The sequence below is a fragment of the Struthio camelus genome, chromosome 10 (assembly GCF_040807025.1).
Source record: "Struthio camelus isolate bStrCam1 chromosome 10, bStrCam1.hap1, whole genome shotgun sequence".
In the NCBI taxonomy this organism is placed as follows: Eukaryota; Metazoa; Chordata; class Aves; order Struthioniformes; family Struthionidae; genus Struthio; species Struthio camelus.
The window spans coordinates 16,751,697-17,015,072 of NC_090951.1; the positions used below are offsets into that span (position 1 = coordinate 16,751,697).

Consider the following 263,376-nt stretch of genomic DNA (forward strand, 5'->3'; position numbering starts at 1 on the left):
GATACTGCCACCAAAAAAGCAATGAAGTAGGAAACCAGTGACTAATAAATGGTAAATATATAGTTTTATTATATAACAGGGTTTCTATGTTTATTTATTGAGCTTCTAAAGCAAATACCGTTTTCACTGACATAAAACCATTTCCTGAACGCTAAATGTGGTACCTAACCACAGAAAAAATATTTTCAAGCTCCAGAGGCCTGTCCACTAAATGCGAGCGCCTTGTCTGAGGCAAGTCATGACCTGAGGCCTCCATGACTTTTTTCAAACTGTGATCCTTTTAGTTTCAAACAACATAATTCAGAACATCCACTAGAAATAGTTCTAGTTCTGTCCTTTCTTCCTCCTACGGACTGTAACACTTCACACAGCAATCACCGAAGCAGCCCCTTTAAAAGAGCTCGTCCTCGGTGGTGGAGGTTCACAACACCGCACCGCAAAACTGACACCCAGCAGAAAAGCTAAAACGTACTATCCGTCTGGAAATAGATGTTTAAGCTTTTTTGTGTAAAGATGAAGGGCTTACTTTGCGGAAACTTCATAAACATTTGGAGCAAACATTACTTACGTTGTGACCTATTAAATAATGGATATTTCAATACAGCAATACGAAATGGCACCGGATGGGGCTTCGTTTCTTTCTTTTGCTCGTCCGATTAACTGAACGCTAGTTTTGTCTGTCCGCGAGTTATTTAATAATGGATGCTCTCGAGTTTTTGTTTCATCACAAGCATCAAAAGTTACGATCCTTTTGTGCTTCCACAACAAAGCCCCCAGACCACTGAGTTTGCGACTTGTGCTTTGTGCAGAAGACAATAAAATGTTAAGTAAGCCCCACGCTGCCCTCCTAACGGCCAGGAGCGGGAGGGCTCTGAAATCGCTGCCTCCGCGGCCGCGGGAATTCTCCGCGAAGCGGAAGAGCGCGCAGGTCTGGCACCAGGGCGCGCGGCTCCGCGGGGCCTGCCCTCCTGCGCGCTGCCGGCGGCTCTGCTCTCTGGGAGAAAAACACGGGACTTGAACACCTCCTCACTGTAAACGTTTCAGTAGTTGCTATCCCCTACAGAAGATGCATGAGTTTATTTGTAAAGTTTAATGTTTAACCTGCATTAACGCAGTCCCTTCCTAAACTCCGCTGCTGTTCCTTCAATGCCAAGCATTTTACGCGCTTCAAGTTTGCAACCCTACAGATGCTCCCTAAGTCAAGGAACTGACTCTAATTCTTCCCTTCTTTCATCACTGTTCTGCATCTTGGACAGCAGGAGGAAGCAGATGAAACAAGCGGTATTGCCAATGATAAAGAAACACTAATTTCAGCCACCAGCTACAACGCTGTTTTTCCTCAGTTCCACCTTATTAAACCACAGCAACCCGCAGATTTCACGAACGAGAGATTCGGCGGGCCGCGCCGCCCGCCCAGGCAGCGCAAACGGCCCGGCTCCCGGCTCCCGGCGCCCGGCTCCTCCCGCCTCGGCCACAGCCCGCTGCTGCGCGTCGCCCCAGCCCCAGCCCCAGCCCCGCCGCCCCTCTCCCGCTCCGCGCCCGCCCCGGCCACCGCGCCGGCCGCGTCCTCCGCTCTGACATCACCGCCCGTGACATCAGAGCGCCCGATGAGCTCACGCCCTGGCGCCGCCGCCGCCCCGCACATGCCGTCGAGGCCGCCCCGCCGGGCCGGGCCGGGCCGGGCCGGGCCGAGTCGGGCCGGGCCGCGGGGCAGCGCCGGCCGCCATTACAGGCGGGAGGGCGGCCGGAGCGGGGCCGGGCCGGGCCGCAGCGCCGCTCCCGACGGCGGCGACCGGGCAAGGCCGGGGGGTGGGGGGCGGCGAAGCCCCCAAAATGGATGCGGCCGGACGGGCTCCCCCCGGCCCGCGCGGCGGCGGCGGCGGCGGCGGGGCCGGTGGCGGGGGCGGCGGCGGCCCCGTCGGGGGGGATTCGCAATCCCCGCCAAGCCGCGCCCGGCCCTGATTGGTCACGCGGCGGCGGCGGCGGCGGCTCCCGCGCCCCTTCCCGGGGCCGCGGCGGCGGCGGGGCCGCGGGCAGCGCGGCGCGGCCGGCGGGCTCTTACCTTTCACCGAGCGGGGCTTGGCTTGCTTCCTCCTTGACATGTCCTCGTCCTCCTCCTGGCCGCCTCGTCCTCCCCTGCCTGCTCCCCCTTTGCCCACTCGAAACTTTGCTCGGCTCTGCGAGGCGAAGCGGCGGCCGCGGCGGCAGCAGCAGCAGGATCGATTATTTGATTTCTCACTTCTTTGCCTGTTGCAATGCGGCAAGTTCAACTCCTCTTTCCACCCTCCTCGGGCACCCCGAGGTTCTCCCCCCCCCGGGGGAAAAAAAAAAATCACAGGCGCAACAGTTGCAGTTTCTTCCTCCCCCCTCCTTTGTTTTTTTCCCCCTTCAGCGTGCAAATACCAGGAGCAGGAGCCGAGCCCCCTCCGAGCCTGCCCGCACCCCCACCCGGCTTTTTGTTCTCTTTAAAGTTTGCAGGCGCCCTGCAGTTCTTAGTCCGGTTCCGACTTTCACAATAACGAAAAAAAAAAAATCTGCACGGAGCGAGCGGGGCTCCCTGTATTTTGGGGTGAGGGAGGGCGCGTGAGGAAAATCAGTGCCTAAAAATAAGAAACCACCACCACAACAAAAACAACGCGAGGCGCTCGGGGGGGGGGGGTGCAAGCTCGTTGCGATTTTTCCCAGTCCTCCCCCGACTCCAGCCGGCCCCCTCCCTCTCTGCCTCTCCCTCTCTGTTTCCTCCCCGTCCTCGCAGCCCGGCGGCGACGAGTCCTTTTTTTAATTCTCGTTTTGCGGGGCGAGGAGCCGGGCGCTCGCCCCCGCCGCCTCCCGGCCCGGCGAGGAGCTAATGCCGCCGGCAGGCTGCCGCCTCCCCTCCGCCTGGCCGCCGCCGTCCGCGCCTCTCGCCGCCGCCGCCGCCTTCCCCGGCACGAACGCACTTCGCAAAACACGGTAAGTGCTTCTTTGCATCGATGCCGGGGCCGCTAGCTGCCTCCATGTGTTATTCGCTGGAAGGTGGCACTGCTCCTGCCTTCATTGCTGCTGCTGCTGCCGCGGCTGCCCTGGGTTTTTATTTTCTTTAGCTCTCGCCAGCCTCCCTCTCTTTTCTTTGTCCTGGCTCCTTTTCCTCCTCCTGATCTTGCTGCTGGGGCTGCAGTGCAGACACACATAATAAAGCCAGGCTTGGCTGGAAATGTAGCTGAGTCCCAGCAGGAGGATGTGAGGAGTGGAGTCCCGGCGGGGGAGCGCTCTGATCCCGTAGGGAGCCCCGCGCAGCCTGGGCTGATCAGACGGAGAGAGAGCCAACAGCACCGAGCCATGGACGGCCCGGGAAATACAGCCCGGCCGCTCGCAAAACGCGGACGCGCCGCCGCCGCGCCGCCGCCGCCGCCCGCCGCGGACCGGACTCCGCCGCCGCCGCCGCCGCCGCCCGCCCCGCCCGCGCAGCCCCCGCCGCGCCCCGGCCCGGGACACACGGACACCCGCTGCCACCGCCCCGCAGCGCCGAGGACTTTTCCTTTATGCGCTTACACACACACACACATATAGGTAGATAGGTATATATGCATATACCCACGCCCCCCTCCTGGCCGCTCCAGTTGTGGAGATCAGCGGAGGATTTGGCCTCCTTCAGTATCGCCAAGTTTAGCGGCAGCGAGAACGCCTCTCTGCCCCGCTGGTTTCTTCTGGAACAATCCTAAACGCTCTGGACTCGTGCTGCGACAGAGCGCTCGACGCCCGCTTGCCGCTGCAGTTGCTCAAGGTGAACGCTCTCCGCAAGCTGCTGCTCCCCCTTAAACGGGGCTCGGTTGTTCCAAACGAGCGTCGCTGCTCTGCAGCAGCAGGACGCTTGTAACGCCTGGTTTACCCCATCCTGAGCACCACGCGAGGAGCTGCCTTTCCAGGCGTCCTCTCCTGCTCGCGATGGACTCGTGCCATCGGTGAAGGCGGCCTGATGGTACATCTGGACACCAAACAGGAAACCTCTTCCGAGGCATGAAACCCTTTTTTGCAGCTACCCTGACCACAGCAGCAGGGGAGGCCCGGCCCAGGCAGTTGGCTCTCCGGCGGCCCCGAGCAGGGCCACCGGGCGCCGCGGGGGCTCGGCTGGCGCCTCCCCACGCGCGCTGCTTCCCTGGTCACAGCTTCCACCTGGGAAACATCTTCAGCTTTCTCCTTCCGCGCTAAAAAGCCCCCAAAACTCAGGAATGGCTTCATCATTTACTCAAGCGGATATAACGAAGGTATTTTTTAAGGCAGCGGCTAATTGAGTGGATGTTGAGCGGTGATTTCTGCCTCCTTAAGGCTTGACAGAAACTGCTGGGGTTATTAATGCCATAGTAAAGGTTTACAGGTCCCTCCTACTGTATTGCTCCAGATTACCACCACAGACGGACATGCAGTAAAAAATGTTCCCTATAACATTGCTGTAATCAAGGTATACTTCCTCTACATCACTGTGCTGAGTGTCGAGTTGTGGGTTCAGAAAGACTAACCTGGGACAAAGACGGATTTTTGAAGAGTCCGTAGCCCCAGTTCTGATCCCCCTGGAAAACGGGGATCGCTCGAGTCAGTGGCGATTCCCTGGCAATTCGCCATCACAAAAGCTGGTACCAGTTTCTGTGAAGGCATAAGCAGAGCTGAAAGAAAGAATTATTGTCATATTTATATATTGGAAAACGCAACGGGAATAGTTTGTAAATTTGGTCATCCTGACCCTCAGTTCATAGCCGTTTGGCATCAGAGCTGGATCAGGAACTGAAATACTTCTGTATCCTCGTCTTATTGGAGAGTCTTAATCCCCAGGCTATCAAATTGTTTCTGTTCTCTCACTGGCCCAATGAATATTTAATTATTCTTACAAAGCAGAGCAGCTTCAGCAGGACAGATTCTCATCCCAGAATCTGCCAGCGGTTGGGCGCTCCCCGAGGAGTTCGGAGACCCAAATTCAAATCCCTGGGCAATCAGGCAAAGAGGGGGGTTCAACCTTAGTTTTACACATTCCACTTGGCAAATAATTCCCAACTCCCTTTGCCATCTAGCCCTCTGCTTCCAAATTTTTTATTGCTTTTTTAAAAATAACTTTAAATGCCCCAATTAAAATGAAACATTTCTACAACTTTTTCCTCCCCCCCCCCATTCACTGAGAAATCTATACATTTTCATTTTAAGGGAATACAAAGAGAATTTTTTTTTTCTTTTTTTCCTGCTGGGTTGCCAATGAGAACATTTATTTGCAAACCCACCCCTGGTTCAGAGCAGCTGCTGGCAGGGTGAGGAGCCCTGGTCAGAGCATCCCAACCCGCTCCGCGCCAACCGGTCGGAGTCGCTCTCAGGGCTGCTGTCGAAGAAGCAGCACCCTTGACCCTGCCCCTTCATCTGCTAAGATCTGATGAAAAATACCCAAGCTATATCTAGAGATAATGAAATTAAAAAAAAGACATATACATAAATCTGTCTTTAAGTCTAGCGCACACACGTATAATTATTAATTCATCCCCCTCTATTGTCTTCAAAGCTAGAAATACACAGATTTCCTCCAGGCCCTGCTCTGTAAATAACAGCACGTCTGTCTCCGCTGGGCAGTTTTTGAGCACGCGCCTACCCGCTTTGCTGTGTCGCAGCACGGCGCCCGTGCAGTTCCCGGAGAAAGCGGCGCAGGCAGTCGCTGTGGTTTCCCGAGCCTCCGGCCGGGCCGCCGCGCTCGGGCCGAGCGGCCGCCGCCGCGCTCGCACCGCGTGCCCCCGGCAGCGCCGAGGTCACCCGGGGCCGGGAACCGCCGCGGCCCGAAGAGACGCCTTCAAGGAGCGCTAATAACAAGGGGAGACGTCGCAGACGTTGTTAAAATATTTAAGGCCAATGACACTAGTCTGTGCGCTAATTTAATAAAAATACATTTAATAATTTAACTGTAGCAATGTGAGAATGGAAGAAAAGTACATTTTGAACCTATGATCAGTCTTGCTTCCTCACAGATGCCGTTCCTCCTCACAAGCCGGGGAGCTTTGCTACGAGTCCGAAGCCGAGAGCGCTGAGGCACAGAAACGCCTGTTCCCATGAAAGGGCCGCGAGCGTTTCTGCAGTTCCCAGTGCCGCCGGTGCCGATTCAGGTCGCCGTCGGGGTTTGGGTGCCGCGTTCTCCGCTCACGGTCCCGTCGGCGCTGCTCTCGCCCAGCCGCCCGCCCTTCGCCCGGGGGAAAATTCATACGTGCGTTGGCTTTTCAGGCAGCCTCACCTCGGGTCATGACTTTGGGGGGTGTGTTTTTTTTTTTTTTTTTGCTCTCTCTATATGTAACCAAAGTTTAAAGTATTTCAAAATCGGTTTGAAATTATAAGTTATATAAAAATAGCGCAGTTAGGAAAAAGCAAAAATAAAATCCTCATTAACAGTGGGGTTTTCGGAGAGGCCCGAAGGAGTTTGGTGCCCAGTGGCGCAAGGCTACGTCGAGAAATCCCGCCTCAGTTAAGATTTAAACTTCCTGAAGTCGAACCGAGGAGCGGTGGCCACCAGGGAAAGGCCTGGCCTGGTGAACGCCGAACGACCAGGCAGCACAGAGGCGACAATCTCCACTGCGGAACAGTAATCCAGCAACTGTAATCACCCTGAATTAAAGAATATATGACACACGCAGGCCTAATTATGCAACGCACCGTAACGTCCAAGAGGAACGTGGCAAAACGCTAACTCCACAGGCAAAGGCAGGCGGCACGGCACGGTCGATGAGGGTTTGGGCAGGGAAAGAGGCCGAGCAGACCCGGAACCGTTACCCGAACGAGGGCCCCAGAACGTCACCCGGCTCTCCGTGCGGGCGTGAAACAGCCGGGCCAACACCCGAGCCGTCGCGAGCTGCGGAGCAACACCGGCGCACGCGGGAAGCTGCTAAAGGACGGGACTGTTTATTGAGAAGGGAGAAGGTTTCCCAAGCACGGCGCGCAAGGCACTCGGTCAGCCGAGTCGCACGTCACGGCGGATACGGTTGCATCCGTGGCGCGTCCGAGAGGCAGGAGCGCGGCGCGGCCACGCGAAGTTCGCGCCCTGCCAGGTTACTGTAAGGAAGAGTCACCGAGTTACCCAAGAGCACTGCAAGGCAAAGGGAAAGTTGCACCGAGACACGTATTTCACTCTCTGCAGAAGGAGGAGCCCATCCCAAGCGGGGGAGCAGCGCTCAGCCGGACGCTGGTATCCTGCTCGCACAGCTCTAGGAAGCTTGGGGATAGCATTTATTTCCATCAATCGTTTTTCCGTGCATTAAAAAAAGACGTAAAATAGTCTGAAATCAAGACAGAGGTGCAGTTAGCAACTCTTTGAGAAATACTGTCATACAGTGCAGCTGAATTTAGCTGAAATACCACAAAAACCCATCTGCAGAGGAACCACAACCTCCCCCTCACGCAGTTACGGGAGAACAATCATTACCGATAGCCGGGCTGCAGGCGCTGGTCATGCAGTACCCCGCAAGCACCAACAGATATCCTTCCCTTCGCATGCTTTACTGAGAAAAGTATTCATTTTGGTTTCTTTTCCAATTACATGCCCCAGGACAGGGTGTGGGACTCGGGCAGAGCATCTGCACTTCATGATGAATCGCCTTTAGGACTAAGTTTTCCATACTACACATTTGTTTTCTGAAGGTTCCTGTAAAGATAACTTACAGTGTTGTCATGTTACTAATAACTTACAATATTTAAGAGAAAAACATACCATTTTTTCATATTTTTCTCAGCGCTCAGAGAAAGCATCTCTCTGTGAGCTACTTCTTTGGGGGTTCCTTTCGTTTGCGCTGGACTTGGACAGAGGTCCTTCTCGAAGGACTCGTCTCCAGGAGTTAAAACGGTGCTCTCGATCGGCGTGAGCTCAGGCCAGGCACAGCGCGGAGGAGCTGGCGGCCCGAGCCCCGGCGGAGGCTGCCTGGAGCACGACACCCCACCGGCCGCCGCGGCCGCCTCCTCGCCTCCTCTGCGGCCCCGGCGCAAACCAACCAGCTCGACTAAGCCGAGACGAGGAACGTTCTTCAGTGACCCTCCAGCAGCAGCAGCTCCGCGAGCGGCGCCGCGCCGTGCAGCCCCAAAGCGGGAGCAACCTGTAGGGCTGTTCGCAAGTCAAACCGGAAGAGTAATCCTCGGGCGCGTTTCCAGGGCTGCTAGCTCTAGCCCGCTGTCCTCTACCGCGGTTTCGATGTCTCCCACCTGCAGGGCGCACCCGGGCGGAGGCATCATGTCGGACCCGGCGGCCGGAGGACGACCGGCCGACCTGCTGCTGTCACCCTCTCTTCCAGCTCCGTCTTGCTGCACCAAAGAAAAGAAAACCGAAACACGAATCAAGTCCCATCCTACCAAATTAATAGTTTCTACCCGCTTCTCTTCTGCGCCTGCCTTCCCGCTGCAGTAGCGCAGAAGGACGCGGCGCGCTGTGCCGTGCCCCGCGGCGCCATCGGCAGGCCCTGGGCAACTCCAAAACAGGTGTTTCAAAGGAAGCCGCTTCTTTAATATTAAAGGTATTTATGGTGCCCCCCTCTGAGCTGCTGGGGTGGCCTGAAAGAGCTGGGGGTCGGGAGCAGGTGGCAATGCCAGAACATCCACGTGTTATTCTCGGGTTTTTGTATTGTCCTTGTGGAAGAGCTCTGCAGAACTCAGTAGGAAATTACCATCTCCTTACTATCAGATAACGTGCAGCGACTCCAAAAACCCTGAGAAAAGATCTCGTTCTCTGTTAAATTCAGTACGTTTTTCAAGTAGTTTCTACACAATCTCATCACACTTTCACGCATCTCTCTTGCTTTCTTCCCGTTTGACCCCCACAGATTTTTTTTTTGAAGGGCCATGGTATTGTTCCCTATTACAAGGCCCACTGATGTCCTGCTTAAAATCCCAGGACTGGCAGCATTTATTCGTCTCTTACCGGGATCCCTCTCCGTCTGTCACGCGACAAGGCGTACGGGCAGCCAGGCAAAATGGGAGAGGCCAGAGGACTGTAAGAGCGATGGGCTTCTTTGTACTTATTTGTAGGTCTTTTTTTTTTTAATCCTAAGGCACGTTTTTAAATGCCGCAGTGCAATTTCTCAAACCACAGAAAGCAACGCCCTTGTAAGAACTGACCTGCCGCCTGTTCCTACGCGGTTCAGTCGCTGCTCTGCCGAGCGCCGCCGTCGCAGCCGGCCAGAGGCGCTGGGACCGCCGCGCCGCGGCCACGCGCGGGAACCCCGGCAGGCGGCGAAGCACAAGGGCGCCAGGCTCGCCGTCCGTCCGTCCGTCCAGGAAGGGGCTCGGGGCGACTCGCAGGGGTGGAGAAAGGTGCATCCCCGTGCAGACCACCACGGGAGAAAGCAGCGAGCGTTTCCGAGTCGCAACCCCGGATGCTGGGGGCCCGGGACTCCCCGGCGCCGCTCGCGGGACGGAGAGGCACGGGGGAAGCGGGTGGGCGGCCGAGCCGGAGCAGGGCGGGAGAGGAGACCCGGCAGCAGCAGTGGGCAGACCCCAGCTGGGGGGGGACAGGGGGGGACAACGAGCCTTGCTTAAATCAGTTTTACACCATTCGGACCGGCTGATTTGAACGAGCTGCTCTGACTTCTGCCCGTTTCAGGGAGGCTGGAAGCGGTCCCCCCTCAGAGCAAACCCCGTTTTATTCTGACTGCAGACGGGAGCCTAACGTTTGGTTTTAAATAGCACGCTGGCTTTTACGTTAAAAACCAACATTGCGAACGCAGCCTTAGTGGGAGCAGGCGAGCGCGAGGCAGGGGCCGCGCGGTCCCCCTCTTCGGACCCAGAAGGACCCGGGAAGGCACAGCCCTTTTCAATGGCTCCGTGCCCTCCCCGAACAGCCTCGCCTGCACACACACACCCCCCCCCCGCAACTCTGGCGTTTTTTTAAGCTGCTTAATGCCGCCGGTCGGGCCGCGGGAGCCGGAGAGCTGCCCTGCTGCGCTGCCCCCGCTCCCGGCCCTGGGCACAGCTCAGCCTCCCACCCGGCGCTCGGACCGCCGCTCTCCTACGACGCTGCTCTGCTGGCCAAGGCTTTGCGCCGGCATCGCTCCGGCGCGCGGCTTTGCCGGGGACGCGGCGCCGGCTCCCCGCGCGCTCGGGCGCCGCCGCTGCCGCACGCAGCTATTCGCGTTTCGCATAGCGTGAGGCTCAGGCCTAACGTTAACGGAGCCGTGCTAATTAAGATTGTTCCGGTTTCATGTCGAATGGGATGTTTTACTGCACGTGAGTGCTGCTCCTCGATATGAAGAGAACGTTAATCAAACAGCAAAGAAGATACAATAGCCGTATACATTAAATATCTAGTTACAGCGTGATAAATAATTAATAAAGTGAATCTACGCTGCCGTACTCTGCGCAAGCCCTACCCTTCGAACAATCAATAGCAACAAGCTGTAGCGTTTGTACCGGGCTCCACTTCTTCAGAGCGCTCTGTGGCCGCTGATGGGGCGGGAGCGAAGCCCCCGCGACGCAGCGCGTGCCGCCGAGCCCGGCCGGCCCTTCAGACGCCGCCGCGGGCTCTGCCGCGGTGCCTGGCGCGCGCCGGCCGGCCGGGCAGCCTGCGCTGGCGCTGCGAGCGACGGGCGTTCCCCTCTCGGCTCCTACCGACTTGCCGAGGAAACGGATTCCCAGCCAGTTCAGGCCTTTTCTAAACCTCAGCCGTAACGTTTTCGCCCGCCCGCCCGCCTTCACGAAACTGCCCCGAAACGTCTTGGGGGTCTGCCCCGCTGACGGCTTCGAAACGCAGACGGGCAGGCGGGGAAGGCGGCTGCAGAGTCCCGCGCGCTCCCCAGCCCTTTCGCCGCTCTTGGCTGGCGGCGCGGAGGCAGGAGCGGAGACGGCGCCTGCTACGCGGGGCTCGGGCCGCGCCGGCAGGCGAGGCGGCGCGATCCCCCTGCTGCCGCGCTGCCCCGGCAGGCCGCCCGCGTGCCACGCTGCCCCGACCAGCCCGGGAGCCCCGAGGGGGAAGAAAAATCACCTGAAAATTACGGAGAAGGCTTGGGCGCTGGCAGAAACCAAGAAGTGGAAAAGCACGTCCCGCTGGCCAGGAATTAGTCGTTAGACATTTTAGGAGCAACTAAAGCTGGCGTTTTGCGGGGCTCTAGTCCGTTGCTTTTGCGCAGATCGCGCGCGCGTCCTCTGCTGCGGACCGCACAGCCACAAACGCGAACCGAGAGGGACCTGGAAAGACAAATCCCGCTGAAGAGGGCAGGTGCGCGCTGCAGGAACGCGAGAGTCCGTGATCTCTGTTATTCCTTCGCTTAAGGCCACCTAGCAACCGCGCACAGGTTAATCCTCCGCAGACCGAACGGACAGCGTCAGCCAACAGCAAAACGAAACATCCCCGGCGGAAAAAAATCGGAACAAGAATCACCCATTTGGGAGAGGTGGTAGGAACAGGCAACAACAAATAAGGAAAAGGCAGACATGCCGCTCCTGAAAAAGGAAGATTTCCCGGTAAACGGAGTTATTGTCCGCCTTGTTATTACAAACACAACAAGAGGACCTCCGCTGCCCAAGGCCCCCGCGCCGCGGCTGCCGGCCCCGAGCACACGCGCTGCCAGCAGCGACGCTGTTAACAAAACGGTGGCCGGGCGGCAGCTGCCTCCGGCTGAACCCGAGCCCGGGGCGGGTGGCAGACAGCAGCCGCGCAGCCGTTTCGCCCTGATCAGGAGCCGGTCTCTGCCGGCGTCGTGTAAGTCTCGGTACGACGGCAGCAGCAGGGCGGGCTTCCTTGGAGCCGTTCACAAGTCCTTGCAGGCTGCCATTACGCTTCACCTTTTTAATGCTTTATGTATTACAGCTTTATTTTCACCTCAGGCTGTGATCCTAAGCTTCCTCACCGCCTTATCTACAACTCGTATTTCAAAGCCTACTTTTCCTGCCCCCAAACGTGGAATAAAACAGCTGGCAAAACCGGCTGCAAGGTCTGTGTTTTTACAGCCTTTCTTCCCGGGCGCCGCGCCGCACGGAGCCAGGAGAGGCTCCTGACCCGGCGCAGCCCCCTGCCCGACGATGCAGGGGACCGGTCTGGGAGCGAGGCATGCCCGCACCCGGAGCCCAGCGCCCACGCCAGCCTGGGAGGCCCCGCGGCCGGCCGGCCGCGCGTCAGCCCCTGCGCCTGGCCCGTCCTGGTGGCTGCGTCCCGCGCTGGAGCCAACGGGGCACCAGGGATGACGAGGCTTTAAGGACAGATGTAAGAGTTTAAGACGCCGTCTCCCTTTCAACGGCGTATTCGGGCAGAGCAGGCTCCTGCAGCTGCGCAGGCAGCCCCGAGCGGGCAGAGGTCGCCCCGAAGCGCGGCGTCTCCGGTCTCGGCACCCGCTCTTTTTGCACGGCTATCCGGCAGGGCACAAAGCCAAGGCAGGCAGACGTCCTCGGCCGCTGGAAAGGAGGCCGGGACCGCTGGCCGGAAGAGCTCTGCGTGCTGCAAACCGCCCCGTTGTTTGCTGCTCAGGCGGACGTCCGGTGGGGCAGGGGTCTAACGGCAGAGCCCACACGGGCTGCCTTCAAACCTCCTGGCCTGCATCGCCCTCTTCTTCGCTCCCGGCCAGGCGCGAGCAGCCCTGCGGCTACGCGTGCTGCCCGTGTGGCGGGATCTTGATTTTACCATCAGGTCCGTGGTTCAGCACTGCAGAGCGAGGGCCTGAAAGCTCAGCGAGGAACGTCTGTCTCCGAAGGGAAGGTGCCTCGCACAGCTCCCTCTCCCCCGCGCCCGGCGCGCCCGGGCCCCCACCTCCCGCCAAGGGAAGGACCGGCAACGAAAGCTGCTGGCGTTTTGGCAGCACTTTTCATCTGAGCGAAGCGTTTTGCAAGCATGTTGAATTCAATTAATGTAACCTTCATTTCTTAATTCATTGCAAAACAGAGTCTGCTTTATGATCGTATAATTGAAATCAAGTTATAATATATCGAGGATATTAACTTTTTTGGGGAGAAAATGTAATAAAAAGGAATATTAAAAAATTCAGTCTATATTGAGTGGGAAGGGAGGGATCCACTTCTCTTCATTTCAATGTATTATCTATATCTGCTTAAAAACTCCAGTCGTGCCAGTCAGCAGCAGTACTCTGAATCTAGCATAAGCTCTTTGCTACTGGGGGGCAGCACATAAGTTTTTGGAAGAAACGACTTTAAAAGCGTTGCTCTCGAGCCAGCGCACATCCCGCAGTGACAAAGCGGAGAGCGCAGGAACGGACTTGCCCAAGCAACCCGAGACTGGAGTCAAAGCAGCGGGAACACCCCAGTTAGCATAAATAACTGGTTTTGCAGCGTAAGGGTCCCCACGGTTAATTTCCCATTGAGGAACTATGTGCTGCTAAGAAAATTAAAGGTTGAAGGTTCATTACTGGGACAAGTAGAGCACGAACTTTTGCAAAATGCCTCATCGATTAGCACCATCTCTTGACCTGAAAGAGAAACTCTAAGGAGAACTGATAAGAAGTTGATTCCTGCTGGGGTTCATTGCTATTAAGTATTATTATTACTGATTTTGGCACATTATTTTCCTTTATAAAAAGAAAAGAGAGAAAAAAAGAGAGATACGATCTTTCCATCAACCTGGCGCTGGGTACGGCTATTCACATTACAAAGCAAAATAGAGTTGCACATATAGATGCTATTAATACATCCTTTCTAATTAAACTCCACAAGAAATTGTGCAGGATATTTCTGTCTCCACGCTCATTCCAGTCCCATCATCTTTTGATTAACTATCCTCATGCACTAGGAAATAAGGTGCGACCTCTAACTTTTTTTTGAGAGATGTGCTGTTTTTAATATTAAACAGCACCATCTTATCCTTGTTCTTTGAGCAGGGTTGGGAGGAGAAATATAATTACACACAATGGGGGTATAATTCATACATGAAAAGTGACATTAAAATGATAGGTAGCAAAATATAGCAATATAACAGCTTGTCCGTCATTCTGTTATGGATTACAGGCACCCTCCAACTCTGTTACAAACAGGCCCCTGGAGCGAACGCCGCGGGAAGACACGAGAGATTAACGCCCCCGGAGGGCTCGCGGCGCTCGGCGCCGCCGGGACCGTCCTGCCGGGGTTTCGGGACGTCTAATTTCAGCTGACGGCGAGCCCGTACCTCTCCTCTCGCCGCGTCCGCGGGGCCGGCCTGCTGGGGCGCCGGTGACAGCCCCGAGCTCGTCGCGGCCGCCGCTCCTGCCCTGAGACCGCGGATTTTGGAAGCGGCGCGCCAGCGCTCCGGTTAGGAGATAACGCTTTGCAGTTTGCCGTACCTGGGGCGTCGAAGCCCTCTCGTGCAGCACGCAGCCCTTTCCCCCCGCTAGGCGCCAGGCTAACCCCAGGCGCCAGGGAACCAAGCGGCCCCAGGCGCAGGAGCGCAGGCGGGAGGGCGCCCGGCCACCGTTCGGTCCTCGGTCTGGCCTCCGGCCGCACACCTGGCCCGGAGCCATTTGGGCTTTACCTACCTACGTATGTTGCATCCCAGTTTAACTCGCTTTGGTCTTAAGCTCTTGTAGATAAACTGGTGCAAACCCCCATAGATGCAAATTCTATTTTGTTCTGCTTGGCTGCAGGGTACTCCCTGCCAGCCAAACCTTACATGCAAAATGCTGTCTGGAGGGTGAACGAGGGCATCCTGCCATGGGTCCCCGGTGCCCAGCGCCCGCCAGGGCTCCCGCACCGGGCTGGGGCGACCTCCCTCTCCGCGCGCAGCCGGGGGGCCGGCCCCCGTCGCTCCCGCTGCGGACCTGGCTCAGCGCTGCCGTTCGGGCTGCAGTCAAGTAGAAAAACACCCACGCCGGGGTGTTAAAATTGTACTTCTTGCAAGTCCAGGTTTAAGACCTGAACTGAAGGTGCTGATAGATTAAATACAACTGTAAAAAGAGCAGTGGAAAACACATACAGGGCTGTTCTGGAAAGGACCACGAAAAGAGTTGGATCCGTGGAGGAAGGTGAAAATCCAGACAGATCCAGCCTGGACCCTAAACGCAGCAGCCGGGGGGAAGCCCAGCAGCAGGAGCTCTAGCAGAGCGACGATGTTACCATTCAAATACGCAGATCATTCATTTTTGCCTGGACAGCGAAATGTGCGTTTTAAGACAGGCCTCTTTTTAAAGCTTGCATTAGAACCAGAGCACAAAAAAATCCCAGCGCTTCATTCGCACAGAGCATCAGGAAAGCGCGCTTAAACACCACTTTGTTCACAGATTTACCAGTTTCTCCCAGGTCCTGCCCGGAGTGGCGCCCATAAGTTCTCCCCGCCGGCCGCTTCCACGGGTCCTTCCCGGCAAAGTTCCCAGCTCTCACAGCGTAGCGCGCCCGAGCGGAGACCCCCAGCGAGGACGGCTAGCCCCAAGCCCCAGAGCACGAGCGGCGCGCCGTTTCAAGGCGCGGGGAGCACGTCTCCGGTCTTGCCCCGGGCCGTATCGGGGGCCGAGTCCCCGGGGCGGCGGGAGCAGCTCCCGGACCCTGGGGGTACAGAGCACTGCCCACGCAGAGAAGCTAATTTCATCCCATCTTTTTACCACAGGGTATTTTAGTTCGTCCTATAATACTCTGCACCGTATAAACGTAACAAATTCAGCGAGGTCAGAAGCAGGAACGTGACAGGTTAGTTACAACAGCTCCATTTTTCATGTGCGCGTTGTGACAACCCCATGCAAAACAGAACGCTAAAAAGTCACAGTACTTCCAAAAACTGCAGTATTGAAAGCAACCAGAAAGAAACAACTTTTCTTGAGGCTTAAGACTGACTGGAAAACCTAGCCTTGATGCCTACCCCAAGTACAAGCAACAGATGCTTCGTATGACAGAAATCTAACTATGCTTACTTCATAATTTCCACGTAAAGAAAATCCATCACAGCCACGTCACAACCACCCGGCCACACGGCAGGAGCCAAGCGACTGCGGTAATAGCTGCCGCGCCGCCCCCCGGGACTCCCTGATCCTGTCGACGTTCTTGTTCTCGCCGCCGGCTTGCGGAGCTCGAACGTCCTTTAAAAGATTCAATAATACAGAGGCCAGCAGCTCCACCGCGGTTACGCTGCGAGCGGCGCGCACGCGGGGTGAGCCAGCCTCAGGAAGGCTCCCGGAGCCCGCTAAGGGCTCCCTCCTCATCCCGAGTTTTGTTTTGAAAGCTCAGGAGTAACTATTTCCTGAAGGTAGGCTCCTGAACGCTAAGATAAGGTGCCATCAGCATCCTCCCTAAGAAGGGCCAAAGATTTTACAAGTTTTTCTTCCAGCCGCTTTTTGTTTGTCTCTGCGAACAGAGAGGAAAGGCACGGGGAACTAAAAAGTCAAAACCGGTGCCTGGGAAGGCTGTTTTACCTCACGGTAGGCCAACGGCATTCATCACAACAACGACTGAATCTCGTTCCTCAAGGAGCCTCAGCGGTTTCAAAAAAAACCCACCACCCACTGTCTACGTTACCGTAACTTTGAAGCCAGACGGCAAATTGTGATTTTACAGATTAGAGCGGTCACAAACGTGCTGTTGCAGATAAAACAAATATAGAAAGGGAAACGAATTTTGATCGCACCACACAGTAATAAACGGACATCGTACTAATTTTTGGAAACCACAGTCCTTCAGAACAGTAAAAGTAAGTCCAAAAAATAATGTATTGCTGAAAAATGAAGCACAGTTGGGATGGGAGAATAAGTTAGAGGATGTGATTTATAGCTGGCTGTAGCGTTACGCAGTATTTGAGTCACACTTTATCCTTGGACTGCTGGTCGCTGAGGCCTGATTCATTGACAGCCAAAAAGGTAAAGGAAGTTCAGCCCTGTTTTTGAACCTGTTTTTCAAATAAGGAAAGTTTAAAGTATTAGAGCACGAGTTTATTCCAAAGACTTTGTTTTTCTCTTTCCCCCCCTACAGTCACACTCACAACTCCCATTTCAAACCCGTGACCCCTGCGCGGTCTGAAGGAAGATCGTTTCACAGCACCCGCCCTACGAAGGGAGCTGCGCGGCGCCCCAGAAAGCGCCCGGCGCGGGCCGCAGACCCGACGTCCCGGCTTCGAGGAGCTCTTTGCAGCAAGGGCGAGACCCCTCCGGCTGTATTACCACTGCGGGACCCAGGAAAACAGGCAGCGGGGAAGGTCTGGTTAAAGAAAATGTGTATGTATATATGTATAAATTGATCATTTAGTTTAATGAAAAGGTATACGGTTACATATTTTTGATCCACACGCTCCCATTCTCCATGAAGCCTTTACCCAGCTCTGCGTATTTTTAAGTTTGATGGTTAACCTAAGATTTAAGGGCACATCTAAGGGTTTAGCTAGCAGAAGGCAAAAAGCTTTCAGCTGCCTTTGAGTCCTTACCTCCAGCTTACAGCAGCAGAGCACGGAGCCCTTCGAGTCACGAAGCGAGGGTCGGGGCGATTTGGGCCGTGCAGGAGCCGCCGGGCAGGACCGGAGCAGCATCAGCCTTAGAAAGGGCCGGGCCGCGCGCCGGGCAGCCGCCAGGTCGCAGCTGCAGCCCAAGCCCCACTCTCGTTTTGGCTGCTCTCGTTTTCCTTTGCTGCGGCGGGAGCAGGAGCAGGCGCAGGCCTTGGAAGAGGAGCAGGCGCAGGCGCAGGCCTTGGAAGAGGAGCAGGCGCAGGAGCAGGCCTTGGAAGAGGCGCAGGCGCAGGCCTTGGAAGAGGCGCAGGCGCAGGCGCAGGCCTTGGAAGAGGAGCAGGCGCAGGCGCAGGCCTTGGAAGAGGAGCAGGCGCAGGAGCAGGCCTTGGAAGAGGAGCAGGCGCAGGAGCAGGCCTTGGAAGAGGAGCAGGCGCAGGCGCAGGCCTTGGAAGAGGAGCAGGCGCAGGCGCAGGCCTTGGAAGAGGAGCAGGCGCAGGCGCAGGCCTTGGAAGAGGAGCAGGCGCAGGCGCAGGCCTTGGAAGAGGAGCAGGCGCAGGCGCAGGCCTTGGAAGAGGAGCAGGCGCAGGCGCAGGCCTTGGAAGAGGAGCAGGAGCAGGCGCAGGCCTTGGAAGAGGAGCAGGCGCAGGCGCAGGCCTTGGAAGAGGAGCAGGCGCAGGCGCAGGCCTTGGAAGAGGAGCAGGCGCAGGCCTTGGAAGAGGAGCAGGCGCAGGCCTTGGAAGAGGAGCAGGCGAGCGAAGTGCAGCCCCGCCAGCCCCCGACAAAAGCCAGCCGGCTGCGGGAGGATAAGGGCCCGCGGCGCAAGGAGGGAGGGCACGTCGTGGCCCACAGACAGCACCAATGGCAAGCGGCTCCCCAAAAACGTGGCCGAGGAGGAAAGGTTTAGCCAACTGGCTGCGTTCGGTCTCCAGGAGAAAAGGCTCCGGCAGCCTCCCGGTTGGCAACGTGGTTTATGAGGAAGCGAGTGGGTCCTGCCGCCCGGCCCCGTGGTAGGGCGAGGGATGACCGGCGCTCCTGGCCGCGGGGCAGCCCTGCCTCCGGCAGCAAGGAAGAGCTTGCTGATCACGAGCGCTGGAAGGGGCGCGCCAGGGAAAGGGCCCGGCCCGCCTGGCTTGCGTGGCTGGGGACGGTCTCGATAGGCCTGATCCCGTCTCCCAGCAGGGGCCGGGCCGGGCAGCCCCCGAGATCCCTTCCAAACCCACGCTTCTGGGATCATCGCTTCCCCAGCGCTCTCACCGCCAAGTTTATCGGCGCAGCCAGTCGGGTTTTAGGTGCCCAATCCGCCCCGGCTCGCCAAGCCCGCTACCGGCCGCAAAAGGCTGCGGGCTCCCAGCTCTCGCGCCGCCACGCCTGGCTGGCGCCGGCGCTCTGCGGAGGAGCGGGGCAGCAGAGAGCGAGCGTCGCCCGGCGAGGGGCGGCCAGAGCCCGGCGCCAGGCCCCCCGAGGCAGCCGGCGCCTCCCCGCGCGCTCCCGACCCGGAGGCGGCCGCCCTACCGCCGCCGTCACGCGCCAGCCGAGCCCGGGCCACTCGGCAAGCGCCGCGCAGCGCCCACCCGGCTCCGCTCCCCGATGCGCGCCCGGCGATGCGGCGCCCCACGGCCGCGGGGCCGGACAGGAGGCGCCCGGATCCTGAAACAGCCGAGGCGGCTGCACCTGCCTACAGGCAAACATGACAAATCTGAAATAGAGCTGATAAATCCTCCTCTGTCTCGGCAGCCTGGTTTTCCATTTTCTCTGAGCGCCGCGCTGCCTCTCAGGCGCGGTATGAATTAGGCTGCGTTTTAGGGAGGATCGCTGCAAATGAGTTGAACGTCTGGAGCTCCCGGGAGAATCAATGGCAATCGCAGACACTTGGCTCCTCCGAAAATTGAAGGCATTTTACCTTTTTTCTCATAAGGGCAAGAAGTTAATAGGGAAACCAACAGGACAGTCCTTCCACACTGAAAAGTGCATTGACAACCCGATGGGGAGCTAGCGAGCGCAGAGGACTGATCGAGCCTGTTGCTACGCCTCGAGCCCGGATTCCCACAGCGCAGGTGCAATAACCTCGCTACCTCCAGCAAGCCCGTCGCTCGGGACGGACAGCCCGCCGCCCCACCGCGCGGCTTCTCGCGGCACGTTTCCTTAACAACCCGATTCGCAGACCGGCAGAGTTGTACCTGCCCTTTCTTCTAGCCAAAACAGATATAATCCAAACACGTATTTTCCCTTTACAGAACTATTTAGTGGTTACGAGTAATTATTCCCTGCGATACTATTTCCATAGTTTTAAGAGCTGGAGATTTATTTTACTGCTGTCCATCTATTAGATTTTCATCTCTGCAGGAACACAGATGTTAAGCAAGGCAGCAGCGCAGATTGTGTGATTATACATAAAGCATCGGCAATAAAAACTTGTGGCAACTTTTCATTTTCTGCTTTCTTAAGCTAAGTTTCTGGAGAACGGACATCCATTTGTCAAAAAGCACTATTAGGCAGCGACACCTATGAACACTGATATTGACTTACTGTCTCTGTGAAATCCCGTCTCATCTCTTTCCAGGAGTGCTGAACACAAAGCTGGCACCGTCTCCAGGGAGCAATTCAAATAAACTTTTAAGCTAGTAACAACGCCCCATACGCGTCCTTACAGAATTGGCAGGACTTCAAGAAAGTCGCTGGGAACAGTCGTCCAAGCGCTCCACCAGCGAGCTGCGAGACGTGCTCTGCTCAGGACATGCGTTTGAGGGCTCCCGCGCCACCTTAGGACCGTCCTAAGTTGTTGCTGTCACTCACATGCAGATCTTGCCAGCAATGGAGCAAAACACTGCAGTGCAGAAAACATGCTTGGTTGACAAACAGAGTCAAAAGGAGGGGTATAACACCTCCAGAACCTGCAACCCACGGAAGCGATCGAGCAAGCAGAGGACAGGAGTGGTTCACAGACACCCGGCTGCACACACATACGCTCCTGCCTTTTCTGTCCTGTAGGCCTTCATAGGAAACCATCCAAACACCTTAACGGAGAAGGCAAATGCTGAGAGCGCAGGGCAAACTGCAGCTTGTCATCTTCTCTGGGCAGGATGGGTTAATTTGTGTGTCCACTGCCCTGCAGCTTTCGCTCCATCTCCTGTGAACGTGAGCACCTCCAGCAGGGCGAGGACGCCGGCCTCCCACCTCAGCGGTGGCCTGGGGACCCAAACACCCTACGCAGCACTCCGGCACCGAGAGCCAGCGTTTCCTGAGAGTCTATATCATGGAAAAACACGGTCTGTGATGACTGACAGTCTCCTGCCACAGGGGCAGAAAAAGTTTTGCCAGGCTTTTTCACCTGTCATCTCTATCTGCTGTTATCCTTCCTTGCTCCGGAGTAAGGAGGTCAGCCAGACCCACGCAATTAGAGGAAATTGTGCAAGGCTGACCTTGTACCCTGCCAGGCCCTTTCAAGTGTGGGCAGTCTTTAGCAGTAGCAGCATAGCAAACACAGAGGCGATGTACTTATAGGTGGGAGCATGAGATTGTTAAGACATTTTTTTTCCCTCGCTCTCCACAAACTAAGATAGTACCTCTGCCACTTGGGTGAACTTAGGTTATTCCCACTCATATCTAGCAGCCCATGGTTTCTTCCTTCATCTTGACTTCTGCTATTTTCATTCTGTGATGTCTGTACTTTTGCACTATTGGGAGTGGATTGTGTGTGGATCACTAACTTTTGGACAGGTCAGCTATCTCAGCCTGAGCACCACTAGATGGATACTAATAAGAGGAAACGAATACATCAAAGAAAACTCTCTCTTTTTCTGCTCATACCCCTCTCCCAGGCACACTGCTTTCTTCTGCTCTTGTTGTTGCTGCCCTTTCTCGCTCTGCGTTTATGCTCTGATTTCTGTAGATGGTACTGTACCAAGAAGAGATGAAGATTGACTTTCTAGGTCTGCTGGAACTACCCGAACGAGTCAGTGTGGAGCCTGCAGTTCAAAAGGGACAATGTAAAAAAGATAATGGATGCTACAAAACGTGCACAAAATTTAACAAAACAATTAGATCGCTGGCTATTAGGAGACGAATGAAGAAGTTGTGGGGAACGTGTCTACAGAGTTTGAAAATGTCTGTTTGAAAAGAAAGCTAAACCCTTGACAGTGCTGGGGCCTCCAGTACAATTAAGTCATTTGACAGCTGGACACAGCTGTCACTAATATTTGGCCTAGACAGACAAGGCAGACCTGCAGAGCATCACCAGTGATCGTTCTGCAGGATGAAGATGAGGTGCAGGAGTCCTGCAACAGCTGAGCAAATACCATTTCATTTTGCACAGCTGCCACTTTAGGAGGCCTGAGAGCAGAAATCGGAGGTGGCTGTAGCTGCTAGAATAGTTTTTCTTAGGACATTTCTCAAATACAAGCTCAATTCCCCCTTGCTTTGCAAGTTGTGGAACCTGATAGTGGTCAGTGATGTGCTCTATATCAGTGATAGCTGTTTTATTTGCCTTAAGTGTGAGCAGGCTCTATACAACACAAACTGGCTACACAGGGTAGTTATGTAGTCATACATGATGGGGCAATATTCTGCAAAAGTTTTGGCAACCAGAGCACATCTAGCCTCATTGATCACAACTGGAGACACATGGGTGTCTCAGCTGCATTGGCTCAGCAGTCTCCAAGGGCCTAATTTGGCCTGCAAAATCTTCGCTACTGATGACAATCCCCAAAAAGGAATCGCTCCAGCCTCACTCCAGGGCTGGTTTGCAATGGCTGCAGTTAGGAAAAAACAATCCCTTTACCAGTAAAAGGAATAAATTGGATTTGGAATCAGCAGGATACAATAAACATGCATTCCCCAAGCACCATCTCCACAGCCCCTGTACTTTAAGGGCTTCCAGGGCAAAAAGCATGTATTCTACATGTCAGAAGGACTTCTGCTGGGCTAGAGCTCCTGTTTCTGGTGCACGGGAACACTACAAGAGATCAGACTTCAAAGCAGAGAAATTTGGTGTCTTGGACCAGTGACTTTAAAGTAGTTGGGGCCCTGGGAGTCCTGTGGAAATCTCAGAGTTCCTGGAAGCAAGAGGCTCCCACCAGCACAGTCTGGGTTACCTTCTTCGGAAGCACACGAACACAGAAATTCTCCGGGTGGCAGAAGCCCTCCAGGCCACGAAGCATTTGGTGAGCCTCAGGGAGCAGGGTGGCAAGCCTGCTTACTTCTTGCAGCTAAGTCTTTTTGTGCACTATTTAAGGATGCACGCTATATTTTCCTAACACACTTCTGATCTACATGATCCCTAGCTTTTTTTTTTTAGTATAAGCATCAGCCACGGCAGCAGTGACATAAGGAACAAGGATATACAAACTATCCAGTCCGTCCCAAACTGCTCCCCTGCCTTGGCCACGTTATTAGCAGGTCCGGGCACGGTAAACAGTTGCTGCAAGCGCCCTGATCTGCGAAGGAGCCCCGAGACACAGCCCGCGCCTGAGACACAGTCCCAAGCTTGTGATTAGGCACAGAGGAGAGGAGCAAACCAGAAGCCCGTGACAAACCAGTGGCTTTGCAGTTTGTCACTAGAGCAGTGGCGCGAGTCTGGGTGTGCGGAGGGGACTGCCCCATGCCAGCCCCAGGCGCTCTGCGCACACAACGCACACCAACGCAGTCGTGGAAGACAGGCTTTCAAAAAGTTTTCAGCTCTGTTCTCCAAAAGTGAAAGCCTTTATTAAACTAATTGTTTAAATTCAATCATTCATACTATCTTAGCAAATGAGCATGTGCCGAAGCACCTAGGTTGCATGCCCCATTGCCTCCTAGCGCCCTTCACGCACAGCGTGTTTGCTTAAAGCTGTGTTAACAGCCACGCCACCTGCCTTCCCGCTGTGCGAAGCGACACGGGCTAATCACTCCACTTGTGCGACTCTGGGACACTATCACACACATGGTTGCTTTCTTCCAGCAGCACGTTACAGCTACTGCCCACGTTACGTCCTGGCGTGAAGGGGTAGCTCCAGGTCGGGTGCTCCAGCCATTCCTTTGGAGAGGGCCGGATCCAAACCCGCCGCAGGCCGAGGGGGACGCGCCGACCAGCCGTGTCCGCAAGCGCCACAGCCCAGGGGGTGGATATCGCTGCCCCGGGTCTGGGCGCCAAGGACACGCCATGGCTGTCCTCTCCGGCACGCTGCTGCCTTCGCAGCTCACCTTCTCCTTTCCAGGGCAGGAACCCTCGCGCCCGCGGCGAGGAGCACGCAGGGGCTCCCAGCAGCGGCCAAACACCGCCAGCGCGGTGAGGGGCAATCGGGATGCCACAGGCGCGCAAGCCAAAATTGTTCTGCTGTGGACAACAGGAAGGCTTTACCAGACCATGATCTCGGACAAGCTGCCCGAGGGAAGATGGGCTCAAAGGGCACCCAGCGCACCCACCGCCCTGGGGGCGGCTCGCAGCCCTCTGTCCTGTCCTGGGGGACCGCGGCAGCAGAGGTGCCTTCCCAGCCCAGGAGCCCAGACTCACCCCATCCACCAGCCCCCGGGCTCGCCCCCTTCGCCCAGGCATCTTTGGGGACGGGCTTCGCCGGGCAGCCACGAGCAGAGCAGGACAACCGCTCCGCCGCTGCCGCCCCGCACGGGGCCACCCACGCACCTCCAGGCTAGCCCGTTTGCTAACACATCGATTAGCTGGTAACGACTTACATTTAGAAAACATATTTCCTCCCACGCGGTTCCAGAGGGGTTTGCAAGCAGAACGACGAGATGCAGCAGAGGGATTGCTCTGCTCCCCCGGCACGCGGCTCCCGCTGGGCCGAGCGGCTCCCGGCCGCGCCACAGCCCCAGGCTGGGGCAGGCGAGCAGCCCGCCGCGGGGAGCCACAGGCCCTCTGCAACGGAGGTCAGCGCTGCCATCCCCCTTTTCCGAGGCTGAGAAAGCGGGGAGTCACCAAGCGAGAGCCAGTTCTGCTGCTTCCCTAATTTTCCGACCATCCAGCCCCCAGGCGTTGCTGGGGGATTTATCACCACGAAGCCGTTGGCACGCAGGTGGGAAGGAGAGCCAGCGCCCTCGGCGCCTGCCAGGACTTCTGCGTTAGCTGAGCACCAGCTGACAGATGTGCAAAGCAAAACCATTACTCCTGTCACACCTTCTGTCAGGAGGTTTTTCCCCCCATTGTGGTTTCCTCCAACCTACAGCTCCCGAGCAGCGCACAAACGCCGAGACGAAAGCCTCGCAGAGCTGTTAGCGAAGGGTTTTCAGTGATAATCAGAGGCGAGTGAAGCAGGGGAAGGATTTTGACTGGAACGCTCTGTGGCAGAGTGCAGTGTTGCCACTGCATTTATTTCACTGCTTCTCTGCTACAGGAAGCTCAGGGACACAAGTGCCTCCAAATGCACACGTACCATTTAGAAAGGACATGCTAGAACTAATGGTCACATATGTTTTGGATTGCCAGGTATTAATCAAATATGAATTTATTTGAAATTCAGCCCATTAGTAACAATACTGTGAAATCGCAAGAACTCCCCAGAAAATTTTGCCTCCAAAGTTTTTACAAAGCCACTTCTTACATACTAGTTGCTAACTATTAACAGTAAAAGAAAAATACATCAAAAGATCATCAGTACCTTGCATTGAAGGGATCCATAACTGTATAAAAGATCAATATTGCTTTTCAGCAGAATAAACTTAAGACATTAAATATATAGCAAATCAATGCAAGTTACAATTCCCTGTGACTATTGTTGGTGGGTGCAAAATCAAAGATAAATAGAGCAAATAATTCTCTCCAGTATTTTTGTCCATCTCCATCCAACTGTGGGAGCCCTGCTCACACCTGATCATCCTCCTGCTCATGTCACCTGAGCCCAGAAACAGAGGTTAAGCAACACGCTCAAGGTTATTGGGAAGAAGTTTTCAGTGCTGTAGAAAGTCAGGCTGGTGTCAGGCTAGGCCATCCTTCCTATCACTTATCACATAACAAAATTATGTCCAGGAACCTGCACAGCACATGAGAAAGTGCTTTAAGACTTTAAGAAAAAGCCCAACTCTCCTCTTGCTTTTTTCCAGAGGATGTCCATTTTGCAAGCTTTGCACAAGCAAGTGCAAAGACAGTGAGCATTTGACCTGCATTCCCTGAACATCAGCTTGTGTTCATTCCCTGAAAACACAAAATACGAAGTTCAGGAAGAACTAAAATTAACCATGCTTTATGATCCTGATGAGATTCAGCTGAATATTTTTAAACACCTGCTAAAATTTCAGTGTGATAAATTCCTCCAATACAAATTCTTGCCATTTTTACCCCTCATATTGTCACTGCCATGTCATTTCAGGGCAACTCCCTCTCTGTGGAAGGATGGTGCCAGCAGTGAAGATGTTTGGCTTTAACGTATCTCTGAACAGCTTTTGTCTGCTATTAGTTTCACATATAAATCAATAGTACAGCCACAACAAAAAGGACGACATCAGCTCGCAGAGTTAAGCAGCAAGCATGCGCTGAGCGGTTACGCTCGCAGCCCAGGCAGCGGGCAACCACGAAGCTCCTGCTCCCTGGCTTGGTGGAGCTGGGACAAAGCGCCCCAAGGCACCTCGTTTCCGAGCACAAACACAAGCTGCTGCTTCAGCGTGCAACAGAGCAGAGCAGTGTTGGTGCAGTTCCTCCAAAGCACGCAGCTAGCTCAAAAACGCCTGTCGCTAACACATAGCGATGCGGCTGACTCAGCACCAGATCTGCCTCTTTGGGGGAGGTTAGGGGCTACCGCAAGGCGCAGTCACCTCCAGCAGCCGCGCAAGGCCCTGCCGAGGCAGGGGAGAAGAAAAGTGACTTAAGAACTAGAAACCTCTTACTCTACATCTTCAGTTTTAAGTTTAAACTGAATGCATGGAGAAAAGATCACTGCCAATATAAATCCCATCTCACTGCCCTGGCCCGGGGTTCTGCTGCTGCTCTTGCAATAAACCCATCACTTCCTTTAGCATTGGCATGGAAAAGGGCAAAACTCACTCCCTTCCCTTGGGCTCCCTTGCACCCTTGTGATAAGACTTGCCCGTCTTCCGCCCATCGTTACTGCCTAGACACCACCCTGCTTTTAACAAGTGGCTTGGATATTTTATTGTCCTGAACCGTTTTATATTAAACCCTCCTTTATCATCTTCCTCCCACCTGTTAGACTCTCCCCTTAATTTAAAGGTTTATTTAGATCACAGAAGCAAGGCAAAAACCAGACTGTACCCATCCACAGCAACCTGCTCCCGCACCATTTCCTCATGAAATACCATCACTGCTATGCTGTATTCACATGGGACCCTGGGATGGTACCTCTTACCTGGTGAGCTCGGGAGCACGTTGCCTTGCTCGGGTCGCAGCCACCCGGGCTGGGCACAGGCTGCTGCCACAGCCACTGCGCCGGTCCCCACTGCAGCACCGCCTGAGCGCCGGCGGCTCCGCCAGGCAGATGCTTTGAAGCATAACCAAGGGCAACTCTAGTGAGATGTAGCAAGCTTTGGTCTCCGGGAGAAGGTTTCCGAGGGCAAACTCGGCGACAGCGCAGCAAGCATAATGAAGGAGCTGCTGCTCTGGAGGGAAGCCCTGCTCTGGGAGAAGTGGTCCCCGCTGAATAAGAAGTTTCAGACAGCTGTTAGTGCTAAAGGAGAGAACTAGCAGCAGCCTCCACCATGCCCACGGGGGCCGCGCGCAGAAAGATGTCAGCCACGACCAGACCCATGCAGAGCACGGCTCTCGTGCAGGCTGCAGCGTGCCCTTAAGGAAAGGTCAGGCTGTATAAAACTCGAGAAGTGATATTTTCTCCTTTCTCTTTTTGGCAGCATTTTTCTTAAAGGAGAAGAGACCAGACAGACTTTGTTTTAGACTTGAGATTTTCCAGCCGCTGTGGGCTGACGTATGCAGCTGCGTCGCCTGGCGAGGGGCAGCATGCTGCCGCGGACCTGCAGTGGTGCCTGGACAGCCACATCCCACCGCAGCAAGGGTGGGATAAGCAGCCGCAGAGAGCAGTGCTCCAAAACGCAAACATTAGGAAGAGATGGTAAAGGGACTTCCATCCATTTTTAAACGCAAAAGTCTATAAAGTATCAAAGAGCATAATACAACCCCCTCCAAAACTTGGCTGTTCTCTGAAGCCCTCCAGTTATTTCATCCAGCTATGTCACTTTTTTGGTATGATAAATCAATAATTTAATTTCAAATGGAAAACAGCAAAACAGCCAGAGAAGTGTCACCTGCAGGATGCTACAACAACTATCTGCAATAAAAACAGCTTATGCATCTAGAGAACGTATAAACCTGTCTTCAGGAGATTCTGAAAGCACTTCACTATTAGCTGTTACTATATTATTCAGCCTGACTCATTCAGCATTTTCTGGTTTCAGTAGCAGCGCAGGTCACAGGAGGCTGCATCAGAGGAAGGGCTCGAGCTGCCAGCCACGTCAGTGGGGCGACACTGACGGCTCCCACGCAGGGCCACGGTGGACACCGGGCAGCCCGGGGAGCCTGGCTGCGGGGACGGCCACCAGTACCTCCAGCTTGCATATGGCTCTTCTGCAGCAGAGGAGTGCTTCAGTTTAAGAACTTACCTCTGTGGAGAAATTAATCTGCATCCACCTCAGTGTATTTAAAGCAGAATAGCTATTTCTGATCAACTTAATCCATTATCATCCTTACCTTGCCGTCTAAAATAAGCCCAAGCTGAAAGTAGAGACAAATGTTAAGACTAGCCTGGTAACTGTGCTTACACCTAAGTGCAGGAGGTAACTTTGCACTCCAGTAGGACAAAGGATTTTTCCCAGTCAGTGGGAAAGAAACAGTGAAAGATTATTGCATTTCTGACAAGGTGCAATTTCCTGGAGCAGCCCAGGAAAGTTGGCTCCTGGTACCCTGCTCTGCCTAGTCCAACACCCAGGTGCTGCCTTGGTGGAACTTGGGTGACAGCTTTGCAGGCACAGAGTAAGGCTTGAGGGTGCTCATCTCATCTACAGCCTCATCCTCAAAGGGCTTCTTGCAGTGTCTAGCGATACCTAGGAACTGGTGCTAACACTGTTTTCCGGTTATATCACACATGAACAAGCTGTAGCTTATGACACAACAATATGCAGCCACTTGTAACTTAGGTGCAGCAATCTCCGATTTTATCCCCAAATCCCAGTTAAGCGCTGGCATTAAAGCTAAGCGCAAATGCAACAGCCAACAAGTACAGCTTCCGACGCTGTCTTGATTTAGCAGGCTTCTCCCACCACTCTACTTAGGCAGAGAAAAATTCTGGTGCTGGCTTTTCACTAGTGATCTTTTAGCAGCAAAAACAGCGCAGAAAGCAACACAACTTAGGCAGCAGCTCCTGCCTGCCAGACGCAGGCAACGGGATGACAACAGGTGAGGAGATCTCTCCCAGCCTGCCTCGGTCCACTCACCTTTGCGCTCTCGGTGCCTTGAACTTTGTGACAGGCCTTAAGTTTGAGCGAGCTCCTTTCCCCACGGGCCCTGCAGCCTGTTCAGCCGTGCGGTGGCCGCACTCAGACTGGAGTTGCGCAGACCTGCCCAGCCACAGCTTCAGACAATTGCTTAAAGGAGCCAGTATTTCTCCTATTACCCATCAGTGCCCCAAAAACTGAAGAGATTAGTGTCATTACCAAAATTGGCAAGAATAATTGTAGCTGAAGTGCACAGCTGCATGCTTGGGGGAAAACAGCAGCGAGGGACAAACGCCTGCGTAACTACAGCCACCTTCAAAGCACGCCACCACGCTGCCGGCTTGGACGCCTGACCTGCACCCTGTTAACACGTGAGATACAGTTAACATTGTCAACATGCAGCATCAAAAAATGAAGTTAAACTGCTTCCTTCAAAGCCCCATTTGAGACTCACCAGTAAAGAGCTTTAAACCAACTTTGCCGTTGTAGAAGGCAAGAAAGAGCCCTACATGCAAAGGGAGATTTTCTGTAACGCAGGGAAGTTGGGAAAAAACCCAGATTCTTAAGTGTTGCATTTATCAATCTTTCATCAATGGCATATTTGGGAGAGTTTGAGTCTTAAAAGACCACCCAACTTACTTGCTATATGTCATCATAACAAATTAACACAATGTAAAGTTTTCTACATTTGGTAAGGTCTAGGCAGGAGTATGTTCTCTGCACAGGAGCTCTTGTGCTCCCGGCGCTGGCTGCCCCCGTTGCGGCTGGCAGCTCTGCCTCCAAGGGGCAGGGCGCCCCCCCGGGCTGGCCCGAGGGAGGCCAAGGGGGTGGCTAGACACAGGGGTGCTCTCCGCTTCTGATTTGGGGACAGGGGCTGTTTGTTTTTAAACTCAGGGCCAGCTGGTAAATAAGACTTCCCTTTCTCCTCTTTCTGAGCCAAATCCATCTTTAAGTTTGCACAGAGATTCTCACCTTTTTAACCAAGTTTTTTGTTTCGTTACATGTCCTCTTAAAACGTTCCAGCGAGGAAATAGAACAAAAATGGGAAGGAAGTCCAAAAACAGCTCTTCCCCCATCCCTCTCCATTTCAGTTAGGTAAATTTTCAGTGGCAGAAGAGAAAGATTTTTTCCCTAGACAAAAAAATTTAAATCAAAACTTCAATTTTAATCAAGAAAATGAGGGCTGATGACTTTTTCTAGCCTTGTGGTATTCATGAACTTTCTTCTGCTTCAAGGTGACAGGCGCAGGGCCCTGTACTTAAAGGGTGGTGCAAAATCACCCATGGACACAGCCTCCCACTGACCCTCTTGTTCTGCCACGAAAGCTTGTATTCTGCATCACGGTTAATGCTCCAGCTTCCTATCTATCCTACTCCTCTCGCTCTTTGCGCCCCCTAACTCCTTATTCGAAACCCCAGTTGTTTGGATTGTCACTTTTAAGAACATATGAAGGGGACTGTCTGAAATTACCACTCAGTTTGGGGAAGACTAAATCCCTTATCAGTTTTACTTTTCCTTTTTGTTCTTTCCATCTGCTCCTTACTTGTTTGCAAGAACATACTTTAATGCGGACGAATATTGCACAATGTAGTATCCTATACAATTGATACTAGTGAAATGATCAAGAACTTTACCATCCTTTTCTGACAGAATATAATCCTGATCTAAGACTCATGCATTTTTATTTCTCCTTCTGCATTTGTTTTTTGCAAGCTTCTGAAAGCAAATTCTTACCCACAGCGTCAGCGTCTCTCTGACCTGTAAAAATTAGAGGCAGTTTCCCACCCTCTCTTTGCTAGCGTTTTTCTTTCTAAATCTTTCTTCACTGTGATTCTTTGTGCTTTCTTGCTTAACCTTCAAGGCCCCGTTACAGTCTCTGAATGGCACCCAGGGAAGTGCTTGGCCGGAGGCAGCGCGCAGGCTGGCGACGGGCACACGGCCTGGCCGAGCGCGGCAGCTTCCCTGCCCGCCGCACAAGGAACCCATCCAGGGCTTTGTGCACTGAACTAACGTTCCCCCGCCTTCCAAAGAAGCGGCAACGGATTATTTAATTTTAACATTGGAATGAAGAGGTCTGCTGCATTTAAGACAGGAAGCAAATCGAAAGGCCATGCAGACACAATGGTGTTCGCCAGCACGGCTATTTGGTGTCTTAGTGCCGTGCCTCCAGCATTTGCATAATCCTCCTCTGCAAATAGTTGCTGCCAGCAAAGACCACGGCCCTAGGACACGGTTACAAATAGCGAGCGCGGCTCCGCGAGGAAAACGGCAGCTGCAGCCGGCCGCGCGGCGAGGGAGAGCGCTGCGGCCGGCCCCGCGCACGCCGCTCCCCCGGGGCGCCGGGCGGAGGCCGCCGCGGGCGCGGAGCCCCGGGCGCGGAGCGCGGCCAGGCGGCTGCGCGGCGCTCCGCGGTGCGGCGCTGCCCCCTGGCGGCCGCAGGCGGCACCCGCCGCTCCGCGCCGCTCCGCGCCCCGGCGAGGTCTGTGCGCGGCCTTCCGAAGGGGAAGGCGAGCAGGGAGACGGCAGAAGGCTGCCTGAGGCCGCTTCAGGCTTTCCCCCACCCCTCCATGCTGCCTTGTTCAAAGTGCCATTTTACTCGAGACCTTCATACATTTTTTAAACAGGATAAAACCTTATTTTAAAGGCAAAATCTCAGCTGGAGAGGTTGTAATTGCCACGTGCTGATTAGCTCTACAGAGACAACACCGTCCCCTGCTGAGCTCCAGAGCACCCGACCTGCTGAGCCAGAGCCAGCCGGCACCCGCACCCCCACCACCGCACCCACAGCCCCTGCCCACCACCCTCTCACCACAGGGCGGCCAAGGCCAGCACAAGCAAAGCCCCAAGGTGAAGATTTGTCTTCTCATACATTTGAAATAAAGTTTCCTCTTCCCTTCCACCACATTAGTTTCATTTAGGGAAGCCAAAAGAAAAGTGTTTCTGCTTTTTCATACTGCTTGGTGCATATTCAAACCCTGCAAACACCAACAGCTCCACAGGCTTTCCAAGCCCTGGCTTTTGTGGGAAGAGTCCTTGCAGGACACAGGAAGAAGCTTCCAGCTGGATGGGTATTTCTCCCTTCTCCACATGCCTCTCTGGGGAAGGAGGATATAAACACAGCTATGGAGCAGGCAGCTCGTCTCTGGGTTTAAACCCAGGTATCTGTTTCCCCGAGAACTAGTTTCTGGACCATCAGGGTAACAGAGGCAACTCAGAGCTTCCCCAGCAACTTTGAGATTTTCGGCCTTCCTTGAACAGCTGAATTACAAACATGCCGGTGGGATCTGCAGTCTGAAGTACTCTGCAGAGACCTTCCCGTTCTGCTGCTGAGTTTCTTCTGCTCACACAGCTTTCTCCCTGGGCTTGGAGCACTCACCTTTTCAGCAGGAGTTTTGCTTTGCCCTGTTCACACCCTCACTCAGGGAATCCATGTCTTCATGTTTCTCCTTACTCTGTTTTCTATATCTCCCCTCCCCTGCCCATTGCATAGATGACAAGTCAATCCAGTCAATCCAACTCAGCTCAGTGGCTGCAGTGCTATTTTTCTCGATTTTTCTTCATGTGTTGAAAACTTAAAACAATCCTCAAACTTTCCATTTGTATTACTAAAGAGCAATTCACATCTCCCATTTAAAGGAATATTTTTTTCCTCCCCTAAACTTCACACCTTCTTAAGATAAAGAGCAGGTACTTGGGCCTTTCCTACAGGCTAGTCAGAGGGGAGCAAAGCCCAAAAAGGCATGCTTATTGGTGAACAACTTGAAAAATGGGGAAAGTTTCACTTAGGAGGGTTTTTCCCCTTCCCTTAAAGCAGTAAGACTCAAGATATCAAGGACAATTTTAAAAGGAAGAAAGGCACTGCAGAAAACTGAATGAACTGTTCAGCACATTCACAAGACATAAGAAATAGTCTCATAGAAAACAGAACTGCAAGCAAAGGCAGGCTCTGCTAGTTTTGATTTTTAACCACTGGGGAGAAGCAATTAAGAACGTTAGCTCAGCTATTGCCACCGATGTAAGGCCAGAATCATTAGATAATCTGCTCTGCCCATTCATCCAGATGACTTGTCTAAAGCAATTAACTCCTTGGAACCCTAAACTACAGAAAAAGAATCAGAAAAACGAAGGTATCAACAGTGGTTTCCGCAAATCCTCACAATGACATAAAGGGCAGAGAGGGCAGCTGTTGATTCAATGGCTACAAACCCAGAGCTTAGGGCACATTACATCTTTTGTCAGCAAGGGTAAAAAGCTTCCCCTCTGCTTAACTAAACTAGTTCTTCCCCTCTGCTTAACTAAATGGACACTCAAATCATACCCAATTGTATTGCCATGAGAAAATCTCTTAAAACTTGAGAGTTAATGAGACTTGTTTTCACACCCACGGCTCGTTTCTGTGGCCTTCTAGTAGGCTCCTGAGGTATCTCCAAGTCTTCCCTGAAACATGGGCTCAGAATAGGCAATTCCAGTATTTTTCTCTGAAAACAGCCAATAAGTGTTCTCCCCTCTGCTAATGGTAACAAAAAATAAGTCATGCAAGGACCATATTATTTCTTTCACTGCAGCACAGCACTACTTGCTCAAGGTCCAGCTCCGCCTGACAACCCTGCCCAAATCACTCTCCGAAGCACCATCTGCCATCTGAAATACATCTCACCACCTTTGTCTCCAGATGTACTGCAAGAGCCAGCTCTTGCCTTTGGTTGTGTCTGCTGATCGAATCTATTTTTATCTGAAGTGCTTGGCCAAATGAAGTGTTTGCTATTTACTACCTCATTACTTTGCTGTTTGCAAAGCTTTGCCAGACTATCAGCAAGTCAGAAGTGCTCATTCTATAGCACGCAGTTGTGCTTGTCTTGACAGATCAATTCATCTAGTCCATAGCTTGTTTCTGGATTCTGCTTTTCTACACAGCTCTAAGTGGCAGAAATCTCAGTAAGATCTTACACAAGAGCCTAAATGCTTACAGTGAAAGATTAAAGTAATTGAAACCTCACAGCTTCCACAAGAATCAAGATATCTGCTGCTGCAATTTCAGTGTGGCTCACAAGAGGCAGCAGATACATTACCAAGAGTTTCCATTTCCATTCATCCCATTTATATTACATCTGTCTTGCTTCAACACAGTAATTACTTCACATACATTACATAATCTAGCATTGTTCCCTCCAAGAGTCAGACAGAAGACCCAGATTAGACATTATTAACCTGTTTGATAGCTGTTTTGCCCTGAATTGCATTAGAAATTGCTACTAAACAATGTAAAGAAAGGGCGAGCAAACTAATAGAAGAGCTAAAAAGATGGAGACTGTACTGAAAGTTGAGTTACAAGACAGACCAGGAATGCGAGTTACTTGGGAAGAAGGAAAAGGCTATGCAGGTAGCTTGAAGAGAGAACCTATGAGTGACTGGACACAGACAGTATCACCATGTTTCATTATGCAAAACAAGTCTGAGACAGAGTGGCCAGATTTGGGGAAGAGACATGACTGGGACACGTCACTCTGCAATCTGTACATCACAGTCCTCTCAACAGCACCTTCCCCTACGCATAGGGTCAAGAATGCTGACCTCCATTTCAGATCCAGACCGCTACTACCAGCAAATACCTGAGTAAAATCCCATGTGAAGGATCTCTTTCCCCTCTTGCAGTTATGAGCTCTCTGGGTGGACCAGCATGACTGTGTTACTGCTCCCAGTCACTGTACACGCAGGTTTTGCTCAGAGGTCTCTGCAGTGAGGCCAAAGGCACCAGCCTTGCTGATCATGGTACATCACCGCTTCTTTGCTCTTCATATCCTAGGAAGCCTCACATAGCCTGTATTAAAGTCTTATAGATGCCGAATAAAGTGTTCAGATATTAGGACATGTACACTTTCAACTCAGACAAGCCACTGTAAGGTCTTTCCCACATACAGTCCACATGACAAAATTGCCAACTACAAGATGGCATATTTAAAGGCATAGAACTTCTCTAAGTGACTGTCTAGTCAATAAGGAATCATTTGTTTCACTATTCCATCAAGACTGCTGTTTGTCTGTTTTTACTATTAGTAAGGTAGAACCACGAGTTACCACCTACCGTTTAGTACACACCGGACACTGTCTCCTGCTTCACCTGACTTTTCTCCAGTGTTTGTCTCTTCTGACTGCTGTCAGAAGAATCCGATGATTTTGGGTACCCCATCTGAAGACCAAAGTCCTGTGAGTGGCAGAGGACTGAGCCTTATACAGCACTTTGAGTACACCACTGTCAGCATATCAAACTGCGTGCCCAGAATAAAGAAATCCCTACACAAACAGGACCTAGTTACAAACACTTATATGGCTTGCCTCAAGTTACACAGAGAAGCTGTGACAGGCAAAAAAAACTACAGCAAGGGCTTCATGATTTTTGTGATCTGTCAGCTTTCAGGCTTAACATAGCCTTAGAGGATTAGAGTCTGTTGCTGACTTTTATCTACAAGGAGCCTTGCAACTTCTGCAACACCTTCCTTTGTTACATAAGGATGCTTTGATCTTAAAATGCCTCTGATACACTGAAATAAACATCCTGTGAACAATAATCAAACACAACAGAATACAGCCATAATTAAGACATTTAACATAATCATCATATACATGAAGGACAGGCTTGAACTGGAGCCTCAGTTCAGGCTTCTAAGTTTGATATTGCAGCTTCAGCACTCTGTTAATATAGCCTCAACAAAGACACATGAATGTTAGCATTCTGCACAGATGACAAATCTTAATCAGGACCAATTTTCCATTACTGCCATTTAGTTCTAAAATTTACACAGCAAACAAGCAAACAGTTACAGAGGAAACCAGACTTTGTCAGTTTGAACATGCTGAAAGATTAGGTCTCACTGAAGGGTAATAAGAAGCTACTCAGATATCAAAGAAGCTTAAGTACTGTTAAGCCAACTCTTTACACCATTTCATTCATATTGGACCTGAAAATAGAAATTCTCTTCCCTCTACAAGTACCACTTAAATCTGCAACAACGTTAGCCCCTTAATACTACGTATAAAAGCATGATAAGTGTCAAAATAGTAGTAAAACATGTACTTTCACAAATATCAGAAAGTTTACAACACACAAACGAGCACAGATAAAAGTATAAGGGCTTTGGGTTCACCCCATTTATTCAGCCTATAGACCAAGGAAAATTAAGCTACGTTTAACTAACTTATTGTCACAAGTGGAAATACCATCTTGCCGATATCCATACAGTCTTTTCCTCTTTAGCAAAACTCATTAAAACAAGCAAACTAAAAGCAAGCCTAAGTATTTTTGCACACCTAGTCCTAACTATCATGCGTAACTACAAAATAGTTTGGGAAAGAATACAGAACTACTAATGCTTAATAGCACTGTATTTAAAAATGTTTTTGTCAAGCTTTCATCACGTACTTACATATTAAAGCAACATGGTTTATCACTGCTGCAATTAGAAAGCCAATATTTGTAACAGGTATTTAACCCCTAGCCTGCTTACTCATGCTTTCTATTTGAAGAACCCTAGAAAATCACCTTCATAAAACAACTCTTCTTTTATAACCCCACAGTTCATTTGAGGGCTTGAGAAGGGGCTTACTTGAGCCTTTTCATCAGTTTATCCTCATCATACAAAGGATTCACTATTTTGTCAAAAGCCCAGAACACTTCTGCCTGCTGCACGACACCGCAGCAGACAAACCCACTCCTCCCAGTTTTCCACACAGCATTTTAACAGTATACCCAGCACCTGAATTGAAGTCTGTCCTTCTAATCACATTTGCGCTGTGTACCTGCTCCGCAGCAGTCCTTCCTGTGCGAAGGCCAGGCCTGCAGCCCCGGCAGCCCGCCCCACACATGTGGGCCCAGCCAGGCCCCAGGCACTGCAGCTGCCCAGCTTTCCCCAGCCCTGTCCCAGCAGCAGGGTGATGGGCTCCCTCCCACAGCACCAGGAGCTCGTGCACCAGGCCAGGAGAATATCTGACCCACTCGGGGTTTTCATAATTTTTAAATAATGTGAAATAACAGTACAAAAGGAAACACACGCACAAGGAGCGCTGCACCCTTTTGCCCTGGTAGAAGTGGCTAGGCACAGCACCCAAAACTCCTCCTGCCCATCCAAACAGGAGCACCCAGGGCACTGCAGCCTCCCCCTCTGCTGAGCCTGGAGCAGCTATTGGGCTCTCTGGACTCCTACAGCACTTTAATGTGCTAGGGCAAAACAGCTTCTTTAGACTCTCCATGGCCCTCCCTCCATTATTTGTTTAAAGCCCAGGTTCTTGGTAAATCACTAAAATGGGAACTTCCCCTCTTCCCCCCAGCAGCTCTTTAATCAGAAAGATGCAGAGCAGCTGCCACCACCCACCAAGGGAGCAGAGTTTCTCTGCTTTACCTCACTCTGGAACCATGTTCCTCCATCTCTCCTCTGTAATACAAGTTGATGTTGCTTTGGAAAGTAACAGACTGATGAACAGTATGAAGGACAATCTGCAAAAAAAACCCAAGTTACCTCCCATATATATATTTTTTAAATCAGGAAGTCACTTTTCTCTTGCCTTTGTTTCCCAAACTTTGTCAGATCATAAGAACCCCTACCTAGATGGTATATTGAAGTTCAAAACCAGGTCAGGGTTGCACTGGCATTTGTCTGAAAAGTAGGTTAAATCCAAGTTTTCTGTCAAGAAAGTAAATCCACCTAAATAGGCAAATACATACCAGGAAATATACAATATATTTAAAATATATCATCACATAAGCCCCAAGGACATCTAAATCAACTGAAGCACTAGTGATACAAAAAGCATTCAATAATTCAAGCTCTCTGGGCCATATGTTAGCATTAACTACACACAAAAGTTATCCTTCCTTTTTTAATCACTGGAGCAAGTTTCTGGTTAAAATTTCATCTGATATGTCATCTTTTAAGGAAAAGATAGGTCTCAAGTGACTACCACAAAACTGAGCAGTTCAGACTATAAACAGCATATCCTGAAAGTATGGAGAGATTGAGCAAAGAATGCTTTGAGGATTATTAGGTATACAGGAAACAGCTTCCGCAGGCTTCTGATATAGATGTTTTGTATTTGTTCTCATCTCCAGATTTAATATTAAGTTTTAAATACAGGAGAAAAAACAACTTACCTTGTAAGTTTTTCCACCTAAGTGGCTGGCTGCAGTAGCTGGTTATTGTTCTATACAGATGTACCGGGGTAGCCGTAAATTCCACATATAACTTGTAGCTCAGCATATTTGACACCAGAAGTCTCCAGAAACTTACAGGCAATTAAAAAATTAGCAGTAAAAGAATAATTGGGAATTTGATCCTTTTATTTCACTTGTCACCAACAGGCTAAATTTGTTTGCACTGGAGCATTCACACATGCACCTTCGATGAAACAGCTTCCCTCCCTCACTTCAGGGTTTAGAGAAGTCAGGTCATCCTAACCTTTGGCAAATGATTTGCCCTTTACCTGTGTGTGGCACCTATCTCTGAGCGATTTCTGAAGTTTGATAACACAGAAACAAAAGATTGATTAGCTCTCCTATGCCAAACTTCAACTACCAGACCACTCTCTCCATAAGGGAAGTGGTATTAGCTGTTTCAAAACACAGTAGGACTTCAATATTGATTTACCTAGGATTCCACCCCCGCCCCAAACTCACTATAGTAATTTGACATGCTGCACACCATCACTCTTACAGTTTGAAGTTCCATGAATGTTTGTAAAAGACTATTTGCTCTTTCAGTAGTTTGGTTTTGAACTAATTAGTTGATTTAAAATTGAACATATATCACTTACCTAAACACCTCATTCAAGGAGCTCGAACTGAAACACAGGAAGTCCCATCTGAATCAAGGAAAAGCTTCTTTACTGTGAGGGTGACTGAGCACTAAAACAGCTTGCCCAGAGAGGTTGTGGAGTCTCCATCCTTGGAAATATCCAAAGCCATCTGGACACAATTCTGGGCAGCCTGCTCCACATGACCCTGCTTGAGCTGACAGGATGGACTAAACAATCCCTAAAAGTTCCTTCCAACCTCAACTGTTTTCTAATTCTGTGACAGAAAATTTTTTTTCCCTCTGTAATAAAGTTCAAAACCATTTTTCAGAGTTTCCAAACAGCAGATCAATGAAAGAAGAATCTGAACTACTCTAAACTGCATAGACATTTCCTTCAGAAATGAAATTAAGTTCACATCTCATAGTTGACAATGTCCTACAGAGATTGTTTAGGGGGATTTTGCTGTTTTCAAATATGATTGATTTCCTTTGTGCACAGGCATGCCAAGTTTAGAATTTTTTCCTCTAAGTTCTCATTGGTAAAGCTGTAACTTAACCCTAACTCTCTTGAGAAGTCAGCTTCCAAATATCCCACTTGTCTCCAAATGCAGGTGTAAGCTTGTTTTGCTAGCTTCCTTAAATGCAACAATTTAAAATGGAATGGTTGTGAAACTTGTTCTATCTCACTACGAAACTACTGTTCTTTCATATAAAAGTATTTTGAAATAGCTATTTACACATTTCCAGTCTCTCATCTGTCCTAAAAAAGTCTGTATTAAGTACTGACTACTCCAATATACTCCTAGGAATACCTGGAATACAAAATAACCCTCCAGATAAAATTTTGTTTTCACATATAAACTCAGACTCAGAAGCTACTACCAAAATGGCAAGTCAACCATCCTTTTTGTTTCCTTTTACACTTTTCCTCACAAACTACATGCATCTCGCTCTATTTTGTCAGGATGCTCAGTTTCAGCATCTTCCCCTTCCCCCAACGTAGAGATGCATGAGATTTCAGCTCTGTACCACTGAAGGTTGGAGCACAGTTTCCCATGGGGCAGAGAAGGGGGAATCTGATCAAATAATGAGCATGTCAGAGCAGCAGTTCAAATTCTACTCAGATTGTCTTCTCCAAAGAGATTTTAAATTATGACAAATAACTCTACCAAAATTCAACTCAAACCTTCAACCTGAAGTGTTAAGAAAGAAAAAAATTCCCTTAAATGAATGATACAACCTATTACATATAATCCCTTTGGGGAAAGCAGGGAATGATTTTGTGATTAAGGACCTACCATAGGGCTCAGGAGAATTAGTTCAATTCCTGGCTCTGAAACAAGCTTCCAGGTTCCCACAGGAAAGTCATTTGGCCTATGCAATCTCCTATCTCCATATGGACTCTGGCAGGGTAATTTATAAACACTCGCAGTCCTCAAATATTGTAGTATCAGCCAGATGAATGCAGGTGGGCTACAATCATTTTCAGAGCTAGTTAGCTATTTAAAGAGGACACTGCCCTTGGACTGTCACACTTATCACCACAGAAGTTATACTTCAATTTTTAAAGAACAGATATTAGAGGGAGCAAAAACAAAGACTAAGTTACATTGCTTACTCTTTGGTTGGCAGTTTCTAATGATTTAGCAAGTGCACTCAACGAATGAAAAAGGTTGCAAGATAAAAATAAGTTGGTAGACCTTACAGAAAAACACTACTTGGTTCTCAAGCAGAGGACTGTCTTCCAGGGTTTGCACCACAGAGAAGTTTCTCATTTAAGACCTATAGCTGGGATTGTTCCTTGGTAAAACTACATTTATGAATTGACTTAATTCATAAATAACAAATACATTCAGTAAGAAAAACTCATCTGTCAATACGAGTTATGATAGAACAATTCAAACAAGCACTAGAAGAATAAATACTGGCAGCTACTGTGTAACCTTCTCAATAGTTAAGCACTCCCTGCCACTACAGAATCCACAGTGGAAACATTAGACAGCCTAAGCCTTGGAAAAGTAATAACGAGAAGGACTTACTCAGACATGCTAATAAGCATGCATACTATTCAGTTCATTATCCAATATTTCAGGAACAAAAGCAAAAATTTGTCTTCCCTAAAACAATCAAGAAAACCTCTGTCCTACAAATATATCAGAAATATACAAAAAACTCCTCTCAATTTTTAAAGACAGATTGCAATTATTAAAAAGTTAAATTCCTTTTCAAAAAAGGACCATGCTTACGATTGCAAGTAATAGCTATAAATAAACGCATTAGAGAAGTCATTTTCAGTTACTTGATGTGCTTCATATGTCTGAACATTTATTTTTCATGTATTAACTCCAAATATACTTAATGTTTCAGTAGAATGGCTGTTAAAAATATTTTAAAATCTAATGTGACTAACTTGTAAGCAACTACAAATTAAGGTGGTCCCTCACATAATTTACTTAATTGCTTTTCTGGGTACAACTATTGCAGCGTTTTCCTTATTTTTCCATTGTTATAACTTCAAGCTACAATGGAATTGAGAAGAGTCTAAAATACCAAAAACAATCGCAAGCAAGTTTAGTATCAAAGACATCAGTTTTAAAACTATTTCAAAGCTATTAGCAGGGCAAGTGACACCCAGAATCCAGGTTGAAGTTAAAGTCAGTCCTTTCACCTTCATCTTTTAATAAGATAAAATTGTTCTTAGTTCTTCACACATTTTATATTATAAATATAAAATCCTGTCAGCCCATGGATTTCACATGGTTTTAGACAAATTCCATCATTCCCTGTCTGACATATACTAGAACTAAATCTGACTGGACTTGTATATTCCAACTCGAATAAAGAGAATTGTATGAAGTTCAACCACAAAATGAAACTGGTGACCACTGTGTAGAACAGGTAAGTTTTATTTCGCAACTGTTCAACAGCTTCTAATTTAGAATTATGAAGCTACAACACCAACCTTTATGAAAATTTGTTTTAATAGAAAAGTCATCTTGTACTTTCTGAAGTTCTCACAGGACTGACTGCACCAGAAGGAGAGTGCATAGGCATTAGCAATACAAGTCTGTCATGCTCTCCGCTGCCTTGGAAAAGTGCTGCCGGCATCCTGCTAAGCACATTCCACCATTAATCTTGGTGTCAGCAGCGTCTTCTTAGTTGAAGAAAAGCTTTGGTTTAGCTCCCCATCGGTGCTGCACTGGTTTATCATGAACAGCTGCGACAAAATAGAACAAGCAGTGTAAGACAGTTGCATTTTACATATCTAACTACCCTCCTCGCATCTATTGAGACGCAAAAAAATCAATTCTCTCCCCCATCAGTGAAAGGTTAAGTGATCTCCATTTTCTACTTTATTGCAGTACCAAAACAATGATTTGCTATGACCTTGACTGTTCCTAGCCCCCAAATAATCTAATGTCTAACTACTCACTTCAATACAAAATACAGTCCAAAACTCTATTCATTTCAAGCAATCAGGATCCTGCAAGTCTCAATAAAGTTTCAGGTGAGGACACAAAAAAGCTAACATACTCCTCTGGCTGTTACTGTTCTGCTAAATTCATGTATATGCATATCACCACTGATGGGGGCATGTCTCACCAATTCCTATTCCTCTCTACAGGCTTAAAGTTCTTCCTTGCATCTAACCTAAATCCTCACTACCAATTTAACCAATTGATTATTCTACCTACAATGGAATTACTGCCTCTTTATAGCCTTTTACACAATCAGCTATTACCATGATCTTTTTCCATTTTGTCTTTTCTAGATTAGAGCAAACCTAGCTCTCAGCTATTCTTCATAGGTCAGTTTCTAAAGAATTCCTGCAGAGGAGAGCAGATTAGCTACACCATTTTCAAACTGCTATGTACTCCAGGATCAAGTGAAGCATAACAGTTTGAATGTACAACACTCCTTTTTACACTGCAGAATGACATTCTTTTGCAACAGTATTGTATTGGTTCATTCACACCTCATCTTTCATCTGTGCATTTATTGCCCCTGTATTTATCACTGTAGGTATAGTAAGTTGCAACAGATATCTGCTAGAACTTCTTACCGAGTCCAGATGATCAACAAGTTACTTTATTCTGCTCTCAGAAATTAACAGTGTCAGGATGAAGTACCCTCTCTGGTCCATCCCCACATTCTTAATGAAAACACTGAGTGGTACCTTATCCTAGTACAGGGCTGTCTTCTCAGTAACGCCCTTGGAGTTCAGTTGCAAACAACTGACTATACTCTCAGAAGGACTCCAAGCTTTTAATAACTCATCTGTCAGAACAGGCAATATACTCCATACTCACGCTTGTGGCTCCCTGGCACATAGCCAAACACAACTAGCCTTCCTTCAAGAAGCTGCAAGGATAAAGTTCCTGCTTGGCATTCTCCAGATTAACTGTTTCCTCAGATTCTGCTGGCACAATGCCACTCGATTCTTTCACGAGTATGCGTTGATTCTGTTACTGGTCAAGCCACATCAGTAATAAATGTTCAAAAAAATTCCTCTAGTCTTCCACACTTGTGGGAACACCCTTCAGATTATGTTAGTTCACAGCTAGTGTAACACACTCAGATAACTCCATGACACAGAATGCCTAATAAGCAACAAAGACATGCGCTTCTATTTCATGACCAGAAAACAGCACCAGTAATTTATAAGACACAGGCATGGCCACAGTTATTCACACATTTAACTATCATGCTTGGCAATTACCTGAACACCTATCAAGAAGGAAAAACTTCATTCCTTAAAAAGGCTGCATATAAAATATGCTCAAAATAATCAGCTTGCCTTGAAAAAAAAATCAAATCAAGGTGAAACATCACTTGCTTGCTCCCCTCCCAGCACCAGCTTTCTGAGTAGAAGCTCAAGTGATAATTTCCTAAAATTCAAAGTTTCCCCAGAAATGTGTCCCTAACTACCTCAAAGTCCCTTCCCTCCTCTCCCTCCCTTTTTGACCACTGCAGCCCAAAAAACACCTTTGTTCTAACAGAACAGCCAGACCAAGAAGCTCATGAGTATAGAGAACACCTGACAGGTGCTATAGCTATGATCTGCAAGAGATAATCACAGCTCCAAACCCCTTCTAAATTAGTGGAAAAATTGTTCTTAGTGTCAGTTTTCCATTTTCTCCTGCATCTACATAAACACAAACCTTACAGAAAGGCTAGCTAGCTTTCCTACAGGCTGGAAGGTATTTCCCTCTAAAAATTTGCAACTCTAAATGATGCATATAAATTCTTATCCAGAGCCATTAAGTACTTCATTTACAGGGACTGTGATCTACCCTTTTGAATCCACTATCAGTGCATTATAGGGATCCAGAAAGTGAGGTCTTTTTGCCTAAAGGGCTTACAAAACACAAATGTTGATGTAAGAAAAAAAGAATTTGTTTATTTCCAGTTTCACCTTCATTTAAGTTTGCCCTGCTTTCTTAAAAATCAGGCCAATATAAAATATTTTAAAATCAGGATATATGCACTTCTATTTTTATTTTACTCCTATAGCAACATATAGCCATCTCCTTTTTACTTATAAGTTGTAAATGCTCAAATTATAAATTACATAATTGTGTGTTTTAGCGTATAATATTTCATTTTGCTTGAATGACCACAGTATCAGGTATATAAACATTTGTTGTAAGCATCCTAGCTATTCAGGAATAAAAGCTGGATAAACCCCCCGAGCTTAGATATTTTATGGAGTAATATCTAATCATTTCAATATTGAGTGAAAGTATCCTTCAGGATGAAATTCATTTAAAACAGGACACTTCTCATCTTTAATTGAAAATAAGTTTTCCAGCTAGAATAGATGTGGTTGTCAGCATCAGAACACTTAACTACTAATCCAAATAGCTGAAGAGCTTTGTCACACTCTCCTCATGTTGGCAAAAGGCCCGATTTCTCTAAGCAGTGGCCGTTTTACAGGTTGATGCAAGAAATATCCCAGAAGTCCAGGTCTTTTAGCAGATGCTACTAGAAGAGGTGGAGGTTTACCCTTTGCACCTGACAGTCCTGTTTGGAAACAGTGTGTTCTTAAAACAAAGACTAACATCTACTTTTGTTTACACAGGACACTCAAGTATCCAAAAACATTGGGCTTAAGAAATGCCAGTTACCCATCTGAAGCATATAGAAACAGCACTGCAGACAAAGCACTTTCTCCATGCACATGAAGAGTTTCTAACACCTTAGCCATTATCATTCAGTGTCCTATTTTAAAAGATGTACAGTCACTGAGCTGCAAGCACAACCTTGCTGTAAGTATCTGACAATGCACAGCACACCAGCATGCAGCATTACTAATCTTCCATGAAGATACTACAAAGTGTAATTCTTCCTGATATTAATGTTCATCTGTACAGATAAGTTTGAAAACAAGTTGATGAATAAAGTACAACTGGCACAGAAAGTTAAAGCCAGATATTTCTATATGACAGTTCATGACATACTCGATGACATCTGAAGTAGGTTCTAAGAAAAGATTTAATGTAGATCACTAATTTTGATTCACTTCATGCCTAGTATTCACTCCATTGATTCAGACTCAGTATTACCACCAATAAACTGCACGTGGTCTGACAGCTATTTTCACCCCACCATTCATCTAATAAAAGAGAATAATTCAGTTAAGCAGATCTCTCATTTTTTAACCAATTTACCTATTTCAATCATGAAAGCAGCGTTTAATTTACAAAGCACCATGCCTTAAATCCTATGCATCTAAGAATACTCATGTTTAAAACCTGAACCACCTTCACTGTTTCTGCTACCCTTTTAGTTTTCAGTGAGCTTCAGTAACTCAAAAGAATCATAACCAACTTGGCAACTAAAAAAGAAAGCTTTGGGAATGGAAAGTTCACAATGGGTGAGGAAAAAAGCCTTTCTAAAATAGCCAGGTGTTCACCTCAACCCATACCAACTTCAAACAGATGCAAGGACAGTAGGTGAGTCTGATTTCAGACTGAGGACATGAAAGATCTTATAAGCTCTATATTCTTACACTTTCATAATGTTAGAATGGATTCATTTTTAGATAAAGAATAGCATACTCCCCTACTCCTATCCTTTCACGTAAAGTTTGCTCTGAGAAGAACAAGCCTGAATTCCAGTCTTTCAACTGTTATTTGATCACCACTAAGTATTTGCAAGTTCAAACTTTCCTACGTTCCACCCCTCTATTCGATTGTAATTCACATAGTATCTACCATGCTTTGTTCCATTTTTATGAGCAAGCTACTGTGGCAAGTGATCCAATCATAAAAAGTGACATAACGAATTAGTTTGAAATACAAAGCTGATACGGGGAAGTTAAAATTCTCTACTGACCGGGTGTTGGAAGAAGATCACTGATGGCCTACCACCCAATAAGGCAGGTCTAACCTGACGATAGTTGACTGGCCTAGACCATTTCTGCTTGGTTTTGGAAAAGGTAAAGGTTTACTTGAGGTATGGATGGCAGTGCTTGTACTTGGCCTCTGTTTGCTTGATACATTGCACCAGCTCCAGCTGAAGGATCAGTTTGTTCACCAAGGCCTAGGTTAAAAGAACAATAGAGGTAAGCAATTCTTACGAACACATTGTTATGACAATACACAAGCAGTAACTCGCAAGAATCTCATTAATCCCTTAACATGAGGGGGGATTCAAGAAGTTTCCATAGAGGTACTCCTATGAGCAACATGGCACAAATCTTCCAAGTTTGGAATTTATGAGAGCAGCTGGGGTCATTTTATCTTTAAAAAAATGTTCTGCTGAACTTTAAACTTGGTGAATAAAAAGCATATAAGCTATTCAATTGCTGAACTTTAAATAGAATGTGACTCTTGGTTTAAAAGTTCTGCTAGATGTCACTAAAACATATTCATATGCATACAATGTTATGCAAACTTAAACAGTCTTAGCAGATGATCAGCAAATGTTTACTTGCAACCATGACTTGCAAGAGAGCAGTTGACCATTAGGTGGCTTGTATATATGTCTATGATGCATCCTGTCTACTTCAGGATAAAAATACCTGCTTATTAATACATACATTGGCATTTTGATCTCTATTGCCCATCACTTCTTTACAGACTATTTATGTGGCGTGTACCCATATCTGTTTATATCAGATTTAAAAGCTACTTAAAGCTGTGTTTCAGGGGAAAATATGGATACCTTCAGTCACATCTTTCCTGGTCCTCACATAGTCCTTTATTAAGTTCAACTCTTCCCAATTCAAGTATTTTCTCTAACTTAGAGAGATGTCTAATGCTGAGGCACACTCACTCTCAGACCTCCTATGCTAGGTAGCCATCCACCAGATCAGCTGCCTTGCGTGAAATCTCAATACGCTCCTGCTGTCCACACTCAGCAAATATTTTCCCAAATGCTTTAACTACCAGAGGCAGTGCATCCTCCGCAGGCATGTTATGATGCACTACAGAGATAGCTGGCTTTCAGGCTTGCGTTTTCATCTACTTCACACATTTACAAAAAGACAGAAAAATATAGCTGTTACACTGAACTGAAGAATCTAAAAATCTCAGTTATTACAGTGTTAACATAGCTCTCGTGTAACTGCAGAGGTCAGTTTGATTCAGCACAGCTATACACAATTTTATCTGAAATATAAATTCAAAGTTACAATTTCTCCCTCCTACTCTGTCAAAACATTACAGATCACTAATGATCTTAAGCCATATTAGAGATAAATATTCCCAGTTCCACAAAAACTGACATAAGAATAGTCTTTGGATATTTTTTTGTCAATTCAGAATACATTTACTTGAGTTACTTTACATTCAGAAGAAAGTGCCTTTTTATTATTGTGTTCCTGATATGTGAAGAGACATAAAATCTAAATTTAAAATAAAAAGTTCTAAAGGAAATAAAGCCAGAAAGTCTGAGACAGATTTCATTTTGATCCATCCACACAGATGCAATGCAGGAAAGGGGCTTTTTAAAATAAATTCCAATTTATATACAGTTTCCTACCATTACTTATTATACCTGAAAACTTTTGCTGGCTGTATTTCATACCATTTTGGAAGCAGCAATACAAGACAGTGTTTAATCACTCCACATATTACAAATTAGAAATTCAGTGAACTATTTCAAAGCTGTCTCATCCTAGCTAGGTCAAATTTTGTAACCAAGTGCAATGACTTTGTGCTTAATTTTTTAATGGCTTTAAAAATATTTAAAATGCAGTTTTGAACAGAGACTATCTTAAGTGACATTTCTTTCAATGAAGTTAAACTTACCTTTGATAGATTCATGAAGCATGATTGCAGTGCAACACCAAAGTGCTACATTTGATGGAGCAACAAGGACAGAAAGTGAGGAACCATCATCTCACTTCTTGGATTGCATGTACAATGCAACTCCGATGTAAGGTATATAGTTTACACAAGGCCATGATCTTCCAACTGATGGCCTATGACTGTACCGTACTTCCTTAAAGAAAAAGAGGCTGGTTGTTTACAAATAAAAACCTGTGTCACTGTTTGTTGTTGTACTGTCATTCCTGCCCTGTACATGCCAGAGGTCAGAAGTGCTGAGTCCAATAACACAAGGTATGAAGACCCCATAAAATGGCATGTTGCTTAGATCAGCTATACTTTCTGTAATATAAAGTAGTAATAGATCTGTTTTAAGCCATACTGAGAAAATTTCTCAAGTATTTGTCAAAGTACAGTAGAAAGTTGTCATTGATGTTAATGGGAATTTTTAGAGACACCTGTTTGATGTTTAGTGGTAGGTTTATGAATGGAGTACACTAGTTATGAAAATTTATGTTAACATTTGATTCTATTTCATCATCCTAGTATACTGAAAAACATCAAATTTAAAAGAACTTAGCCTTTCAATTATGAACCATTACACCACCATTAGTGTAATTTTGCTTCAAGTACAAACTAAGTACAGACTAGAGAAGATATGTAAAACTACTCTATACATTTCAAAGTCCTTTTCATATAGCCAGCTTTCCTTTTTTGCCTCTTGGCAGTGAAAAGAATCTTCTCAAATTAGAAAGGTATCTGATAAGCATCAAAAATTGCAAAGATAACATAGGCAAGAACAGTACCTGAAGCTACATTTAATATGCCTAAATTAAGAGACCACAAAACCTAACCAAATGCTGCAAAGTGGTCTACAGAACATAAGAAGTTATGATCAGATTAGACCAAAATCTGAAATCATGATCACACTTAATTCTTGAGTCACTAACTTTTTTTTAAATAAAGAACCTAGAGAGGTCCCTCATCACCCTCATGCTCAAAGGCCTGGGAGATGTCTAAGTTTTATGGTGAACTAGAACAGTATTGAGGAGGGTCAGAAACATTAAATAGGTGTAGTTTTCCAACACTATATACATCTTCCCAAGATCAGATCTTCCCCAGTTGGGTTACACTTAGTCAGACTAAGTCAGATTTTAATAAGAAAATTAGCTGAAAGATCTTAATAGAAACCTACATTCGCTCCTTGCTGATGGCAACAATGACAGAAGGTCTCTCTATCGTATTCTTTCCATATCTGTTAATAAAACGGCAGGTATCACTTCTCTCTATGATCAGCCCTGGTGCAGTCATCACCTGCAACCAAAAGAAAAAAAAAATCAAGCAACAACACTGACTGCAGAACCATATTAGAACATCAGCATGTCTTCACTATTCTGTCATTCAAAAATACGGTCAAAAACATGATGAAAGTAGTTCTCTGAAGCAAGGTTTTTTTCCCCTTTCTTTTTTCAGCATGAAACATCTACGTTGAGGCCATGACTTAGAATAAGAAGCCACAATGACCATCAGTAGGTTAGCACTGCTGCAAAGTACCCTTCCCAGCTACCTACTGCTTTTTCTGACAGAAGTGCTAGCTTGTAGGATGTCAAACAGCAACATCTGTGTAAAATTTGATCCTCAGATAAGTCTGTATGGAAAAGGTGCTCAGATTATTGCTAGCAGAATGAAAAACAAGGCATTGCCTGGAACACTGGAAAAGCTAATCTTAAGCAAATTTTTCAAAATTTTGCTTTGGTGCAAGGTGGTAGTAATACAGACCATTTACTGCCTATTGCGAATCCAAGTTTTCAGCTTCTATTCATTCCAATAATTTGCTGAATTTTTCAAGTACTGAATACGGATATACAGCATTTCATTGGCATGACCCTGTCAAAACAAAATTGCCCTTTGAAATAAAAATTTAGGAGGTTAAAGCCCCAGGAAAAGTCACTGTAACATTTTGATAAACATTTCTCAGGAACTGCTAGTGTTCACCACCTCCCTAGAAGTATTAGGGAAAGAATAAAGCAATGAGTATAATTCCAGGTCTGACTTTCACTGACTTTCCCAAGCAAAGTAGTTAATTGAGTAACAGCCCTCTTGTACATTCTTGGGAAAAAACTCGGATTGAGCACAGGTAAATCCATAAATATTCCACAATTCAATCAGCAATTATTCCTCACACAGATCTTCCCACATGCTAAAACATTCACACCATTCATTGACTTGTCCTAGACTTTATGGGGATTGACTTCTTTAGATAGTTATTTATGAAAGGGTTTTCTGTACTCCTATCTATCTTGTGGGGAATTACCTACGCATTTTTGCCATTGAGTTCTGCAGGAGACCAACATTTTCTCCCCTCACATTCCTACAGTCTTACAGTTTTTCCATTAGCTCCGTCCCCTTTCACTGGGCAGATTCTCCCCATTCAGCTGGTGCAAATACGGGTTTCATTGGCACCAAAAACTTTTCTCCCACAGGAGTCTACACAGCAGCATGAATTCTTGAAGTACCTGCTTTCCCTGAAGACCCAGCATAACCACCTATGAGAAACACCTACCTCACCTTCTGGGCAACCAATAAACCTCTGGTGATATGCAACAATGCTGCAGAAGAAATGCATACCAGAGGTCATTTTCACCTGATCCCAATGTAGCCTGTAGTGCAAGTTTTAGTAGTGTGTTCCTACCATACTCACATTCTGTAAGTTTGCTAGATTGAATCCACATATTTGGACATAAGTCAGATACTTCCAAGTCTATTACTACATCTGGATATACCTACCAGTTTTCCCAGATCCAGGGGACATTTGGGGCATGGTACTCTTTGCCCTACTGGCCATGAAAACCTTTGAGGTTATGATTTTTCTGGTCTGATCTAAAGCTAATACCAAAACAACTCTAGACCCTGAAAGAATGACGAATTTCTGCATCTGTCAACTAGAGACAAAACTGTAAGCTAGCAGGAAGTAACAGGAACTAGTTACAATGCTTACCTTTTGGTGAATATGGCATCTCTCAATAATCTTCATTCCCTATTGAATACTCATATTGCTGCCAAAATAGCTCTTCAAAATTACGGAAAACATGCTTGAAATACACTGCTCTCCAAATAATGAGAGCAGGCCAGTTCATGCAAAAATGTTATTTCCTCATGCTTATGTGGAGATTAAAATAAGTCACCATACCTATTTTCAAAGCACTGAAGTGTAAGTCAGGGAATGCTGCTAGTGTAGTATTTTTCTACTACAAAGACTTTCTGCATCAGCTCAGTTTTGGTGGTGAAACTGATACAGAAGACTGTTTTCTGTATGTTCCGACTCTAGATTCAAGTTAAAAGAGCGTAAACCTGAGGAAACCTCAAACAGGAGTCTAAGGGAGCCTAACCTTGGGAGCGTATTAATAGGTACTTCCATCAGGAATGGAGGAAAGAGAAACAACATCTATTATTAGGCTACAGGTTGTGCATTACTACCCAAAATACAGTTGGGGTAAAAGCTGAGTGGAAGCAAGCATTCTTCCAAGCACAAGCCTTCCTCTGGCCATATAGACTTCAGGGAGATTAATCATATCCACAACTATTTTCAGATACCTGATGGATATAGAGCTCTCCAGTACAATAAAACCTAGCTGCCCAATTCCTTCTTTTCACAGATAAGACATGAGCAAAGCAGTAATTGCAGAATCTGTTCCCTGCAACTCATACAGCTTCCCATACAAGCTTCTTCCAGCTTTCATTTTGCATTAGCAGCTAGTTGCTTCTTTACTTCATATTCCACATGTTCTGCTGCTCCCAGCACCAGCCTCCACATACGCCTTCTAGGGCTACCTTGCCACATAATTTCTCTGTATTTCATGGAGAAATAAGGCATACCTGGATCCTCTCACTAAAACCAGATTGGACTAGTAAAATAGATGAGTCTCCTGAAATCTATTTTGCATTTTTCTAGAAGTATAAAAGGCACATGTCTGGCACAATGTTTTAACATCAGATTTCAAGTGATTTAACCTTCTTTACATAATTACCTTCTTCAGCATTGAAGCATTTCTCTGGCTTACAAAATCTAAAGACTTAGTCAAAGTTGGAATATTTATTACAGCTAGAAAAAACACTAGCTGCACTTCAAGAAAACATTTTTGCAAGAGTACTGCAACACATCTAAGACATCTGTAGATACTCAGTTAAACAGCTAAAGAGTATATATTTTAATAAGGTCTTTTTGCTCTTGAAATTCAAGGATTCTACTTTGATAATTTGCAAAGCAGAGTGTTAAAGATTAAGGACAATGATAAGGAAGCATCTCTTTTAGAAAGACTATGAGGATCTGAATGATTCTTTGCTCAGAAAACTGATGTTAAGCCAGGGATTGGATTCCTCTGCTGTTGGAAAAGCTACATGGAGCAAACGTTAAGAAAGTGGGATCTCTCCAGACACAGGACATCATTTCATCATTACTGAACCACAACTAACCATGAGAGCTGTAATTACTGAAAACACTTACTGAGTTGCTGTAGACTAAGGAGTGAAAAGGTAGTAAAGTCAGCCCATCTGTATGTTACTCTTCCTATTCAATAGAAATAATTATTAATTTCCTTTCCCCAAATCCTTTGCAAATATTAAGATTTTTTTAAAAATACAAAAGACTGCTTTATAAGGCATTAGTCTGGTTGTATATTTCCAAGATGAGGAAAAAAAATAATTCCCCCATCCTAATAAACACAGCACTGCTACTTTGTAGTTTTGGTACCTAGCAAGTTACAGCATTTGAATTTAGTTGAATTTAATTCTTTAAACAATACAAAACTTTCTGCTAATCTTAGATTTTTAAATTATTCTTATTTGTATTAAAGAAATATCTAGAGACTCATTCTGTTAGAAAAGGGTAAGACACAAACCAATCTTCAAAAAGCTTATAGCCCATAGCTTTGATCCTACTTAAATACAAGCTCAGTTTCAGAGATGCAGTTGTAACATTTCAAATTAATGAGACTCTTTTTGAACTTAAGATCGTAAGTACTTGCAAGATCTTTTGTAAACATACAAGGCAAATGGACAAAAATGAAGTTTTATAATATATCCCTACATTTTATATCCCTATATTTCTATTCTACACATTTGAAACTAATCAGCAGTAACTGATACCTTTGTTCATAGACTTGCAGAATGCAATAGTCATAAAAAAATGGACAAGTATTCCATTTCATAGGGCTTTTCTTACATTTAGAGTTAAATTTTGAGTGACAGTCTGATTCAAGTGAACCCATTTAAAGATGTAAAGCCAAAAGAAAAATACTTCATATCAAAGGTGAGAGATCAAGTTGCAAATAGAAGGCTGACCTGTTAAAATCAGGTCAAATGTAAGTTACATTTTACACTCAGTACAATGATATACCTGTCAAGCTGGGCATTGCTTTCATTTATTCTTCTCTAATAAACTACTAGTGAGTTATTTAAAAGCTTCACTGTTATCCTGAGAATCACTAACCACAAAGTTTCTTGAAGGACCACATAATTTAATCCTACTCCAACCTTTTTCTGAAGTAGATGAATACATCGTAAATTAATAACATGAAATAGTACTCAGAGCTTGATCTCAGAGGTAGGGGTGAAAAGTCTTGAGGACTTTTCTTTAAATTTATTTTTAGAAGTACAGTTCATGAGAAATGAAAAATTAGAAAATAATCATTTTCAGAGAGCTGCTTGCACGGTCAGTGTTTTCTATACAACTAGATTCCATTTCTAGTGAAGAGCCTTTTTCCCTACCACTAGGAGAGAGGAAAAAATTAAAGGAAACAGGCAACTACAAATACAAAATGCTCAAGAACTGCAGAACAACTCCAGAATACATACAATATGCATGCATACATTACAAGAAAAACACACAGTCAACATTTTAAAAATCAAGTACTTTGAGTTGAATCTGTAAGCCATAAAAGTTGTGGCTTCAGATCATTACAAAAGCTCCATCAAGACTGCCTGAAGAACATCCACTCTCCTTTCTACAGACTTCAGATAATTTCAGGTTACCTTTAACAGAGAGCCAATGCCTTGCAATTCAATCTCTGAAGAGCAGAGTCAAGAACTTGGTAGGCTTCAAGGGACAAGATACTAAAAATACATAAGAAATATCAAATTTCACATGCTCAGATGAAAACTAAAGCAAATTAATGTAAGTTTCTATTATAGCACTAAAATATTTTCCAATTTGTATTTATGCTACAGAGAGTGCTTACCTATTCAGATCACCAAAGTCATCTAAATAACCACCTTGGAAAGAATGACTCTTCCGATATGATTTGTAAGGATTTACACTGAATGACGCAAGAATCTGAGATTAGGTATATGTTATCAGAAAAGCCTGTTATCCAAAGAGTCACTAAAAATAAAATAATCCAAAGTGTAACACTACAATAAAATAAGCACACTTAACATGTTTTATAATTATGTTTGCTGGGAAAGATTTAAAAGCAATGTACTACTTCTCCTTTACCACTCTTTCATTAAGAAACTCTAGGGAGACAGGAACAGGGAATATTTGCTTGTAAGGTTTTGCCTACCTTAATGAAGGCCTTATGATAAGGCATATAATGCTTATGTAAGGCAGTTCAGCCAGCTCCTCCTGTCACTGTTTAAAGAAAGTCTAAAAAAAGAAAAAATACATTGCATCAGTCATTGCAAAAGTTTGCAACACCAGTGGGACATTTTAAGGCAAGCATTTTGCTTCCCAAGATCCTTCTAAAGCTTTTCATTCATTTAAACCTTTTATTCAAGGGAAAATAAAGCAGGAAGCTCCTTTGTTAAGGATCAGCAAGCCACAGGATTGAAAGTGACTTATATTAATATTTCCTCTATTTGCTGACCAAATTAATGTGTAGCACTTGTACAACACTTGCCTTTTAAGTTAAGCATATTTTTGGCATTACAGTATCTAAGCTTGACCTTACTTATTACTTATATAACTTAAGTTATATCCTTAGCTTGACATAAGACCCAAACTTGTACATACTTACTTATTTTGGCCTTTACCAAGAGATGGTGCACAGGGAGATGACTCAACACACATATTTACAAAAACAAACATATATAGCCCTGGTTTTAAGGTACTGATAACCTAAGCTAAGAACAAATAATTCAGACAGAACCTACTTAGTTTCCACATTTTACCTAGGAACATTGTATTTTCCTTAACCAGAAAGATGATTGACCAAACACCTCAAGAGAAATTATCTCCCACAATGGAGAATGCAGGAATGTGGATAACGTGGAAATTATGCTTCCACAATGTAACTGAAATACTGTAGAGAGAAGACCAATGAAAGCTCACCTAACACAGAAGGGATCAGCAGTGTTATTTCAGAACAAGCTCTTTCGGAAGCAGCTAAGGGAAAGAGTAATATAAGATACGCTAATGAACCACATCAGACTTGTGTGCTTTTTGTTTTCCTTTTCAATGAGTACCACCTAGGCTTGGAATTATTTTCTACTTTGTAAAAGTAGTACCAAACATTATGAATACAGAACAAGGAGGCAGCTGAATGCATATCTTGTACCTTGATCACATTGGGCCAGTCTCGCACAAGGCAGCCTGCATGAGCAGGGATTCAAGCAAGTGATCAGATGCTAACATTCAAGTTGCTGCCAGCCATGAGCGGAGCTGTGACACACCACAGCCTGCCCTGCTGCACTTTGCACCCAGCACAGTTGGTATCAATGCTTTTGGTCTACAATACTCAGGGGCAGCTGCCACCTGGGGAAGGAGAGGGGGACAGGCACACCAAGAAAGATTAGGTGAATTAGAACAGTCTCACTGCGCCTCATAAGGTTGGCCTACCAGGATTAAGATGACACTTCTATATCCAAAAGGTGAGAAACAAGTTTAGCTTTCAGTCTTAGATTCTCTACATTGTTAATAATAGTTTGTTTTTCCTGTGAGTCTATCATGTAATATCTTTGTCATAAATCAAAGAAATCATTCTAAACATCCTTCTAAACTCAGCTTTCTACCTGAGAGTCAATAGAAGACTGTAGCTTTGTCACTAGTTCCACAATATTATCATATGAGGAAAGTCATTTGAAGTACTAATGCACCTCTAAAAAAAAAAAAATACATGTCTTCCCCATTAGCTTTCTGGAAATTGAATATGAAAGTATGAGAAAGCTTGAGGAACAGGAGCCTGAAAAGGCTTTACTTAGGAACAAAATAAGGACTAGAAATGGGGAAGTCAAATACACATAATGATTCAAGACTGAAAAACAACTCTATCATAATAGTACAAGAAACATGAAGAACAAGAACTAGCTGAGGGAGTTTTATTTACTTTGATATATGCCTAACATCTAAGGAGAGCATCTAAAAAAGAGAACAAGTTTAGGAGAAGCAAACAGAACAAACACCTAGGACTGAGACAAACTCGCTTTTTTATAAACTGTTTCATACTCAACAATAATAACTGCTGTCCTAAGTACCTCAGAACACATGCAAACCCCACTCAATTTCCAGAAAAACAGCAGAGGAAGATGAATTAGCATTACAGATAACTGAAATTAAAACATTTGTTAAAACATTTGTTAATATCTCAAGCCAAAAGTTATCACCACATTCCATGTGGTGAAGAGAAACTAATTCTCTGAAGAGAAACTGAATATTCTACTGCACTAAGACATAGAAATTATATATTCCTACAACAACTATGTATTACATAGAAATGGTCTTGTGAATTTTGTTCAGACGTTCAACAAAAGTTTATTTTCTACTGAAGATGCTGCTATTTGAGAAAGCTGGTCTTCCAGGACAAACCTTAAAAGGTTTTCTATTGGGCTAATACAAAAAAGCAACAAAGAAAAGTTATTCTGATTAGAATAACTTTGATGGCCAAAACAAGAAGTCTTGAATACGGAGTCCTTTTTGTCCTTACCAAAAAATACTGTAGCTCTTTGGATAAACAACAGTTCTCAGGGAAAATGAGATGAAAAGAAAAAAGGACAGTTTCTCGGTCAGATTATAGCTCCCAAAATCTTTCTAGAAAGGAATATAAAGTATAAACACTACCCTCCTATCAGGAAATGAAAGTTAGAATAATCTTCAAACTTGGAATGTAGTTACTACAATAAACAAACTGATTTATAAAAATAAGATTGATGAGTTTAAAAAGACTAACTTTGACAGCTTTAAGTGTTAACCCAGCATCTCTGAAGTAATATGCTGCCTCAGGAGGGAGAGATTGGGTAGAGGAAAATAAGCAGGAGACGAAATGCAAGGAAACCAAGAAACAAGTGACCTATCCAAATTATCTCTGATAGCAGATGCTGCTAACAGATGCTCTCACATTATGCTCAAAGTACAGCTGTGAGAACCAGAAATAGATACCAAAGATGCTAAGCCCAAAAAGATACATCCCTTGTACCTCAAAAAGAGATACCTGAGATACCATTCTAGGCTGATAAAGTACGTTTCTTCCAATAAACTCTGCATTATAAAGCAATGCAAGTGTACTCTAAGCATTTTTGCTTAGGCAGTTAATTTTAAGGCTTCACAAGTGTTGTCAGAAAATAGTATCAGGGACTATTAACAGATGGACTAGCCCTAAGAAAGAATTTATTCACATCATAACGTTAGCATGATGACAGTTACTTTGTCTTGTCTCATTTACCTTAACGAGTTTCCAGTTAATGGTATTGTACAGAGCAGAGTAAAAGCTAAGTGAAGAGAAAAAAACAAATAGGAAAACAAAAGCATTTTGAACTGCCCAAGAAATTCTACATTACAATCAATAAGGAATCACAATTGACTTTAATATCTCACAGGTCAATTCTCATTGCTCTTTGAATTTTTTGTTTCCAATGTAGGCTCAGCATTTACATGCCACAAATTATCAAAGTCTGAGAAAAAACATTCTTTCAAATATTTGTATCTGATCAGAAGTAAATCTAATAGCTAGATAAGAGAGGATAAACTCTTGGAAGTATAAATAGCCTAGCGGAAAGTACAGATTCCTGGTGCACTGCACTCCATTTTTCAAAGTAGCATCTGTCTTGGGTCTCATTAATTTAAGGTTCCACCACCTGCAAGAGTACAGTTATAGTAAGGAAGATACCATCTATGTCACTCTAACCTCTTCCCAGACTCCAGTCTTTTGATTTAGTGAAATATGCTAGTGCTGATACCTCCTATAGTCTTTACCAGTAATGAGAAAATTAGCAGTGAGGTTCTCAGCCTTCCAATGCAGCTTATAATTCTAAATACCAGTGATTGATTGTCTTCACATTGCTACTAGGCAAAACTATAATGAACTGGGCTCATAAAGGCAAAGAGAATTTATGCAACCTTCAGTGGGTCATCACCAAAGCAATAACTTTTAATAACTTTAAGTTTTAATTCTACAAAGCATTGACAGTTAGGACCCCACGCTGTAGAAGGATTCCTAAATAAATCATTGCAAGCTCTTAGGCTGGAATAACTTGATCATGAATTTTGGTCTTCCTTGTAGTCTTTACATATAAAAACTTTTAAAAACCATCCACTTTGTGATAAAACTTGACAACAATGAGAACAAGTGACTACAAAATATATTTTCATGGAAAAAATATAGCTAACTGCCTTGAAACATTTTAAGCTAGTTATCAACAAAAGAATTCAACAGGTTTTTGAACTCAATACCTCTTTTCCTATAAATAAATGTCATCATAGGTCAAGGTTACCAAAACATAGCATTGACTTTTTTCCCCAAACTGGGGAAACATTTTTAAAACACCACTAGAATGCTAAAGCTCAGGAGAGCTAGGTGCTTGAAAATGGGATTTTAAAATGGCGTGCAGCACAAGCTACACATTAACCAAGTCCCCTAAGCCAAGCAACAGAAAAGACACTGAGGCTATTTCTTAAATCCTACATCTCTTAGATTCTTAACCGTCTGCAGCAAAAGAGAAGACTGAATCCATAGCCTAAACACTTCTCCTGGAGGTAAGCACTCAAGTTATTCATTGCAAAAAATAAAGCAATCACTCTTTCAAGTCCCTGTATTTCAGTGCTTACTGCAAAGCTAGGACAAGTTTTTTAAGTCTCAGGCTATTTTATCACTTTCCAAACTGCTTGGCAACACAACATTGTCAACAGCTGCCACAGGAAATAAAACTTTCAAGTTGAAATGGTCAAATCTGCAGCAAGTAACCAACCCTGACCAGGAGGGGGCAGGTGTACAAAGAGCATGTTTTAATATTTGACACCTCATGACTCACTCTAGTTTAAGTACCACCTCAAAACAAAGCCCAGATCTGCTATATGAATTGACCAGGTCCAATAGGATGACTGCACATCAGCTTGCACATACTAGCATGTAGACTGCCTGAATAACTTCTGTATTTATTAGAGACTTAAGAGCCCAGATAAAACAGGAAATCTTTCCCCATGCACACATACATGCATGTTTTGTTATTACTGCTTTAAGACTCAAGGAGCTTGTTTTGGACTTCTACCGATTTCTCTTTCAGAGTGTCTTAACATGTAGATAACACTCAGTCCATGCTCCCTGAAAGGAGAGATATCATACCCACAGCCAGTCCCTGGCAGTACTACAGCTTTCAGTGATTGCTTCTAGAGGCTAGCAGCACAAAACTTACCAAGTTTCTTACTTGTACCTTAAGGTTAACAGGAGACTTCCAGTGAATTAAGGTGTCTAACAAGCTCTCAGCCTGGTTACCAATTCCAATTCTTATTTGTTACCTTAGTAAGCCAGGTAAATTAATCCAAACTAAGACTCCCAAACCAAGATAACTTGCCCACGTGTAAATTACATCTTGCTTCCAAGTATCTCTTGCCTCCTTCTCCTGTCTCTCACAGGAAGTGGTTCAGTAAAACCACTTCTCTAGACTTGTCTAAATAAAATGCATCTTCATTGTTGAACAAACAGAAGTCACACAAAATCAAACGATTTCACATAACTACATACGGCATATGTACCAAAACTAATATCACTGGAAAATAAAGCTGAATAAGTGACCAGGAATGACAAAACTGTCATGAAAATGCCATGAAAACCAAACCTGCATTTCTCTACTTGCAGCAATGTCATCTAGTCAGAAAAGTGCTGGAGGGGGAACGCTCCCTACCTTTCCTTCTGACAGTTCCATATTGCAGTAAAGACTTAAGACTGATATGGGCAAAAGAGACTAACTTGTTGAGTTCCAGAATCCAGGCAATCTTCTGTGAGCACTGCTTTCACTGCTGAGAACTGCTTATGTACCTTCCTAGAAACAACCACTGAATGAAACACATAAGCAGTCTTCAAAGGAAGGACAAGGGAAGAACTCTCCCCCCTGTAAAATACAGGGCTGCACCTGTTCCACATGTATTACTCACAATAAGCAGAGTCAATTATAATTACAGCCTGAGTGAATGCAGTCTTCAGCTTTTATATTCATACAATAAATTGTTAGATTTTTTCCTCCGGAATCTGTGGAAGATGTCAACATGATTAATTCATTAGTAGATAAGTCTCCAGTGGAATTCTTACTTTATTCCATTTGTCCTTTATTTCAGAATTCCCCCAATAACTTCAAAAAACTGCACTATAGATAAAGCAGCTGATTCTACTGCTCTGCCTATTCATATAAAAGTTGTTATAAACAGAACAGATGGGAGCTGCATAATGCCAGTTATCACTACAGAATGCACCACAGAAGCATTCGCATGCACAAGGATGGCATGCATTATTCTTTCTTCTCATGCATTCAATATCAGTTGCCACTAGGCATTCAGGAGGGAGGAAAAAAAAGTAAGGCCGGAGATTTGGCACCTTCCACAGGGAACAAAAAAAAAAAATCAGTTTTGTCTGCAGCATAAAACCTGCACAAACCAACTACAAAAACAGCCTATACATTACAGCCTGACCTCAGCAGCCTTCAGCCACAATTAGCTCGCTCCCCTGAACTAACTGCTCAGAGCTCCTACCCCATTAGCACCTCAGGGCACTGAGACCAGCTCAGCCATCAGGGTGGAGACCTCAGTTCCAGGCCCCCCCTTCCCCCTCCAAGCCAGGCACCAGGGCCAGGCCCACCTTCTCCTCCTGCACCCACAGCACCAGGGCTGCCTTCCTTCCCTCACTGCACATCTTGGGAGGGGGAGCAGTGCTGCCGCAAAAGCCACATTCCCTGTGTCAGCTTTCAATGAAGTGCAATGCTTTTGAATAAAGCTTGGAAAAAACCAAACCCCCAGAAACCCACAAAAGTAAACAGGTATTACATAAGCATAACAAGTTTACTAAACATGGCTTGCTTTTATGAAACGAGCCTAACTTTGACAGCCTGTTTTCCAGGCAAAAGAAATACTGTGCCTAGATCTCAGTAAAACATTTGGTATCTCTTGTTTAATGGAAAGCATCAATTTAACAATGATCAGGCTCAGTACGACACAGTAAGTGTAAATGGGGAGAACAGAAGGGAACAGGAGAGGTGGCAGACAGGCTGGGGAAGAGGAGAGGGAGGTCAGCAGTGGAAGGAGGGGACTGCCACCCCTCTGCATACCACCCTCCGCATCCTCTATACTCATTGAAAAATTCCTTCAGAAGCATAGAGTGCGTCCCTTTGACAACCACAAAGGGTCAATCCAGCCTCCAACACTAGTGAGCCAAGACAGAGACAACAATGCATAGATTTTTTGGTCCCAGGACATTGATGAAGTTACTTTGTAACAGAGGAAAATTTTGTTCACAAAAAGGAACACACAGGTTACCTTTGTACCTTCGGTGGCACAGCAGGAAACAGTGAGGGTCTAGGCTTCACTACTGCTGACCCACATGTTTTAAAAGAGACTTCCAAGGTATGAAAAGCCCTATCCCCCCCATGCCACCAGCTTTTAAACATTGTTTTTGGTCACTTGCTCTGGTGGATATAAGCATCCTTTACATACTAAACACTGCCAAAGAGCAACCGAGATGAGCCAGATTTAGTTCAGGCACCCGACACAACAGGGCTGAGGACAATCTAAGTACCTCTATTATTTCGTCACTGTTTTTTAAAAAAAGAACGTTATTCCAAATTAGTAATATGACTTTCTACCAGCAGATGGAGACAAAACCACCGGACTAGAGAGAAAAGTAGCCAGTTTCGGCAGCCCATTCTTAAGTAACAGCACCAAGAGGCACCAACGCAGCTTTCACTTGCGGCTAGCGTCTGCAGGAGCCAGTACTCCTCGGCAACGTAGAGCAAACACGCCTCAAGGCCCCCGTCCGACGCCCAACGGTTTGGCCCGGCTTTCTCGGCAGCCCTGCTCCCACACTGTTACCTTTAACGCTGAAAGCGGAGGGCTTACAACCAACTCGTCAGGCCCCGCGACGGGCCCAGGCCGGCGGCAGGAGCGGACCGGAGGGGGCCAGGCCTGCACCGGGACCTCCTCCCCCCGCGCCGCAGGGCTCCGCCGCCGCCGCCCGAGGAGCCCGGGCCCCAGGCACAGCCACTCGTCCCGCTCTCCGCACCACCGCGGACCGAGGCGGAGCGCCGCGCCGGCCCGCCCGCCACAGACCCGCTCCAGCATCTGCGCCTCCCGCCGCGGCCGCCTTCTAATGGCGGGCCGGCCGCCCCCGCCCCCTTGCCCGCGGCAGCCAGTGAGAGCTGCGCTTGCTGGGGAGGGGCGTGTTGAGGGGGCGGGTTGGCCAGTGGGGCGCGGCGTTGTTGAGGGAGGCGGGGCGGGGCCAGCGGCGGGCGGGCGGTGCTGGGTGCCCGCCCGCCCCCTGCGGCCGCCATGAACTCGCTGGAGCAGGCCGAGGGTGAGTGGGGCGGCCGCGGGCGGAGGGTGCCGGGCTGCCCCAGCGCGCTCCGCGGGGCGAGGCGGCCCGTGAGGCCCCGGCACCCGCGGCGCTGCCCTGCTCCGCCCTTCGTGCCGGGACGGGGCCCCGCGGCGCGCAGCGCAGGGCCGCGGGCTCGGCTGCGGGGCAGGGTGCCGAGGGCCTGAGCGGTGCTTCAGTGTCCAAAAAACCCCGGCAGAGGCTTAAACGCCTCGGCGCGGCGGGCGCAGGAGCGGAGGGAGCCGACAGCCCCGGCTCCTGGCCCTGACTGCCGGGCTGCTGGCAGCAGTGAAAGGTAGTTAGCTGCGGTGTGGGTAAGGTCAAGGTGCTGCGGTTTTCCCCTCTGAATTCACCTGCAAACCCGTTAGGAATAAAGTTAAAATGTGGAAAACTGGCTCAGTGACCGTTGTAATAGATATATGTCTTCTAATCTCCTCTAATTGATTTGTGAAGGTAGTTTAAATAATTTGGCAATAGTTAGGAGCTGAAAGAAAACATTTCCAACAGTTGCGCTAACTGAAGCACTTGATTTGAAGGCCTGTATTTTTATGCCAATAAAAGCTTTAATCCAGGTAGAATTTTAGCTTTCACCAGCATATTGTCAAATATTGACCTCATTAAGCAGATGCTTAGATCTAACGCAGATAAAACAGCTCCTTGTAGACAAACGTGGTTGGCTAATGTTGTAAATGAATTAGGACGATGAACTTGAAATGCTGCTTGGAATTAGCAGCAATTTAAATAGGAAGGTCTTAAAAAATGATACCAATAAGAGGAAAAAAAAAAGCCCTATGCAGAGATTTGTTTGAAGGAGAAAAAACAAAAGTGGAAGATCTTTGGCCTGGTGTCTGCTGTGTGTGGTTTTCTTTTTTTAATTTATTTCTAATGGCAGGTGGCATACCAGGTTTGTGGTAAATAGCAAAGTCATCAAGGCCACGCTGCTGCAAATAATCCCTTGAACAGCTTGCAAACAATGAAACTCTTTTTCACCAGTGTGTAGTTAATAGAACTTTAATAGCTTCCTGATATACTTAATACTCAGAAGTATGACATGTTTCCCGTTGCGGAGGGGCTATTTAAGCTATTCTAAATCTACGTCTAGGTATTATTAAAGAACAAGTGATGTATGACGTCTTTGGATTCTGTCATTATATATATTTTTTCTTTCATAAGTAGGACTGTTTCTTGCATTTAGTGCAACTTCATCATTACACTCTCTAGCTGGATTTGTGCAAAGCTGCTCTGACTTTACCTTTATGTCATTTGAATGATCAGAGAGTTGGTTTTCTCACTTTCTTTCTGTTTGAGATGGGTGTGCATAATGGAGCAAGTGAATTCCTTGCAACTTTTACACTAAAGCTGGGCTAAACACATGAAGATCTAATCGTGCCTGATATACGTTCTCCTCAGATCTCAAAGCCTTTGAAAGAAGACTTACTGAATATATTGCATGTTTACAACCAGCTACAGGACGTTGGAGAAGTAAGTTTAATGTTCTAAGGGATGAATAAGATTGTCTCTTTGATAAGTGTTTTTCATTTTTCATGTATGCCTTTCGTTTATGTTTACCCTAACAAAAATTCGTGCTTAAAATCTTTTTACAGTTTCTTTGGCATGTGCACAGGCACATACATACTGCAGGAAGCTTCTAATGTGTTAACTTAGAGCTAAAATAAAACAGGCTAGTAAACAATGGCAAAGCAGCATGACAAGCGTTGTTAATACTTGCCTGGTTGTTGTCTGGAAGCAATGTAGTGGGTCCCAATGAGCATTCCCACCACCGGCTAAACATAAATTTGACCGTTTGAAAAGCTTGCAAAAAATTAAAGGAGTTATTTTATGTCTCATGATGTGAAAAGTGGCTTGTATAGTTGTCCTTGCAGATATGTTGTTTAAAACTAATATTCTAGCCAGAGTTTGAAAAGCGAGATCAAGATTCCATGTGTTTGAAGGCTGAAATCTGGATTTTGGCTTTCCTATTTGTTCTTTTCCTTTTTTTTCTTCATTTGCCCTAGTAAAACATTTTACCTCTATGCAAAACTTCAGGCTTTGTGAAAAACACTAAGAGCCGCCAAACTTGCAACGAAAGTTGTAAGGTTTTATAGGTATTTAAGCTTTCTGTACCTTTATGTATTTTTCTGATTTTTTTTTGTTTGTTTCTTTTGCCTTCCTCTTTGCACTGTCCCCCACCTCAAGTCTCTAGGTCAGTCTGGTATCTTGTGTTACTCTATTTATCTCTAGCATTTTTCATTGATAGTGAACTGATTATTCTTCCTAGCCATTCAGGATGCGTAGAAGTTTTTGTTAGTCTTTATGTGCTAATGATAACATACCTTGTAACTGTTGTTTAAATGTTGTTTTGTTCTCTGTCAGCTTTCTTTGTTAATAAGTGTGTTGATGGAGAAAGCATAAAAGACTGTAGATGTTCAACTTAAACTGTTGGTGCTAATTCTTCAGGCTTTTCCTATATTGAACAGCGATCAGGACAGAAGCTTTAGTTCTGCTCTGAAATGTAATGGCTTTGCATTTCTGTGGCCCAGAATATACGAGCTCAAATTTCAGACTGAAGAAGAACGTTTGGTGCAACTCTTATTCCAGTCTTCCAGCTTGTATATTTTTTTACTAGCTCTGTTATTTTAGAAACTTTCATTTCTTTGAAGCATTGGGATGTTTTCACTTGGCAGAACTTAGTTTTTGGTACCTGTTTGTCCTGTCCTGGAAACTTATACAGAATCTTTGCTGTTTAGAACAGAAATTTTCTTTGCCTGTTTTCATCTCTACCTTCCAAGCAGAGGTTGTTCCCCCTTCAGAAGTGGGAGAAGAAATAAACGCTTAAAGTTTCTAATGAAGGATAAATGCCTTTTGCTATGAGGGAGTTATGCTGCTTATGACTCTCGTTCTTTTCTTTATCAGTGATTCTGATAGTGGTATCCGTCTGCACGGCAACTGGTGCTTGGAACTGGTTAATAGACCCTGAGACGCAAAAGGTAAAGATCATGCTGATCCTGAATGTAATCTGTTTCCGAACTTGGTGTTGCAGTAGAATTGTAGTAATCTGTACAGTAAGTCCAGTGCTATAGTCAGATGTTACAGTATCTTGAAGATCGCAAGGCTAAAGATGGGTTTTGTACCTGGGCACTTAACATGGCAAGGATAGAGCCACGTAGGTGCTATCTAAAGTGTAGTCAAAACCATGAGGCAGCAGCATTTGTTCTGATTTCTGGGGCAGTATTTCTAGGACAACAGCACTGGAGACCAACCCTTAGATAGCTTATAAAGCTCACGTGACGTGATTGTGAATAATAAAAACTAAATTGAGAATAACACAGGCAAACCAATGTCATAGACCACTGTGCGATGTCGTTTTTTGTTTTTGTCTAGGAGCCTCAATTTTATCTGCAAAGTCGCCCAAAGCAGTCATTGTCAAATGGATAAACTTTAGGTAGAAGACCATTAGGTTTCGGTAGTAGATGTATAATCTGATCTGGTTCTTAAAAAATATTTCGTTCCGTTGTCTGTTTTAATTAAAGCATTCTGTGAAAGTGGGAGAATGTTTTCAGTTAAGTTCTCAAGCTCTCTGGAACTGTTATGGAGTACATATTGGGACAATGCCTGGAAAAATGCTACTAATAGACCGCTTCTCTAAAGAATTGTTCACAAGTACACAGACATGTTTAAGAGCAATATGCTTTGAATCAAGTGACTAGACACCAACTTTCTGTATATTTTAGAAAGTCTATCCTGGAACTAATCTGACTTCTTTCCTAGGTGTCATTTTTCACATCACTTTGGAACCATCCGTTTTTCACAATTAGCTGTATTACCCTAATAGGCTTGTTCTTTGCTGGAATACATAAAAGAGTGGTGGCACCATCAATGTATCCTTCGATCGTCTTTGTCAGGTTAAATGTGGTAGTGACTGCTGTTATTGAAGCCTCTGTCAAAGTTGCTTTTTCTGTTTTGACTTAGAGTGTGTAGAAGTGTTAGCTATTTTCCTTGATGCAAGCCATGCAGTATAGCAGCCCGATGTCGAACTGTTTTGGCAGAATATAACATGTCCTGTGATGATGTAAGTGTTCGCAGCTCATTGCCTAAACGTTTTTTAAAAAAGATGTAAATAAATAAAAAAATGCACAAGTCTTTTTCTCTGTACAGTGTGTAAACGCCTATGTGTGTATATACACGCACACATACACAGACTTTAACAAAAAATGTGTCTGTGTAAGTGGAATGTAGAATACTCAGTATTGTTCCGTGTGTCATTTTAAGCTTAGCCTGTAGTATTGAACTCAAAGTATTATTGTTAGACAAAATTTTCAGGGTCTAAACTTTATTTTCCTTTTCTGTTTTGCAGACTGGAAAACTAATTCTGAAACCTAGGCCTCATGTTCAATAAGGGTCATCTTCCTTCAGTTTTTTCCACTGCCATGGAAACCAAAAATGACCTTTTTTTCCAGGTAGTATGACAGCAAAAACCAAACAGGACTGGTTGTCATTGCCTAGGAGCAAAAGTCTTATACAGTTGACAGTGAAAGTGTGCAATATTACTTTCTTGAATATTTATCCAAATTCTTTGTTACCATATTATCAGTGCTCTTGCTACTTCTGATTACCTCTTTTTTCAGTGTTAGTGTCACTTTTTTACTTCAGCTAGAACAAAGCATGCAGGTGAAGTATGTTAACTGGTTAGAAAGTTGAACTTGAAAATCAAACCTCATTTGTGTTATGTGTCTTTGTAAACTATTGTAAATAGCAGATCAATGCCAATGTTCAGAGAAAAAGAGTAATATTTTGCTGTATGGATTTTTGTTGTTGTTGTTGTTGTTCTCCTGAACAGTATTGTAAGGATCACTTACCATTTCCATGACTTTTTGTTAGCACACTTACTCATTACAGCTGTCCGTGTTTCCTGGTCACTATTTTTGGAACTGGCTAAAAGGCTTGCAGAAAGGCTGCCTGTCTGCCTGTGCTGGAGAAAACTGGTCGTGTTGTCTAAGAACTTTACAAATAGACAGAGGATCTCATTTGTCAAACTGTACCTATAGTGCACCAGACACTTTCACTGTGGTTATACATAGCTCATTGTTTGATCTGGTTCACGACACTGCTGTTTTAATCAGATTTTAATATTTTTAAATTGTCTTGAATATGCTTGCATCCTCCAGATTGTAAGATTGTACTGTACCTTAATTCCCCAAGACTATTGAGTGGATTTTTAGTCTGTGATAGTCAGAATATGAGACTAGTATTGGAAATAACTTCAGATACAAATTATTTGGTGAATTATGGAGAGTGCCACAAAATAACAGAATTTATTTCAAGTATTAAAAACAAGATGCGCATGTTATATGCGTAAAGTGTAACTTCTTGAATAGTTAGCACTGTAAATAGTTTAAAGAGTTTAAGTGTTCAAGGTGCCTTTTTAATTGTTTCAAGCTCCTTTAATTGACTAAGACTGCAAAGCCACTGCAAGTTTAATAACCCATAACTACAAGCAAGACTGCCCCTTAAAGGGAACCTATTGGCTTAACCAATATTCCTTTTTTTTATTCCTTTTAAAGTCAGTTGAGACATTAAAAACGATCTTCTATTATTTCCAGTAATTCTTTCTCCTGCCCTTCCATTATTTTTAGCTGCTGTATATTTTGTAGGTAAATGTGTATAAAATAAAGTCGTCCTATAAACAGACGTTTTCTTTCGTACTGTGCAAATGCAGATGTGAAACGAGCCCAGGACACTTCAGAAGTTGCTAAGTGAAGCCCGTAACATTGCACGTAGGGAAGGCAGGTCGGTCCCTGGAAGCGATTGTGATAATGTGAGGTAGCGCGGCGGGAGAGAGACGGCGGTCCAGCCAGCCCTCCGTGGTACAGGTCGGCCCTGTCTTCTGGGGGCGCGCAGGAAACGCTCTTTCCTTCCGCGGTTGCCTTGCCCGGACGTGGGGAGACATCTGGGCAGGGCAGAAGCCTTGGGAGCTGCGGGCCGGGAGGCGGCGCGGCCGGGAGGCGGCGGCGCGGCGCTGGGCGGTGCGGCGCTGGGCGGCGCGGCGCCTGCGCGGGCGGCCACGTGTGTGCGGCGGCGGCGGCGGCGGCCCGGGCGCGGGGCCATGGGGAAGAGCAGGGCGCGGCGGTTCCGCCGAGCGCCCTTCTCGCCCGCCGGCGAGCCCCCCGCGGGCGGCGGGCGGCGGCGCGGCCCCCAGGACGGCGCCGCGGACGAGCCGGCTGCGGAGCTGCTGGAGAAGGTGAGTCGGCCGGCCGCGGCCTGGCGGCGGCGGGGCGGGGTGCTGCTGCTGCTGCTGGTGGTGCTGGTGGTGCCGGCGGCAGCGGCTGCCGCTGCAGGCTGCCGCGGTTTTCCGGCGGACAGGCAGAGGGGACAACGAGCCCGGACCCCCCACGGAGGAAATTACTGATAGAAAATGCCGTGTTGAAAAAGACTGGACGTAGCCACTTGCTCACCGTGCTCCTCTGTTTTGGGATTAAGCATTGCTGATGAAAATTACACTTTAAGCCCTCATGTGCACGTGTTACGTTGGTATCAAGTAAAAATCTCTGTTTTCCTTTAAGTATTCCTTCCTTTTAATTATTTCTTAATTCTTTGTTCACTTAACTGAACTGATTGAGCAAGTCACTGCTTCATTATTCTTCCAGACTAACTTTTTAAAGTCAAAAAGTAAGTGTAGAAACAGAAGTGTGCAGGAGTGGGGAGGTACTGAGGCTTCTCTCCGTGTTTCCAGTGGGGCAGGAGCTGGTTTACCACTCCTTCCCACTCTCTTCGGCAGATATTCACCTTCTCTGTTACCCCTCTTCTATAAGGGAAATTCCATAACCACCTGTGTAGTCAGTTCTGCTGTCTTATTATTTTTCTGGTTAGCAATTCTAATATCAAACCTAAATTTCTGTTGCAGGTGTTCTTCTCTATACAGGTGTTTTTATAGTGAGGACTATTATGTCTTTGCCTTTTTTTTTTTTTTAATTCTTCAGTCTTTCTTTATCAGTACCGTTTCTTATGTCCGTTACACCTGTTTGATGGTATTTTTCCCCACTTGTGTGTATATGTTCTTTTTAGCATGATCATCAAAACTAGGAACGAGGTCTTGCTAGTGTCAAGTCTGTATCTAAACAATGGCTCTCTTGTTCAACACCCAGAATAAGATGCATCCAGTCATGTAGTTAACACACACAACCCAGGTAAAGAATTAAAATCTTCATGGAGATTAAAAGCTCTTGATTCTATTAAGGAGTGATAAAATAGGAGCTACAGTGCTGTGGTCTGCAAAGCAAAAGGCAGATCATTTTTTTTTCACTCGGTAAAACCTTCCAGCTTCATTCTCCTCCCCAATTCTGCCTTGTTTGTGTCTCTGCAGCTACAGCATCCAAGTGCTGAAGTGAGAGAGTACGCCTGTGCCAGTATTTCCAAACTGTTGCAGCAGAAGCATGTAATCCCAGCGTTTTTGCAGAGAGATGTTGTCCGGTGTTTGGGGCCTATGTTGCTAGATCACAGTTTAGCTGTGCGTGAGACAGCAGCAGGGGCTCTCCGGTAAGCAGTTACAATATTCAGAGTTAGAAGGAGGTGCTCTGGGCATGGTAAATAAGAGTGGGTTTCTGCTGTTAGAGTTCATGAACTGGAATGTCAGTCTCTTGTTTTATCTCTGTTGTGATTAAGTGCGCATGACTCGCCATATTGAGATCCACAAAAGAGAGGTCTGTCTCGTTCCAGCAGGGTGCCACCAGGCTTTCGGAGCAGGAACAGGGTTTGAGGTAGCTACCACCGTTTTACCTCCTTGCGGTGGAACGCGTTGTAACCTGTGCTTATGTTAGGAAAACCCTGTTGTATGAAGCAACAGAGAGCACTTGAGTGCTGTTGCTGTGGTATTTCCTGTCTCGATAACATGACAGGAACGATGGATTAGACGATGCGAATACCTAGTTTTTCCCCAAAATTTCTGAATATTTGATAGCATTGTTTTGAGTTGCTGTTCTGCATTCAGACCAACATGTACAAAAATGTGTTAGCATTTGCTTCAGAAATAGAGCTAATTTGTGATGCGTCTTATACTCGTTGAGTAATTAGCTGACAGAAGTCATGTTGTAGTTCAGAGAAGTGGGTAAGTGAAATCTGTTTTGTTTTCTGAAACCAAACTTATTTTTGGTTAGAAAGGTGGAAGGCTAAAGTTACTGATTAAGCAGATACATTTTGTTTTAAAATGGATCATAACCTTAAGAGAAGCAATAATAAATGCATGATTTTTTTTTTTTTTTGAAACATTCATAGATGGTACTGTATCTGATCCAAAGTGTTTCATCTTTCCCAGAAATCTCAGTGCTTGTGGAGGATTTGAAGTCTGTGATGACATGGTGACAAAAGACATCATGACACCCCTTGTCGCACTTCTGAAAGAGGTGTGTTTGTTTTTGCTCAGATTTAAAAAATTGATTTAGTTATTGAATTATCCTCTTCTCAAAAATAGTTCTACTTTTGTAGCTATTCTCAAGGTAAGGTCTTTAAAGGAACCTTTTGGTAGATTAAATAGCGTTCCTTTACCTTTAGGAGTGTAAATGCCATACACTTTGAATGCCAGCCAGGTGGATTCATAGAATATATCTTATCATCATTATATCGTTAGGATTTGTTAGTGAACTTACATTGCTGCAACTCTTGCTGTGCAACTTCTTGAAAAATAGTACTGAAGTGATGCTAGAGGTTTCAAGCAAACATTTGTTTCTGTCTCCTGGCCTCCTGGGTTGGGTCAGTGATGATGTTTGCTGCTTAAGATGATTTTTGCATAAATGGTCTGGAGATTCTTAGTCTTGAATCTTATTCAAGACCAGCCTATTCTGTCAGGCAGTGTTCGGATCGAACATTTAGGTTGCATCATTTTTTTTCTGGTGACTTTTTTGTTGTTGTAAAGAGTGTTGTCTAAATCAATGCTTTCATTTACAGTTGGGTAGTTACTGCTGTTGTATAATCTGCACTGAATTCTTTGTTTTGTCCAGGTGCAGTTTAGGAATTGCATTGAGTTCTCTCTCCTTGCTCTTCATATGAGCAGCCTTGAGCAGTACCACCATTGTCTGTATGCTTCTTCCCCATTATAAAATACAGGTAGTAGCACTGTTGTGAAGCATAGCAAGATACATAGCTGAATTAGTCTCTGTGATTAGAACTATTGCAAATTGCATGAAAAACTATACTAACAAGAAGTAGCGTTTCAGTTCTAAGCTTGCTAAGTATTTGTTTAGCCAAAACAAAACAAAAAAAAAAAAGCTTCAGGAGACTGTTGAATGCAGAACAAGTACTGTAAGAGAGTCTGTTTCTACCAGGGAAAGAAATCGATGATTCGATTCCATTGTGGCCCTGGAGAAGAGGAAAACAGTCAGGTTTGCTGCTATTAAACACTTGATGAGAGATCTCAAAATTTCTTCTGCTTTGAAAGTTTTTTAGGCTTTTGTTTTTTCTCTTGGCTTGTTTGTTTCCCAACCCCAGTTTTTTTATTTGGTTGTAGTGTAGCGCTGGACTAGATGCTAATCAGCTCTCTCCAAAGAAACGCAGAGAAATGAACAAAAATTATGTTGAAGACATAGCCAACGAGGCTATTAACTTGCTGTGGAATGTGTGGTAAGTTCTGTGTTAACCTTGGCCTCTTAGAAGAGCTAAATTAGATTGCCCCTAAAAAAGTTTTACATGGTAATTGAGGCAGAAGGGAAGTAGCTCTCCTTGCAGGGGAAGATTATTCAGTTGCCGATTCTCATTTCTGATCGTGTTGCTCCTATGCGTGTTTTGTATAATAAATAGTGAGTCCTCATCTGATCTGAAATATATTTGTTATCTTCCCCTGTAGATTGCTTTTGTAAGTGAAGGATTTTAAAAGTGCACCAAGTTGGTCATTTGTTTAAGGAGTGTGGTAATTTTATCTCCATTGATTGCTCATCCTGAATTCTGATGTTGTTTTCTGAGAGTGTTCTGTCAACGTCTCTTTGAAGACACTTGTACAGTTGGGGTTCTGTGGTCTTGCATGTAGTTCCTGTAGATCCTTATTGTAATATGGGAGATAGAACAAATTAATTTCTGATCAGTGGACTGCATTGCTCTGGGAATATGAGGAGTTCTTCACTTCTTCATCTCTGTGCAGGTCTCTTATATTAAGTTTATATCAAGTGTTTGGACTAACTACTCCTTAGTGACTTGGGCACTAGCACAAGTCCACTTCATTATGTGACAAAAAATGTGAATTGTTTGCTCAGTGTTTCTAATGTTAATTACTTATGGAACTAAGAGAAATAGCAACACTGTTAATACCAATAGAGCTATAAACATTGAAGCAGTGCAAGCGTGTATTAAAAGTAGTCCTTGAACTTTATTTTCTTGCTGTTGATTTCGATTCGGTATTGTTACAGTTCTATGTCATTACACGCTTTGGTCCATATAGAGTTTGTCTTACGGTGTACAGTACTTCAGGGGAGCTGCCTATATGTCTGCCTGTATGGAACGGCTGCTGGTTTGAGGCCTTGTTTCTAAATCTGTTTTTTTCGTGACTGAAATCTAGAACAGTACAGAAACTGCTTGCTTGGCACCTTGTACAGAATATATGACCCCTTGTTGCAACTGTGACTCAACTATCCGTTTTTGTGTTCATTTCTTTATTGCTTTTGCAGACAGAAGTGCTTTGGAGCAGGACCATGATCTTTAAGTGTGCTATAAATCACTTCTGTATTTTGAACGCTGTGGCAATGACAGTGAACCACTGGCATCATTGCTAAGTTTGGTACTGATAAAATTTGAGCTGGCATTGATGCTGAGCAATAACATTTTAAAAAATCTTTGAAGACCCGCATAGCTAGTTAGGTCCTATGCTTTTTTTTATTCTGAGTTTGTCTCATATTAATGTTCTGGCATAAAAATGGAAATAGCTGTAAAAATATGAAGAAATACAAATCCAGCTAGTTACCCAATTAAATGGCACATTTTATATTGTTTGTCTACAAAAGTGTGCACTTTTGTATGTCAAGTAGAAACGAGTTTTCTAGAGTTCTTAGACTCTTATGACTACTTAGATGTGAAAGGCAACTGCTCGTTGTTCTCTGCTCTCAGTGGCTTTGTAGATGAAGGGTTTGACTGCTGCCGAAAGCCCAGGTCTGGCTTACGGCTATAAGCTGCATTGCCTTTTACGCTCGTGCTGGTTTGTCTGTTTGCATGAGACTGTGTTTAGGCTATTAAACTCCAGAAGCAAGTGTGAAGAAGTAGCTGGCAGAAGCCAGCTTTGCCCAAAGGTGTCCAGGGTATTCTAGCCTCTCACCACTCTTATGAAGAGTTCACTATAAGCTCAATAATGAAAGATAGCTCTGGGACTAATGTGTAATTCTTAGGTGGATTTTTAAAATACAAATGCTAGAAATGCTGAGTACATGTTACTTGAAGTTTTATTACAGTATATTTTTCCTGGGAAAAGTGTTTTATTAATCTCTTTTCTGTGTTAGTGAATGCAACAATACAGCAGTATCCATATTCAATAAAGAAGGGTGTCTGGAGGCTGTATTACATTATATGAAGAAATTTTCCACAAATGTAGATCTGGCTATTTCAGTTGGTAAGTGACAAAAAGAGAAGCTAAGGATCTAAAGATATATATATATATATGTAAAATTTTCTTTATTATATGAATGTAACACTGATGTCACATCCATTGAATAACGCACCTGGCTTAGTGTTGCTTAAAGTTCACACTGCATATAAAATTTTAAATTTCTTATCTGAACAGTAGATCATTCAGAAGTTGACATCTGTTGTGCTTGTTTTCAGTTTAAAGGGGAATGGCATATTTGGTGGTTACATGGGAGGAAAAGTTTTATGGAAAGAAAGTGCATTGAGGGAGGCTGTTCTTCTGTTTGGTTTTCTGTTTTTTGTAATGCAGATTTTTTTTTTTGTAGAGCAAAGGACATAATTTAAAAAAAAAAAAAGAAGAAACAGCTCCTTTCACCTTGAACATACTTTTATTATTAGTATTGCCACGATCGTCTTATAATGGTCTTACTGGCATTTTTACTTGCAACACTTTTTGCTGTTTTTCCAAGTCAGTATCCAGTGGAGAAATTGAAATTTGAGAAGCTGAAATTAATATGAGCAATCCCATGCCTGACATGGTACTGTCCTCACCTGTTTTACATGCGGTTCTGCCGGAGGACTTTGTCTTAACATAAAACACAATTTGTAAAGGCCAGTGTCATATCATTACAATATGATATTGTATCAAGCTGTGTTTTCCCTGTGTTTGTGTTTCATTATCCCAGCTTTCAGGAAGATAGTGCTTTCTCATTAGGAGAGTGAAAGCTACCATTGGGTTTGTTAATTAATTTTTTTTTATTTGCTACAGCAAACTGCTTACAGGCAGTGACAGAGGACAATCCTGAACTTCTTTCTTCATTCAATTCCTCCACACAACAAGTATTGGAAACTGTTATGTTGTGTCCGGAGAGCTCAATGAAGCATATCCTTTTGAGAACACTGATAGCAGGTACAGCATTAAATTTAGGGGATTCATTTGTTTTGTGACGGATAGCACAGGAAGCGAGGCAGGGGCAGAAGGTTTAACCTTTTACTCTGTTATCATCTTGACATCTAATCACGATGCTGTCCTAACACAAGCTATAAGCTATGCCTGGACAGATTGTTCATAAAGTTATTTTTGCCTCTTGGGATTTTGTTTTCCTCTCTCTTGGAGTGAAAGATACCCCAAATATCTGAAACTAGTTTTAAAACTGTCTCAAAAACTTGATTCTGAATTCAGTGCCTGTTTAGCAGGATACTTTTTTTTTTTTTTTTTAAAAACTGTTCATTCAATTTTCGCCAGTAAAATGAGTCAGTAATAAATAGTATAGGAACTGTCTTGATCTTACCAAGCATAGGCTTATTACCTCAGGCTCTCTACCTAGCATGCCTCTTTCTACCTCAGATGATCAGCCAGGCTCATTTTTGGTTCTGGAGTATAAGAAGTCCATTTAATTTTGAGAATCCTTAAAAACAGTTTGTGTCATGCGGATTTCTTATCTGAGGTAAAAAGCATCATCAAGATTGCCCCATATAAATTCTGTGTCTGCTTACATGCTGAGATTTACTTGAGCTTAAGGTCTGGGCACAACATAGTTATGACAGATTAGCATATGAAGCGCTGAACGGGAAAAAAAATGCAAGCCTGTAGAGAAAGACTTGATGATTTGTACTGAAATATAAACACTGCATATTTTAACTAATGGAGGCTGTGTCCTTACAAAACATATGGTTATTACAGAGCTGCAAATTGAGTATTTTAATAGATTTTCATGTTTCAACTGTCTCATGTTTAGGCACTATCTGGAATATCAAGGACACTATTCCACCAGGCAGCCTGGCAAGCATGGTTAATGCAGTCCTGAAGATTTTCTCAGAATCGTTAGAAGTAGATGCTGGTGAAACAATTATTCATATGAATGAAGCTGAAAAAAACAGGTTAAAACTTTCTGCAGAGGCAGAAACAGAGGAAAACATGAGTGATGTTATAGACAGCTGTGTTTTGAGTGAAGATGATGAAATGGAAGAAATACCAAAGGGAAAAGTCAGACGAGCAAATGACATTTCAGACCTACTTCCAGTAAGTATAGCTGGTTGGCTCTCGGAGAGCTTGGTGCATCTGACTTGTTCTTAACTGAGTGTTAGCCAGAATAGCCAACTAATAATGTTTACTGATCTTGTTCTCCCAAATGGCTTGACTCTTCTAGCTAAAACTTCAAAGCTGAACACGGAGAATTTCATCACAAATGTTTGAAATGCCAAGTTATAGAATGCAGATGATAAGAAAAGCACGTTTCCTTTTTTTCCTCTAGTGGAAAGTATAGGCTTATCTGACACCTTTACGTGTAGGTAGTGCAGGAAGTTCCTGATCGCTGCCTAAGGTAAATGAGACGTTTAATGGTTGTGTTAAGTCATGTGTAAAGATTGCAGAGAGCTTAACAAATGCATTCACTATTGCATGCATGGGGGAGAGAAAAAAAAAAAACCAGAAATAAGTGTTTCTGTTAGGACTTTACATTTTGGTAATTCCTTTGCGTTACGACATTAGTGCAGGTAGGATTTTTAAATGTAAAATTTGTTCACTGGTACAGCTGAAGCATCAAATAGAAATAAAGATGATAGGTTAATGCCTCTTGTGGAAATAATAAATTGGTTTGGGGTGGGATGGTATTTCCTAGTGGCTGGGTTGTATTTTTCACTGACAGCCTAGCTACTTTAAAGTGTGCTGAAATGTTGTTTTCCCAAATTAAATTTGGTTCATCTTTTTTTTTTTCTTTCTTTCTTTTTCTTTTTTAGTCTGATAAGTGGGAGCTGAAAGAAGTGACAGCCTTACTGATGGCTCAGCAGACTGCTCTGGAAATCATTGTTAACATGTGCTGCAGTGAAGGTCTGTAGGAATCTCTTTTATTGCTAGTGTTGTGTGGTCTTTTGTTTCTGGAATAGGTCATGCTTAGTTGGCTAATTGGTGATCTTAACCTTTGAGGGTAAAAAGGCATAGATTTGTGGTCCCTAATGCTCTCACCTGAATGAGAATCATAATAGTAATGCATATTACTAAATTAAGTATATATTTTTTCCTCATTTAAATAATTTCTGTTACTTAAGTGTACACTTATTTTCATGATACTACACATCCTGTATGAATTAGAGGAAAGTTTTTATCAAATGTGCCTGCGTTTTTTTAAAAAAAAAAAAAAAAACTTATGCAGAATAGAAATTTCATAGAACATTTTTTAACTAGCTCTTTGTTAGGGAGTTAGAGCACAGTCTAACAGTCATTTTGATACGATATGACTGTGAATCCTATTGCAGGACTGGGGCATCCGTTTTTTGGAACAGAGTTTGCTTTCTTGCTTGGGATTTAGTTTTGATACTACAAGTGATGCCAAAGGAGGAGGAGAGACAGCTTTTGCACGCAACTTGACAGCAGTGCAGGTTTGGGCTGTTCGGAGTTCCACCTTTAAGAGCTTTCTTGGAGGAAAAAGAAAAGCTGTTGCTCTGGGAGGAGGTTAGGAAAAAGATATGCTGTGTCTTCTGTGAACTCTGTTCAGTTTGATAGCTTTTCTCCAAATAGTCAAGAAAATAAATAAACGATTCTCAAACTCTGCTTAAAAAAACAAAACTGGAACTCGTAATTACTAATACAGTTCCCGAGACTGATGCAAAAGGAATTGTGTAGGAGATAACTTTGTAAGTAAATCTTTCAGGTTCTAATAAAAAACTCAGTAATACCCAGATATTCCCAATGGTGATTTTTTTTTTTCTTTTGCAGCACAAGGAAATTCTGCACCTAGTATATGAAGCTCCTTTCATAACAGCATTTCTCATCTAATGAGCTGTAATTCATAAGCTCTCCCCTTTAATTGGAAAATCTCTTGTGGATAAGCTGCATATTCTGCCATTCACTCAATGTAATCTAAGGTTGATTGTGTTGTATTTCACTACAGTACTTTACCCATTCATGGGCAGACAGAGATGTAGTCTGTAGAAACTGGGAGAAATCCAGAGGCAGCTGCTCATTTAATTTTCAAGTTGTATGAGGACTAAAATAGCTTTAGCCGTTATGCTGAATTCATAGAAACACTCAGCTTACCACAAAATAAGGGAAATAACTAGACTCTCGAGAGATGTTTTACTGAATCTTGGTTGGCATTTGGGAGGAGAAGCAGGGAGCTTGCCCTATTAGTGGCAACACAGGAAGGAAGTCCAGAAACTCCAGCATTGCTGTCCAATTTGTAGGCCGTAGGTGACCGGCCCTAATTAAGAGGGGTTTGCCATTGGAAAAGCTCACACATCTCCATCCGATATGGAATAAATCTGATCTTAGGTATAGGCTACTGTTCTAAAGTCCGGTTTTTGCTCTGCCCTTTGTCTTCTCACTCGCTGCGAACTGCGATTTAGCTGCTATTTTCTTTGTTGTTGCTGAATTGTATGTTCAGCTAATATCATTTTTATTTAATTTCTGAAGAATAATTTTTTTCTTTGCTTTGTCAAGATGCAGATGGAATTTTTTTTAGAAGAGGCAGGAGATTGACTGAAGGGGTGAGGGTCTACTTTTTTCATGCTTATTGCCACAATGATGGGTGGCAGTGCATAAGAGAGAACTGTTTTCTCTTGCAAAGGCTAACACCAATGCATTACGATTGTAGAATTAATTGGATATTACCATAAGCGAAAAGAAGTTGCCCATGTGATCAAGCAACCACAGCTTGATGAGTTCATCATCACATGTGCATCAGATAAACAGCCTTTAAATATATTCTTAAGCTATTGCACAGTGCTGGTGAGATGCGTTCGTTTAGACCTCTGTTACTGTATTTTAAGTGAACGTATTTTACTTTACTTTTGCCAAAGAAAAAGTGTGTGGCTGTTGTGGTACAGTTACTACAGTAACTGGATTACATATGAAACTATGTTGGCAGACAAAATTACACGGGGGTGGATATAAGTGTTTGTGGATGTTGTTGGTGTTTTTTTTTTTTTTTGTCACAGTAGTTAAATATCCTGACCTATTTACGCAGGCAGAACTTTCATCTATCAATGAAGAGGATCGTTCCAGTGTGTAGACTTAGGACTTGTGTACACACCAATTTTATACCAGTTAAAATGTAACCAGCTTTAAAACAACTTTAGATAAATCACTGTAAACCCTTTGGACATAGATATATCAGTTTAAATATAAACGACCAACTTAGCTTGTGCTTGTCAGGCCAAGTCAGCCGCAGGCCATGGGCAGGTTTTCACCTTGCAGTAGCTGTGCCAGTTGATAGCATTACCTCAAGCTTCCCCCAGCTTTTAGAGTATTGCGCTTACAGATCTGTTTGCAGAGTAAATTGTGTAAGGGTTCTTTAACCTAGTTTAATTTGCGTAAAGTATGTTATCTTAAATGGCGAGCAAAGATGAACTGGACTGCTCTGGCTAGCTTTGCCTGTTATGCCTTCCTTCTCACTGGCCTTGCTGTGTGGACAGTAACATCTTCATCTGCTTCAGTTAGTGCCAGAAGATGACATCTGTCTGTGGCCTCAGTATTGCAAGAGAAAACAGTTGCCTTAAATTGATTACAGTAGTTAGTAAACAAGTTAAGTTAAACCGGTGTATTTGCATGCCATGACTTCACCTGTGAAAAGTAAACTGGTACAATTCAAGTTTAAATCTTAGTAAATGTTTCATGAAATGTTTCTGTTACACCTTTTTTGATCTCTTTAAGCAAAGCACAGTTAATACGAGTGAGTGAAGTGTTTGTGTGTGGGGAATATCCCTCATAAGAATACTTCTTCCCTGAGTGAATGGAAAATAAGTATTGTAATAAAACAATGTAAACGAAAAGGATGCAGTATTTATCAACGGCTTAATGGCACTCGGTTTTGCGTGGACTTCATTGGAGCAGTAGATTGTAAAGACTTAAACCAAGAGCTGGAGCCTAGTATAATCCAGAAGCGGGGTACCTACTGCATCAGTGGTCTTGCATTTAATAGTCTATGTTCTGTTCTCAGATCCCTCTGATGATGAATGGGAGGAACTCTCCAGCAGTGATGAAAGTGATCTGTTTATGGAAAATTCATACAATGAGGGCAGTGGGCTGCTAATGTCACCCCTATGCCTCTCTGATGAGGTTAACTCAGCGTTTCTGAACTACCTCATTCCGAAGAAGGTATTGTCTTGTATCAGCTTTCGGCACTAAAATAAAATCTTTCCTTTGTGCCTCGTTTATATCTCAGGCTAGGCAAACAAATTATCCCAATCCAGCTGGAAAACCTTGTAAAAATCCGTTTAGCTTTTTTTTTTTTCCTCGAGATAAGCACCATCACATGACTTGACTTGACCTAAATAATTTCTTCATGTAAGTTGGAATAGGAGGTTCTTATGGTTCAGAAGAAGAAGGTTCAGAAACCTGATACATTTTTTTTGTTTGGCGTTTTTAAAAACCATAAAGGTTATTTCTTGATTTGGACGTGAAAAGGGTTAAATGCAAAAAGAAAGGGCATGTTGAGTAGAAGAATAGCTGCCAAATTTCCATGTTAGCTAAGTGAGGTGGAGGTAACGTATGTGAGTGATGCTAGTAAGTATTGGAAAGTGCTTGTTCCTCCTCTTCCCTGCTCTATACATAATATCTAAAATACAACATTTGACGCTGGCAAGAGCTCAAATTGTTTTTGTTTCAGAGTTGTTTTGTTCATTCTTACTTGGGGTTGTAAAGGTAAAATTCCTCATTTGAACTAGTTATTACACTGATCCAACAGTGTGATAGAATTCTGAACAAAAATGTCAAGACGTGAGATGAATAACATTCAGGGAGTTTTGTATTGACTAACAAGCGGTGTAAGTTTTCCGGCAAGGTCTGTGGGCTGTGCAGCTATCTGAGCATTCTGTAGCATAATGTCTAAGAAGATCTAAACAAATGAATAGGAGCGACTTAGAGAATTACCTTATGTTCTGTACAGTTGGATACTTGAAATATACTCTGCTAAACCCAGTCTGTAGTTGCATCGTATATGAGTAATTGAGGAAGATACTGGCATTTTCAGCAGGTGAGACATCTGCTACCTGGAGAGCTTTGAAGAAAATCATATGTGAAATATGTAGTTTGAGGTATCTGTTTGACATTAAAACTAAAATTTCTACCTCCTCCCCTGTGCACTTCAAAGAGAACCCACAAACCAGAACTTTATTGCTAAACCTTTTTTTTTCCCCCCCCAGATTCTTGAAAAAACTGCTTTTCCGAACAGTGTTGCTCTAGACATCTGTATGCACAATCCATCTTGGAAACCATTAATTAAAAAGTAGGAATTTTGTTGTCTCTCTTACTATTCTTCACGTATGTTCAGTTGTTACAGAACTCTTAGGAGGATTGTCCTTCCATGGGTTACTTTAAAGATTTGAATGGTGCAGATCTGATATGTGATTTTCAATAAAGAGATACAAGTATTTGTTTAAATTGCACACTGGATCACAGTCTTATTTAATTAAAGATCCTTGTTTGTATTTCAACATTTCTTCTTTATGAAAAGATCTGGTAAGAGCATTTTTTGTTTGTTTGTTTCAGACTGAACACAGTGCAGTGTAGAGCTTTGACATGTCTTCACAGCATTTTATTAGTGTCAGATGTGGATTGTCTTGGGGGAGCTTCAGCACTTCAGTCACTTGCACAGCATCTCTCACAGCTAGTCTTTTCTAAGACAGGTAAGCTGTTTAGTGAAGAGGGCTTGCTTGGCCTGTATCATACAGATGTAAGTTGACCATGCAGATTGTTAAGTGGTTTTAATGATATTTTATTAATTTCATACCCTTGGCCTTCAATACAAGGATATTAAATGCTGGAAACATGCTGACAAAACAGTGTATCCTGATATAATCTGTTTATCCAGATTGCGTCCTGAGCAAGCATGCTCCTAATACAAGGATACACTTTACATCGGTGTGCCCAAACGGAAGGCTAGTGGATGAATCCTGCCTTGCTGTGAGACCAGAATTCTTTTGCTTGATATCACAGTTGTGATAATAGCTGTTTTTCACCAATCAACCATTTTATCATGAAGAAGACGAGACATTTTCCGTTCAAATGTGCAGACTAACCTAAACAGCCACCTGAAATGAAGAGTATCCAGCAGTCTTTTACATCACTTCTCTGTAGGAATCTTAGGAAATTACCAAAAATGGTTGCTGTAAAACGTGCATACTTTTTACAGTGGGAAAGATAGTAGCCTTTTTGTCTCCAGGACATGCATTGTGCATGTGGTTGTATAGCTTTATTGAAAATATATTTACAGTAAGAAAGTGTGCAAAATTCTTAAGACTAAATATCAAAGCTGCTTATCAGATTTCCTGCTGTGATGTTGATCTGATTTGAAGGGAGAAGGCAATAATTTGGATAATTCAATTTTTCTAAAAACGACACTGTTTTAGAATATCAAACATATCCTGGTGAATGGTATAATGCATCCACTGTAATTCCTCCAAGACACGTTATTTCATAGAAATACTGTGATGGTGTCCCCATAGATCTACTAGTGTCAATACTAATGGATGGTCTAGTGCAGATAGGCAGCAGTTAGTATGGCCTACTACCTTCTGTCATCTCATACATCAGATTGGCTTTGTTCCAACAATACCATTGGACCATTTACTCTGTGTATCTCTGTGTTAGTGACATTAGAGATTTTTACAAAAACGTAAGCAGCTGATTCCAGGTTGATGATCTGGTTCTCTGCTTCATCTAAAAGTATTCTAATAATGTGTTTTGTTTTAAGATCAGTTATATGGCATGACTCTACCCCCCTCAAAAAAATCCTACAGACTGGAAGAGCCTGCCAGTTCTCAAAACTGACAAAAAAAATCTTTTTCATAAGACAGATCTGTTGAAATCTAGTATATGCATTACTTTGTCATTTCCAGTCTCTTAGAAGCTTGAGAAGCTGGTTTTCTTCCCTTCTTTCAAGTGTCTTCGTTTGTAGCCACAAGTGTGGCGTGTATAGTTCTTTTTCACTGTAGTATAGTACAACGTGGCATTCATAGGTGCTTGAAAATGCATCTGCCAGCAAAACACTCCTTTCTTAAAAAGTCACATTAAAAGCATGTGATCAGTCTATGGGAACATTATGACTAAGGAAGTATATTTCATGAGAGCATAGTGCTCGAAAAACTAAAATGCAGGAAGCAAAAATAAATATGAAGACATATGTGAGGAAGTGTATGGAAAATATTTGCCTATCTCCTGCTTAAAAGAGCAGGACTACAAGGGCCTACGAGTTATACTTAGCAATAGTCAGAAAGCTCTTAGAAATCTTGAGAGGTGGCCAGCCGAAGACAGAGGGTAGTGATAAGTTAGGTTAATGGCCCATGTCCATTTTTGTTAACGCTCTATCTTTTTCTAATAGTTAAATGCTGTCTAATGGAAACTGCTAGATGTAGCAGGTAAGATACCAGCACGTGGTTTACAGGGTCAAGAAGAGGTATAAAGATCTAAGTCGCTTAAATGGGAAAGAAGGAGATAGGCATTAAATTGTCAAGAATTTCTGCTTCTGGGCTATTCCAGAAAGTAAGAACACACTAGAGGAAAATAGAAAGTTTCAAGAAATCCAGAATGTGTGTCAAAGATGATAGCTGGTATTGATGAGTAGTTATTTGTCACTAAATGGGAATAATACAGTGTTTGAATTGTTCATTTCTGAAAGGTTATTGAACCACAGGAAAAGTATGCTTTTTGCCTGAGCTGGAAACAGTCCAGCGTTCTGGGAGCGTAAAAAAAAAAAAAGCCTGCTTACAAGACAGGAAGGGAGTTAAGTACCCAGTTAGCTACTGTAGTTTCCTTAATTCCTGTATTGCGGCCAGTGTGTGATACCCAGTCTTTAAGCTACTGTTCTGACTTTGTTGGTTTGTTCCATATGTTAGGTCACTTAAGTGTCTTAACCAGGGATGTGTCTGAAATTGAGGACCATAAATAACTGATCTAAGCTCCAGGTACAATTAACGTGAATGTGAATGCCGAATTCAAAAAATCGCTATGGTTACAACCTACAAAGACCAATCTCTGAAAATCTAGCTCCTCCTGCTTGTGGTAGTACCTGGAGGAACAATTAAAAGATTAAGGAATTTCTATTTCTTTGCTTCTTATATCACTTACCTTCCTGTTTAACTTTTGGCTTTGGGTTCAATTCTCTGACAGAATTCCCTAAAGACACAGAGTTCCTGGAAGCCATAACTAGTGCTTTGAGGGCGCTCTTACAAACAATGGCATCAAAGAACATCTCCCAGGTAAAAGATTTCGAACTCGTATGTTCTGGTAGATTTAAATCCATGTCAGATTGTGCTGGAATGCTTTTGTTTTTTTTTTTTTTTGAAACAGAACTGTGTAAATGAAGTGCTAAACTCCTATAACTGTAAATGCTGAAAGTACAGATATAACAGCATTCAACCTTCATGTTTTTCATGGATCTGCTAGGAACAGTTTATTTTATAAATATCCTTCAAAACATGTAAACAAGTGAAAGGCATTTGGAAACCAAAATAGCAATATGTACTAGGTAGTATCTTTGAGATGGGTATAATGACAAGATTTTTTTTTTTTTAAACTAAATTAGTGTCCAGAAACGTGGATTCTTTATTTGCTAATGAAATGCAGTTGAAGCTGGTTTTCATTCTAGAATCTTTGTTGCACATAAATTAGTGAGCTAAATATAGGAGTGAAGCATAATATTTTGTTATACAAGATGTAATACTAGATGGTCTGCTGGTCCTTTCTGGCTTCAAACTGTGAAAAATGTGTTTCTGTATTGCATGAAATACAATCATGCTGGAAATAGCTATTGAGCTAGGTAAATTTGTGAGAACACCTTTGGGCTTGAAACTTTTTTCCCTTGGCTTTGTGACAGCCTTGGTTATGTTCTGGAGGAAATAATGTTAAGAAGTTGAAAGGGAGAGTTTAACTGTTTTCTTGCTAATTAGATTTTCAGAATTCATGGGTTTTATAATACAGGAATACTGCTTCTCTGTTACAAGTTTGCCTGTTTTTTCTGTAGAAGCAAACGATCCAAATGTCTTCCTTAGAAGCTTTCATGGAAGTGTAAATAAATATGTATTTTCTTCCTTATTAAACAGTGTATGACTCCTGAGCAGCTAATCGCTTTATGTGAAGCTGGTATTCACAGCAGCAATTCCAGTGTTAGAGTGAACGTAGTTAGCATCCTTGGAATTTCTGGCAGTGTCCTGGCAAAAGCAGAAGATACAGCTGAAACACTAAAGGTGAAAAAAGCAAACTTTTCAAGTCTGAAACTGCTTGAGTATTTTTTTCAATTTTTTTAAACACTGTTGAAAATCATTTTTTCTTTTTTATTTCAGATGATTGGAAAATTTCTTCTTGAGGTTGCTATGAAGGAGTCTTCTCTTGTGGTAGCAGGGGAGGCCTTGGATGCACTTTTTGATGTGTTTGCAGATGGTAAAGAAGCGGAAAAGGCAGCAGTGCAGATTAAGTTGCTTGCAGCACTGAAAGAATTTCAACCAGTATTCAAAATGAGGGTAGGTATCAAATGCAGCCAGCTCTGGGTCTCAACACACAATATGGGTTAAGTTTTGAGATCTGGGCTGCTAAAAGAGATAATTAAGCAGGACTATATGCCTCTATAAAATGATGAAAAAAAATGGAAAGCATTGAAATTCCTGCTATTCTGCTTTAGAGGAAAGCAGTATGCTTACTTTGCAGTTTGTGTAACCGTTAATGTAGCAGTGTAACGTCTGCGTTACACCATCAGCATTATTGATGTCCACATCACAGTATTTTTTTGAAACCATTGTGAAGTGAATCCTTTAGATGTCTCTGGAGGAGGACCAAGCACAGCTAACTTGGAGGGAAAGGGAAAGGAAGACGTCCCTTCTGAAGTTACATCGACATCTTTTTTTTTTTTTTTTCCCTACTTGCTGCAGTTGTGATTAGCCATTTTTGTTCTGTTGCTGGTTAATTAAAATAGAACACACATTCGGTATTTTCAAGAGTTACAAAACAAACCTTCTAAGCTATAATTTTAAATATGTCTTTGTCTTGAGGAATAACCTTTAATGCATTGTTTCTTTAGTCAGATAAAGCCAAGCCTGTGGACTGACTTTCGTAGTCTTCAAGTCAAGCACTGTACATTTCAAATACATATCTGAGAGCATTACAGTTGTTTATTTTGTTAGATATGGAAGATCTTTTATTAAAACAGATACAGAAAATAAGTGTATGTTTCAGATTTATGACTGAAATCGGATGCCAGTAGTATTACGGCTAGATACAGGCAGAGATATTGCATTATAGTAAAATGCCTTGTGAAATGTATTGTTGATCTTTAATCTGTCTATGTGCATATGAACATGTTATTTTGGAGCTCTCAAAAGGGATGAGTATCATAGCTTGCTGGAGGACGTATACACAATTGCTGTCAGATGACCCAAGAGAAAAACCTATATTAGTAAAGTATATATGTTTTGGTTTTACAGATGCGAAAAGAAGGCAAAGGAGAATATAGCGCAGATCAGCTGTGTGTTCTGGACAATGTGAAGATGAATTTGAGAAGATTCATTGCATATCAGGAGACATTAGCGAAAAACCCAACTTGAAACATCAAGGAAATTTAAACTAAGGTTTCTTTTATTGAATAATGTTTTCCAAAAATATAACTATTTTGGCTTTGAAAATATGTTGAGCAGAGCAGTTTTGCTTTCCTGTTAATATTGCTTTTTTTTTTAAAACAGTATTTTTATACTTCTGGGTTGATGCAATATGAAAGTAGCGTCAGCATAAAAAAGAGTAGCATTACTTTGAGATGAAATGTTAACAGTGATAAGAATGTGCTCTTGCAGTCCTGAGATCTGTAAATAGCACTACTGTCAGTGTTTAGAAATCCTCATGTATCCTGGCACAAAATTATCAATGCACAAAAAAGTAGTTTAAAGAATGTCCTCAGTTATGTGCCAAATCAAGAAAACAAAACAAAACCCTCTAAGATATTTTCAGGGAATTGAGCAGTGGCAGAATGCTCATATTTGCTATTTGTTCTTACCTGTTTCTACAATTGCACAGGCACTTACGGCAAGTTTCCCAAGATAAGTGTATGACAAGTGTGTAGACTACTGTCAACACTTGGATCTATTACTTCTTGAGGTTTATCAAAAAGAAAACTGTCTCAGATTCGTTTATGATAAATTCAGTAGGGTAGGCTTTTACTGTGGAATCAGTTTAAGAGAATCCTACTCTCAAACACAGCTCTGTTTTTACAGTATTTTGATTGGTATTGCAGAAAATCAAGTCTGCTGATTTACCTTCTTCCTTGTAATTCTACATTAGGATAAGTATGAATTCAGGGAAGTAGTAAACCTAATAAAGAAAGATATTTTTTATACTGAGTTATTATCTCAAATACTTTTATAATTGCTTAAAGTATCTTCTCAAATATTTGTGATAGACTTTTAAAATGTAAAACAGTAACTTTTTCAAAGAAATAATCACTGATTAATGAAGATTATATGTGGACTTTCATATATCAAAAGTTTTGCTTTTGTTTCTATGAAGAAAATATTGTATCAAGTACACTTTTTTAAGAAAAAATATAAGATGGAAGAAGTTGAAGCACAACAAAAAGTTGTAAGTTGGACTTTAATAGTTGAGGGAACAAAATGAGCTTCTGTACAAGGATTTCCTCTGTGTTCTTTCCTTTTAAAATCCATACAGGGTGGTACACATCCAGAACTGTTTTCTTGTGACTCCTTCCCCCCCCCCCCCCCCACTCCCGTTAACCTGCTGCAGTCGCATAGGCATCTAGTTTTGGGCAAAATTTTGCCCACGGTGTTAGGCATGGATCTACAAAGATCAAATTTGTTTGGTTTGTTAAATTTCAGTCTCTTTCAGATTAGAAAGCAGGCTTTAGGACTGACTGGACAACTTACAGATAACTGATTTTGTGAAATGTTGACCTTTTTGCCAAGGGAAAGAAGGTGAAAAATGAGCCTAAACTACACTGCCTGGAAAAAAGGTCCTGTTCTCACTATTGCTTTTCAGAAGTTGGATAAAATGTGTGATGTAATGTCTGCTGATCAAATGAGGGAGTGAGTGAGGGTCAGGGATCAGGAGGCTCTAAGACAGTTGAGTCTGGCCATTGAAAGCACAAGAGAAGTCCTGAGGAAAATGTGATGGAAAGATGATCCTGGGATTCAGTTGGGGCCACAAGAGAAGAGGGTCGGTGTAAAATAGCTGAGGAAAGAATAGCTGGGTGGATTATGGCATAAGACTGCACAGTGGATGTTAATCCCAATCAATGTTAGTAATACGTGCTGTACACTGAGGATAGTATAATATTAGCCTGATTAAAAAGAGCAGGGCTTCCTTCAGAGTTGGATCAGGTGGTGCAGGGCCTTGTCCAGTCCACGTTTGAGTATCTCCAAGGATGGAAATTCCACAGCCTCTCTGGACCACCTTTTCTAGTGCTTGACTGCCCTCACTGTGAATGTGTCTTTTTCCTTAAACCTAGCTGGAATTCCCCTTGCTGTCAGATGTGCCTCTCGTCCTTTGACTGCACACCATGGAGGAGTCCAGCGACGTCTCCTTTTATAACCCCCGGTAGTTGAAAACGGCAATTATATTCCCTTTTCCTCATGGCTGAACAAACCTAACTCCCTCAGACCTTCTTTATGCATCGTGTGCTCTAGCCCTCTGACTTGTCTTGGTGGCCACCTGCTTGACCTGCTCTGGTCTGTCAATGGCTGTCCTGTACTGGTGGCTCCAACACTGCGCGCAGTACTCCAGATACGGTCTCATGAGTGCTGAATAGAGGGGAATAATTGCTTCTCTTGACCTGCTGGCCATTCTCCTGTGAATGTGGTCCAGTATTTGTTAGCATTCATTGCTGCAAGGAGGCACTGGTGACTTCTGTTCCCCTTGTCTGCTAGGACCCTTAGGTCCTTCTCTGCAAAGCTGCTCTTTGGTCATTCAGTCAGCAGCCTGTCCTGTTTTGTGGGATTATTCTGTCCCAAGTGTAAAATGTAGGCGTTCTACATCAGGTATGGCAGTTAGAATCTGATTCCTGGGGACTGTTAGAATAATTAAGTGTATGTTATCTTTGGTTTATTTTCTATTTAGAAAATAGAAAATAAACTAATGGGAAGAAATGTTTCATCTTCAAATACAAATCTTAAAGTTACAGATAAATATGTAGAAGATAGGGCATCCACTAGGAAGCCTTCTTTTTTTTTTTTTTTTTAATATGATCTGTCAGGCCTTCTTTTTTTCCTTCAAGTTAAAAGATAGACTGTCATTTAGAACCTAAACTGCTCCAGCAGTAGAATTCATGGGGTGGCTTTTGGTTTTTTTTTTTTTGCTACACAGTAATCAGTTGAATATCTGAAAAACACATTTTCTTCATCTTTGTCATAGAAATATAGATGTATAAACCATATCTCTTGCAGAAGTAAATGATTTAATGTTTGTTTCTATCGTCTGGTACACATGCCATTTTTTGCTAATAGCTAAAGGAGTAATAAGGACATACAGAGGCATTTTTGTTTCTTGTGAGCAAGTACTAAAACTCTAATGTACAAAAATTAAAGTAGTCCCTTCACCCTTGGAGCACTTTACTGGACCTATTCCACTGAGTGTAGGTAAGGACTGACACGCTGGCTGTTCCATCTCCAGCTCACCAGATGTGTTTGTTTTGATAAGGGAGTGCTGTTACTCTTGGGGTTTTCTTTTGCTGCTTTATGTTACCTCATCACTACTGTTAATGAAACTTATATGTGATTTCTTAACATCCCATCACATGCAAGATTTCTAGCAGTCTGCCATTGCCAGTGGTCCGTAGCAAAATGGAGCCCTGATCTTCCTTTGAGATTTCAGTGATATTATAGTTATTTAATATTTAGCCAACTGCATATTTCGGAGTCCATATTTTTTGTTTTTCCGTTGAATGAAGAAAATCTGACTATACTACATGGCTAGCTACCAACTTTGTGTAGCTTGCTGTTGATATTTAATGGAGGGCTTGTGGCTGAATATGAGACACTAATTCCGTATGTTAATTTAGAGAATATGTTCTACTCCATAAGGGACAAGACGCAACGTAGTAGGAAAAGTGTGCAAGAGGCTAGTTATCAGTGATTGAGAGACGTGTCAGATTGTGACCTAAAGAGAAAAGAGATGTATGAGTACGGAAAAACTAAATTGTAAGACAGGGACTATAGAAATTGTAACACAGCTGGGAAAATGAAGCTAGCAGAAGAAAAGATGGTGTGGCAAAAATGAAATGCTTGAAAGACTCTTTTGGCACTGATTCATTTAAGTAGATTTAAGGTAAGTGGGAGATGAATAATGCGAAGCCTACCTCTTGGAAGTCCTTTCAGGGTGGGAGAAGCTGGACTTACCTAGACAGTGCAGCCTAAGTAAATAGATGTTGTATGTGCAAGCATACGTCATCGATTCCTGTGAGCGCACAGATTAGACTGATACCAGAACAGGTATCTGAAACCGTATTTGTTTGCTTATTCTGACCCCTGAAACATCATCTGTCTGTAATTAAAAAAACAAAAACGCAATCCTTTTAAAATACGAATTGCTGCTTTATCAGTCTCTCTGTCTGACACCTAGCAGAACAGAATTTTGCTCTGGATTGAGATTTTATGCCATAATATGTGTTTAGTTGAGCGAGTTTATGACATTAAGTAAAGCGTTTAAAGGAAGACAGCTCTCTGCTTCCTCACCTATTCAGAAGCAGTAGGAGAGGTAGCATTTGCTGCTTTTGTCCTCTTTGCAGCCTGCAGAGTGTTGAACCATAGACTGTGTAGATAAGGAGTTATCATTGCTGTGTGGTTTTGTCTTTACTCTCTATGAATAGAAACAAGTGGCAGCATTTAAACAAACATTTGTTATGAAGCACTATTTATATGTCATGCCTTGACATTCAGAACATGTAGCTTGAGATTTGTGGTGTGTTAGGTTTTCTTAATGTTATGTCCTTTTTAAGATTCTGCTCTCTTAGACGAACAAGAGTATCTTAAAATACAAATTGCCTTGCTTTTACTTTTGTATTTTGAGCGAAAATGTACCAAAATTAGAGCGCAGTAAAATCTCAAAATGAGAACTGTAATCTGAGAACAAATTAATTTAAAGCTAGTTTGCAGTTTAATTATTGTAAATAAAATGCATGTCTTGTGGTATATTAACATATAACAGCCAACCGAAAATGCACATAAACTAAAGTTCTCTTTCCTTAATAAGTAATTTTCAGTGAAAACATTCTCAGAGGATTGGTTAGCGAATTCTAGCCTTACAATTTCTGCTGCAAATTAAAATCCAGGCAATGTTAGTGGTAATCGAAAATCATATAATGGTTCCTTTCTGGCACACATGAAATGAGCTAAGCTCCAAGTGCACTTTACATTGGACTTATTTTTAACATATGTAACGTTGTTAAGATAATTGGCAAACATTGAAAACTCTGACAATTACAGCAGATGAGGGAACTTGAAGTTTTTCCACACAGGCTGAAACATGGTGTTTCTGTGTAAGAAGCTTGTACTGAGTGGTTTTTGCTTTTGTTTTTTTTGTCTACTGTCCTAATAAATTCAAACTGTTAACTTTTGTACCTTTCAGGAAAAATGGCATACATTTAAATGAATTCAAAACAAATTCAGTACAACTTCATTTTGTTTCTGTCCTGTTTTCATAATGTCATTGCTTCTATGAGAAGCACTTTGTCAGACGTAATTCAGTGACCACATAAAAACATAACTTGAGACTCGTACTCAAAGGATATGCCAAGACACTGGGTGTCAGGAACTCCTTGTGTTACTGTTGCATTCAGAGCTTAAAATCAAAACTCCTGGAAACTGAAATAAGCGTTTTTGTAATTATTCTGTATGCTATTAGAACTAGTGTGATTGTTATGTGGGACTTCTCAGCACAAAGGAATGGCTCTGATACAGCCATAGGCGCTGGGAGGGACTCTGTCGGAGGCGATGGCGGTCACATAAATGCCTCTGTCACTTCTAAAGGTTCAGCTTCTCCCAGTTCTGTGGGTGTTTTTTTTCTTTTCCTGAGGAAAAATCTCTGCTGGGATTCTTTTTCTTCCTCTTCTGACACATGAATTTTCTTGAATTTTTAAGGAGACTTGCACTGGCCTCTTTTCCCCCCTTGTTGGAGAGTGAGGGGCACTTCCTGAATTTAACTGAAGAACAGCTGACTCTGCTAGAAAATACGTCTTTCTAGATAACCTTTCTGAGCGGTTGTCTCTTTCTATTAAGTAGAACTGTTAAAGTTCAAGGTTAGGACTAAAAAAAATCACTTTGATCATTTTTTTTTCTTGGCTTTGTATATGCTTTAGGACCTACTATGCCTTTGTGATAATACACTGCACAGGGTTGTCCTGGCTTTATTTGCTAGGGACTACGGTGGCTGCTGAGCAATCCTGCAAATTAGTAAACCTCAGCCCTACAATGAAACTCGTTTACATGCTGAGTATAAAACAAGTCATGCTGGATTCAGATTTTGCAAAATTTACTTAATTTTTCAGGCCCAGATATTTATTTATGGTAGTTGTCTCCTTATCTCCCTAGGGGTAAGTTTTAATTTTTTTTTTTTGAATTAGGCTTTTGCTCCCCCTTTTCTGTGTCTTTTTTTTTTTTTTTTAAAAAAAAGCTTATGAAATGAAACCTTTTTCCTTGCTTCTTTTATATAACAGGAATATCAGTCTTCCTCTTTTTCTGACACGCCTATAATTTTCAGAATAATTGGAAGAACGTGGGTATTGGAAAATACCCCCTTGTTTGGGGTGGCAAGCCCCATGACTTTCCGTATAGCTTTTGAGGGTAATTCAAGGTACAGATCCTCATTTTCAAAGCCATTAGTGGGTCAAGTCCCGTCGAACGCCACCTTTCCCCCTAGCGTAGCTGGGTTTCTCTGGTCTCTGACCAGACCAGCCATCCCACCGCGGAACGGGAGAGGGCCGAGGACAACGGGTGCCCGGTCGCCCTGCTCGCGGCCGGTGGGGGATGGACGCCTGGGACACCTCGCACGACTCGCCAGGAGATGCGGTTGAGTCTTCTCCACCAGCTTCCCACCTCGTGGCCTACTGGACGCTGAGACACGTTTTCCCCAGGCCCCAGACGTCCCCAAACCCCCGATCCTGCGCGATTCTGGAGGCAGGGAAAGGGGAGCAGCGGCCTGGCCTCGCCGCGCGCTGCCCGGTCTCGCGCCAGGTGGTTTAAGGCTGGAGCATGGACAGACTGACGGTAAAACGGCCTCTTGCCTCCAAGGGGCACGGTGCGTTTCTGCAGGGGCAGGACGGCGGCAGCCCCGCAGCTCCCCCCAAGCCAGGCAGGGCAGGAGGTGCTGGCGGCTGTCGCGACAACGGGCTTTCGGGGGCGACGGCGGCGGGCCTGCGGCCGGGCCGGCCATGGCGCCGCGCCTCGCCGCCTTCCAGCACCTTCTTCCCGCGCGCCGCAGCAACGGCCGCGCCCCGCCGCCTCCTCAGCGCCGCCGCCGCCCGCCCCGCTCCGCTCCGCCGGGCGCTGCTGCCCCCTGCTGCCGCCTGCGCCGGTGGGAAGCGGCGGCGCTAACAAACCCCGCTCCGCTCCGCGGATAACTGTCTTACATGAAGCCGCGGCGGGCGGCCCTGGCCGCGCCGGGGGCCGAGGACCGGGCCGGGTCGGGGTCGGGGCCGGGGCCAGCCGCGCCCGCCGCCGCCGCCTTCCGCGCGCAGGCCGCGACCCGCCGCTGCCGGGGCCGCGCGGGGCGCAGCGGCGGCTGCCGGTGCTGGTGCCGGTGCCGCCGCCGCCCCCCTTTATTACGCGGCCCGTGTGGCGGCGGCCCAGCCGGCCCCGCCTCGCCGCGCTCGCCAGGAGGGGCGGGGGCTGTGGAGCGACGGCAGCGAGCAGGCAGGCGCGCAGCTGCCCTTCCATAGGAGCCGCCATTAGCGCTGGGACCCGGTGACAGGGTCTCGGCGGCGGCCGGCGCGGCGCGGCGCAGCGCGGCGGCGCAGCGCGGCGCGGCGCGGCGAGGCGAGCGGAGGCGGCCGGGGTGGGTCGCCGTTTGATGGATCCCCGGATCGCCTGGTTCCAGCCAGAGCAGCTCGGCCCCTCGAACCGCCTGTGGATGCAGATCTGGGAGACCACGCAGGGGGTCCGCAACCTCTACTTCCAGCAGCAGCAGCAGCAGCAGGAGCAGCAGCAGCAGCAGCAGCAGAGCGCCCCCGCCGGGGCCGGCCCGGCCTCCCCGCCCGGCATGTACCGCGCCCCCCGCGCCGACCCCCAGCCCGACTTCCTGCCGCTCGAGAGCGCCAACAACCAGCACAACCGCAGCCACCACCAGGCCTCGCCGCCCCCGGGGGCCGCCGCCGCCTGGGCCCGGCCGGCGCGGGGGGTGCCGCCCGCCGCCTCGGCCGCCGCCGCCGCCGCCTCGGCCGCCAGCAACAAGAGGAAGCGCGACAACAAGGCCAGCACCTTCGGGCTCAACTACAGCCTGCTGCTGGGGCCCCCCGGGCAGGGCCGGGCCCCCGCCCTGGGCGACGGGCCGGCCGCGCGGGCCCAGGCCGGCCTGGCCGAGCCGCTCTACACCGGCACCCCCTGGAAGAAGCGGAACTACAGCCAGGGCGTCGTGGGGTGAGCGGAGCGCGCAGCGCGGCGGGGCCGGCCGGGGGGGGGGCGGCCGGGCCCCAGGCGCGGCCCAGGCCCCGCCGCGCCGCCAGTGGCGCAGGGCGGCCGGGCCCGGCCCCGCTGTGCCGCGCCGGGGCACCGGCCTGGCCGCGGGCGGCGCCGCCCCCGCCCCCGCCGCGGGCCGGGCCGAGGGCGGCCGCGGGCCCTGCCCGCCCGCCCGGGGGGGCGGAGGGGGGGCGGCGGCGGGCGCTGCCGGTGCGCGGAGGTGTCCGCCGCATGCTAATGGGGCGGCACGCCGGGCTGCGGCCGCCGCTGTCACCGCCGCCGCACGTGGCGCCTCTTGGACGCGCGGCCGGACAGCGCTCCCCAAACCCCAGGGTGTGCCTGTAGCCGCGCCGGCCTGCTCTCCTCCCTCCCGCTGCCCCCCGGCAGCCCCGCGCGCTGCGGGCCCGGTGAGGCGGCTCGCCTGGATGCCGGGCGGCGGGGGCAGCGGCCCCCGCCCTGCGCAGCGCCCTGCGGAGCGGGCGCCCGGGGGGGCCGTGATTTCAAAAAAAAAAAAAAATCCCCCTTCCCCTGTTGCGGAAAAGGCCGTATACTCGTTAAATACGTGGGGAATCTGTTTTCTCGAGGTACGGCGGAAAAGGTGTGCGCGCGCGTGCTGGCACCCTTTCTCAGAAACAGGCTTGCAGGCGTGTGCGTGGCGTTATGGATTTCGGTATGGGATTATTAATGGTTTTCATGGATCTCTGACTCTGGAATGTATGTGCTGATTCCGAGTATTCTGCTCATATTGTTTTTCTGTTAGCTTAGGTCTCATCAGTTGGCGTTGTACAAGCACGCGGCGATCGAGGGCGGGCAAACGTGTATCTTCTGTCGGGTTTACCCGAGAACTCTTCTGAGCCCCTTCTTCTGTGGCTTCTATAACTTCTACGTTTATGCTTTTCAGAATATAACATTTGGCTTTGACCTATTGCTTTCCACCCTCGCTGCCCCCTCCCCCCCCCATCCTGAGGCAAGAGCTTGTTGACCTGCCTTTGACTTGCTAAATACGGGTTTCTGGTGCAGTATATGCAGGTGTAGTACCCTTTCCAGTCCTTCTCCTTTCCACAAAGTTTGGCTTGGTTCCAGGGTTCAGATGGCTGAGGTGTATGGTGACATTAGAAGGCCAAGAAGAGCTCATTTTAGAAGTCGCTAATGTTTTGGGTGCGTCAATTTTTGTATGTCCAACTGAAACCTGGAGGTCTTTCTGCCCCCTGCCACCAGAAAGTACGGACCTCTTGCCTTCCAAAGCCGCCGCTCTGAAAGACCTGTCAAAATGAATACTCAAAGTTGCTACTCGTTTTGGAAAACAAACTTTTATAGCCTCTGGCTCCCTATTTTCTTGCCAGCTCCGATGTTGCCTTTACTGCTGGGGTTATAATAATTCATAAAATGACACTGCAGAAGTGTACTATTTTAAGTTCTCTAGTCACTATATATTGGAAGCTTGGGTAGCTTTCTTCGCAAGGCGTGAAAGTAATGTGTTCCAAACATACTAAATGTTGAATTTTCGTGAGTTAGTTTTTGGACTCTGTTTATCTTTTAGCTTGTCATTTATTTACTTGGAGGTTGGGAACATTTCTTTAAAAAAAATACTTTTTTTCTCTTTTGTAAATCTGTAAATCTTTCTCTGTATTGAAGATACAGGGGGAGGAAAAAGGGTGATCTTCAGCAGGCGATAAAACATGGTTATATTGAAGTATTCAAGGTGGTGTCTGTCACAACAGGAGAATGTTAGTAGAAGAATCAGTTTGAAACCCCAAAAGGAAATATACTGTGGTCTTATTAAAAATTTATTTATTTTTTAATAAGACTTAGTAGAGATAAGCTTTAAACTAAAGCTAGATTAATTTTCAAGGTGTCAGTGATTTTCTGGGTCTTACTGTAGCAGGAGTAAAAGCTCTGTAATTAGTCTGTGAAAAAGTACCCAAGTGTGTTGGCCTACGCTTGGCTTGACTGTCACGTTTGCGGCGTGTGTGTACCTGGTGTCGAGGTTCTGGTTTAGGCATTTGCTTTATTCTAAACAGCATAAGGTCTCTGTTTTCAGTACCGTTTATTTTAAGATACGATCCTGAATTTCTGTGTCAAAATTATGGAAGTAAGTTGTGTTTACTTCTTAAAAGCTGTTTATTCCAAAGGCTTTTAGAGACAGTTGACTAAAAAATCTTGACTGAAAAGTTGTGAAAAGCAGTTTCCAAAAGGAGCTGAAGCCTCTTAGGAAAATGTAGAAAATGCTTAGATCTTCTGAGGATCGTAGTTTGACTGACTGACTAACTGGCTACTGGTAAGGCCTTGTGAAGCCTTTCGTGTAGCCGTTTTATGCACTAACGAGCCTCCATCGTCCAGTCATACAAGTTTATTTTTAATAACTGTATGTTGTTAGGCATCTGTCTCCGGTCTTGAAACACTGCATGGTAAAGATGGATAGAGAGGTTTGTAACCTAGCAAACGAGGTTTTTTGCTAAAGTAAATATTTTAAATTAATTATTGTCAACATAAATTCCCGTGTTTGTGTTGACTAGTTCTAACAGTCATTGGAAAAAAGAGACAGGTCATGCTTTTAGTAGAACTGTAGTGTGTTAAGAGGTATCCGTTTTTTCCCTACCTAATTGTTTCAATGTAATTTGTAAACAAAAATAGTAAAGATTTGTCCCTTTTTGCTATATATTAACCTTTTTTTTTAAAATAATCACTTTAGATTCTGAGTCTATTCCACAACATAGTAGTGTTCGAAAGTCCCATTTGCAGAAAGATTAGGCCTGATTTATTAGCAAGCTAACACAGCTGAAAGTTGGCATGTGGCATTCATATTTCCAGTGCAAGGATGTTACTTGTATGCACAGCTGTGCAAAACCAGTTCTGAACATGCAATTATGTTGATCAGCTGTCTGGAAAAACAAGCCAGTAATTCTTAGCTGGTTGAACGGTGTATGTAGACATGTAGCAGAATATAAATATCTTGATACTAAGCTGTCTAAAGATTTAGGTAAGTTAAATACGCACGTTGAAATGTTAGAGATGTTGGTTAAAAGCTAAGAATCTGTTCAGTCAAAATGTTGACACTTTTCATTCCAGGTTTTTTATTTTTATTAAGAAACTTAATATTCTCTTGGTTAACGATATTTGTACATTTAATGATAATCAAATAATTAAAAATAACCCATAATGGCATTGTTTTAATTTCAAGGTAGACTTATAAAACAAGCACAATATTAGTTAATGTTTATCAATACTGCAATGCTAACATTCAACGTGTGGCCAATATTTACTCCCGCAGAGTTTATAGTGCTATTGTATATACATCGTATTCTAGAATATCTTTAATTATTTTCCTGTGCTACATGGATATGATTTTCAATTCTATTAATGATACAGAAGTTCACGTTACACATATTCTATTGTGTTTTCATTTGTTCTGGCGTTCTTAACTTTGACTTCTGAAATATAATTGTAACTTAGCTCTCTAGTGATGCCTGCAGGTTACTTTGCACCAAGCAGATTCAGCTTGCATATCTTACATGTTCTGTGGACTTTGTCAACACACTGCAGTGCTAGAAAGAACAAACACCACAGAAAATGAATGAAAAGCTTTACAGAATCTGTTATGATGTTGCTGCTGACACAACAGGTACTTTCAGTGACTTTAATTGAATTTGCCTTGACACGATACTCTTAGCAGTAAAACTCAAAAGTAGAGGGGTGTGTGGCTGTGGGGTTTTCTGGGTCCTGCTTTTCTCCCCACTGCCCTCTGAAGACAGCAGTAAATAATGTTAGTACTGTGTCATGTGCTTAAAAAACGGGGGGGGGGGGGGGGGGGGGGGGCAGATGAAGTGTTTAGGTACTGAAATGGATATTTTGTAGCTTTCACTGAGTTTAGACTGAGCCTAGCTAAAGGTGACTTGAGAAGGGCCAGAAGCATTGTTTTGTTTAAAAAAAAACACAAACAAACAAACCCCACACCAAAATCACTCAGACTTGAGTTTGGTGTGTCTTTTCATATGCCTCTGTGATCCTTGGACCAAAGGAAAGAGTGCATTTCATAAGCGATTCCCAGGTAGAAGATGTGTATTTTCGAGCTCTGTAGGCAGCTGATTAGTTTTTGCAGGAACCTGGAATTAGAGGAAATAACCCAATTTATGTATGAGTTTAAGGAGGAAAGTCTGCAGTGTGTACTCCTGAAGAAGAACGTGGGTCAAAGGGAAAAAAACGTATTTGGAAATATTGAATGTGCAGGATTTTGAAGTAGTAACAAAAGGTTTGTCTTGAAAGGATGAGGATTCTGTGACCCTCCAGGGCAGTGCATGCCTGTGCACACACTCGCAAGCTACTGAATTGGTTGTTGCAGAATTCAGCAGGTGCCACTTTATTTGATGTAAGGGTTCCCAGCATGTCATCCAGGGTTACAGAGGATACCCTGAAAAGAGTTGTAACCGCTTTAGGAAGAAGATAGCATAAAGCCATGCATATTTACTACACAAATTGTAGATTTTTTTTTTTTTTTTTAATGTGTAAATAGTTTGTCGGCTTCTCAGGTCATTTCATTTCTTTCTACAAGAACCCAAGTATGTTAAGGTGATCTTTCTTCTCCCCAAGCTTTGAGCTGACCAGAAGACGTGTAGCTGCGCTAGTACAGTGTCCCTATGTCTCTGTAGGTCTTACTTGCCCAGGCCAGGCCATGCATGGTATCGACCACAGTAGCATGACTTCCGTGGGTTTGGAGCCTGGGCAGGAAGAGCTGGGCCTAGTAGCGTGTGTGAGCGGAACGAGTATGGCTACCTGTATGTCTATGAAATGTCTAGCCCCGCTAAATGCCTAGCTTAGGGAAATCTGATAAAATCATAGTAAACAATTATGCATTTTTTCATCGTGTACTGTTAAGTGTTTAAATCAAATGCATTGGTGACACCTGGTTTGTTCTTACACTAGCTTGATCCATGATAATGCCTCACATAAATAAAACAAGTACTCTCATGCACAGATTTCTGACTCCTGGTGAAAAAACTATGAAGTGTCTGCATGACTTTTTCTTGTTTTAAATACATCTTCAGTTAGAGTAGTGACATGGATTTCAGATCTAATGAAGAAATGTACTTTGGAACATATGGTTGCCATTGAATTCACTATGTACATCAAACATAAAAATTGAATTATTCAGGAAAATTCATAGCCGTGAAACTACTTGCTTGCTGAAAAAGCCTCTTAGAATTATACCTCAGCCTTTTAGCTTAGAGCTGTTTGCTCTGTAACTATGTATGTAAATTTTAAGGTAGAAGTGCAAGAAAATTTGACTTCAGTGCAAGTCATTTTGTCGTATACGTCTGATAAGATCCACCGTTGCTCTTAGTCTTATCCTGAGTCATGCCATACCGCAACTCTGGCAGATCTCGAAGGTGGTCACCCGGATTTTATGGAAGTGAAATCAGATATTGCCCCAAAGCTTCTAGTAGCAAGAAATGATTCTTTTGTACAGTGGGATGGGATAAACATATTTCCTAGGGGATGCAAACGTTAGAGTAAAGGCAGTTTGAGAAACTTTCTTAGAAATACAGTGTAAATATTATTTAGCAGTATTGTTTGATCTTGCAAAATCTTGGAAGTGTGCCAACGTTTCAACATGTTTCATTTAAACAATTTAAAGAAGACTTCAGAGGCCTGCTGGTTTCTACACAGGCAAGGAAACAGCGTTTGAATGCATTTTGTGAGCTGTTGGTTTTCTCCTTTTCTTATATTCTGTGTTTGTGGCTTGGGCACCTAGTTACCTTGGAATGGCTACATAAGGACTACATAAGGAAGAGGAGTTCAGACTTTTCTGGTGGACATGGATGTCTGTAGGTGGAGTACGTCATTCCCTCTTGTATGGTCGCTGATTCCTGGGAGCTGATACATACTTTCTATTAGCAGTATGCATTTGAAAAAAAAGAGAATCTTCTCACCCTGAATCTTAATTAGTATCATATTAAACTGCATTGGGGTTATAGTTCTATTTTATTTTTTAATTGGTACCCTCTTAGAATAAGGTCAGTTTTAGGAATCCTGTTGGTTCTAGGAGACACAGATGGATGGAGACCCATAACACAGAAGCATATTATTACATTTTCCTCTCCTTTATCTTTTTTTTTAAACTATCTTAATGTTTTACTTTGCTCCTGGGTAGTTTATATTCACTTATTTAGAGTATGAGATTTTTTTTTTCTTTAGAAATTTTCAAAACTTTGAAATACAGTTTTGAGAAGTTGTATACGTAACCTTACCAACAAAATGAGCAGTTATATAATACTTCATCTTTCTTTTTATTGACCTCATACCCTCATAACTTGATTCAGAATAGATCTCCGACTATGGAGTACGCGCTCTAAAACAGTGCATACACCAAAATTATAGAGATGTCTGCCTCTCGCTTTGTTTTTTTGACTGTGTCGCATGTGAGCTGAAAGAGTGGTTCCTATGCTCTTTTTGCTGGTTGTCAGTACTGGCAGCAGTAGCAGAAGGCAGCCTAGAGCCAGGCTATGTATTGCGTTGAGATGTTTGCGTGCCTTTAGCGATACTGCTGCGTAGCCCGTGAAGCTCTCTTACAGGGAAATGTTCCTGAAGAAAACAAAGAAAAAATTTTGCCTAGTGCGTGTCACAAACAAATAAATATTACTGCCATTCTTAGACAGTACTTTGCATGCTAATTGATTGTTTGACTATGCTATGATTTCTTAAATTGTAGAAGTTCATGCTTTTGGATGAAGCACCAAAGAACGCTCAAGATGTTGGGTCATGTTTGAAACTTGCCTTCTGTTCCTCTACCTAGAAATGAGGGCTTGAGAAAATACTCCCTAAAGCAAGAAAAAGAGGCACAAATTAGTGAACTGGGTGCTGGCTTGGAATATTTTCCTAGGTGCAAGTAACTTGACAGAAATAGCAATTTGAACTTTAATCATTTTGGAACTTTAACCTACAGTAGATAACACAGCAGAAATTTTTTCCAGGAATACTATGAACTTGTGATGTCAAAGCAAGATAGGTAGACCTGGATCAAGTCAGCAGGGCTCATGTTTATAAGATCATGCAAAAACCTCTCCAACAGAATTCAACCTTGATGCCGGATCTCTAGAGCCTATTTAAATCTTTCTGATGATTTCTTTTATATATGTTTGTATCAGTGATATTCAGTTGTTGTGACCATGCAATTAGTATATTAGTATAGTATTTGGTACAGTTCTTCTGGAATTAGTTGTCCCTGATAGTTACCTTTCTGACCTTAAAGCTGTATCACAAAACTTGTGTGTGCCTGAGAACCACGAGCCACGTATTGTGGCGACCTAAAGGAAAGTGGGCGCTGAGATAGCTCACGGGTAAGAGGCAGCTCCGTAGTGGATCTGGCACTCAGTGCAGTATGAGGATGAACTGGATGTGTAACTGGAGCTAAGGGCATCTTAGCTGGTACCTCAGCAGCATCTCTTAACTTACTTCCTCCCATGGTTACAGGTAAGATTGTTCAGCAGCCCTCATTCCACAACAGCCTCTCTGACAGTTTCCGAATGTCCTCCATGGCATGGGAACTACGTTTAAATTATTCAAAAGCCCTGTGCAGCTGAAGAGGCACAATCTTGCTACAGTGGCTTGGAGAAGACTTTCCAGCATGCCGTTGCACCATCAATGTACTATGCTGCACTGCATGCATCTTTTTTTTTTTTTTGCATTATATTTTATCAAATTTTTACTGAAAAATAATGGCTGTAGAGGACTTAAGATCAAAGCAAATATCCATGGATCCTCGCTTTTTAATCTTGTCAGCATGATTTTGTTCATTTATTTATTGAGAGCCAATGCCCTTTCAAAAATGTTGTTAGGCATCGTGGAGGGAAATATTGAGTGTCATGAGCCTGCAAGTAGTGGGATACAGCAGTGAGCGGCTGCAAGCATTTAAGTCCTTTAGAAACTTCCCAATTGGGAAAATAAGGGCAGTATGAAAAGAGGTGCAGTTGCAGATGAATAGGAACCTCTGCTCATCTTCACGCAGTGTAGAGTTGCATCCAGTTAGACTTAAGTTACAAATACTGTGTTTATGGACACGGTAAAAAGAACTTGCGTTACCCTGTCACAAACATTAAGTATAGATGAGCCCTTTGTATATAACATGTCGCTCTAATTAGAGTATCACTAGAATGTGGCATGAAGGAATATCTTGCCATAAAATATATTTTCTGATGACTAAGGTGTCAATCTTACTGTTAAGTGTCAATGCGTGGTCTGAAGAGAACAAGGCTTTAATCAAAGTGTGCGGACCTTGCCTGACCTCTTGATTGAGCTAGACTGAGGAATGATGATAACATAACTTCTTTTTCTTTAAATTTTTCTTTCCCACCATGTTGATTTAAAGCTGTTTACTACCTCTGTTACTTCAGAAACAGCTTACTTATTACAGAAGAGGGCTTTTCCAATTTTTTTGGTTACAAAAAGCACATACATTTTTATATGCATCTGCATTCCTCTCCCATCTCCCTCACAGAGATTTTAGTTGTAATCTAAAATAAATATGTATGTTGTTTTAAAATCGTGTGAAGTTTTGCTGTGAACTTGTACCTTTGCGCAATGACTCCCCTTTGTGTGTTCAGAGATGCTTCTGGTCAGCAGGCTTGCAACCACTGTCAGTTAAAGTACAGAGCTAAATGTAGTGCGGTGTAGGAACTATTTTGATCTGAATAATGATCTTGATTGCAAACTTTTACACAGCCTTGGGTCAACATTGAGTCAGGCTGAAGAAATTGGATCCTGATAGTGTGGATTTCGTTTTCCTTTTTTTTTTTTTTCCTTTATGTCACACCCTTCTTCAGTAGGGCTATTCAGCTCCTGTACTTGAGGGTCTCCTCTTTGCTTAACTTTCTGGGTGTGTTTTGGATATTGGTGTTTTTTTCTGACCTATCCATTGGGATTTGCCTTGTTTCCTTTGCGTATTGATTCTGCCTCGAAGAGCTAGTTAATTATTTGAGGAAAACAACTTCTTTACATGTGCTTTTGCTTCCAAGATCAGATGAAAGAGGAATTTGTCTCGCTGAGCGGCGGGATTTCCTCTTATGTGATTGCTTCTGTGATTGGGCAGAAAGAATAGCGTTGTCTTGCTTTTGTTGCTATCTTGTCATTACACTGTACGTCACCTGCAAACATTTTTGGCAAAATTTTTCTAAATTTGAATTAACTAGCAAACTTCTGAAGCTCCTCTTGTTACAAATTTGCTCACATGTGACATGGCATATATGGGTAGTAAAAGATACTATTTCAGTAGCGGCAAGTAGCAGTGTCGGTTCCTGGGTAACAGCCTCTTTGAGCAAATGGGGAGAATAGCGGTGTGATAACAAGCTTTCTCTCTAGTTTCTTGTATAAGACAGTACTTGCCTGTAGGCGTTAAGTCACTAAACATTATATGTTTGAATAGTTCATTTCAGCGTTTTCTCCTCTGCAGCATACCTGCTTCAGGCGTGCTGAAACATACTGCTTTTTGTTTCTAGTGATTCAGCAGTTTGTAGAGCGTGTAGAGCATTCAGCGATTCTCTTATGTTTCTCTAGTAGCTGGCCAGCTAGTCTTCATTGCTGCATCTTCCACTCGCTTTTGTGATGCCCTAGACAAATAGACTTAATCTTCAGATTAGCAGTTGTTTTGAGATAGTGTTTTCAGTGAATTAGCTGGATGAATCTTGGGTGCATGTTCTAGGAGCTCTGAACAGCCTCGCTTTCCATTTGCTACTTTTAGCAGAAGACTGCATACAAATTGGTACTGTGCAATATGTGCAAAGTTTGAAGAGCCATTTGAGGCCTGTCACATCCTACAATGGGTTCCAGCGCTGAACTAGCTGATATTATGCCTAGACCCATTGTGAGGATTTAATTCTCAAACTATTAGAGGTTACTATTTTATCACTACATATAGATTGATTTGTCCTTATGTCCGTGCAAAATTCAGCAATTGGTATAGTTGCGTTAAACCTTTTATAAATTATCCTTGAGCATATAATAGTCTTTTAAGAATTTTAAGATTTTGGTCTCATGGAAAGCATTTTCAGTGAAGGGTATTTTCTAGGTTCGTATTGGTGGGTTTCTGACAAACGCGCTAGCTGAATCTTCTGGGGAAATAAGTTGTTAAAAATCATGATTTGTCCCATAGGGTTAGGAAGAGGCCAGGCTTCTCCTGCTACTTTGAAGAATGAGACTGGTAATCTGCATCAAAAGTGTTTCTTTCTGCTGATGTTTTGTCCATTTCTGACAGTTCCTGTTTGAAGCCTTCTAGCCCAGAGTGATCAAGTAGATCGAAAGGAGGCTGGAGACTCTCCAAAATACTGTGCAGGTTGTATGCAAGTGTGGTGTGTTACTGCTCATATCGCATACCTTTTCTGGTACCCATGCGCTGTGTCTCGCGTGTTAGAGCATCTGAGCACAAGAGAGCAAACGAGAACATGAACAGATGAAAATAGTTCATGATATGTACCTTTAAGGGAGTATATTGTGGGATAAACGCGTCCCAAAACGAATACGGGATTGTTTAACCTGAACATAGTTCACTGTGCACGCCCTTATTGTAAAGATAACAAATCATCAAAGGAAAACGTTACCTGAAATGGGTCTTGCCATAGTGAATGTGATTCCTCCTCCTCCCCCAAAACACACCTGCTGGAGAGACTTCTCAGCATCTGGAAATTGAGAGGGAAATTATTTTTGAGATTTGAGTTTTGTCTGGGGATGGGAACATCACGTCTATGCTTGTATTAATGTCATAGCAGAGTGTCACCAAAGTGCAGTAACAAGTAATAAGCATGTGATAAGCTGGTTCTGAACATGTGATAAACATAGGATAAGTTGATATTGCTGTCCATTCTGTTCAAAGGCTATCTATTCAACCTACAAATGCGAAATGTTTTGTGAAATGGTAAGTGATGACTTCCAATCTTTGCATAACAATCTTTGAATACTTCTAATATAGGAAATGCAGCCAGTTTGACCTGGTGGCTCATTTCTGTATTCCTGGACTGTTCAGAAATGCTGTGCAGAATTCCTCCCCTCTCCCCCAACCTGGAAATGTTAGAAAGCTTTAGCAATTTGCATTGACTTTCCAGGTGTCATAATTGCATTTCAGATTTTATTTGAAAATGTTCATTTGCTAGAGTGGAAAAGGCATTAACAGACTGCAGCTGTAGCTTGTTATCAGACTAAATTAAATAATTTGCATGGTTTTTTTCTGACTTTGACGCTCAAAGGATCAGAATTACTTTGACAGGTTTATTGTGAATGCAAAACAAGTTTAACTTCAGGCTGACACAATCGTACATAAGCTTTTTTTTAGTTTCAGGATTCAAAGTATCCTTGGTATGTGTTAAAGAATTGGAGGCTTTTGGAATGTTCAACCTGTTATTGGTTCGTTTGCCTACTTCATAGCTAAAAGGCAGGTTGATTTGCAAAAATGGACATGAAGTGGTTTTCTAGAATTATCATAGTGCCCTCTGAGGTATGAGTTATTAATTGGTAGTGAAAAATGTGTGAGCAGTACCAGCTCTAAGTAGGAACTCGAACTTTAAACAGCTTTCTGACTTGACTTTGATGTGAATAGCCTGAGCCTTGACTGTGATTGCGTCCTTATCCTAAGAGACTGGTTTATTTGGAGTGAACGTTTGAAAGTTTAAATGGACTCTGATGGAAGTGGACTGAAGTTAGTAATTACGTTATTCTCTGTCTTTTCATTTAACTGATCTCAAGCATAATCAGCTATTCTTGTTTATGATTTGATATTTGTCAGGCAGAACCCCTTGCGTACGTGAAAGCAGAGGACTTTTCTCAGCTTTCTTCTGTTTCAGACAGAGCCCAATGTTTGGGTTGCGTGATAGGCTTGCTTGGCTTCCTGTCGGGTAAGTTATAGGCTGCGCTTCCGCAGAGGTAACCTGGCGTGCATGCAGCCCTTTACGTGTTGCACAATGCCTGTGGTGCCGGCTTTGAGTTCAGATCCAGGTCTTCACATGGAGATTTTTTTGAGTGCGCGTTATTCCTAGGAAGCATGCCTCGGCCTTCAGGGAGCGTGTCGATCTCTCCTCTGCCCTAATAGCATGCAGTGTAATTTAGTGGCAGGTCGCAGATTGTTTATGTAGTCGTATTTACAACACTGACACAGTAGTAGCAATATACTACAGAGGTCTATTAAGAACCTTTGCACTAAGGTGGCTTTATAAAAAAACAAATAAAAATAAGAATAAGCTGATCTGCCATATACCTCTCCTCTGGTTGAATTGTAAACGCTACTGTTGCTATTTGCAAAACTGATGTAATACGCTTTTTTTTTTTTTTTTTTTTTAATTCCCTTCTCCTGCCTGCTATGCTGGCTATGGAAGGTGTGAGGCATAAACCCAAACATCACTATGTTATTGGGAAGGTTCCGCTAATGCCAGCTAAACTACTACTAATAATCATAGAAGTTACTTTTACTTCTTATTAACCTCTTGTTTAAAAAACTTGTAAACTGATTTATTTATTTATTTTAGTGAAAGCTTTTTAAGCAAGAAAAATTGGCAGGCTGAGAAATTACTAATTCCTCACTGTAGGAAATAGATACCTTTAACTTCTCTGTGGTTTTAGCTATTGAGCATTATACCTCAAGTTGTAATTACAGAATGTATGAAGTACATAAATTTAAAGTGTAATTGTTATTAAGGGTTTTGTTAATATAAATCTGTCTTTTAAACAGTTTGCGAACTGCATGGTTGGCCTGTATAAGTAGCTGTATTCCAGCATTCTAACACCTTTCTGCAAGTGATCTGGAGAAAAACTTGGTGGTAGTAATCCTCTATATATCCTCACTAGAGGAGAGGGGACAGTTACCGGTGTGTTTAAGATAATAAGATATTTTTAGGGGTTGAAGCCTTTTTGTCATTATCAAATAATGATTCCTCATCTCTATCTACCCCTTCCCCCCTCCCTTTTTTTTTTTCCCCCTGCAGAAAAGCTTGCTCTCCTGCTTCATCTTGCCCTTTCGTTAATACTTTTTCTTTCAGCTAGGTTGAGGTAGGTTGAGGCAGTAATTTCTTTTAGTTTTCTTTCCCCCCCCCACCCACCCAGTCATCCTCTAATGAAACACTTTTCTTACTTTCACATCCCCATTGCCTGGGAGAATAGAAGCAGAAGCCTCTTGCAGCCCTTTCTTGCAGAGACAGGAAGGAGGGGCCACATGTAGCTGCTTTCCAGGGGAGAAACAGATGGACGTTCCCATGCATGTGGAGAGTTGGCTAGTGTGTTCATATGTGCAATATGATTTGGGGGGGGGGGGGAAGGGGAAAAAAAAAAAGGGAAATCTTGTTAAAATGATCTTCTGGATAGAATTTGATGAATTTTGCTGGAAATGCTGTGAAAATGGAAAGCAAAACCCAGTATGCATATGGCATGGGTTTAAAAACCGATCTGAATGTAATGTTGTATCTTTTAATGAATGCTATCAAATGGGTATTTTTTCAGATTAGAGGTTTAGAAATCTGTACTAGTTGGTGAACTAACTGCATGCTTGAAATATTACTTTGATTATTAACTACAGTAAAATGTCTTGCCGTTTTTTAATACTCCTCTAAATCACTTGAACGTACAGAAACAAAAAAGGAGAAACAAATATACTTTGGATTGGTTTGTGGAATTATACTTCAGATTGCTTATAGGAAGGATTAGTTCGAGCATTTATTTTTCTAATTAAAGTTCAGTATAGACTTTTTCTTCTAAAAAGAAAAATTTGTATAGGAAAAAATGTCTAGGTGTAGTAGAGAAGACAAATACACGCATTGCCACATACAAACAGATTAAAAAAAAACATTCACTCTTACTTTGTCAGTGATACACAGTCTCTTATATTACTTTTTGACTAGAGCATGTGCCTGGACTTTTATTTACAATAAATACTCTGAATCAGTTTAAAGAAGATAGCATTCATCCTGATTGAGGCAAAAGATTTATAAAATAAAAGCCTGAAAAGGTGGCGATAACTGTTAACATTTAGTATTTTTTTAAGAAAAGGCCTACGTTGCTTCTTCCTCCTATGAATAAAATCTAATCTCATATTTTAATATCTCTTTCACTTTGGCCATTTCTATAAGGCAGTACTATTTTAGTGCTTTTTATCATGTCATTAAAGTAATAGGTTAATATTAAACCCAGAACTAAATAGAAAGCTACATTAATTGGAGGAGTTTTGGAGGATTGTGGGGTTTGGGAGGGAGGAAGAGATGGTTATACTGTATAGATTATACTATGTATTTTCAACTATTTGTGCCCAATAGAAAACTTAGCTCTTGAAATGTAAAATTTTTGTGGCTTGCTCCATAGCATTTGGGGAAATCAGTTCCACCGTGAATTGTTGAAGTGAACAAACTAACTATATTCAGAAAAGTGTTTTCAAATTTTATGTCAGAGTAATTTGATGAATCTTGAACAACTCTGAGCCCTGGAGACAGGACCCAGGTTCCTGATGACTGAGGGGGGCTGTGGAAATTCAACCCTCCTTCAGGCTTAAAAGGTAATTCTGTATGTTACTCAGCAAACAACAAATGCTAGTCATAAAAGTCAAACTGTTCGTGGATACATACTAAAAAATACTCAAATATCAATTCTTTGCCAGGGGTGGTCTTCTGAATTTAGCGACACCAGTTAAAGGTATTTGTTCCCCTGGCTGCTTTTTGCCCTTTGCCGTTGGGAAACGACGGCTCCTGCACTTCACCTGCCGGCTGCCTCGTAAGCTTTAGGAAAAGTTAGCTGGCTTAGCTTAACTGATTGAATTTAGCTAACTTTGCCTCAGATGGATTAGGGAGGCTTGTGTAATCCTCTTATAACAGACCTTGTTGAGGGGAAGCTAGGGAGTGGTAATAAACACCAGGGGTATAATGGGAAAGGCCGGAAATAAATCTCATTTGACTAGCTTTTTGCAAGGTGAAACTCTGCTTGCACACCTTAGGAAACTGCTTTATACGTTGGATATCCTGATTTTTAGTGATACGTAGTAATCATAAGGCAGCAGAATGCCTGCTTTTTCTGCATGTCTGATTAGAGGTAAACTGTGAAAAGGTGGTCTTGTGAAGCTGTATTTCAGATAGGTGGTCAGAAGACAAATCTGAGTGATGAAAAACCCCACCTGCTTAAGCTTTCTATTTCTGCCAGGTTAATAATATGGAAATCTTGTTGGAAGTTTCATTTTGAAGTTCCTGTATGGCATATGTGGGCACAAAATACAGTTACTATGTGACCCATAATATATTGACTTGGTTCAGTGACTAGAGATATAAAAGGTGCTGGTGAAACTCTCTGAGGCTTTTGAAAATTGTTTGCTTTATTATGCACAGTTTTAGTCTCTTACGAGGGCTGATGTATCAGTCATCATGAAGCTTAATTGCCTATTAAATCACCTGCAGATGCAGTTAAATGTTTTTTCAGTAGCTTACAGCCTGGTGCATGTTAAAAGAATTTGTCTGCTGCAGAGGCCCAGGTGGTGGGGAGAAGACCTCAGCAGATGCTTTGTATTCACAGTTCCCTTCGCTACTCTAGTGTTTGGTTTTGCTTGAGGTTGTAGGTGGGCAAAATAATTTGTGATCTTTATAACGTTCACTCTTCCTATTTTGTTACTCAGCACATGGTAAGATGGTAAGAACAATAATCTAGAAATGATTTTATTAAGCTCTCAGGAGATTAATATTGAAACTGAAGATGAATTTGGGAAGCTGCTGGGTTCCCTAATCTTGTACAGTCACAGTGTTGCTTTGCAAGTTAAAACAAAAAAAAGGGGGGGATCAGGCTCTCCAGTGTCTTTCCTTGTCATTAGTTACAGCTTTGTGTGAATCCCCTTCAGGACTAAAGAGCTCACTGACATGAGAGGGGCAAGCTTTGCTTAGTTCACACAACTTCTTAGGGATCAGAGATTCCTGCCGTAACTCTATTTTTATAGTTGCAAAAACAGTCCCATCTTTTTGTAGTAGAGCATCTCTGGAAGCTTCAAATCGAAGTTGTTTTCTCTTGTCCTGTGCAGTACTGGCCTTCCTGTCTGGAGAGGAGGGATAGGTGCTGTTAAAAGTATTACGTATTGATGCTTTTAAGAAGTTAAAATACCTGAGTTTCCTCCTTTGCTTTTTCCAAATGGCGTTTATAGAAGTGAAATGCTGGAGTATTTTCTTTTGTTGCATTTGATCCTTTTTTCCTGTAGAGGAGACTTGCAACGTGGGGGGAAGGGGGAGAAGGCAACTAAACACTGGTATATAGGAATTTTCCATCCATAGAAAATTCATGTACCCCTCTAGCACTGCATAAGCCTTTTGTACCTTGTAAATATCTCATCCAAGTGTGGATATAAAATCAATAAAGTTCTTAAGTGATTTATCTTAAAGCATATAGTTTAGGGAAGTAAAAGTCTTCTGCGTGTTCATTGCTTACTTCCACCCGCAGTCCTCGAAGGTTCTAAATAATTTATATTTTCATCATGATGAAAACGAAGCTTCCTTCAGAAAACCTTGGTAAAGAATAAATTATAGCACATGAGCACTATGCAAGTTTTTTGGCATATGGCTAATGCCCGTTGTTTTAGATTATCTTCAATGGTTTTGTTACACGTAGCTTTTTCTGTGCGAAGGAATATACATGCCTAAGGCAGAGGGGACTTACTGAGGTGGACCGGCAGAGTTCCTAATCTGGTCCTTCTTCGTGGTTGGCGCAGAAGCTATAGGTAACACCTTTATGAAAGAAATTAGAACATGCATGCCTGCCTAATTTCTCTTGTGAAATGAAAGCGAAGAGGCAGAGGAGAGTGGAAAAATAACTCAAGTCCAGAATGTTAAAGCAGGAAATTTTTCAGTTAGAAGTCATTCCTTTCATTAGGAGAATACTGTGTATTAGCATGCAGGGGCAAGAGTTCCTGCTGTTCTGTAAACACCTGTGGTGATAACGAGTCAGAATCATCTTTATCTCCCTGTCTGTTATGCTTGGCAAAACTAATCCACGCTGCTCGGAACAGGAAAGGAAGATTTTAAAATATGTTCAAACTTGTGGGCAGCCACTGGCGTGGCTAGGCGAACACTGAACGTCGATTGTTGTCTGGCTGGCTTCTGCTAAGCTGCCTAAATCTTGTGTGCACAGTAGGCTGATGGTTCAGTCTGCCTCAGGATCCTGGTGCGGAGGCATGCAGCTTTCCATATCTTCAGTGACTTTCCATGGAACAGTATGGTTTCCAAAGTCATTCTTTTGGTTCCGGTTCTGAGTTTACAGAAATAAAGAGTTATGCTGCTTTATGTTTCAGGTAACAGAAGTGTACTGTCGAGTGTGTATGTGATTGTCCGTGTATCTACCTATCCCTATGTGTGTGCATATGAAACAAGAATGACATTTTGTATGTGGTTATTTTTAACTTGATTGCCAGAGGTGCAGTAAGATTCATCCTCCAGAACAGCAGTATCTTGGACATAGGTAAACTAGTTTGAGAAACCCGAGTTGCACAATGTAGAGCACACAAGTGGTGTTACGAAATAAAGCAAGGTGTGATCAAAGTAAGTGAGAAGTGTAATGTGTATTGTTCTGTAGTACCTGCACTGGCACAAAAGTTGAGGCTTTTGACCAGAATGGCTTGAATCTGGCAGATTGCTCTTCTGGGGCTTCTGCTTCCTGGTCGTGCGATTCAGGGGTGTTAGGCTGGGAAGTCCCTCGTGCTACAAATACAGCTTTGTGGAACATCGTTATTTTTTTTAATGATACTTCATTATCTATGTCAGGTAAATATAACAGGCACAATGATCCTCTAAATGTAGTGGTTTCTGTTTTCTATAAACTTATTTCTGTTCTGTATATCGAACTTAGATTGTGTTTTCTAATGAACGTGGAACTTTGGTTTGCAAGGCTTGAAAACATGCTGTTCTTACCTTATGGTAGGCAATTATGCAGCTACCACTCTGTTTTAAAACATACTCAGAGCAAATGTCAGAGATTTTCATGTGTTACGATTCCCAGAAATACAGGACAAAGACCCATTTGTTTACTGCTATTTACTGTAATAAACACAGTAACTAATGCTGTTACGCATTGCAGAGAATTCTCAAGCTTCGTAAGTAGACTTTGGTTATATGTGAATAGCATCAGTAGCTTCGATATGATTGTAAAGACAAATAAAATATCCTTCAATAGTGAAGTCAGCTTTATTACAGTGTAATTTCCTTCCAAAACCAAGTCTCCTTTAAAAATACTTTTATCTGAAATAACTAATGATTGTAGTGGCATTAAATAATAAAATAGTGTTATGATGCCAGAAATAACTTCTAGGTCTCTTTGATCTTCATTTCAGCTAAAGATATAGAATTCCACCAGAGACTCTTGCAAACAGACTCCGTTAATCCGAACAAATTGTTTTGAAAAACAGCTACTATAGTAGATGTTGATTAAGGCAGTGAATAACCTTGAGTTTTAATTTTCAATACAACTCAAGTTAACTCCACGTTAATTGGAGTCACGCTACTAAGTCATGTTGTATTTCTGTGAAATCTGCATGTAGCTACATACGTTTGTCTTGGCTTTTTAATTAATCGTTCTCTTACTTCTTGGCAGCAGTCGTTATTGGGCAGGGAAATACAGTTACAGGTGTAGTCTTTAGCCTTTACAACTTCTGTCTGCCTTTTGAATACAGTGCTTATGTACAGCACAGGTGATCTTCACTGTATAGATTATTGGAGCAGATGAAATATAAAGTTTAAATTTCATTTCGTTTATATCCACATAGTTTAGTGAAGTTCAGTGCATCTGTAATGTAAGTTTCTGTGTTTGCATACTAAACTTCTTGTGTGTGCCAGAAGACTTTACACTGCTATCAAAGAATAAGAATGTTCCTATTTAAAGAGATGTAGACCTACATAATGGATGCATTAGAAAAATAATGATCTCTGGTTCAAACAGCACACTGTTATTGTATATGGTTCTAAGGAATACACCAATTGATATAATAAGATAATCTCAAATATGATTGTCAGGTAACTGAGTTAATAGAGGGAATCATGCGCAGGGAACTGCACTGTCTATATCTTTTGGTCCTTTGTTCGCTTCGGGGACCTGATTTCTGGTTGTCTTTTATTATCTCCCTCCGGGAGGAAGCCCAGGAGCAGTAACTACTGGGTCTACTCCTGGCGGCAGTATGGATTGGTACCCTGCCATAGATGAGTTTCTCCCCAAGGATAGTCCCTCGGTATTATCCTGGCAGGTCTTGTGCCATGCCGTATCCCTGGATAACTTTGTGCCGCTTTTCATGGCACACGATGCAGGCACTCATTTTTACGTTATGAAAAGTGCTGCTCTGGTCTCATCTTTCTTTGTTTTGGGCAGAAAGAACCAGCCTCCTTACCGCCCCATGTAGAGTAAGTTAAGGCATCCATTTGACTCTTGAGTCTAAAGCTAAAAGGAGATCTGGGCCACATCATCTGCACTGTGAGTGTAACCAGTCTGTTCCAGCAGGCCCAGAGAAGCACAGGCATAACTTATGCTGTTGTTTGGGTAAATCTGCCCAGCGTAGTCTGCAAAGGAAGTGCAGAACTTGCAAGGCATTATAGGAAGACTTGGGTTGCCCCCCAAGTCTTCTGGTCTGTAGGCTGGTTGACTAAATTACTAAAAAAAGAAAAAAGAAAAAAAAAGTTGTCTAGGATGTGTGTGGTTTTGTTTGTTTGTTTTAAGCCTGTCTTCCTCTTCTTGTTGCTGCTCCTTTTTTAATGTTACCTTAATGGTCAAGCAGGCAGAGACTAAATTAGCCATTCAGTATGTGTGACTGGCAGTGGGGACAGGGAAGGGAACTTAGTTGTTGGAGTGCTCAGCTTGACCTTTGTCACATTCTTCTTATCTGAATTAAATTTCTGCAAAAGGAGGATAGCGATAAAGAACGTTGTCTCAGTTAAAGTACCAACGTGTTAAACTGCAGTGGGATTGCTAAGGAAAAGTACTAGTTGAAGAACAGGAGATCACTGAAAAGCCAGAAGTTAAGAAGTTGATGCCTGTATAAAGGATGGTAGTAGTATTTTGGAATGTATATGTTAACCCCAAGTTGTAAACTTTAAAGATGAGCAAGAAAGCAGCAGTAGGAGGAGGTAAGACATTTCCTACAACATACAGATAAATGCTGAAACGGCTTAAAGGGCATTTATCTGTATGAATACTACAGCTGCATTGTGGAAGACATCCTTTGACATACCTGAGAACAGTGTGTGTGTGAACACAGTTTGTGCCGGCGTACGGCAGTGGCGCGGAGGGATGGGAGGAAAGGGGTCGTTTTGCATTTTTGGGTGCGTGTAGAGAGGTATTTTTGTTTGTGTTTTTTGGCTTCTTTTTTAAGCCTTTGAGGATCCCTCTCTAAACGTCAGAGGAGGAAAAGGTTCTCTAAGGGTTGATTTTAGCACAGCTAGATGGGCATCTGCCCGGCCCTGCCCGTGGAGGGACCCCTCCGAGGCACTGCTCTCTTTGCAGCAGCTGCCCAGAGCCAGCAGGCACTGCCGCCTCCGGCTGGGCGGCTTTTATCCCTGTTCCCCTAAAGCAGGGGGTGGGGGATTGAATTCCAATAAATGCTCAGTTATAGGTCATGTAAATATTTTATTCTTCAGTCCCTTAGGGAAGGAAGTTTGTTGTTCATAACGCTGCGGTACTGACGAACATAATGCAGATGGCTTGAGCTCTGTCTGCTCTCTTGTTAAACATAACTTTCAGATATTTTAATGTGTTTTGATACCTGTGTACGGCTTCCAGTTATTAGCAGCTAATTTAAATAAATGTCTGTGCAATGGGAAAGTATTAGATTGCACATCTCATCTAAGGATTTACTCTTAATAAATTGCTCTCTTTTGATGGTTCCTTGGAGCTTTAAGGCAAGATATGTTTGTACTTGTTAACTGAAAACAATACCTTTTTGTTGAAAATAACTACCTATTACTGTAATGATCATTGCAAAAAAAAAAAAAAAAAAATTAGCTACTCTGTGCCAGAGTTCCACTTAATTTTGCAGGAATTAAAGGATTGAATCTGAATTTGTTTTTTTTTTTTTAATAGTTAAGATGATGATGTGTTTATGATATTACAGAAGCATAGAGATTTGTGGCAGTATATGAGGATGTTTTTACTTAAACTATAATCATAGGCAATCCAAACATAGCTTACTGACTCTGAGAAGCACATATGATATGGTAAACTCACATCTCTCAAATGTACTGATCAACTGTCTGTCAATCACATATTCTTTTAAGCCACTGCCGTTTATGTATTATGTATTTTCTTGTTACAGGGAGAGGATGCGTATTTAGTTTATGTTGTCTCTAAAACAATGAAAGAAGCAGTTCTAGCTCTAGTACTGGCACAATTACTAACGCCTTTTTCAAAAGCCTGATAACTGAACGTAGAGCGACGCCTGAAACTACCTAACTGATGCCAAAGGGCTGACTAAAGTGTTGGCTGAAAACCTTCTGTTTAAACTTGTCACTAATGTGTACTTTGAGCTTACAGCTACGTTCGTGGTAGAAGATTGAAACACTTATGTACAATGCTGACATTAATATATATTGTGTGACTTATGCTGTGAATTGAAGTTACTTGGATTTGGTTTTGCTTCCCCGTTTTTTTAGCAAATGCAGTAGAGTATTGAACTATGACACAATTTAGCATAAACTAATCTGAAATTAAACCTTACTAAGTGCGAATCTGGATTTTTTTTTTTTTTAATTGCATGCTACTCTTAAACTGTCCCTTAACTGAATAATTAACTAGGAGCCTAAAAAGGGTGTTTGACACAATAGCTCCTATTTCATTGTCTGTATGATTTTTTCCCCTCCTGATTATTATTTTTTTTTTTCTTAGTCTCCATGAAGAAATCATTGACTTTTATAAGTATATGTCTCCCAGACCTGAAGAAGAGAGAATGCGGATGGAAGTGGTGAACAGGATAGAAAATGTTATAAAAGAGCTCTGGCCTAATGCAGATGTGAGTAGGATACTGTTCTAGCTGTTAAAATATAAAACCAACGTTCTGTACTGTTTTGTTTGTGAACACTGAATAATGAAAATACTGCTTATTCTTCCACATTCCAAAAAAATAGCATTCTGGTCAAATGAGTGAGGTGATCTTTATTTCTAGAATAATATAGCTCAGTACTTCATATCACACCTGGGAACAAAGACAGGCTAGACCTACTGTAGCCAAAGAAGGGGCGTAAGATATGGCAATGTTTGGTTTCATTAATATTTATTTATTTGTTAAGGTTGATGGGAAATCATCAGGCATGACCGTGGAAGGAAACTCATGGGCTGACTGCAAATGATTGTAGCAGGACTTCTAGTCCAGAGACCTACAGATAATCTTCGATAAGTCAATTAAGATAGAATGCCGTTGTTGCCATGCTGTGTAGACCCTACTATTTTTAAAGGGCAAATATATGAAACACCTTAAAAATTTAAAGGAATCCGTTTTTGTACATGAAGAAAGTCGTCTCAAGATTTCTTTTCTGCACTTAACGTCACTGATGCCCCTTCTCCACATAAGACAGGTTTTTGCTAGGGCTTTGGTTAGTCAAAACGAAGTTTCTCCTGAGCAGAACTATGCTTTTTCAAATATAGCTTTGATTAAAGGAGAGCTAGAGAAGTTACGTTAAAACTCAGGCTCTCATCTTTTAATTCTTCCTATTCAAATATATTGAATTCTAGTTTAATTGTGTCTACAAAAATGGTATTCATTTCCAGAATACAGATCTGTAGCCCTAATCATCTATATATAGATAACAGTAGCTGAAAATAAGGCTCTGTTAACCAAAACAACAAACCAAGTTTGAACAGCTAACTTTATAGTATCAGAAATGATCTTTGACCCTGTCATAGTAAAAGATAGTGTCTTGGCATGGGTGACTTTAATCCACTATTCATTTCAGATCTTCTCCATCTGTTTTTTGGGAACATGTTTTAGGAAATTGGCAGAATATGGCTACTGGAATTCTCTATAAGCCATATGTATCAAGTTGTTGTGGATGAAGTATTAATGATTTATAAAATAAATAGGAAGGAGCACACTCCACTCAGACCTCTTTGTATAGTTATAAAGGATAGGTACAGTCAATACAACACTTACCTGGTCATTTCCTCTTTGAGGGAAAGTAATAACCTTTCTAAGCGGACTGTGTCAGAGACTTTAAGGTATTTCAGAGGAATTGTATAGCTCTCCCTCTGACCCAAGGTAAGTGTTATAGACTCTGCCTAAGAGCAGGAACAGCAAGTTGCCAGTGTAACAGGAGATAATATAGGAAACAGTGCAAGCATGAAGCAGTCCTTAATGTGATGTACCCTGCCAAAGTCTCGTAGTAGGTGTAGTAGGTGATTTCATCAAAATAACTGATTGCTTCAGCCTAGATAGGGTATCAGTGTTTCGTAGACACGTTAACGTGCTATGGACTTAGTGTAATGGGGGAATGAACTTACTGCTATGAGATCTTTTTCTGTTACTATTAACACCCTGAATGGGACACAAGGACTTAGGCTTTCTGAGATGCATATATTCCAACTATTTGTAGTACGCAACCTGGAAGTACTAGGCTTTTAAATATTGGTCTTTTATTTATTAAATCTCCCCCTCCAAGTCTTTGGGCCTCTGAGAAAATACTCTTTATGTAACTTACTAAAGTTGTTTTTCTATAGCCATAATCTTTATAAGAAGAGGAAGCAAATTACAAGCCCTTATCTTTTAATTCTTGTCATTATAATACATATTATTTTATTTCCTAGCCCAAGTGTCTATAAAAATACCAAAATACTTCATTACCAAATCCAGTCATCATCCTGTCAGGATAGCATCTGCATAACCACACTGGAGAGATGCAGCCTGGATAGGCGGACTACAAAGTGGGTTAAAACCTGGCTCGTCTGCTGGGCTCAAAGCTAGCGCTCAGTACTTGTAACCAGCTGCCAATGAGACTTTCAAGTAGCGTTCCTCAGGGGTCAGTCCTCAGGCTAACGCTGTTTAGCATCTTCCTTAGCAACCTGGATGGTAAGGCAGAACGCTACCTTGCCAAGTTTATGAAGGATACCAGACTGGAGAGAGCAGTTAACGTGGTGGAGTGTTGGGCCACCACTCGGAGAGGCTTGGCAACCTGGAGGAACGAGCTGATAGAAACCTCATGAAGCTCAGCGAAGGGAAACGAAGTCTTGCACTTGAGATTGCATAGTCCCAAGTGACAGTGTAGGCTGGAGAATGAATGATGGAGGAGCAGCTTCCCAGGGAAGGCCCTAGGGGTCCTGGTGGACAAGTCGAACGTGATTCAGCAGTCACAGCGATGAGGGCTAGCCACATAGTGACAGTTGACCACTAGGCTTAGCTGCAGCATCACTTAGAAGATGTACCAAAAGTGCAGCTGAAAGTTGAGGTTTCACTTTTCAATTAGTGCCAATTAAAACTGCCATCACCCTCTTTCTTCACTGTTCTTGAAAAGGTGGAGAGCAAGAGCATTCCAGTTTTTTTTTCTCGAGTCAGTAGCGGCTCTTCTGAGCCTAACTGTGTTTTGTGGGTTGTTATGAAGTGTAGAGGAAGAATTCTCCACCTGTATGTCCTTCTGCTTTCTGGAGGCTAGAAGGCAATTGAACAGTGATGACGGTATGTCAGGTTATAACCTGGGAGTTACTGAAATGCCATTTTTCTAATACTTATTTTACAGACCTATTTGAGAATCTGAACTGCTGAATTCCACTGTGTTCAACTTTGACAATCTTTTGTTGTAATCTGGCAGTCTTTTGAGTTAATCACTAACCTTTTGGAAATCAGTGTTGGTTTAGCTACTTTTAAGATTTAAGTTTTGAGTATGTGCTCTGAGAAGGTGGAGTGGTATTTGGTCCAATGTCCTTAGCTTTAGCTGTAGTGCACAGTCATAAGTTAATGTTTAAGCTGTTCATTTTGAGTCACAGATGCAGCAAATCCAGTTAAAATAAACTTTGAAATTAATCATACACGTTTATTTCAGTTTCTCACAAAAGCACTCAAGTTTAAGAGATACTCATGCTATAAAAATCAAATGCCGAGAAAAGTAAATCAGGCTTGATGAACCGAACTGAATTGTGTGCAGTGTGTGTGTGTGTGTGTGTGTTTACACATACATGTTTTTTCCTCGTTCCACTTAGGAAAAGGCTGAAAAAGCAGATGGAGAGGGGTAAAACTAGGTATCCTAAATTGTTACTTTATTTATAGAAGTTAGCAATTGTGTAATTGTGTCGTTTGCTCCCTTACTCAAGGGAATGTGCTTAGAAGGAAACATTCCTAGTAAGTGAGAACTGTTCTTGGCATCAGCAAACAAGGCTCTGACCATAGGAAAGGCTTTAATTACACTTAAACTGAACAACCTAGAATGTTAAATGACAACATTTTAAGTCAAAGATTTTTGAGTAGTTTAATATTAAAATTTGTATTGAACATACAGGTAGCTGCACAGCGGAACATAGGTTACGTTTGTCATAATGTCCTTAGCTTTGTGTCTGAATGTTGCATGGCCACATAGACCTGAAGAGAGGTGATATTGCATGACTTGTGCTCTTCAGTTATGAAAATACAATGGTTGGAAGTAGTAAAAGAAGCGGAAAGGTTAACTCTAGCTTGACAGACTTTAGAAAATTCAGTGTTTCAACTTAATCATGTAAAGGAAAGAGGAATTTAAATTGGCTATGGGTAGGTTTTGGTTTTGATCGGGGGGGATTTTGGTAGCAAGGACTTTGCAAGCTTGCGTGGGTTTTCAAGATCTATTGTGCATAGTGAGGACATATTTGGACACATGCCATAATTAAAGCTCCTTCAGGAACTTCAGACTTCATCATGAACAGGTTTGCAAAAATGTAGGATAAGTACTAATTAAAACACACAGCAACAGAGGTAGTCCATTACAGTATTGTGAAGGATTAAGTTTTCCTATGAATGCAAACGTATATCTTGATCTACATAAACTGAAAATATAATCAGCAGTGTTTAGCACGTTGCAAAAACTAATGCTCACATTTCTCATGATGAAATAGTATCCTGTACTGTATACTTTAAAGATGTAAATAGCTACAGAGCTACAGCAGTCTTAAGTCCTGTTCAGATAATAAATCAAAATCTTTAAAATTTCCATTCTATTTTCCTCACTCTTCCATCTCTCCAGATTTGATGAGAGAGGGATTGAAGAGTGGGTGTGGGTTTCTTTTATAATAATTCAGTATTTCTCATACTCCAGTTTATTGTACAATAGCAGATGTTGTCTCATTCCTTTCAGAAAAGGTCATATATATTGTATCAGTAAGTTTATGAATGCTTTCAGGCCTGTTTATTCAATAAAGGCTCTTTTTGCGGTTCAGCTGAACACTATTTTTGATAATGTGAAAGCGTATTTGGATTTCTCAGAATCCTAGGATAGTGTTTGTTTTTATTGGTGCAGAAGCACTTTTAAGACATTTTTGGTGGTGAAATAAATCATGATTTGGCTGAACCAAAAAGAGTTTGACTGACAGAGGAGATTTTTATTATTATTGTGGGTTAAAACGGTCATTGTTGTTATTACATTCTTAGTTCTGTGGTACTTTTATACTTTTGTCGAGATACAGTAAAATATTGGTACTAGTCCTTTGGCATCTCTTGCAGTCTTTTTTAGTGTGAGAAGCTATGAACTTTTGAAAACAAATGTACTGCGAGTGTGTACTTTTTGTTGGAGTGTGTGAAATGATGTAAAATAACCAAGAGGGAGCACTTGTGCTGCTGCTTAGAATCTATATTAAACTATCTAGACACTTATTTGCAAAACAGCTTAATTTTTCCCCTTCCTTCTTTTCCTGTCCCCAAAGGGAAAGGTATAAGAAGTGGGTCACTTGACACTTATATCAGTGGAAACTGAGGTAGAGTATGAGACTGATTAAAGCAGAGTACATACCTCTGTAAGGTGGCTCCAGGAAACACATCAGAAAACTGTCTAGCTGACAGTTAGTCCGAATGTGTAGAGATTTTTACTTTGAAGTCTCCCCAGTGCCCCTTCCAAAGTTAGTGCATGAGTCTGACCTCCCCATGAGTGTTGGCTAAGTTAATGAGAACGTGGGTTTGGACAGCTTGCAGTGGGTACTTTGTTGCTTAAACCTCTAGTGCTAGTAACAACCCAGCACAATAAACTAAACCTGTGTGATGTGAGAAGTTCTGAAACTATTGTTTTTTAGTTTAAGCAGAAATAAATTGTGCTAACTGCTGTATAATTCAGAAAAGATTGTATCTTGATTTAAAAACCTTCTTGTAAGTATAAAAATGTGCTGAAAGACATTAATCTTTATATTTAGAAAAATACGTTTAAAAACTGAAGATTCTATTTTGAGACATGAAAAGAAAAAATAAATTTAAGTAATGCTGTTTTTTATTTTCTGTCGTTCTTCAGTGTTTTAAAATCTTTTGTTTTATAGTTTTTGCTGAATTTGGTCCTGGTGAAAATTCTTATATTAAAAAGAAGGATTTGTAATAGAAAAATCAATAAAGTTATTAACGTTATTATCTATACTTGCATGGGAAATAATAAGGAAGATTCTAATGTGGTATAAAGAAACAAAGATATAAGTGCTTAGCAGAGAAGAGAACATGCACATTATGAACAGAAGCTAAGCAATACCAAAATCTACCAATGGAGGGAAGCAATAATCAACCTTTAGAAGCTACTTAGTAGAATCTGTTTGGTGACTTCTGAAGCCTGAAAAAAATATTTTTCTAATACCCTGTTCTTGTATTTCAGGTGCAGATATTTGGAAGTTTTAAAACTGGTTTATATTTGCCTACAAGGTTGGTAATTTTGCAATGTAAATTCTCTACAAGAAAAAGATGCCCTGTGGAACCTGTACCCCTGTAGTGATATATCTCCCAATATTTGTGTTGCTTATGTGTATGCTGCTTAAATTAAGAAAATGTTAAGCTATTAATACTCAGCCAAATGTATGGAAATATAGTAATTAGTACTGTTAACAATAATACAGGAGTCGTAATCATTATCATAGAGGCTTATTTTGTGTTTTGGCTTCATTAAATGACTGACCCAAAACAAGTGGTTGGCCTTAAGAAAAGCTAAATGTTATCATCTCTGCACAAGACTAAATCAAAACATTTAATACTATCTTATTAATTCTAATGTTAGCAATGAAGATAAAAATAGTATACATAGATTACATATACACCTCTGTTTTGTTCCCTTCAGTCTTCTTTTATGAAACCTGTACAATAGCCAACCTCTACTTTCAAAATCCATTACTAATTTTCATAAAGAAAGGTCATACCTGAATGATACCCAAATGTTCTGTGTAGAAATTGTAAGTACTTTTGACAGTTAAAATAGAAATAGAATGACAAGGCTTAAATGGCTGCTGAGGATAACTTCAGCCTCCTCCTATTTAAATGAGTTTAACACTTGAATTCAGTTTTGTAGGTATTCCAAAATATTCTTTGGGAACATGAGGAATTAATACCTAGTATTGACTACAAGTAAGAGGGATACTTGAGTTGTTTCATCTTCTTTTGAAAAGAAGACATCTGTCAGATGAACAAAGATTCTGTACAGATAGGTATTTATCTGAGGAGTTGCAAGAAAAGCTGAATAGCTCAGTGTTTTTCTGGAAAGTAAGGCCTGCAAATACACTTCAGTTTTTTACATGTGGCCTTCTTTACCATTTTTTGTTATTTTAAATTTGTTTGATTGAACTTTGGTTGGATGCTGATAATGCAAGAGATGTATTCTTACGTGACTGATAGCTAGAGTTCTTTACTATATATGCCTGATTTTTTTTTTTTTAACGCTAGTTTCAAAATACTTTCCTGTTGTCCATTTGGCTTCATATACTTCCTTTCCTGCTTGCAGCTGAGTTTTTGGAGGAGAGCAACTTCAGATACTTTAAAACCACATAGACATGCACAAACCCCGCCAAAACCCCCTTCCTATAGTGGTACTTCTCAACAACTTCAAAATCAACCAAAATTCACTTAGTTGTAATTCATTCAGTGTTACCTTTTAAGAAAGCTTCACTTTGCCATAATTTTCCCTCACTCTTCAGTACCTGTATAGCTAATCTATAGATTTCAAGATCTTGAATTCAGAAAGACCTACGCTGTGTTTCTAATTCTGTTGCTCTGTGTTAGAATTTGTCTAATATCCTTTTACTTAAGCTGATGTTGAAGATTTCGATGCATGGTTGTTCAGCTGCTGGATCTCTGTGTTATCTTGCAGGTAATATGTATACTCAAGGTGATAACAGAGCTGCTTTTTCTGTTCTTGGTGTGCATCAGAAAAATCTCTGCTATTGTTAGCAGTCAACATCAGCACTGGGTTTCGCACTAACTTAATTTAGGTGGATGAGGAGAGAAGTGTTCAGCACTGTTACCTGCTCTCCAAGCAGGTTTGAAGCGTAGTTTTCTGCCACTTGCTGAATGCTGCTCGTCCTTGTCAGCTCAATGGTATGCAGTTGAACTGGTGCTGGACTTGCCTGTTGCCGACACTAGTTGTCGGCAAGAGAGGTTGTGTCTAGTGAAGCTGTAGGTGCTTTGAACGCTTTGAGGTTGTTAAAGCAGTGTTATTTTTGAATTGGCACACCTGTAAAATTTACGTGAAAGGAAGTATTCCTAACTGCTGTGGATGGTTTTTTTTTCCCTAGTGTTTTTGTATCATGCAGTTTTCCATATTGCTGAAGTAGCCTCCTAGTGTAACTCCAGGGTTGTACTCTCTTCCTTGGCACTCCCTAGCCAAGCAGGGGAAATCGAGGAAAAAAAGGTCAGGGGAGCAAAGAGAATGAGCTCAGGATCCCTAAGTGAAGACAGCAAAGGCTGATTTTGGTTTGGATACCAGTCATGTTTTGAACTTGAGTTTAGGTATTGAGATAAGGTCTCGGGTCCCTTTATAGTCAAATGAGGTACGGAAGCATGGTGGGGGGAATATAGAGGGAGGGAAGTGCTCCTTTGAGGAGCTGAGTTAGTGAGTGAAGTTAATTAGATGGTTTGATCTCATTAACCGCCTGTTGTTTCCTGAAGTCAAAGTTGCCATACTTGTCCTTCATCCTTCCCTGCTCCCTGTTCTTGGCACTACACCGCAGCTGCTTGCCGTGTGCCACTTTTGGTGCTCTGATCACCCAGAAAACCAACTCTGAGCAACTATGTGGCAGGAAATCAGCCCCAGAGGGTGGCTTTTTCGGCTGATTTTGTTTTTTAGCATGGTTGGGATGTGGGGGAAGGTTTGCCAGGCCAGTATGTTGAATTGCCTTACTGTGGGTTAGACAATTACCAGACCTGGAGTAAAGGAGAAGGACAGGATCTGGGAGTGGAGGAGGGTGAACAGGACTTTCCCTTTCAGTGGCAGGTTGTTAAATCAACCTTACTGATTAATACAGCCCAAAGGTGGTAGTTCACAACAAGTTCATCTCTTGCTCTGAATCACCCTCTGGAGAAGCTGATCCCTCTCTGCTGACAGTGTGGCCTGAGGAGACTAACCTCTGACTTTGGCAACCCAGTTGATCTGTATGTATGTCTGTCCCCTACCCTTGGTAATCTGAAATATCCTGTGTATCCCTAAGCGTAAGGGTTTCCTCGCCGCCACCCCTCGCCTAAGAAAATTAAGAATAAATTGTTTAAGTTATAATCCATCAGCTTTCCTCTCGTTATGTGTGGATGTCAGTTGTCCTGAAGTGTGTCAGTCTTTTAATTCCAATATTTCTTTTTTCCTTCCATTTCAGTGATATTGACTTAGTTGTGTTTGGAAAATGGGAGACGTTACCTCTTTGGACCCTGGAAGAAGCTCTTAGAAAGCACAACGTTGCGGATGAAAACTCAGTAAAGGTTTTAGATAAAGCAACTGTAAGTTTGGGGAAAGAGTGTATTTCCTTATTCGAAGTGAAATTTGTAGTCCAGGAAAGATCTCAGTTAAACAGATGAATTTTCATAAGCAGGAACTGCTTTGCATATACACTCAAACTAGAATATTTAGTGATGTTTTTATTACAGTGAAAGTAATTGATAAAGCTCCAATGGAAGTGTTTATTCCATTAGAAAAATCTCAGATGCACAACATATGCTTGCTTTTAAGTGTGGTTATATAGGTGAATTAGATCCAACTTGTAAATTTCTGGGCTGAGCTTGTGCACAAATAAATTTTTTTTAAACTGCAAGTAAGCAGACATAATACGTTTTCGTATTGACGTCGTAAGTACAATCATGTATAAATACATAATGGTATTTCTTGCAAGATAGGATTCATTTCATAATAGCATTTGTGAAAAGGCTAATTGTTAGAGCGTGTAAGAGTGCTGGGATTGAAACAAGTCTAACTGGTGACTCTTATCAGTAGAGAGATTTAATTTGGAAACCACTGAGGCGGAGTTGTACAGAGTCACCTCAGTACTTTGCAGTTCTTGTTTAAGGATGATTTTGATAAGGAATCACTGTTAGGTTTTGCTCTCTTAAGAGTATAGTCTGTAACCGTGTATCTTTATTTCGTAAGTGTTTGTCTCCCTCTGGTGTTTGTTTTTCCACTACAGCTGTACTTCTACACCAGAAACTGATTCCAAAAAACAGTGTGAGATAAATCGCTTTGAAGCTGAAGTGTTACATTTTGTTAAACAGTATAGTAAATTGAAAATAGCTTTTATGAGCTGAAAAAATCACAGTTTATATTAGCAGATTGGCAAGGAGAGAGAGTTCTTAAATAGACAAGAGTCCTGTTTTCTTTATTTACCTTCTCTCTACAAACCCATAAAACACTTCAGCTTACTGGTGCATATCATTATTAATGAAACCAAGCGTGACTTGGAAATGTGTGTTGACTTAATCTCTCTTTCTTTTGGCAGGTACCTATTATTAAACTGACAGATTCCTTCACTGAAGTAAAAGTTGACATCAGCTTTAATGTGCAAAATGGGGTTAAAGCAGCCCAGCTCATCAAAGATTTTATCAAGGTTAGGCAAGATTTTAATAGAATTAGAGAGTTGAATATTTGTCTTAATTAGATTCTCTGTTTTACTTAGACTGCATCCTCGCTACCGATACACATTCACTCTGCTCTGTTATTTTTTGCCATACTATTTTATGAAGTTCTTGGGTTTTAGATATGTTGCCCTAAGGAGCACGAAGACAGTAAAATACATGGCGAGGGTACATGCAGAGAAGATCAATGATACAATAACAATGGAAAAAATGCACTAACATCAGTCTTGAATGTTATGCTCTTATAGCTGAGGTTCCTTGAACCTAAAGTTAGTAATACCATACACTGGTACAAAAAGTAGGAATAATCTTGTTCTAGTTTGAATACTGTTTCAGCATACAAATGCCAATTAACTAAACTAAGTTAGATTTAGTAATATGTTGCCCAGAGAGCCACCCATAGGTGTAGCATAGAGGCTATTGTAGCTATTTGTTTCATACATAGGCTCATTTTGGTAGGATTAATGTGTTTTTGTATTTAAAGTTTTGAAGCATCTTTATACTCTCTTCCTTGCCTTCCCCCATTCAGTGCATTGGGCGTATATGGTAAATGTCTTATAAAGCCAAAAGAAAGTTTTACTTGGATCTGCACGTTCTGTGTTGATACATGAAGTGCAGTTCAGTCTCATTTAAGTGTTTGGGTATTACTTCTCTGCTTTATTTTGTTTTTTGAACCAAACTAATACAGAGCGGGAGAGTCAAAAGTATTTCTGTAGTTAGACAAGTAAAACTCCTTCAGCAGACTCCATAAATCTCTTGAGTAAAGCAAGCACTTTCACTCGTAAGGCCTAGAAGTAAGGTACGTCTGCTTTGGTAATGTTAATGTATTGCAAGTTATCCTCAACATTATTTGGGAGTTTCAGTTGCTGATGAGCTGGATGTATAGCTTTCAGCTTCTTAATCCACAGTTCCTTTATATAGGCCTAATAGCAAGTATGGAAGTAGCTCACTCTGCTTCTACAGTGTCTATTCCTTTAATCCTTAGAACAGAGAGGGGGGGGAAAAAAAATCTTTGCACTGAAATTGTTCAGTTCCAGTAGGATTTTCTGAGTATTTGTCTTCACGGTCTCATCTGTGTGATTGTATAAGCCTTCTGCTTCGATTTGTGCTCGAGTAGCCTTCTCTAGCATCTGTGCTCCAGAGTAAAAGGGTGGAGGGGTCCAAAGACCTTTGTTTTTCTCAGCCTATATCTGAAAAACAGAATTCAGTTGTGTTGGCCAGTGGTCCTCTGTTAAATCAAGACAAGTGTTAGTTCTGCACTAGTTAGCTCACTATCGGAGAAGGAAGATGCCAAGGTTCTTTGTCGCAAGACACCTACTTGAAATGTCATAGTTAAATTCAGCGTGCACGTCCAGCGCGTTGGGGCAGCACCGTGATGGGCCGTCAGGCCATATTTGTGTTTCTGTTGTACTGTGTTTATAAACTTATTTCTAAGGATGTCCGTAAAGCCCAACGTGCTCGCCCAAAACTGTCTCTGGGCTTTTTAATTTCAAGGTAGGAAATGGTCCTCTCTTTTGAGAGTCTGAACCAAAGAAGCATTGTGTATGTTACTCAGACTTTTTAACCCTTTGGACAGGCTGTTTTGACTTTGGGCCAGGGAGGAGCAAGGGTGGGCTGCACTGCGTGGGGCGGTGAGCCACACGCAACAGCAGGGCAGGCGAGGGGCAGCGTCCTGGCCGCCAAAGGGTGCCGTCCCACGGTGCCCGGGCAAGAAGAGCAGAGCAGAGCAGGTCTGGTGAGAGCAGTTGAGGCCGGCGGCTGGCAGCCAGGCGTGGCGCGAGGAGGGCAAGGCTCAGCGGGCCAGCGTCTGCCTCGGCAGGGTACGTGGCAGCACGCAGGCAGGGCCGTGTTGTAGCACAGGCCACAGGTGAGATGAAAAGCAGCTCCCATGCAGTGTGAGGAGGCCCTGGTGAGGCTCCTCATGTGGCAGCTATTTTTCATGCAGCTGTTTTCCCGGCAGCCCAGGCCAAGGCCACGCAGGTGGGCCACATCAGAGCCAGCCTTGGGTACAGGCGGCGGAAGTGGTGCGTGGCAGGGAAGAGGCTGCGCTCAGCACTGACATGGCGCGGCGAATGGATACCCTATTATGGAAGGTAATTTATTTAACTTGGAGGAAATTTGACATAATACTTGTCAAGTGACTTCCTTGGTATGCCTGGGAATGTCTCTGTATAAAACATGTACAGGGCGTTCTCTTAGGCCTTGTTTTGTCCCGCTTAACTTTAAATACCAAACAGAGATGTCTTGTTCAGCATTACCTTTAGAAAGGTTTATTTCTCTTCATCTGATTATTCAGGAAGTCTGAGGCAGCTGAAGCCTTAATTAAGGGTTTACAGACACCTGAGGAGAATCCTGTCTCCAGATTTTGGTATATTCTTATATTCAGCCTTTTAAGTTCTGACTAGAAGGTCTCAACAGTTTAAAAAGGTAATCTTGGGATCTTTGGGTAAGTAGGGCTTCTGCCAGCTACCTTCTACTTGCTGTAGGACTCGGCTAAGTTCTTGGAGAAATTCTTCTTCTCCCTTTGATCTTTTGTAATCGTGGGGGCTATGATTCACATCTCCTCTCCCATGCTGCAGAACTTCTTTAGCTCTGTGTTGATTAAAGGAGTGATGTTGCTGGGCCTCCTGCCGCCCCCCTCCTGTGAGGAGGGGGTGCAGAGGCAGGCGTAGCCCCGGCACCCACTGCTGTCAAAACATTTCCCGTTCTCTGCCTGTGCGGGCCTACGCACACCTCTTGGGGGAGCCCAGGGGGACAAACGTATTGAAGGAGCAGATAGCGTGCGGTAAGTAGTGGCTCTTCGGAAAGTATTTTCTGGGCGTAGTCGTTTGGAAGGACAGACCTGAACGCTAGACACCTCAGGTACGATTACTTGCAGGAAAATGTCTCAGTGCGTTTTGGGATATCACCTTGGTTGTAGCAGGAAGTTTTTTTAATAGTCTTGGGTATCTGCATAGTTTTCCCTTCATTTTTACTGTATGAGAACAGCAAACATATTTATGTATTCATATAAAATCACCTTCGTTTTAGGAACTGAATTGGTAACTTTTTCCATTGTTAATACCTGTCACCACAGTTGAAGAGGTCTTGATCACTGGCAAAGCACTTTGCTTCTCCTCTGTTATTAAAAATAATAAGTTAGAATTATACTTAGTTTTGAGACTTGCTGACAGCCGGCTTCAGTATGATTTTTAGCATCAGTTGTGTATATTCACCACAGTATCCTAACACCTCCCTTTTTTTTTTTTTTTCTTTTTCAGAAATATCCTGTATTACCATATCTAGTTTTAGTATTGAAACAGTTCCTGTTGCAGAGGGACCTTAATGAAGTGTTCACAGGTGGAATTGGTTCTTATAGTCTTTTTTTAATGGCTGTCAGTTTCCTTCAGGTAAGCTAAATGAAATTTATTGATGTCATTGATGGTGAAGACCACTATATTAAGAGTGAATTTAAATTTAACCAATTTAAATCAATCTTTAAATTTATTTTATCCTGTTTGTGGTTTTTCACCCTCTTTTCATTAAAACACACCCACACCCACACCCTGTCTGTTCTCTATTCTTTCTCCCATTTTTTGGTACTAAGCGAGTTGTTGTGAACATCACTTGGTTTGTCAGATCAGGTATATGCGTCGTTGCTGATAAAATAGCTCAACTATTGTGTAATTTCATTAGAACAAGGTGCATAGGTTAGTGTTAGATGCAGCTGTCCCCTATAATGCTTGTTTTTCCAGGTCATACATACTGTATGTGCTTTAATGAGTGTGGTAGAATTGTGGTTGGTTAGGTGTTTAAGCTAATGTCAAATAAACATTGTATGTAAATCTAAGAGAATAAAATGCATGGGGTAAATCTGTATTGTGTTGGGGGGATTACAAAAATGTGAAATAGTTGATCATTTTCTGGCTTTATGAACACTTTTTCTTGTACTAAATTTCATTGCGTAACTGTGTGTATGAATGTACCTACTTTTCTAATATATAGTATTTTCAAGTTGAAGCTCTGAAGTGGAGCTCAATGTATGCTGAGTGCTATTTCATTTGACTGCTGAGTTAAAAAACAAACAAATACAGCGCACGCATCTTTTTGTAAGAAAATCTCCCAACTCAGTTTTTTTCTTATTGTGACTAATGGTATTTTCATTTGCAAAAACTAATCTCATATCCAGGCAAGTCTTATATCAACTACAGACCAGTTCATCCTCTCTCAGGCTGCATAGTTAACGGTAGAGGGGATCCTTTAGATAGTTGCATATGTTAAAATCCTGTTTTTATTACAAACCCAGGTTTGTGAAGTTCAAATTGATTCTCATCTTTGCTTTTTTATGCAAACCCTGTGATTAGCACTGGAAGTTCACTTACTCATCTTAAAGTTCTAAATATGAAAATATTGATACTTGCCTGCCATATTGTTAGAAGACAATTGGTTTTTAAAAGTTCTGCATCATTAAAAGAAGGCACTATCAGAACTGTTTTATTAAGGAAAATTACTATTTTAGATGTGTTAGCTGTGAAATAGCAAAGAATATAAAAATAAACAGAAAAGGATTTAGAGGCACTTGAAATTTGGAGTCTTGCGAAAATGATTTCTTTTTTTCTTTTTCCCCCCCCTCCTCTTAATAGCTGCATCCCAGGGAAGATGCCTGCATGCCCAATGCCAACTACGGTGTTCTTTTAATAGAGTTTTTTGAATTGTATGGACGTCACTTCAATTATTTGAAGACTGGAATCCGAATAAAGGATGGTGGCTCTTATGTTGCCAAGGATGAAGTACAAAAAAGCATGCTGGATGGCTACAGACCATCAATGCTGTATATCGAGGATCCGTTACAGCCAGGTATCCCCATGAGCCAAGGTTTAACATACCGACTAAGTAAAAAGTTATAGAAATGCATAGTCCAATGGAGTTAAACCACAGAATAACTTAGAATGAACCCCCCCAAACAAAACAGAAACACCTCATTACTCTATATGAGCACAACACGCTCTCCGAAGGAAATGCCTTCCTTTGAGATGCGTTCCTAGCAGCAGTTACGATGCCATCCGAGCGCGTGCCTGTACCGCAGTCAGGAGGCGGGATGTGGGAAGGCATACTGAAAACTTCAGTGTCTACTCTGAGAACAGCAATAAGGATGCAGTAGAATGGGCTCGATGTACGTGTATATACGCGTGATCCCTTTCACAGTTTTGCCTGCCTGCATCACCTTTGCACCTTAGGATACATGTGTACTCTAATGCCTGCTGTCCTGCTTAATTTTTTAAGGTCACATAAGTGATTTCATTCTATATTACTGCATTTATGTTCTGTTAAGGTTGAATATTGAAATAAGTGGATGGCTTCTAAAATGGTGCATAACAGTGCTGTTCTTGGGGGAAAAAAAGAGTTAACTGATAACATTTCTGATGTGAAAATGTCATCCAGAATAGTAGTTTTATTTGCAATATACACAGTACATGCTTTTTTTCTTCATATATTGCACTTTTACCTGGAGAATTACTGTCTTGGACTTCTGTACGTGTAAATATCGTTAGGTCTTCTAAGCTCTTTCATATAGTTATGCTTCATTAATCTTTTTGTATCCTACAAGACATGACTGTAGTGATTTGGGATTTAAGAGCAATTAAAAAATATATATATATGTAACTATCCCCTGTCTGAAAGTAACCATGGTTTCAGTTGTATATGTCTGACTGTATTCTTATTTTAAGGTAATGATGTTGGGAGGAGTTCATACGGTGCCATGCAAGTGAAGCAGGCTTTTGATTATGCCTACGTTGTTTTGAGCCACGCAGTTTCCCCAATAGCTAAATATTATCCTAACAACGAAACTGAAAGGTAAACTTTATAAGTCTAAATTCAGACATTCATTGCGCATATTTGTGTGTACTTAAAGCTAATTTTTGTTTGTTTTGGTTTACAGTATATTAGGTAGAATAATTAGAGTGACACAAGAAGTGGCCACATACAGAGACTGGATATCAAAGCAGTGGGGAATGCAAAGTAGGACTGAGTCTTCGTGTAATGGTAAGATTTGACTAAGCATGGCAGCACAATGGGAAACTTTGTGCATATTTGAACTATGTAGTTTTTTTTTTTTTTACTTTAGTTGCTTTTGACCCACATAAGTCAGTGCATGCATTTTAATATGTATTAACTTTACCTTTTTTGTTAATTGATGAAGTGATGTACTTTTTCTTATGGGTCTTCATCCAGAACAATTTAGAGTCGTACAAGAACGAAAAGACTGTACCACAGCATCTTTATTTTACTGTGATAGATTTGCTCAGCGTACGGGTCTTTAAAGGAGTTCTAGCTTACGATAGGAAGCTTTTAAAAAACTTTTGAGTTAGGTTACACACACAGTTACTGTCACTCTTCTTTTGCCCTTAAATTGTGGACAAAGTTTTAAAAAAAAAAATTAATAGGGATAACAATTGAAAACTAGATCCTACCCCTTCACTGGTCTTTTATTCTTCATTTTTAAGTTAACCGTGTTTTCTGTCTAGGGAAACGATATTTAAAACACGTTTCTTCTGACCCCACTAGCCAGTTGCCACCCTGTTTTGTGCAGGTGTATGTGCTGTCTGGAAGTTATCAATTAATTTTATACTCTTACCAGAGATTAATCAGTGAAGGTGATATGGTGATTCCCGCTGTTTATGCTAGGCTGGGTGTTTGCCTGTTTGTTTTTAAAGCACTTAGCAAGTAAGTCGCTTTCCACGCGCTCCCAGTAAATGGGATGTGCTTGTGGACTATTTTTGTTTTATTAACCTGTGGACTTTTGTGGTGGCCACCTGGTAATGGCAGTCAGCCGCAGTTCAGTCCTGCAAGCGGCCCAGTAATACTTAGCTGCCTGATACAATGTATGTATTAAACTCTGTATACAAATGTAGCTAATGGGGTACCTAATATATATGATATAAATTTATCAGAAAGCCAGTTCACTACAAATTAGTCACGCCTTCTATAGCTGATCTTGCTTGATGTTTGCTTTCTAATATGTCCAAAAAAAGTACAGTCTTTTACATGGGTACCAGTTTCTGGGTAAAAAAAAGGAGAGTTAACTCCTAGATGTTAGATGTCTTGTGAGATAGAACAGGGTTATAAAAATAACCATATTAGAAATGTAATGGTAATAGTTACAGCAGTCACCTTCCAGATGTAGTTTAGATTTAAATTCTGATTCTTTTTATTACTTTTATTTTCTTAAGGTAACAGTCCCTGAGATATAAAAGTTCTGTATCTAGTGTTTTCAGTTTAGGGTGTCATGCAAAGTAACCAGACTATCTGGGGTTCTTGTGACCCCAGCAGCTCCAGCAGAACACTGGGAGCTGTTGAACACTGAACACATAGCAACGGTATTGAAACCTACATAGTTGAGTGCTGTTGAAGCATGTCATGAAACAGTCTTACACAGCACGTCTCAGCAATGTTACTGCTTTTCTCCATGCCTTCGCTCTTTAACTTCCATCTTGAACTTTGTGTAATGCAGGGTAATTTTCAGTGTACGAGGGACCCTGCTGTGAAAAGACCATCCCCTCTCCAACGTACTGGCTGCAGGCGATACAAACACATGCACTTGCGTGTGTTCATGTATTAAAAAGTATATATGTGCACAGATGCCTGTACATGTGATGCTGGGTGTAACAGATGTATAATATCTGACTGTATATATAAGTATGCAACATTTTGGCAGTCCACGTGGTGATGCTTCTGTTTTGGTTTTGATAGGTAATGGAGTAACCTTGATAGTAGATACTCAGCAGCTAGACAAATGCAACAATAATCTCTCTGAAGAGAATGAAGCACTGGGAAAACCTAGAAATAAAACTTCTGAAACACTTAGTAAACATTCTTCAAATTCTTCATCAGGTCCCTTATCATCATCATCTTCTACATTGTCCAGCTCTAGCGATGTAGTAAGTATTGGACTCTTTTGTTGTTCTGTTTTTTTCTTACATGTATTGGCATGGATCACATTTGGAAAGCTCAGAATTCTAGTGTGGTTTTTGTTTTGTTTTTTTATCCAGAGTCCAAACTTGCATAAGATGTTACCTCTTATGCAATTTTCTATGTAAACTGCAATGTGGTTTTTGACGCAAAACACATGTAGAAAGTGAGTACAGTAGATACAAACTTGCTTAGCCCTCTCTCCTCTGGGAAAACTGTATTTCAAAAGACTGGTAGCCCTAAGCCATATACATTAAAAAAAAAAAAAAAGTCTAAACATTTGTTAGAATGGAAATTCTATTTCAAAATGAACAAATAAAGGACAAATCTCAAAACTGGAACATGCATCAATACTTTTTTTTATTTGGAAAGAATTCTAGATTAAAACAGCTTTAATATCTAATAAAATAAACACATTTTACATTTTTTCTATTGCTGGGTCTCTTTTTAAGTAAAGTTCACTTATTCTTAAGAGGGAAAAATAAATCACTAATACTTTAAATTTTCCTGAAGGATTCTGATGGAACACCTTGCAAAACCTCTAAACAATTGAGTTGTCGTCAGTCTACCACAAACAGAGTGGGGTCACAAGAAGTATCACTGGAATCCTCCCAGTCAAGTGGGAAAACGCAAAATAGCCAAACAGCCAATACATCCAGCAACACGAACAAATCTCAGGTTTGTGAACTGTTTAAAAAAAAAAAAAAAAGTGTAGATTTTTTTTTTTTGAATATTGTAAATGCCCTCCATGGAAGGAAGGGTAGCTTGTTCTAGGAGGAAAACACTATTTTTCTCCTCCCCTTTACTCCATCAGAACACTTTGAGCGTTGACTATATCTAAAATCATCTGGTTCTCTGTTTGGCTTACAGGGAAGTTTGTAACAGTTTGGTTTTCACAGCCTTTGGAACAAATAAAATTGGATTGACTTTTACTTGATATTTTGGGAAATCTAGGTTTGCCAGCAGCATACAGATGTGTTGTATAAATTTCCTTTATGCAAAAACCATGTCAGTCTGGTCTTTACTGAAAAATATACCAGAGCTAGTGAGGCTTACATACAGTTAGTGAAAAACGTTTAGCAAAAGTGTATAATAAAACTAGACTGGCTGCTATGTTAACTGTTGATCCTTGTTGAAATGCATTTTATTAAGGGAGATGGAGATGCATAAAATGCCCTCTCATTTTACCCCAACACAAATACCAGTGATGAGAACTACCAAACCGTATGCATTTAAGGGATTTCTCATGTTGAAGAATACTGCTATGACAACTCAGTAATCTGAAGAACTGTTATTTCAAAGCACCTTCAGATATATGCAGTTTAAATTTATACTTTTTCAGACTTTAGGACAGCTTTAATATATGAAAGATAGTCTGGAATCTTCTGGAGTATTATCCCTGCAAAATAGTTTCTGGAAAACTTGCTGCCTCCTACTTACGGACGATCTCTAGCTGGTATCGAGACAGTTTGCAAACCAGGCCTTACATATACCATTAATCTGTGTTTGTGTGCATTAAGCAGAGGTAGTTCTGTGCTAGAAGAGGTGCTGGAATGTGAATATGCACATTTGGAGATACTCTGCATCTTTAAAAAGATGTGGTGTAAAATTAGTCCTGGTCTTAGAGGAATGTTGACTAAATCTTGCACAGATGTGATTTGGGCAGCCTTAAACATCACCCCTCTTGGATTATGGGCTTCTGTTTCTGTGAAGCATTGTACATTTGTCACACTTTTTTGAAGCTTGCATTGTGGGTGATCTATCTTTTCCAAAATTCGAAGTGCTGTAGTTCTCTGTCACTTGACCTGCATGGTTTAGGAGCTAGAGGGAGCAGCCACAGAAGTGAAAGACTGCTGGTACTATGCTGCAGTCTAAGCAATGGCCTAGCTTCAAGCGTACCCCCTTCAGGAGTTAGCATCCTGCTTCTCGGCAGCACTGACTTACCATGTTCTCTTCCTTTTACAGCATGGATCAGCACGGTTATTTCGCTCTTCTAACAAAGGCTTTCAAGGTCCAACAAACTCAAGCCATGGTACCTCAGTCACAAACAAACAACATCAAGGCAGTAAATCACACCACCAGTACTTCCATGGCAAAAAGAGGAAACACAAGAGGGATGCGGCCCTTTCAGACCTTTGTAGATAGTTGCCTATTTTATGACTGTTCTTCTGTGTGCAATGATCTCATGCTACAGGATAGTTTGATAGTGACTCCTTGGATCTCTTCCGGAGCTTCAGACTGTTCAGACATTGATTAGCAACTGCATTTTTTTTTTCCCAGCTCGCCACGGAACGGATCATGAAGATTGATCACTGCAAAAAAAAAAAAAAAAAAAAAAAGGAAAAAAAGAAAAAAAAAGAAAAAAGAAAAAAAAGAGGAAAAAGGCTGCTCATTTGATAAGTCATATGCTACAACAGGGTCATTTAGGATATAAAAGCTTGAATGTAAAATAAATGTATCTCCCATCAGCTCATGCTGACCTGTAGGGGTAGTACTCAGTGTGTCTAGGGGGTGGTAACAAACAAATAAAAAAAATAGGAAAAAAAAGCAAAAAATTGTATTTTGAGGGAAACCCAGCCTTTAAAGGTGAAAGTAATTTGTGCATGATTTTTTTTATTATTTTTTGCATATACTTACCATTTTATTGTGTATATATAGATGACCATATAGGAAAACTGACATTTGTAATAGTGGATTTGTTAATACTTTTTACATAACATTACTGTTTAAATTGTAAACATAAATTTTTCTCAGGATTAGTTTGGAAAATAATCTGAATTGTCATCTTAACATCCATATAAAGAGACATTACTAGTTATATTGCTCAGAATTTCTTTTCTTGGCATTTAAAAGATTTAATAGAACATTGATCTGCAAAAGTCGTTCCTCTGAAGAAAAGGTTTATGGTGGCAAATGAAGCTTTTCATTTGTATAAAGTGTACATGTACTTTGTGTCGACACTGAGCTTGTCATCTCTGAGAAGCAACCTTCACCTTGTTTTCTAGAGTGCCATCATTTCAGATAATGGGGTTTTATAGTTGCACCCCTCTCTTCTTCCTCTTAATGGTGTCCTCCCCCCCTTTTTTTAATATAAGCCACTTGGGGGTTTTTTGTTTGGGTGGTGGTGATTTTTGTTTTGTTTTTTGTTTTGTTTTGTTTTTTTCAGTTGAGAACAAACAGACAGAAGGACTCAGTTTGTTAAAAATGTTTGCATTCCTGGGCTGCTTTAATCCCATGCCTCTTTGTTTGTGCCTTCCCTCCCCCTTCCAGGTCTGGGTTTTTTTGTCTTTTATATTTTTGCTAACTCCTGTAGGAGATGATAACTGTTGAAGCTTTAAGTAAATTTTACTATTAAAGTATTTTTTCTCACTCCCCTCTTAGGCATTTTTATATTTACACTTAATTATTAAAAAACCTTCAAATAATGAAATATATTTTGTATTGCCTTAAAGACCCAAACCTTTCATATCTCATAGTATTTTGTCATTGAACTAGTTATCATTAATTTAAACTCGGCATTTGTCTGGTTCAGTCACATGATAAGTCTAGGCCGCAGTAAATTTGATGCCATGAATGCAAATTAAACATGTAATTACACTCACAGGTATAGTTCGGAAAACGAGTTGGGACACTTCAGTGGTAGAATGTTAAGTGGCATTTACTTTCACACGTTTCTTTAAAGAGGAAAGAGTCTGTATTCAGCATACGGGGCTGTATTTAATGCAGCTGTTCTGGAGATGATGCTTTTATAAAAAGTACTGTTAGCTTTTAGAAACTTTTTTTATATACATTTACAGAATACTACAGACCAACCTGACCTTTAATGGGCACTAACGAGTGCAATGATTTTTAAAGTTAAATAATGCTAAAATAAGACCAGAACTGATGTCATCACTTAAATTAATAAACATTCTCAATGTGTTAAAGTGTTTTACTTCAAAAAGGAAAATACATATATTCAAAAAATATGGCAAGTCGTAACATTTACTCAAACACTAAGCGTAAGTGATGTTAATTTGACAATGTTTTTTTAAAAAAATTTTTAGATTCATGTTTTAATTTGATCAGATAATTTTATCAACCAGATGTTGAGCTTTTGTTCATAGAAATTAGTAAAAGTTGTACCACATTATGCATAATCACAGTATTTATTTTGTTTTAGATTATTGTGAATGTGTAGACTTATGTTCACCGCTTAGGGAACAATTATTTATAAATTATATTAATCCAGTATTGTTAGCTGCTATTAGCAAAACTGTTCCAAAACTTAATACTTGCAAAGATCTGTATCGCATTTACCACACTGAAGTGTTTTTAAAAGAATCACCCTCATCGTTGAAAGCAAATGTACTCTTAGGGTGCAGATATTAGTGTTCCAATAAGCATGTGATAATTTTAAGGTGGTGGTAGCGGGAAGATAATCTTGATTCCATTGGGAATCTTAGGTTTGCCTCAATTTATGGTTTTCATAAATTTAATGGAAAATAGCTTTTCCTGGACTGCTCAAGTTTCTTTTTGGTAAACAGTATCTTTCTAAAAGAAAAAAAAAAAAAAAGCATGAAGGAAAAATTGAGGTATTTTACGTTGCCTCAAATGACCAGCATTGTATTCATAAAATACTGTATATCTTGCAAATCTTTATTTAAACAGAACAGTTGAACTGTTCGTTTTTCAATCTGAAGTAAAATACTTTCAAGACCTTTTAGTTTGCCTGCTCATTTGTCTTGTACATTTCATCTCTGTATTTGACTCAAGTCTAATTCCTTTTTGAGTTTCAATACTTTTGTGAAGATTTTGTGAATATATGAAAAATAAATGTTTAATCTAACTCCTGCAGTTTATCAGCATTCTTGACACTTACCCTGTTTTTCTCTTCACAGTGGAAAGAACAGAATATTCAAACTGCTTTGTAACATTCTTCTTGTATCGCGATGCTTTTCTAGCTGATTGCCAGGCCCATCTACGTATGATTTTGAAGCTTATTTTGTTCAAGTAGGCCTGGTTTGGTGTGTGGTATTTTTCCTTCCTCTAAAGCAGACAGCAGAATCTGTATTTCTAGGAGTAAGTGGAAGAAATATACAGGTGTGAAGGTTTATAATGTATTATTTTTCTTTAACTTTCCTATACACGCAAAACTTTTGCAAGAACTTGCTAATTCTGTTCTCTGTTCCAAACTTCCATTTTGCTTAGTATTTCAGTTACAGTACAGCTATTGTTTGAAATTGGGGCTCTGAGGAGGACATTGTAGAAATATGCACTAAAAGAGTCTCTTCTGCAAAAGTTAATTTTAGCTGTCTTTAGCTGGATTCTTTGTTTACCATAGTTCATGAAGCATGGTTCATTTTACTAAAGTATATCCTTAACTTTGTTTATCTTCCTTCCCTACATAAATCGGTAGGGAGATGCATACATACTGAAAATTCCTACAGTCTTTCTCATGGTAGATTATCAGAATGATTTAAATAAACTGAAATTTTATAAATCTCCCTGTTGGACATTAGATTATGATTCATTGTTTTGCCTTTTTTACAGACAGTGAACAGATGATTCTGCTTACCCACCTCCATGTTCTATGCAGCTGCCTCAGAATTTACAACTCTAGTTTTTAAATTTTTATAATAAATCTGTTTTCCTAGAACATAATCTTTTAAAAAGAATTAGTATTCTAATAGCTGGGGGCAGCTTTTTTTTTGTATACTTTCAAAATGACCTTTTCCATGTGTACCAAATACAATGCATGATCAGGTGATTAGAAACCAGTCTAATCTCGAAAATTTATTGTAAATAAAAGCAGCCAGCTATTTGACATCTTGATGGATGTTAAAAAACCATGATAGATGTTAAAACTCAATGTGTGACTTCAACTTTTATTTCCTGAAGAGAAAAAGCTATGGGAAATTGCAAAGTGTGCAATCATTCAGGAAGAGTGGATGTTTATCCATTTAGAGGCTGTAATAACAACAACAACAACATAAAAATGCATTTGACTATTCCAATGACCGTTAAACTGCAAAAAAACTGATTATTTATTCTGCTGATTCCTATAGCTTGATTTCCTTTGCTTAACAATGCAAAATAAGTTTTAAAAAATGAAGTTTCATCATGTCTTGAAAGTGCTTCTGGGTTGTAGAAGTGCAGAAATTGATAGTTTTATTTTCTAGTTAATTCATAGTGTTTCCACAAGATTGCAAATAGTTTCTCAAAAACATTTTCCAGTTGCAGTGACCTAAATGTTAGTGTCTGGACTATATTCCCATGAGTCACTTACCCGCAGTTCTGACAGATGCATACGGTTTCATCTGTAAGTTGAAACCAGCTTTGCCGTTCTAATGGCGCTTAAATATGTCACAACTGTAGATTTTTCTGTGGTTTCTCCATGTTCTAATTTGCTTTGAGCCTAATTAACTAATTTTCAGGGGCTTGTTGTAAGAATGTTGGATAGTTTCTCTGGGATTATCTCATACATTGAGAATCCTCTGCAAGTTGCTTAATGAACAATGTTCTGAGTTATAAAGGAATTAATATTCAAATGGCCTTATTGGGTCTTTCAGAGCTCAAAAGTGTGTGTCAAGCACATGAGAAAAGGACCAAAAGAGCCAGGAAGTGGCTTTTACCTATATGCTTTAGCATTGTAATTTTAGACTACTCTTTAGGTCACTTAATTTTGAACAGCTTTGATTTTAAGTCTGTTTTGTAGCGGTTTCGCACCACCACCGTTTTGTTGATTTTGCAGGCCCCACAAAAACTTCTAACTGAAGTGTAGTGCCTTTGTTAGACCTCTTGACCTCAGACTTGCTTAGAGTGCAGTTCCTTTCCCTTGGCAGTAGGTGGCCTGAAAAATTTCCTGTTCCCACTTCCTCATCCCTGTCCAAGTTCACCATTGGTTGTGCTGGTATAATTACGAACCTTGGAGGAAAAAAATGGAACTTGACTCTTTAGTTTGCTGTAAATGAGTCAAGAGAAGTTCATGGGATCCTGACCACTAAGTACACAAATAAGACAAACGGAAGAAATCTTGGAGATCCTCGGTATAAAAGCCATTTGGAGGAATGACATCTTTTTGTCTTCCAAGATATACGAACAATGAGATGCAGCAAGTCTTCTGGCAAGTCATTTTGTTTGGACTTTATTTCATTATCAGGTACTGAACGACTTGAGCCCTGACTCTGCTCATTGTCTCAGCTGAAGGTTCTACGTTCTGCAGCAGACTTACCTGTGAGGGTGTTTATCAACAACGAGCCTGAAATTGGTATGTCTTGGTTGTGCTGTCTGCTGCTAGGAGTCCTTCAGAAGATGCCTTCTTAACCTTCTACTGAGTTGAGTCTCGTAATCCTTTTTCTAACTCAGAGATCAACCTTCATTTTTGCAGCCCGCAGATTTAGTAGTCGATGTGGCATTTATCAAATCTTGTCCAAGAGGCTAAAGTGAAGCAGGAAGGGGGTGGAGTTTGATGGTGCTTTAAAGATAAATTTTCCTGCTGCTGTAATTCCTTTAAAAGCAACAAAACAAACAAACAAACAAATTAAATGCACAGCATGAAGTATGAATGCGTCTCCCTAGCACCTATACATCCATCTGCAAAGCTAGTTTCTGCATGAATCATTCGGCAATCTCTAATCCTCAGATGCTAGGCTGATTTTAATGTTCATTCTGTATAATGAAGTCTTAATTTCATGTAAGACAGAACAGCTGAGGAAGAAACAGCTTGGCTATATGCAAGAGCCAGCTTGTAAAGAACGTGGCAGTGGAGGAAGTCTTGGTGCAGATTTGGGGAATGTTTGTCTCTGTAAAACAAACTCACGTATAGCTATATAAAACTTCTTTTGCTTATATATGAAACAGCGTTTGATTCTTGAGCTGAGAGATCTTTAAGCAATCAAATGCTTCTGATTTGCTGTATGTGAAAAGTAATCAGTGCTCAGTTGCATTTTTCCAGGTCTAAATTTGTTTTACTGTAACAGATTTGGTGATAGTGAACATTCCGGTTAAACTGTTTATGCTGCTAGCAATTTAGCACCAGAAGGTCTTCTCTGAACTTAAAGCTCCCATCTTAGAAAACAAAATAAGTCCACATTGCTGGTCTGTATACAACAGATTGTTGCATCAAAATTAAAAAGAAATACTTTTCTTACAAGAAAAAACATGAGGTAATTTAGGTGCATTGTGAGGTAATCGTTGCTGTTTGCATTTCTCTCCTACGTATAATGTAAGTCTTCACGTTCTCCCTCAGTTGCCTATTTCCAAACAAGACTGTTGTTCGTTCTTAGTTTATTAGGGTTTGGGCTTTTTTCCCCCCCTGCTCATGACAGTGGATCTTGATTCACGCTCATTTGTGATTGCCTGGTAATCAGTAGCTATGAAAAGACCATTCTCAGTCAGAAAAATCAATGGCTAATCCAATGGCAATTCGTATGTTCTTCCTTCAAGGCTAGCTTGTTTGTTTTTTCTTTTCAAAATCTTTAACAGTGCATGAGAAAAAGCTTATAAATTTTGTTATAAAGCAAAGAAATATTTTCTATGAGATTTTTATTTATCCAAAACTGCATCTTATTAAACCTATGCCACGGTATCAACTTCTATCTATCAAGGTAACACAATCTCAAGTATGCTGGGGGCGGGGAGGGTGCGCACCACACAGTGAAGTACTTTGGTGCAGTGTCTAAACACTCCCCAAATACGAAAGGATGTTTGAAGGCTTTTGTTTTATAAGGTTGTTTGTACAGAGATCACAACTAGCATCTTAAGGTAGTAGTAGCTTATCTGGTACTGCTGAGCTGCGCTCCTTACACATCTAAAATCCTGCAGAATCCCACTACTATAGTAGAGTACAAGTAGAGTATCATATAGTAGAAAATTTTGAATTTTGGTACTTTACAAAATGAAGTTAAAACAAAATTAGTTAAAACAAAAACAAGCTGGGGCGGGGGGGGTAAGAGCAGCACCTGCTCCTAGAAGGAGGGGCAGTTGTGGGGTTCTGGTAACTGGCTGTCCCAGCATCTCCTCCATGACGATCTACTGAAAACAGAACAAACATCTTGGGCAAATAAAGATGCTGGGAACCTGAAAGCTGAAGCACTAACAGAAAAGGGAAGGGACACAGTCTTTGCAGTTACAGAAAGCGTTAGTCTGGTAACTTTACGCATGGATAGTCTGATTTAAAAATAACTAACTCTTCCAAAAGAGGGGCATTTTTGAAGTACAAAACAATAGAAAATTTTTGAAATAATGCTAGTTCTATAGTTTCTCTATGTACTTTTTTCCTAGTTATCAACACTTCGGCCTAAAAAACCGTCCATGAAAAGTATTATATTTGGGTTGTACATACTAATTATTATATTTGTATCTTTGGGAGAGTCTGTGTGTTCCAGTGCTGCCTATAAAAGAAAAACTACAACTATCAGTCTTGATGAGCTGGTACAATACTAAAAGGGCATAAATTAGAATTTGCTTATTTTTCTGACCTCATTATTAGGAAGTTAGCTTTAATTTCTTGTTTCATGTCCTCATATCTCTATTTTATCTGCTTTATTTACATCTGGTCTTTATAGGAAATCACAACTGTCCTATACCCTAGCCAACTTAATTTTATGAAATGGGTCACTGTTGAAGAACAGCAAGTATCTCATCTTTGATACTATCTTGTTGCAGGTTTGCTAAGGTTCTCTCCTGTTTGGTAGTCTATCCACATGAACAGTTTCATCGTACCACTACCAGCACAACCATCCTGTGGACGTGTTAAAGCGCTAAAGACAATCCTTATCCTGAAATTAATCACTTTCCAGCTGATTTCAGTTTATAATGCATTGTATGGGAATAGTGAAGATGTAGTATTAACACAATTCTAACATTATTTCAATACAAATTAAATCCTTAGATTTTTATTGCAAAGGAGGGAAACCATTCCTGTTTGTAAATTAATCTTCTCCAAGACTGTTTTGGAGCAAGGACATGGTATAGAGTGTTCTCTGGTTCTGAGCTCAGTGCTCACCACTGTAATTTGAGATAAGTCTTTTTCCTTCCCCGAAATTACCACTGAAAGCCCAGTTCTGTTGAAGTTAAGGGGAATTTTCCGACTGATTTCAGAGTCCAATTTCATTCTGTTTTTCACTCTCTTGATTTCAGAGCTTCAAATACCTGTAACAAATTTTTTGGGGCAAAAGCAAGTGCATATACATTGGTAGAGAGATTAGAACTATGCAGACATCTTGATTAAGTTCTAAATCACCCATTAACGCTATGTCTTCAATCAAAATTTGTTTAGAAAACAACAATCAAATATGCACCCAAAGTGTCCGTAACCATGCCAATCAATGAAATAAACCATGCATAGCAAGATTTTGTTTGAAATTGCAATGAATGTATCATGCTAGAACTAGTGATACCTAGTAACAAATTTGTACAAGGTAATTCTATGTTTTGTGAGCTTTTTTTGGTGTGTGTTGATACTCCAGCTATATTTTGTGATAGGGCTGAATCTCTTTCATCACTTTGAAATTCAGACTTATTTGGTCCTCCAGCATCTTCTAAAAGCAGGACTTCATAGCCTGCTCTCCAAAAGCTTCTCAGTTAACCCCTGCTGATCTGTATCTGCAAGGCATACTGCAACACAGCTATGGGTGATAAACCAATAGCACAGTGGCAGGACTTCATTCTAAATGTGCAGTACAAGATAATATCAAAGTTTTAGTGCTTACAAGTACCATTCTCTGCCAACACTAGTCTTGTGCTCTACTCTGTAATGTCCAGTCCTGTGGTCCCTCTGCCCCTCCAGCCCTCCTCCCCAGACAAGGTACCCTGCATTGCCTTCCCCTGTCAATAACAAGGGATGCAAGGTGGTCCCTCCCCTCCCATGCAAGCAGCACTACTGTGGCTTTCCGGATGAAGGGCAGGAGGTGCCGGAGGCTCTTGTTCCAGCTCCTCATGAACAAGGAAGGAGTTTTAGTGCCGCAGACTCTACTAAAGAGCAGGGCCCAGAGAAGGTTTGCCTTCACAAGCTAGACTAGATCAAACGGCAAGTGGAAAGTTACTGAGGAAGACGGCCTCTTAAAACCTCCTTGCTCTCAAATTTAATAGCATCGTGGTATCTGGTGACAGCATAACGCTTTTCAATATTGGACTGTGAACAATCAAATGATACCATCCGTCACTGCTGCAGCGTAACTGAGACTCCAGTGTAGATGTACCTAAATGGGTAAGAAAACTAAAGAATTTTTCATCTTAGTCCCTCTCGGTTTTGGGATAATTATTAATAGTATGTCTGGAAATGCCTGTTACTTAGAGGAAAACATAGTCCGTTTCTCAGTCCTCCTTTATTTTCCTTCATGCTATGTTCTGGCCCTATGTATTTTTTTTAATCACCATTATCATCTAAATAATCTAATATTCAAGAAGCCAGCAGCTTCCTTAAGCATAACACATTAATATAAAAGGCCACACCATCAGGTAAGACAAATTATTTTTGCTCCTTTGGCTTGAAGATAATGGGCCTATGTTGACTTAATCAGGTGTGGTCTGGTCACAGTTTTTTAAAAATTATGATTTATAACAGAAGGAAAAAAAATTAAATCCATGTTTCCTAGTGGATTCTCTAGAAATTTTCTGTCTTAATATAGCATTCTGATTTATTTAAAGGCATTTTTCCCTATAATATACATGGTCCATTCAGTTCTTACTGATTCTTCTAAAGTATTCTGTTTGGTTTCCAACATGTCCTTCTGACTACTCAATGCAAAGATACTGGAAGTGCAAATTGAGCATAGTTAGCTAAACAGTTTAATTATTCACTGTGAAATAAAACAATCTGTTCTTTTCTGTGTTCCTTAAATCAATAATACATTCCATTTTATTACAAACTCCACCTGCAGAGTTATAGTATCTTACAGAGAATTTTCCCTCTTTTAATTTTTTTTTGTTACTTATCAATTAGCTAAAAGAAAGGGTAACCCCTCAGTAGGATCATCAAAATACTTCTTTAAGAAGCGACAGACCAAATTTTCTCTCTCACTTAACACTGTTGAGAATGATTTGATTTCTAGAAGAAAATGTTTTGATACAAGCAAGTCAACTTTAGCATACGGTAATATTCTGAAACAGGTTTGATCTAGCAACTCCATAAAGAACATAATGAACAGTAGCGACCTTTGCATCAAACTTGTAGCCCTTAGTGCTGTCCACATCAAATGCGTAAGTACATGCAAAAGGCACTATTAGCCAGGCACTGGTTTTTAAGGCACAGTGCATGTTCTTGCTCTGCCTTTGAGTCTCCCCAAGAAAGAACATTAAGCACAAATAGGAGAGAAGATGGAGAGATTTTCTGGTTCTTCATTTAAGAAGTCAAGCCAACGTTCAAACCAAAGCTCCAGAGCTGAAGAGCATCAGTCAGTGGAACTTCAATTATTAAGTGCTTCCTTTACTTTGGAAAATGGCATATTAGCTCCTCACTCACATAAGTATTTTTTTGGAATGTTAGTACTTCTGTTTTTTTTTTTCCTATTGTCTCAGTGCTAGGAGTTTGGGGTTTAAAGTTTTCTTTGTAGAAATAACTCTTTGTAGAAATAACTCTTGTAGAAATTATAATTATAGGAAGTCCCACTGACTTTCATGATATCTGCGTTCCTAGAAAATACGATATTGATTCCAAGTCAGTCAGACACTTAGAGAACTATAAAACAAATAACAATTATGGCAAGAGACCTGAATAAGTTTTCATCTCCCTAAGAAAGCATAAATTCATATGGCATTTATTGGTTTATTTAGAGGAAAGCAGCAAATTATTCCCAAAAGTTCCTTCAATTGATCCAAAAGCCCAGAAATGCGGACTACGTAATGGCAGTGAAACCCTTCCCTCCTTTTATCCTGGCTGATACAATAAGATCTCTGCACTTAATAACACACGTAATGGTCTTCAGCAATTCATTCTAATACAGTCCTGTAAGAAATTACGATATCAATGTAACAGCTTAAAATGGTTTCTCATTACTTCCTTCCTAAGCACATAGTGTCTAGCGCTTAGGGATTATTCTATTATTAGGTATCTTTGAACTCATAAATTTACAGGAAATAGCAAATAATATACTCAAGATATTTATTTGTCTTGTTTTCTAAATTGATCAGAGGGCAGAGAGCGCCATGTATGCTCACGCACACTAGTAAATACATATTAAATCTCATTGAAAATAAGAAACTTTGTTATAATAAATACTTGTTACCTCTCACGGCAGCATTCATTAAAGACAACATTTTACTCCCTGCTTTCTGAATCAGAATCACGACACTAATAAAGAAAAGTAGAAGTCACTCATTCTGAATATTTGGTGAACTGCAAACAGGCAGCATCATAAAGCACATTTTCCTAACATGTCCTCCGTTGCGGTATTGCAGGACTTCAAAGGAATATTAAAAAGGAGTGAATTTATTAAAAAGGAGTGAATTCATTAAAAATTCTACCTGCTAGTTTTAAAAGTATATCTTAAGAATACATTGTGCTAAGATTATATTACAACTATTAAGGGTTACACTTTCACAGTATCAAACATATGTGCTTACCACATACATACAGGAAATTTCTATCAGATTGATAGGTGTAAAATGATAAACTACTGGCTAGGTGCTATCACTCCTCTTCATCCAGGACAGAAGTCTACATTTCAGGCAGCCCTGTGGAACTGGACAATCAACAACGTTATAAGAGAGGGTGGCCGCTGCCTTGTAAAAGTCAGCCTTAACTGTACTTTGAATGTATTGCACTCAAGAGAAAAGTTAGCAACAGAAAAAGAAAAGGGGAAGTATATGCAGGGGGATGTAGCATACGCAGGAGCCATTTAACTGCATATTAATTTCTGTACTTCCCATTATCTCCCTTTACATCCATTTTGCTAGAAACGTACAGACTATGCGTTACAGTTACTATAGCACAGAAGCGTACCTACAGCATTTATTTAGAGAGCGTTTTAGAACTAATGATAGACCTGTTGCCATTAAAAAATTACAAATGTCAATTGCATTGAATCGTGGGGAATGTTAGATCTTACTAGCACAAATGTTTGTGGGCATACAGAAACGATGTTAAGCAATCTCTACGTACTCAGAAGGTCCACAAATTTTGCTGAAGTGGTAAATGGAGTCCATCTGTTTTGAAACGAGGCCATTTATGATCTCAGTAGAACAATGTATTTTCCATTTCCTGCATTTTTTTGACTCTTGCTATCTAATCCAAGTTTCAGTGAAGAAAAGGAATTCTTTCTAACAGTCTTCTCACTGTGTGATCTTTCTCCTCTCCCCTAAGAAATGGCCTGAATATACTACGCACTACTTTCATCTGAAGGCTCCAAAAATTTTCCAGTGCTTCTCAAGAGGCGTGATGTCCAAAACGGGAACAGAAAGACCTAGGTAAGATACAGTGACTTGCTCAGGAGCACTCATTAAAATGTTATAGGGCAAGGAACAGAGAGGCAGAGTCCAGCTCACTTGCTGCTCAGTCCTGTACCTTAGATCTATAATCATCTCTTCTCCAGCTGTATATACTTGTCCCAAATTGCTAAAACCAGATTTTAATTCCTTTCAAAGACTGCTAGTCCTAGTAGCCAAAACCATCCTAGTTATTGGGCAGTCTCAGAAAATACAAAATTTCCTATGTGCCCACCAACATTCAACCCACAACCTGGAAGATCAAATGAAGTTGTCATGATTGTGGTATATGTGCTAAACCGATTCTCCCCTTGAGAGGATGAATTCAAGTATGCAATTCCAGCCTATGGCATAGCTAAAATATCGGCTGGCTAGCAGTGTGCTAACAAAAACTGCAGTATGTGGTAAGTCAAATTTTGCAAATTGGACACATAAACAGAAAAGCAACTTTATTATCGGACTAACAGTACAGCCGCGGATCACTAACACATGGTTTTAACACGCTTCACTGTCTCTTGCAATTTCCTTTACTTTCAGGATGGGCAATGCATTCTCTGCAGCTGTAGGCAAACCAGCATATGCCTACCTCCCACAGATTGAGTGCAATCACCTGTGACTAATATGTTTTAAGATAAATTCAGTCCAATAATCCACAGAACTCAAAGTCTTTCTATTGCCTCCAATGAGCTTTGGATTAAATGTACGTGTGGCAGAGCCAGACTTGGTCTGAATTAGCAGCCAGATGTCCAAGGCTTGTTTAATTATGGTTGACACACCAAAGAATCATTGCCTGCCCAGTGAAATTAAGCCTGAAACGTATCGAGAAGACCGTCAAGTGGCAGATAAACCGGAGGACATAGGAAATACTAATTGCCTTTCCTATAAAGTATGTTCATGGTTTGTCAATTTAATTTTCCTTTTTAGGTATCAAAGTTGCCTACAAGCAGCCAGGAGTCTTTTGTGCCAGAGAACTGTTACTTTCTTCATTTAGATACTGCATTGTGAACTGCCTGGGGTAATTCATATTTTGTCAACTCAGGGTGCCACTACTTCAATATGCATATGTAGGGCTATTTCTTAGAGCCACTCAAAGCTAGGAAACAGGTAAAATCTGTCACTAGTAGCACTGATGAAGAATCACAAAGCCCAGGTGGATAAACACTGGTGGTCTGGGGTGGTCCTGGGCTGGCTCAGTAACATCTTGCAAGAGAGGGGTTGTTCTCAACTTTCTGCAGTGCAACATGGCTACCAAAAGTTAGGAATCTTGTCTAAAGCCCTTAATATCTACGCAGAAATCTCTTGCACTGGCTGCCTCCTGTTTTCCAAAAGAAACACTCTGACTTCAAAGTACTTCTGAAAGCCCCTAAAGTACAGATTTATCACTTAACTATTACTAGCAAGGACAGACAGTGTGGTTAATCCTGCGTAAGACACAAACCGAGTCCTTGTAGGCAGATGGATTTAAAAGGAAAAGAAACGCAGAAGACGAGAAGTAACATACCTAACACAAAAGGTCTATTTCTATGTCTAACCTAATACTGAGGAACATGGCACCAAAAAAGTCCTCTAAAGACAGTTATGGCAGTAGTTATTTTGCCACTTTGCCAACATCCTGCTCCAAACAGTTCTGGTCAGGGATAGGTACGTTGTTATAGTTTTAGGTTTGCATGGCATCCAAAACGCCCACGTTTCTACTTTCCATCATGAAACATGCTTCACTTTTTTTCCCCTTCTGCCTGGATTTCTATATGATCCATCCACTGGGGACTGAGGTTAAAGAACCTAAACACCATCAAAAAGCGCATCCTGGCACCTGAAAGCACACTGAACCGGTAAGGCGGCAGACCGGTGACCTGAAAATCCCCTTTGGGGTCATGTTCCCAGCTTGACCACGGACTCGCTATTCTCCACCTTCCACAAACTGCGGGAGTTACATCATCTCTGAAAGAAAAAAAAAAAATAACCACCACAGAGCGGTTTTGTTGGCCTTTCCCCTCCCCCCCCGCCCCGAGAGGACGTGCACCTTGTCACGCCTGGCACCTCCCAGCAGGCGTCACCTGGTGAAATCGGACAACCTGCCGCGGCACCGAGGGCCGATGCGGCGCCGCCGCCACCTCAGGGTTAACGGCCGCTCGCGAGGGCGGGGGGGGCGGTGACCGTTGGCCCCGCGCGCGCGAGGCGGGAGCGGCCGCGCACCTGCCGCCCCCGGCCCGGCCGCTCGCGCCCCCTGGCGGAGGGAGGCGGCGCGCGCCGGCCCGCCCGCGGGCGGCGGCTGTGCGAGGGGCCGGTGCGGGGCGCGGGCGCGGGCGCCGCTAGGGGGCGGGCAGGGCGCGGCGGCGAGGCGAGGCGCGGCGGCGAGGCGCGGGGGCGGCCGGGCGGGGCGGCGTCCCGCCCGCCCGCCTTCCCTCGGCGGCCCCGCACACACCTCGGGCGGCGGGGCAGGAGCAGGAGGGAGGCGGCGGCGGCGGCGCGGCTGAGTCCTGACCCGCTGCCGCCGGCTCCTCTTCCGGCGCCGCAGGTGAGGGCCGGGGCCGGGGCCGGGGCCGGGGCCGGGGGCGCGGGGCCGTTGGCGCTGACGGGCGGGCGGCGCGGCCGGTTCCCGCCGGCCCGTCTGCTCGGGGCGGGGGGGGGGGTGATGGGCTCCGGGGCCCGGTGACTTGCGCCCGTTTCCTGCGCAGCAGGCGAGCGGAGAAAGCGGCTGGATTTGTCTTTTGCAGAGTGATACGGCGTAAAAGCCAAAAGCTGGTTGCCCTGCAGAGGAGGGTTTTGGATCTTTTCTTCTTTTTTTTTTTTTTTCTCCTTGTATTCTTAGATAGCATAGGGGGGTTTTACGTTACTGAAAGAGATATTTAAATATCCAAAGAAGATACGAAATTTGTGAAGAAGCTTAGTTCACTCACCTATTCTGAAGTTTGAGGGCGGGGGAAAAAAAAAAAAAAGTGGACTGAGCTTCTTCACAAATTCAGCCACGGTCGCTCAGTTCTCGTCTGTGCGGGAAGGGCGATGGCATTTCTGCCCCACGCGAGTCCTCCGTGTCCGCGGAGGGCTCACAACGTTGCGCCGCGTGTAACGCGGCGTGGGGCTACGGCGGTTAGGGGCTGAGGTGCGTGGGAGGCCGGTGAAGCGGGGCGGGTGTCCTGCCGGCGTCCCGCCGAGCCAGCGCCCTCCGAAGCCTGTGAGGCTGCAGGCAGACCTCTGCCGGGAGGAAGCGGGCGGCAGAGGTGCTGGAGGCTGGCAAAGGCGCTTGGAAGCGCTTCTGGACGGCCCGAAAGTAAATACGCAGTGTAATGCCTGAGTTTGGTTCAGCAAAACAGTCTGCTTGCTCTGGTCTGATGCGTTATTATTTTATTATTTGTTTTATTTTGGTGTCTAGCGTGCTGTGCAAATATAAGGGCAGGGGGCATGCAAACGCAGTTAAAAACTGTGTTCTCAATTCTGAGAAGGGTGTGATTTATTATAGGAAATAGTGTCCTGTGCTGGACACTGGAATATTAACATCTCTGTAAGATGAGAAACAAGATGTACCTACTACACCTGTGTTAGTGACCTTACAGCTTTGGGCTACGATTTACAATGCTGTAATCTTTAAATAATGGGAATAAGGACTTGGTGACTTGATCTCTGAAGAGAAAAAGCAACAAACAGAAATTCCATAACAATTATATATTTTAAGGAGAAATAAGAGCAGCGTAGTGTTTTTTTTAAAACAAGCTGGATTCCAGGAAGGGAAATTTCTAGGAGGACTGATTATGATTAGGTCAGAAATAAATAGTTTTTTTTCTTCTAAGATATCCCAGTCATTCAAATGTTGAAGTTCTCTTCTGGCAGTTTAAAAGTGATCCTTCCTTTCCCTGTAGGTAGAAGAATAGAATATTGCAGGTCTAAGTTAAGACTCCTGAGAAGGTGTACTTAGGTGTATAGTGAACGACTTTTTCTTTTTGGAAAAAAAAAAAAAAGTATTTGTGTTGCAGTGGTTGACATTAGAACCAGCACTTGCCAAAGTCACCACACAGTGACAGTTTTCCGCTATCCAGGATTTTAGAACGGTAAATGAGAACTATGTGGAATATCACCCTGAAAACAGTAGGCCAATACTGATTTCTAATGGCCGTTATAGCATGTTGTTTATACTTCTAGAAGCCGTTACTAGCAGCAATTAGGATCATTGGGGGTTCCTGTAAAGCAGCCATTAAACTTATTACATTTTTTTCTTAATGAAGCTAATGTCTACACCATTAGGAGTAAACAAGGAAGATGCTTCATTCCCTAATGTATGTGGATATTTATGCTCTTATGGTTTGTGCTAAATGAAAAAGCAGGTGCTGGTTTAGAGCTAATTAGTTTAGGTGTTAGTCTAGAGATGGTTGATCATTGTCTTCTGTTAATGGGGGTGTCTGTGTAATTGCCAGTTGCTCTTAGTTTAAAGAGAAGGAGAAAAAAAATACAATATCCCATGTGGAATTACGAATAAGACCTCTTAATTGATTTATTACAGATTTATTTGGCACATCTCGGGATGTATCTTTGACTTGGGCTCATCACTAGAGAATTTATCAAAATGACTCTTTCTGATGTTAATCTATTATGAACGCTTCAAAACACGGGCTGACATATTTCACTCAGTAGTTCCTCCATGAGCCTCCTGATTTCTGTTTGCGCTACATTTTATCTTGCTTGACAAGCATCAATTTATCTGATGCTTAGGAATGACTTGTTTGTTTGGTGCTTGTGGCTGATAACTTCAGTAGTGAAACTGCACAAAGCATCTGCAGGGCTCTTATATTGAAAGTGTCTTTGGGGACTTCTATATAGAAATATTTTTTGTGTAAATCCAAGATTGTTTTATTGATCACGGGAAAGCAACCCGGAAGCGGAGGTGTGCGTGAACAGTTAATAAGTGGAATATTGTTGTCTGGGTCATGAGGGGTTTGTCTCTGCTTCAGTGCTTGCTTTGCCCTGCCGGGATGCGACCGTGGTGTAATTCTCAGTACATCCTATGCCTCTTCGCTCAGTCGTATTGAGCGAGTGTTGACTATTATCTAGACAGTAATATCTAGAGATTCTCTTATCATTGGTGTAGAACAAGTGCTACCACCTGTGAGTTTTACTCTTCATACTGTGACATGAATCTGAGAAAAAGGATATAAATATAGATGTTGTGTCTGGAAGTTGAAATGTTGATTATCAAGTCAAACTCAGCAAATCCATCTTCTGAGTAGGCTCCTTGCTTGTTTCTGCTGTTACTCTGGGCTAGATTCGGGGCTCTTGTATGAGAAGCATCTCTTGTCGTAAACAGTTCCAATGATTTAGGTGTACTGTTGAAGTGGAGTTACAGCCCTTCTTTAAAAAGAACAGAAGGGTTCTTCAGATGGAAACTGAAGGGTCCTGGCTGACTCAAAAAATCATTCTTTTCTTCTCTAATTGGAGCCCGGTCAGTATTCAAATTCATGAATATAGTCCCTGGAAAGTGCCATTAGAGAGCTAACTAGTTCAAAGATTGCGTGGGGGTGGTAAATACTGCATAAGTAGAGAGAGAATCTATTAAGTTAATATCTGCAAAGTTTCGAGATGATTATTTGCTAAGCTAACAGGATATTACACTGAAACAGTTTGTAACGACTGTAGTTAGATCGTCTTATATTTAAAATAAGGAAGTGCAAGTTCTTCCTTGGATTATTATGGTATACTTAATGAATAGTCTGTCTTATGTTTGCTGAAATACATATTTCATAGTTTACGTTTTGAGAATGGAAAAGACTTAGTGACCTGAGATTTTGTCATACGCGTACTTGAGGACTTTTTTTCACCTGACAAAATGCCAACTCCTTATCAAGTTTGGAGTTTTATAACATATTTTGCGTTTGATCCTAGAGAGACTTGCAGATCACTTCAAGTAAATGTTGCTGTTGCTTGCGTTTCACCTCTGCTGCCATCCTACTTTCCTGAGTCACCTCAAGATGGATCTGTGCTATCTCGTGCTCTGTCTTGCGGCGTGTCAGCCTCTGCTGGAGCGGTTGTGAGGTAGGGAAGCCAGCGAACGCGGGCAGAGGAGCAAGCAATAAATCTGACCTTACGGTTCACATATGTTTTTCTTTGCTTCATAAGCATAACATGCAATAGTGTAAATATTTTATGCAGTATTACTTCCTGTGCATCATGTTTAGGCCACTACTGCAGGTGAGTGTCCTCTCTTCAGCCTTAGTAAAAATTAAGGTGTGAAAGGTGAAATAATTTCCTCTAGGTTTTGCAAAGATAAATGGCAAAACTGATGTAGAACTTGAGACTGCAGGTTCTTTTCTGATCGTGGCTTTACGGTATCTCAGTAGCTTGGAGTTATGGCAGATGAGTTCATGTTAAAAATGTGTTCTTCAAATAGAAACCTTATTTGTTTCATATAGCCTGATTTCAGTAACACTTCTATAAAAATTCAACAGACATTCTCCTTTGCGGCAGTCAGGTTGCCAGCTTGGTGTTTATAGCACAGCCTGTACAGCTCAGCAGCTCTAGGTCTGTCAGTGAGGGTTAAAAGACAAAGCAAAGTCAAAACTGGCTCTAATAGGACCCAGGGTAGCACACACCACTTCTCCTAAGAGCTTCTTTTCTCACTAATGGCTAAAATGCACTTCTCTTTGCTACTGTATATTAACAGCTGTTCTGCAATCCGCATTTCAGTATTAAAAGTAGCGTTTAGTCTTTAATTAGAAGGAAGGAACAAACAGGGTGTGTTTAAATCCTATTTCTTTAAAGCTAATGAATAAACAACATATTTTAAATACAGAAATAATAAAAACTACCAAAGCAGTAATTAATGGTGAAATTACGGTGAAAGTTTAATGGTGAAAATTACTTTCATGGTGAAAGTTTACTACTTTGAATATGGCTGAACGTGTTTCTGGCAATTTATTACCAAAGTGACTGACTGCTTTACGCATGTGTGTGTGCGCTGTACTGCAGGCTCTGCCAGAGGGTTCTGTGACCTGCTTGAGCAAGACTATTGAATCCGAAAATGATCTTACTTTGGTCGTGTATGTCCTGTATTGCAGTGTGCTTAAGAGTAATACAGAGCTTTGTATCATCTTGCTTTACGTGTGATGTATAAGCAAGCGCTGTTTGACGTTTGAGTGGTCATTCAATCCACAATAAAAGGAATGTATCTCTCTGAGCTTCTCAGCGAGTATAGTAATAAATTCCTTTTTAGAACACTGCCTTGTAGATGGCTGGTTATAAAACCAAGAGCCTACTGTAATAGGAGAATCAGTATAAAAAGTGTTTTAAAAGGACTTTGATTAAGTTGTAAGGTCTTAAGAGTGTGTGTTTTATATCGGGGAACGAGTCCATCTCATAGATGTTTTATAAGTAGATAAATGTGGAAGTAGTTTACATGTGACTGCTCTTATAACTTTATACAGAGAAAAGTAACAAATTAAGAACAAAGTTTTGTTATGTCAAATGACAGTATTTCAATGTGTTGAATAGAATGGTTCAGTAAGATGATCTTAATTTGCAATATGAACTAGATGTTGGTCATTACTTAATGTACTGGACTTAATGTCTGGTCTGTGATGTTAGTTTTGTGCTCTTTTTTTATATATATATATATATATATATATATATATATATAAAAATGTGTTTATGCTGGGGGCTTACTATAAAGAACTAGCTGATCCAACTACCTAGGAATGATTAATTTTTACTCAGATACAGTTTTCTCTTCACATAACCAAAATGGTATGGAAATAAGTATGCCTATAGAATGATGAAAATACATGGAAGGGCTAGGTAACGAATGCAACCAGGGGGTAGCCATCAAAGTTAGAGTCAAAGCGGACTAAGATCACTGATGTTTATTCAAAGTGAGCTGAAATTAATGGAAACAGGCAATAAAATTCTGATCGCTTTAAATGCCAGATATTCTTAGTGCTTGGCTCGTATCAACCTGAGTCCATCTGTTAAACAATATTCCAAGCAGGGCTTGCTTGCTGAAACAAGTGTGAAGGTAGGCAGATTTAGGGGGAAAAACAGTTTGGGACAAGTTGAAAATCAGCTTTGTACTGGGGCTTTTGTGCATGTTCCCATCTCTTTCTCTGTTACTGCTACTGAGCTTATGTTGTTGGACTTAAAAAAAAAAAAAAAAAAAAAAAAAAAAAAAAGCAAATTCTAGTAGCAAACAGAGATCCAGTTTCAATTTTCTCATTTGAAAGGAAGTTTGGGTATGGCTATCAAAACTTTCTAGCTTCCTGAGACTGTTTCTGCCTGATCTCCTGTTAGCCCTTTGCTGATGGTTCTTGGCTGCTACCGTGAAGGTGACTCTCATTTCAAAACAGAGTCAAATGGGGGAAAATGATCTCTTAGGAACAGATATTTATGTATTTGTGAGATATCATACTTACTGGAATAAACTAAAATAAATTACGGAAGACCTGAGAAACACATGTAGTCATATTACTAATATATTGCAATCAGGAACTTGATTTTAAGGTGAAAACTCTTTAAAAGTTCCTATCGCAGGCACAGCCAATGGTTTAATTCTGATACTTTGCATAAGTTTTTACTGTCTTGCTTACTATATATGGTATATGTATACTCCGCGCAGTTCAGTGCAAGATGCTTGGCTAAAAGGATAAAATTACAGATAACGAATACTTCTCTGGAATTATTACTGATAAGTGATTGGCCTGATGTGCTTCAGCAAGACACCTGGCCTGCAGGGATTGTAGGCGTTAGAGGTGTGTGAGCGTTTGGTCACTGGTGGGGTAAGGAAGAATTGAGCGGGTGCCTCTCCTGCGCCGAACCCTACTGCAGAGGTGGGTGCTGTTTACTTGCCCTGTCCGTGCCAGCAGCCGCAGAGAAGTGGGTGCAGGTATGGCAGAGCAAGAGCTTTGCGGCTGACCTGCTTTCCTTGGGGCCCGCAGCCTGCTTTTGTTTGTGCTGGGTTAAGGGGACCGCTCTCAGAGGAGTACGGCCATTTGGTGTGATTGCGTAGATAAGCTGAAATCTGCAGTGCAGGGTGGTCAGTTGTGCTATGGCTACACTGGAGGCCTGAGTGCACTTGAGAAGAGCCCAAAAGGTTTCTTCTCTCACCTGAACTCTTTGGAAATGGACCCTTAATCTGAAAAATGTTCTTTTTCTAAACTTGGCGTGATCTGGTAGTCATTTTGGAATCCTGTGAGCTGCTTTGAGTTTGGCTTTTTTGGGTCCCGTTTCTGCTCTGTTATGAACCATTCATACATAGTGCCTGAATTTAGCAAATTTTTCAGCAAGGGATTTGTGTATGTACAGGAGAGCTCAGTATTTTGTAATGTCCTTCAAAACTTTCATTTGCTTTCTGTACTCTAGTATATAAAATAACTGACGATGGCTATGTAAAACGTCATTTTTCTTGAATGAGTTTACTCCTGCTTTTATATTCAAGGTCATATCTGATATTTTTAAGAGCGTGATTTTTATGGGCTAGCCAGTCTGACTGATTGGGTGGCTGTCATTAAAAGAGGTGCTCCCTTCCCATCCCAGCATTCCCACCCCTCCCAGAAGTCAGCATCAGTGCTCAGCTCAGCTTATCTCCTGGTAAGCTGCTTCGTGCAACTAAGTGGGCAAAAAGCTAATTTTTGTTGGGTTAGTCTTCTGTAAGTCTGTGAATTGTTTCCCTGTAGGGGCAGAGAGCGCTCAGCCCAGGGGAAGGGTGTGAGTGTTTTGCTGAACTTCTGGAGAGATAGGAGGGGAAGGTCCCATCCTCTTAGGCTGTACTGCTGTATTGTAAAACTGTGCTCTGCATTAACCAAGTAGTGAGTTTACTTCTGCAGACATGCTGGAAAAGTAACATGGTTTTATTTTCAGCCGAAGTATCGCTTATTGCTGTGTAAGCCCAGTTCAGTTGTTCTTTTTGAAGAAAGAACTCTACTCCTCCACTTGTACAGCAGGAAAGGAATGTGAAAATATTTCGCTGTACTTTTAAAATCATCTGTAATTTTTTGCAAGTTCCTGAGGAGTATCCTGTTTTTGAATTAGTAGTTTTTATTTTTTTTATTTTTAGTCTGCTAATTATAATACAATAGCAGTTGGAAGCCCCCACTCCCTTTTCCCTCAGGTTGCTGCACTTTTAGAATAAGCCAGAAGATGCGTCATATTGCTGTAACGACAATTATGTTGGCATATACTGTGAATCAGTTAAGAAAGTGCTGTGCTGTTGGATGTAACCTAACAGTATGAGATTCACAGATACTGGGAGGTAGTTAAATGGAGGAGTTGCTCTGAGAGTAAGAATTTGATTTTAATTTGATAACAGTATAAATGGCGTGTTTAGCTTTCAGTGAAATGAAAAAAGAAAGTACTTCTAAATTATTTTGTAAATGCTATTAGTTGGAGTTCTTATAGTGCCTCAGTAGGCAAGATGCCACACAGGCAAATTTATTTTCTCCTGAGAGTTTACATGTTGATTATTTGCATATTTGGAGCTTGCTCACAAAATTTTAGAACATAATTTAGTGACATACGTTGTCAGTGCAAACAGAACTGAATGTGGGAATTAGTCTACACCTGGCCAGAAGCAATGCTAATAACATAATAAACAACATTACTAGAAAAAAGGAGGTTAAGCTGGAATTCATGAATAATATATTGGAGGAATTAGGGGGGAAATTCTGTTTTTCAAGATTCTGGGCAGATTTAGGCTAGAATTGAGGGTTTATTTATTTATTTTATTGACTGTGCCTGCATTCTGTGGCTGTTTATGAACCGTGTTTAGAGAGGGATGTAGTTGTAGCTAAACTGGTTTGCTAGAGTATCCTTAAACATTACTTTTAAATGTTGAATTAGTTTTTGTCCTAAGTTCATACAGATTGTCATATTTAGAAATGAGTTCTGCTGTACTTACTTTGAAGTGCCTTTAAATATGGATCTTTAAGCACTGGTCGTAAGGCTATTCTTAGAGTTATCTCTACTACCTTAAAAAAAAAAAAATGTATATGTAAAGAAACTTACCTAAAATGACATTTCTGGAGACTATAGTGTCTAAAAGCTACTGTGCTTTTTTTCTTGTTATCTTTCCAGATAGCCTCTCATCCTTTTTTTATGTATAGGAAGCCTAGGCGTCATTCTTTAGGCCTGTGCATTTAGAAATAGATAACTAATATTTTAAGAAGCACTAGGCAGAAAAAGAAATACTATTACTTGATGGTAAGTCTGTGAGGAGTGTTGGCTGCAGGAAGTATGGATGCATGAGCTGGGAATCGTTTGATTTGCTTTCTCATTTAACCTAAGCAAGCAGCGAGGTGACGCTTCTCTAGTGCAGTTCTTGAAAGCTGTACTGGGCAACATAGGGCTCAGTTGGAGTAACTGGGAAGAGAGTGAGGTGTTGGAGCACTTACATGCTATTAAACGTTCTCACTAGAAAGAGAGGCGCTTTCAAGAGGGAAAACAAAGTGGGAGCGAAAGGATTTTTTCAACTGAGACACTACACTCACGGAAATGGAGTTACTGGAGGTCGCAGACAGAGAAGACAAAAACTGTATTGTGTAATACTTCAGTGGACCTGGGAAAGCCTTGGTCGGATCTGTAATTGGATTAGGTTACTGACAGCTTCGTGCTTGGGAGTGCGGGGTTTCCCAAGCTGTGTGGAGGGAAGGCCATGTGTGCCTTTGGAAACCTGCTCTGTTTCAAAAGCACTGGGGGCAGCTCCCTAAAGCAGTGGGGATAAACTGTCTGGAAATATGTTTGTGCGTTGCAGAGACATGTGCCCCGCTCTTAGAGCAGGGATCTAATGTTAGGCAGAGGAACCACGCAAACTGAGCGGCAGGTAACCTCATCTTTCTTTTCAGTGTCACAAGTGAATTTTAACGAGTTCTTTTATTGTATGCTAGCGGTGTTAACACCGTGATTCCAGCCCTCTGCGAAGCACCAGCTTGCTGTATCTGTGCCTCCCTGCTGACTTTCGGCTCCTTGGGTCTGAAGGAGGTTGTGGGTGGTGCCCCAGTGGTCTGCAGGCTCACCCACTGAGCCTGCACCTCAGGGACAGCTGCCCTGGACCTTAAAACCCGTGCTGGCCCTCTGTATCCCTTCAGTTTAAGTAAACTCCTCCTGAGCTCCATCCATCAGGAGCATTTTTGTCGTAACTCTTGGAGGCATGTGGTGGTGGACAGTCATAAAGACACATACTTAGTTCTGAGAGGAATTTTAGAGCAGTTTTTCAGATGACGCCAAGGGTGTCTGGTCAGTGCAAAATAAACTGTGCTGCAAGCTGTTCCTTGCAGGAACCTGAACCTTATTCTTTCTTTTGAGGATTGTTTAGGGTTTTGCTGGTGCTTTCTGGGCTTCCAGTATCACTTTTTCGTGCCTTAAGCGCAGGCTGCTTTTTGCTCACGTCCGTGAGAAGGATCCAGGCAGACTTTGGTTCTTTTACAATTCCCTCTCCTTCTGCCCTGTGACCCTCTGGTTCGTCACAAACCCTTGGGTGGTCTGTTGCATGGTTACTGCACAATTTGAGTTCAGACTTGAAAAACTGGTTTTATGCAGGCGGTAACCACCTGTTCTGTTCGGGAACAGCCCCTGTGATTGGGGGTGGTCTATGGCGATGTCTCATTCAGCAGTGGAAGCTGAACACCACTCCTCCTGCAGTGCACTACAAGGCAGTTAGTCCTTTCCCGCCCTAGTAGGGGTTTCAAACAACACACGTTAAGTATCAAGTGAGTTTATAATGTCCAGCTGAAATTTAGAATATGTACGTAGATTCCCTAAGTAATTCCAAAGAATTTATGTGGTTGCAGAGCGGAGCTGTGTTATATCACTGTTTTCTCTCCTGCTCCAGAAGTGTGTGTGGTCACACTGCGCAGGTATCTTCTAACCCTAAGCTTGCCTTCATAGAGCAGTAGACCAACTATAGATAATTATGGTGGTGGTATTTTTTGGACAGTGATTGGGTGAATATCTACATTCTCACCTTAGGTGATGACTAGGCAAAGAAGTTGCCATGGAACAAGCCGTAGTGCCTTAGTGAGGTGTGTGTGTGTGGTGTTATTCTACGTGCCGTGAACGTGAGATCGTTTGTTCTACTTCGATTTACACGGTGGTATGAGTTTGTACGTTGACAGTTACTATGGGAGAATGTACATGCTATTAGTCATCATCTTTTAGTCTATCTACCAATAGTTTATTCATGCAACTATGCAGTTTCCTTCCCCCCCCCCCCCCCAAAAAAAAAAAAAAAAAAGAAGCTTTAAAATCTGGATAACTTGGACAGGCCTTTTGTAGAATGTACATAGTGTGCTGTATGGCTTTTGATTTGAGATAACACCTTGCTGACAGATTGATGCCCAAATGTAATTTTATGTAATTCCAAGTTGCTTGGGATATTTCTCTGTCCTTGCATGGAAGCAGGGGATGATACCCTCCTTACAATGTTGCCAATCATAGGTAAGACTCACCTTTGATTTGAATTTTGGGCTGTGTTTGGCCCTGGTTGAGCTTTTCTCCAGTCAAGTGCTGAAAGCTTTGATTAAACACAGTTTTGTGATTTAAGGTCTTACAAAAAAATGTCAGCTATCATAAAAATTCTGACGCAACACTAACTGTTAGCGAGACTAAATTATTTTTACAACTTCTTTCCAGTGTTAACAGACTACTCAGCAAACTTTTAAGCCCTTTTCTTGGGTCTCTGCTTTATGTTTTTACATATATTTCCCTATAATAAAATACACATTTGAGATTTCATGTGCATTAAATGAAGATTATGAAGAAGTGAAGATTTATGACGATTGTGGCTAAGATTGTGCTCTGCTTCTGTAATGTGCACATGTTTTTGAATTGATGCTGTTCTTCTGTTTTGGTACTTCAGTGTAGCTTGTGGTAAAACTTGTTTGTGCAAGTGTCTGATTTCTGAACAGGAACGAGTTATAAGGCCTTCGAAGAGCGGTAGTGCTGAAACAAACATGCATTTTGATTGATGAGCTTTCTGGCTCGTGTGTGTGTGTGTGTGTGACTTCTGCCCAGAATGAGACGATACCTTTCCTATTTGGGGTTTATTGACCTGGATTTACCATGCAATCTGCGTGCCTGGGTGCGTCACTCACTGGATCTTCCCCATTCCTTAGACTGACCTCCTGCTGCTAGCTTCGGTAGAATCATAAAAAGAAGGGCAAACTGGGAAAGTCATTTAGCTGATTGTAGAAGGACGTGGAGCAAAGTGTCGATCCTTGTGCGTGCGGTGGGAGGGTCAGACCTCTGGTCTGGTTGTGTGCGGGATGTTGCCTGGAGCAGAGTCCTCCTGGAGTCAACAGGGCTCCGCCCGGATGCCGCAATCTGCCTTTACTGTATGAATTGCAGGAAGAAAGATTAGAGTTACAGGTACATGTAGCGGTACTTATAATTCATGAAGCATTTTGCTGTCAGTTAATATCACCTTTTATGTATTACTTTGTATTTAAACATCAGATTTGTTCACGTATTATTTTTGTGCTAGTACTTCCAGGCTTCAGCTCAGCCAAGACAGGAAACTTCTGGGGAAATTTGTAAGCAAACAACATTTAAAAGAATTGTCACATTAGTTATTTTGTGTGCTACAGTAAATATTATATCTGTAAACTTCAATATTTATTCTGGGTCACTTAAATCCTTGCTTCATGTTCAGAGTAAAGATTTATTTTCAACTGTGATCGTACAGGTATCCAGTATTCCCAGTATTTACATGTATCCCAGTACATGTAAAATCTTTTTCGTACTTGGGGTGGTTGGTTGCAGCTTTGCTTTTACTTTTTTACTTCTATTGTGCGTCATCCTATCTAAGAATTCAGGATTTCATAAATCAGCATTTTGGGTGGAGAGTTCGATGAATGTCAGTTTATATGTTCAATGTCCCTAACTGTTGCCTAAAAATAAAAACTTGAATTAATTCATGCTTAGTATCTGTTATTGATACTAGATGGTTTGTTTTGCAATTTTTTTTTTCATTTGGTTGGTTTTTTTAAAATCTCCATCTAAAGCTGACAATTTTGGGTGAAAGACAGCCATTTTCTATGCTTGTTGCTGAGCATGTTGATGCTGTTGTGTTTTTCTGCAAAAACCACTGTAGAGCAACTACAGTGTTTTGAAATTTGTTTTCAGTTTGCTTACATTTAGTTTCAACTTTTAGCATCTATTTCTTGTGCTTGACTATGCTTTAGGTATATGAATACCTAACAGAGAGACAGCGATGAAATTATTGGCACAGTCAAGTGTATATTTGTGTGTCTCAGTACATGTATTATTGAATGGTAACTACTTTAAGGAGTTATTTTAAGGAGTTAATTAGAATTTTAACAAAAATACGTACCAGACACTTTCATTTACATTTTGTTCTTTCCCTTCCTCGTTTCTGACTTCTTGTATTGTCTCTATGCATAGGCTTCAGATGGTGACAAAATAGTAAAAGTCTGGGAGCAAACCAGTGTCTTACGGTTTAAATAAATGTTACAGCATTTTTATGTCTGTGTGTAATAGCTAGAGAAGCTGAAAATGCAGAGGTGCCTGTTCTGTGCGTGGTTGAGGTCACTGAGGGGTTGCACATGGTTTGCGCTTGTTCTTCCCCAGAACCACTGGCTGCTAGTTCCTGGGTGAAGCGGGCTGACTCAGTGATGCACGCATGAATACAAGATTTGTCATGTCTTGTGTCACATTGTGTTCAGTAGTTCCTGCTTCATTTGATTAAATTTTTGCCTTTAAGACACTGTTTCTTGTTTCGGGTAACACTGTGTTTTATAATGATGTTTTGTTGAAGATAGGTAAATGACTTGATTTAAAACTGACGGAAGTGTTTGAGGGAAGTTCGTAGTGTAAAAGCTGCTTTTGGATTTGAAAACGTTTGAAGAGTGTGTTACTTTAGAAGTGTAATAAATGTTTGTGGATGTTTTGGGTTTTTATCCTCATTGAGAACTTGTATGTCCTAGATTGGAAATCAAATGCAAAAATATTTGGATTTGAGATTTGCATAGAGGAGGTGTATACGGTATGTAAAATGTGTGCTCTAAACTTCCTATGGGTGGCAAAGTGGTTGCTATTTTTTCAGTCTGTGTGTATGCAAAACTCCATTTTGACTGAAAGCGTGAGCTGTACCTTTTAAATGGTTCCTTTGTCTTGAAATTTCTTCAATTAAAAAAGCAACTCCCATTCCCTGTCTTTACCTGCACTTGAATAAAGATGCTTTTGGCATACATCTTGCCATGCAACAGTTTTAAGTTGGAAATAAAGAATTTTATTTTTATTTTTTTTTCCTCCACATAAAGTTACTATTTTTTTAGGCAGGAAACTTGAGGAAGTGTGATTTAGTGGTGGAAGCTTCAACCTGGCAGTTGAAAAAGGTGAATAGTGTCTGTAGTGAGACTAGCAAGTCGGGATTTTTCTGCTTTGTTTTCTTTTTATAAAATGTTGATAGCAGAAGGAGTATATGAGGCTTTATTTACTCATCTTGGAGGCCCCTAGACAGAAGTGGAAAGTGTTCTGGACATTAACAGTAATTTGGCTTCTGGAATTTGTCCAAAGTAGTAGCAATATGGTCTTGCTCTTTCTGAAAAATAAAATAGCGGTTCTTTTTTTAATAAGCGTAAGTCAGCTTGGATCTTGCTGCACAATCTGTGTGAAAGTCATCACTTCTAATAGCCCGGAGCCTCGGGGAGCAGGGCAGGGCATCGATTGGCTCGGTACTGACTCAGGGGAAGGGAGCTCCTGCCAAAATCATTGACACTGCTGATCTGGACAAATGATGCAATTATGATTCTCCTTCCTTGTCTGGGAAAGCATCTTGGACCTCCTTATTCACAGTTCCAGTTATCCATGGAGGTGGGGTAAGCCGTCTGGCTGGGGTGAGCCTTCCCTTCTTGCATGTATTTATCGGTCGCTGCTTTTTAAATTTTTGAACGTTTCCCTGAGGTTATGGACCGGGTATAACTCAACTGTTAAAGACTTCTGTCAGATGTTAAAATAGAGAATTGCAGACTGTCCTGACTACTTGCCTAGCAAAGACGATGTATTGAGGCTTTTTTCCCTCCCCCGCTGCCCTTCAGCAGTTGCTCCTCGCTGCCGCTGGCTGGTGCGAGGCACCTTTGGGAGCTGCCTCCGGCCTCGGGGCACCCGTGGGGGCTCCCTGCGCCGAGGGCTGCAGCGTGGGCATCCCTCCGGCCGGCTCCTGCCTCCGCGGGGCCGCTGGCGCTGGCTGCGCTGCAAACGAGATCACTGAACCCGGGTCTGCCTTAGGAAGAAAGAATCAAAACCCGAGAAACAGAGAGGCTATTTTTAAACTGATTTGGCTTGGCGTGGGCTTAGAAGCAGACACATACAGACGGACGGTGCAGCTCGGTGACAAGAGAGGAACAGAGGCGGGGAGTGAGAGGGGGGAGAGGAGAAAGAAACTCTCTGAACAGCTGTTGCCGGAGCAGCCCCCTGTTGCAGAACTGCAGCTGAGGCCTGTGGGTGCAGTCGTTAAAACGAGCAGCACAGACTTCCTCTCTGTTCACTAAGCTAATTTAAACTGCAGTTTTCTTTTCTTTTGATACATGAACAAGCATGCATTTGCCATAATAGACATTTATATTTAAATACATCCCAAGTGGCGATACCTCTCATTTCACTAGTAGGTCATTTTCCCATTACACTAGGATTCATTTGCTTGAGCAGCAAGTTGCATTTTAGAAGTGAGGAAGTAATGATAATGGTTCAGGTGTCAGCTTGGAGCGTGCCTAAAGTAGTGGTCATTTTACAAAATGAAAAAAGGAACTTCATGATTTCATCTACTGCTCTGTCTTGCCATGTATTAATTGTTAAGATATACTGATTTTATTTGCTACTGAAAATGCAAGCTTTATTTTTCAAAATGTCAGAAACCTAAAGGAAAGTTTTTTTTTCTTTTTTCTCCTCTCTCCTGTAACTGAATTTACAGCATTGATTCTCTATATTCTTTTTGCAGCCACCATGGGTTTTTGCAACCTATCAGTAGGAGGTGAATGACTGACATTCTCTGTCTGTAACATGCATTTTGTTGAATTGCTTGTTTAATTTTGAACATAATCTGATACAATAATTTAAGCATTATTTGATATGGAAAGCCTGGCATTGTGTTTCCTGCCATGGCTGAACAGGCATTCTCCTCCAGGGATTATTTCAATTTCTAGAAGTATTAGGGATCAAAGTCCAACAAAAAATCTAAGTGTCAACAGCGTTGTTTGCTGTATTGTGTTGTTATAGTCCAAAATGATTTGTGTGTAATAGCGATGCCTTTGGACTTCTGTGTTTCTGAAAACGCCTAGAGAATAGTTATTTTGTTAGCGCTGTTTGTGGGTGGATGATGGTATTAGTTCAGTTCCTTTGAGAGAGAAAAAGGGATACCACACACTGAAAGCCAACCAGGAAATCTGTGGGAGAGCCAAAAGTCAGAAAACAAATTCTGATTTCTTTGCTTTAGCCACAGTGATCTTTCTTTTCATATGTAAGCTAAGAGCTTCGCAAGCTTTTGAGAGCTGGTATATGCACAGATTGGAAAGACAGGAGTACGGGGGAGAAATACCTCTGGAATTTATTATGCTTTAACCACAGGATGTGGTTGTTAAAATTGTCTTGGGCTTTTGGCAATATTTGGATTTCAGGCCTGCTCTTAAACTTTACTGAGCAGCCTCAGTGAAAACTGAAAGGATTGAGAGTTTTGAGGAGCAGGGAAATACCTGTGACACTGGCTAAGGAGGTGGCTTACGGGTCTGCAGGAACTCTCTGACCTGCCAGGCGGGACTTGACCAGCAGGCCACAAAGCCTTGTGCTGTCCCAGACCGGCTCCTGAGGGGTCTGGGACTGTCTGACAGAGCACTTTTCCTATAAATAACTGTTTTCTCTTTGTGTGATCTGCTTAGAATATGAAGTCTTTGAATCATGATTCAATCTTTTAGGAGACTACTAGTTGGTCAGACCTTAGGGCTACTGTTTATCTCTGTTATCAGTCAGAATTTTGTTAATGTAGAGTGTTCATAAAAACTTGTTATTCCCTGCACCCCCAAAATAAAAAGATGGGTTTTATGGAAAATAGTTGTATTGCTTAATTACCTTTTCATTGCAAAGGTATGGCCTTTTTCAGTCTCGAATTGACTATTTCCTAGCTCGTTGTTTCTGAATTTTTGTCACTTTTTTTTTTTAATCTCATTATGCCATTTGATCTGTTTATAAGTGAATAGTTCCAGTCCACTGTTGCATCATTTTGGTGTATTTTCTACTTCCTTTGCTTGATCCTGTCTGCTTTCAACTGTACGGTGCTTTTTATTCAGGCTATTTTTGGTGTACGTCTGTATAGTATCTAGCCCAGTGAGCCACTGTCGCTACCAGCCCCATCAAGATGCAACAGTAAAACAAACGCTAGTATGAATATGTAGAGAGAAGAGCTTTAGTCAAACCCAGGCTGAGTTTAGGCAAGTAGTTTCTGTTCAATTTGGAGAGGGGCAGCTGCAAGGGGGAAAGACTTGTATTCCTTGAAACAGTCTGTAGTGAGGATGTTCCTGTTGTTGCATTTACTTATTTAAAAAAGTATCCAATATTAGGTGGGAAATAGTTCAAATATAAACTGTTTGCTAATTTTTTAATTAAAGTCTTGTATCAGACAGAAAAATACTACCCACTGAAACTTAAAACCATTCCAGCAGGGCTACATAAACTTAAACCTGTGAGCACAAGAAAATCCTGGAGAGCTGCTTAGCAGTGCTTTGGAGATTGACTCTGGGTGTGTGTGGTTTTATTTTAAACTTCCTATGTTAAGGAAGTAGATTAATTAAATATTACTCCTGAGAGACCAGAAATCCATCTTTGTTTAAAAGTCCAATTTTCAAGGTGTGTATAGAGCAGGATTTTGTGTCATGTGACTTTATAAATAGACACTGGTAGCTCAAGGAATGAAAATGCAGCAGAAGATAAAGTAAAGTAAAGGGAGGAATTGAAGGCTTCTCAATGAGTTGAGTAAGTACAGTCAGGTTGTCAGGTTGCTCCTTCATGCTGTAGTTCAGGGATTTTAAAATCCCTTTTGTGGGAGAACTTTAGATAGACTTTTGACTCCTGTGATTTTCAATGTAGTTTTGAAGATGGAATGGGAGAGGAAGTTTTCCTGAGCATTTATATTGTTTCTCCAAGAAACTGTCTTAGGCATTTCTGAGTAAAATAACCTTTAAGCTAAGCACCACTTCAGTTTATGTTTTTTCATATTATCATCAAGGATAACATGGAAGTGATTTCTTGGGGGATTTGTAAATTTACGTTGGCCAGGCAATAATGTAGAAAGAAGCATCTTGTGCTTGTAATAGTTTAGTTTGAGTTTATGAATGATTGCTTATTGAAGAAATTGATAATAAATATATTTTAAGCATATCTGGAAAATATTGAGAGTCCCTGAATAGGGGCTATATGTACTTTGATGGGGAAAAATAACTTTCAGTGTTATAAAATGGTGTCTGAAGACCTGCTTTTTAAGATATAGTTGAAACATTACAATAATTTTAACTGACTAAAAATACTTTAATTAAATATTTTGGATTATTATAATATCATGTGATGAGATGCATTTCTTTGCAGTTGCAATAAAAATACTTCCAGACCTGTTCTTGATAAACGTTATGCCACAGTTTTGCCCCAAAAGTCATTAAATGAATGTTCAGTTCAGAGTGTTTCTTAGTGAAATAGTTCAAAAATGATACAAGAGATTTGCTTTAACATTTTCTCCTTTTCAGTGTAAATGTGACTAATTTGAACTAAACTAAGATATGTCTACAATTGCATAGATACAGGATGAGCATTCAAATTAGGGCTTCAGCAGTACTGGTGTTGCTCTGGTAGTAGGCATCCTAACAGCAAACTCCTGAGACTCGTGGCAACTTTGTACTTTCAAGTTAATAAATAAACTAAGTAGATAACTAGAAACCCGTGGCACGCTGAAATATTTCTTCATACAAGTTTGTGGAGGCATGCGCTGAGCTAGTCAGAATGCCTTATGTTTGTAGACGCTTTAAAAAAATGATAACTGTTGTCGTTAATGAATTCTGCTAATATTTAAAAAAATTAAACTGTTCATCGGAATACAAAGTATATCTTGTAAATGGATGAAAAGAAAAAAGAGAAGGGAGCTCTTTTTTGAAAGAGAGAAATAAGTCGGATGAAACCCGATGTATTGTTAGCTTCTGTGTAATTTCCATAAACGTAGTGAAATCTGAATTTCCAGTTTAGTTAATATGCTAGTAAATGAGCAGTAACCAGATGTCTGGATTAAAACTGGAAAAAAGCAAATGCTTTTCGAAGTCTGTTTTGCCTTAAACAAGTATTACAGGTAAAATATGATAGATTTGGAATTTCATAGCAAAAGTAATCTATCCTTCAGTGGAGTTTCCCTTTTAGATCCAACTTATTATTTTTGAAGCTAAGGAAGTATCCATAAAATTAACTAAGCTATTCTATCTTGTCTCTTTTTTTTTTTTTTTTCCTTTCCCTCCAAGCCTAAAGCAAAGGAAAGTCTTGGTGAAAAATAAAGTAATAGACTAAGGTGTTACTAAAGAGCAAAGAGAAGACCAATGACCAGTTTTTATATTGCAGCTTGGCCATTGTTCTCCCCGCTCCAATTTTTTTATATATGTATTTTAGCTTGATAAAGATTGGATACTTAAAAAAAAAAAAAAAAGCAAAAAATAAAATAGATCAGTACAGCATTGATCCACTAGCTCAATATTACATGAATACGACTTGGTAAGTGTGAAAAGCAACTGCTGTTACAGCAGCAAGGTGCAGTGCTCATAATGTAACTGGTTAAACGTTCTTCAGTCAAAATGAAAATGGCCTGCAAAACTGTTGCTAGGCAAATAGGCGCCTGTGGTTAGTGTTGAATGCAGAGAGGTTTGTCTGTCTTGCAGATCAAAAATTGGCTTCAAGTACTTAGTCTGCTATCACTTTACTTCCTGAAACTTGCGACTTATCAGGAGATACAAGAGGCTGATCTCAGTTTCTTTTAACAACTTTAGATACACATATATAGGGAATCTTATTTTATTTTTTCTCTTTATATTTTGATTATGTGAAGTACTTGCTATCTTGATTTTTTTTAATGTGTGTATGCTAGAAAATATACTGTCCTTAGCACCTGATCCTGTAAACACTTTCGGGTGAGCAGCTTGATCCTCCTGCCATTAAAGTTAATCTTGCATATAAATATTTGTAAGAGACCCTGGTAAAAATTATATTTTCAAGTATATCTTAAAAATTAAATTAAAATAGTGAAATAAAGTGAAATTTTGGAAATTTGCCATAGTCTCCAATGTAATTCTCCTAAAGCTAGCTTGTTGTGTTACCAGTATGAATTACCACAATTAAGCCCCTTCAGAAACTTTGAAAACAGCAACCCGAGGTCCTGTAGATCCTCTGTAAAATCTCTGTGGAGCGTTGTTTCTGATATGATTTAAGAAGTGTTCGTAGTATATTTTTCTACAATGCATTATGAATTTTCTGGGACACCCTAAATGTTTAGATAGTCTCGCTTTCCCACCTGAATACCAGGAAGCAGCTGCCCAGTATTGGTCTCTGGACAGCACTAACCCATTTCAAAGGAGCAGGAGGCATCTCTTTGCCAGTTACCAGGGAGTCATCCTAAATACTGGATAAATAATAAGATAAAACTAGAGAGAGAATTTATTTAGGTATTCTGGATTGAACGTGCCCCTGAAATAAGGCATACAGGGGGGGAAAAAAAGTGATACGAGTACTATGTATGTCTGTTTATATATATGTGTGTGTGTTCAGATCCACCCTCTGTGAGGTGTGGGTTTTTTTCCTCCCCATCTCTCACCTCTCTCAAGCTGCCATAAGGCTTTGTCAGGATCTTGACCTTTTTCCTTAAGAATCGTGCCCAGTTTCCACCTAACTTTTGTAAGTACTGATGCCCACTGGACTTGCCCAAGTGGCATTAAGTACTGTCCAAAAAGTAGTAGAATTTGATCACAGCTGTCCCAGTGCTCAAGTATGAACTGGGCATTTAACCTGTTGCAACAGAAGTGCCTCCATGGGCTTGATGCTGAGTGGGATTGGATCTGTGTGTAGAGTGTATACTTGTGTGTGTACATGTTTTCCTGACAAAGATATTTTATATAAGCATATAAATACAGTAACACATGCACTTCATTATTGTCTCTTTATGGAGACTAGTAAGGAAGATAAATGTGTGTGCTTTTTGATAACAGTTACTGGGGGAGTGTCGTCCCCCCCCCCCCCCCCCAACCAAGGCTTTGAGATACAATGGCAAAATGCTGTTAACTAAAAAAACGTTTTTAGAGTTCAGAGATTCAGTCCTTTTCTGCCAAGGAGAAGACTGGTGCTATATAACCTAATTTTGAGAAGTCTCTTAAACAAAATGTTCAAATTTCCTGTAGCTACATTGCTGCCACAGAAGTTACCATTTTAGTCTCTGGGTTCTCATGCCTAATGTGCAAGTTGTTGATCTATAGAAGAACTGAAGTATTACACAGGAAGAGTTGAGTGACTTGCAGGGATGGAGTAGTTGAAATGGAATAACATTGAATAACATATCAAATGAAAGGTTTTGCAGTTTTTTGACTGTTCATGTCTTCCATGGTGGAAGGGCTCATGAGATGGAAAACTGTAGGGGAAGGGAAAAAAATTTAAGTTATACATCAGATTGTGGTGAAGGGATATACCCATGAAGAAGGGAAATGTGGAACCTTATATATAGGAAGCAGAAATAGGAAGCATCACTGTTAGTCTACAGGCTCTGCAATACTGTGTACAGTTCCAGGGGCCATTTTCAAGAAACGTTTAGAAGAAATTAGTCAGATGATTGGAGAAAAGGGAGGCCTATTTTATGAGTGATGATTAAAGCATTTTGTTTATCCTAGCAAAAGTTTACCAGAAAATCACAGTAGACTTATATGAACTCTTTTGCAATAAAATTCCACTCTGCCAAATTATTTTGGCAGTTTCATTTACCTTTCAGCTTCCAAAGCGGGTATCTGTTTAGTGAGTTTTTGAGGTGAACAGCGAAGATGATGTTGATACGTTCTCGTCTCCATACAGCATAGCTATTTAACTTGTGATATGCTTCCTACATGCATCTTTCTTCTGGTTTCCTGCTCTGGGCCTCTCCTGCCCATGGTCAGTGTTTCAACACTGCTCTATGACCATTTACTCCCCTCCTTGGTTCCTTTCTGTGCTGAGCCTGTACTAGATCCCCTCAACGAGTAGTGGGCTATCATGCCTCCTGCTGGTGACTCCTACTTTGCTGAAGTTTTGAACAACTTTGGCATCCTGTCACCTCTAAACAGTAGTCTCTGTAACGCGTGTGAACATGGTGAAGCAGGGAGGGAGGAAGCCTAAAGCCAAGAGCTGTTGTGTACCATAGGGATTCTTCTACTAGAGAGCTCGTACGCTGTGTTCAGTGACGACAGCCTGACCGTGTCTCCTGATCACTTACCAACAGGAGATGCAGTTTTCCCTTCACCACCTCCTGGGAATGTGCCTCTCTGCCCTTCTCGTGCCCCGAGACACCAAGAAAACATAGTGGGCACTGGTAGCTCCTGTTCATTCCCACACCTGTGGTAGACAGGCCTTTACCCAAAGCTGCAAGGTGCAGGAAACACTTAGTTTTAACTGGTTTTACTGCCACGTTTGCTGATCTGTGTCCTGAAATCCCAAATTGTTCTTTTAATTTTACACGGTTTTGAATCATTCATTGTTTATGCAAGCTTTTCTTTCTTTTCTTTTTTAAAACATTGCTGATATTTGATCTGGTGTCTAATAAAATCTATTGAAGAACTTATGGCTTTCATTATCAAGATTACTGTGAAAGTTAATAAAAATATTTGTCTCCCCTTTTTAGCAAGATTATTTGCTGTCACACAGGCCCAGAAAAGATCAGTTAGCAGACAAAGAGGATGCCTCTCATCAAGTTTCAGCCTTCATCTCAGACGTTTCCATCTATCTTTCAGTCTTTCAATCAAGCTGCGTTCATTCTTCAGTTTGCCATAGTATAGTTACGTAGTTTGATCGTCTGGGTAAAAGGTTCATAATATAAGAAGACAGTTAGTAAGAAGGCTTTTCTTGAACTACCGGGGGAGAAATAGAAGCATCATTAATGCCTACGGTGGTCCTCAGAGTAAGGATGCCCTGTCTTGTTGCAGGTCAGCGTGCATGGTATCTCAAAGATTTGGCATCGTCGAGGATTGTTCCTGACTGGGCTGCGCTCTCTCTGCTGCGTAAATTTCAAAATGATCAAACAGACCACATTGGAGAAATACTACTTTTGCTGATGAATTCTGTAGCCGGTGACGGTAAGCAAACATCAAGCATGTGTGGGGTTTTTTGTTTTTGTTTCTTTGTTTTTATCAGTAGTCTCAATAAAACATAGGATCATAAAACTCCAGAGTAATCCATTCTGCACAGCTCTGCCTTATAATCTAGGTTAAAAGTTTTTTCTTGATAGCTGCATGCAGCTCCGGGGTTGGTTCAGTCCTGATCAGCGTGATAACCTTCTGTGTGTCAGTGGCTGAACGCTTTGCTATTTTGGAAAGTGCTTCTATGGATGTTATGATGCTCCAAGGCAGTAACTGCATAGTTTTCTAGAAAAGTAACTTTTGCTGTATCCTGAAGTTTTGTTGTTACTGCCAAGTTATTTCAGATTTTCAGTATTAACTACTTCAGCTAACTAGCATTATCACACAGAACTTAGTATCAGCAAATCCAAAGACAAAAGCTGCTCAAGAAGAACTTAATTTGAAAGGATCTGCTTCATTTCAGCTGTAGCCACCTGAGACACCCGTGTTTCCCATGATGAGTCGGAGCTTTACACAATTATAGGTTCCCAGTAGCCCCGTTCCCTGTTAGTGTTGAGAGCAGTAGGGTTTTCTGCCAACCAAATTGTCGACAATGGTATTAGTAAGATGGAACACAAGCTGAAATGAGAAAATGATAGTGATTATGGATTTGTGTTCAGCATTTCCATTATCTTGGTAGGTAACTGAAATTTATAGTGGAAGAAATTCCCATGCAATACGTAGGTTGTCCGTGTAGCAGTCTGCTGTGCTTCTGTCCAGCTCTGTTCTTCCAGTGATCCAAGACAGCATACCCAGGCATGTGTAAATACTTGTTCATGTTGCAGGTGGTCTAGATCCGTGAAAAAGCATGTATACAACTCCCAACAATTTTGAAGTGTAAGTTACTATTAAATATGACTGAAAATACAAAATTAGAGGTTTGTATGCCATTGCCACTGAGTTTTATTTTTGAGTGAGTGTGTATGGGTTCTTTCCTAAACCCAGTGTTAGATTTCAGTTTTCTTTTTTTTTTTTTTTAAAAAAGAATGTGCTCATTTCACTGTGGTGGTGTCCTGAAATAGGATCCAACTGCAGAAACAGTGCTTCACATTAAAAGTGTAGGTATGTCTCTTTAGTGGTGTTTTAATGCTTAACCTCCAAGGGAGGGGAACTTCCTTCTTAGAGTTTGTAGTTTTAGTTTTGTTTTTGGCTGTGAAGTGCGGATGTTGTGTTGTAACAAATACTGCATGGTTGTCATTTTGAAGATTGGGGAACACTAAAATTCTCCTTTAATAAGTAGTATGTAGAAATAATAAGATTTTAAAAACAGGTACTTGATAGGATGACTAGTGCTTCAAGGGTAAAGTTTGGATGGTGGATTTGATCTGTCTCCTTCCTGCTTATTTCATAGACGGTAAGAAGGCTTTGCTTTCTAAAACTTAGAGGGCATTTTATACCTTCACAGAGCTATTTGAACTGTCCTAGCACCCCCAGTTTCCATTGCTCCAGGTGCTGATGCGCAGTCATGTTTCCATTGGCCATCTGTCGGCCTTGGGCTGAGGTGTACTTCCAAAATGAAATTGCCTGCGAGTCTGACTGCTTCAGGAGGAATACTAAACCAAAGAACGATGCAGATGTTACGATACTATTGAATATGCAGAAATTCAAATGGAAAGAACAATTTTTGCCTTTGGCAGCAGACACAAGAAACATTGTTCTTGCATTGCAGTTTACCATTGCGTTTTGGTTATAATGTTTGGTAAGATAACATTAAAAAATGGTTGGTTCTGTAATAGCAGTTGATATCAGAGAATGGCAGGGATATGGTGCTGATTTATGCTTTGAGCAGCCGTACGGGTCAGTTGCCTATTATTCAATGAAGGATTTTCAGCGTACGTGTCTATGTTGTTGGTTCATCTGGAAAATTAGAGACTGAAAAGCCCTAAGAAGCCGAAGCTGTTGTCAGGGTCAGTGCACTGGTTGTTTCACCTGTTCAGACATCTTACTACAATACTTCTCCACTGTTGAAGCAAGTGGACAGAAGAGAAGTTTTTACCTTTGAGCCTGAGATCTGTTTGTTGTTTTGAGTTGGACTGAACCTAAATAGCAATTGATTCCTAATCTCTCTCAGGACAAGTTTTATCTTCTTCCCGCCCATAGTGTGCCCCTTTTCCCTTGCCGTAGTATGATTGCACCTGTGCTGTGCAAACACACTGTTTACCCTGGAGGAGGGAAACGTTTCCATGTGAACCTGCAACACTCCCCCTAAATAACTAAGGAGAAATGGGGGGAAAGAGAGTAATGGGTGATGCCCATGAGACTCCTGTTCATAGCAATTTCTAACAGCTTTTGGCGTATCTAGTTGTAGTTGGGAGAGTCAAGTTACTTCCTTGAACTCTGACTCCATCACGTCGGCAGACTGTGCTTCCTGATTGCTACAGTGATGAGAGAGAAAAGTTGAGGTGCGTTTGCTATGCAGATGAGCAGAGAGATTTAATTCTAGATGTAATTTGGTGGTTATATTGTGCTTGATATGTTGTTGTCAGCCTTAGCACTTTTTTGTTTGCCGGATGTTTATAATTCTGTATCCTGATGATGATATAGGAAAAAAAACTTTTGTGAGTTTGACTATCCCTTAAAGTGATTTTTTTTTCTTATTACTCGTTCTAATGTAGACTTAATATTAGGTAGTATAATTATTTTCTTACAATAAATCCATCTTCTGAAAATATCAGGAAGTTTACATCTAAAAATCAGAGGAGTATTTTAATGGGAATTGTTCAGGCTTTCCCTCTCTCCCTCCCTCTCTCCACCCCTATTCCTATCTCAGTGGGAAACACTGTATTTTTTTCTCCATATTGTTCGAGTTAAATATATGGTGTTTCAGTTTTTCCTTTTTTTTCCCAGTATATATAGCTTAATATTACTCTTGTTATTACTAGGAATAACTTGAGAAGCGTTCTGTTTTTGATATAATTAAGCTGAAGTTATACAATGAAAAGCTATCCTGACTTCTGAGGACACTGTTTAGAGATGTGATTTTTAAATAGGTCACTGAAAACTAAGAGAATAAGTGGGATATTGATTTGTGTAGTGGTAAGTTCAATTTTAGACTAGCTAAAGTCAGAAAATCTATCTGTAAGATGTAAGAGGGTGTCTGGGAATCATGAAATAATCACGCGTTTTTGGCTTGGAAAGTTACAGAGCACAGCTGAATTACCTGCTGGTGTGATGTGTCTTTTTACACCCTGGAGTTTGCTGCTTATGAAAATCAGTATTATAAAAGGATAGTTTTTTTTTTTTTTTTCCTGCTGAGATAGAAACAAAAGTTAATCATAAGGCTTAGTAGACTTCTTGGTTGAACTATGAAGTGTTTGCACAAGAAACTACTTCAGGATCGTGATAAACTCTCCTGTGTAATTCAACTGCAGCAGTCCAGTTGTGTGGCTTCTGCTTTCTCCTTCACCAACTTTGCTTATGAGCTGATCTTAAGATACAAATCTTCAGTTTGCTGAGCCATTTCTGTAATGATGACTGTGTCCCACCTGGCTCAATAGTCTAGAGGTTTCTTACCGTGACTGGTTAATTTATATCCTCAGAGCTAATCCTCCTAATAATGCTGGTATTTAAAACAAACAAAAAACCCCCATCCCTAGAAGTGATGTTAATAATACTGTTTTTCTTAGGCTGTGGACCTATGAGAAGTGATGAGTCAATTTAACAGCTTGCTGCTCTCCTACTTGCAGTGGACACGTCCTGCCTGCCTGTTGGGCCAGCTCTGGAGCTAATCCCACACCTCCATCAGCTGGCACGCTCCGCTGCGCCCACAGAAAGTGACCCACCAAAAAAATTCACTGTTATTTTAATGAATTAGTAGGCTCAGAAGAGAGTCCAGTGGGTGCCAGGGCTGTGTGGCTGGCCCCGGAGAGGGCTCAGAGCAGGCAAGCCCACCTGCTTGCTGTGGTCACAGCTGGTCTTCTGGCTCTGGCACATCTGAAACCGCAGCTTCCCTTTCACATCTCCCATTGCTACCAGTGACTGAAGAAGCTATTCTCAAATAACCTGCTACGCAACTTGAATTATCCTTCTTTTAAAGGATCTTTGGAACGAGTGTCATGAGAAGAAGCAATCTATTGAAATATTGTGAATAGAAAAATTGAAGTGTGAGTGCTTGCTTTGCAGAGTATTTAGCACCATCACTGCTGTGGTTCACAACGTTTAAGTGCATAATCTAGGCTGTGTTTTATTTAACCCTGTGCCTTATTTCATTAATAACGATTGTTCTGATTTTTTTGCCTCCTGCATGTTTTTTTTTTTTTGCCTCCTGAATGTTTTTCAAATGAGAGATTAGATTTTTATATTGATTTGGCTTTTGTAAATAAATGTGGTTTTGAGAGCTGATGTGTTGAAGTGAGTTTGCTCGCTCTTCCCTTCCCCCCCCCCCCCGTAAATGTAAGTAAGATTTTTCTGTATTCCAGAAGGCACTCTTCACAAGTTAGGCGTAATTAAGGAAGGTGAAATGTCACATGAAAAACTTTGTTACTTTTTGAAGTTTTAGCTTTGTGAAGAAACTTATCTGCACAAGTAACATTTACTGCTGATACCAGATAGGGCATTAAAACCATATCTGTTCTCCATTTAATATTTTTGTATGAGTAGAAAAAGCTCAGATAACTGCAGACTGGCATTTAAAACTCCTTCTGAAAGGAAGAAGTGTTGTCCTTAACACAAGTGGTATTTCCTGTGGTGACTGCTACGAAGTACATTTTGGATTGCTGTCATTCATTTCCTAGACTAAATTAGCTGTGGAGTCCACTAGACTGGAGATTATTTTTTGCCTGAGATTCATAATTCATGTACTAATACTCCCTGTTCAGTTATTTTATTTGATGTTTGTAGATTGCCGATTCTCTTAATACCTGCTAATGGATAATTATGGTCAGTAATAAGTCTTGTCGGGGAAATTGCTAAAGTGATTTCAGAAGCACTGTTGTCCTCTATGTGAAACAAGAAGGAATGGAAATCAAAACTGTACCCTGTTCTTTGCTGTAGTGTTTAAAAGATGGAAAAACTGGTTCTGCTTGCTTTTGTGCTGTGGCTGTTGAGAGGAATAAGGCAATATATCTTGTTTTACTTGGGTTTTGTTATTGGGTTTGTTTTAATATTTCATTGCTGAGACTGCTTTTTAGCAAACGGACAGCTTTAGGTGAGCAAAGCTAAGCGCTTGGCAAATAAGCTGCTAGTTGGAAAAATACTTACTTTTGGGGTTGCCCGGGTGGTTATGGTGGACGCATTCATGAATAGGTCAGTGGTTTCACTAGGAAGAACAGAGCCGCAGCAGCATACTCGCATCCCGTTCCGGAAAGCATTAGGTTAGTCGGGAGCTAAGGGAAGGGGAGAAGAGCCGGGATTACGGGTGGTCTGAGTGCCGCCACGTTCGCAGGACTGGCAGACTGAGCAAAGGGTGCGTGGTTTACCCGATCCACTCCGCAGTTTCAGGCTGAGCTAGCACCTGAATTGTTTGTGCTTTGTAAATACAGAAAATAAAGATGGGCCATGTCCCAGGAGCTGTTTTTTTTAATTATCGGTCTGATTTTCCTCATAGATAGACCATCATTCTTTCTGTTGCTCCACCTTGCATTGTCGGGAGGGGAGAATGCTATTTGGTGCCACAGTTCAAGAGAAAAGTCCCTGTGATGATAAGTTAGTATTGGACCATGCTCCATCGAGGCTTTAAATATTCTCTCTGTTCTTCCTCCCCCCTTTCCCGTGGCATTATTCCTTTTAAACACTTGCTGAGGAAGGAGGCACTGAAGTGTCCCCACAGGCCAGCACCCTTGGGCTGCACTGGGTTGGTGTTTGTTTGTTTGGTTTTTTTTTTGTTGTTTGTTTGTTTGTTTGTTTTTTAAGGTGGGGTGGGGAAGGGGGCGCCCCATTCTGCAGGGGCTGAGGTGGGACGGGCTGGGGGCGGCAGGGCCTTTCTGCAGAAAGAGGAAACTTTTAATCTCAATGTAGTTTGAGAGGCATCTCGAAGCTTGGAGCTTTGCCACATTCACCTGTTTAGTATTGTTTGAGAGAGGGAAAGAGTTTGGGGCTAGAAAAATGGTACAGAGCTTCAAGTGGCTTATGAAATTCATTTAACATAATTCCATTTCAAGTTAATAGAAGAATTAATGAACAGATTTTTACTCGCTGTTCAATACTTGCTTCATCTGTGCTGGTTTATACGCAAAGTAGGGCTGAATAAAGCATTGGGAGGCAAAAATCACCTCCATGTCCCAAACATTATTTTTACAGGTGTTCACCTGATCAGGGAATGAAATTTGAGGTACCAGGAAAACTAGTTGCATGGTTGCGAGCTATTAAAATGGAAAATACAGTGCTGATGCACCTTGGAAAGCAGCGATCGCTTGGTTTAGAAAATATCCTTTTCTCTTTTCTTTCTTTCTTTCTTTTTTTTTTTTTTTTTGAAAATGGGAGAAATATGCTCTGTTAGTAACTCGCTATATGAGAAGCGATAGCTACCTGCGATGCAATATGAGTGCATACTGCAATATGCAATTGCATATTGTTTATCATGCAGCTGGAGCAGAAACCGAGGAACGGCCTTGCTGCTTCGCAGCATGAACACGTGAATTGTGTTGCCGCTCCTCCAGCTGACTGGCTTCTCGTCTGCCCGGAGCTGTCTGCCTTGCCGTGGAGAAGGAGGTAGGCTGTGCAATGCAAGTTCCCAGAGCAGTTTTCCCTGGAAAGGGACTTGCTTTTTCTGTACTTGCTTATCTTGAGTAAACTGCAAAAGAAAGAGGTTTCTCTGACTTTTGTAGCGTGACTTGTTAGTGTAGCCTGTGATATCATGTTTCAGTTAGGTTTTTGCAAAACACTCGATCTCGGTAGGCTCTGTAGTACGGTCGAGTCTATTCTGCAACTGTTGAGTCCAGGCCAACTCTTAAGAAAACGTTGTGTATTGACACAAAGCACTGTGGACAGTTTTACCTAGTCCAGGAGAACAAAACAGCTTCAGTCCGAGCCTAATAGCCCAATCAAATGTTTACTTTTTATTTATTTATTTATTTATTTTTAACAAAACCCTATGGCTTTTCAATAGGAGACCTGGGAGCTTAGCGGTGCTCGACAATTCATATTTAATGGGAAGGAAGGCTTAGAGAAGTCAGAAATATCCAGATTTGTGGAAGTTAGAAATGTTACATGTATTTTTGGCGCGTGAGTGAAGGCTGGCTGGACATGTTTGTCCGGTAGTTCCCCATGGTAGTTTCTGTTGCTGATGCCTGAACTCAGCCTTGTTCCCGGTGGCTTGAAACAGAGCTATTTTCATTCATGTTCTGAAAGGCCTTTACTGTCCTTTAGGGACAGTCCTTTTTATGCCTGTCACATGTTCAGTGTTCTTTATTATATATTCATTGGGCAAATGTCTTAACGTGAAAAACTTAGTCAAATAAACTGGTGCACAGCTGGCTGCGGAGCTTACCTAGTCCTGACAAAACTTTTGTTTTTGTTGTTTGTTTGCTTGCTTGATAGACGTCCTTGTAGGCTCTCGGCGTTGTTTCTTCTGTACAGTAAAGCAACCTTATTGACAAATCATTCCTTTTCTTTTCTCACTCTTCTGGATGCAGTGGAGGCTCCTATAGAAATGAGGCTTTTTCTTGGGGAAACCCTGATCAGAGCTCAGCGGTTTTGTGGCAGCAGCCCAGGCGCAGTCCCGCACCAGAGAAAGCTGGTGGCGTGGCGTGGCGTGGCGGCCGCTGCTGCACCGGGGCGTGCTGCTGGGCTTGTGTCACCTGGCGCCGTGTCGAAGGAGCACGTCTCCTGCTGTCGGACCGCCAAACCTCCGAGCGACGAGGACCAAGAAACTAAAAGTGATGCTGTGGCAAGAAAGTGCTTGTGCGATCCGTGCGCGCCTAAACAGGAGGGGGTTGCGCTGGATGATTGTGCTAGTGGGTCACGACGTCTGCGCGACCAAATGTCTTGGTGTCTGTCAGTCTGCCTTCCACGTTTTAAGGCGGCTGTTGGAAGAATATTGGAAAGGGAGGACGGACACAAAAATGGAAACTTTTCAGCTAAGTCTGTTAAAGTTTCTTGAAAGGTTGACTTGTAAGTCTGTTAATGGAAAAAATGAATGCGAGTAATGCAAGAAAATTTGAAAAATAGAGGCTGTTTAAGTGCTTGTCGTGGTGTTGGAGCTGGAATACAATTCCTATACTATTTTTCCCCCCTGTTTTGGATTGTAAAAAGATAACTCACGGGTCATGACAAAGTTTCTCACGTGTAACAACATGTTGATTGAACAAATACATGATAACAGCATGATTATCGAGTAGCTTATCTGGTGCGTTGCAAGTAATTTACTGTTTAAAACTTATCTTAACTTGTACGTACATAGAGACTACAAGTTGCTGTGTAGTTCTTCAAAAAAGGGTGGTAGTGGCAGCGGGACATAGGATGCAAATTGAAACTGGTTCAAAACTGAATTATTCATCTCAAAGAAAGTGGTGTTTGTGTAGTGTATTATACTTTATTGGTTTAACAAGAATCTACTGACCTGGGCTTTCTTTACCCAATAGAGATGTCGTTAAGCAAAAGCTGCGACCCAGGAGTCATTCATAATTACTTGTAATGTGTGTCAATGAAGATCAGCGAAGGAATAAACATCTGTAAACTCACACTCGCTATTTTATTAAAACGGATTAAATCATTTAAGAGACACGTCTTGCTGATGTTGTGCCCTGTAAAACTCTGTAATAATACTCAGAGATGGCTCAAAGCCGATACATTTAACATCTGTTTCACCTTTTGAATATTAGGTAACTGAACCGAAGCCACATTAGTTTTGTAGAAGTGAGATTGTCCTTGGTATTGTTTGTTTCTTGACATATAGCAGAATAAAATTGCAGGAAGAAAGCTGTAAAGTAATTTTTCTTGTGTTTTGAGGTTAAGTAGCTTAAGACAGGATTACTTTTTCCTCATAATGGTGAATGTATTACTGGTTAGCTATTAATAGTTATTTTTAGAAAATGGAAATGGTTCTGCAAACTGGAAAAATGAAATTTGCCTCTCAAAGTATCTGTCATCATGGAAACTACCCCGTGAGAACCTCATTTTGGCAAGCATGCTGAAGAACGTCTCATTTGTTTGTGGTCTGAATATCTGCTTCTGGAGAGAGCAGGGGCAGCGAGCCGGTTGCGTGCGACGTGCGGGGCTCGCAGCAGCCCGCGCGTTCCTCCCCCCGAGGTGCGGGCACCCTGCGAGCTGGTGGGCACTCCAGCCGCCTTCCTCCGCAAGACGTTGCGGCTGTAACCTTCCCGTTGCCCATCGCGGGCTGGCCTTGTTACTCGCTCAAAGGCTAGTTCAGATTAAAATATTCCCCCCACCCCCCCCCCCACCCCCTGTGGGAGATCTTTCTGAAGAAGAAGCGGACGTGCACCCAAAGGGAGTAATTCTGCAGTTGGGTGTGTGGTTTGGAAAACGAGTTACGGCATGGTTTGTTTTTTAACTTCTCTGCTTCCCCTGTTGTTGGAGTGTCAGGATGGTTTCGAAAATGCTTGCACACGCTTTTGCGGGAGACTTATTATGCATATGCAGATAGTAGCAGTGAAAGAAGACAATTTTCAGGTGAAGTGAGGGAGGCCTTTTTGTTTTGAAGAAAAGCTCAGTAATAACAATTACTGTGATTACAGGTGAAATATTAGGTGTACCGTTAACTGTAGAAGGGAATTCTGTTGTGACAAAAAAAAATACTCTTTATGTATACAAATATATGCATAAAAATTGTGAAAGATGTCTTTAGTTTTACTTCATCTTTCAGTATGTGTTTGGATTTATTCTGGGTATTATTGAATAAATGCGGCACAACATATTCTTTTTTCTTTTTGTTTTGTAGTTAATCCAAACTTGTGAAATACTGTGGGCAAGAAGCTGCAGTAAACTCGTGTTGCTGTGAAAGTTCCCTCTTTTGGTCCTGTCTCAGTATGGTGTTTGGCTACATTTGCATAGGCTAAGTCATTCTGTATGGTTCTCGAAGTGTTTTTCCTTAAGGCCACTTCCAGTTGCAGTGTGAGTGTGCACACATGTATGTGGTTACACGTTTTTGCCTTTTGGGAGTAGAAGACTGGAGTTTGGCTTTTCTGCAAGTCTGCTAGTGGGCTCTTTCTCCCCAGAGCAGTAACGGTGGGCACCATGGTGACGGCAGTCTAGTGGTGAAGAAGCTGTAGTCCTGTTATCAACTTCTAATAAAACTTCTTCTGAAATCCCTTTTTTCACGCTTCCCTCCATCCCTTCCCCCCCGCCCCTTTTCTTTTGCGTCTCTTAGCACTGAGTGAACTATCGTGGTGAATCTATTTGAAAAACATTGGTTATTAGCAATGAACAATACAGTTCATCCCTTAATGTTCATTGTTAACAGAATGTGCCTATTGCCATGGAAACAGTATTAATTAGGATTAAATGAAATGCTAGAGCTAGATGTTAGGTATCTTTTTTTTTTTTCTTTTAATTTAGTTCAGTGAGTTTTGACTTGGACAGCTGTATTCTTTTTTCTTTTGTGCCTTGTTTAATTAAACAAAATGTGAAAAGGAAAACAAAATTGAAAAAAAAAATTAAGGTGCCTATCAAAAAGAATCCAAACAAGCAAGGTATATTGTGATTGAAGATTTTAATGTATTTTTTAATATATAAATAAATACATATTTACATGCATCGTTTAAAGAATTGTTTCGCTGCGGAGCTCGAGTATTGCATGCTTCAGCGCCAGGCTGTGCCTGCGCGTTCAGCGTGTCCCCTAGCTAGAGGGGAAGCACCCACCGTTCCTGCCCCTCAGGTCAGCGTTTAGCTGCTCTTCCATTCGCGCCTGTTTGAACTGTCTCCCGTCACTACGCACAGCGACCATGTGCTCATGGAAACCACATCATCTGCTCAAAAGGGAACAAGACCTACTTAGTACCCTTTTTATAAGCAGAAAAGTTTCAGCTGCTAGCAGCAGGTGAGGGGCTGCGCGGTGCGCGGCCGTGCAGAGCGCTAGTAAGCGATCCGAGCCCCTGCCCCGGTGCGCTTGGGGGCAGCGTTGCCTGCAGAAGGGACCGCCGGGCTGCCGCGCCACGGGCAAGAGCGAGTTGTTGCTCCCTTGTCAGAGCACACTGATAGTAAGTTTAAGGAATGTACTTTTTTTTTTTCCCCCTTAGGCAAAACTGCGTACGCTTAACTAAATACGCTTAAACGCAATAACGCTCTCTCTCTACAGAGTGCATCCCAGGAAGTGAAATTCAAGCTTATGGAAAGGAGTTAAGAGACTGGCAAAATAAAAAAAAACCCCAGAACCTCCTAGCTGTGCAAACACAAGCTGATCCAGAAATTCATGTATGGAGCTGGTGACGAACAGCCCATGGTTTTGGGGAGGGTAACCTGTTTGCTGCTGTCTGTATTGGAAAGCTGAAGTTAATGCTCATGAGACGTAAAAACATAGCGTGCGAGTCACTCGGCGTGGCTGAAGACCGCAGGACCGGCAGAGGAAAGACAGAAGTTCTCTCTGAAGAAGTAGCTTGAGCTGCGTCTTACTGTGTTCACTGGGAACTGAGTGAGAAATAACAGCCAGACGAGGATAAAATGCCAGCAAAGGGTAAATACTTCTTTAACGAGAATGATGAGTGCAGGATAACAGACCCGCTCTATGAGAAGTACCGCTACACCAGCCAGCAGCATCCGCTTCTGCTCTTGCTCCTCTTCATTGCAATAGCCTTCTGGACTACGCTAATTATAATCTTTTTTGTCACCGATGTGAGTATGCCTTTCGATTTGTACTGTATGCTGTAAAAGAGGATAAGGAACGTGTATAACGGCACACAAAAGGTTTCTGTGTAAACATTTTTTTTTGAGCTAGTTGGTGTAATGGTTGCGTTATTGAAAGAAATCAAGTAACTGTGTGTGTAATGCTGTGTGTGGTTTTTGAAGGGATGGGGAGGAGAGGAGACAGCTTGTCAGAGGCACGGCCCGTTCCTGTAGGGGATGGCGCTGCCCTCCCCTGCGTCCTGAGCAAACCGTGTTCGGTGCTGTGCAGTAAATAAATATCTTTATTAAAGGGGCCAGGGACAGAACAAAACAAAAACAAATTTTCTTCAGATTCATGTAAGATGATGTGAAATAACATGCTGATTCCTTGGTTATGAATTCCTGAGATCTTTTCAATAGGATGTGTAGATATCTTCCCCCCCCTGCTTCTTTGGGGATATTAAAACACAGGATTCTGCAGGCGTCGGGAAGATGCAACTTAGAGAAATGTGCCGTTGTGTAGCGGTGTTTAGAAAGTACGTGTTCTTCAAGCAAGCCCAGTGAACAGCCGGCAAAAGAGGAAGGAGTAGTTTTTAAAGATGATAACATTGTAAACGTGTAATATGGAGGCTGGTACATTCCTTTGTTGTCTTTTAACCCTGCTTTCCAAGTAGAGCGTTTCATGTCAGAGTCTTTAGATTTATTGGTAAAGAGAGAACACAGTCTTACAAAGGGTACTTGTATCCCTTTCATCCTTTATTTTTAAACAAAGGAAAAAAGGAGCATCACTGTGTATACGTGGGTTACAAGTCATCTTCTGTAAAATCCTGGGAAAAAGTTATCACTCTCCTTTCTGCCAAGCTTGGTAGAATACCTATCCTTAAATACATTTCTTTGGGTGTGTTTGCACTGCAGAGCTTAAATGATCCAAAAAAAAAAAAAAAAGACTAGTCTGTGAAAAGATAATGGTGGAACTGAGGTAGAGTGGGTATATGTAATATCTATATATAATCTCTATATATGTGAATATTGTTGAGTGTTAATGCTACCAGAGCTGAACTACTTAGCTTCAAAATATGCCAAGCTAAGTTCCAATCTCAGCTGTTTCCAGCACAGTACAGTTGCGTTTTCTGTTTTATCTAAAGGGAAAGGTTTAACATAAATATGACACTTTATTTTGTTTTTGCAGGAAGCACGTAATCATCTTGCCTTCATTATCACAGTATGTACTGCTCTTGTCCTATTTGCAGTCATGTACTTGATTTTATGTATCGAATCCTTATTTCGGAGATGGCTAACATTATTTGGAGTTATGATTTGGATTAGCTTCGTAACCATAGGATATGTAACCATTTTTGAAACAGAAAATGATTTTCCTCCATGGGAACAGGTAGGTATTTCTTGTTTATTCATCTACCTACATGGAACTGGTAGCTAGTGTATAAGGATATGTATGTGTTCATGTTTTCATTTTTTCTGAACGTTTGAACTGCATAATTATTTGTTTCTTCAGATTTAGGTTCACTTTTCCAAGTTGTTTTTATTGGTTTATATTGTGGTCTGCTTTAGGTCATGCTCTTTCCTTCAGTGCAAATACAGTACAAGTGAGAAAACTGAATAACTGCAGGCATCTGTGCAGGAACTGCACCTTCAATTTGGAATTGAATTGTATTTTTATCTAAGCAAACTAAATGTTATTTCTTATGAATTCTTCTCCAAGATAATTTTTCATTAATAGTGCTTGCTTTATTTGTTTGTTATGTGGGTCAATATGGTGTTCAAGAAACTTATAAAGGACTATATAGCTGGGCGTGCCCTGGGGAGCGTGTTCTCAAATCAATGGGAGAGGTGAAGTGAACAATAAGAATTAATGACACATCCTGGCATAGCTGGGTGCGGCTGAAGTGCATTACTTAGTATCTCTGATCAGAAGACAGCGATTTCATGATGCCAAAAATATCATAATCTGTAGGAAACCCTTCCTAAGCTCTGATAATGTAAACAGAAGAATTTTTAATGAAATGAAAAATTGCTTTTTATCTTGTACTGACTCCTCCTCTTCCCCCCTTTATTTCAAATAAAGAAAATTATAAATTATCTCCTAAACAACCAAAATCTGATTTGTATTATGGCCTTGATCCAGCAACAGGTATTTACAGTTGTTATTCAGTACTTTTAACTTAAGAAAATCTTATCGTAGGAAAGGAAAAACCAAAATGTACTGTTTTGAGCTATAGATGCACAAATGCAACGAAGCAAGATTTGGTTTTGTGGCTTGCAGCACTGCAAGCCAATATCTTGCGTTGTTGTCATTGGGTAATAAATTATTAACGTTGCTTTGTAGCCAAAATATAAAAAGACCATAGAGGAGATAAAAATCTGAAATACACCTATTCACTTCTTTCTTAAGTTATGACTTTTACTACTAATTAAAGCTACTGTTTAAAGGCAGATATGACCTTTGATTGTCCAAGGTTCTGAAACTGTTACATGGTGTTCAGAACATTTTGTGACAGTGGTTTTATGTGTGGGGGGGGGGGGAATTTTTTTGGACAATTAATCAGTAAAGATGAAGATAAAAGGATTACTTTTGTTGAATGAAAATTCATTTATATATATATTTTTTATTGTTGCAAGCAAACTAGCTATACTGACTAAACATTTAAATGCAGTCCAAGCCTGAGACTTCCTTGAAGGAAGCGGCTCTCTGGAACAGTAAGAGTTGAGTTGCAGTGAGGAGACAGAGCTGATGCAGGGGCATTGCAATACATCTATTGCAATATTTGCCTTTGGTTAGAGTTGTTAGTTTCCGTAAGTACAAACTAAGTGCTGTAACGTAAATCCATAAATAAGCATTTAAGTGATTGGCTTTAATAGCTCCCATCTGATCCCTGGCAGTTTAGCAGGCCATTGTGCATTTTGTAAACGCTACACCGCTTAATAGGTAGTTAGTTGCAATAACAGTTATGCTCTTCTGTAGGCACTGGGACATATGTTTGCATTTTTTTGGTTCTGTCGAATATGGAGTGAATAAACACATGTGATCTGGTGGTGGTAGTAGTAGCATAAAAATTTGGAAAATGCATAATTTGATGCTGGTCAGTATTGCTATTTTGCAATGCGCTATTCCTAATACATAATGTACAAAGTGCACCTTCTGCTGCAATGGATAAATTAAGGGTGAAGGGCAAGGACAACTGAATGAATTACAGGTAGTGTGTCATGTTAAACGGTTGTCTTATCTGTGTATCTGTAACTACTAATCTCATGAAAGCTTTTAGGACTACTACTATCCTGATGTTTTTAATAGTATTTTTGAAATGTCAATATGTATATGTTCAGTCTGAAAATGAATGAGAACACTGCTACTTTCCTCCTTGTTCTACAGTGATTTTTTTGGTAGGCACCTAGTAATATGTGTGTGTGTGTTTTTTTTCTTTCCAAAGGTGCCGTTCTTTCTATTCCTAATCTTCACAGTTTATACTATGCTACCCTTTGGGATGAGAGATGCTGTCATAATTAGCAGTCTTTCTGCTCTGTCCCATATTATTGTTCTAAGCATTGTTGTACCCAAGAATTCTTGGAAAGAAAAGGAATCTGTTCTCTTTCAGGTAAGGAAATACTACTTGGTAAAGTAATATTCTAGTCATACTACCGCTTGATATTAGCAAAGGTGTCCCGTTCACCTGGCTTCCAACCTTCCACACCGTTTAGGGATTTGGAGCGTGGGCCCACATCTGATTTGCATACTTTTACTAAAGACATAATCATTTTCCTCTATAATGCGTTTTGGTTTTCCGACCTAAGCGGAAGAAGCAGAGTGGTTTTGTTCACTAAGTAACTCAATGTACAACAGATTTTGTTGCAGTCCTCCTTCCCAAGCTATGCTGTTTCAGATGGGTCTTGTCTCACTCCACCTGGCACTGCCTGCTTCCCTTAGGTGTAGGGCGGATCAAAAGGGCCAGCAGCGCCCCAGGAGGGAGCGCCACTGCCTCCTTTCAGGGCTCCCGACGCTTCCCAGCGGCTGTGTTCAAAGGAGCTCCCAGCCCTGCTGATGCAGGCGTTCCTCAGAAATCCACACGACGTGCTGATGTGTTGGTTTGTAGGCTGGGTTCTGCCTGAATCCAACACACACCCATCCACGAATAGAAATGTTAAGTGATAATGCAGAATTTTCTGCATTTCAATAAGCTACTGTGTGTCCTTTCCAATATCGGGAGTGCCCACATAGGTGTACGTTCGCTTTTATTTCCCAGGTACGTCCTGGCTAATTGGAATGCTGTGATTTGTGTGTATATGAGACAGGGCAAGAGAAAAGTTGTAAGAAGTGCTGGGATTGTTTTTGTAAGGGACTAGTCAATGTATCAGTGAAATATTCGTGCCTGTTCTGCAGTATGTACATATTTTTCTTCTTGTGCAGTTACTTGCCAACGCTGTCATTTTTCTTTGCGGTAACTTGGTGGGTGCGTTTCACAAACGCCAAATGCAGGTTGCTTCGTGGGATTTGTATAGATACACATTAAAGTGCATTCAGGTCCGAATGAAACTGAAGATTGAAAAGAGACAACAAGTGAGTAAAACAATTCATTCTGAGTTGCTTGTTTCTGTTTATAAAGTCTGTATAATTTTATAAAGTTTATGATTAATGCATGCTGAAAGGCTTGGTCTGATCTCTGTGATAACCACATAGTATTCAAAAAAAAAAAGTTGTGCCATTTGCAACAAAAGGCGGAAGTTAAAGGGAGGAAGCTGTTCTGTGCAGGGCTTGTCTTTACAGAAAGCGCTTAGTATTTGTAACAGGAATATGATTGGCAGTTATTTTCGTTAACTTTTTGCCTAGTATAAAAGTTACTGGGGCTTGCCTAAGGTGACTTGAAAGAAAGTGTCCATAATGCCCTGAGAAGTACTTGTTAAGGTAATTTCAGCAGTTAGGTTCATGCTTCCCTTGGTCACGTCTTTTATGTTTGGAATTCTCTAGTAGTAATTGTTCTTGTAGCTTCTTGTTTTGCAAACTATTTTTGTTTTGCAAGGAGGGGAAAACTGAAACTTAAGGAAGGGAGAAAAAAATCCTTTAAAATATTACGGTATTGTTTGGAGCATAACATTGTTTCTATAAACTCCAGTGGTATTTAAAGGATGACTAGAAACAGGAATTTTCTCCTGTGTAGGATTGTAAAGAAGTATCAAAGCTGCAACTAGTGTGCCTGTCTTAGCATGTGCTGGCACAAGCAGCGTTAAGAACAGCAGCTCAGGAGTGCTCTGCTGTGCCCAGATCTCTGCCCACAAGTTACTAAGATAAAAGGAAGGGGCTGAAGAGTGACTGACTTGACAAAACTGAAAAGAAGAAAATGCCCCTGCCAGACCAGTGCTGATCTGGCTTCTGACGCTCACCGCGTGAGCGGAGGGGCCAGCTCAGCCTGCAGATCCTGACGGGACGCTGCCTGTTCCCCCGTGGCAGCCAGGGCAGCAGCTCACGCTCCATGGACGGTTTTTTTCATCTGTGTTGTAATTTGTTAAGTATAATTCTGAGCCTCCTTTTTTGCACCCACTTTTTCCATATGAAGGAGATGCAAGAAAAGCAGTTTGGAGTTCGTCGCTGTTTCTTTGGAAGCTGTGTCGTGCGTTAGTATCAGATTGCCCTGTTACGTTTGGTGGGGCTCTGCTGTCAGTTTAAACTGTTCCCCAAGGCTGAGTCTCCTGCTGCAAAAATACTAGAAGAGTGGGAGGTAATGCCTTAGTTTTGGGGGCAGTCTCAAACCAAACTGCTACGTATTCCTAGTGTAGTCAATAGTTGATGCCCGGGAACTACCCCTTCCACCAGGATCCCAAGACATTTCTTTCCAGTGGGAGACACTGGTTAAGGACTGGTTAAGCTGCCTGGTGGTGCCTGAGGACTGCTGCGAAAATGGGAAAGCGGGGCTGAGAAGGGACCGAGTTTTACTCGGTGGCAGAGTCTATTTGGGCTTTGGTGCTTGCGTTGTTTGAAGTTCCTGCTTGTAGCTGCCCGACGCAACGTTTCCTTTGCTGGGCTGACTGTCTCTGGGGTGGCAGTGCTCTTCATGGGTTAAAAGTACTCTCCCCCTCCACCTTCTCCTGCCCAGCAACTTAGTGGGGTCCTATTTGAAGAACTGGCTTTGCAGACAACGCGTAATGCACTGAATAGCCTAACAGCGTAAGTTGGAGAGGTTTTTGGAGAGTCTTTATTCTCACTCCGTTCAAGACTTTATTTCAGTGGCCTTAGTTGTTCTGGTTCATTTAAATTATGGTGGCACATTGTCAACAATTTTTGTCTGTTGCTGCTTTTCCAGCATTTGAAATTCTCAGCTGTTTATTCCAGCATTTGAGAATTCAGATGGTTCTAATACTGCACAGACTGTTAGTTACAGAACACAAATTTTTATCAGAACTTTTATCAGAAGATGCTAACATAAGACTGAGGAAGACAGATTGGCGCAAAAATAAATTTTCCTTCCAAAAATTGTAGTAATATCGAATTTTTGGTTTTTTTGTATGGTTACAGAGAGATATGGCATTTAGGTCATAAGGAACAAGAAGAGAAAGAAAATGTGTGACACCCTTACTTAGTTGAAAAATCAACATTTTTGATTTTGAGAACCGAAACAGAAAAAGTCCTTTCTGGAGAATCTGACATGCGTTACTCAGTCTGTTTGAATAAAGAGGTTTTATTTTTTAATTCCTTCTTACAGTCACTAAAACCTTGCAATTTCAAATGTACTATATTAAGAATTTTACAGCATTAACTTTTTCCCTTGCTTTTAGGAAAATTTGCTTTTGTCCATACTGCCAGCTCATATATCAATGGAAATGAAACTAGCAATCATAGAGCGACTGAAGGAAACCAATGATAATAGGCAGATGCATGACAACAACTTCCACAGCCTATATGTAAAAAGGCACCAAAATGTTAGGTAAGTGCAGAAACTTCAGATATAATTGTATTAATGCAAGCTGCTAATTTTTGTCAGTGTATATTGTGGTGAAATTCAAATTTGGAGGTAGATTTACAGGCTGTAGTGGACCTTTTTTTCCTGTTATGTGATGCTAGAAAGCAGTACCTGCGTTCAGGACACTAAAACTAGTTGAAATATATAAGCCCTTTTTTCTGGAGTTATTTTCCAAAGGGAGAGATGCTTTCTGTTAAATAAGCTTTAATAGTTAAGCTGACTGTGGAGTAGATGTGTTTTCATATTGCAGTTATGCTGTTTTTGCCTTTTGTTCCTGTCTAGCATTCTCTATGCAGACATTGTAGGATTTACTCGCCTTGCCAGTGACTGCTCTCCTAAGGAACTGGTAGTGATGCTGAATGAACTTTTTGGAAAGTTTGATCAGATTGCCAAGGTAGGTGTTGCAATGTGTTGCCCGAGTAGGGATAAAGGCCGCCATTGAAAAATAGCCAGCCTTTTCTGCAAGACAGAGGGCGGCTGGGGTTAGTGTTGATGAAGACAGGGAGGAAGGACTGCTTTCCCGTTGAAGTTGTTAGCAAAATCATATAAAACAACATTAAAAACAAAAAGAGGAAATTTTGCAGGTTGTCACTGTAACTCGAGTCCGGAGGGGTCTCCATATTTGTTTTTCAGGGAATCGTCTGATGGAAATAAAACGACGGGACTGTAATAGGTGCTGCATAGGAGCTCTGCTGAGGAGCTTTGCTGCATTCAGTTAGCATTTGCTGTTTGCTCTGCAAGTAGAGAACCCTCAAGCATGTATTTAAATACATGAACTCTATCATATTGCACCAGACCAAAGAGTTCTTTAGCTCAGGAGCAATGACTCGTCCTGGATACTTACAGGAAAGTGTAAGAACAGGATGCCGATAAAATGGTCCTTACCTATATACCCTCGCTACTGACCCTTCAGGCTGTCAGTAGTTCTTATGTCCAAATGCTGCTTGAGGTTAATTTCTTTGGAGCTATTATCATAAATTCAGTTTTTGAGTTCTCAGATTGCAGCGACTGTATCAAATAGCAAAGTTTTGCATGATTCACTCTACAGTGCTTTCTGTTTTCCTCTAAGAATGACAACAGTCTGTGTGTTCTGTCATATCCATTGATTTTTCTAACATCAGTATTATGAGGCAATTATAGCTTTAGGAGAATAAAGCTACATTTTGTTGCATCCTTTAAGACATACTTAAAAAAAAAAAAAAAAAAGCCTTAAATTCTGTTTCTAGACGTTTATCGTTGGTAAGCACAAGGAGAGACCGACGGCTACCTTCCAAAATCTCCTGTGCTTTAAAGATCCTGATTGGATTTGATAATTGAGTATATTTGGTTATACTGTATGCAAATAATTGAAGCCTAGACAGAAAATTTTAATGGGCTTGGAAAATCATGGTTTTATTGAGATTCTAAAAATTCTTCATAAATAACTGGGAAAACTATAAAGTTATTAATATAGCAGAGGTGTTGAGAAAGCAATTTTAGTTAAACCTTTGTGGATGTGGTCAAATAAACTCATAAATATATGATATCACTGATTAAAAGCTGGCTAAAATCGTAGTTTACCTTTTGGACTATTAAGTGACATTGCTGATCTTTATTGCTGTGAATTGAGTTGTTACTAAAACTCCTCAAGTGCCAGAAAATAAGAGGGTTGTACTAACCATATTGCAATTCTACTGCTGTAGAGCAGCTATTAAGAAAACACAGGATGACATGACTGTTGTTCTAGTTACCACCAGCTTTTTTCTGCTACAGTACAAGTTGAGGTTAAAATAGAAGTCCTGTGAAAATAGAAATTTGGACGTTGTTTGCAACTCTTTCTTGGGTACAGAAATATAATAGGCTTCAATTTTTGACTGTGTGTTTTTTTCTTTTTCTTTTTCTTGTTTTTTTTCTTAATTTCTCACTCCTGTCCACAAATTACACTGGTTAAAAAATATTTGGGTTTAGTGACTCAAGGTCTTTTGCAGCTCTGTGGTTGAGTCGTGAGAAGAGAATCCTACTCTCTGTGCTATTTTTATTACGTAGGGAAGGATTCTCAGTCATCTTTTCTGCAGTGTAAGAGTGCTGGAGGCTCAGAAATGCCTGGTGGGTCGCAGGCTGACGTCTTTCGGGGCTAAGGCGAAGCTCCCCTCCCATCCCGAAGCGGAGAGGGCATGTGGGCGCCTGCCTCGCTCCTGGCTCACAGCGTGCTGGGTGGTGTACAGTGTCGGAGAGTGATGGATGTGGCTTTGACTGATGAGTGAGAACAGCTTAGTTCGGTGAGCTGTCACCGATTTGGGCTGGCTGCAAATTAGGGTGTTTGGGGATTGATTGAGGAAGAGCGGGGCTGGCTGGGCAGCATCGTGGTCAGCTGTCCTGAATTAAGCCATCTCTACTCATCAGTCAAGGACTAGGCAGCCTCCCAGGCAGAATTAGCTTTCTTGCAAAGTTAATAGTTAAAATTCTTAAGCAGTGTCAGAAGACAGGATGACGAGGTCTTTGTTCTTCCCCTTTCCCCTCCCAGCCAGGGACGGGCAGCAGGATCCTCTGTTGCAAGGTTAGGAGAAAGTTTGCTGCTGCCAAGCAGTGTTGCTGCTTTTGTGATGAGCTGCTGGCAGTAACAAAACTAGCCTGTGGGCTGGCTTCCTCTTCAGTCGCTTGAAAACCGTTTCCCTCTGCAAAGCTACCAGTTTGGCTATCTCGATTCCTAATTTCTCCCTAAATTCTTTGCAGATTTTCTGACGCTGCACGACGCTATTTGTGAGGCTACTATGTGAAATTTGAGTAAAAGGAGAACAAATTGCTTATTATTAGGTTGGAAGTAAACTAAAGAGCAAGATAAAAAGCTAAGTAATTTCATGCTTTAGGTTGAAAATTCTGTGGCAGTTCTTTGCTACGATGATTTTATTTATGACTTCTCTATTGCAGTTGGTTCAAAAAAAATAAAATAAGAAATGAGTAAGATGATTTTTATCTCAGAAATGCTTAAAGCGATCATTTCTATTACCCTCCCGTCAGCAGTGTTCGGGCATTTGGATGCAGGAAAAGAGAAGTAGGTTTTGCTTCAAACAGCATTACAGGAGCCTGAACTTCCTCAAACCGATATAGACAACTTCTAGTTTTTGTCATCAGCTTGCTTGCAGTTCATTTTTTCCTGTTAAATATATTTACCACTATTTCACAGGAGAATGAATGCATGAGAATAAAAATTCTGGGAGACTGCTACTACTGTGTCTCAGGCCTACCTGTTTCCTTACCGGTTCACGCCAGGAACTGTGTTAAAATGGGACTCGATATGTGTGAAGCGATAAAGTAAGTATAGCAGCAAAAGACTTTTTAAAATATAGAGACTATGAAGATATCGAATAAAGCCATTCTTGGTTTTCTTGAGAACATTTAAAATGTTATTAGCTGTAGTTTATGATAGTTACGCATGGATTAGGTCATAAAAAAATTTAATCTCTTGTTTTTGCAGTAAATACATGTATGATGAGACTAGTTCGTATTATATCTGTAGGCCTTGCAGAAGGAGAGAAAACCAAAAGTATAAGTTGCCTAAGCGCATTTATTATGCTCACTGATGTATAGTTTAGTGTAAGTATTTAAAGCTAAATATTGCCTTAATCCTCAAATTATGTTATGGATTCAGTAGTATTTAAAATAATAGTTTTAGACTGCATCTTTTTCTGCATAAGTCTGGCAGAAAGCTAAATCACTTATTCTGGACCAGTATATGCCAATGACATTAATATTTTTTTTGTTACAGCTTATCTGAAATTTTGCAGCAAAACAGAGTTTTGTTGGCCTATGCCAATCCTTTGATATACAATAACACAATACTGTTACGTTGGTATTAAGAACAGCAGTGTTGGCTAGAGCATTGTGATATTGTCATGGGATTTTTTGCTTTCAAACTTTTTTTTTACATATGTAGAAAGACAATACATATGTATTTGACAATGCTTAGCAAAGTTATTTGTGGGAACAGCTTAATATGTAAATAACAAGAAACAGCTTGATTTATATATGAAATACATTTAGGCTTTTGTTGTAGCGTAGTTCACTTATGAAACTGTTAGCTTAAGACGGAAAATATGGCCCAGTTCTGAGATTTCCAGAACTGTTTAGTTGACCTTAGCGTGGTTTCACTGAGAGCAGTATTTGACATGCGCCTAGAGTTTTTGAACGTTTCCCTTAAAATGATTTTTTTTCAGAATGAAAATTTTAGTCTGTTTGGAAGACTAGTACAACAGCAGTAGAACTGAGAAATCTTCAGGTGCTGGAAATAACCATAAAGAGTGGTAGTTTTCTTTTCATCATTATAAGCAGTTCTAAATTTTATATCTACTTATCAATGAGTGGAAAAAACAGAACAGTTGTGATTTATGCAAGGCAGGTAACTTACGCTCTAATACCCTTCCTTTTCCATAGGCAAGTGAGAGAAGCCACCGGAGTGGACATCAACATGAGAGTTGGCATTCATTCTGGGAACGTGCTCTGCGGTGTGATCGGCCTCCGAAAGTGGCAGTATGACGTCTGGTCTCACGACGTTTCCTTAGCTAATCGCATGGAGTCCGCAGGAGTACCTGGGTAAGGCTCTTGCCATCAGTACTGATTCACTCTGTCATCACTGCTTTCCTAAGTGTGGCTCAGGAGTCTGGAATTTGTAACTGTGCTATTAAACACGTTGTAAAATGGGATGATGCAAATAGTAAAAAATGTGTACTGTAGATGTAAAATGTCAGTGCTACCTGATTCTTTTTCAATTAACTGTAGAATTTCAGTCTTGGGCAGGTGACTGCTTCTTGAGCCTCCTTTCATTTGAGAAAATTGTGCGTGTTGAGCAGTGTATTGTTTGGTTCGTGCTGTGCACAGGATAAGTTTAGATAAAGGATAGATATGTTACTTACGTGGTCAGTGCAAAGCCACACATTTGCATTGGTCACGCTTGCTTTATATTAGCTGTATATTCAAAAAATGCAGCCTGATGAGGGTTGTCCAACGAAGAGAAACTTTGAGTTGCTGGGGGCCGTGTGTTTGCTCTGCGTCGCGTTTTGTCGTCAGTGCGTGGAAAGGAGGTGAGTGGCCCGACGCGCGAGAGCTGAAGCGAAGCACTGACGTAGCTTAGCGTATGGTGCTCAGCAGGGCAGTGGGAGGGACGCGCTTGGGACTGATGTTCATGCTGTCTTTCTGAAGATGCTTATTGAAAAAGACACAAAATGTCAATGTCTTTTTAAAAACACTAGCGTTTTGTATTTTCCTTGTTTGGGAGTGTGCACTATTTTTTTCTATTTTCAATCCCTGAGTGGAACTCAGGGATTAGAATTCAGCTGAGAAACTGTTTTTTCCCTTTTTTCGTAATCTGCACCAAAAAAGACACTTGCAAGACTTTTCCATCCCCAAAAGGGTACTGTAATTTGTAGGGCTTTGGTAGTCTGTGCAAATCACTTCTTTCATGCATTAACGGAATAGTATTTATCTGGGTGTATATTTGCCATTTAAAACCATTAAGCGATGAAGTCCTGATTTCACTCGCAAAGTGATTCAAAACAGTGACATTTTAGGGTTCCTTGTTATTTGTATGCCTCAGGCTCCTTTTAGGTAAATTCCTTTAATTTAAAATGAATTTCTACGAAGTAGACAGAGGGGGTATGAATATGAAATTATTGCTCACATTGACTGAAACAGAAACCGGAATAAATGGGAGCATGGTTCACAGTTGCAGTGCTGTCCATGCTGAGCGTTTTAGTGGTGTTGACTCTGCATGAGTTAAACAAGAATAAGGAGTTGTAAAGTTTCTTTTGTTGGTAAAGCAAACAATGTGACTCTGAATATGGCACGAAAATATATTTTTCTTAGTCACTTTTAGGATCATTGCTTCATCTTAAAAACTTCAGTTATTCCATTACGTTCTTAGTGCTTATGTTTGGTTATCTGTTAAAGGTTAAGCTATTTTAGGTTGGTTTGCTGATTCTGAAACATTGCACTGTAATGCTTACTGTATCTATACATGGCTAGCACTCGCTTATGATTTTCTCTCAAAAGTAGCAAGAGGAAACCTTGCATTCCAGGAAGCTGGAGCCTCACAGGGAGGAAAGGTGTCTGTCCGTTATGCAGCGCCTCTAGAAGAAGGGTCTGTTTGAGGCTCCCCCGGTTCTCGGCGCTAGCTGCTCCTGCCCCTTTGGAAGTCAGGGGAAGGGTTCTGTCATCGGGAGCAGCCTGAGGTTTTTCCGAAATGCTCAGTTGGCCAGATGACAGTGGAATTGAATTTAAAATATGATGTATATCCACTTTTGTGGACTTTTGTGAATGAAGGCAGTCTAATGTCAAAAGGATGCGGGAAGACTTGTGGTTTTATAAATATTTTATTTCCATTGGCTGAATATCCTTGTTCTTCTTATTCCTCTTTCCAACTTAAAACGTTATTTGCGTTCATAACAACGTAATACACTGGTAGAACAGAAAGCATAGAAACTGAAACAAAAGAAATGCCTTTATGGCTGTTTCTCTCCAGGACGTATATGCCTGACGGGCTGGAATGTGTTACTCAGGCCTGTCGGTGCAGCACGTTAGCCGTTCGGCGGTAACGAAGCGCCTTCCGCCGTGTTACAGCTTGCCTTTACGAGAGGCAGCTGTGGCAGCCGCTGTCGCGCTCTCGGGCTGGAACCCAGCAAGTGTTAGTTACTGCTGACAAATCAACAGCATAGCAGTTCACGTGGAAAGTGGTAGTTGGCAGTAAGATCTGAAACATACTGTGATAGCGTGCGATTTTGGGAGTGGGGGAGAGGAAGCTCCGTAAGATGGACGGTGGTGGATACCCAACGAAAGTCCTGCCTTTTGGGGCACGTGGGAAACCGCACTGGATTTGCTGTGGTATGTGATGGTGTTTTAAGGCTCAGTTAATGCAACTATCACCCAGTATGCCTCCCCTCCAGTGGGAGGGAAAGGATGCTTTAGAGCAGGTTACAAAGTTGGGGGTTAGAAGGTTTGTCTGGGCTTGCAAAGCTGCTTGATCAAGGTAATGATTACAAAAAATAGTTTTTTGAGACAATTGCCGGTAAACAAATATAAACATGCACCATTTCTGCCCAAAACTCTTACCTTCTAGGTCACAAAGAACTGGGGAAGTTTTTTGTTCTTTCTCGTGGGAAGGCACGGCCAGCGGTCTCTGGATCTTGGCTAGGTTATCTTCGGGTGAACGTGTGCGCAGGACAAGGAAGCGGAGAGAGAAGGGGCAACGATCCCCTTTCTTTCTGTGCTTAGGCAGGAGCGCGCTGCACCTGGCAGCTTCCCTTCTAGAAATGGTCTGTCCCCAGCTCCGTCTGAGTGTTTGCACGGCTGAAAGCTCGGTGTTTAACCCCTCTGTGCCAAAACCGCTCCACAGCGAAAAATGAGAGAAGCTGTGAGAAAACCAACAACTATGGGAAAGCAGAATATAAGAATAAAGAATAATTATTCTTATTGCAAATCTCTTACTGAGAAATTCTATGGGAAGATGTTACAGAACATATATGGAAATATGCGATTCAGGTTGCTTAACTGAAATAGTAACATTCATGGGAAAGTATGCATGGATACAAAAAAAATTAGCTGCTTCCAGGCAAAGTGTTGTGCTGCTGTTGCTGTGTTACGCTGTCCTCTGGTTGTTTCGGCCAGAAAAGGACAGGCTTTCAGAATTGTCCCGATCCAACTGTTTTTTTCAGATTTTCTTTCTGTCACCACTTCCTCTCCCTGCCTCAAGCATTTCTAGCACTGGATTATTCCCTTTAGACAGTCTCATTTCTGTTTTGTATGTGAGCTTCCCCCCAGGTCTTTCCATGTGAAACAACCTTTCTGCGAGTCTCTGTCTCTTTGCCAGGCATCAGAGCTCCTTTGATCATATTTTCTCTTGTTTTTTTTTTTCTTTTGTATTTCTCTTTTTCTTTGCTGTATTTCACTTAAATTTTATACTGATATTATCTCATTCTGGGACATGTTTTTGGCATACTTGATATGAAAGATGAGTAACAAAAAACTGCAGTAATGAGTTGCAAATGTGGTTTTAAATACTGGCAGGATTTTAGAGTTGGCTGCCAAAGCACAAGACAGCTGAAAAGCACAAAAATGTCAGCAGTAGCCATTGAAATGTAAATGAAATGCTTAATCTGACCTTTCTGTGAATGTTTGGGTCTCCTGTTCTTTTTTTCCTTTCTCAGTCGTGTACACATCACTGAAGCAACATTAAATCACCTAGGCAAAGCTTATGAAGTAGAAGAAGGCAATGGACACCTGAGGGATCCTTACCTGGAATCCATGAACATCAAAACCTACTTGGTGATTGATCCAAGGGTATGTATATGATTTTTAAACATGCGTGTATATATAATTACATATATACATACATAAGTACGTAGGTATCTGTGGTGCCTACATTTATTTTCAATTCAGAAACATAAAGCTTGGTATGAGTTGTGTGAGTAACTTAAATTTGGGACTTGTAGATCTGAAAGCACATGCTACTGTTCTATGAAACGTCTGTTAGCTTGAAGGCAACAAGTGTTATATTGAAATCTCTTGTTTGTATGTTGTCCACACAAAGACAAAATATACGTTTGACTATGCGTTTGCTTGAATTGGGTGACTCAGGTCAGAAAGTGAGCTTTTAGAGCAGGAGAGATGGGAATGTGTGGATCTAAAGTCATACGATTTACTTCTCTTTTAGCTCTAAATTCATGTTTTGCAGCCATCCCATTGGGATTAATACAGCCTCAGGTTGTAGAATATTTGCATAATAAGTGCTGCAGTTTGATCAGCCGAGTGGATCAGAAAGGCAAATCCAGAATGTGTAGTGTAGGTATAAATGCACAGACACAAGTGTGTGGCAGTAGTTACTACTGTGGCTCAAGTACCTGCTGCCAAATGGCTTATCTACAGGTCTGGTGTGCTTACGGAAGGATGAAATCGTGGAAGAACATCCAGACTGTGTGGCTGCCTTCAGAAGAACTATTCTGTGTAAAATAGCATCTGACAGTTTCTTCCTCACTATTTTAGATGTGAGGTTCACCTTCTTTTCCAGATATAAGGTTACTAGCTCTTAGTTTGCCCCTTTAGAGAACTGCAAACGCCTGGAGCATTGCTATTTTGAATTGGCTTCTGGTTGACAAGTAAGATATTTTAGAAGAGAAAAGAATAAAAACGGCAAACGCTTTTATTTTCAGGATCTTTACAGGAAGGAACAATGTAGTTTTAATTAGCAAGGCCTCAAAATCTTATCTTTTTTTCATGTTTAAGGTACTCAACACTGCAAAACCCCCTACATATAAATTGCATATATTCTCAGAATGATGAGCTACCTCTGTTACAATGGACCTTGCTCACCTGAAGATACCTGGAAAATAACTTCTCATTGAAGTATCAGTTTATTTCTGTAGTTTTAGCTTGCTTTAGACCCACAATGGTATTGCTGCATAAGCATCTCCTGACTAAGGTTGAGTCTGTCATTTGCAGGAAAGGTTGAGTCTGTCATTTGCAGGATCTTCTCCCAATCACTGTTTTGATACCCCCAAGCTCAGGAATTGGGAGTTGTGTGCCCTTGCTGTTGTGCTGACTGCAAGGGAACTGTTTAGAAGATCCTGGGCTCTCTTGCATCATCGTAAATCAACCAGGAAGCTTGAAAGTTGCACAGCTTTTAGAAGCAAAGACTTGTAAAGGCAGTTCAAGCAAATTCATTATGTCATGATTTGCTTTCGCTCAAATTAATTAAATGAGATAAAGGAAGCAAGGGTGGCTGATGCATTGCTGATGCATGTTTAGAGTCCTGCTAAACAGATAGTTTGGCCCTAAAACTACTTCTGTACACAGTTAATAGAGCTTCATTTATATGTAGTTTGCGTCCTTTTCTGATTTCTAAATGAGTGTCTTTTTCTGCTAGTCCAAACAGTGTGTGTCAAATAATCATCTCCCTAAAACAAGAGTTAACGATGGGCTGAAGATGCGAGCGTCTGTCCGGATGACACGGTATTTAGAGTCCTGGGGAGCAGCCAGGCCCTTTGCCCACCTGAACCACAGAGAGAGTGTGAGCAGTGACTCTTCGACTTCACAAGGAAGGCGAAGAAAGGTGAGGTTTGAAGTAATGATTGTCATCTTACAGTTGCAAGCTGTTCCTTGTGTCTGTGGTTTGAAGCTCAATACCTGAGATGGTTTTTGTGGCTCAATTTCTGCTATTATTGTTGTTATTAAGTGTAGAAAACTAAGAGGGCATTGGTGCAGTAGTTAGTTCTGTCAGAACTTCAACAACAACATTTAAACTCTGCTAATATCCAGCATGCTGTGTTGGTAGTAAATCATCAAATCAGACTTCTGAAACTATCCTTTTTCTGACATTTTTCCATCCTGAGGTTCTGCCTGCCATATGGGTTTTTGGCCCCCCAAAAAAAAAAAAAAAAAAAATCCCAGCCTCTAGATGCGTTCAACACTTACTTAAAATGTTTAGAAAATAAACAGTCCCTCCAGATGCTCCATCTGCATCAGGATTTTGTCAGTAAACAGTTAAACTAACTTCTTCCTCGGTCTGCCTTATCTGAAAGCCAGGAGGAGGTATGATTCCTTTCAGGTGTGCTCCTGAGGCCCAGCAAGGCTGTGCTTATCTCTGGGACCAGACAACAGTAGTAAATTTTAAAATGAAGTATTCCTCTGTTGAGGTTTGTACAAGTGATTTCCAGTTTACTTGTCTCAGCTGATCTTAGTTATTTCCCTGTATGGAGGAAAGTGAGAGATGTCAAATCTATTCAATTATTTACTAACAATTTTTTGTCAGAAAATGTCGACTTGTCAAAGCAGAACTGGTTGCTGGGGGGAGTTGATTCTGGTAACCGTTTTGTATTCGAGAGTGGTTCTTGACTTTTGTGTATAAAAATATTTTTGACTTCTTGTACTTTATTTTCAATTGTAATTTTCAGTTGGGTGAGTCTAACTTATTCTTAATTCCTCGTTTGGTTTAGGAAATTCCTTTGTGTTCCACTGGGCGCCAGAGGACTTCAGATAGGTTTGTCCAGAGCTTTCATTTTTTTTAACATATGATCTTTGTGCTCCTTCTGCAGTTTAATGTACTGTTAGCGTGTGACCTTTTGGTTGATTAATGACTCTGGTACTCTTACACTGGAAGAGTTAAGCTAAGCTAAATCTTTGAGCTTTTAAAAGGCTTCTCAGCTCATGTTTGTTATGGTTAGCAGTTTCTGAAAGGAGCTTCCCCTGCCCCCGTCATCTTCCCAGCCCCTCACTCATTCTCATTGCTTTTTGCTTTATGGTCGCTAGCAGGATGGAGGGGAGTAGGGAAGTATGAGCTCTTAGGAGAAGTGGGAAAAAAACAAATCACAACACCTCCTGGGCTGTTTATGTGTACATATTGCAACCGTGTGTGCTGCCTCAGCTTTTAGTTCTCTTTTTGATAAGATGCCTTTTTTTTATTTGCAGTGTTAAAGTGTAAAATAAATATGCTGCAATATAATAAATACTATAATTAATTATATATTACTTGTATCTTACAAGATATAATATATCCTTGGTTAGTGTTATTGACATGTGTTATGGTAGTATAATCAAGAACTGGCCAATGCTGTACGTACAAATAGTTAAAAATGGTACCTGCACCATGGAGTTAACTAGGTAGATGATTCTCAGTTATGAAACGTTCACTTATGTCTATCAAAAGAAATAGTGCCTTGAAAAATGCTTGGTTTGAACGACCAGAGAAATGCTTAGTAAAGTGCTTGTGGAAGTACCTGTTTATCTGCCACTTTGGAGCTCCCTTGTTTCATTTTTCCCTGTAGGTTAGGTTAGCCTACCTACATACTGAAAAAGTACGGTCATCTCTAGTAATTCTAACAGTGTAATTGTAAAACTGTTTATTACTGACGTTTGTTTTCTATGCGCTTTAATCGCTATTATCATAGTGAGCTCTTATGTTCTGACAGTTTTACTGAAGATGAGGTACAGCTGTCTGGCTTGCGACAGAATTGCGAGGTTAGCCGGCGGTTGGAAATCACAACACGTTTTCAGTGTCTATTATACAGGCTTCCAATTCAGTTCAAACAGAACAAATTGCAAAATCCTGCATTTTAAAGTTATATTTAATCTTAAAAGGACGCTTAGTCATGCTTAAAACCTCTATTATTTAGAAAATATTATCTTTTAATGCTGGATGTAGCAGGAAATGTTTTACAGAAACACCAGTCCTGTATTCTTCCTCCTAATAAGCTTCCTGCCTCCAACTGTAGCATAAAGTTTGCCATGGCATAATAAATTCTGGCGTAGTAGAGGTTAGTCTTTTCGATTCCTCTGGTAAATAAAATAAATACCAAAGATAACGCAGCATAAAGAAAGGCTTTCTTCAAAATGATTTTTGTCCTGAATGGTTAACCTCTCTGCTGCTAATCTGCCACAGAAGTATTGCACGAAATGTGTCTGCCTCTTTTTAGTAAAGATGGATTTACAGGAGCAGCTTATGTCCCTCCTCACCTGTAATTCCTTAAGCAAGCAACGTAAAACGAAAGGGGCCTCCTGGACGGTAATACCCAGCCCTCTGCAGCGCGCCGGGGTAAGAGCCGGAGCCTCCTGGTAGTTTGGGTGGCCAAGGCCCTTCCACCCTGCTGAAACTTCTGCTCTCTCTGCTCCCCAGCTGAAGCAGTTCAGCCGGTAAAGCCGAAGGACTTGCTAATCCTCCTCTAGATCAGCTCTGATGGAGCTTGACAGCTGCTTTGATTTGGGAAACAGCCCTGATTCTTAAAAAATATGGGACTCATAAATATTTAGCTCTATAAGGCTTTCTCAGGCTTCTTGCAGCAAAAAGTCTTTCTGTCATTCTGTCATCCCAGCCTAGTTTTTGTTTTGTTTTTGGAAGTGATTCCTTAGCTAATGAGCACTAGCCTGTTGGGTTTTTGTGAAAGTTCTCTGTCCGGGTTTGGCTGTAGTTGCTGTGTGTTTGCACTGTTTGTACTTGGCGTGCGTTTGACTTCAGTTTGTAAGAGGTTATTTATTTTAAAATGTTTTTTCTGATTTTGGAAATAGCGTGTTGTGATTTGAATGTATTTTAGGATACCTGCATTTGATCAAAAAGCTTTGTTTAAATGAGATAAACATTATGTTTCATAATTTCACTGTACTTAAATTTTGCTGCGTATATAAGAGATCTGGGTAAACAGGAACTCTATCTATGAGCCCTTCCTTGTTTCTGAATAGCATTTATGACATGGACTTTGTATCGTTCTTAGAAATTCGTCTCAGAAGGGAAGGATAGAGGAAGATATTTATGATGAAATGATGTCAACCATTGAGGGCCTCAGTTCAACTAAGTATGCACTATTTTATTCTTTCTTAATTTTGCTTTTCTTCAAGAATAATCTGCATTCTCAATGTTAAGTCTAGATACAAAATTTACTTCTTAAAAATAAAAGATAACCAGGATTTAGTCTTGTCCTTTTTTCTTGTTTTTACTGACTGCAGTTCCTTCTTTGTTTTATTTGACTATAATGAGATTATTGCTGCGTTGTTCCAACGAGCTGTTCAGGGTGGCGGGTTAGTATGAAATAGCAAAGTTATTGGTGTAACTTCCTTGGGACCGCTCAAAGGAGCGAGGCACCCTGCAGCGCAGGCTGGGGTGGGAAGGCGACGCCGGCACCCCCTTCGTTAATAGCCGAAGCGTCAGGAAACGGGGGCGGCACGAGGCGCTAGGCCGTTTTGAGGGTGATAGCGAAGTTGCTTTCACGTCCGCTTCGCCGAGGGTGAGCGGCCTGTCAGGCGCAGGCAGCGCGCCTGGCACTATGTGTTTGAAAGCTTAACATCGGCAGTGTTGTCTTCTCCTTCCTTTTTATCAATTTAAAATACAGTGTTTAAATTCTCTTCAGGTGTAAAACACTGAATTTGAGAATAAAACCTTTCTTTCCGTAAAGTACGGCGAGGCTGGTAACCCCGTCCTGCAGCTATTCCTGGCAGGTGCCCGGTGTTACCTGGGGGGATCGCTTGGAGGCTGTAAGCCGTCTCTGACGTCTGTTTGCATGCTTTCCCGTTTGTAAAATTCACTAAACTAAGGTGGCTTTGGGTTACGTTTTGCATGTGACTGGCAAATGCTGCCATCTCTGGAAGCTGTGGATCTGCCTGTCAGCCCCTGTAAAGACGTCCCGGGGACGTGCTAGGAGGCGCTAGGCGGTGAGGTGCGAAGACCTTCTGGAGCGGCGGGCCGCGTGGAGCCGCAGCCGCGGCGGGCAGCCACCCTGAAGCTGCGCTCTTGCCGTCCTCCGCGGGTGCGTTGCGGGCATGTTGTGAACTGCCTGTCTCTTTGCCCACAGCCCTTGGTGCGGCAAATCTGATGACTTCTGTGGATTCTCCCTGATTTTTGCAGAACCCGGGCTTGAAAAAGAGGTTGGTAAGAGCAAAATAATCCTTTTTGGTAGTCTTTGATTGGCACTTCAGGGCAACATAGGAATACCCTAGAAACTAGCTCTCTGCATTCTTGCCCTGGATTCCTGAGACGACCGCAGAGCCCAGGAGGTCTCCGGTAGCTCCCCCTCGACCATGCCAATTCTGCAGATTGGAGGAGATTGCCTCCAGTCTGTGGTTAAACGCCCGCTCTAGCGGGGTTGGTAGGAGTTTGGCTGGCTTTAATATGAACTACTTCAGAAGAAATGAGACTTTTAAAATAATGTATCTCTACATCCATAATGAAACACCTCTGCTTTCTGTGGCTGTTTCGTTGTAAGTGTAATACCGTAATTTGTCAGGCAGAGGACGTTTCCTGTTTGAATAACGCTGTTCTTTATGTCCAGTACATCACAGCACAGTAAATTAATTACTGGTTTATATATTTCAAATTTACTTGTGTGTATGTACTGTTCATAAGGATTTTTGATTAAGCGTAGCTGTGAAGTGCTGATTACTCTGTGGTGGGTTTCCCTCCGGGTTTGGAACAGATCCTTTGGCCTGGGCTGCTCTCGTTGGCAGCCAATGTTCACGTGAACTTTGGTTGTTTTCTTTTGTTCTCTTAGTTTATGTATTTGGGTCTAATAGTACAGTGTATTTGGGTCTAATAGTACAGTGTAAATGTGCATGTATATGTAATCACAAAAAATGCAATAGAAGGGAAAAAATCCCTAGAATTATCCTAAGATTATTTTAATCTGTGTTTCAGTATCGCACCATTCCTATTCTAAAACTGAAGAGTTACTTTGCGTGTGCCAGTTTTGTCTTCCTCTGTATATTTCTGATACAGATGTTTATAATGCCAAAGTAAGTGTCGGTATTGTAATATTTTTAAGTTAAATTAACCTGTGGATAAAGTGAAATTCTCACATGCATGAAACTTCTTATGTCTTTTGGAGTTTAGGCATAAGTAGTATCTGTTTCTTGATTATAATCTACCCTTTAATGAAAGAGTGCGTTCATGTTGTTGGCCTAAGAGCCCAGATACCAGTATGAAAATAAAATAGAAGCATTTTCTTAATATCATGTTTGACTGCTTGGTACCCACAGAGGGATGATCAGTTAAGTGAGGAATGCTGTTTTATGAGAAGAATTGGCTGTGAGCACATTGAATGAGAACGAGGAACAGGAAAATGGGATTAAGTAGTTAAAATGTGCTCAGTGATCCTTTTTCCTGTAGAGGGACACTGAGGGAACAACTTGCACCTTCTTCTCCTACCTCTGAGAAAGCAGCTGTTTGATGTTTTTGAAGCTTGGAGCATATTTGCATTTCATGGCTGCTACAGGGCAATTTCCACATGGTTTACACACAGGGTAGTAGTGCAGGCGGTCAGCAAGGGGACGGAGTATCTTGAAACTGTATTGTGCAACAGAACCAAAGTAACCTGTGCAATGTTGTGGATGTGCAATGCTGTAAGAGCAATTCTGTTTAATTCTCGAGAAACACTGTTAGCAAGCATTAGTTTGAAGTGCAGTTTTATATACGTTTTCATTTAACACCGTTTTGTTTAATGCTGCTCTCTTCTGTTTAGAACTGCAAAACTAGGAATATCCTTTGGTGTTGTCGCCGTCATAATTACACTTATTTTGTCTGTGTGTTTTGCTGAGAAATGGATGGTAAGTAAAAGAAACCATAGTTTCTTATTCTCAAAAGTGAATGGATGCAATTTGGCAACTAAGTATATATTTTAGAGTGATAAGTTAAGCTGTTAATATCAAGGGGAGTTAGAGGAACCTAGAGCCTCAGGTTACCCAAACGTTTCATTGCCCAAAATGCAGATATAGATGCTGAACTTCAGATACTCACGTTTGAAAATTCTTAGTTTAATTCCTGTGCGTTACTTCAGTATTGTTTGGGTTCCAGAATAGGGGGTAGGAGAGAGGAGGAAGGTATTAACACGTGCTTGTGAGGATGTTTCTTTGTTTTGTTTTTAAGCCAAATTTCCCAGAGTTTTTAAATGTTTGTCCTTAATAACAATTTTGGTTGTAAATCCTGCGATTTTCTATACTAGGACCAATATTAGAATCAAAAGAAGTATGAATGCAAGATTAGTTTTTATAATCATTCATAAAGCCCCCTGGAAATTACAAACATATGAATAATGTATTGGCAGCAGTTCCAGAGCTGCCAATTGGAATTAGAATTCCAAATTCACCATTACATCAATTAGGACACTTTGCATTTGGATTTCCTTTCCTTTGCATTAATAAGTGTATGCAATTACTGCTTAAATATAAATAAATAAAAGAGTCTACAGTGATGTAGAGTTTAACTATGTAAAATAAAAAAGTCCTCCTCAGTCCTAGCAACAGCTGAAGGCTGGGGGGCGGGGGCGGGAAGAGGGAAGGGATTTTAGAGATGTCCTTAGGCTCATCAGATCTCTCTTGCGATAGACCAAGGGTGAGAGTGAACTCTGAAATTCTGTTGAGAACGTTCTACCATCACCTTCTTGCAGAGCAGTGATGGTGGGCTCCCAGGGAAATTGCTACTGCTGCTGAAAGGTCTGTCCTCTTACAGAGCCAGGTTCAAGCCATATAAAGACAAACAATCCCACTTGTATTCACAGAACGGTTGAGGTTGGAAGGGACCTCTGGAGATCATCTAGTCCAACCCCCCTGCTCAAGCAGGGTCGTCTGGAGCACGTTTCCCAGGATCGCGTCCAGGCGGGTTTTGAATACCTCTAGGGAAGGAGACTCCACAGCCTCTCTGGGCAACCTGTTCCAGGGCTCTGTCACCCTCCCAGGAAAGAAGTTTTTCCTCATGTTCAGATGGAACTTCCTGGGTTTCGGTTTATGCCCGTTACGAGTTTATTCATTGCACTCTGAGTCTTCACTCAAAGAAGCAAAGAGCCTTGACTCTCTCTTGTAAAATGGACAAAATATTTTTATATGTACGAGTATTTCTTCTCACCTATCACCTTCTCACCTATCAAAGTCTGTGTTATCCTGTGTTATTGAAATAAATTTATTTTGTTCACAGAAGTGCTGCTCAGAACAGTGGCCTTTCTTGCACCATCTTTGTGCTATCTCAGAAAAGGTGGAAACGATGCCTTTGCTTAGGCTTCCTTTAGCAGTCATCACCATAGGTGCCTTGCTGATTATAGCTATTTTTAATTTGGTAAGTAATTGTATTACCTTCGTTCTGTGAACTTACTGTAACATCCATAGTTTGAGCAACTCACAGTGTTCTTTTTATCAACTACTCTGCTTTTTTGCTGCTTTTGCTAATCTTCGATTCCCACCTGAGCTGATTTACACAAGCATAATGCACCTGCCAAGCAGCATAGAATTCAAAGGAAAAATTCTCAGTTTATAAAATAAAAATGCATATGATAAGTTTCAGTTCTATTTTACATCACCTACTGTTTACTTCCAAGATGGCATTTCTCATTACTGTTGATTATAGCTATTAGCACTGAGGTGGTCTTCCAGTTTTTTTTTACTTAGGATTGAATGTTTGGGTCCAGTGGATATAAGTTTTTATCAAGTATACTGCACTACTTGCTGCACTAGCTAATAATAATACAGATGGGGGGAGGGAGGAGTATAGCTTGGATCCCTATTTAAAAATGAAGCTATAGTTATTGCTAGACTGCATAGGGTTAATTCAACTCTTGATCCTGCAGGTTTGGCATTGTAAACCAGTTTTCAGTAAGATACAAACTGAGTCTGTCCTTTAACTTTAGTCCGAGTGTTGTGTTGCATGTAGAGTTGCTACACTTGAAAACCAGAACTCATTGGAGTAGCCCCTTGCTCAAGACAACTCTTTTTAATTTTTTAAAATAAGCTTTATGTGAGATATGTTGCCAGCTAAACCTATCTGATAGCTACCTGCTGCTAAAAGGGATGTCCTTCCTGTCCCATGTGCTGGGCCTACTGATCCCAAGGCAAGTTTATTCTGAAAGCTAAGCTGCAGAAAACTATTCATTTTCTTTTGTGGGGTTGTTTTTCTGCTGGCTTGGCTCTTTGAACTGACTCACAGTGGCGTCATGTGAACGCTACCAGAGCCGGCCCGAAAGGAAGAACAGGAGCAGCAGCTGTGGGCTGCCGAGAGACAGTAGAACCACATGGCTGTGCCAAATAGCTGTTAGATTAGCTTGGCCGTAATGTTAGCTTCACCCCTGAATTAAAAAATGAGTAAGAAAACACATGGCAATTTTCACTTTTTTTTTTGTACCTGGCACATGCATTTATGTATCACAAAGCTATATGGGACTTCATTATGTTTTAACATTGGCATTGCAGTAGCACTAAAAGGGCAACCAGATCGGGACTTGTTGAACAATATATGAAGAACAAACTTAAAATAAATGACTACCTGCTAACCAGCTTTTATGTTTTTTTCTTGCTAACAAAACAGGCTACTGAAGGAAACAAGCCTGCAAACTCTACTGGATCAAATGACCTGTATGCCACCACCTCTGTGAGTAGAGTACTGTCTTCGTTTTCAAGGTGAAATGAATCTCGGATGGGGTGTCTAATAATGAGCGATAGCAACATTTTGCTACCTTTCCATCTTTTATATATATATATCTTTTAATAAAGATAGATTTTTAAATCATTGAACACACAAAGATATACTCCTGCCATAAGGCACTTTTGGCACTTCTGGTAATAGTTGCTATCGTTAGCCGTGGTTTTACTGTGTCTCTTTGAGGGATTTTCAAAAAAATCTGGACTACTTGTGGATGCAGCTGAACTCTTGACTTGATTTGGTTACTCAGCACCTTTGAAAATCCAGTTTTCTGAGATTACTTCAGTATGAAACAATTCGGTTTATGCTGTAGTCTTAATACTGATCTTTGTATGTTAGTACATAAGAGCTTAATTCTTGTTCAGACCCCTGTATTTTTTTCCCTGGGTATCACAAGGAAAAAAACAGAAAACAGGGCTATATATTTGAAAAACAAAAACAAAAACTAGATAATGTTTAGCCTCTATATAAGCATAGGTCTAGCACTCACTATACTATACAAAAGGATTATTTCTGAGGATTTCAGTTTTTAGCTCTTTAATTTCAAAGTGGCATTCTGTTTTGAGACCATCCAGTGTTTGGGATGCTCCTGTGTCACCTAGCCCCCAGCTGTCAGTGATAGATGTTTTTTTGAACAATGTACAGTAGGTTGTGTGGGGACCTTGTCATTCGAGTCCATATGACAACAGATAAGTTGCACATACTTAATGTATATTTTACTCACCTGGTAATTTTCTATTCTTGCATGTCTGTAAATCAGCCTTTTGGAAATATAGCTGAATACTGCATCGAGGAAACTGTAAGTAGTAAATAAATAAACTTCCCAAATTAAAACCCAGGTCTTTGAATACTGTATTGATACCTGGCAGGTTCTTTTGCTGCTTTCAAGTATCTGAGAGCATGGAATTTCTTCATAATATCAAAATGTTCCAATTGCAATTGCTGTGATCAATAAAGCATGGCTTTGCACCTCACCTTTTTGGAAATTTCAGACATAAAGCTGATCTAGAATTTTGAGGAAAAAGTGGTAGAAGAGGATGATGTTTATGGTCACATTTGAGAAGCGAGAGCTGTTTTGTTGATAACTTTTCGGTGTCCTGGTAAAGTATCCCAACAGAGTGAAAGGGGTGTAAATGGCACACAGACCTGTTCCAGTGTTCTCTATGTAGCCTTTTGTCTCAGGGGTTTAACTGAAAATGGGAGCGTTTGCTACCCTTTGAAAATTAGACTTTCAGCCCTTAGGGTGACAGAGTTGGTACAATGCATTATATTATGTGCTATTATTCCCAGTTGCCCTATAAATTGCTCTGGTTTCATTGATTTTTTTTCAGTAGAAATTTTAATAGTTTATCTGAGAATCTCCCAGATCTCTGTAGTATGTCTATCTGTACTGTTATGGGTTAAAAAAAAAAAAAAAAAAGATAATTTGATGCTTTGTGCATCAAGAGGACCTATATGCTTGAGGAGCAGAAGCCGAGGAAATTGTGGAGCTGACTGTGGACTCCAATACGCTAGCTTTGTCTCTTATCCATGTCACTGGCTGTAGAGAGCAGAGCAATCCTATCTGCACAATGTGCTCTGTAGAATCTGTGTTTTAGTGCGGTCAGCGGCACCTGGCCTGAAATATGATTTATCTAGGAAACTTTTCATTAACTTCATTAGATAATGACCCTGCTTGATAATGCTTAATAGCATCAAAGTCCTTAACACTCTAAGGAAGGTGTGCCTCAGGTTGGAGAGCAAGTCATGCCCTTTCCATGGTATCGGTGGGGCAGATGGGAACGTTGTATCTGCGTGAGGTTACGAAGGGAGCACCGTGAAATATAGGAGCAGAATTCTGGAGCTCCTGGTTCACAGCCTAGCCAATGGACTATGAAGCTGCTTTAACATGGTCTTTAAATAAATAGCTGTTTAATTAAGTCTTCAGAAGATAAGTCCTCTTCTCAGCATTCTTTAATTTTTAACTGGTATTGTTTGTGTATGCACCTGATCTTTTTTGCTTAAAGAGGGAAAAGATAGGATTTAACAATCGAAAAACACCCCCAGTAAACTAAAAGAAGTCATTAAATCCCTTTTAGTGCAATTAAAAAATAAAGGTTTAATTGTATTTATCAACTGATTTTAATTTCTTGTATTTAAGTGATGATGGTCATGAACTTAGAGCACTTGCTACTGTTTGAGAATCTGTTATGTGTAAAGCCTGAATTATGCAACTGCTCTTCAAATTCTTCTTCTACAGTATTATACATACTGCTGCATATTAGCATTCATTGCTTGCTCAGTGTTCCTCCAAATGAGCTTCGAACTCAAAGTTCTTCTCCTGTCCATTGCTGTGACTGTTTACCTCATCATTTTTAATACCCTTCAGCATAGACACATGAGCGTCTCTGTGAATGATACCAGGTACAGTGCAAAGTTTCTTATAATAGGCAATAGTGTTCCACTAAAGGAGGTGTAGGATTTTTGTATGATTTTGGATTTTGAAATAGCAAAATCACAGAACTCAGAGGACATTACAAATCTTTTTATACAGTTAATGATACAGAAACCTTATTAGAACATATCCAGAACATATCCCCTTAAGATATTTTTTTGGGGGGGGGGGGGGGGGGGGGGGAAACCAGGGTGTATTTTTCTAAAAATAAATAAATAAATAAAAATAAAAAAAAAAATCTGCCATGAAATGAGACAGTGGCTTCAGAGATGTCTGGAAGCTTAGCTTACATTGAAGACAGTAAGAAGGAAGGGAAAGAATCTCAGTCTTTTAATAGCGTTGATCTTCTCTTAAACTGCGGAATAAAGCCTTGCTAAAGGTCTGATGCTGAAGCTGCTGTGCTTGCCATGCGTTGCTAGTCAGTATGATAGTTAACTCTTCATTTACTTACTTCATTAACTACACGTACTTTGAAAAGTAACAGTAATTTCTCTATCTAGTTGAAGTCCAATAACTGTAAAAATTCTTTTATGAATCCTGTGTGGAAGAATTACACTGTTCACTTGCAAGTCTTTCTCAAGTTTTCAGTATATTCTCATAGATGAAGACTGGGATAAATTTATTTTGCAGAGGCTAACTGTCAGCTCTCAGCACACCCTAAGTATAAATCAAAAAATGCAAATTAGCTCTTAATTTGGCCCTTTAACCTAAGCTATTAATGTCACAAGAGCAGTTTAGAGCAGTTCACTATGTTGACTTAGTGAAGATGAATAGATGTAGTAAGAGAGTCTGGTCTTAGGAAACGTGAATGGCCTCTCAGGTTTGTATAAATTTTTTTATATGGAGGGGTATCATTTTATATGCAGGTGTGATTTAATGACTGGCTTTGTTTTATCAATTAAGGTTTTTTTAATCTTCTCTTTCACAAATAAAGTTTTTTTTCTACTAAAAGGTTTTGTTGACTGTGTTTCTGTGGAGGGAGTGTGGGGAGGAAAGTTGCACCTTAATGCAATGGAAATTAAGATGGCTCCGTATTTACTTGAATACCTCGCTATAATAGCTACTTAACAAGGTTGCAGAATGCATTTTGTCCATATGTTAAACGCAGTTCATATCCTGAACTGAATAATAATCCTTTCTCATTATCAGGATAGGACCCTTCACCAGACAGCCGCTGGCACAAATAGTGCCAGTGGTGATATTTCTGAACAAAGGCACCCTCCCCCTCCCCCCCAATCCCTTAATGACGTGGATTTTTTTTAAGGATCCAAATGACTTGGTATTGCTTTCTTGTTTTCAGGTTTTTCATGAAAGAGCCGAGAATCATGACTAATTTATATCTGGCTCTGTTTTACATAACCCTGATTCTACTTGCGAAACAGGTATGTATTTAAAAAGCAGTAGGTTAGTTCATTTTTACTTGCTGCAAGTAGATTGAAACAAAATGAAAAAGTATCGTTCATTTAAATTGTGCACTAAATTGATATGTATTTTTATCTTCTTTGTTCTTGTGCTTAGTTGTAGACAATGCAGAAATGTTTACTGTGAAAGGGCAGGAACTTCTTTGTATTTTTCAGTAGCGTTTGCGTTCTAAAAGTCAGAATATCGTGACTTTCCAATTTTCTGCTCTTAATAGAACTCCAGAAATTGGAAAGCAGAATGTATATGTAGGATCTACCTGTATTTATAAGCCGTTTTTCATCCTCTATCCAGGCAATAACTCAAGATAAAAATAATCACCATACTATTAAAATATGTTAGAGTTGTAAACGCATCTGAAATGACATGAACAGCATTCATTCATGCTGACTGCTTTGCATTTTTCTGACCTTAATTCTTGAAACGCTCTTCACATAACTATTCAGGTTCAAAATGTCTTGAAGAAACTTTATTGTTACTATTCCTCTTTTGAATAATTTAGGACTAATACATTTTTCAGTAAGATGATGTATGGATTTAATTTTATCTTACTTGGATTTTTTGCAGATTGACTATTACTGCCGACTAGATTGTCTGTGGAAAAATAAGTTTAAAAAAGAACACGAACAGTTTGAAACGATGGAGAATGTTAACAGGCTTTTGCTGGAAAACGTACTTCCAGCACACGTTGCTGCCTATTTCATTGGTGAAAAACGAAATGAGGTGGGTTTAATCTCTACTATATGAAGGACAGTGAATTGGACTTCTCTAATGCAGGACGTCATGCTACCAGGCACAGAGACGATTGTAAGATTCTGCACAGATGTTGTATCTTGTTTGTATACCAAGACTTTTGTAAACCCAAGAATCTGGTACCCACACGCCATCCATCTTATTCTGCCAGGGCTACAGTAGAATAAACACTGCTAATTTCTGTCCAGAATAGATGAGAATTTTGAGATACATAGATAACTTGGCCTTTCTTTAGGCAAATCACCTTTGTTAACGCTTCTGATAAAAAGCACATGTATTACTTAAGTTAACTTCACTATTTTACAGTGGTCTATAGGATAACTTCATGGAAAAACTGTAACTTGATTAGTGGTAGTAGCAAAGAATGATAGTTTTCAATAGCTATGGTGGAGGGTAACTGCTGACAATGTGTCAATATATTATTTTCCTGTAGGACTGGTATCATCAGTCTTACGACTGTGTCTGTGTCATGTTTGCATCAGTACCAGATTTTAAGGTGTTTTATACTGAATGTGATGTCAATAAAGAAGGCCTGGAATGCTTGCGGCTGTTAAATGAAATCATTGCTGATTTTGATGAGGTAATTAAGTTTCTGGCAAAAATGGACTGGATTATGTATTTACTGCAAAATAAAATGTTTTGCTAGATCTGTGAGCACTGAGGGGGGGAAAAAAGCTGTTAGGCTGAACTAATATTCTGAGCTCAGCCCTGCAATCTTGGAAGTAAAACATATTCCCAACCAGTGGGGTTTTTCAGTTACATCATCTAGTGCATTAGTAGTATGGTTTGAAAAAGTTTTGAATTCCAGAACTTGTTTTATTTCTCCTGGGAACTAGTAGAGCAGATACTCAGTACTTTCTTATCTAACCTTGATGTGATTAAGCATCTCTAGGAATACTATCAATGTTCAGTGTAGAGAGTACAAGATTTCTGGTTAAAACACACACTGAAATGTGGTGCTGAAGTGTCCACTTCGACTTTTCTTCCCTTTAAACAGCTGTTGTTAAAACCTAAATTCAGTGGTGTTGAAAAAATCAAAACCATTGGAAGCACTTATATGGCAGCAGCTGGTCTCAGTGTTACACCAGGCCAAGAGAGTAACCAGGTATGTTTTCTCTGAAGTCTACTTGTCAGTATTCTACCTGTGTGCATTTCACAGTAACAGAATGTAAGGTGATAGAGAAAAGACAGCAAGTTACCAAAAGCGACTTTCTGAAACATGGAATAAGATTTTAAGAGAGTATTGTCTCAATAACGAATTCATTATTATCTTCTAGTTCAATTTTTCTCAGCAGATGTTAAACCTGTAACCCCAGCCTACTTTTTACAACCTTAATCTTTGGTTTCATTAGCAACATTTCTAGATGCATAACAGAATAGCTCTAGTAATAAGGTAGTCAAAGAATGCCTGCCAAAGAAAAGGACATCTCAGGATTTGACAACAAGCTGTTTGTGATACCTGAGAACTGGCACAAAAGAATCTTAAAGTGCTACACATTAGATCTGAATTTGAAACATTCTGTAACCCAGAAGAATTAAAACCAATTTCCGTGCTCAGGCTTACTTTCATTGTAGCAGGGACCTTGTGTATGACATAAGGATGTGTGCATGTGTTATATACAAAGTATATAAATCAAATATGAGTCCAAAAGGAGAAGCACAAATTCATGATTATAAAGGTTAACCGTATCACGCTTGCCTTCTAGCCACTTCAATTGAATTTAATGTTTTTTTTTTTTTTTTTAAATCCCATGTGTAGTGTCTGTTGAACACTGCAATTCTGTTGTGGGCCTCATCCTTATAAATATATACTTTATTCAGTAACAGTATTCATTTGGAAAACACTATGCAATAGTAGCCCGATGCAACTTTTGTGGTGTTGTTCAATTGTTAATATGGGTTACGATCTGCTTAGGATGTGGAGAGACAGCATGCTCACATTGGGATTATGGTGGAATATGGAATTGCCTTGATGAGTAAACTGGATGGCATCAACCGACATTCCTTTAACAATTTCCGCTTACGTATTGGTAAGTTCAGTTTGCAAAGAACATGAACTCTCAGTTCCATAGAAATTAAAGAGTTGGATGGTTTAGGTAGGTAAACTGCTGAACACTATGGAGCCCCTCATAACACTGAACACTGCATTTGGATCGTTATACGATGATGAATAGCTGAAGGTACTGTTATGTAATCTAGCTTTTTAAGAATGCCAAACTTTTTCAGGAATGGGCTTAGAGATTAGTGATTAGAAATCACCAGAAAAAGGAAAAGACTGCAGCTGGCTGACTTTGGAGAAAACTACAGTTATGGATGAGGAGGGAGGTATCTTGTTATCCGCTGTTGGCTGACGACAGTATTGTAATTATACAAATGTATATTTCTATATATTAAAAATAGAAAAGGAAGAATTCTGCCCTGTCCTGGACGGTGCCCTAGCTCTTTCTTGGACTTCCTATTTTACAATGAATGAGTCGCTTCATCTCCCGTGCTTCAGTACTGCCATTTATAGAACAATCGTGATACTGACTACTAGGAGAGTGTTGCAGGGTTAACTGTTTTTTTTTTTTCCTGAAGCTCATGATTTATGGCTATTAATGAAGCTAGATAACGTGTAACTTTGCACTTTAGTAATGACACCTAATTTTATTTATACAGGGATAAATCATGGCCCAGTGATTGCTGGTGTGATTGGTGCCCGGAAACCTCAGTATGATATCTGGGGCAACACTGTTAATGTTGCTAGCAGAATGGAGAGTACGGGGGAGCTTGGGAAGATCCAGGTAAACGTAGGAGCCTTGGAATGTCTATGATTTTTTTTTTCTAATTAGTTATGGATTTTTAAAAAAATTTGAGACATAGAATTTCACAAGAGTTTCTAATTCTTTTCACACAAAGGTCACAGAAGAAACAAGTAAAATACTACAGGAATTGGGATATTCTTGTGAATGTAGGGGACTCATTAACGTCAAAGGCAAAGGAGAACTAAGGACTTACTTTGTGTGCACCGAGACAGCCAAATTCCAAGGTATCGGACTGAACTGAGACTACGACAAAGTTAATCAAAGTAGACTTAGAACTGCCTCCCTTCTGTGAAGACTTTGAATTTCCCTCCTTATGTGAAGGAGATTATTCTAAAAACACATCTATGCTATTCATACTACTTCTACATCTCAAAATAGGAGAATGATTTGTTTTGAAAGAAGAGAAGTTCTGGAAAGTTCATGGAAGACATGCAACCACCTTCTGAAAAGGACTACCTTTTCCTGAAATCATTTGAGAATTTACCTGGAATTGTCTTGAAGCATTTTCAGTTAGGTTCCTTTCCTTACCTGCACTGTGGGAGTCCAGCAGCTCCAGTAACAATCTATGTGGATGCACTGTAGAATTAATAACCACATTAAAACATTCTACTACTTCATTCTTTGTCACATCTGCTAGCAGTATTGTATTTGTTGCAGACATGAGAGAGGATACTCTGGGCGCTGCACATCCTATTTTGGATGCTAAACAGACTTCATGGCAGGAGACCGCTCAATAATGGAAAGCGGAATGCAAGTAAATTCACATATACTGTATGACAATTGTGGGGAGCTCCTCTGGAAAAAAAAAAAAAATATCGCACAGTATTGGATCACTTTTTTGTTAGTTTAGCCTCCTTCATAGCGGTACCTTGTATTACACAAATGTGTTCCTGACCAGCAGTTGTTAAGAAATAACTTTCATCTAGTTCAAAGTATTTACATTGTAATACGTGTTCTCCTTTGTACTTCTGTATTCAGCAGCCACATGCAGATTTTGTACAGTTGCATAGGAAAGTGGTCTTTAAAGTTTTGGCTTTAATTGCCAAAAAATATACCTGATCTTGAGGTGCACTGGGCACCTGCAGTTTATCCTAGAGGGGCTCTGATAACAGCTTGTATTACTGACGTCCCAGTAGAAATTCTGCATACTGACTGCGTTCTTGAAGGCATTTATGGAAGAAGATCTGTTTTGAATTGTTCTGAAACTGAGAAACAGATCTAATAAGATAGTATCAGAAACAGTAGCAGATACTGTATAAACAGAACTGCTTCTGAGGTGGCTTTGGGGTGTTTTTTTCCCCTGTTTCTTCTATTTGACTAGTGACTGGCTGTATACCTTTTAAAGGCAATACAGTTTATGAAACAGCTTAGTTTTGAAGATTATGAAAGGATGTGTGGAAAAACATGCATAGTGGAAATGTTTCAGCAGAGCCTCAATACTGAAAGTATGCTTCAGAGCGTTAGCAAGATCACAAATTGACTTACTGTAAAGACAGTTTAGTGTGTTTTTTTTTTTTTTTGTTACAGGCTTTTGCTAATTTCTAAATAAGCAATTTCCTACTTATTGCAATCAGTCTACTTTCTGGTGGTTGAGATAGTAGTATTTTGTTAGGATAACATCTTATGCCCAAATATGTACTAATTAAGGAAGGATTTTCCCCCTTACATACAACACGGAGTATGATTAAACAGCACAGTGATTAATATGAGTTCAACATCTGTTTTGTTAAGCCTTACTTTCCTACAAACAAAGCAGCATTTACTAAAATTTGGGGTTTAGTACTAAACCATACTGGAAAAGTGTATAACAGGCAGTTGTGTGCATCACTGCAGCTTCATAATTACTGTGTAATTTCTTTAGAAGATGAAGTGACTATGTTTCAAGACAGGAACAATCTAAATATTGTCTAACTGTGACAAAGGATTATAGCCTTTGTCAATTTGGTAGGTCAAAACTGTGTTTGTAATAGTCTCCAACAGAAAATATCATAATAGAAAACCTTAGTTTGAGGTTGTCTGGTTCATGCATGGACTCTGCTGAAGAAGAAAGTTCAATACTTGATGTCTTGTCAGTATCAGGTCAGTGTTGTAGTTAAGTAAACTTTCAAACAGCTTCTGCTACTCTTGTGTATTGTGTATTTGTAATAACAGATGCTCATCAAGCATTTGTTCTGAGATATTTATTTATTGTTTTGTAAGGACCATGCACGAGTCAAAGGCTCCTTTCAGCAGTCTTTGACGCTGTATGCTAGATAAAAGTCACTATTGGCCTCATTAATATGTTCTGAAAAGTGCATTATGCATATGGATAGAGCTGGCTCTGAAGTGTTTCTGTTCACAGTACTAGTAGAATGTAGATGTAAGTTATCTGTGAAAGAAAATTAACTGTACATAATAGCATTTTGAAATGCTTTTGTTTACATTTACTGCCTGTCAGGCTAGTAACTTGCTTGGGCATAACTTAACCTCATTTATGGAAGTGGTATAAAGAGCTGTAGCTTTTAAACTGGATGACGTAGTTTTTTGTTGCAATTTTAAAAGGACATTATCCACTTGCGCTGCTCACTAAGTTTTAGTGTACTGTCTAAGGCCTACTCAGAGAAAAGTTAGAAAATCTTTATAAAGTCAGGAAGACTAGGGAAAAGGGGTTATATCTGAGGAGGACTTTTTAATTTCCCATCAGAACTGGAACTGCATAATATGAGAGCTGTATTCAACCACAGAAAAAGTTCAGTGTAAGAGGTAACTATATTGAAATGACTTTTAGCAGTCCTTTCTCCAGACAACTGTGAAAATTAAGACTGAAGAAATAATCTTGTTAGAAAATCCTCTTTATAGCATTCCTGTTTTCCTGAACTAAAAAAAAAAGCACTGTATCTGATTTGAAGAGCTAAAAACATCCTGAATTATCAATCTATTTTAAAGAACAAACTTTTGTTTTACCATTAAATAAACAACTTTATGCAATTTGTTTGTTTTGCAATTATTTTGAAGTGTTTCAGAGATTCCCATGAACGGGGGGGGGATGATATTTCTTATAGCCCCTGTAGAGTTAATGAGATCATTTTACTCGCAAAGTAAACTTGATTATTTATAACTTGATTATTTTAAGAATTCACTTAAGTGGAAAATATGTAAAGTGATATACTTATGTTCAACAGCTAAAAATAGTTTCAGCACTCAGTTTTCTATAATATAGTTGAGTCATCTTCGGCCACCTTCTGTGCTATACCAAAGGTAAGTGATTGGAAATTAAGTGCCATAGACTGAGCCAGTAATGATTTGGCTGGCACTGTTTGGTATCTTATCTTCTCACGTAGTATGAAAATGACTTAAAATATTAATGGAAGAATTATTTCCCTGATGTATTTCAAAGTAATGAGCTGCCTTAGCCAGACTTGCTGGAAAATTTCTAGTGACTATTCAAAAAAAAAAAAAAAACTGGGACAATGGAAACTATTAGGGAAAAGTTCAGGCTGACAATTCAGTCTTTTCAGAACGAATGATAAGAACTGCCAAAGTTTATAAACAGAATTAAAACAAACCCTTTTACACAGCCCTTTTGAGAGGGGAGCGTAAGGAAAATGTTAGCCACAAGACTGGAGGGTGCAACTCGCTACTGTGCTTTTTACCTTTAAGCTACCTCTCCGTAGCTTAAAGGACATATATCTAGTAGAATCTATGTATATAGCAGTGTGTCTTATTAATAGCAGAACATGGGGCTAAAAGTTAAATTGGTGAGAGAGTTATTGACTACAGCATAGGGAAAAGCCTGCTTGTGCAGAGTTCTCTAGCTTCACATGGAATACTGTAATGCTGCTTGAGTTCTTCTGTATGTCTGACTGCTGTACTGTCAGTCTACTTTGTCTGGGTTGACTGTTAATATTGGCATTTTCAAAGTATGCTGTCCTTTCTGATAAGCAAACCTAAAAATCATTATTCAGACAGTGTTTAATAATATCTCCAAACAATCAGAAGGGTTTTCTAGGTGAGTGTCTCAACCCAATTTGATATTGCTACATTAATGTGGAATTTTTACCTACCAGCTGCAAACAGGGGTTTAAGTCTCACCTTCTTGTCACGATGCATTTTCTAAGCTTGCCCTCTTATGTTTTAGGATACTAGGAGCAGATGTCATTGAATGTAGATGTTTCTTCTAGGTGAGAAACAAAGTCTCACAAAGCTGATCACCTGCTAATTTGTTAGTTATATCAGTTTTATTCAAAAAGACTTTTTCTCCTCATCATGATCCTAAAAGCTACGCAGTTATTTTAAAAAGGGAAACTTGTATGTTCAGATATTGATTTCCGTGCCCCCAAGCAGATTTGGATACACAGTATACATTACTTTTGGAAATTTTTGGTTGAGTACCTGTACCTTATTCTATAGCCACATTTTCGCTTATGCTTTGACTTTTCCAGACAATGCAAGGAAAACTTAAATGCTGCAGAATTCCTTTTAAATAATTAGTAATGCAGAAATAATTTAGTACATGTATGTAGCAGAAGTTACTCTAATACAAAAAATTCAATTTTAAATGTCATCAATTCCAAAATTTAATAAACAAAAGTAGTTTCTTTAACACACAATATACACGTGCTCAGTGAGTGCACCTGAAGAATGTTCATCTGGTTCTTAAACAGAATCAAACAAACACCTGTAAACTTAACTGAAGCTTCAGACTGTAACTGGACCACATTCATTGTCAGTGATGGTGACAGTCTTTTTAGGTTCTTGGAAGTCTGAAAGATTACAACAGATGCTAGGTCAATTAGCATATATAATAGTCTTAATAACAAAAGAAGTGCATATACAGTATAATGCTTCTCCTAAAGTCATTTGCTATCTATGCAGATAGTCCTGTGTTAAATGCATTTTATACAACAGTTCAAGAAAGAAATATTCTATCTAGTCTATTTCTGTTAAATAACCTCTCTTGTACACTGCTAGGAAAAAAGAATTGTCAGGTCAAGATTTCTTGAGAAATTTGCTTGAAAAGATGAGTAAATTCCTGAAGTAATCCTGCTCTTTTAATTAAACACCATCTTAACTGACATTTCTTATAAACCGTAGATCATGTAAATTTGTTGTATGAATTAACTTTCTTGAAACACGTTTTTAATCCTCTTTAGAAAGTGAGGCCTAACAATCTCTGGGTACACTTTGACAGCTAAGGTGATCTAATAAGCCACTGCCACAAGGGGGCTGCTTCTGGCACGAAGATCTTCCACTGAACTGACTACTCCCTCTAGGAAGAACAGTTAACTTTTTTTGCTGGATAAATGAGTTGAATTGATTCAGTCACTTTACAGAGCACTACAGCTGGCCCAATTAAACAAGAAGCGTGCCGAGTCAATCGCTTACGGGAGAAATATGTCCTCCTTTTAGCAACAGTGAGGAATATGATCACTCTTGTAACTTCACTCTAAACGGAAAGCTAGAATTTAATGGATTGCCAAGCTTGGAACTTTGGCAATGCTAGAAAACAGCTGAGCTTTGGGACAAGGTCACACAACAGGTAAGCGTGTTTAAATCTGACCGTTTCTTCTACCATGAAGTATTTTACACGTGCAAGTACTGAATGAAGTTTGTACAATATTAATGAATTCATGCTACTTAATAATTTTACCCATAGAAATTTGTTTCGGCTTTGTATCATTACTAGTTTCTTCCTCTTCTATCTTCAACCATTAAAATTGTGCCAAGGGCAAAAATTTCACCCTGAACTGAAATTGAACGGTAAAATAACTACTTTAAGTAGCTGAACCACGGTTCCATACTCCATACATCCAAGAGATTACTTTTGGACTGACACCAAGCACAGCAACTTTTCCATAAAATCAGAATTTTAGAAAAGGAAGAGTAATTGGAAGTTGGAACTGAAGTACTGCAACTTCTACCATGAACCCTTCTAATGATTTGCAGCAGTGGTTCCGTTTTAGCTGAACGGACGCTGCAATACATGTTGTATACTCACCATCTGTTAAATCTACCCAGCTGTCTTCTGTATCAGGTAAAGGAACTGAAATTCCCATTGCTTTCCGGATTCCATATGTACTAACAATATCACCTGGAGTCACTTGTTGTGCGAGTTCTTTCAGATTATTGGTTACTCTCTCAGCTAAAAAGATAAAAGTGAATGTGTTTGTATTTATATGCTAAATACACATACATACACAATTGCTGAAATAAACCCTTCACCTTGTAAATAGGGTTTAACCACAAATGCATCACTGTTAAGTAACGTTGCTGCAACAAGACTTCTTTGTACTGTGTGTGATCATGCAAAATAGACTGGGAAACGATAAGAGATGGCTATAAGGACAGAAGGAATGAAATAACTGCTGACAAGGCTTGCTGCCATCAAGACACACCAAAAGTTAGATAGCTTATTTTATGAACAAACTAACGATGCTTGGGTCACGTTAATACAGCAGCTGGGAGAGATCTGGCAGCACCCATGTAGCAGTTAAGTCAGTAATATCCAGCTTTTGGGATTCAAGCACAGCTTCTTAGTTTTGCATATAAACGGGAGTGACTCTTCCTGTTGCTACAAATGTCATAGTTCCCCTTCAAGGGGGAAGCTATAAGTACTTGAACTTCTTCTTTAAGATAAGATTTGTCCAGATTAGGTTTATACTGACTTGGTAACATTTATGCAGTAGTGGGGATTACATCCCATCACATTGAGGTGATTATTTTAGACCATAAATGCTGTAATTGAGATTGTACAAGTTAATTTTACTCGCAAAACAGAGCATCTTCCTTGCACAGTCCTGTGTCAAGAGAGCTACCATTAAGTAGGCTGCATAACTGAGCTGTAGGACCAGGTGTTTTGCTCAAGTAATAAAAGTATGTTGGATACAAATATTAAGTGGTATAATAAAACAGACTGATAACTAAATCAAACCTGGAATAAAGCTAGCCTCACAATAAGAACGTGGTAACGTTAAGCAACGCATATTCAAAGACAATGGAAAAATCATGAAGTTAAGAGGCGCTCAGCTGCCATATACCCTGTGGCATTGAGAAAGCTCAGTTCTAGGAAAAGGGATTAATAAGGAGGAAGTACTTCCAAATCGGTGTCTAAAAACCTTCATCTGACTTTACGTACAAAAACTGAATGTTAGTCTCCTATGCCTAACAGGGCACAGACTCTACACACTGTGTACTGTAACTGTTAAACCTTTGTCTTGCTTAGGGACTGTCACCTTGGTTCACAGTAATTTAACAATCAAGTCTGCCAAAGTGATAAGAAAAAGTAACGTTTACCTAAGTGCATCTCTCTGTATGATGGACCCAGAAGACAAATCATATTAGGGGGAGGCTTTGTACTTAGTCGTTCATTTTGAGCATCTTGGAGCTCTCGCAGGAGCTTTGTTGTTTCATCAAGTTTCCTCTGGAAGATTTCGGCCTCTGTTTAATTTAAAAAAAAAAAAAAAAAAAAAGTCCTAAGAGTTTGCTTATTTACTTCATGTTATGGTAAGGTTAAATATGCCAAGGGAATGAGATCATTGAATACCTTTCATTTAAAATAACTACAGAATAGAACTTGAAGTGCAAGTATGAAGAAAACTCACCCTCAGAGTCAAACTCTTCTATAGGCATGCCAAAGTTGGTAACTGCTTTTAGTGCTGTAAGTCTGTCATTATTAGCAGAGTCCAACCTGTTAGCCATCTCAATTTCCATAATCTAAAAAACCAAAACAAAGCAGCAAATAATTTAGATACTATTTAGATCAGTCTTGAAAAAATAAAATTGCTTCAGGTAAATTAAAATGACAAATTAATTAAAATTAATTTCTCTACAGAAAGTAAGTTAGCATACAGATGGACAGTTGAAAGACACTCCATGAAACTTACTATTCTACAGTTATTCAGCTACTATTCTACAGTTACTCAGCTTACTATCCTATTCCATATTCAAATAAAAAAGGGCATCTGTCCAAAGTGCTAGGAACACGCATATAAGATATAAATAAGTTAAGACCTACATCCTAATTAAGTAATTCCTTCAGCTCACCCAAACCAGAATTTTTCCACAACTTACGATGCTAAAAGACGAAACCAACCTGGGCACTGTCAGCAGATTAAGGTTTCAGGAGAACAGTCCTTTCACTAGAATGCTACTCCTCTCTTTTCAACTGAGGAACGTTTGTTGGATGGAATGAGTTTAGTAATATACACAGCATGTCTACAGGCACCCAAGCTATTTGAGAAAATGCCCCAAAGATATTGTGTGCGCACCATGTATTGTGTGGTATTTTATACTTACAAATTAATGATAAAAGAAATCAGTATTTTCAAATAAGTAAAACTACCACAAGTACCATGCAGAACATCTAGCACATAACAGAAGCAAAAAAAAAAAAAAGTTGAACAGACACGAACAAGAATACTTGAACGTTTTCTTCTAGTTCTTTTGACATACAGTCTCATTTAGGACAAACTTTTTGGAGGTTCTGGTTCTCAAAATATCTACAAAAGAGTAGGCCGTTGTCATGATTTACACAGTGTATATATACAGCTTGTCAAAATTTAATGTAGCTGCATCGGCTTTAAAATTGTAGGCAGTTTTATAGTTAAGAAGTTAGACGTGTTGCCTAGAGTAGTTAATTGATACAGGAGAAAATAAAAAAAAAATCTTAACCTTCACATCTTTTGTTCCATCACTTCTTTCATGTGGGCCTTCAGCTTCCTCCAGGGGCTGAATTGAGAAAAGGTTTTTTTTTTTAAATAAGGCATTAAAATTAATCTTATTCTTAAGTTCAAAGCAAAACCTTATAATTCCTTATTTTTAAATTGAGGTAAGTGATATAGGGTCACAGCAAGCTTTCTCTGTAAACCAAGTTACAATGTTGCTATTTTTTGGAGGGCATTATTCAGATATTAGAGAAGAGATAATATTATTACTGAAATACACACATTTTTATAGCAAACACTTTTCTATTCTCTTTGTAAGTGTGTGTTTGTATGTTTTTCTGCAGTGATCTCACCATAGACGTTATTTACTGAGGGGCGAGAGAAAAGGAAGAAACATGATGATGAGATGCTGAAATGGGTTTTGTTTCACTAAATAATTTATTTATTTAATAAAGCCAGTGTCACTACTGGGTACTAGAAAAGAGTTAAACTAGTACTGCTAAGCAAAGGCCAAAGACTGACCTTTAATCCAAGAACTACTTCCAGCAGTAATTAGCTAATATATGAACTCTCTGTAAAAAGCTGTACTGTTTCTTTCAATAGTTTACGTTCATGTGAAATTCAAATCTAGAACTGTAGTTAACTGAGCATACTGTAGTTAACTGTAGTTGCTGAGATTCTCCACGAACTCTAGGATTGTGAATTGAGTTTTAGTTCTATCCTTTTCCCCGGGTCCTAAAATTTCATAAAGATTTGAGGAGTAGTTGTGCAGTATTCCTACATAGCACATATTTGAGTTTCAAAGCACACTTACTTACTGAAGGGAAAAACTAATTACTTATTCTGTTGACATAGTGGCTGGTAGGAAGATGCTGAACTTCTCATAGAAACAAAAACTTCCATGATCGCTTCTTTCTAAGCGACAGCATTTTGCTGCTCTGTTTTCTTACTAACTGGAACAAGACCCAGTACTAATGTGGGTGGGAAAGCAGACAGAGGAAGGACATGTAATTCTGTCAAGCTACAGTAATTTGTTAGTTTTCATTTCTCGCTAATTAACAAGTTAAGTCTTCACTGCCAAATTTTACCAATTAAAATGAAGCCCATAAATAGGAACAGTAGCATCTTTCTCCAGCTTTATAGTTGTGTGCTAAAAATAAACATCAGAAAATTCACAAATTCACTCTTACCATTTCTAGTTCTCTGAGAGATCTAGAATGTCCTCCTTTTGTTAGAACATCAAGCAAACTATCAGCCATTACAAAAGGATAATCTTGGGATTTCACCAAAAAATCATGAATACTAGAAGATCAAAAGATAATTAAGGTAACCATTTTCAAATCAAACATTCAATGGGAAAATTTTTTGCTATGTAAAGTCAAACCAATACGTACAGCATAGAAAATGCTGACATATAAAGAATAGCGTAGAAATGGCTTGCTTTTCTTTACCTATACGTGACTTTGTAGCCTCGGAACCCATTCAGAATCCTAAGAAAGACTGAAATACAGCTGGAAGTATACTGCCTCAGGCAGCAGAATCAAACAGAGCAAGCTTTCACAAGCGCTTTAACACTTGCACTGTACTTAAGTAGTCACATTTCAGATGAATTTATACCACAGTGTATTCTATTTCTGAGATTCTTTAAAAACAGGAGGACTTTATTAACGTTGAGATTTTGTTATAATCAACAATAATAAACAAGGAACACGAATCATTTTACCGTGGTGAATAACAGAAAACCAGTGCTCCAAGCACTATACAATTTGAGAATGAAATTGTTAATTGCTGTCTCTGGACTCCTATCTCTTCCTATAACCATAGTGGCTTGGTTAGTACTTGACATTAACAAGTATGCCTCTTATTCAAGGCAGTAATGATGTTCATTAACATTAAAAACACAATTTGTATCAACACTTGTACCAATCAACGCTCTCTGGTTTTGAACGTCAGCCTTTCAATGTAAGTCATAAATATTCTAAGCATTAGATTCTAAATTCTTTATGAATCAGTAGCATCAAAATCCTTCGGTCCTGACTAACTTCACATTGCAGGTACATTCTCTTCTTAAGGACTTTTATCTTTTAAAAAAAAAAAAAAAGGGACTTATGATCCTGGCATCGTTCAACAGCAACTGCTATGATTTGAACGTTAACAGCTTCTGTACGTGAAAGCTGTTACATCCTAGTTGCTTGCTTACCTGAAAGATCCTTGATTAGAGTCTTCCCCGTACGTTGAATAGATTAGGTCTGAATCATCTTTGCTGATGTTGGCAAATGTAGAATCATATGCTGGAGCATAGGAACTATAGGGTCCATAATTCAAATACATCACTGATGAATAATAACAATACTAATTACTACCTCCACTTATGTCAGATGAAAACAAGAATGCATTGTAAAACAGTCCCCAAAAAGGAACTTTTAGGAGCATATTTAAGCTTAAAACAAATTAGTAACATCTATTTCAAATGCATTTTTATTTGCAAATGCATTTATTTTGCATTTTTTATGCAAATACATAATTTATTTATTAACAGTATTTTATGTCTTAATACAATAAAAGAATTCAGTTCAGTGCTGCTGCTAATAAGTCTTCAGGCTGCCCACTATGCTCTTTCTAAGCTACAAAAAACCTTTTTATTTATCTGGTATAGTTCCTATACCTCCTGTTATAGATGAACACTTTATTACATACATCTCCCCTTTTGTAGATGCAAATTAAGCTAAATTTTGTGATGTGCTGTTTAGCTGTGTGATAAATATGTGCAAAAGAAATAATTTTATCATTTAAAAAAAAACCCAAAGTTCTAAGCTATTTGTGTGCTAGCAATGAGATCAACACATTCCGTTTATGTAAGGAACAGGATTTAGAGTAAAAAAAATCCAGCACTTGCCTGGAGTAACCTTGTTTCTTTTATCTTCTTTGAACCCTTGTAATGTATTAACTCCTGACTGAAGTCTTCCTGCTGTCATACCCAGCTTGACAGGGCAGTAACCTGGTTCTACAACAAAATACAAAACCGATTAAGCCACAGTTGAGTGACGTAAGAGATGTCCAAACTCATTAATTATAACCACTCCTAGCCAGAAACTTCAGAATAAAGAGGATGCAACTCTCAAAGTGCATTATCATCTCCAATTGCATAATGAAGATTGCACGTAGTCTTAAATCTGAATTCATGTTTAAGCGATACTGATTAAGTATAGAAGATTTAATGTAAATAGTAAGAGTTTTCACTGTTTTCACTACTGCTTTTTCTCCTTCCTGCCCTCCCCTAACAGAGGCTGTATAATCAAAGAGGAGCTAACTCCTAATCTGAAGGACAAAACTTTCTTTATGCCTGCTGAGGTTTTCTGCTGCACCAACAAGGGGCAGGGATAAACCATATTTTCAGCTTGGTTTCTACCTATTCTAGGTCTAGTCAGTTCAGCTCTGTAATGAGGTGGCAGTTAAATACTCAAGCCCATGCCGCCTTTTAGCTAGTGGCAATACGTTAGACAGCACTGACATCACATGACAAAATGAATTGGGACCTGGACAGCTCCTAGTGGCAAATTCTGAAGGTTTGTGACCCTTCGGGTCAACAAACACCATACTCTATGTGAATGAGACTTAAGGGGAGCCCAAGAATTAAAAGGCACATAGCAGGTTGGCCCCCCTCTCTCATGGCAACAGCTTTTTCCTGCATCTCCTACAAACAGCTGACACAAAAATGAGAAGTAACAACCACACAGGATTCCCTCCAGCTGCTCCCAGCAACACCCACTATTCTCCCATTTTACCTGCTTCCTCAACTGCAGCTTTTTAAACCCTGCTCTTTATCAGAGTACAAAGAAGCGTTTGGTTGTTGAGCAGTGTTTGTTGATCTGCCCCAACAAAAAAGCAGCAGACCAGGTAAGTGAAAGCGGCTTGTGACCTGGACCATGCCAACTTACCGCCTGCATTAAGGTCAACCGGATTAAGAAGGCCCAGAGTTGTTGTACCATCTGGTTTTCTTCTTTCAAATTCACACTGAAATAAGATTAGATTATTTTAACGTACATAATAATTGCAATTCACAGTTCCTAAACTAATAAAAAAAAAAAGTACTTCAGATGTGACTGCTGCTCTAACTTCTTTATTTTCAGATATAAATACCTTTACTATTGACATAGGCACAAGGAATTAAGATAACATTTCTATAGAGACTAAAGGATAACATATGTAACTCATTTTTGGTAGAAAATAAAATGGGCCTAGTTTTATCAAACGGTGTTTCTTGTCTCATATCATTAACAGCCTTTGATCAAATATGCAGGTGTTTCAGAACTAGTGAGTATTTTGCAGGTCAGATTTAAGATATGTTCTTGAGGTTCCCTCTATTCATCTTTTTCTATGAATTTATCTAAGATTTTTGAAAACTTAAGATGATAAACTTGTTTTGCTGATGAAATTCAGCATGCACTCAACTGAAATGCTTTTCTTTTTTTCCACTTAAGATATTACACAAATCATCAGTCATGTGTAAAATGGTGTGAACTGTAGTAAACATGTACCTTGAGTTTCAACTGATATACGATGCTAAGTAAGTCTGGTTCACAAAAGAATGTATTGAGTTTCCAAATACCCAAAGATTCACCTGACTGTTTGCAAGTCGTCTTGTTAACTTTCCTCCAGACTCTCTAACAATACGATCAATCTGCTCTTGTTCCCTTTCCAAGCTATTGTTTCTTAATTTGTCTTCAAGTAGATCTTTGTCCTTCCTGTGAATAAAACCCACGCATCTTAGTTACTGGCATCTGACTGAACAGATACTGAATGGCTTAGGTATCAGAGGAGAACATGGCATAGATTTTTTTCCTTTTACTTCAAACCACGTAAACTGTTTTTGTAGACAAAATAACTGAAAGTTTAAAAAAAAAAAAAAAGTACGATTTTATCTAATACAGCAGGGGAAAATACGTGACAAAGAGACTTGTCCAAAAACAGAGTGTTTACGTTACTAACTAAAGAAATCTTTGTATATACAGCTTGCTTTAGCTATACGGCTGTCCCAGTTTGGCATACTGCCAGATTTTACATCATCACTCCCACAAAACTAACAATGATGTTTTTGGTAAAATAAAAAAGTAGCTACTCTGAATTTTAGTAGCAGTATTTTCAAATCTGCACTAAAGTTGAAAACAGTTGAAGGAATGGAGTTGATAATAGTACAGGGTTATACCCATGAAAAATGTTTGTACCCTATAAAATGATTCTAAATATATTTATTTTTGCTAGACAAGGATGCTGTATTTAAATATTGCTCCCTTGAGATGAGCCCCTACTGCATATACAGTACCAGAAAGACATAAACCCACCTGCACTGTCCCTAAAAGTTATTTTGTTTCAGTAGAATAAGAAGGGTGTAACCTTTAATCATTATTGAGACAATACTTCACTTTTTGTGCTCTTTGTTAGGTGTTTTGAATACTTTGGTGTCACTGTCCACAGGTTCTCCTTTGTCCTTCCCAAGCCCGTTTTCATCTTCCCCATTGGGCTGCTGTTCCATCTTGTCTTTCTGCTTTCTGGTCTTCTGCAGGTCAGCCATGAATTCTATACTTTGTTTCAGGCTCTGAATTCTTTCCTAAAAAACATACTGGAATGCTTTTATTTCTTACTTCAATTAATTTTTTCCTAGCTTACCCATAAAGGATGATTTTATTTCAGTGCTTTTTTTTGCCTAGTACCAGCAAATACAAAGGCAATTTAGAAAATGGAATATTCGGTGCAAATAGTTATAAGCAATCTGATAGCTGTGCTAAAAGCACGATCCTCAAAACAATGCATCTTTTAAATCTAATATGTAAACATCTGAGAAACGTTAAGCCAGTTTTAACCCTTTTCATGAGATCAATATCAGAAAAGTAGAATGAAAAGGCATCAAAAGGCAAGAAGCATACTTTTTAACACTTTGTTTTAAAATTTTCTATTACCTGGCTAAGTATCTTCATCCCTGAGTGCAGTAGTTTCTTTGCAGCTTTGTAGTAAATGGTATCTGGTTTGTTGTAAATCATTGCATTAGTACACATCAATTTGAAGTTATCCTGTATAGACAATGGTTTCAGAACGAAAGTGAAAACTTTATAATATACTATATTAAAGTCCTAGCTGCAATATAAGCAGTATCTTGAACAAGAGTGAAAAATAACCTTAATTCATTAGGTAGAAAAGTTCTTTGAAGAAATATATTTAAACAGAATTGCAAGTGAAGTCTTCAGAAATAAGCATGTAGGTTAGACTCTTAAGTCTCAAAACCAGCATCCCAACAAACATCCTGAAAACGTTCCTTAGTGTTCGGTGCTGTACCTAGTTCTAAAAGTGTTGATGCATGTTCTTTTAGCTAGAATTACCTCCTTCTCCCACAAATCAGCAGTTATTAAAGGAAAACAAAGTGAAGCAACCCATTCTTTCCCCATTGCTCTTTCCAGTCACTTTAACTGGAGTCCAGCATTTAAATATTGACTAAATTTTGCCAAAATAAAAACCTGATGAAGCCATGGGGTTTAACAATGAGCCAGTTAGTTATCCTTGCCTATATCCTTTTTTGTACCTCGAGTAAGTACAAGTTAGCATTAGGCACCTTTATTCACTTCACTAAGCTGCAGTTTTATGATAATCAGTACTTGAAAGTATGAAGGAAAAAAAAAATTAATAAAGCTAAATTTAAATATGGAAGAGTTGCAATTCAAAGTCATTACAGGGAATTTGCCAGAGTTTCAGTTACAATTAAGAAAAGAAACGTCTGCCTATTTGAAGTTCATTTCTTGAATAACGAACGTAATCTGGAAACTTACTGCAGACCCTCTACAGGTCTGCTTTATCACAGTCTCAGGTATTTGCAAAGAGACAAAGTTAAAATGAAAAACATCTTTTAGCACAAACATCTTCCAGTACAAATAAGTGCTGATGTTTGCGAAAGACTTAGAAGCCAGAAAGCAGGGAGAAAGACATTCTCTAGATCCGTCTGCCAGACTAACCAGAAACAGCTGGAACAACAGGGAATAATTTCTTAGTGTCAGAGCTCTAAATAAGAGCATGCAGTAAAATACAACCACAACTGGTAACTATTGTCTAAGTTCAACAGCTAACTACACACACAGTACGTTTCTCAGGTCCTCATTTAGCCAGGCACAAAATTAGAGAACGTTTCTGTTGAAGAAAAAAAACACCCCAACCAAACAACCCCCACCCTGCCACACCTTTTAAGAGCTTTAGGAGCCTTCAGAATGGGACTTTTAATCCACATATGCAGAGCCTGCTGCTGAGAAACCTGAGTAGCCAGCACAGAAGCAAGAGAAGGAAACATTCCCTCTTGGAACTCGGATTAGCTTGCATATATCACAACTTTTAAAGGTATGGCTTATATTTTGATGTGTAATCTAGAGGGGCTGTAAACATTAATCCAATTCTGTGCAGCAGTAAAGTCTGCTGTGTTATGACCTCAAAAGAAAAAAAAAAAATTGCCGCTGGACCGCTAAGACAAAAATTCACGTATCGTGATTCGCCACCGTCACATAGAAGCACTTCGTCTCAGCACTTCACTTCAAGTACACATCATGATAAATTATTAAAAAAGAAAAGTTTTTACTGTCCACATCTTTTTGACATGCACATTTAGAAACTGGAAGCGTGTTTTCTTTTTCACATCCAGAACTTACTTGTTCACAAAAAAGTCAAGGAAAAAAAATATTCCTTCAGGCAGAAGCGCTGATTTTTTTGGCAACTTCATGTTCTCATAAAACACCAGCATTCAACCAAATTAAATAAAAGTTTGAATAAATCCTTACACTGAAACTGATAATACCTCTTTGTAGTCAAAACAGAATTTAAAGAGTTACCTTTAATTCTTCTATGGACTGGTACCCATTGTTCTTGATCTTCTCTTTCATAGTACTAAAATCCATTGGGTTTTTAATGATCATGGAATAGCCAGGGGCGATAAAGTCAGTCACAGGAAATGAAAAGAAAGAACTTGGATCCTTTCTGTTAAGATAGGAAGAGACTTTTTTTAATGTTTCAATTTTTAACAAAGAGCATCCTGAGCTTGGAATTAAAGAGAAAGGAAAGGACTAAGTTGAAAAGGAATCGAAAACATAGAGCGAGCTTGTGTCAGCACAATCTTTCACTTCTGAAGGTTGAAAAGATCTCATATGCAAACCCATATACCAGAAAAGTGCTACAGTCATATTTTAGAGTATTTTTGATAACTATCCATATTCCCAAGAAGATAAAAAAAAAAATCATTCTTTTTAGGTTTTGGTTTTTTTGAATAGCTGTTTTATATTCTACTTACATCAATGGAAAATAAAGGAAATAAGAGTTACTAGAAGGAATATTTGTTATTCTCTTATTAGCTTGCTTACTCTGAAAAGGAAAGCTTTTTCATAAAGTTGTGACAGAATGTTTGTGTACAGTTACAATTATGTTTAAGTTAATTTTCAGGTTATGTAATTTCAATAGTTTTTACATTAAAATTTCCTAACACCTTCAGTGACTGTCATTCAACCTTTTCCCAAAGTGGTATTATGTATACAGACTGATACGTCAATTTACCTGAATTCAGTTATGTTCCTCTGACATAGACCGATGTTCCCGGGTGCTTCTACTAGTATTAAAATAAATTAGGCTTGCCTGCTATTTTCTCCTCAGGATTAGGGCTTAACTGGTAAACTGACAAGAATTTCCCCTTCAGCACTACTGTTTTTTCTTTTCACTGAATTCTGTGGCTTGAGATTGGCCTCTTAGGTTTATATGTGAGTTTTATTCTACAAATTCACTGGTATTACTGGATACATTAGTGAAACCCTTGACATTTCAGGCCTTTTTCTTGCAGCTTAGTTGACTTTTGGATTTTTACATAAAGTTACTACAGAACAATGGAAAACATTTTGCTGTATACTGCAGAAGCATGCAGCACCAACATTCTGCAATGCCTGCACAGCAGCTTCCAGCTGAGAGACAGGATTCAAAAATAAAAGTGGCTTCTTCTACATATATGCAAAGGTACCCAAAATAAATACATATATGCATGTTTTTTTGCCTGGTTAGTTTCATGACCCTGACACCAAGTACTTGAGTGTAGGGTTGTTAACAAAGATACCCCCCAACAAAATTTTACGAGCTTATTTTGGTGGCACAGATCAATAGAAAGATCTCTTACTCTTGTACAAGACATAATTCTTAAAATCAAGAAAGAGTATCTTAAACCACAGACCACCTAGAGAAAAATAAATTCCTATTCTGAAAACTGGACTGCTTGATGAAAAAACATTTGGCTACCAAGATGGTAAGAGAACACAGTTTAACTTTAAGATGTGTATTTCCTTTTCATAGTAAATAAAGCTACAAATAGGTGAACTCAAGTTGAAATAAGTGAAGGTATAATTTTGGCAAATTCATTCCAAATTCTTGCATATCTCTGAAAATAAAAAGTTCCTTACAAAGAAAGCTTCACACTTTTGGTAAATTAAGTATACGTCCTATTTTCAATAGTTTTTAAAAAGACTTCAAATCTGAAACCGGAGGTGTTTACAAGAAGGCTAAGCCAAGGAGAAGTTATAGGTATGTATTCATAAAGTAGTGCTTAAATTTTTTAAATAATCCTGTCAGCAATCATATTTATCAGTGATATTTTCACTCTTTGAGCAATCGCGTACCTCAAGTGCCTCAATTAGAACACACAAAAACAGTGACAAAACCCAAAAACTCAAAAATAAGTTCATTGTCAATACATCTTCTTTACAGAATGTTCTACATGTTATGAAAAAAACAGATCAGTGTACTGACATTCGAACGCTTGGCAGTTTTCATTGTTGCTGCTTGTAGGCAAAATATTTATCGGGCACTTCAGAACGCACCAAGCTTGCCTGCAGGCCTTATAGCTTTAGAAAAGCTTTTTATAAACCTTTTTCCTTAACAATGTATGTTAGTGATTTTCATCTCATAGCTCTGAAAACCTACTAAAAAATAAACATACAAATATTTACCTCTGCAGCTGTCTCATGAGTTGATTCAAAGCTTCTTGAAGCGGTGTTTGCTCCACTTCTAGACCAAAAAGAAGGGTGCTATGAGAAAGGGTTGGAAACAGAACTGACATCAAGGGGTACTAAACATCCAAGATATTAGCAATCCATTATACAAAAGTGATGCATATTGAATGTTGATCATCAATAAAAAAAAAGCAGCATAAAAAACAGCAGCAACAGCATGAAAAAACCAGGATATACAGGCGATCTACTTTTCTACTCACACTTATATCCACAGTTAGTGGATATCTTTCTGCAAAAGAAATATACACCAATAAAAAATACAGTAGCATAAAAACCTGGCTACATAGGGAATCTACTTCTCTACTCACATGTACAAGTTAGCAGATATTCTGCAAAAGAAGTATATAGTAACATATTTCAAGTATTACTTGTATGAGACAGGGGAGAACATTGGGATGGCCAAAAATAGCAAGTCACTTGCTATAAAAAAAACAAAGAACAAGAAAATGTGAGTCAATTACATAAAATTGGAATTAGCTAAAGCTAAATAATTTTCAATTCTTTCTACCTTCCTGTTTCGATAAAGTACTTGTCAATGGTTTCTCTGGTGGCAACTCCAGTCTCACGGGAGTCTGACATTTCAGTTCTTGTTCTCCTTCGCTGTCAGGGTGTTCTCGATCTCGTTTCTTTTTATCCTCCTACAAATAGAAAGATTGTTACAGATATTCACAGAACTTGCAAAATCAGCATTAATACTGTACATAATGCTCTCTTTGGATCTTTCAGAACAGCCTCATATTAAAAAAACAATTCAGAAGTCTTAAACAACCTGCATTCGTTACGTGCTGTCTCCATCTGCTGGACAATAAAGTACTTCAACTATATTAAGGAGTGTAGCATTTATGGATCTTTTCTTGTTTTTACATGTCACAGACAGCCTCTAATGACATAACAGGAACAACTGTGCACTGTCTTCTGTATAGAGCATTTTTCCCAATGAAGACCCTAAAATGATTTGAAGGTATCAGAAGGGCTAGTAGGAAAGAGTCAGGAAATTTAAAATTGAGGTCCCCTCTGTTTCAAAATTTCACTGTCCTTGGATCTGCCCTCAGTAATAACCTCTGCAGTTTCCTCTGGGAAACAGAGATGCTTGGACTTGTTTATTAGCCTAATATATTTGACTAGCTTTCGATGAACTGAATTCAATATCTACACTATGTGAAGCCTGCTGAGGTCATCACCTGTACTTGTAACAAGAATCTGCTCAGAAACTGCAGAGCTGTAAGTGTGGAGCCATCAATTTCTGCCTAGGGAGCATAACTGAGACAAACAAGTGCTTCATCTCTTTCAAAGTGATTAGTTCAGGCAGCTGTAACTACCTAGCTCATATTTTCCATATTCCCCACAATCATGAGTGTGTTTTTAATATATTTTAAATGACATTTCATGTGAAAGAGTGCGAGTCTTACAATTATTTCTTAGGTAGGGAACCCTGACAGGGGAGCACACTATTATTTCCTTCCAATTTAAAGTTCGTAGAGTCTTCATTCTGTTTCACAGAAATGGATTTACTCAGATGCACAGGATTTTTTTCCATATTAATTGTCTTTGTCCTGTTACTGGACAGTATTTGTAAACAGATGAGAAACTTCAGATGACTTCACTCGTCTAATGAAACTAGGAGGGAATATTTTGGCAAAAACAGTACACTGGGAGTAAATGTAGTCACATTTACGGACACGAGTTACATTCATACCTGTTCACCATTCGGTATCAGGACAAGACAAAGCCGAAGTGCAAGAATACTAACACCTACCTTCACTCTTCTCTTCCTTTTCTCCTTTTCTTCGCCAGGAACCTGCTTCTCCCCTTTCTTCCTCTTTTTCCTTTTCCTGTCCTTGTGCTTGTCGTGCTCGGGCTTGTCCTCGTAGCGGCCGGGCTCGAGCCCGAGCCCCGCGCCCGCCGTGGACAGCTCCGCCACCTCGCTGCCTCCCACCTTCAGCACCAGCTTCAGCGGCTTCTCCACGTACTCTGCCAACGGCCGGCGGCGGCACGTGAGCCGGGCGGCCGCCGCCAACGGCCGCCGTCACCCGTCACCCGCCACCCGCCGCCCGCCACCCGCCGCCCCCGCTGCCGCGCAGGCCCTGACCGCCCCCCGCTCCGCCGCCCCCCGCGGAGGCGGCCCCGGCAGCGCCACGCACCCTCGTAGGGGTGCTTGTCCGACTTGTGCTTCTTGTGCTTCTTCCCCATGATGGCGCCGGCCCTTGTCGCGCTGACCGCCCCCCCCCCCCCGCCGAGGAGCGGCGCGCGCAGGAGCGGCGCGCGGCGGGCAGGGCGCGAGCAAGGCGGGCAGGGCGCCCCCGGCGGCCGGCGGAGCGGCGCGCGGCGGGCAGGGCGCGAGCACGGCGGGCAGGGCGCCCCCGGCGGCCGGCGGAGCGGCGCGCAGCTGCGCAGGCGCGGTCCTGCAGGAGGCGGCTGCGGCGGCGGCGGCGGCCCTCGGCCCGGGGAGCCGCCGTGCGTGCCGGTGAGCGGGGTCAGCGGGTGGCGGTCTGCCGTGAGCAGCCCGCCCTCGGCACCCCCCCAGCCCGGGGCAGGCGCTGCCTCTCCAGAGCCCTGTCAGCCTCCCGCGCTGGGGCCCCCGCCTCCCTCAGGGCCGGCCGGAGCCCCTCTCTCCCCTCACGACCGGCCGGAGCTCCCCCTTCCCCCCTCAGAGCCCCCTGTCTCCCCTCAGGGCCGGCCGCAGCCGCTCTCTCCCCTCACGACCGGCCGGAGCCCCCCCCCCGTTCCCCTCAGAGCCCCCCCTCTCCCTTCACGGCCGGCCGGAGCCCCCTCCCCCGTCCCCCTCAGGGCCGGCCGGAGCCCTCCCCGTCCCCTCCAGGGCCGGCCGGAGCCCCTCTCGCCCATCACGACCGGCTGGAGCCCCCCCCCCGCCCCCCCCCAGGGCCCGCCGGAGCCCTCCCCCCCGCCTCCCTCACGACCGGCCGGAGCCCCTCCCGTCCCCCCCAGGGCCCGCCGGAGCCCCTGTCGCCCCTCACGACCGGCCGGAGGGCCCCCCCCGTCCCCCCCCAGGGCCCGCCGGAGCCCCTGTCGCCCCTCAGGGCCGACCCCCGCCCCCTCAGGGCCCGCCACCGCCCCTCACAGAGCCTGCCCGGAGCCCCCCGCCCCGCCGCCCCTTGCTGCCGCCCGAGGCGGGCTGCGCCTGCCCTGCTGCCCTCGTGTCCCGCGCCCCGGCTCTCGGGGCCGTGCAGAGCTTAGGTGACCTGGGCAGCGTTCAGCCTGACGTCTCCAAATCCAGCGCTGGCCTGTGCTGCAGCATCTCCCCGGCCTTAGCGCCAGGAGGCAAGTGTGAGAGTAGCCAAAGGGTGCTGGGGAAACCTGTTTTCCTGCCGTCGTAGTTTGCGTGGCACCGGCTCCAGCTTGTGACAGACCCAGCATCAGGGATAAAGGCCTGCAGCAGCCTGATAGTCCTGAAGTCTGAGAACCCGTCCCCAAACTGCTACCAGTGAGAGAGCAGAGGTTGTGGCTTCGAGGAAGGGTGGAGAGTTTGCAGGGGTACGCTGAGGTCTGTGCTGCTGACAGGGACAACTCTCCCCTGTGTCCTGACAAAAAGCCACCATGCTTCTGCCTGTCCCACTCGGGGAGCAGGCTGCACCGTACAGACCAAGCACTCAGAGTTGCTCAGCGTCTTTGAAACAAATTCTTTATAACCAGGTCGTAAATATAAGGGAAATATATGTGTACAGGTTAAAAATAACAGCTTCAATTTGTCTGCGGTGATGCTGCCTTTTAAATAGAAAATAAGGCCTCCTGAAAATGATAGAAGTTGGCATATTTGTCTGGTAGTGCTTCCCCAAACAGGCAAATGATTTTCAAAATTAAATGCAATACTGATTATATCATCTTTCAAAGTTAATAGTATATTTGCTGAAATCAGCACTGTTTCAACAATATTGTTTATTGCTTTCTGCTAACACCTATTCTGTAATGCTACTTGAGGTTTTGCTTATGTGAAATTTGGAGTGCAAGAACAAACTATTTCAAAAGAGAAACTTTAATTTTAACCTTGCACAATAAGTAAGTATTCCTCAAGTCTGTTGAATCATTTGTGCTATTTTATAGCCAAAGAAAATAATGATTAGTTGTTAATTAGTGATTTGTGGTATGTGTGGCTGAACCTCTACACAAGGTTCATTTTTGAAGCTTGAGAAGTTGCAGAGAATCTGGTGTCCATTGTCCATTCAGTTGCTGGGAATTTAATCAGATGTGACATTTTTGTTTTGCATTTTACTGGTTAGATTTACTGTCATTTGGTAACCTACTCAGAGAATTGTGTGGGTGGTGCTCTGGAATAAACCACAAATTCCCTGCTTGATCTTACTCCAACAGTTTGAAATTTAGCTGTAATAGACACAGTTGTTTTTCTAATTCACATCTGGATCCTTTAATACTCTTATTACATATGCAGTGAATGTTCTTAGGCATACGTTAGTGAGATGTAGAGTGCTTTTGCTTGGGATGGGGTCACATGTAGAAAATACAAGGCTAGTAAATATTTAGAGGACATGTTTTATAGAGTGAAAAAACATTACTATATCTTCCATTCCCACAAGAGGACTGGCAGACTTTCCAAGTTTTTTTTATTTTTTTAATGTTATATAGCAAGAACATTTGTTCAATTGTTATTCTGAAATTTACTGACTAATCTTGTCCTGAATCTAATGAAATTTGAGAGAACTGTATCACAACCAAGTAAGTATGCTATCCTGCCAACACTGTGAGCTGCCCTTTTACCTGTTAGCACAGGCACTCATAACCAGAGTATGCACAGTTTTTGCCATCCTCATCTCCCTCCAGCTCTCCTTCTTTCCAGTTAAAAGGTTATTATTTCTTCCCTCCCCTACACCCAGAATACTGATACAGCCTTTCAAAGCACAGTTCAGCTTGGGAAAGTTGCTGTTGTACCTTGTCATTTCCTTGAGAACTGAACATTCATTCCTTCAGGCTCAGCTAGCTCTGCTGTTATGTGTAGCACCAGAGGAAAGCTAAAGTAGTCTTCTCCCTGCCTCCTCTTGCAATATACTGTCTCTTTTCAGCCCTAGAACTCAGTTGTGTAAATAGGAAAGATGGAGGTCCTGAACGGATGATCCTACAAATCAGCACAGAGGCTGGATACAACCTCGAACAGCTGTCATTTACATGTTTGAAAAATAATTTGTTATATCTCCAAAAAAGAAGAAACTACTGTTTTTCACATTTTCAAATACGATATTTTTGCTATTTTTCAACAACAATACATGTTCTTTTCAACTTATACTTTTCCCCCCAGCAAAAGTGAAAGCCACCTAGCTGGCTGTTTTCAGAGCTCACTCAAGATCTCTAATGCTTTGCTAATACAGTGTATTAGCACTGTACTAGAAGAGCTGTCAGTGCTTCAAACTTTCTCTTAGCTTCAAACTTTAGAGGACTGAATGTTTCTTACAGACTTATTTTAGGCCTCACACTGTTTAATGTTTTGCCAAGTTCCCATCTGCTGGGCGCATGTACCGTAATTTTAAATTTTCAATTAAAAAAAGGTATTTAGATATTATTATTAGTATAGACAAAGATGTGGAACTATGGCTTCAGCAAACCCTAGAAACTATATAGTCTAAATTTCACACTATTTAAGGCAATCTGATGATTTCTTTGGAAGTCTGACTTTCAAATTTTTGGATACTTCTGTTGACAACATTAGTCATTTTCTAGGCTTTGTGATTTGGACCTAACTGGGCATGCAGTGCACATTCAAAAAATTCTGTTTTTGTAATGCTCCTTGAACATGCTGTTCTGCTACTTTAAATTGCTATGTCTAGGAAAATCATTTCAAGGCTTTTATCAGCTTAAAAAATGAAGCTGTTATCTTTTTTCTTTGTATGACAGTCCCAAGATTATATCTCTACACAGCAAGGATACATCATATATAAAGTGTAGTATCTTCTGTAGCATTCTTTTTGTCACTTGGCTTTGAACTGACTGTAATATAGCCCTAAATTTGAGATGTGAAATTTTACGTCAATATTTGAGTGGGGGAGCATATCATCTTATTCTACCCACCTCCTCCCCTCTCTTCTCTTCTATCACAACAGAGGGTAAAATGTGTAACTGGCTCCACTGTACAGCCTGCAGATGACCATAACACAAGCTTTTCTAATTAGCTAAAATTGCACATGTTGGGATTTGATTTCCATCAGACTTCGATTTTCTGAAGGGTTTTAGTTTTATTCCTAACAAACTATCTTCAACAGACAAGATATTTGGTTCAGATGTTTTCTTTCTTGTCCTCGCCTTCAACAAATTTTTCTTGATATATATCTGTTCTGAAATGGACAAATCTGAGGAATGTTGATGGCAGTTAGTGGGAGCAATTATTGTAGAGGGTCTTAAAAATCTGTTTCATGAAGCATGTGTTTTGATTACGGATACAGCAAGACCCTTTACAATATGTCACGTTACTGGAGAGTTTTCAAATTTGTTTGCTTTCAACAGTCTTGAATTCAAGCTGGAAAATAAAAATGTATCTGAAATTTCGTTATTGCTGTTAAAAATTGTATTCTTTTCCTACATGCCATCTCATTATTTTGTGTTTGCCTAGAAATCATGGGGTCTTTATAAATAGGCTCTAACATGGGGTAAACTAGCTGCTAGTTATTTTTAATAATTTTTACATGATGTACATTAGATACAATTAGTCTACTGAATCAACACTTAGTTGTGATAGTTTATACTTCTGGCATTGCCCCCTGCTATGCAGAAGTATCTGGATAGCATGGAAACTACGTAATCCTGATTCTAAAATACAGCTTCCCATGTAATGAAATTGGATAAAGGAAAATGAAGTATTAGAAACTGTTACTCCATACCAACAGATATTTCTTTTCGGTTCTCAAATTCATGTGCAATGCAGATTTTTCGTGAGGGCTACACAGAAAGATGAGATGCCTTCTGTTTCTGCTCATGGTTACAGAAACTTTTGCTCAGTTCGAAGAACTCAGTTTTGGGAGCTAGAGGATAAAGATTCTCGCTTTTTGTGCATGACTTTCTGGAGTAATTTTATCCTTCCTGCATGAGTTGCTTTGTGAGCAAAATATACCTTTTGGCTGAAGACTTGAAAATAGAGATATTTCTATTAATTACAAAGAAAAAGACAATATTACTTTGGAGCTGAAAATCTTACATCCTCACACAGGAAGAGTATTTGCTTCATTGCTGGTCTACATGTAGCTTTGTAAGATGATATCTGAGTCAGCTGGAGTGCGTTATCTTTTTCTATATGATTTTGGCTAGTGTAATAAAATAGTAGAATACCTACTGTGGTTGCAAGTTGAAGTGCATAAAGTATTCACGTATTTTGCTAATGTGAATGGGGATATTTTAGATGTCACCTAGATGGATTCCAGAACCGTCTCACAGAGTAAGAAAGAAAATTGTTACAGATTGTGTACACAAAAAACCTGAGTTGGGCTAGGATAAGAACCTCTGTGTCAACAGTTGCTTCTGATAGGTGAAATAGTCCCTTTGAAAGCGCTTTCCTATGCTCTTTGAAATAATTTTAGTTAGCAATAAAACAGCTGGCAGCATCTGTCAGCCTATAAAAATGTGCTTCAGGTCACTTTATTTCCAGGAATGATGTTACCCAGAAAAAGCCCGTTTTGGACATCATTTCTGAAATGCTATTGATAAGCATAAGAAAAGTTTTATCACTGCCTGGCATTAGAAATGCAAGGTCTTATTCTTGTTGGTTGAATATGCAGGATTAATAATTTCAGTTCATTGCATATTTTCAGGGGATCATGTTCCTCACCTTAATCAGTGTCAAGTTTCTATAGCAACTAGAATTTATGAATGCTAGACAGTAATGTATGCTGCTATCACTGTTAGCTACTAAGAGTAACGGTGAAAATGTCTGAAAATATGTGTCCAAGTATTTTCATATGCCACTTCTTCCAACTCCTAAAGAGCACCACGTGGATTAAGAACTGTGGATAGCCTTATATATGAAGATCATATTAATGTATATTCATTTAGCTAAACATCAAATAATGTAATCACTTAATTCTTTAAATTAGTCCTAGATTTTTCCAAAACATTGAGCTAAGAAGAAAACAATAAGCCTAGTCATTTATGGGTTTCAGTCTGAATACAGCATAGCCAATATAATTTCATATACAGATGTAAAAAACTTGGCAAAGCCTTCTGGCTTTAATCACTCATGTAGTCTAGTAAGAAAGAGATGGATTTTGGAAGCAGTGGAAAGATGCAGAGGCTACTGTAAAACACAGGACCCTGGTGCACTGAAATTTTTGGAACAAAAAGCTGTGAGCATGCACGCATTTTAGAGGCTTATAATGGTAAAGCCCTTGGGAGTTTTTCATGAGCAGGTTTGGTCTGTAATCTATGACACAAAGAAACATTATAACGAACAGTTTTTGTGAAAGGCATGTATATCAAAGTGGTATTTTACACTAGCACACCTTTCTAAAAGTATGCAAACCCGAAAGGCTGAAATAAAGAATAGAATGGATATTTTATTAGTTCATATATTATTATCAATATGACTTTTGAAACTATTTAGGAGCTGAAATATGACTGTTTTCTTGATTCTGTGAGTATTAAAAGGCCACTGTCATTTTCCACATGTATGCGTCCTGATAAAGTCCAGTGAGACAAATGGAATTTTTTCTTTTGGTTTGAATAGACCATCACATCTTTATCACGCATTTTGGTTTTTTTTAGCATTGAAGTGCTACGTACTATGAGGGCAGCAAATCCAATCTGTAAGCACCTGGTGAATTATTAGTGAGGAGGAAATGGCACTTTACTTGGTCTAAGAAAAGTCATCCTAATTCATTTACCTGTGGTAACAAGCACATCTCTTATTTCTGCCTCAAGATCCTTGTGACCGTAATAAAGATTGTAATGAGAGTGTAATTCACTGGTAATTAAGGATGAACCCCTGATTTTCTGTAGAGCAGTCATATTACTCGTGCTGTTTGATATGTGTGTGGATATATATTTGTATAAGTCTGTGCTTTGTAAATATCTTCCCTGTGACCTTGTCCTATTCCTTTGGGCCCCTCTTTTAATAAACTTATTTTTGAGTGATTTTATGCACCTGAAGAAATACCTTGCTGCACACCTCCGAACTCAAATATCACATTTTTTGCTACACATGCATGCAGTTGTATTTATGACTGTGGTTCATGGCTGGTATTGCTGCATGGGCTGGTAAAATTAAACAGGGTTCAGCTGGATCCACAGAGCCTCCTTCATGAGTGGAGATGGATGGAAAACTGGGATTTATCTGTCATCCCTGCTTCTCCCTAAGCATGTGGACTTCAGAGGATTTGGAGAGAAAGAGGGAAAACCTGAACGGAGGAGCAAGCTGGAACTGGAGCCTGCTTTAGCAGCTGCAGGAGGTAATTTTCTCAGGTAGCAGAGACGTCACTGGCAGAAGCAATTTTTTATTGCGGAGTACTCTTGTCTTCCATGCTGACTTGTTTGTTCCAACCTTGCCTGTTTTATCTTCATTCCTTCTACTCATTCTTTCCATTTTAGCTAGTCCTTTTTGAACACAGATATATTTGTATACATGAGTGAGTATATATGAAATCTGAATGCCATTGTGGTGTTTGCTCTGCCTGATACTTATATTCCTCTACTCCAAGCCTGCTCTCCTTAGCAACTATTGTAGCATGGACTTCCTGGAAAAACTAAGGGAACTGGCACCTCCTTCTGTTATTGTTGTGTGCTCCTGGCCACATAACAGGGGAGCAGCTCTACATCTGTGCCTTGTCCAGCACCCATCTATTTGATTGCTGCATGCTGCCTGGCTACTTTCTTTATACAGCGCTTGAAACAAGAAGGTCCAAAATTTTGTTTGACATTTGCAGCAACAAGCTGCAAGAAGTATCTCTTTCAGGCTTTCACAAGTATTTAATTCTCAATAAGATTTGCTCAATAAAATGGCTTAAAAATACCTTATTTTAACCTAAAAATTCTAGTTCACATTATACAAATATGGAATAGATTCCCAGATGAAGCCATGCTATCTCATAGGAGTGTAAGATTGGACATTGAAAATGTGGAAGAAAAGTTTGAGCTGTAGTCTTAACTTTGAGGGGTACAGCCTAACCTTTCTTCTAGAAATTCTTCAAAATGTATATGTGGGATTGGTTTGGAGTCTAATCCTGTTGGCCTCACTCCTGGAAGTAGTCCTGCTCATTTCAAATAGCTACAAACTTAGCTTGTTCAGTTATGATATGACAGGCCTGTTCCAAATTTCCTTGATTTACTTGCTTGGCTAGACTTTATTTGATATCCTAAAACAATTTTTCTATAGTTAGAGTTTAGTTATGTCAGATTTTGTATTTAATAAATAAAGTATCAGAAAATTCCTGTGTTCATAGCAGATGCATTAGACTACTTCGTTAGAATCATGTATCAGCCAAAAAAAGGTAATGAACCTTTTCCTAGTAAGTTTTAAGTTGCTGCTATGAGAGCAAAAGGATAATCAAATTTACACTTGTATTAAATTTGCACTTGTTAGCTGTAATAGGAGAAAATTTGATGCAAGTGCCTAGCTGAATCTTTCAAGTTACACTCCAGTTAATTTTTTATCTCAGGTAGCAGTTCAGCTTTTTAATTTTGCTTTGCGTACTGGTGTCTCTAGAGGAAAAACAATAAATAGAAGAGAACATGAAGAGCATTAGGCCACTTGGTGGTGTAATATGCAAAGGAAAATGAACCTGTCATATTCAAGTTAAGGAAGTGTAGACATTAGACCGTTTTTATTTGCTTGTTGAAGTGGTGGTGGTGATCTGATTAAACACAGGACAAGACATTACCATGAGGAGTTACTTTTGAAAGACCTAATTTCAAGCAGGGAGTCCAATGAGTACATTTCAGGGGAGATTCTGGTTTTAGTTCAGATCTCACTGAAATTGGTCGTCTTCAATCTATTAATATTTTGTTAATTAGTTCAGAAATCCTGAATCAGGTCACAGTGGAAAATCTATAATTCAAAAATGGAGAGGGCTGCATGATAGCTACAGGCCCACCGTGTGTGACTTCAGTAATAGCTTTAGTTTTCATCTGCTAGAAGAGACTGCACATCTCTCACTTTCTTAGCAGGTGCAGCAGCTTCTCTTCAACTCTAGATTTTATACAGATGACTGAGAAGCTTGGGAGAAGCTGTGGCATTGCACTAGTTTGGGCGATACCTCGAGCTGCACAAGTTGTGCGGCAAGAAAGCGGGGCTAATGGAATGACAGGAGCCCGCTGTCCTCTCCCACTGTTGCATACACCTACGAAAGCTGCGTATGACTTTGCAGAGCAATACTGAAACACAAACACTTATGCGGTGAATACCAAAAGGGGGAGCAATGTGGGGAAAATCAGATTGGTGGCACCCATTCTCCCACCATGCAACAAAGACGAAAGGTCCAGCCTCCCTTTGCCTTTTAGTTGCCTAACTTGTTTTAGGCAGGTACAAAATGTTTGAGCTGAGCAGGATGCCACCAGGTCTGCAAGAGCAGTGTGTGCAGAGACAAAAATTTATACTCTGTGCAGTGATGTTCACATTGAGGGAGAAAAGTGAGGATTAAAGAATCAGTATAATGCTACTCTGCAAATTCAAGCAGGAGTAAACATTTTTCATGTTAAGTGGGGCTCACTGAGGGATGTCAGTTTTAATAAAACTATTATTCTGAAACGGTAATCAGAATTTTCTTTTCTGGGGAAAAGAAAAAGTGAAGGAAAAAAAGGGGAATTTTCAATTCCTGTTTGACACAAACTTCAAAATAACGGTTCAGGTTCATTTTCAGATTGAGGAAGGAAAAAATAAAAGATGTTTGGACTAGTATTTTGTTTGAGCTCGGTTTGGCTTTTAAGCCTACAGCCTACAAAAGAATTGAAGTTTAAAATCAGCTTTAGTCTGGGCTGCTCAGATAAAACTAAAGGTATGGCTTAGCTTTATCCCTGATGATTGCACCACAGCGAGCCTTTGAAACTTCAGGACTGAAAGGAGTAGCAAGTTAACAGTTGCTAATTTTGAGAGCAAGTGACCAGCATGGTGTCCTAGTGTGTGCTAATCTACCGGGACCTTGTCTTAAGTCAGATGATCTGTATCATCTCACTGTGTTCCTCTGTCCATCCGGAATGCATAGTTGAAGAGCGAACTGCATGTGCAGACTGTAAGAACTGTAAGGAGGGGCTTAGTCTTTAAATCTGTATGGAGAGTTCTCCTGTGCTTCAGGGCATAGACAACATCACTAACAGTTGGTCTGTTCCTTATCATGCTTGTTATTGTAAGTGATGACATTCTGGATCATGTTCTTCATGGGCACTTTCAGCAGTCCACAGATTTCTACATAAATTAGACCTGAATTATATTTTACTCTCCCATAATGAGCAAGGTGATAGATAGTGGGTTGACTTATGATGTAGATATTATCTCCCAAAACTTCTCAGTGGTGCTGATGACCAAAGTTATAGTGTGAATGGGGGAGCCACAATTTGTAACATACTCTTATGGCCCCTGGATATCCTCTACAAGTGAGTGAAAGCTTGGAGTAGGGAAGTATAAACAGAGTGTTTTGTAAGGCTGTTGACCCTTTGGATTGCTAATTGTATGTAACCAAAATAATGCCATTTCAATACTCATATATTAAAGACCTTTTGCAAGCTTTGAATCTCTCTGAAATTAGGGACAAACATAGGTATTTGTGGGCAGCGTCTGTCCTGCGTCGTAAACCAGAAGTATTCATTCTCCATTCATTGGTTGTTCTACTTCTCTTGAATTAAGGTCCAGTCTGTGCTATAGACTTGAGAGATGTCATAAGAAGCTGGATCACTGGATCAGAATACTCTAGATCCATATTTGACAGCAGTATAAATGCACTTGTAAAAATTGGGCCAGCATCAGCTCTTAATGTTTCAAGAGAATTTTCTCATGTTTCGAGAGAATTTACTGTTGTCTGAACATGACTGTTGGAACAGCTGATGATCTTTGCTGGTTCACTAGACTGTCATGATGCTCCCTAACAAAATATAGGGACGTCTCTTCTTTACGCTTTGGTTTCCCTATGTGTAACAACTTCATTTATATTTACATTTTTGTTACTTTTGCAAAGTTTTGTTTTAAACTTTTGCTCTAGATACTGCAGGGGTAGTTAATGTGAATACTCCATAACTTCTGGGTTTAAGTCTTCTTGCTTTTTATTTTGAGCCCACCCCACTAAGTAGAATACAGACCCTTTAAAATAGGTTGGCTGGGATTGCAAATTGACAGTTGGAGAAATGAAAATTATCGGACATTAATCTGACCACGGTGACTTACTAGAACTCCTTGAAGATTTGAGTTCTTCTGAAGACTTCAAGGATAGGTACCCTGATGTGGAATGAGAGGGGAGGTGGATGCAATCCATGGGGAAGAGCATGGCTCTACTATACTCTTATAATGCTCCTTGGCAGTAAATGTTTTGATACGATCAGTACAGTCCTGTTAATATTATGGTACACTTGTCCCGAAAAGTGCTGCTTTGGTATTGAGAGGGTTTGCTGAAACAATTATACTAAATGACAAGTATATGATCAATTTATTCTGTCACCTTTAAAGAAAAAAATAACTCACTCAAAGGGAGGAAAAAAAGGAATTGATCTAAGCACGTAACTGTTTAGATAGAGTCTGTTTGGTTAGCCCTAAATTCCTTGTGTCATTGCTCATTAACGTTGTTGTGCCAAGTATTTAGGCCTGAGTGTCTGAGAAGAACTGGATGTGATCAATTCAAAGTGGTCTTGTCAGACTGCATGAAGAATTCACTCTGAGATATATGTGGTAATACATGCTTTATGATTTATTCTGACAGGATATTCACATTGCTGCTTTAAATATTTCTCCAAATCTTTTCACAGTGTACGATCAATTAGTGCTTTACTTACTTGTCCTATCTATTAAGTTAGAACATGAAAGTGCAAGAATATAGCCACTTCTCCTAGGATTTTTATATGTCCTTTTAAATGAAATCAATCATATCAGTGATCTATCTGGTTCTTCACCTGTAAGTATTTCGGAGATCTGCCATTTCTAGTAGCGGTTTCCTTTTGCCCCCCTCTAGTTGAGTGAATACTAGGAGTCTGTAGGGCTGTGGTGAGAACCAATTTCCAATCTCTGAGCTCTTGTGGATTTTCTATGTAGCTCTGTGTAAACCCTTTTTTCCCCTCCTCAATCTTCCTGTCTCCAAAGGAGACTACTAATTCTAAAAAATAGAAATTAACACAAAATATTACAGCCTTAGGCAACTTAAATATGTGGTGGCATGGTTATGTCCTGATGCCATTTCCTGATATTGAGTATTTATTTCTGTAAAGGACTTTGTCTTGTGTACTGAGATAGAATGATTCAATATCATTTTAAGTTTTAAGTTCATGTTTTGTTTTTCACGCTGTCTCATGGTAGGTAGCTCTACAGGCTGATTGTATGAGAAGATATTTTCTTTAAATTTTCTGTCCTTCATTTCATTCACATCCCCGTGTTCTTCCATATGGAAAAGCAGGAATTGCAGTCATACCTTCATGCTAGGGTATGAGGCACCCTCATGCCATTTTTCTGTATGTTGGAAAACCAAAATTGTTTGCATTTGACCTTATAGCAAGTTAGCCAGTATTTTTACCCTAAAACTATAGTACATTAAGTCACATAACTTCCACCTTTCAGAGTTTTTTGTGCTTTTTCCTTTTTCTTTTGAAAGGAGTAACTTTTCTTCTTTGCTGATGCAGGACAAAACTTGAAAATATGTGTTCCAGAGATTAACCGAACATGAAAGTATACAGCTTATATTTGTTTTAAGTAGAATGATTATTTTAGCGGAAAGGATTTAACTGGTGGCTTTTTGAATGCGTGATGTAACTGTTTTCTTTCTCTTCAACCTTGTCTTTATTGAAATTCCTGAACGTTAAGAGTGATTTCTAAATGTGGCTCATACTGATCTCAATGCTGCTAATGATCTCAAGCAACTTTAAGTGTTATTTGCTAAATGTATGCGTGGGAAGCAGTTTAGGAAAACGTTGTAACCGTGTAGAAGATGGCACTTTCGGAGTCTTTGTTGAACCAGCAATACTACTAGAAATGTTTGTTTCAGGTAATCTATAAAGGGCTGTGGCAATTTTTTCTGCTTTTTATAAAATCTGTTTCTCGTTTTGCTAATGGATTCTAGGTAAATAGGCAATACAACTTCAGGAAAATAATTCAAAATTTTTGCTTGATTTCATTGGAAGCATAAATGTAAGAGTCATACTTACTCAGCTGAAACCTTATATTTATTGTTACCTGCCAGAATTCTTGCTTTATAGTACAGAGCAACACTTCACGGTTGCCAAGTTTCGCTGGAGATGAAGTGATAATCTGGCTATAAGTTGTAAATTGCTTTGGGATAAAAGGTACTGCATAAATTTAAATTGTTACCTTATTAAATGGAAGTGTAGCATAACATGGTTTTCAAACTATTAATGACTATTTTCTCTTCAAGTCTGATGGCTTTTTTAAGATTAAATAGAATTTGCTATATTTAATCAGCCTAAAAGGTTCTTATCTGACACATTCTGATAATCATTCCTACTGCTGTAGACAGTAAGAAGAATTTGGAAGAATTACAGGATGACATAAGTTGAAGTTTTACTATACTTTTTATTAGTTTTACTGTTTTGATTACCCATCAAGTTGTTTGTCTTACTGGTTAAATTAATACTAGTTAAATTAGTAGTGATAATGCTTACTAACATACAGGGGTTTTTGTCTTTCGCTCGTTTTTAACAAAACAAAGAAGTCCACAAGTCATAGACTCTATTTTGAATGCGTAAAATGATTTAAAATGTTAGCATCAAAACCACTGTGAATGAGATGATCTTTTGGGGGATTTTTAATTGAAGTACTGGTGAATACCATTTTGAGATTTCTCTATATCCTTTATATTACTTGTTCCTTCCCCCACTTATATGCTTGGTTTTTAATAGAGAGGAAGGAACAAAAATCAATGAGACTGTAATTAAAGTGAGTGTTTCCATCAGTAATGTGCAAGATCATCAAATTCTTATCAGTCTAATTGTGGTTGTTAGGAAGTGCTAGGAGCTCAGTTCTACCTGACTAAATTTGTCCACTCATCTGAGCAACTCTAAGAATATGAATACATTTTTATATACCAGCCACTGAAATTTGACAGGTATTATGCTTAAAATGGTTTTGTTTCACAAACTTACTTTATCCAGGGAAACAATGGAGGAAAATAGAAAAGTTTTAAGCAGAAGCTGCTTAACTGCGTTCCAGATAACTGGAAATTGTGAATTGCTGTTTCAGTTGTGACAACACCAGCAAACAAAACTGGATGGGAAAGGATAAGACTAAGCAGAAAAAAAAAAATTATTAAAGCTTAAATAAGGGTACAAGATGTATTTCCTCCCCCATAACATAAAGGCTCATTTTTACCGGACAATTAACTTTCAGCAGGTCCAACATAGTTTCAATTTGTGCTGAACTACTCTTCATCTGTAGTATGTACTTGTATATTTTTAAGAATACTAAAAGAAAGCCATGATGAATATAAATGAAGAGAGTTTTATGCATGTGCATTTTAGCAAGTCTGATTTCAGTCTCAAAGCATGTTCACATCAGGTAAACACTATCCTTTTGTGTTTTGATTTGGTTCATTATTATTCTGACGTAATTCATGATGTAAAACAGGGGAAGGGAATGATGCTAATACAACAATGGGCAGTATGGCGAAAACTGAAGCAAAATTTTCCAGAGGTATATTGCTAAGCTGCCATCATGATCAACAAGGAATAGAAATCAGTAACTTTGCATTTGTTTGACTGAACATAGGTGAGAGAAGTGGAAGGGATATTAAATACCTGTAAATATCTGTACCAAAATGAAGCTGTGATTATATCATGTATTGCTATGTCTCACTGTATCTGGAGTGGTGGCAGCAATGAAGACAGAAATGATGTGGGCACTACTGCCTGTAGTCTCTGCAGGATTTGTTGCTGGTCTGTGTGGCAGTCGCATCTTTATTTTGCTGTATCATAAAAGATACAGCAAAAGATGTAAAGATGTATAGTCACAGTAGGAGCCACTTTAATGAGATTTACAGGAGTTTATATTTTAACAGCTTCCTACCATGTCCCCTGACCAGCAACTACAAACTAGCATGATGCTTCGGGGATGAAGACTGAAGGAATGCAGACAAAACTAGTAAAATATTTAATTTAGGTCCTCTACACCTAGCTGAAGATAGCAGTTAAGCATGTCTTTAAGAGGCAGAATTCAGAATTCCAAAGCAGAATTGGGTATGCAACCTTAGGTATGGTGTTTACTGTTATTTTCTTGGGGCAGAGGGAGAAAGGAGGTGTACCTCACTGTGCTGTGTTAGAGATTTCTTTCGTGAAATACTTAATGGTTTTCACGTACTGGAATATTTAGTGATGTTTCCTACATCACTAAATAGGATTTTTGGTATTTTAATTCATATTTCTATATGACTTCTAATAAAAGTGAAGTTACTGTTTGTGCAGTAGTCCGTTAAGATGCTCCCTATTTAATCAACTTTGTCATGGAGTTGTGGAATGGGAAGTTATAGTCAGTGGTATGGCTCAGAGGTCCAGCGTGGACAGGGAGCCAGGGAGGCTAGAGCATCTGTAATTGCACAGATTGATTGGCTTAAGCACACGTTATGTAGTGAGACTGCAGGTCTATTAAGAGAGGATAGTTCAAGGAGTATATTATGACCCCCAATCCCACATAAAAGCTTTGGTTACAGTGATTTGTTTTTCCCTGATCTCATGAGCTATTAGTTTTGTGACTGGTAATGTACCATATTGCCTCGTCGCTCTTTCTGTTTTTTGTCCTCTCTTGCTGAGTATATTATTTTGTTTTAGACAGTAAGTTCCTCAGTATATGATCTTGAAGGACTCATGCACACTTCTAGCACTTAATATAAACAAAAAGTAACAGCCTGTGAAAAGATAGTATCTACTTTTCTAAAAACTGAAAGATGTAAAAATATAATGGCTTTATCCTTAAACAGTTTTTGAATTATTTTCTGCCTCTCTCAATGTTTCCTACTTAGGGAAATACTGTGGTCAAGAGAGCTACAGAAAAAAATGCTAGGCACACAAATCACCATTTCTTGGCTTATCCTATTTCTTGAATACGTAAAGGTTATGTATTGTTCTGGTCTTCAAAACTAGAATGCAGGCGTTCTACGGCTGCTTGTTGATGTCTGACTTGACTGCCTGAACTCCCTCCTGCCTGGAGTTGTCGTGGTGTATTCCACCAAAGTGGTTGAAGTAAGCATTATTTTGTGGGAAAAAAAAAAGGTCTAACACATAAAATGTGTTTGAATATTTGTTAAGGAGGAAGAAAACACGAACCAGATAGCATTCGCAAAAAGGAGATCTTTATTTACCTTATGTGCTCATGGTCCTGTCAATATCACTGTAGTGTTAGAGCATTTCGCAAAAAGACAGCATTTCTTTAGCACAGTGACATATTTAGTAGTCTCCCCAGGCTATTTCAGACTTTCATTAGAACTACATCTTCTATCAAAGATGTTTGTTTATACACCTTCACAAACAGATTTTAAAAAATAGAATTGTTATTTTTCTAAGATAAACTTGAAATTGAAAACCAGAAGACAGTGCAGGTATTTCCTGGAACTTAATGTATTGCACAGGTGAATTGTTGATCTGAGTGTCCTTCAAGTACTTAATTTTATAGTGAAGGACAACACTTCTTGTTTTAGTTCCCTGGCTGCCATTCACTGACGAAACTCTGTGTGTTTTGCCACATAAACCAGCTAGATGTCTGGTGCCTTTTTATTTGTAGCCGATGAGAGAAGCATGTGGCTAACCCAGGCTAGAGTGTACTCCTGTCTCATTCAGCTGGATTGGGGAATAAGGGTGTAAATGTGATGACATCCCTTAGCCAACAGGCATCCAATTGAACCTTTTCAGTTAAATGCATGAGTCTTCACACCTTGAAATAAAGTTAGACTTCTAAGATAGGCTCTGTTAGTAGAATTAAAGCATATTTGCATTAGACACAGATTGCAACATTCATTGACCATAGGCATTATATTACCTTCCTTATACTAAGAAAGCTTATTCTGTGAATATGAGGTTCACGGCACTTTGCAGCTAGGATGAGTTTCTGCTTTGGTAATACCACCATCTTGGCTGTCACTTAAGAGGACTGAGACTGGGACGCACAATGGTTAAAAATACGAGTTGCAAATACTTGGTTCTCATGTCAGGCTTGGCAGTTGGTGATTTTACAGTCCTCAGTGATACGTTCTATATATCAGATGTTAATAGTAATATTTGCTGACCAGTGAGAGAGAGACACAAAATAGATAGGACAACTCTTTCTTCCCAGGAATATTTTATTTCATTTACAATTAAATGCTGCCTCCTCTTTAGAGTTTAGCTTAGCCCACAAGGGGAAAAAGATATTTTACTGTTATTTGTTAGCACAAATTCTGGAGTATTTGAGCCAAAATTTGTTCAAAACTCCGACTTAGTTCTAGCACTGAAGTTACTCTAGGATTACTTCAGTGCAAACAGCAGAAGAATCTGGTCTCCCTGTTGGCTTTCATCATAAATAATTCTGAGTTCTGCTCTGTAGCCTTCATTTTACACTGACTGATGAAGTTCACCTGTGTTCAGAAGATGAACATCCACTTTATATCAGCTATGAAAATAGTCTGTTGAGTGACACCTCTGTAATCAGTAACTCAACAGAGCAGAATGAAGCTGATTGTTAACTTCACAAGGAAGGCCAAAGTTAGAGCTGCAGCCACACTTCTGAATGATTTGTACTGTTCACTACTACATCCATGTGCATAAATATGCTTCTTTACAGAATTGAGATGAACAGAAATGCCTCCTCTTTGGCTTTATTAATGTCATTTATTTTTAATAGAGGGGAAAATTGAAATAAGTTCTTTATGTGAAGTCTGCTGAGGGAAGGAATCTGGGGAAAAAAACTTAAAAGTTAAATTTTTTTTTTTATCTTGAAATCTTGTGCTTAGTAAGAGTTTAAAAATTTCTGGCAGTCCTGTTAGTAAAAATAATTATTCACAGCCTTCTGGGTGTTGTGGATCTTTTCATTTTATATGTTCAAAAGAAAGGGGGATTCTTCCAAATCCTCAAATGTACAAAAGTACATTAATTTCATTTTCATCACATTTCTTCATTGCATTAGATTTGCATGGATTTGTAACCCAGAGATGTAGTAGTAGTGTGGGAAGGCGAGCTTTATTTTATTTTATTTTACTTATTTATTTATTTTTATTCAGGGAGGCGTTTTGGGTCATTTTAGATGAAAGAAACTTCAGTTCATGCTATTATGATGGTTTCCTGGTTACAGTTCAGTTTTGATTCCCCCTCTAGAGGAGACACGAAAGGGAAAAATGTTGGCGGCTGTATTGGACCTCTGGGTTGTTATGTTTCTTTTTAATTTTAGTACAGATTCTAGTTAATACTTTTGGATAATGTCAGCCACACTTCTCAGGGTAGTCCCACTGATTATCTTTTGGGGAGAAGCATATTTATTAGATGGAGATTGTTTACGTAGAACCCTTACTGCTCAGTATAGCCAGAAGTGATGGACCTTGTTTTTTCGATTGCGGGAAAATGATTCCCTAAGAATCCAGAAGACACACACAGTATGATTAAATACAAGATAATACTACAATTTACAAAAACAATTCCAAACACTCCTAGCCCTTCTCTATACAGGGGCTTTGAAGATGTCCAGCAAACAAGGATTATTCCGGCTGCACTGTTTAGGGCTCAAAGAAATGTAAGGCCACAGGAGGGAAGGCAGGGCAACGTTTGCATGGGAGGGGGAGTTCTGGATAGTTTCACCACTAATGAGTAGTCCCTAAAATATCTGATTTTATTAGATTTAGAATTATTAGATTTAGCATATTTTATCCTCTGCTTCAGGCAAATGCTAAAGTAGCCTCTCAGTGTTAATACTGTCACATCTACTGCACTGATGAATCTCACTACTCTTTTTTTGACTAATTAGCTACATATATTAGATCACATAGACTCTTGGCCATTTACATGGGTGCTTAGGAAGAACATCCACCAAAACAGGCATGTTGGAAGATCTGGTGTCCATAGCAGATTTGGTTTTGCTCTTTCTTCTCTATTTGTTTTTAACTGCTGATTTATGTTTTGCTGTCCCTTACTAATCTCCCAACCGTTTGCTGACCGTTTTATGATGGAATGAGTTTGTTTCACTGGGAATGACGGGTACTCTGAGTATTCTTGATGACAACTGGTCCTTCATAAATGCAGGATATTAATAGCATAAGAGCTTTATTACTTGTTATTTAGAGTTTTACAGATTGTTTCTGTTAAGAGAAGAAATTTTTATGTGGAAGATAGATAAAAGCAGTTCTTTATTCACAAAGAATACATATAGTCCTCCTTATCTAAACATGGCAGGGATTAAATAGCAGCAAATCATTTCTTGACTTGTAGTTCCTAATCCTTTGTCTTAAAAAGAGTGCTTTTTCTCTTGCTCTTGCTCTCAGCTTTCTCTCAGGGCTGTATTACCAGCCATTCTTCCTGTCTCTTGACTTTCCTGCTGCCTTCTTTTGCTTCTGGCTGCCTCAAGCTGCTTTTATATAGTTGTATATGACTCCACCAAAAATCCCAAGGCTGATGTTAGCATTCAAACCTGAGAGAAAACGTCAGACCGCCTGGTCCAAATTCTAGAGCTTCAGACCAGAGTTGCAGGGTTGTATTTTGAATGGTGGCTTCATTGTTCAGCTTTTACCATGAAAAAATGGACATTAAGCTGCTTGCTTAATGGCATGAAGCTGGTATACCTGCTAACCTGAAGGCAATTAATAGGACTGTCAGTAGTTCAAAACCCAATTCTTAGGGATCTGCTTGACCGTCAGTATAACATTATAGCCATTAAGCTAGTATAACATTATAGCCATTAAGCTGTTTAATAGCTGAATGCATACCTCTTTCGTGCACCTAAAGCCCTAGGGAAGGCAACAGGAATATTTTTGTGTGCAGCATATACTACTTGGAGTAGCACTGCTGTCTGCTTCTTTGTTCACTCATTTTGTTTGAGCACATTTTTCAATGCCAGTTTCCGATGCTGGTTAATTATGCTTTTAGCCTAGCTGTTATACGATGTGTGGTGAAGCGCGCATTGAAAGACTATTCCACTCAGTGAAAGAAAGAATGAAGGTCTAGACCTGGGTGATGTGAGTATATGCTAATAGGACAGTGTTACAATTCAGTATACAACGTAATGCATGATATAACTTATATAAGAGGTGAATAATGTGCTATACAAAGTTCTCATTTATTTCTTAACTACTTATAAGCTAATACCAAATGCTCTTTTTTGCAAAAGATTGAGTAATTTTGACTAAATAAATGGAAACTATGTGCATAGTTGATAATTGCTATTCTCATCATAGCAGCAAAACAAAAATATGTAGTATTATTTTGGGGATGCTATTTTGGATAAAAGAATGCTATATTTCAAAGCTAGTGGAAAGTATGATTAATGCTGTAGAAATGAAGTATTCTGGATGTTTTTATGTGTGGAGTTACTGCCGCCATATCACTATAAAGAGTTAGTCCTGAGTTGTAAATGAGCTTGAGCCTTACAGTTCCTTGTTTTTAGAGATGTTTAAAGGTCATGTCCCTTTTTGGAGTTTTATTTCTAAAAATAATGGAGCAGAAATAGCTCCCTATTTGAAATCTTTCTGGCAGAGGCAGATGTTGAAAGCAACTTCAGCTGGGTTCTACCGCAGTTCTCCTTTTACTGATGCAGTTCATTCTGGGGTACTTACCTGTTTTCTTCACAGTGTCTGTTCCTTATAGTTGCTTACTTACCATGGCTACCCCAGCTACTTATAAACAGGAGCTGTCTGCAGCGTGTATTACTGGTGAGCAGCCAGAGCAGTGGCATCACCTGGTCTAATATGAGACTATCTAACACTTATTTGTGATGTGAAAAACTATGAATGAAGTTGTATTTTTAATCAATGGTCTTTTGTGAAGTGATATTATAGTTTCTGTATTTGTTCTCTTTGGTCTTGTGATAGTGGAAAATTGGTTGAACTACATTAATAATATGGATTGCATTTCTGGGAGAACGATGATGGAATCAGAGGTATTGAATGGAATGGATCTCTCTATCCAAATGGAAGACTCACTTTTTGAGCTGATTTGCAATAGAAGGCTTATGGTGCAACTAGGATCTGATAAAGCCAGAATGAGGCGATGCTGAGATGTAAAATTCGCAAACCAAGAGCAGAAAATAGAATAAGAAAAATCATAGTCCTGTAATTATCAGAAATGGAGTGAAGGAAGTGGTTACAATGGAAGTTTTCATCAGAGGAAGCAAGACACAAGTTCCTGGATTCCTAGTCAAGATAATCAAATTTGAAATATAAATTCAGGAAGCTTTCTTTGATCCAGAATAGAGGACCAGCAGAAACGGTCTTTGGAATGGAAGCGAGACCATACTTATTAACTACCTGGGATAAAGTGATGCAGGAAAAGAACTTGTACTTAATTGGTTTTTCTCTGAAAAGTTGTTGTGAATACATTTGTCAAGTATGCAGTCTATGCGGAGAGATTGCAGTGATATTTCATTACATATTTATCAAATTAAAAACACATTTATTTTTTATGCTGGAAATGATGTGGGTAGCAATTGGAAAGAAATTTTTCATGAAAAACAGAGGCATTTGAAGTACCAGATGAGAACAGTGGTGTATCTCAACCTTTTTTTTTTAATTCCTATGAAAGTTATTTTTGAAATATTAACCACAGTGAAGTTGTACAAAGTCACAATATGTAAATTTATTGCCTACAATGCAGATATGGAAACCAACCTTGTCATTCTTCACTCATGCTCCCCTCCAAAGCCTTGAATCCAGGAGAGCTTTGGAAACCCATAGCTGACATTGTAACGGGCGTATGGCTTTGCCACAGTGTGAATTCCTTTTAATGTCAGTTTCTCTATGGGGGATTAGTCACCACAGATGTCGCAGATCCTGGGAATATCTTCCATGATAAAAAAAGGAAAGCTGGCATCTCAACTGTCATTTCATAATCTACAGACTCATTAATTTATGTGTTTTATGCTATTTGATACCTACAGATGCAATGACCCTGTTCTTCAAGTGCATGCTCATTTGATTGCAAAATGTGCATTAATTTATGTTCTCGTAGGATGGTTAGATTATGAAATGTCATGTCTTGTCTTTGCATTGAATCTTTTAACATACCAGTGGATAAAGCAAGAGTGCTGATCTTCCTATTACATCAGTCTTAAAGCAAGCCTCTGTGACTAATTACTCCTTCTCCCCTCTCTTTGCTTCCTCTCCTTCCCATGTAAAGTTAGTCTAAAGTGCTGGTTAAGGTCAAAACAAGTTTGTGCCAGTTAAAAGCAGACACATGGAAAGTTCCAGCACTGAGCCCCATAAGGTATGAGCGAGGAATTTATGGCCTTGCAATGCTCCCAGCACTTCTCTTTAATTAACTACTCTAAGCATCCCAAAATTCTTAACAACAATCTGCCTGACAACAGGGACCCCGCTAGATCCATACATAGCAGTACTCATCCTGCACAACAGTCTTCTAATAAAAGCATATACTTCAGGTGTTCTGTTACCTCTCAGCAAACTGCTACGCTTCTTTGTTCTGTGGCAGCTAGTGCAACAAGTGTTGTAGATGAAAATAAGTTGGTTGGTTGATTTTGCTGTAGTTTAAATAAGGCTGTATCATTCCTAACTTCTGCTTTACTAATTTTACTTATGAAAGCATGTTTGTGTCTTTGTTTTTGAGAAATAATGGAAAAGACAGAATTCAACAGTGATTTTAAGCAATGTAACTACTAGTATTTCTGTCATAAATACAGTTGTTATTTTTATACAGATTTTTCTTTCTGTTACATCAAATGAAGCACACTTAGCTGTCTTCTGGAAGAAAGCAGAGACAAACAAACGTGTAAATATTTAATGCTTTTGAAAAGCAGGTCCTCAAGATCTTTATCTTAGTAGTGATTCAAAAATAAGTGGGTAGGACTATGAGCCTACTCCCTTATTCCTTGCTTATGCACTGAAAGAACTATCCCAGTTACTCTTGTAGCCACAGCATGGAACTGGGAGCCTCTGCTCGTTTGGTTACCTGCTATCTGTTTTGACCCTACGGTTCTTTTCATACTTGCTGCTCTCCAAGATACTTTATCCTGTAAATA

At 41.2% G+C, this 263,376-nt stretch overlaps 6 protein-coding genes and 2 long non-coding RNA genes across 23 annotated transcripts in view; 5 read left to right on the forward strand and 3 right to left on the reverse strand.

The window, feature by feature from the left end:
- The window catches only part of ZNF423 (zinc finger protein 423), a 221,110-nt gene extending 217,859 nt beyond the window's left edge, over positions 1 to 3,251 (reverse strand). Inside the window, exons 1-2 of the mRNA XM_068955862.1 lie at positions 2,940 to 3,251; positions 2,063 to 2,247 (exon numbers count right to left, since the gene is read on the reverse strand). Coding sequence (XP_068811963.1) covers positions 2,063 to 2,247; positions 2,940 to 2,998 — 244 coding nt within the window. The 5' untranslated portion in view covers positions 2,999 to 3,251. The remainder of the gene's footprint in view (positions 1 to 2,062; positions 2,248 to 2,939) is intronic.
- On the forward strand, positions 2,239 to 7,699 carry LOC138068429 (uncharacterized). Its single transcript, XR_011143250.1, has 2 exons — positions 2,239 to 2,952; positions 5,976 to 7,699. It is a non-coding gene; the product is annotated as an uncharacterized lncRNA (long non-coding RNA).
- Positions 7,700 to 62,409: 54,710 nt separating this feature from the next.
- CNEP1R1 (CTD nuclear envelope phosphatase 1 regulatory subunit 1) lies at positions 62,410 to 68,387 on the forward strand. Of its 2 annotated transcripts, XR_011143173.1 has the most exons (7): positions 62,410 to 62,512; positions 63,941 to 64,012; positions 65,444 to 65,517; positions 66,299 to 66,408; positions 66,545 to 66,599; positions 66,885 to 66,987; positions 68,247 to 68,387. XR_011143173.1 is itself a non-coding variant. In XM_068955512.1 (6 exons), exons 1-6 carry the CDS (start codon positions 62,488 to 62,490, stop codon positions 66,924 to 66,926), a joined length of 378 nt encoding a protein of 125 aa, XP_068811613.1. In that variant the 5' UTR covers positions 62,410 to 62,487; the 3' UTR covers positions 66,927 to 68,218. The 2 variants fall into 2 exon arrangements, 1 of the variants encoding a protein (XP_068811613.1); XM_068955512.1 differs by lacking the exon at positions 68,247 to 68,387 and having other exon boundaries at positions 66,885 to 68,218.
- Positions 68,388 to 68,627: 240 nt separating this feature from the next.
- Positions 68,628 to 87,439, forward strand: HEATR3 (HEAT repeat containing 3). Of its 4 annotated transcripts, none has more exons than XM_009678321.2 (16): positions 68,923 to 69,058; positions 69,593 to 69,714; positions 69,891 to 70,063; positions 70,839 to 70,926; positions 72,027 to 72,139; positions 73,999 to 74,108; positions 74,892 to 75,032; positions 75,862 to 76,145; positions 76,862 to 76,952; positions 80,059 to 80,216; positions 81,263 to 81,345; positions 81,609 to 81,745; positions 84,228 to 84,316; positions 85,160 to 85,303; positions 85,400 to 85,576; positions 86,534 to 87,439. In XM_009678321.2, exons 3-16 carry the CDS (start codon positions 70,011 to 70,013, stop codon positions 86,651 to 86,653), a joined length of 1,788 nt encoding a protein of 595 aa, XP_009676616.1. In that variant the 5' UTR covers positions 68,923 to 69,058; positions 69,593 to 69,714; positions 69,891 to 70,010; the 3' UTR covers positions 86,654 to 87,439. The 4 variants fall into 4 exon arrangements, with proteins under 4 accessions (XP_068811611.1, XP_009676616.1, XP_009676617.1 ...); XM_009678322.2 differs by having other exon boundaries at positions 68,936 to 69,054; XM_068955510.1 differs by lacking the exons at positions 68,923 to 69,058; positions 69,593 to 69,714 and adding an exon at positions 68,628 to 68,768.
- Positions 87,440 to 94,056: 6,617 nt separating this feature from the next.
- Positions 94,057 to 139,461, forward strand: TENT4B (terminal nucleotidyltransferase 4B). Its single transcript, XM_068956040.1, has 12 exons — positions 94,057 to 94,678; positions 116,558 to 116,681; positions 122,464 to 122,510; positions 125,438 to 125,558; positions 126,548 to 126,655; positions 129,944 to 130,072; positions 131,306 to 131,519; positions 132,392 to 132,518; positions 132,604 to 132,707; positions 134,415 to 134,602; positions 135,147 to 135,311; positions 136,599 to 139,461. Exons 1-12 carry the CDS (start codon positions 94,113 to 94,115, stop codon positions 136,776 to 136,778), a joined length of 2,073 nt encoding a protein of 690 aa, XP_068812141.1. The 5' UTR covers positions 94,057 to 94,112; the 3' UTR covers positions 136,779 to 139,461.
- Positions 136,809 to 154,563, reverse strand: LOC138068471 (uncharacterized). Of its 3 annotated transcripts, XR_011143292.1 has the most exons (6): positions 151,940 to 154,563; positions 150,853 to 150,980; positions 148,179 to 148,297; positions 141,847 to 142,122; positions 139,495 to 139,688; positions 136,809 to 136,945 (listed from the first exon to the last, which is right to left on the reverse strand). It is a non-coding gene; the product is annotated as an uncharacterized lncRNA (long non-coding RNA). The 3 variants fall into 3 exon arrangements; XR_011143291.1 differs by having other exon boundaries at positions 148,179 to 150,980; XR_011143293.1 differs by lacking the exon at positions 151,940 to 154,563 and adding an exon at positions 151,063 to 151,118 and having other exon boundaries at positions 148,179 to 150,980.
- ADCY7 (adenylate cyclase 7) lies at positions 151,420 to 222,350 on the forward strand. Of its 10 annotated transcripts, none has more exons than XM_068956030.1 (29): positions 151,420 to 151,557; positions 154,911 to 155,060; positions 174,194 to 174,343; positions 185,577 to 186,109; positions 187,290 to 187,490; positions 189,547 to 189,711; positions 190,521 to 190,670; positions 192,881 to 193,029; positions 193,348 to 193,459; positions 196,229 to 196,356; positions 197,476 to 197,634; positions 201,240 to 201,372; positions 202,955 to 203,140; positions 204,024 to 204,067; positions 206,292 to 206,372; positions 207,366 to 207,438; positions 208,205 to 208,302; positions 209,028 to 209,112; positions 210,476 to 210,613; positions 211,856 to 211,918; positions 212,730 to 212,768; positions 214,209 to 214,372; positions 215,704 to 215,785; positions 216,390 to 216,545; positions 217,009 to 217,155; positions 217,573 to 217,680; positions 218,491 to 218,605; positions 219,234 to 219,358; positions 219,474 to 222,350. In XM_068956030.1, the coding sequence occupies exons 4-29, from the start codon at positions 185,939 to 185,941 to the stop codon at positions 219,618 to 219,620; spliced, it is 3,219 nt and encodes a 1,072-aa protein (XP_068812131.1). In that variant the 5' UTR covers positions 151,420 to 151,557; positions 154,911 to 155,060; positions 174,194 to 174,343; positions 185,577 to 185,938; the 3' UTR covers positions 219,621 to 222,350. The 10 variants fall into 10 exon arrangements, with proteins under 10 accessions (XP_068812131.1, XP_068812137.1, XP_068812139.1 ...); XM_068956036.1 differs by having other exon boundaries at positions 190,590 to 190,670; XM_068956038.1 differs by having other exon boundaries at positions 187,290 to 187,322.
- Positions 222,351 to 223,922: 1,572 nt separating this feature from the next.
- BRD7 (bromodomain containing 7) lies at positions 223,923 to 240,353 on the reverse strand. The gene is made up of 17 exons (XM_068956041.1): positions 240,236 to 240,353; positions 239,851 to 240,065; positions 238,603 to 238,732; positions 238,032 to 238,089; positions 235,884 to 236,028; positions 233,979 to 234,089; positions 233,445 to 233,629; positions 232,643 to 232,766; positions 231,960 to 232,035; positions 230,918 to 231,025; positions 230,222 to 230,354; positions 229,212 to 229,323; positions 228,029 to 228,085; positions 226,960 to 227,071; positions 226,652 to 226,795; positions 225,357 to 225,500; positions 223,923 to 224,121 (listed from the first exon to the last, which is right to left on the reverse strand). The coding sequence occupies exons 1-17, from the start codon at positions 240,282 to 240,284 to the stop codon at positions 224,057 to 224,059; spliced, it is 1,968 nt and encodes a 655-aa protein (XP_068812142.1). The 5' UTR covers positions 240,285 to 240,353; the 3' UTR covers positions 223,923 to 224,056.
- Positions 240,354 to 263,376: the final 23,023 nt, after the last annotated feature.

Excerpts from the sequence above, each read along its gene's own strand:
- HEATR3 (XM_068955510.1), top strand. The coding sequence starts at position 68,634 with ATGGGGAAGAGCAGGGCGCGGCGGTTCCGCCGAGCGCCCTTCTCGCCC. Across the intron at positions 68,769-69,890 it reads CTGCGGAGCTGCTGGAGAAG|CTACAGCATCCAAGTGCTGA; the intron begins GTGAGTCGGCCG and ends GTGTCTCTGCAG. Across the intron at positions 80,217-81,262 it reads ACTACCTCATTCCGAAGAAG|ATTCTTGAAAAAACTGCTTT; the intron begins GTATTGTCTTGT and ends TTCCCCCCCCAG.
- TENT4B (XM_068956040.1), top strand. The coding sequence starts at position 94,113 with ATGGATCCCCGGATCGCCTGGTTCCAGCCAGAGCAGCTCGGCCCCTCG. Across the intron at positions 125,559-126,547 it reads AGGTTTTAGATAAAGCAACT|GTACCTATTATTAAACTGAC; the intron begins GTAAGTTTGGGG and ends TTCTTTTGGCAG. Across the intron at positions 131,520-132,391 it reads CGAGGATCCGTTACAGCCAG|GTAATGATGTTGGGAGGAGT; the intron begins GTATCCCCATGA and ends TCTTATTTTAAG.
- BRD7 (XM_068956041.1), bottom strand. The coding sequence starts at position 240,284 with ATGGGGAAGAAGCACAAGAAGCACAAGTCGGACAAGCACCCCTACGAG. Across the intron at positions 236,029-238,031 it reads CTCATGAGACAGCTGCAGAG|AAAGGATCCAAGTTCTTTCT; the intron begins GTAAATATTTGT and ends CTATCTTAACAG. Across the intron at positions 226,796-226,959 it reads AGAAGAGTTTGACTCTGAGG|AGGCCGAAATCTTCCAGAGG; the intron begins GTGAGTTTTCTT and ends TAAATTAAACAG.
- ADCY7 (XM_068956030.1), top strand. The coding sequence starts at position 185,939 with ATGCCAGCAAAGGGTAAATACTTCTTTAACGAGAATGATGAGTGCAGG. Across the intron at positions 186,110-187,289 it reads TAATCTTTTTTGTCACCGAT|GAAGCACGTAATCATCTTGC; the intron begins GTGAGTATGCCT and ends TTGTTTTTGCAG. Across the intron at positions 189,712-190,520 it reads AGGAATCTGTTCTCTTTCAG|TTACTTGCCAACGCTGTCAT; the intron begins GTAAGGAAATAC and ends CTTCTTGTGCAG.
- CNEP1R1 (XM_068955512.1), top strand. The coding sequence starts at position 62,488 with ATGAACTCGCTGGAGCAGGCCGAGG. Across the intron at positions 62,513-63,940 it reads CTCGCTGGAGCAGGCCGAGG|ATCTCAAAGCCTTTGAAAGA; the intron begins GTGAGTGGGGCG and ends CGTTCTCCTCAG. Across the intron at positions 64,013-65,443 it reads AGCTACAGGACGTTGGAGAA|TGATTCTGATAGTGGTATCC; the intron begins GTAAGTTTAATG and ends TTTCTTTATCAG.